Source organism: Ambystoma mexicanum, chromosome 7p (genome assembly GCF_040938575.1).
Source record: "Ambystoma mexicanum isolate Mex_15411 chromosome 7p, UKY_AmexF1_1, whole genome shotgun sequence".
Taxonomy (NCBI): domain Eukaryota; kingdom Metazoa; phylum Chordata; class Amphibia; order Caudata; family Ambystomatidae; genus Ambystoma; species Ambystoma mexicanum.
This window is the reverse complement of record NC_090939.1, coordinates 367,558,381-367,846,738: the sequence shown is the minus strand read 5'-3', so window position 1 is coordinate 367,846,738 and position 288,358 is coordinate 367,558,381. Positions and strand designations below refer to the sequence as shown.

The 288,358-nt window shown below is 46.3% G+C and overlaps 1 protein-coding gene across 2 annotated transcripts; it reads right to left on the bottom strand.

The window, feature by feature from the left end:
- Nucleotides 1-77,045: 77,045 nt before the first annotated feature.
- Nucleotides 77,046-271,815, bottom strand: C7PH21orf91 (chromosome 7p C21orf91 homolog). 2 transcript variants are annotated; one of them, XM_069636402.1, is made up of 5 exons: nucleotides 271,653-271,815; nucleotides 208,940-209,073; nucleotides 147,897-148,430; nucleotides 122,539-122,601; nucleotides 77,046-83,785 (listed from the first exon to the last, which is right to left on the bottom strand). In XM_069636402.1, coding segments are annotated over exons 1-5 (900 nt in total). In that variant the 5' UTR covers nucleotides 271,655-271,815; the 3' UTR covers nucleotides 77,046-83,618. The 2 variants fall into 2 exon arrangements, with proteins under 2 accessions (XP_069492503.1, XP_069492504.1); XM_069636403.1 differs by lacking the exon at nucleotides 271,653-271,815 and adding an exon at nucleotides 182,604-182,780.
- Nucleotides 271,816-288,358: the final 16,543 nt, after the last annotated feature.

Sequence of the window (288,358 nt, the reverse complement as noted above, 5' to 3'; positions counted from 1 at the left end):
GGTGCTCCTCTGGGTTGAGAACCTCTCCCACAGGAGAGTCTTCTGTCTCTTCTCCCACAGGAGTTGAGTTTGGGTTTTCCACTGGACCCAGCCCGTCCGGAGTATGGATCCCAATGGGTGCTGTCGGAACAGCAGGAAGAGAAGGTGTTCCCTCCACAGAGGTGGCCTTCTTGGTCTTCCTTCTTCTTGCCTTAGGCCTCGCCTTTGGCTCGGGTACCTGACTCACAGCCAGACCCGGTGTCACCTGTGACCTAGTGACCGCAGCAGCAGTCAGGGGAAGACCATCCGAGATCAACCCCAACTCCACTAGATCATTACCTAACAGAATGTTAGCAGGGACATTGTCCTGAACCAGGACAGGAAGCTTTGCTGTCTTGTCTCCAATCATGAGTGTGACTAAGGCTACAGGTGATAATTTGGGAGGCCCACCAGCTAATCTGGTGGTTTGCAGAGGAGCACCTTCATAGTCCTCTGGCTTGAGCAGGGTCCTGTCCACCACTGTCATGCTTGCCCCAGTGTCTCTCAAACCAGTAGAAGGCTGGCCATTCAAGAGGACACTTCTCAAAAACCTACGGGTGTTCTGTGGGATAGTCGCCAGTACTTCTGCGTACTGGTCCCAGGCCCCAAGGGACACTAAGGAAATCTCTACCGGAGCACCAAAGGTGATTCCGGTAGAGGAGGGGAGGACAGTGGCCTCCACCTCAGACACGGGGTAAGGGTAGGTCAGGCTGACAGCCTGTACTCCAAGTGCCTTACCTTTACACTTGGGGTCACCCCTTTTGTGATCCAGAGCCCCACAATCCCAACAAGTGCCAGGAGTGCGGGGTACGGTACTGGAACCACTGGGAACCTGCTTTGCAGCAGGTGGACCACTACTCTTATTCCCACCCACAGAGGACTTATCCCCACTAGATTTTTGGGTCTTAGGAGAGGAAGGTTTTGGTTTACCCGACTGTGACTGCTTTTGGGACTCCTCAGCTTTCTGAGAGGCCCCCTTTTCTTTGTCCTTGTCCTTCCCACTGGGGTCCTTAGGGGACACCCGATGGGAGACCCACTTGTCAGCCAACCTAGCCAGCTTAAAGGGGTCCAAAATGTTCTGGTCAGCCACATACTGACGCAGCTCTGGTGAACAGGCTTCAGAAAAATGCTCAAAAAACAAGAGGTGGGACAACTCAACAAAAGTTTTCACCTTGTATCCATCAATCCACCCCATCATGTTCATGTGCGCAGTACTCACCCAGTCAACCCAAGACACATTCTCTCTTTTCTTAAATTCCCTGAACCTTTTAAGGTATTGGGCAGGTGTCTTGCCAAACTTGGCAATCAAAGCAGACTTCATACACTCATACTGACCCCTTTCTTCCACACTCAGCTTCAGAATAGTCATATCCAGTTTGAGGCACTCTGCTTAACAAACACTTAGCCCAATCTCTTTTATCTACATCATGAATTGCACAAGCCATTTCAAACGCTTCAATCCATTGGAGGATATCTGAACCCTCCACAAACACACCAACCAAATCTTTCATAAACTTGGTGGCTGGGGACCTGCCACTCTCAATTGGTCTAGCTGAAGTCTCCACTCGAGCTTTCTCTAACTGGATTCTCTGACATTCAGTGTCCTTTTCTTTGAGCGCAAGATCCCTATTCTTGAGTTCCACTTGCTGTGCCAGCTCCTCTTTCTTAAGCTCAGCTTCTATTTCCAACTTGTGATATTCAAAGGCTAACTTCATCCTTAATAACTCAAGTTCCATGGAATTGCTGGGGTTTGGAACAGAGGCAGCAGGAATGGTGGCATTCCCAGAAACAGATTCAGCGACAACCCCAGGGGCAGAGTCCTCACTGGTTGCATCCCCCCCTTCCTCAAGAGTTTCACCATCAGTCTGGTAATCCACCAGGGCAGCTATCAGCTCAGCCCTAGACTTATCCACAAAGTCTAACTCCCTGGCTTCACAAGCACTCTGGAGAGCCTCTAGGCTCATCCGAGTCAATTTACCATTTGCAATGGACTCCATTGCTTGGAATGCAGTTATTTGGAACACACCCGAACCTTAATCTAACAAAAGTGCGGATATTTTGTAAGTGGCACGGTTATACACTGAGTCTTAAAACCATAAGCATCCCACCGCTGCCACCAGCTGTAAAGACTGGTAGGGGGGTCTGTACTTCCGCTCTCTATATGGTAGAGGGGAGGCACAGAGGACCCCAGCCAAGATTCTCTAATATGGTAACGATGGACGAGCAATCAAGGCCTAGCTTCTCAGGAGGTGATGCAGGCTGGTTCTTAAGTACAGTGTATCCCCAAGCCCCCACAAAGGAATGTCCACACACTGTATTACTGAAAACACAGTCTTTATATAATTAATATTCAAGGGTTATGTACACTTATCACAATAACGCACTTTGTGCTCAGGAAAATCAGCAATGGTAAATATCTACAATTCTAAAGTGGTACCACTAATATTAGACCTCATTAAAGTGCATTCACAATACTGTTAAAATGGCACACAGATCAATAAGAAGGAAACCAGCAATAGAGAGAGGAGAGATAACAGAGGGTTGAAACAATAGGCAGAATACTGGCCCCTACCACTGGACACAGTTCTGTGTGGAGATCCCCCCACCTGGGCAACCTGTAAAATAAAGAGATATAACACCAGCCCAGTCCATATATTGTTCAATAGTCTATTTCTCTCCTATAATGTTTTTACCCCCCCAATGTACCTGGTGGAGTCGAGTTCTTCGAAGAGGCGTCGACAGATCCTTCTTGAATGACCCCCTTTAAAGCAGGAGTCACGGATCGTCGAGAGGCGTCGAGAAGCGTCGAGGAACTCGGTGTTCGGTGTCGGGGAATCGACGGCCCTTCTTGAATGCCTTCCCTTTCAAGCGGGAGACACGGGGCGTCGAACGTCCGACAACAAACAAGGTAGAACGGCGTCGATGAGGCGGCAGGCTTCGATCCGAGCGGTGCTCGTCGGCGTCGAGACGTCGGCGTCCTGCGAGGAAGAGGCGTGCGGGGCACCTCGGCGACACTAGTTCTGGACCGCAAAGATTGTGGGTGACGGTGGCCCAGCAAGGGCGTCGAGTCGCTCGAGTCTTTGGGGTCGTGAGGTGGCGGGAAACCCACCGGCGGATTCTCCTCGGCGGGTTGGTCGTCCTCGACTTTCTCCGGCGGGACAAAGCGGCCGACGATGCGGACGAGGGAGTCCTTCAAGGCAAATGTTCTTAGGCAAGGAGCGGACGGCTCCGGTCGTCGGCGGCACGGCGTCAAGTGGTTCCCACGGCGGGGCAACACAACTTCGCCGGGCCTCCAGCGGTTACACAGACCTGCGAACCCTGGTCGACGGCAATGGACTTCGACAGCGTCGATGTCCGGGTGCTTCACTTCGATCTCCTCGGCGGTCCCGTCTCGGGTCGGCAGCCTTTCGAGGGTCTGACTTCCAGGGCGCTTCGGCGAAGATTCAGCGGTGCTCGATGGTCCCTCGGAGCACGGGAAGAGGGCGCCTAGCCAGGTCCTCTCTCGGGTCAGTCCTCGACGATTTCGACAACCTTCAGTTCCGTCGAAGCAAATGCCACAGCAAGTCTTCTTCTTCCAGCTGGACGTCGAGGATCAGCAAATCCAGTTACTCTTGAGTGGAGACTCAGCTTCTGAATGCTTCTGAACAATTTCCAGTGGTGAGAGGTCCCCAGATATACTATCCTGTCTCTCATCCACACTGCTGGCACACACACAGCAGCCAATCACACAGAAGGGCATTCATGCAGTCAGTCAGCCAATCAGGCACACAGTGCATTCAGGCCACACTCCTCCCTTTCAGACACTCACAACAAGGAATGTGGATTGGGACAAGTACCCAGCCATTCAACACTACACACTGCATTCAGGCCAGTTTCGGGCAGGGCTGTCTCAGTCTTTGTCTCACATGCCAGAAACCAGACAACCACAACAAGAAGTGTATATTGGTCACACACTCCATTCACCCAGGTCCCACCCACAGGAGGTACCCACAACATACAGTCAAAGGGAAGGCTCCAGTCAGTCTAGCTGGGCCTTCACAACAACACCATATATGGAACTTCCACCCAACAGCCAGTCAGGGGGAAGGGACAGAGTCAGGGCTTCCCAGGACTTTGGGAAAAACAAGACAACAGGCAATAGAAAGCAAGAGGCCACAGGGGCCATCTTGTTTTCTATCAGGAATCAACTGATCCCAATGGCAGGGCCTGGGTATCCCAAAATGGAGGACGCCCAGAGCACCTGTCTAATTCAGCATGGAGCTGCCACCAGCCCATACCCTGCTCTGTGGGCCACCCACAGGTGCCCAAAAACATACACTAGGGGCACAGGGTTGTACCCCTACCCATGGGTGCCATAAGGGTATCCCATGGGTCTGTTCACCAAACCAAAAGAGAGAGCTGCACTGCCAGGAGTCCCAAATGGACTCCTGGGTAGAAAACATAACAGAACACACGATAAAAGGCAGAAAAGGACAAGGATTCAGAGGCCCTGTCCCTCTGATGCATTTCCAGCATCACAGGCAGTAATTCCGCCATCCACCATGGCGGAATCCGGCATGGACCATGGTGCTAATAGCACCATGGTGCACTGTCTGACTTGTAATGAGGGCCTTTGTCTTCATCTAAGTACCCTAAACACGTAAAGTGAAATGAGGACTCTGAAAAAGCATTTCAGGGGCTGGAAGATGCCCCCTGTAAGGATCCAGTGCTGAGAGCTTGAGATTATACTCAGGCCTTCTGAGTTCAGACTGATCCTTTCAACACAGGGATAGGAGCAGTCTTGAATCAATTTGATAGAAAAGGCAGGGAGCACCCCATCTGCTTTATTAGTCAAAAACTAAAAGATAGGGAAACCAGATGGGTGTTACGCTCACCTGGTATCCACGGGGACCCCACCCAGCCAGTTGGTCGCTTGTATCCTTCTCAGTGATTCCCTGGTATGGTTCTCAGTGGAAGTTCCGCCTGGAAATACAGGAGGACTGTGTTTAGGACTGGCCGACCAAGGTGAGTTTTCCCCCACCTCCCGTATGACTTCAGCCCCTCTGGGCCCTCTTCTCACCTTGTTGTAGAAGATGGCATGCTCTCCGTCCTGCTTTCTGGGCAGGGGCGCATTGTCTTTCGTGGGCGTGTGCGGTCCAGTTACTTCACTGACTGCGGCCCAAGTAATGTCTTTCAGGTAGGTTTCATTGCTGTTTATTGAGTTGTTATTCTTGCATGCCTTTTTCTGTTTGATAATGTCGCTTTTTATCTCCCTTAGATGTGCGGAGCATCCGCGTGGGGAACTGGCTAAGCTGGGCCTCGCCGGTAAATGATGGCGCACAATAAGTGCTATGATGAGGTAAGTAAGACCTTTGCGCAGCGCTGCGATGTCTTGTCTTCACTGACCTGTGTTTTCTCCGCCTTTTCGTAGGTCGCGGTGTGCTCCCAGTGCGTGTGGATTCCCAGAGCGATGCCGGCCGAAAGGCGATCAGCCAGGTAAGTCTTTTAAGCAATTTGTGGTTGAAATGTCTCTAATACCTCCTTTAATTATGTCTTTCCTTCCATTTTCAGGTCCTTTGGTCTGGGCAGAGCGCAGCTCCAATGGGGCTACCCAGGAGCTGCGAGCAGTGAAGGATGGAGATCGCAGGTAAGATGCTGCTGCTAACGATGTTCTTTTGTCTTTTTGCAGGTTCTGATTTCCCAGGCTTGTGAGTAAGCTGGACACGGTGAGCGTCTGAACGTCACGTTGCTAGCTACAAAGTAACGTGAAGCGTATTGTCTTGTTCGTGTGTGGTTTAAATAGCCTCTGCACAATAGTCCAGGTAAAGTAGTCCCTAGGCCACCACACCCAAAACACTATACCGCATAGCTTGGTTCTTAGGAATCAAGCTATGTGGATGCCTCCATGTTGGATGAAAGCCTAAATAAAGTAGTTCCCTGAGCAGATGCTTTTCACTGTGTATGAGCCTGGCGCCAAAGAGGGCCTGACACGTGGATGCCAGGCCTTATTTGAGATCCGAGTCCTGATTCCACCTGGCCAATGGGCTTGCCAGTGGGGATCAGGGCTGAGGGTCATGACAGCACCCCCCCCTAAGGCCCCTCCCACAGTGTTTCTCCTGTCTGGTCCAGGTTTAGTTGGGAAGTTCCGATGAAACTTCCTGATCAGACGTGGTGCGTGGATGTTCTCACTGGGCTCCCAGGATCTATCTTGGGGTCCAAATCCCTTCCAGTCGACGAGATAATATAACTTGGCTCTAGAGTATTTAGAGTCCAGGATGCCTTTGACTTTGAATTCAGGTTCTCCATCAATCAGTATGGGTTTTGGTGGTGTCTCAATTCGTGTACCGGGTTGCATTGGTTTTAAGAGGGACACATGAAATACTAGATGGATTTGTAGATTAGGTGGGAAGTCCAATTTGACGGCTGCCGGGTTGATAATTGCCTTGATGGTATAGGGTCCTAAGTATCGTGGATGCAAGGTCCGGGTCCCTTTGATGGGTACAAATTTGGCAGCTAACCAAACCTTGTCTCCCACTTGATAGTCTGGGGCCTTTTTCCGACGTTGGTCAGCGAAGTGCTTTTGCTTTTCCTTAGCATGAATGAGATGTTCCTTTGCCTTTCTGAAAGCCTGAGTGATGGTTGTGTGGAGAGTCTTTACTGTAGGCATTTCCAAGCTGGCTGGAAGATCGAGTTCCAAGGTACGTGGATGCCTGCCATACAGGGTGTAACAAGGTGTTTGTCCTGTGCTGGAATGTACAGAATAGTTGTATGCATACTCGGCTATCCAAAGTACGTCTTTCCAATCTCTTAATTCATGGTGCAGCATGCACCGTAAATACTGCTCGAGGGTCTGATTGGTCCTCTCGGTTTGGCCGTCCATTTGGGGATGGTGACTGGTAGATAACCGGACGTCAATCTGCACCATTGCACAACATTTTCTCCAAAAGTTGGATACAAACTGGCTTCCTCGATCAGAGACCAGAACTGATGGGAAGCCATGTAGTTTAACAATGTCCTCCAGAAACACTTTTGCTAAGGTGGATGCGTCTGGGAGGACTTTGAAAGGAATAAAGTGTGCATCTTAGAGAATAAGTCCACGACTACAAGAATGGTGTTAAACCCTTGACTGGGAGGCAGATCAGTGATGAAGTCAAGGGAAAGAGTGTGCCATGGAGCGGGAGGAATGTCCAATGGTTGTAGGAGACCCGATGGTTTTTGTTTTTGGGATTTATTTTGTGCGCAGACACCGCAAGACTGAATATATTGAACAACGTCCTTACACCAGGTAGGCCACCAAAAGTTCTGTTTCACTTTAGCTAAGGTTTTGGCGATTCCATGGTGTTCTTCGATCAGAGAGTCATGATAATCTGAAATAATATGCTGTTGTAATTCCTTCTTGGGTACATATAGCCGGTCTCTAAAGAAGGGCAATTGATCCTTGATGCAATATTGTTCTCCTTCAGTTTGCCATGCGAGGAAGGCATCAGGGTCCATCACCCGTTGAATTTTGTTTCGTAATTCTGCTTGTGTTAAGGCTGTCGTGATACCCAAGAGTTTGCCTTCAGGTATGATGGGTACCGCGTCTGGGGTTGTATATAACCTTTCATTGATGCCCATACGAGATAAGGCATCAGCCTTTCCACTCTTGACCCCGGGTCGAAACGTGATTACATAGTCATATTCGGTGAAGAAAAGGGCCCACCGCAACTGGCGCGAGGACTGGGCCTTGGCTGTTTTGAGATATTGCAGGCTTTGGTGGTCTGTGATGACTGTAATTGCGTATCTAGCCCCCAGACGATAGTGTTGCCACGCTTTGAAAGTGGATTTGATGGCCAGGAGTTCTTTGTCCGTGATGGTGTAATTAATCTCCAGAGGTGAGAACTTTTTTTGAACAGAAGGCCACAGGATGCTGCAGGCCAGTTCTGGGTCCCTCTGTGAAAGGACAGCTCCCATTGCCATACTGGAAGCATCAGTTTCCACGACATAAGGGAGGTCTAGACGAGGATGTCGCAGGATTGGGGTGGAGATAAATCTTCGTTTCAGTTCCTGGAAAGCTGTTTCCGCTTCTTTGGTCCAAGCGAAACTTATATTGTTTTTTCGTAGCAGTACAGTGATCGGGTGCACAACCTGAGAGAAGTCTGGGATAAACCGGCGGTAGAAGTTCGCAAAGCCCAGCATGCTCTGTATCCCTTTCAGAGACTTTGGTGATGGCCATTTTAGAATGGCGTATACTTTGTGTACGTCCATTCTGATGCCTCCTGGTGTAAGGATGAAACCAAGAAACTCTACTTAGGTGACGTGAAAAAATAATTTCTCAAGCTTTGCATAGAAACGATGTTGACGGAGCTTGGTGGGGACTGAACAAACTTGCGTGATATGATCTTGTTTCGAGGCTGAGTACACTAAGATGTCGTCTATGTACACTAAGGCGCAAACGTCAATCAATTCTCTCAAGACGTCATTCATTAAATATTGAAACACTGCAGGAGCAATGCACAACCCGAAAGGCATGACTTGATATTCATACAAGCCATATTTGGTACGGAAAGCGGTTTTCCACTCATCTCCGCTTCTAGCTCAGACCAGGTGGTACGCTCCTCGAAGGTCCAATTTGGTATAAATCTGGGCATCTTTGACTTGGTCCAGCATTTCAGGGATAAGTGGCAAGGGGTAGCGGTTCTTCACAGTGATCTGGTTTATTGCGTGGTAATCAATACAGGTTCTCAAGTCCCCTTCTTTCTTCGGTACGAAGAACAAAGGACTGGCTGCCGGGGACTTTGATGGCTGGATAAATCCGTTTGCAAGGTACTGGTCTAAATAGGATTTTAAATGAAGGTTTACTGGTTTGGTGAGAGCATAGATCCTATCGAAGGGATTTGTGCACCAGGAACAAGGTCAATCTGACAGTCATATGGCCTGTGCGGTGGCAATGTGTAAGCCTGGTCCTTTTGGAATACGTCCTGAAAATCGTGGTATTCATGTGGCAAGGTATTAGTTACTCCTAGGGTAGATTCTGCTGTTCTGGGAGTCTTGGAGATACAGAAATCGGGTTCCGGCTCTTGATAATAGCAGGCGAGAGCAGTCCCCGGGGAAGGTTAATTTCCGTGCCCGCCAGTCTATTAAAGGGTTGTGAGCAACTAACCATGGCATCCCTAGTATTAACCAGAACTGAGGTGCCTTAATAAGATCGAACGAAATACACTCCCGATGTCCATCCTGGCACAGCAAGGTTACTCCAGCTGTGCACTGGGTTACTGGTCCAGAGGCGATTTCTGTCCCATCCACGGTAGTTACCTTGTCCCTGGTTGATTTGGAATATAAAGGAAGACTCATCTCTGCTGCCAGTTCTTTATTAAAATAATTGCCTACTGCTTCTCTGTTGATGTACGCTTCAACGGCATGCATCTTTGACGACCATTGGTGGTTTATTAAGATCACTGGTATTGCAAAGTGCGAGGTCAGTGGCTCTTTCTTCTCACTCGACAAACTGACGTCTACGGTTGCCGAGCTTGGTAGTTTTCCGATTCCATAACTTCATCCTTTTCTATGGCCTGACTGTTCTCCTTGGGGGTTCTACTGGGCAGTCCTTCAGGAAATGTTCTGGTTCTCCACAATACAAACAAAGTTGTTGTTGTCTTCTTTTATCCCACTCTTGTTTTGTTAATGGAGGTCGTATCCCTCCGATCTGCATGGGTTCTACAGCGTTTTCTGGCACCCGTGGTGTGTTGTCCCTTGATCAAACATAAACCACGCAAGAGTCTGTTTTGGACCGGTCTGCTTTTCAGTCCTGCAACCGGTGATCTAGCTGCACAACCAGATTTATGAATTTGGTACAGTCTCTGGGGGGGATCAACTACCTGGGCTAAGACGTCCTTTAATTCGCCTCGCAAGCCTCAATGGAATAACGTGGTTCTTTTGTTTTCTGGCTACCTGGCTTCGGCAACCAGTCTATTAAAAGTAGCAATGTACGTCAACAAGTCCCGATTCCCCTGCCGGAGGGATAAGAGTTTGTTGTCAACTGCTTGTTCCTGGGTATTGCGAGCAAAACGTTTTTCCATTTCTCTCTGGAACCCCCCATAGTCCTGTAACAGGGGATCATCATGGGTCACCAATGGCACCGACCAATCTGCTGCGCTTCCACTCAAGTATGATAAGACAAAAGCTACCCGAGCTTGGTCGTTTGGAAATGCTCCAGGCCGACAAAGGAAATTAAGGCGACACTGATTTATGAATGCTGCATACTTCCGTGGGTCGCCTGAAAACCTTTCTGGTGGTGCCAGGGGAATTGTTCCAGGTAACATGATCTGTACTGGAGTAGGGGTAAAAGATGAGGAAGTGGGATTTTGCATCTATGGATTTCCCCCAGGCAGTGTCTTGCCTGTGATTGCAAGAACTGTCTAGCGATCTCCTCGGTGCAATCTTTGGTCACTATTAGGTCTCTTCGGAGTGCATTAGTCTCTTGTCGGGCAGAATGAACCTCGGCACGAAGGTCCCCCAACAATTGGGCCAATTGGTCAATTTCCGATGTCTCCATGGCGCCCAGGTGGATTAGTTATGGTAGTCTTTGCATTCTGTTACGCTCACCTGGTATCCACGGGGACGCCACCTAGCCAGTTGGTCGCTGGTATCCTTCTCAGTGATTCCCTGGTATGGTTCTCGGTGGAAGTTTCACCTGGAAATACAGGAGGACTGTGTTTAGGACTCGCCGACCAAGGTAGGTTTTCCCCCCACCTCCCGTATGACTTCAGCCCCTCTGGGCCCTCTTTTCACCTTGTTGTAGAAGTTGGCGTGCTCTCTGTCTGCTTTCTGGGTAGGGGCATGTTGTCTTTCGTGGGCGTGTGCGGTCCAGTTACTCCACTGACTGTGGCCCAAGTAATGTCTTTCAGGTAGGTCTTATTGCTGTTTATTGAGTTGTTATTCTTGCATGCCTTTTTCTGTTTGATAATGTCTCTTTTTATCTCCCTTAGATGTGCAGAGCATCCGCGTGGCGAACTGACTAAGATGGGCCTTGCTGGTAAATGATGGCGCACAATAAGCGCTATGATGCGGTAAGTAAGTGCTTTGAGTAGCGCTGCAATGGCTTGTCTTTGCTGACCTGTGTTTTCTCCCTTTTTCGTAGGTCACGGTGTGCTCCCAGCGCGTGTGGATTCCCGGAGCGATGCCGGCCGAAAGGCGATCAGCCAGGTAAGTCTTTTAAGCAATTTGTGGTTGAAATGTCTCTAATACCTCCTTTAATGATGTCTTTTCTTCCTTTTTCAGGTCCTTTGGTCCGGGCGGAGCGCAGATCCAACGGAGCTACCCTGGAGCTGCGAGCAGTGAAGGATGGAGATCGCAGGTAAGATGCTGCTGCTAACGATGTTCTTTTGTCTTTCTGCAGGTTCTGATTACCCAGGCTCGTGAGTAAGCTGGACACGGTGAGCGTCACGTTGCTAGCTGCAAAGTAATGCGAAGCGTGTTGTCTTGTTCGGGAGTGGTTTAAAAAGCCTCTGCAAAGTAGTCCAGGTAAAGTAGTCCCTAGGCCACCACACCCAAAACACTATACCTCATAGCTTGGTTCTTAGGATCTCAAGCTATGTGGATGCCTCCATGTTGGATGAAAGCCTAAATAAAGTAGTTCGCTGAGCAGATGTCTTTCACTGTGTATAAGCCTGGTGCCAAATGTGCCAGGACTGGCCCCAAGAGGGCCTGAGACGTGGATGCCAGGCCTTATTTGAGATCCGAGTCCTGATTCCACCTGGCCAATGGGCTTGCCAGTGGAGATCAGGGCTGAGGGTCGTGACAGTGGGCCACAATTGAACGTGAATGTTTTTCTATTGTATGGGCCTTGAAAAAGTTCATGCCATACTTCTATGGAACTACTTTCAGGATTCAAACTGACCACCAACCCTTAGGGTGGTTGATGCAGATGAAAGGAGAAACCCCATAATTGCTGAGTGTGTACTGAAACTAAATAGAATGTGAGGTTCCTGAGGTGAAAGGCAAGTCGGCCGCTGTAAACTGAAGACGACGACGACCAGAGATGCCTGCAGACCATTTGCATCACTGTGAAGCGACCACTGCTGTCCTGGCCCCGATTTCTACTCGTCAGTGGAGCTCCGAAAAGGACAACTCCTTCCCTTTGGCTGGTGAGACCAACCAGCCCTGAGACAAACTTCAATTTGAGTCATCTTCCAAGGTGCTGTGCCTTTCCAGAGTTGCAGACCACAAACACCAGGAGACCTCTGACCCATTTGCAGTGCAACATTTCTGAGAGGCCAAATCTATTCAGGTCCTTGCTAAGCTCCAGCTGAACCTCTGGGGACACGAACCAACTCATCCGAGTCCCCTCACCAGAGTGAAGACTTCCAGAATTGAAGAAGATTGACCGGGTGAATACCGTACTTTGTTGGTGCAGAGAAAAAGGCAACAAAGCCGCAGACTGACCAGGAAGACTGAAGAAATCCATATCAAGGGTCCTCTCTCGAGACTGCTGCCGAGACATCACTTTCAGGGTGTTTCCTTTCCTCACCAGGCCGAGGAATCATGAGACCGGATGTGTCGCTGCTGCACAGAGGAGAATCCAGCTATGAGCATTTCTTCTAACCTATGGTACTGTGGGATGAAAGGTATTGCTTACCTTGAACCAAGAAGTCGCTCCACAGTGTTGGAGTGGTATCAGGTAGTAATCCCCACCAATAATATTGTCATATATATTGTCTTGGGGGAAGGCCATAGGCGATATTATTAATGGGGATAATTTATGGGGTTATTAGGGCCATGGGTTGTGGGGTTTCACCCGCTCCATTAAAGAATTATGGGGGCTGCCGGGGTGTCCCCCGCAAGTTCCATGGCTTAAAATTGCCGCAAAAATATGGTGATATTTTTGTATGGTGATATTTTTACGGGGATATTAACACATGGAACCGTTGGTGCGTGAAGAGGTGTCCAGGTTGTCCACTCTAACCTCAGACCCATGCTGCCAGCTTGTGACCATTTAGTAAGTCCTTTTGTAGGGTCTGCATCGTTGTGTTAACTCGTCAAGTATATTTTCCTAGAGACTAAAAGTTTCCTACATAACTTTTGCTGTTCTGCTGCTTCCTAAGACTTTGGGCCTCATTACGACCCCGGCGCTAAACCATGGTGCTATTAGCACCATGGTCCATGCCGGGGTCCGCCATGGTGAATGGCGGAATTACCGCCCCATTCCAAGGTTGGCGGGGCGGTGATTCCCCATTCACCATGGGCCCTTCCCCATTCCCATTTTTGCCCCATAGGGCTCAATGGGAATGGGGAAGGCGCTAAGTACGGTGCTGCAAATTGCGGCACCGTACTTAGCACCGAGGTCCCTTTGCGGCACCCTACTTTAACGGCTGGTAAAACCAGCCGTTAAGGTCTGGTCCCGCAAAGGGACCTCGTAATTAGGCGCTAAGTGTTTAACGGCGCTGCAGCCTTTTACAGTGCCGTTAAACACTTAGCGCCTGGGTCGTAATGAGGCCCTTTGAATCCTATCTGAACTGACTTTTGCATATAGGGATTAGACTTTAAAAGCTTTATTCTGCCAAGAAAATGTCTCTAGAACATTAAGCTCTGCTACTGTAGGACTAACCAACATTTTCCCTCCCTAAAGGATTTTATCTTATGTGTGTTTTGCTAACTAAATACAATTACTGCATATCTTTGTCTTAACGCGAGTGCACGGTCGTACCAATAATACGGTAAAATTGTCACTAGCGTCAAACTCTAACAATTGTACCGCGAGCAACTACCACCAAAGCAGTGGCCTTTGAAAAGTATAAGCATTTCTAAGTGCGTTGGTTAATTGAACTACGTATATTTGACCTACCTGTGTAAAATTATAAATGATATATGTTACATTATCTGTATCTTTGGACTATTGTACTAACTGGGTTTAGTGTACTTACCTACAGCTCACATCTTCCTGCTATAAGCCTGACTGCTCTGACACTGCCAAGGTTCTTTGAGTAGTACAGACTTATACTAAGAGTTGGGGACCTGTATGCCAACGGATTGTTTTATGAAGTTTTACCTCAAGTGGACTTTAGGAAAACTCCCCTAACACTGGGTCACACTGGTGACCTACTCTCATTTAGCCTGCGCTTCATGCTTTCTTTTGATAATATATGTGGATAAGGATTGCTCCGAGTCCTACTGGACTAGCATCTACCGTAATGATGGTGTGCTACTCTGGATGAAAGTATGCCAGTTGGCGGTTATTGGTGAGACTCTCCTTTATGGTCATGAATGCGGCTTGGCAGGGTGTGTCCCAAGCAAAAGGTTGGTCCTTTTTCCGGAGGGTACGGAGCAGGTCGGTGATTTTGGTATAGTTTCGGAGGTAGCGTGCACAGTATCCCACCATACCTAAGAAGGAGTGCAGTTCCGCCGCTGTAGTGGGGCTTGGAGGTCGACAATGGCCTTTATCTTGTCAGGTCGGCTGTTATTCCTTTGTTTGAAAATATGTGCCCGAAGAATTTGAGGCTAGTCTTGTTGATGTCACATTTAAGTTCATTTAGTGTCAGTCCCGCTTCTTGGAGGGTCTTGCAAACGGTTATTAGGGCTTTATCGTGCTGTTCTTGGTCCTTTCCGAAGATCAGAATATCATCACTGTAGTTTAGGGCATTCATTTCAGATGATATCAGGTGTCCGATTGTCTCTTGAAAAATCTCTGCGGCAGATGATATACCAAAATGTAGCCGCTTGTATAGAAACAGCCTGTCATGCATTGCAAAGGTGGTGATGGATCTTGAGCCTGGGTCCAGGACGAGCTGGTGGTAGCCCTGATTGAGATCTAGTTTTGAGAAATGCCTCACCTGATTTAACCTGATAAGCATGTCTTCTAGGCTTGGGCCTGGCTGTCTCTCCCTCTGGATGGCAGTGTTTGGGATGTGCATATCGACACATATGCGTAGGCGTCCGTTGTCTTTGGGCACTATCACTATTGGAGATACCCATGGCGTTGGTCCTTCTGCCTTCTCTATGATGTCATTGAGGAGGAGGAGCTGGATCTCCTTTGACACTCATTCCTGAAGGTGGAAACCCACTTTATGGGGTTGCTGTGGCACCGGTGTGATGTCGGGGTTGATGTGTAGTTTGATGGCCGAGTTTTTGAGCATTCCCACTCCTTCGAATAGTTTGGGGAACTGATCCTTGAGGTCTCCTTTTGCGAGGGGTCGGCACGTTATTGCAATGATGGTTTCTCGTGTTGAGGAGTGTCCCTTTATTACTTCCGATTGGTCATATTGTAGGTCAATCAGTGCCCGAGCACTGGCCGTTCGGTAGCTGAGGAGACAGCGACCTATGGATGGACATGGATCGTGGATGTGACTGTGAGGTTGCGATGTGTCAGGTCACATTGAAATTGTCCCCTTGATGTCATGCACAGAGCCGCTCCCCATTGGAAGATGTGTGTTCTGGATTCTCGAAGAGGGTACAGAGGGGCGATGTCACGGTACAGATCTTCATTCATGACGTTTACCGTTGCTCCCGTGTCGACCACAAATTTGTTCCTGGTGTTCCCCATTTGTATCGTCACCCTGGAAGCTGAAGTGTCTTCGATGTCGACGCTGAGGAGTCGGACGTATTCCCTATCATATCCATCTTGCAGGTATTGGGTTTGTTCGCATTCCCCTAGCTGATGTCTTGGTGGGGAGTTGGTGTATCGGTCTGTGCCCTGTTCCTGAGGTGGTAGGGGGTCCCTTATGTATGTCATTCCCTGTTCCGGTGTTTGCATTGGGTCTCGTTGGCGGATGTCGTACAGTTCATGATCTTTCCTGTCCAGTTCAATCTGGAGTCCTTCTAGTGCCCTCACAGTGTTCGGGCGTTGATAGAAGTTCATGGGGTATGTGGCATTTCTTTCGACGGGGCGTTGTTGTTCCGTATGTATCTCTGCTGGGTGGCTGGCAGTTCATGGGCGAGTTGAGCTCCCCTCGGGGAGATGTTCCTTGCACATCACCTGAAAGTGGTTTTCCATTCCACATCTTAGGCAGCGCTGGCCGATGGCAGGGCATGGTCCTCTGTGTGGGTACCCGAACCCGCAGCGGTAGCATTGACGGTCACCCTGAGTCCGTTGAGCAGAGTATCTGGGAGTCGTTCTGTTTTGCGAGGTCAGGTATCGGTGTAGGGGCTTACGGCTGCAATGATGTTGCCTTTTTTTGGATTTTCAATGGCTGTGGCTTGGACAGCCACTCTTTCGCATACTCTGGCTAAGTCCAGTGCCTCTTTTAGGGAGAGGGTTTTTTTTTTAGGAGGTGTTTCCTAAACATGGAAGATATGCACCCTTCTATTATGCGTAGCCTTATCGCTTCGTCATCATTAAAGTTGGCGAAGTCGCACTTAGTTATCTTTCTTTGCAGGCGGATGACAAATTCTCCAATGGATTCATGAGGGAGTTGACCGCATTGATTGAAGGTGTACCGCTCATAGTCACGATTGGGTGATATGACAAGTTTCTCATTGATGGCTTCTAAGAGTTTCGGATACGTGGTGCGATCCTGCGGGGGAATCGTGCGTATGATGTTTTTAATTTCTCTCCCTGCAATGTTGGTAAAAATGCTGAGTATATTGGGTGGTTCCTGTGTGCCAACGGCACCTAAGAAGTCCTTGAATTCTTCTACCCACTCTTCCCATCACTGACCCTGGTCGTGATGTGGGTTCAGTGTGAATGGCGCGGGTCTTCTCATTAGGCTGGCATGAGAGGAGAGTGCTCCTGGTATTGGTGGCTGGGCATTGGCATCTGCCGCATCTGGAGCTGACATGATGGCGCCGCTGCTTGTAATGTGGTGACTTAGGAGTCTCGTGGGTACTAGTCTTAGCTGTTTCCTGAGTCACAGTGGCCAGATGGGGTGAGATGGTGGGTCTCGTTCTCTGTGGCAGGGGGCACCGTTTCTTCCTTGTGCGCATGTCGCCAAAGCGTAGCCACTTATTTTGTGCACCAGTGTGTGTGTCCTTTCCTTACAAGTGATTTCCACTTGCCGGTTGGTTAGAGTGGGGCCAACTGCATGTTGTTTCTGGACCTTTATTCCTTTTGTTTGATTCTTTTGGATATCACTTAGTGGGGGGGTGATGGTGAGCCACGGGTTGCTTTTGGCTTTTGAGCCCTTTGTTTATTATTATTTTTTTTAATGTCACTTTGTAGGAGATGCAGGTTTAATGCTACTGGGCTCCGTACTTGTTGGCGCCACCAGTTCTGGCTTTTATTCACACAGTTTTTTTTTTTTTTAATGTCACTTTGTAGGAGATGCAGGGTTTTCACGATATGTGGCTTATTTCCCTTCCCGGCCTCTGTCGAAACTCCTTACTTGAAGGCGAATGTGTCCGCAGCGGTCTCTCCTTCCCGCGGGTGGGAGGGATGTAGCAGCCGCGGCTGGGCCTGTTGCGCAGCGTCAGAGTGCCGCGGCCGCGGTCTCCTGTGCTCCGGTCTGGCGGCTCTGCAGCTGCTGCTCTTTCTCAGCGGGGAGGTGCACGGGCCTCCCAGGCGGTTTTGGGCACACGGTCCCGCGAGGTCGCTCTCCCCGGGTTCTGGGCGCTCGAGCCCGCTCTGGTCCACGGGCACGCGGGTCCTTAATAACTGTAAGGCACATGGGCCCACCTGGTCAGCTGGGCACACGGGCCCCTTTTCTGTCTGCAGGGCACACAGGCCCACCTTGTCAGCTGAGCACACGGGCCCCTTGAAATACGTTGGGCACGCAGGCCCTCCCCCCCTTGCCGGGTCTGCGAGGTCGCTCGCACTGCTGGGCACATGGGCCCTCCGGAACTGCTGGACACTCGGGTCCACCGCTGCTGGGCTCACGGGCCCTCCACTGCTGTCATCATACACAAGCTCGTGTCGGCCTCGTCGCCAGTTGTTGGGGGCTCGTTAGACTCATCTGCAGTCACACACAATAGACAGACGGAGCCACCATTCCTGTTAACCTCCTTTATTCACATCTCCATCATACCTAACTTTCCCCTCCCTTGTCCCTCCCCTTCCGCCCTCTTCCCGCTCTGCCGTGTGTTTTCCTTAAAGGGGCTGTGTCCCTATTAACCACGTACAACAGCTTCAAGTACCACCAAGTCTGTCACTGCTAAGTCTCTTGCCAGAAGAGTGTCCACTCCCCCTTCTTAGTTGACTGCAATGCCCATAATGAATGCACGATAACTCTACCCTTAAAGGATCTCTCCTGTCCCCCCTTGAAGTGGGTTTCTTGGAGCAGTAAATATCACTGTGGCACTCCTCTTAAATTCTCTTATGTAGGGTGTTAAGTGCTTTCACGTTTCATGTAGCTAACCTCAAACCACGTGGGATGATGTCATGTCCCGCCATCCTTTCGATAAACCCTTTATCGTGTGACGTCTTGTCCTACACTTGCATTGCCCATTGTGACCCTGTTGCCCGGAATGTAGTTAAAATCCACCTTCCTGTTCCTCTTTTCTTTCTGAAAAGTCCACCTTCTACCCTTTGCAGGCAAGGTATTAGACAGGACTACCTCTTTAACCCTCTCTTCTATTTCATTCACATCCCCTTCAAAACTCCTAGTCCAACAGCCATGAAAACTCATTAACCAAAAGAAAATTTGGATTCAGTTTCCCACACAATTCACAGCATTTTCCAACTCTTCGATAGGCCAGATTCATGGATTTTCTTGTTGCTGGAGTCTTCTATATGTCAGCTTGATATATTTGGTCTCCAATTATTCCTGATTTTTGCGACGCTTATTCCACCTCTTTGTCCATCACCCCCTTTTTTCCAGAAGTGGGCAACTTCCACAGGGTCGCTGAGGTGATATCTGTCCTCACCTAGTTCAAATACAAGGGCAAATGGGTATAACCATCTGTACTTACACTTTTCTTGCTGGAGCCACATTAACTGTCTATAATCATTCCATGTTGCCAGGGTAAAAGACAACAGGTCTTGAAGTAGGAGTCTTCTTTCCATTGTGGTTGATAGGCCCTTTTTCCTCAAATTTCTGCAGTATCCTGAAGGAGGACGGTGAACGGAAGGAGTAGAAGTGAATATGTAACTTAAGATTGCTTGACCCACCTGTGGGTCAGATTTTGATTGTGTGCCCACACAATAATGATGCATGAAGGTGTGTACTGAACTCAAAGTAGGTGCCTTCTAGGGGGATGTTTGCAAGAAAGGCAAGGGTTGCTCCCATATTTCTGGTTCAATGGGCCCTCAGTGTAAACGGCAATGTTTTATTAGCTATGGAGTACCACATTTGTATTCATCTAACAATACACCCAGCAATAGTTGCTTTGGTGACTGCATCCCTATTTCTCCCTATTGCCCTGGACACAGTAAATTGCTGTGTTTTTAGTATAGATTTAAGGCCCGATTCATAGAATCTGGAGCAGAAAAGGCACAAGCACGCGCACAGCGAGAAGGAGCGTGCGCCAGCTGCGGTACAGAGAAATTATTGAGTGGCACGCATATTCATGGATTTCCAGAGGCATCAGTAGCTGTGGCGCAAGGAACAGTAAGCTGTGCCAGTAACGCCCCCTCGCGCAGTAAAAAGCAAGTAAAATGCCTAACACGGTGCAAGCTTCTGCGCCATCCCTGGGCCAGCATTCAGCCCGTCTAGCGAAATTGTGTGAAATCACTGCGTGATGCCCGGCCTCACTCCAGCCAAATCGCGTTAAAACTCTGCACGATCCCCGGCCGCATCCCAGCATAATCGCAAGAAAACACCTCACAATCCACTGCCGCACCCCAGCCAAATCGTGTGAGCATTCACGTGAGCACTCTCCGTGATCCCCGGCCACACCCCAGCCAAATCGTGTGAAAAGGAAGCGAGATCCCCGGCCGTACCCCAGAGTAATAGCGCGAAAACACCTCGCAATCGCCGCCCACACCCCAGCCAAATTGTTCGTCTGCACCTCGCAATCCGCAGCATGCAGAACCCTCCTGACGTGACACCCAACCCCCATCACCCATGAGGCCACTGTGCAGGCAGCCCCCTCCACATGGGACACACCACAGAGCAGGCAGCCCCCTGCACATGGGACACCCCAGGCCCCATCACCCGTGACAGCACTCGGCAGGCAGCCCAATCCACATGGGACACCACAGCCCCCATCACCCGTAATGCCACCCTGCAGCAGCCCCCTCCACATGGGACACCCCAGCCCCCCTCAGCCATCAGCCATCACCACACCCTGCAGACAGCCCCCTCCTCAAGGGACAACCCAGCCCCATCACCCCACCCTGCAGGCAGCCCCACCACATAGGACACCCCCAGCCCCCTCCACATGGGACACCACCAACCCCCCATCACCCGTGACCCCACCCTGCACACAGCCGCCTCCACATAGAATACCCTAGCCCCATCACCCCAACCTGCAGGCAGCCCCCTCCACATGGGACACCCCAGCCCCCATCACCCGTCACCCGTCACACGTCCCCCCACCCTGCAGGCACCCCCCTCCACATGGGACACACCCAGCCCCCATCACCCGTGATGCCACCCTACAGGCAGCCCCCTCCACATAGGACACCCTAGCCCCCCCATCACCCCACCCTGCAGGCAGCCCCTCCACATGGGACACCCCAGCCTGCATCACCCGTCACCTGTCACCACACCACGCAGGCAGCCCCCTTCACCATGGGACACCCCAGCCCCCAACACCCATGATGCCACCCTGCAGGCAGCCCCCTCCATATGGGACACCCCAGCCCCCATCACCCGTCACCTGTCACCCCACCATGCAGGCAGCCCCCTCCACATGGGAGACCCCCAGCCCCATCACCCATCACCCATGATGCCACCTTGCGGGCAGCCCCCTCCACATGGGACACACCTCCAGCCCCCATCACCTGTCACCCTATCCTGCAGGCAGCCCCTTCCACATGGAACAACCCCAGGCCCCATCACCCGTGACACCACCCTGCAGGCAACCCCCTCCACATGGGACACCCCAGCCCCCATCACCCATGACGTCACCCTGCAGGCATCCCCCTCCACATGGGACACCCCAGCCCCCCATCACTCCACCCTGCAGGCAGCCCCCTCCACATGGGACACCACAGCCCCCATCACCTGTCACCACACCCTGTGGGCAGCCCCCTCCACATGGGACACCCCCAAACCCCATCACCCTTGACACCACCCTGCAGGCATCCCCCTCCACATTGGACACCCCAGCCCCCATCACCCATGATGCCATCCTGCAGGCAGTCCCCTCCACATGGGACACCCCAGCCCCCATCACCTGTGATGCCACCCTGCAGGCAGTCCCCTCCACATGGGACACCCCAGCCCCCATCACACCTCCCTGCAGGCAGCCCCCTCCACATGGGACACCCCAGACCCTAGTACCCGTGATGCCACCCTGCAGGCAGTCCCCTAAACAAGGGACACCCCCATCACCCGTGACACCACCCTGCAGGCAGCCCCCTCCACATGGGATTGGTTGGCACTAGTCTGGAGGAAGCACCGGGCCTTGTTGTGGGTCCTGGATTTCAGGTACTTCCAATGCTTGCGCACATGGTGGTAGTCACGGGGTGCCACCCCCTCCTCGTCCCAGATCAGCTTCTGTCCCTTCCTTGCCGACTTGTGTTGGGGCATTGAAGAGGGCATCATAATGCACCAGGACATGCTCCACCAGGATGACAACTTCCCTGGCTGTGAACTGGACAGCCCTCTGCCTTGCTGCTGTGGGGTTGCCACTTGCCTCTGGAGATGTTTGCTCAGAAATGGCAACCCTTGAGGCAGGTGTGGGTGGGCAAGGTGGTCCTGGGGCTTGTCTGTGGAGCAGTGGTGATGTTCTGGAACTTTGGGAGTCTTCTGAATCAGCTGAGGTGGTCACAGGGCTGAGGACAGGTGCATTGGCAACAGCTGTACAGCAGGCACTCAAATTGCAGGGCAGGTGGTCAGTAGACACACACAGTGGGCAGGCAGCAGCAGATGTCTCGTAGCATGTAGCTCAGGGCAGTAGGCAGAAGGTAAAATGGCTCATAGGCAGGAGCGCTTGGTCTTCTGTGTTACTCGCGTGGGAAGCCGGAAACAGAGTGACGGTTACTTTGTGTGTGCAAAATTAACACATACACATGAAATTGTGGGATATATTTACCCACTCAGCAGTACTTCCCCACATCACCAAGCTGCACTTCAGCAGAACCAGCAAAATGGCTGTGCTGGCTCCTTTGAGCACCAGGGCCTTGCATCAAAACTGCGTTTTGCAGCTATAAAAGGATGGCTGCACTGTTTTGCCAAACACCATTGGGCAAGTTGGAACAGGGCGCACCCCGAGAAAGGCTGCCAGGGTGTGTTCTTGTGTGTACTAAAGAAGCGAAGTGAAAATCTGTGCTGCTTTGCTGCTAGCCCAAAGTTTCCCATGGAAAAAGGGAAATATTTTACATTTAAAATGATGCTGCTCTGATGCTCTTTTCATCTGTTCTACATTACTCTGCTTTTATCAGTAAGGCCATGCCATGTCCATCCATATTCAGATTATGCCCCAGCAGGAGAGAGCATTATTCCTGAATGGCAGGCTGTGTTAGACCAAGTCTGGGAAATCAACAGAAGCTTTACTTTCAGGTACATGGAAAAAACACTGCTTCTAACCCTAGCTCTAAGGGGCTATGTCAATTTCAGTGGATCTGTGTCACGATCCATGTCCCTGACCCCCTCAGGTATAACAGCCCCCTGGCAGCAATGGGGCTAAAGCCCTTCACACTGGCCCCAAAGGCCTTAAAACTCCATCAGAAACATACATGGAGTCAGTCCTGGCGCCAGGCACATTATGAGGAATAAAGCAATACCAGTTTTGGACCTTAATCCAACATGGAGACCTATTAAACAGCTCCGTTCTTTAAAACCAAGCCATGCGGTCTAGTGTTTTGGATGTGGCTGGGCCTGGAACTGCTTGGCCTGGAACTACTTTACCTGGGCTATTTAAACCACACCCAAACAGCAGAACACGCTTCGAGTTATTCTGCACTCCTGCAGCGTAACGCTCACCGTGTCCAGCTCCTGCTCATCTGCTACTCCGGCGGCCCGATCCTGAAGCCCTAGATCCGGATTCCATTAATAACCTGGAGAACAAGAACAGCATAAGCAAGCAAGAACACTTACCTGTGAAGTAACCGGCCTTGAATCCATCCTGCGCTTCGCTTACCTCGCCCATCTCCGGAGTTCACCGCAACCTGCAAAGGTAAAGAAACAAGGACAGCATTAATAACAATTCTTACCTGGGCAAACAGCGAGTCCTGGCAGCACCCTGCGCTTCTCTTACCTCGCCCATCTCCGGGTTTCACCACAACCTGCAAGGGAGAAGGAACAAGGTCAGCATTAACAAAGCACTTACCTGGGCATCAGTTTTACTATTAATAAAGGGCCGGTCATTCTCCTAGGTGATTTTAATTTATGGGCCAATGATACCTCTGATAAAACCGCTCAGTCACTGCTTGCTGCTCTATCCTTTATTGGTTTTAGTCAGCTGGTCACTGAACCCACACATGTTGGTGGTCATATCCTCGATTGGGTTTTGTTCCATGAAATTCAAGCCTCCAGGCCGACGATTTCACCATGCCCTTAGTCCGATCATTCGCTACTTAAATTTGTGATCACTCTCCCTACCGTATCTTCTAGAGTTGACGCCATACCTAGACTCAGCAATGTCACCAGATCATTCAAAAAGCTAACCCCTGAAAGATTATCCCATGAATTTACCAACAGACTGGGTAATCTGTGCAATTTTAATGACTCAACCAATCTGTCCGAACACCTGAAACATACTCTAGACTCTATTGTGGAGGAACTCGCTCCCCTTAGTACAAGACTTGTCAAACCAGAAACCCTTACCAAACACTGGTTCAATGAAGAAATTCCTGCACTTAGACATCTACGATGTTCAGCTGAACGTGCATGGAGAAAACTTCCCTCTCCTGACTCGCTCGCCATTTATAAAGCTCTGTAAAAACATTCAAATCTGCTCTGATCAAGGCTAAAGCCTATTACAGTAAGCGCATTCAAGAAGCCAAATCCAGATCCAAGGAACTTTTTTCCTCCTTCAAGAATTTAACTCAAACCCTCACACAGCAGGGCAGGCTCCTCAGGATGATGCCTGGTGTCAAACCATCCATGACGCCTTCACGGCTAAAATTGCCTTACATCTCGAAGCTAGTACCTCCACCTCGACCAATGCCTCTGTTATTTCTCCTTCTGCTCCTCTTGATCCTACACTTGTTCACTTACCTAAACAATCTTTCCACTCTAAAACTACCCACGACCACTTACCAGTAGTTCACCTATTGATTCTTCCCCTCATTCGTCCCTAGGGACACATAATAATTCTGCTACTACGATACCCTATTTTTCTTTTACCCCTTGCACCGCATTTGAAGTAACTGCCATCACCCTTAAAATGAAGCCCACCTCATGTAAAGGCGTTGCGTGTCCTTCTAGGCTGCTGGTACAATGCCTTGATATTATTAGTCCTTGGATCACTAAGTTGATTAATCAGTCCTTTATAGAGGGCCAAGTACCAACTAATCTCAAAGAGGCTTGGATCACGCCCCTGCTCAAGAAAGCTAATCTTGATCCCCTCCTTGCTAAACACTATTGTCCCATCACCAATGTGCCCTTCCTTTTGAAGGTCATGGACCGAGTTGCCTATCTTCAGTTACAGAAATGTATTGATGATAATACCATCCTGTAGCCTCGTCAGTCTGGTTGTCGTGCCTGTCACGGCACTGAAACGGCCATGCTGGATTTAAAATCGAATCTTGGATCCATCATCGATCAGGGCCATCCTGCACTTCTGATGTTGTTAGATCTCTCAGCTGCATTTGACTTGGTCGACTACGCGCTCCTGGCAACCAGGTTACAATCCCTTTTTGGCTGCTCAAATCTCACTACACAATGGTTAGTCTCTTTTCTTGGTCCTCTCAATGCTCGCGTCATCATCCAAAATGCCACCTCTATACCCTCTCTACTTACACGTGGTGTCCCCCAGGGTTCCTCCCTATCTCCCACCTTCTTTAACATCTATATTCTCCCCCTGCTTCGCATGCTCGACGACCTGGGTGTTCTTTATACCAACTACGCTGACGACACCCAGGTCGTCCTTGAATTGTCTGGCTCCTACCCTACAGACTCCAAGGCTATCTCTGCCATCTACTCTGTCATCCATTCATGGATGAGTAAGAACTTCATGGCTCTGAACGCAGATAAAACTGAGCTCCGCATTGCAGGGTCAAGCCACATGTTAAAAAATCTTCCAAAGGAATATGACTCATTTACTATTGCTAATGTATCTATTCCAGTGGCACGAAGTGTTAAGACTCTCGGCGTCACCATTGATGCAGAGCTCTCAATGCACCAACATGTCGCTAAAGCCAGGGCATCTTGTAGCTGGATTAACAAGCAACTTTGTGCAATGCGTCCTTTTCTCTCTGTCAGCAATATGTCCCTTCTTGCATCTGCCCTTGTTAATTCCAGGTTAGACTACTGCAATAGTCTCCTAGCATGTACGTCTACTGCTAATATCACTGCTCTCCAGACAAACCAAAACGGCGCAGTCCGAGCAGTGCTTGGTTTAGCCAGGCACTCTTCTATCACTGAAGCCAAGAAAAAACTGCACTGGCTGCCCATCAAGCATAGGGTATCCTTTAAGATACTCACTCTCACCTTCAAAAGTTTGACTGGTTCCGCTTACTCAGCCACGGTTCCACTCAGTCAAGTTTGGCAAAACCATCTTCAGTGTCACAGCCCCTGCTCTTTGGAACACTCTTCCTCTTCACCTCAAGAGCTCCTCCTCACTGATCCAGTTCAAGAAAAACCTCAAGACCCATCTTTTTAATGCTCCTTAGCTCTTGCCATATTGTCCCTCCTGAGATTTCTGCCTCTCAATTTTCTTGTTCAGTTTTTGTCTTGTTTGTTCTATGTGCGCCATGAGGCCCTCGGGCGATTTGGCACGTTATCAAGAATTAAAGTAAGTAAGTAAGTAAATAAATAAATAAATGAATAAAGGCGCTACCCGAAGTCTGGCACATAACCAAGCAGAGAGGGGTCCGGGATAGCGCTTAGACCTCCATCCAGTATCATGTGGCACCCGCGTGGATACCAGGTGAGCGTAACAGAACTTGAAGCCTTAATTAAAACATCCACCTGGGCATCATGGAAACATCAGAGTCTGACCAACTAGTCCAGTTACTGGGAGTATTACGGGCCGAGGTGCACTCCGCCCGGCAAGAAACCAACACCCTTAGGAAGGAGTTGATTGTCACCAAGGACCGCACCGATGAATTAGCCAGACAATTGCTCCAACCACAGGCTGGGCAGGCTCAGTTTCCAGGAAGTATTCCGTCGGTTCCAGCCACATCCGTAAATCCAGTGCAGGTGGTCCTCCCTGGGGCAGTTTCTTTGGCCCCACCTGAACTTTTTACGGGGAACCCAAGAAAATATACTGTATTCATGAACCAGTGGCGCCTCCATTTTCTTTATAGACCCGGAACGGATTGCCTTCATTCTGTCGTATCTGAGTGGCAGTGCCGTGGATTGGTCCATACCGTTAGTAAGCCAGGATGACCCACTCCTGTGGGATTTCAGGGGGTTTCAACAGGAGATGGAGAAACTGTTCTCCCGACATACCCAGGGCCAAGCTCTGGATAACAAATTTCTGTCCCTCCGCCAAGGCAGCCAAGATTTGTTAACATATATCGCCACTTTTAACATACCTGTGGTTGAAACTGGGTGGCCTGAGGAGAAACGAACAACGTTATTCCATCGAGGATTATGGGGGGAATTGAAAGATGTCCTAGCTCAGGTGGTAAACCTGCCAAAAGACTGTGCAGAGTTCATCAACTTAGTGGTGCAGCTAGACCACAGGCTGCAAGATCGAAGGACAGATCGAGCCAGAACGGAGAATCGTACTGTGTATGTATGCTCAAAGGAGAACAGTCCGTGTTCATCAGAAAACACTTTGGAACCCATGTAAATTGGGGGAGGTACGGAGCCCATTAACCAAGGCCGAAAGAGACAAAAGGAGACAACAGCAATTATGCTTGTACTGCGGGAAATCAGGTCACTTCCTCCGAGAATGTCCCGTAAAAACCCCTAGGAGAACAGTTGGAGCTACAGAGAAAGAAGGAGGAGAACAAGAGTCAGAAAACGTCCAGGCCCGGCAAGCGTAGAGGTCCGTTTGTCGAGCGAAGAAAAAGAGCAACAGACCTCATACCTTGCCCTGCCTGTGATTTTGATCAGTCACCAACAACCGTCCCGGATGCATCCTGTGGAGGCAGCGGAGACGTTGGTAACTACATAAGCCTGGCAACAAGTATGGGGCTTCCCCTCTGTCAGAAAACGACAACTGAGAAAGTCACCACTATCGACGGCACAGAGATAGATTCTGGTCCTGTAACTCAATGCACAGCAGAATTGACCCTTCTGTGCCAAGACGGATATTGGGAAGCCATTGCCTTCGACCATATCAAGGTGATTCTAGGGATGCCGTGGTTGGTGGCTGTCATGGTGCAGGCACCCAAAACCCTGAAACTGGTGGGGCCATCCCAGACTTTGGCCCCCTTGCGGGCTTATCAGGCCCTAGCCAAGCTCACCTGGACTCAGTCCTGGCGCCGCTGGCGCCAGGCTCATGGAGGTGTTAGTTACATGGTCCATTAACTTGGCTCTGAGAGGCTGAGCCATTCAGTTCAGGGTGTGGCCTGCAACTACTTTACCTGAGAGAAAGGATATGGAGAAGAGGACTATTTTCTTGGAACCAAGGCTATTTAAACCGCACCCAACAATCTGAGCACGCTTTGCGTTATTCTGCACTCCTGCAGCGTAACGCTCACCGTGTCAGATCAGTTCTTGCTTCCTTCTGCCATGCCCGTCCAGAGTCTTCCATCCATCGTCACCTGCGAACAGAAAATAACATGAGTTATTTAAGCATCGAAGGCCTTACCTGCAGTACATCCAGATCTCATCTCCTGCTTTCCCATGGACCGCCGCATCTGCAGAACAGAACGAAAAGCACCCTCTCGGGTAGCTACTCACCTGATCGGGCCGCTCCAGGAACTTCATCGGACAGTTCTTCACTCAGCAGCGAGCCGCAGCTCGACACCGTCACACATCTTCTATTCTTCTTCCTGGACTCGCGCCGTACCTGTTGAACAGAAAAGGACAAACAGGTTAGTCGCACGTAGCAAAGGAAAGCTACAGAGGTGAACATTCACGCGCCCAGCACAGCGCTAGATTTACCGGCAGGAATCCTGAGCATCATTGTCAGGAGGGTCATCCATCATCCGAAGGTCGCTTAACGCCACACCTGTAAGACAATAACGGACATTAGTTATCTTGAACAGAAAGACTTAAAGGCAGTCATTCCAAGCAGTTATTGGAATAGAGACTTACCTGCTTACTCCCGGGCCTTCTACTTCAGCAACTTCCTTCGGATCAGTGACGTAACTCGATCCAGGAAAGACTGTGAACCGCGCCCCTGCCAGAGTGTGCAGGACAGAGAGCTTGCCCATTAAAAAAACGGAGGTGAGCCAGAAGAAGTGAAGGATAGACCGGAAGGAGGTGAAACCACTGACCGGCTCCCTTCGGTAGCTAATATCTTGTTTGAACTTGCAGGCTAACATCTCCTGAGGCAAGGACTAAGGGGAGACGCAAGCTAGCATCACCAGCCCAGCAGAGCAGCACCTGGACAGACAGCACCATACGCACCCTAGCACGCCCCTGTGGAGATCTGGTGAGCGTGACAGTGGCTCACAATCCTAACATCGACTGGCGAGCCAAAAAATGTGCCTTCTCCAATGGGTGTGCTAATGCATGCTACCAAGTTAAAATGCCATCGTCTGACCCAGAGACACCTGTCCAAGATAAAGAGACGTTGGTACTAGTACACTTCCAAGTGAATACCACGATTTCCAAGACGTTTTCCAAAAAGAACAGGCTAATACCTTACCCCCTCATAGGCCATATGACTGTCAGATCGACCTCGTACCTGGTGCACAAATCCCGTGTAGTCTAATTTATGCACTTACCGAACCTGAATATCTCCACTTGAAATCATATCTGGACCAATATCTGTCAAACGGTTTTATCCACCCCTCCAAATCCCCGGCAGCCTCACCCCTATTCTTCGTACACAAGAAGGAGGGGGACTTGAGAACATGCATCGACTACCGCACATTAAACGGTAAACCACATTAAACCAGGTAACAGTTAAAAACCGTTATCCCCTACCCCTTTTCCCAGAACTGCTGGACCAAGTCAAGGATGCCCAAATTTACACCAAATTGGACCTCTGGGGGGCATACCATTGTGTGCGTGTAAAGAAAGGAGACGAATGGAAGACAGCCTTTCATACTAAGTATGGGCTGTACGAATATCAGGTGATGCCATTTGGGCTTTGCAACGCTCCCCCCGCATTCCAGTATTTCATGAACGACATTCTATGGGAATTGATCGATGTATGTGCCCTGGTTTACATCAACGACATCTTGGTGTACTCCTCTTCTAAACAGGACCATGTCAAGCACGTTCGCTCCGTCCTTGCAAAACTCTGACAGCACCAGCTATACGCCAAATTTGAAAAATGCTCCTTCAATGTCACCAAAGTCGAGTTCCTTGGTTTTGTCCTCACTCCCAGAGGCGTCCGGATGGATATGCACAAAGTAGACGGCCTCCTTAGCTGGACATCACCGTCTTCAGTCACAAGTGTCCAAAGTATGCTCAGCTTTGCAAACTTTTATCGCCGATTCATCCCCGGTTTCTCCCAGATTGTGCACCAGATCACTTCTTTATTACGAAAAAACACAAACTGTTCCAATGGACAGAAGAGGGGGAGAAGGCCTTCCAGGAACTCAAAAAAAGATTTACCTCAGCCCCGGCGCTATGACACCCCCGCCCAGTTCTCCCATATGTAGTGGAAACAAATGCCTCCAGCATGGCAATGGGGGTATTTCTTTCCTAAAGGGATCCCGAAACAGGCCAGTTACATCCCGTGGCCTTTTGGTCGTGAAAATTTACTACACCTGAACTTAACTATGCAATAACAGACAAGGAACTCCTAGCGATCAGCTTGGCGGCATTACCTCCTGGGCACCAGACATACCATCACAGTAATCACAGACCATCGTAACCTACAATACCTCAAGACGGCAAAGGCTCAATCATCCCCTCAACTCCAATGGGCTTTATTCTTCGCAGAATATGATTACATAATCATGTACCGACCTGGAGTCCAGAATGGAAAAGCCGACGCCCTAACCCGCATGGGTATTGATGAGAATGCATATTCAACCCCAGACCCGGTGGCCATTATTCCAGGTGACAAACTACTAGGACTTACAGCACCGTTATCACTGGACGAACTCCAAAAGGAAATTCAGCTCATAATGAACACTGAGGCTCTACAAGACTGGACCACTCAAGGTGAACATTACACAACAAAGAACCAACTCCCCTATTTCAGAGGGCGTTTATATCTACCAAATAAGGCACTACAAGAACAAGTAATGTCTGGTTATCACGACCCCCTGATAGAAGGACATCCAGGAATTGCCAAGACCCTAGCCAAGGTGAAAAGAAATTATTGGTGGCCGACCTGGCGAAAGGACATTACGCAGTTTATTCTGTCATGTGTCATTTGTGCACAGAATAAATCCCAGAAACAAAGACCTGCGGGCCTTCTTCAAACCCTGGAAATTCCACCTGCACCTTGGCACACACTCTCCCTCGATTTCATCACAGATCTGCCTCCCTGTCAAGGGTTCAACACTATCCTAGTGGTTGTTGATCTATTCTCTAAAATGGTCCATTTCATTCCGCTTAAGGGTCTACCAAACGCATCCAGTCTGGCAAAGGTGTTTTAGAGCAAATTGTACGATTACATGGTTTCCCCGCCATCCTGATATCTGACCGAGGGAGTCAGTTTGTGTCTAACTTCTGGAGGAAGAGTTGTGCAATTGCCCAAATCAATATTCGTCTGTCCACTAGTCACCATCCCCAAACTGATGGCCAAACGGAGCGGACCAATCTGACACTAGAGCAATACCTACGGTGCATGTTACATCAAGTGGAAGAAAGCTGGAAGGATGTGCTGTGGATCGCCGAATATGCCTATAACAACTCGCTACAAAACCAGTACCGGACAGAGTCCATTCTATACCATATATGGAAGGCACCCACGTACTTCAGAATTAGATACCCCCATGGCCTTGGAAATGCCCGCGCTGAAGACTTTACATACAACCATCACTCAAGCCTTCAAAAAGGCAGCAGAACACTTGGTCCAAGCCAAAGAAAGACAGAAAAGATTCTCTGATCAACACCGAAGAAAAGCCCCAGACTACCAAGTCGGAGATCAAGTCTGGTTGGCATCTCAGCACGGGCCCATAAGAAGAACTCAAACATTTCGTCCCAGATATCTAGGGCTCTATACTATCAAGGCTATTATAAATCCTGTGGCAGTAAAACTAGCTTTACCACCAAATATGCAGATCCATCCCGTATTCCGAGTGTCACTCTTAAAACCTGTTCAGCCTGGAACTCGGGTCAAAACACCACCAAATCCGGTACTGGTTAACGGAGAACCCGAATTTGAAGTCAAGGACATCCTAGATTCTAAACTCACCAGGTCCAAGTTATATTACTTAGTGGACTGGAAGGGATATGGCCCCCAGGACAGGACATGGGAGCCTAGCGAGCACGTCCATGCACCACGCCTGGTAAGATGATTTCATCGAAACCATCCGACCAAACCAGGGCCAGACGGAGGAAATACCTTGAGAGGGGCCTTAGAGGGGAATGCTGTCACGATCCATGACCCTGACCCCCTCTGGCATACCAGCCCCCTGGCAGAAATGGGGCTAAAGCCCTTCACACTGGCCCCAAGGGCCTTAAAACTCCATCAGAAACATACACGGAGTCAGTCCTGGTGCCTTTGGCGCCAGGCTCATTATCAGGAATAAAGCAATACCAGTTTTGGACCTTAATTCAACATGGAGGCCTATTACACAGCTCAGTTCTTTAGAACCAAGCCATTCGGTCTAGTTATTCTGCACTCCTGCAGTGTAACGCTCACTGTGTCCAGCTCCTGCTCATCTGCTTCTCCGGCTGCCTGATCCTGAAGCCCTAGATCCGGATTCCATTAATAACCTGGAAGAACAAGAACAGCATTAGCAAGCAAGAACACTTACCTGTGAAGTAACCGGCCTTGAATCCATCCTGCGCTTCGCTTACCTCGCCCATCTCCGGAGTTTGCCGCAATCTGCAAAGGTAAAGAAACAAGGACAGCATTAATAACAGTTCTTACCTGGGCAAACAGCGATTCCTGGTAGCACCCTGTGCGTCTCTTACCTCGGCCATCTCCGGGTTTCACCACAACCTGCAAGGGAGAAGGAGCAAGGTCAGCATTAACAAAGCACTTACCTGGGCAAGCAGCGCTTCGATCGCGCATCACTCCGGAACATCATCGCAACCTGTACAAAGAAGAGGACACAGGTTAGCAATTAACACCAATAAACATCACAGCGCTCCGTGCATCAATAACTCACAGTGGTCTTCCTCATCCGCGCAGCAACTCAGAGATCACAACCATCCCTGTGAAGCATGTGGAGCATGACGCCGAGAAGACAGAGAAAACGGAGGGAAAGAAAGAGACAGAATAAAGACGGAAAAGACATTATAACTCACCTGGAAGACAGCAAGCAGAGTCGGAGTCACAGCCGGTCTGGACCCAACATAAGGGCACACGGACCAGTGAAGCAACTAGGTCCACGGAACACCCGCACTAACCACACATGCCTGCACAGAGACGCAGAATGGAGAGTTCAACGCACAAAAACCTAAGGTGAGCAATAACCTCAAAGGAGGGGATTTGGACCAGAGGGAGATGGGAGTCCACCCATCACAGAACCAGTATCTTAACCCTCCATTCTCCTGTTAAAGGCACTACCCAACGTCTGGCACATAACTAAGCAGAGAGGGGTCCAGGATAGCACTTAGACCTCCATCCAGTATCGTGTGGCACCCCCGTCGATACCAGGTGAACGTAACAATCTGTGTCTTAAACAGATCGCTGTATGAGAGAAACTGACTAGGGCTTCAAAACCATGTGGGAAATTCAGATGGAAGAGAAAACCTTTTGAAAGGGACATATCAGCAGACTTCACCACATGTTTAAATGTCATTTTGCAAAATAAGATAAAAAGCTGTTTTAAAAGTGTATGTTGGCTAAGGCCCTGTCCTGGCCTAGCAATGTAAAGGGGCTTTTGCTGGAAAACATATAGGGGATGTTTTATTTCAATAGCCTTGCTTCTGATTCAGAACAAAATAAAATAAAATAAAGAATTAAATGCATTGGTTTGACTGAGGAAGCTCCAGAACAAGTTTTTCTGCTTGCTAAACTGTGGCCTTCCCCCAAAAGGAGCCACAAGGGAGTTCTGGAACACACGCATGTTAATTGCTACCTTTGAAAACTTTGTATGGACCACGACAAAGAAATGTCACACACTCGTCAGACATTTGTCTGGGCTTCAGCTTGAGACAATAGATCTGGGACACTTATGTGTGAAGTGGGGGAAGTGGCAATAAACATTCAATCAAACTGGGAAACCCCCATGGCCACCCTGGGCTGAAACTGACAGTTGGTGCTAGCTGAAGAAAATCCCAGTTGAAGGACAAAGGCTGACCATCGGTAACAAAATACAATTTGATGAATAAACTTTTAAGACTGTTAACTCTGTAACTGGACAGCGCAGAAATGTAAAAGTTGTACAGTTTAAATGTGATTTTTATGGCTTCTAAACAAGATATTGCGTCCGTCCATAGCATGTATGGGACACAAGCGCCAGGAGAATGTAAATCAAAAATGCAAATATTAATAGAAATATGCCCTATGATAATATGCACACTGAACTCAAATTGTGGGATTTTGTGTAAAGCAGTTCTTACTTAAATCACAAAAAACTATTAGAAGGGTGAAACAATGGCATACAGACCTGGGAGACCTGGGAGTGGGAACAACATGCTCTGCATAAAATATGTAATCTGCTTATGTAATTTGTTAAAGTCCCACAACTGTACAAATGTGTAATTTATGGTAAGAATTATTTTTGGCAAAAAGGACTGTGGGAAGGCTTTGCACCTCATAAAAACACAACCCCTAAACTGAGTCCCCTCCTAGAGGAGGCAACCAACATTGGCTGACCTATCCGGTTCTTGGGGGTAGGTCTAGTTTAGTTCTGCCCAACCATAAACCCGATGATGTCACCTGCTTTATATAAGTGGTGGGAGCTCACAGGGACAGGACACTCTATCTTGAATTTCCAGCACCTGCGTATCCTGACATTTCATATCCACCTTTGCAAGATTCCAGACTCTACTGCCAAACCAAAGCATAGCTGATCCTATCCTAGCAAGGCCGCAGCATTGCTAACCTTATCCCAGCAAGGCCATTGATCCAGAAATTCCACTAAAATCCCAATAACAAGGGGAAAAGCTGTGGGACTTTTGGGAAGCATACTGGGACCAGACCAGCTTTTTGCCCACTACCTGCATGCCCATTGTAGCCTTGCCATTATCCAGTGACCAGAATTGTCCAGCTGCTTACTGTTAGGAGTGTTTGCCCGCTATCCTGTGACCAGAGCTTTTGAGTCCAGAACCGGTTGACTGTCCAAATACAAACTCAAGTGTGGATTGTGAGTACTTCCTCATCCCATAGCCACACATAGTCTACCCATCTTGATACTTTGCCTTTGTCCTACTTTTTAAGTAGTCCTATCCATACCCTGATACCTTGTCAAAACTGTTAGAATTCTCTGTGCATCTTGTCCTTGACCTCCAAGCATTAGCGCCACTGTTCTCTTCATTTCTGTCTTGCATAGCTCATACAACCTTAGCAATATTTTGATAAAATTAATTAATTTTCCCTAAAGAAAAGGAGTACACTGCGTGAAGAGTGTCATGACCACTGTGAGGGGGCACAAGTTGTGCAACAAGCAGGCTCCCACCAGAACCCTGGAGGCCTTAAAACCACTCCAAAAGGGCTCCTGGAGCCAGTGCTGGCGCCTTTGGCACCAGGCTCATATGTAGGAGGGCAGGGCTGTTCAAACTAGGTCCCATTTATGTACATGGGCCTTTAAATCCAACATGGAAGCACCCACACAGTCTAGTTCCAAGAACCAAGCCATGCGGTCTAATGTTTTGGGTGTGGCAGGCCTGGAACTACTTTCCCTGGTACTACTTTACCTGGGCTATATAAACCACACCCTGACTGCAGAACACGCTTTGTGTTATTCTGCAACCCGCAGCGTGACGCTCACCGTGTCCAGCTCCTGGTCTTCAGCATCTTCCTGTAATCCTGCAAGAACAAGATTATTCTGTTTTACCTGAGAAAACACCATCCAGCACTCAGAATCTCAACTGGGCTGCAATCTGTGGAAATCGAGAGAAGAAGAAACATTACTCACCTGCGAGTACTAGCTTAAGGACTTCCGGCGAACCACAACCACAGCTGCTGTTCAAACATTGCGACCTGCAAGAACGAGAAAGGGAAAACAATATTAGAATGCGTTCTTCCAAAAAATCAAATTCCATCAGTTTTACCTGAATTCCATCGCGCTATGCCACGCTTCCATCCGGAGCACTACAGCAACATCTGCAAAGGAAAAGAGACATATTCAGGTTTGCTTTCAATATTAAACAACCGCACAGTGCTGTACTTACCTTAACGGATTCCGGGGACCTGTTTTTCATCGCGCTCTCATCCACTCGCAGCACCACAGCGGCCTGTGAGGAGAAGAAGAAGAAAACACAGGTTAGCTTTAAAAGACAATAAAGGCGCTGCACTTTCCCTTACTTAGAAAACGTGCCTCTCCATCCGGCACGCCAGCATCAAGACCTTCGCACCTGAAAAGAAGGAGATAAAGACATTAACAAATTCCCACCATAAACTGAACAAAGACTTACAATTAACAAACCTACCTGCCTACCAGCAGATTCGGGGTCACAGCAGGCCTGGCCCAAGGAAGGCGTACTGCACCAGTGAAGCAACTTGGGCAGCTCGCCAACAAACGTCAAGCGCCCCTGCACGAGAAACACAGGACGTATAGTTCACCCTACAAATAAGGTGAGAAAAGAACCCAGTGGGAAGGGAATCGGTCAGAGGGGGGGGTGGGTGATTCACCCATTAGAGACACTTATCACAAATCCTCCCTTCTGTAATTGCAGATTCATTATTCAGCACTGGACAACTACGCATCCAGGGTTCCAGATCTCAGAGCCTTCCAGACGCCCCCGGGGATATCAGGTGAGCGTAATAAGAGTTACAACTGCAGCGTAACTTTAACTTTTATATTCACGGGTGGCGTTCCTCTTTGCTAGCCAGTAAATCTCATGTAAGTAAAACCTGTCCTTTTTCTTTCCTAAACCGATTTTTCTTTTAACTGCTTCATTTTACCAAGCACCGAATTTCTTTCACCTTGAAAACCTCATCCCCGGGGGCGCTGTTGCGCACAGCTAAAATGGCTGCCTAGGTGAAGAGCTCCGGCTCGACTGAAATCCTTTTAAATATAAATCCTTCCAGAGTTGGGTTGACTGGTGTAAAATTGCAGAATTCTCCGTGGGAAGGTTCGCGGAAGGCATCCTGTGAAGGCGGAGCGCACGGACCCTGGGACGGTGGAGATATCTAAAGCTACAGCTGCAGCGTCTGAAGAGCTGCGGTGCGGCCGCCTGCGGGCGATTTCCACTTGAATCCGTGGCGTGCAGCGGCGGGTCGGCCAGGTGGGGGAGGGGCAGCCCGCTAACACATCAGCAACGCTCCGTTTATTCTTCCCCCCGCCTGTGCGAAGACAGGCGTCCAGACCTTCCCACACCAGGCACCGGGCCGGAAGAAAATCCTTTAAGGACATGCTGCAACGACAACTTGCGCTCCTTTGGATCCTGGTCCCCCCCCGCGGCTGAGTCCAGCTGGTATGTGGCTGGTGAAGTAAGTGAGCCACTCGAGGGGGGGGGGATGCCGGGGGCCGGTGCTGCTATACGTGATGCACCTGTGACGGGCGTGTGGGGGCGAACGCTGCAGAACTGTGAGTGAAGCCCAGATACGGAGGGGCCGGCGAAGGAGTGGGGGGTGCTGCGAGAGGGAGAGCTTCTGGGCGGCGTCCTGGCCCCCCGGTGTCTCTCAGGTACAAATATTGCTTGCCACCGGGGCCTCAGTGGGATACATGATGTGCCGTAAAGCGGAAGAATGAGCCCGCGTAGGTGTGGAGGGCCCCTGTGCTCGTTGTGCTACGCCTCGGACAGCAAGGCCTGGAAAAGCTGCCGAAACACCTTCCCTCATACCCGCTGACCCCTGCTGTGCAGGACGGGCATGTGGGTGTGGGTGACTCTGTGCCAGAATCCGGTTGAGGGATACGGCGGACGGGCTGGTGGCTGTCGAATAGCAGCACTCCTGGACCCCCTGGAAAGAGGGGGAGAAGACGAGGCACCTGACCGGACGCTGCGACCTCTTGGCACCGAGGGGGATTGTAGGTGGTTTACACTGTCAGCATACCCCCAGACTGCGCCCGAGGTCGCGCGAGGACCGCAGTGGTACAACGAAACACCCTTTGGGGTGAGAGTGTGCACCTGGAGTGAACAGTAACTACCCCCGCGCCTACACTGCAGTGCACCCCGGGCCTGGTTGCGGGACGTGGACTGTGCTGCCAACATACAGTGCAACGGCTGCTATCCGACATTGGACACCAATAAGCATACATACGTGGGAGAGCACAGTCCATCCCAAAAACGACGCCGCCGCCGCCGCCGCCGCCGCCTAATGGGCCGCACAGAGAAGAAAGCGGCAGGGGGAAGAAAGACTGGTCCAATGGATTCTTATACCAACTCCCAGCCACAGGTGACATCTGAAGGGGCAACACAAACACTTGAAAACCGAGACACAGATCCCCTGGATCGCCTGGCAACAATCGTGCAAAATGGGTTCCTGGCTGTCAACGTGAAACTAGATGATATTGTGGCAACGATTGGCTCTTTGAAAGCGCGAGTGGAAAAGGAAAGCGCGCGTATCTCGGAAGCAGAAAATAGGATAGGGGTAAATGAAGATGTGCTTGCACAACATGGACGCGATATAGCCCAGCTTCAGACGGAGCTCCGTAAGACTCAGAACAATTGCGAGGATCTCGAATCCAGATCCCGCAGGAATAATATCCGTATTGTTGGGGTGGCAGAGTCGTCTGGCAAAGGCTCCATGGAGAGGAGGGTGGAAGAACTACTGAAATCAGTATTGGGGGAAGACTCCATGTCAAACCACTTCCTCGTTGAAAGAGCCCACCGCACCCTTGCACCAACTCCCAAGCCGGGCGCTCCACCCCGAACCATCATTGCACGACTCCTGAATTATAGGGATAGAGATACGATCCTCCGGCTGGCAAGAGAAAAGGGGACACTGCGCTATGAAGATAGCAGGATACATATATACCCGGATTTTTCTGCGAACATACAAGCACAACGTAGATCCTACGAGATGGTCAAGAAGCAGTTACAACTCCGTAACACACCATATGCACTAATATTCCCTGCGAAAATGAGAATCCAACACAGGGGCAGGGCCCATTTTTTTGAGAACCCAGCAGCGGCAATGGCATACGTCGAGGCCTCTATACCGCTGCCCCCAGAGATCGCATAAGAGACCCAAATGCAAGACCCGGCCCGGGTGAAGGCAGAGGAGATCCGGTAGAAGGCTGAATCGTACCTCCCCTACCGCGGGGACATGCTCTTTTTCTTTACAGTCGGTGCAACTAGCCTGGACCAGGATCCGATGCCAACGGGCCGTAGAGTCTCCCGCATGGGCGGCCAGGCGGCTGGTCATAGGCTTGCGACGAAGCACCCTCAGGAACGTTCCAATTAGTTATTTGGGTCCATCGTCAAGTTGGGGCAGATGATGTGGGAGGGGTGTGGGAAAGGGAGAATGGTGAAGTTTCCTTGTTGGGATCACTACCCGGACGAGTTTAAGTCTGGGAGGAAAGTTTGTACAGTTGAAGGTTGTTGGTTTTTTGGAAAAAGGTCTCACAGATGCTGGTACCGACTCAGTTCTGGCTACACACGCAGCTATGGTTGTCTCAATGCAATGCAATGTATACACGTAGGAAATGGGTGATGGGCTGAAGGTTAAGCTAATGACATGGAATGTTCGAGGCCTAAACAATCCAATGAAGGCCAGGAAGGTTGGTAATTATGTCACCAGACACAGGCCCCACATTTTGATGCTGCAGGAAACGCATGCGCAGGGATTGGTGAATGAGAAGATACTGGGGAGGTGGGGTAGGCAGCATTACTACACGAATTACTCCTCGCAGTCCAGAGGGGTAAGCATCCTTATACACAAATCTTTAGGATTCATTGACAAAGGTCATCTTGTGGACCCAATGGGCAGATATGTGCTGGTTTGGGGGTAAATTGCGGGGAAACACATGACCCTGGTAAACACCTATGGCCCCAACATAGAAGACCCAGACTTCTATCTACATATGCTTGAGATCTTTCTTAAACATGAAGCAGCAACCATACTATGGGGAGGAGACTTCAATGCGGTGCTTGACCAGACTCTGGACAGGTCCGCCACGGCACTCAGGTCGCCGTCCAGGACGGTGCTGGCGTTGAAGCGGATCATCCAGCAGCTGTCCATGTTGGATGCCTGGAGGGTGCTTCACCCAACTACCAGGCGTTACACGTTCTATTCCTCTGTACATGATAGCGAGTCACGAATAGACTACTGGTTCGTCCCCGCTAGTACAACACACGCCCTACAGAGTTGTGAAATACTCCCCCGCACAATGTCTGATCATTCCTCGGTGGTATTGGAAATTACTCTTAGTGACGCCCCAAGGGCGGCTAGGAGATGGGGGATGCCCAGTGGTATACTAAAAGACCCAAACGTGGCGGAAAGCTTGCATACGGAAATTTCCAATTTCTTTGCAGACAACATCGGGTCTGTTGACCGCATGTCGTCAGTATGGGAAACGTTCAAGGTGTGGGCGAGGGGGGCCCTGATATCTAAGACCACGGGGCTTTTAAGGGAAGTACGCCGGGACCTGGAGAGGGTGGAGAGGGAACTGAACGTACTAGAGGAGGTATACGGCCGGACACACGGTGGAGACACCCTGGCTGAAATACATAAATCCCTCAGGGAATTTGACAGATTGGCGGTGCGGGAAGTACATTATATGGCAGCCCCTTCCAGGGTTCGCAGATACGGGGAGGGAAATAAAGCAGGGAAAATGCTTGCCAACCTGGTTAGGCAGGAAAAACATGTGGCCCCGATTGCATCAATCCACACGGCACAAAACGTGACAATAACGAGCGAACAGGGAATAAACGATGAATTCACAGAGTTTTACAAAACACTGCACGTGAATAAAGATAGGAAATCCCCTGACGAGATCAAAACATATCTTGATACACTGGACCTCCCTATACTCACAGAAGAAAATAGGCTAATGTTGGAGCAACCTGTCACGGCAGATGACCTCACTGAGGCGATTAAGGGGCTCGCGTCAGGCAAGGTGCCGGGTTCAGACGGCCTGCGAGTGGAATTTTATAAGGAATTCCGGGAAGAACTGGTTCCCGTATTGTTGGAGGTGTGGGGGGAGGCTTTAGGTGAACAAACACTGCCACAGTCTATGCGCGAGGCCATAATCACGGTGCTGCCTAAACCCCGACGCCCGCCCCAAGATATGTCCTCCTATAGACCCTTGTCCCTGATAAATGTGGATGCAAAGATTTTTGCGAAAGTGTTGGCGAACCGTATGCTACCCGTAACGCCAACATTAGTACATACGGATCGAAGCGGGTTTATTCCCCAAAGGTCTACTGCCTTAAACTTGCACAGGCTATCCGGCATAATGTCACAGATCAACCCGAACAAACAAGCAGTGGCGATATCCCTGGACGCCGAGAAAGCGTTTGACTCGGTCTCCTGGGAGTATCTTGTTCTGGTATTGGAGGCATTCGGGGTGGGCCCATATTTCTTTCAATATGTCAAACTGCTTTATACAGCTCCATGCGCGAAAGTACACACGAATAGAACTATGTCTAAATTGTTTAAACTGGGCAGGGGCACCAGTCAGGGATGCCCCTTCTCCCCTATCCTTTTTGCCCTGACAATTGAACCCATGGCGGCGGCGATACGGCTGAGACACGGCAACAGGGGCATAACCCTGAAAGGAGCCACCCAAATAATATCATTGTACGCGGATGACACGCTACTATATGTCCGCGAACCCGATATAAACATTGTTCCCATTATGACAGATATCAACAAATTTGCAGAATACTCGGGGTATACGGTAAACAGCGCCAAATCAGAAGTGTTCCCGCTCACCCCCTCCACAAAATGCTCAGCTCAAATGTGTGGCCTCAAATGGTCCGCACACCACATCAGATACCTTGGGGTTCTAGTCTCTAGTACCAAACAAACCTTATACACTGAGAATCACAACCAGGCTCTACAAACGCTTAATACTAAACTACAGATTTGGAGGCGACTCCCGATCTCATTGCACGGCAGAATCGCCATACTTAAAATGATAGTACTTCCCAAGCTGCTATACCTATTTGTAAATATCCCCATATGGCCGGGGAGGGAGTTCTTCTCTAGGATACGATCCATGGTGGTGTATTTTCTTTGGAACGGGAAGACGGCAAGAATCAGCTGGGAGAGAATGACAGAACCATAAGAAAAGTGGGGGATAGCTGCACCAGACTTTGAGCTCTATTATACGGTGGCACAGGCACAATTCGCAAAGTACTGGTACGATGAATTTGACAACTCCCCGCATAAGCGAATAGAAGAATACACCACTGTGCCCACCAACATCAGGTCTGTGATTTTCAACACTAAACATAAGGACTCTTGCGAATTCGACCCTGTGAGCTGCACGGTAAAAGCCTGGGGAGCTATATATAGAAAACTGAAAATAGAGATCCCATACAACCCCGATATCCCCCTCTGGAGATACCCCGACCTCCCCCCCTCATTTGATACTGGCATACAAGAAAATTGGGAACCCGACACAGAGATGAAAGTAGGAGACATGTACATAGAGGGGAAGTTTGTGACCCTTGAGGTGTTTACGAGGGGTATGGGAGGTGGGCAGCTCAAGACACTGCAATATTACCGAATGAGGTCCGCATACCAAACACGCTGGCCTTCATTTCCCGAAGAACCCCCTACACACCCATGCGTACAGCTGGTCACAACACAGGGTGGGCTGGGAATCTCCAGACTTTACAAGATAATACAGACACACTCCGATAGGGTAAGCCAGGTGAAGGAGAAATGGGAAGCAGACATGAAAATGTCAATACCAGAAGACAAGTGGGCAAGATACTGTGCGCTCACGAAAAGGGTGTCCCTTAATGCGGGGCTGCATCAAATATAGTTCAAAATCCTGAATAGACTGCACTACACCCCTGCCAGGATAGCTACATTTCTGCCTAATGACCCAGGCAAGTGCCCCAAATGCGGGACCCCGGCAGCAGGGCCCTATCATATGTACTGGGAGTGCCCGGCCGTTACACGGTTCTGGGAGGGGGTTGCAGGTATGCTGACGGAAATCACACAGATCCCCCCACATTTGACCCCACAAAAATATCTGTTTGGTGATATTGGCAAATGCTCTGAAAAACTCAGGTTGTTCAATGTGTCATGTGTTATTGCTAAGAGATGTATATTGAAAGCATGGAAGAGCCCGACTGCCCCCACCATGGACACTTTCCTGCGTGAGTTAACCTACATAAATGAATGTGAGGAGCAGTATGTAATGACCCAACCGAGCAAGAGTAGGCCAAAGGACATTTGGGGCCCATTCAGGGTATACATTTGTGATATGCTTTCAGACACTGATACACCCACTTGAATGACAACTGTTAATTATTTAACGAAGGTATAACTGTATATGCAATTGTAAGCCGTGTTCACTGCGTGCCAATGTAACTGTCAAGACCATCAATAAAAATATGTTTTAAAAAAAAACCTCATCCAATTCTTCAGCTAGAGTCACTCTTTCACTTCTATACTATCCCTGTGATGTGCATCTATCACCCAACCTAAAAACCGCATATCGATTATGTGTATTTCGCCCGTTTTTCTTAAAAAACGTTTTTGACATAAAAAGGTGAAAATGCAACTTTTACACGTTTGATTCTGACTGCACTGGGTTTCTCACTTTCAAATTGCTTTTGAACTGTATGCCTTTTGTGATACCTTGCCTTATAGTTGCCATTGATATGACTATCTTTGATACTGTGATAAAACATATGCACCTCATTATTAAACCACACAATTAATTATTTGTTAAAATCCAGAGGTCAATTTAGGCCATTGCAAATCCCATTTTGTGGGGGGAAGGTTGGATTTTGATTCTATTTGCTGTCTGATATCCCTGTGATAAAACATATGCACCTCATTATTTAACCACACAATTAATTATTTGTTAAAATCCAAAGGTCAATTTAGGCCATTGCAAATCCCATTTTGTGGGGGAAGGTCGGATTTTGATTCTATTTGCTGTCTCATATCCCTGACTACCTGCTGCTACTTTCTATCCATTCGAGTAATTGTGGGTTGAGGGAACATTGCAGGGGGAAACCTTAACTTGGGTGCGATCTATCCTAATTGGAAAAATGCTCCTATTCATTTGTGCTTTGGATATGTTCTTGTAGAAGGTTACCCAAGTGTATTTCACTGGTTTTCATTGTAATTATCACCCCATTGGTAATTGCTGCTCCATAAAAAGATTGTGTGATTTCCTTTGAGATTAAAATAAATAAATATTGTATTTCTACCAACCGGCCTGGTTCATGGTCCATTGTGACCCTGGGTATTTGTAAAAGGGGGTGTGAGACTGGTTGGGTATCGGCTCAATTTGAATTCGTTGAAAATAAAGAAAAAGTATTCTAATTGAGCGCTACATCCTAGGCTAAGGGCAAGAGTCCTGATCCAGTGTGTGACGCCTGGTTAGAATTCTTCACAAAATCAGAGGAAAGAACCTAATTGCGTAAGTTACGTGACATGTGCTGGCCGTTGGCGTTCAGATTCGGGATAAAGGAGTGCGTAGGAGAACATCACACCGCTTGGGCGAGTTGGAGCGGACGGACGTGTGGACTTCAGAGATTTTTGGGGTGCCACGCATTTTGTTCACTACTGTGACAGTGCAAACTTATTTTGGTGGGGGATTTGCCTCCGCACATGTATTTTCTTTTTTTGAGGCCAACGGTGAGTCGCGTACGCATTATTCAAACTCTGGGTGCCCCTGTTTATCGCGTACCCCCATTGTTAACATCACAGTGGCTTTCGTGGGATTCGGTATGCTTTTTTTGTTGTTGCTGGGTGCCACAGCGTACTGCGTAACGCTTTTTCTTTTCACGTGAGCTATTGAGGGATCGCGTACATGCTTTGTTGATATTTGGGGTCCCTGTTTTTTTTTTCACCAGGGGTAATAATGAGCCTTGCTGGACCATACTAGTACGTTTTACATCCCGTACCCTGCCCCCTCACTCCAATTTCCCAGGACAATTGCTTGGTGTACCTCGGATTGTACTAATTCATCTGTACAATGGTTGGTAAGGCGCCAAGAGGGAAAGGTGCCTGAGGTGGCCAAGGTTGCCAGGGTCAGGGATGTGCAGCGAGAGCTGTGCACCACCCCCAACTGGATCAGGGGGCTGCAGGTGATGCTGATTTCCCCACCAACCAGGGTCAGGGGGCTGAAGGTGATGCTGAGGTCCCCAGCAACCAGGGTCAGGGCACTACCACAGTATCTGTTGTGGTCCCCCCCCCCACCCAGGTACACAGAGACGCTGGGGCAGATGCAGTCTCTGCCTCCAAGGTGAAGGGACGTTCAGGCAAAAACCCTGTCTCCAACACCCAGGCTAAGGGATCTGCAGCGACGTCTGAAGTGCTCACCGCCCAGGCAAACAGAGGCACAGGGGCAGCTGGTGGCCGTGTTACCAAGGTGAAGGGACATCCATCCCAAACACCTGGCAGCAGCTCCCTGGGTCAGGGATCTGCAGGGTCATCTTCCCTCCCAAGCACCCAGGTTGAGGCACCTGCAGAGGCAGCTGCTGTCCATAGCTGCCAGGGTCAGGGAGCTACAGCAGTTTCTGTTGCCCTCCCAGGCACACGGACATGCAGGGGCAGATGCTGTCCGTGCATCCAAGGGGAAGAGACGTACAGTCAAAGCACCTGGCTCCTGCTCCCAGGTTGAGGCACCTGCAGGGCCAGATACTGACCCAACATCAGTGGGTGATGGTATGTCCCAGGCCACTACTGGTCCAGCCCCTACTGCCCTGAGTGGTCACAGCCGCACAGGGTCTGCACCACCTTCCAAGAGGCAAAAGCGTGCAGAACAGGGAAAGGCTCAACCCCAAAGCATGACAAAGGAGACCGCCACATCGAGGAAGAGGAGCTTAAAAAAAGAAGAACTCAACATCCTTGTGGACTACGTGCGCACACACTACTGTGACATGGGCACATAGTCAGGGAGCACACATATGCCTGCTCAGTGTATGTTCCACTGGCAGCGAGTCATGGATCACATCAACGCCTTGGGGAATGAGAGGTGCATCGCTGAGGTCATGAAGCGGTGGAATGACCTCCACTGCCGAACCAAAGGGAAGCTGGGTGCCGACCTCGCTTCTGCTCTGGTGACTGGAGGTGGCTCAACACAGGAGTAGGCTCTCACGCCACATGGAGAGGCCATGAGCAAGTTTATTCATTTGGATCAGTTGCAAGGCGTGGGAGGCCTGGAAAGATTACGAGGAAACGCCTGGTGAGTGATGAAGCGTGTGCATCCTGATTATGTGTATGAAGATTAAAGAAATGTGTATGATTGTGTAGCACTTCTGCCTGCATTTGTGTGACTGAGATGGGTGAACCATGTCAGGGTGTACTGACCCGTGCTTAGTGTACTGCAGAGTGCATACAACCCATGTGCTGCACATCGGTTGTACATGGCTTTGGGACAGTAGTCATCCACAACCATCAGATATTGAAAGACATTCCCGGCATACCAACACAACGTGGCATCTGGCTATGTACATCAGTGAGGTCAGTGACTCAGCTTGTTAAAGATACCAATCGGGCGTCACACACCGGACCAGGACACTTGGTCTTATCCTGTGATGTGGTGAATGATTTTTCTTTAATTTCAATGAATTCAAATTGAGCCGATACCCGAACCGTCTCACACCCCCTTTTACAAATATCCCGGGTCACAATGGACCATGAACCAGGCCGGTGGGTAAAAATACAATATTTATTTATTTTTAGAATTCACAAAAATCACCTAAATTGTAATATTGGGCAGCAATTGCCAATTACAATAAAAACTACTGAACTATACTTGGTTAACCTGCTACATGAACATATCCAAAGCACAATTCAATAGGAGCACTTTTTGAATTAGGATAGATAGCACCCAAGTTAATGTTATCCCCTGCAATGTTCCCTCAACCCACAAATAATCGAATTCTGAGTGGATAGAAAGAAGCAGCAGGTAGTCAGGGATAAACCCTTTGCAATGGCATAAAATGACACTCGGAAAATGACAAATAAATAATTAATGTGTGGTTAAATCTATGAGGCAAATATGATTTCTCACACTAGTATGAATGTATAAACACTAACAATCACAAGGCAAAGTATCACAAAAGCACACAATTCACAAAGCAGATTGAAACGGAAAACCCAGTGCAGCCAATTCAGACATGGAAAAGTTGCAGTTTTTCTAGTTTGCAGTTTTAAATGTAAAAAAGGTTTTTGCAAAAATGGTTGAAAAACACTGAATTGGAATGCAGTGTTTGGGGAGGGTAGTAGATGCACAGCCCAGGGACAATATAGAGATCAAAGAAGAGCTATAGGTGGTGAATTGAGAGAGATTTGGAAGGTAGAGTGAGGTTCGTTTTTACAAAAATAGAGAAGTGAAAAAGAGAAAATTGGTTTTAAAAATGAAAGGCAAACTTTACTTAAACTAGATTTAATGGCTAAGAAAAGAGAAACGCCACCTGCGAATATAAAAGTTACGCTGCAGTTGTACCCCTTCACGCAGAGTACCCCTTTTCTTTAGGGAAAATGTATTTATTAAATTAAAATATTGCTAATGACTTATGATCTATGCAAGACAGAAATGAAGAGAAAAGTGGCGCTAACGCTTGGAGATCAAGGACAAGATGCACAGAAAATTCTGACAGTTGGGCACCTTATCAGGATAGGGATAGGGTTGCTTAGAGAGTGGAACCAAGACAAAAATCAAGATGGGGTAGACTGTGTGATGGGATGTGGATACTCACAGTCTGCTCTTAAATTTGGGATTAGGCACAGTCAACTTTGGCTTTTCAGTGGAATCTGTCAAGATGAATGTGGAAAATCAGGAACGCAGGCACAGTAAATTTCGTAAAGAGGGTGTGTAGAGGCCTGTCGGCCACTCCTTATATAAAGCGTGGTGACATCAGATCTATATGGTGGGGCAGGCTTAGCTGAGCAAGCCTCTAAACAACTGGATTGGTCAGGGGTAATGACACCTTGCTCTCAGCTGGTTGGATTTCAAGGGCATGCTGGCAGATTTATGATGTGAGTTTTACAATGTCCAGACCCTCCCAGTTACTTTAGCTAAAATCCAGTTTTGCCATAAATGGAACATTTGTACAGTGGTAGCATTTTATCAAATTACATAAACAGGTTACATATTTTATGCAGAACATGCCAGTCCAACTCTGCAGTCTCTACATTGTTTCGCCCTTCTAATCATTTTTAGTCATTTTTAGAGTGAAATATTCGGCCTAAAATTCTATACCTTTATACATTTGTATATTGTGTACTTTCCTTAGAATACCCAATTCTCTGCCATTTATGTTCCCAAGGTGGCAGTGAAGGCTACAACATTTTAAATTACACCCCACAAAATTACATTAGAACTGATAACTTTTTACATTTTTGCGAATTTCTGCTGCAAAAATAATCGTCTTCAAAGTTCTTAATAAAATAGTCTTTTGAAACAAATGGGCTGGCTTTTGTCCTTCACTGGACCATTTCTTTTTCTCTTCAGCTACCACCAACTCTCACTTCCGCCCTGTGTGGGATGGGGGTTCCCAGTTTGATTAAAGGTTTTATGGCCCCCTCCACTTCACAGGTTAGTGTCCCAGAACTTCTATTGTCCCAGCCAGGAGCACAGACGAATGTCTGACGAGCGTGTGAACTTTCTTTGTCTTGGTCCATTCAAAGTTTTTCAAGCTAGCAATTATCACTTTCGTGTCCTGGAAGTTTATGGTGGTTCCTTTTGGGGGAAGCCTTAGGTTAGCCAGCAGGGAAAAAGCAGCAAAATCCAGCCAATGCAGTTTAATTCCTTTTATTTTTTATTTTTTTGTCCTGGATCAAAACAAACTTGTTGGATAAAACATCCCCTATGTTTCACAGCAACAAACCCCTTTACATAGCTAGGCACAGACAAGTTTTTGTTCAACATGGTACTTTTAAAAAATGCATTTTTTTTCTGGTTTGCAAAAGCCCATTTTTACATGTGTGAAGCCAGCTGGCATTTTCCTTGTAAATTCGGTTTGTCTCTTCCCTCTGCACTTCCACATTGTTTTGTACCCATAGGTAGCTTCTGGAAGGCAATTTGTTTGAACCACAGATGCACTGAAATTGACATGGGCCCAGAGCCAGGGCCTCTTTGACGCATTGATCTTTGATATTTTGTATCCCAAAAGTAAAGCATTTCCCGTGTGGCTGAAATAAAGCTTCTTTTGATTCCTTCTGAACTGAACAACAGCCTGTCATTCAAAGATACTGCTCTTGTCTGCTGGATCACAATGTGAATGTGAATGGCCAATGCAGAGTCTCCTTAATAAAATAGTGTGATGAGGAATCGGAGAAAAAAGCATCAGAGCGGCATCATTTTTAATGGAAATATTTCCCTTTTTCACTGGGAACTGTGGGTTTGCAAGCAGCAGAACAGCGTTGCTTTGATTTGCTTCTCTTGGGTTGACCCCAGAACACACTGGCACCTTTCTCTCTGTGCTCCATGTTCCAACTCGCCCATTTTGTGTTTGGCAAGATGGTGCAGCCATCCTTTTGTCACTGCAAGGCGCAGTTTTGACCCAATGGTGCCCCCAACGACCCAGCGCAGCCATTTTGCTGTTGACTGCCAAAGCGCAGCTTGGTTATGGAGAAGAATTCTGTTGAGTGGGTCAATGTAGCCCACACATTCCCCCTGACTTCTCTGAGACTTTGTCGAAGGAGAGCAGGGTAAAGTGGGGTTCATTGGTAGGGCAAAATGAGGTTCATCAGGTAGGTGTCCTTCTTCCATCAGGGAGCGGTACACCACAATCCTCCCGCTGTCTCTCGTTGGAGCGTGGAACAACACCCACAGCTTTCCCTGAGGTCTTCCTTTATGGTGTTGAGCGACACCCCCAGATTTTCTTCGATTTATTTTTACCAGGTCCCCGGGGAGGTCCTCTGTGGTCTTTGAAGAGGGCAATCAGTAGGAATCTATAAGATAAAGAACTGGTTGCTACATTTTCCCACTGACTGCCTTCCAGAAAGGGTGACAGCAGTGGGACACATATACATTGCAATAATGACAATATTCAGATAACCAGATAAAAGCTCACTCACAAGACACAGATAACTTGTTTTTTTTTTTTAATTTTCTTTTTAGAAGTTTTGGGAATCCCTTTTGTCCTGATAATGAAGAAAAATAACAATTTCAAAAGGACCCTGCCAGCGTGGCAAAAATGTACGCTCTTTGGTCTGGTTCCTTTGGAAATTGCACAAGTAGACCCTGTCTCCTACTTGGTATTCCTTTTTGGTTGTTTTTAAATCATATTGAGTCTTCATACCCTATGCAGATTTTTACAGATTCCGCTGAGCATACTCAAAAGCATTTTGAAGGTGTTTTCTTAGATTCTGAACATACTCATGAGTTGTGGAGGGGTTTATCAGTGTCTGCTCTTGTGTTCTATGGAGCAGACACTGAGGTACATCTTTGTCATCACTTCGCTGGTGAATTGACTACCTTGGTCTGACTCAATCCTTTGGGGTAGGCCAAAACGCAAGAAGATGTGGTTGATCATCAGGGCAGCTGCGGTTTCTGCCTTGCAAATTGGGGCTGGGAGACATTCCACCCATTTGGTAAACAAGCATGTTACTGTTAACATGTACTTGTTCCCCCTAGAGGAGTGTATCACGGGCACGATGAAATCTACTTGTAAATCTGACCAAGGCAGTTTCATCCCCCTCTTCTGGAGGGGAGCTCGGTGTGTGAGTGATGTTGGCTGGAATTGTACACACAAGACACCCCTTCAAGTATTGGTGGAGGTCCTGCCCCAAGTGTGGCCAGTATGCAACCTCCCACAAGATTTTTAACATAGTGTGAAACCAACGATGAGCAGCTGTGGCTGCGTCATGGGCCTGACTTCATATCAGGCTTCAGAATGAGGTAGGTACCACCCACTGGTCACCGCCAGATAAGTATCTCCTTACCAAAAAAAATCTTGGATTCAGAACTTATTGGGACACTTCATCAACACCGTGAGGTACTCTTTCCCAATGTAATCAGTATCCATCAGAGGACAGTTCTCAGGATCCTCAATGTGTTGATAAAATATCCCAATAATTGGATCCCCTTTATGTGCCGTGATTAAATCAGCATCTGGGTTCTCCTTACTCCACTGAGCAGTTGAGAGTTCATTGTGAGCATTTGTCTGGGACCTAGTGATAGCAGTGACCTGGATTTCCCCCAACAGGGACTCGGTCTCAAGGAGATCCCCCTGTATGGCTCCGGTTTTGGCCAGCAGATCAGCTTGGTCGTTTCCAGTTTTGTCTGGCCCCTCTTTTCTGGAATGACTTTTGATCTTCTTCTAATAGATGGTCATCCCACTAGAGGTGAGCAGATCATCAATATTTTGGATTAGCTTGCCATGTTTGAGAGGTTTGTTATTAGCACATAGCATGCCTCTGTTTTCCAATTAACCAGGTGCTCCACGAACCCGTTCCGGACATAATCTGAGTCGGTGATTAAGACCAGTACGTGCAGTTGGTGTTGGATGGCAGAGAGGATGGCCTGATGAACTGCCATCAACCCTGCCACTTGACTACTACGGGGACCAATTTTGTACCCAGCGGAGGGTTCCGGGGCATCATTCACCCAGGCATTCCCAACACCGGCCACCAGTTCCTTTTCCCCATTGTTGTCAACATGGTAGGAGCACCCATCCACATAAACTGTGGGCATTCCCTCGCACTTGTCTTCTTCATAGACTTTGTGTGGGGAACTCAGGTACGCCTCCATGTTGTCCTGTATTTTAAGACCTTCGTCCTCGAGACAGTTTTCTCTGGCACAATCATGCAAGTCAGCCAGACCATGCGCAAAGGGACTCTTCTTGTTTTGGCCATATCGGACTTCCACAGGAAAGCCTTGCATTGACAGACTCCAGGAAGTAATTCTGGAATTACTCAAATTTCCTTGCAGGATTCTGTCACTTTGGAGGTATTGCAAAAGCTGGTGTGGAGTCTCCACTATGATGTGTTCCCCGTGGATGAACGGGCGGTAATTATTCAATGCCCACACTGTTGCCAGGAGTGCCTTCTCCCAGTCATTGAATTTTTCCTCCACAGAGGATAAAGTCTTGCTTGCATAGGAGATGACCTTATTGACCTTGTCATGCTTTTGATAGAATACTGCTGTCAAGCATGTACCCGAGAACCCTGTCTCCAAGAAGAACTCCTTGTTTTTGACAGGGTAAGCTAGACAAAGCGCTTGTGAGAGGCTTCTTTTGAGTTGCTTTACTGCCTTGGCTTGTTCTGGACCCCACTTCCACTTGACCCCCCCGTCAACAGATGGATCAGGGGTCTTGTGATCTCTGCGTAATCCTCAATGAACTTCCTACTGTAATTATTCTGTCCAAGGAGGCTTCTTAGCTCACACAGAGTTGTGGGGTCTTTTAGTTTTAGGAGTGCTTCCACTTTCTTCTCCTGGGGATAGAGACACTCAGGAGTTATCTCATGCCCCAAGAAGTTGACATGGGTCCTGCACCACTGTGCCATTTGGAAGGACAGTTTTGCTCCGGCAACCCTCAACTGGGTCAGAACATAACGGATTTCCGCTATGTCTTCCTCCACAGTTGAGCTTTTTATCAGGACATCATCCACATAGGCCAGGTTACCCCTTTCACCCAAGTCGGGCATGGCCTCATGTAGGAAGATGTTGAATTCATTGCCGGAGTTGATGTATCCAAAGGGAGTCTGGGTCCATGTGTACTGCAGCCTCCTGAAGGTAAAGGCCAGCTTGTATTGGTCCTCCCTACTGATGGGCACGGTCCAGTACCCATTGGTCAGGTCAATGGCAGTGTATACCTTTGACCCCTGGATCTTGGCCAGCCCCTGGTCAATGTAGGAAAGAGGCCATCGGGACATGTGGACCCATTTATTTAGCTCCCTAAGGTCAGCACAGCGTCTCCACTGGCCGTTTGGTTTTAAAATCCCCAGCACCGGATTATTAAAGGTGCTGTGGATTGGACGAATAATTCCACAGGACTCAACATTTTTGATTATTTTCGTCAGGGACTCCATCGATGCAAGAGGCAAGCGATATTGCTTCACAAAAACTGAAGTCATTCCAGGGTCCGTGGGAATTGTTGTTGTATAGATTTTGGTGCGACCAGTCGTATCAGTCCACTGCAAAGAGATCTTGAAAATCTAAGAAAACCTGTTCAACTTTTGCTTTGTAGTCTCACAGGCATCAGCTAGGTTGACCCACTCTTCAACCATTTACCTGAAGCCTGGAAAGACTTCCGGTTTTGCTATCTCAGCAGCCTCCTCCAGCTGTCTGGAGAGGTCTCTGGTTAGAGTATTGACCTGGACAGAGGGTTTCAGGTAGGAGATGCAGTCATTGTGGACCTGAAATATCACCTCATCCTGCCTGATGTCACAGGACACCTCTTCCTCACCGTTAGGGCAGGAAGAGTACACCAGGAAATTCCCACCTTGCCGGGTGAAGAGCCTGTCTGGTGGTAAGTCATTGTCATGCTCATTGTCAAAACAGTCATTGGGGATTGGTCCTATCAGTTCATTTCCTAGATCCATGGAAAAATGTCAGTCATCAACCGCCATTCCAATAATGGTGCCTGCGCCCAGAATGATACTCTTAAGGTCGCTGTTATCCTTCAATATTGGAATGGTGTTGTGTTCTAAATTGACTAATGGTGTTGGGTTCAACCTCAACCCCTGCTGTTGGAGATGGGCATTGAGGTGTATATATGCATCAAAAGTTTGAAGTTTCTGTCCTCTTTTAATTTTTAATTCAAGTGGGAATAGTCAGGTCCATCCTGCGATGGTGACCTCCTCTCCAATTTGAACTTCAACTGCATACGGCAGCAATTGGACTGACCAAAATGATTTTCCTGAATCATCAAAGTCCATGGGATTTCCCCCTAGTCGGAACCAGGCTTTGTAATTTATCAGGTCCAAATTAATGGCAAACTGATGGAGGATGTTGCTGCCTAAATAGAATGCAGCAGGGACATCTCACACGACCCAACAATTATGTTCTATGTTTTTTTTACCTATAGAAATTTTGAGCATACACCTGATAGGCAGGAGATGTTTGGCATTGGGAGTTTCCAGGCCCATTTCCCACTTATTGATGAATTTAAATGTGGGAATTGCTGGATCTTTTGGGAGATGTCTGAACGTGGCTTTGCTGATGAAGCTCTTACCGTTGTTCACGCACACTCGGGCGAGAACAGACTCCTTCCCCTCCTTTAAATGAATAGGGAGGATCAACTGTTCTCTGATTTTCTGAATATCAGCTAAATATTGAGCTGGTTTCTCATCACTTTTGACTATAGGATTGGGATGTTCAGATTGTGAATCAGTATAACATTTCAAAGTATTTACTTCCAGTGTGTAATGCCACTTAAAACTGGATGGAATGGTAATTTTCAGGAATGGAGTGGAGTTCCCATCACCAGTTTGTTGTCCCACAGCAATTACTGTCACGTCAGGTGTTTGATTATTCTGGAGATGAAACTCAATATGATCAGATTTTTGTTCAAGCATGTGGCATGTGCCATTTAAACTAACATGGTTGACACTCTGTTTTAATTTTATTGACTTGTTAGTCTGAGTCCAGAGGACCTTGATCACACAGTCTATTAGGGGGGACAACCTGCGCAGGAAGTCATTACGTAGTAGACAGGGTGTTCCCCCTGGAGTAACAACTATGACTGGGTGTTTCACCTTGTGTCGCCCCATTTTTATTTCCAACTCCACTCTCCCCTCGACAGGAATTTCATTCCCGAAGTTCTGGAGTTGTCCAGGAAGAGGGGTGAGAGGGATCTGGTATCTCTCCCACCTTCCTGAATTTAGCTGCACAAAGGCCCCTTTTGACAGAAGAATGGCTTGGGATCCAGTGTCCACCAGTGCTAAAAATGTATATTGCCCTTGCACTTGGACCGGGCAAAAAATCTACCCTCCTTCTCCTCAAGTGGGCAAAGGTAATGTGCATTTTGGGCAAGCTGGGTGGTCATTGTCTTTATTTTGGACTCTGCCACTGTGGCATTTTGGACAATTTTCTGTGTCAGAGTTTGGGGATCTGTAATAAAAATGTTACATCCTGAAATAGTAGAGATTTTGGAATCTCCTGTTTCCCTTACTTTGCGCTGCCCCCACTTACCGGGTGGCAGTCACTACAACCAATTTGTGTGGAGGATCCCTCCATTACTATTTTCCTCTCAGGATGACAATTCTGGGGTTCAGGGATGGGTGACTCTGAATCAGTCCCCACACCCACCCAGTCTTCCTTTAGATCTCTTGGGACCCATTTTTCTTTGGGAGGAATTCCCCCATCCCTGAAGAAGACTGTTTTCCCAGAATCCTATAAGGATTCTTCCCCTTCAAATTGGAGGACACTACCTTTCTCCCAAAAATGGGCCTTTTTGAGGTCTCTTTCTCCTACCCAAACTCTGTTCCCTGTGTGGAAGATTTTCAGGGGCAGGAGATTTTTGTTCTGGTTCCTGGGTGTCAAGTGGCTTTTCACAGTGAGGAAGGAAGTTTCCTCTAGAGCTTTACACACCACTTCCCCCGTGCCTCCTCCTCTGGAAGCGGTGACTTGTCAGGGTTCTCTCCCCATCATTGTTCTGGGATGCCAGACCCTTGGTTTGTGGGGTTCTGAGCCGCCATGTTCATCTGAGGGTTTTGTTGAGCCCTCAACATGCGACCCAGATCCGGGTAAGGTTCTGGACCTGGCGCTCCAGTTGAGACACCTGTTCCGGCTGGTACGGGGGTCTTTGCTCATACCTCGGTTGTTCACGGGAAGGGTAACTATCCCTTCTCGCTTAGTAACCTGGATATGGTGGATTTTGGTAGCCCTCCCCCTTGGCCTCCCCTCTTCTGGATTGGGTTGTCTGGGCTCCTGAACCCAGGGAAAGAAGGGAGGGTTGCCCTGCAGGTTGGGGTTTTGAGGGTACTGGGGAAAGAAACAACCTGGGATTTGGGGGATTACTGCCCTCCTGAGGCGTTAGGAGGGAAATTTCTTGGGGGAGTACTTACCATTTAGGCCCCCCCCTTGGGCTGGTGGAGTCCATACATACCCCCAGATAGGTTGGTTGCCCTTGTATCTGGGGCTTATATAAGGAGACTTAGGGGTCCCATTGGTGGGATTACCTCCCTGACTGCCACCTGTTCGTGATTGGCCTGAAGACCTTCTTGGCCTCTGGTTTTGCTGGTTTGGGATAGGTGCATTTTTAGGCTTCCCCATTTTTAGGTCTAAAATGGGGGCAACCTTCACCTCCGCCACCTTAGCAGCAGCAGGAGTGTTGGTTGGCTTGGAGTTTCTACCCAGATTTCTATTTTCTGCAGGTTTTTGGACTTCATAAATGCAGGTCGTCTGCTCTATTACCCAGTCCAGAGATCTTTTGTCATGGAAATCCCTCACCAGCTGGGTCAGGATATATTTTGGGAGCACATGAAAGAAGTTAGTTATAAACTCCCTGTTATCCGTGCGCCTCACCTAGTGGTTTGTGCGAAGGTGCATTTTAGGTCCTGCACAAATTCTCGTGGGGCCCGATCTTCCACACACAGCAAATTGTAGGCCACTTTACGAGCCTCTTGGGGGTTTCTGGGGGCGGAAAAGTGTTTCAAGATGGCTGCCCTATAGGTGGACCATCTTGAATGGTTCTGGTCCTCCAGTCCAGCAAAGAAGCTGGAGTACTCTGGAGAGAACTTCCACTTAGCATACTCTATGCAGTTCTGGTTGTTTTAAGGTGAAAAGTGTCCATCATTTGCTCGTAGAGTTCCAAATGTTCCCAGACAGAACATTTTGAGTTTTTGTGGTATGGAGTTATGTAACTCCTAATGGTCATAATCTGCCTAATGGGGTCTTTTTTTTATCATAACTCCCTTTAGTTTATTTGCCTTCTTTGGCTTTGTCACCTGAGTCCACTCGCCCTCAGACTCAGAGGCGCTACTGTTGGAAGACCCTACTGATCTTCTAGGCACTCCCTGATTATCTGAGCTTGGAAGAGGCTCGTAGAATGGTGGGGCCTAGTTTCTACTCCCCTGTGGCACACAGGAGAGTAGTCTTCCGACTCCTCTCTGCTTCCAGAGTTGGCGGAGGATCCCCCCCCACTGCCCCGATTGGGTTGAGGTCTTTAAAATGCTCTTTTTGGGCCTCATTTCATTCGGTTTTTCATCAAATTGAACCAACTGGTCCCTTGGCAGGTAATATTTTTGTAGATCTAATTCCCTGACTTTCCCCTCACCAGAGACTTCCTTGTCAGAGACATCAGCCTTGATGTTTTCGTATCTATACAGGGACGCCCGTCCATCAGTTTCTTGGGGACGCTGACCTGTCAGATCCATCTTACTAAACCTATTTAATTCTGCCGGCCTCATGGTTTCTGGTCCATATGGACCAGTAGACAGGAAGTCAGCCGTATTTAATGTATTAAATGGGTTTGAGTCTCTTAGTACAGAGGTCATCATACCATGATCAGGGGTTGCCCTGTCCCTCTCTACCTGTTCGGGGTCTCTCCAGCTTGTATTAGATCTATGATACTCTTTCTCCAACCTTGCTAGTTTTGTCTTCTCAACCCCTATCTCTTGATAATAGACAAAGATTTTAGCCTTTTGCTCAGCTACCAGGGCTTTACTGGCGTCTATGACCAGCTCTTGAGCTGCCACTTGTTTGTGGAGTCCATCATTCTCCTCACAGAGGGCCTCATTATCTCTTTGTGCTGCCTGTATAGTTTGGGCAACCTGAGTCAATTTTTGTTGTAGGAGGTGTGTCTCCCTTTTCTGCACATTTAGAGCCTCTATGGCCCGCTCTAACTCGAGTTCCATCTGTCTTCTATGTCCTATTATGTGTCATATTCTTCTTTTAGGCCAGTCTGTCCCTGAAGATCTGACTCCCTGCTCTCCAGATTGGTTTTTAAATTAAACATTTCCTGGTGGAGGGCCTCTTTCTCCTGACACAGGGCGGCCCTTTGTTCAGCCAGGTCATCCCTTTGTTGTGTTATGGCGCCTAATGTCTGGCACTCTTCATCAAATTCTGATTGAGAGTGGAGGTCTCGCATAATTGATTATTTTCCTCTTCCAATTTATTTATCTGATTCCACAAAGTGCCCATTTGCTCTATGCTGGCATTATTGTATCTCACTTGTTCTAATTTCAGTTGACCCTCTTCCAAGGAGTCAACCTTTTCTTGGCACTCCATTCTTAAAGCATTTCATTGGGCCTCTTGGTCTACGTTATTCTGCTTTTGGAGAACCAAGTCCTCTTTTAGCTTTTGAATACAATTTCCAGATTCTACCTCCAAATCTTGGCTCTTTTGTAATTTTTGTTCCGCTAATTTTAGTTCAGTCTGGATTTGATCTAAAAGTTCAGATTGATTTTGCGCAAGAGTTGTGTTTTCCTCATGCTTTTCCTGCATCACTCCCATATGAAGATACATATAGGCCGCAATTCTGACAATTTTAGTCTGCTCCTCTTTAATTTTCGGAGTCATGTATAACTTGCTCAAAGTTTGGTGTAATAGGCCACCATCCTGCCATGTATCATGTCTATGGCTGTGACCTGTCGCATTATTTCTTCTAGCCAGACTTTTTCATCTCGTTCTGGCCATTCCCCCCAGACAAATAGTTTGTGCAGAAGGTGCTCCGTAGCTATGTTGATTTCTACTGTGGCCATTTTGGAAAGTGTCACCTCTAAATGATTGCGCAGCCCTAAGCGAATGGTAAATATCCTATTCAAATTGAATGTGTAACTGGACAACAAATACAGTGAAACAAAGAGTCCAAAGCAATAGATTCTTCAGTAAAAAAAAACAAAATCGATACCCCGCACTTAGTCTGTAACTTATCAAGTAAGGTTTTGTCCTGCACTGAACAGTCCCTTCTGAATAAAGGTCTTTCTTTTGTACCGAGTTGTCATTCTGATCTTATTGATTTCCAAATTGATTTATTCAAATGTATCCGTAAGCTTAGACTTAAAAAGTATTTCCATCAACAAGTTGCAATCCACAGGCCACATATTGCCTCTCCATCACTTAGTAGCTTAACCATTTCTGACATAGAAAACACACAACTTCTCATGTCACTTAATGTTGATACTGCAAGCACCTCCAATGTCTTACAACAGGAATTAGGCATTCACTAACATAATTTTGAAATGATGGAGCACAAACCCAGATCCAAATTTGTACCAGCTATTACTGATGCTACTGTTATAGACACCTTTTATCAGGCAGTCACTCAAGATATTCACAAACAAATAGATCGTTCCCAGTTTCAGTCAACCAAGAGCAATCTTACTTTTTCCGAAAAAAACAGCTCTTAAAAATCTTGCTGAGGATACGAGTATTGTCATTAAAGAAGCCGATAAAGGTGGTAATATTGTCATTTTAAATACTGCAGATTATATTACTATGGCCAATGAACATCTGAGCACTCCTGGATGTTATCTATTGTTACCTGGCAACCCTACCAAAGAGACGGTATCTGAATTGAAAGTTTTGTTATATGACTGGCACTCACGTGGGACACTGACAGATGAGGAAAAGGCTTTCCTTTAAAGACCTAATCCGGTCATTCCTACAATGTATTTTCTGCCCAGAATTCACAAGGCATACACAACATTACCCCAGGTACGACCTATTATGAGTGGCTTAGGATGGGCCACTGAGGGACTTTCCCAGTACATTGATTCTGCAATCAAGGATATTGTACCAGCATTACCAGCCTACCTGCGAGACTCCACTCAAACATTGGAGATTTTACATCAGTTGAAATGGTGCCCCAATTATCTTCTAGCCACGTTTGATGTTAAAGCATTGTACACATCGATACAACATCGATTAGCTCTTCAAACCATTGATTACACTTTTCGCAACCACTCAGCATCACACAGTCAACATGTTTACATGATCAAAGATTTCTTGCATTTCACGTTGGATTTTACAACTTAGTTTGAATAACATACGTCTTGCCTTGAAAAGGACCCATTGTTTTGGGTCGAAACACGTGTCGGCAGTCTTGTTTTTGCATCAACTCATAATATCTGTTTCAACAGCGTTTTTTTTTTTTTACTGAAGAATCTATTGCTTTGGACTCTTTGTTTCACTGTATTTGTTGTCCAGTTACACATTCAATTTGAATAGGATATTTACCATTCGCTTAGGGCTGCGCAATCATTTAGAGGTGACATTTTTCAAGTGTTTGTATCTATTAGCAGTTTTTGAGGTGACTGCTGGTCCCTCTTTCGTGCAGCAACCCAATCTTATTTGGTTTGTAAGGGTCACATTGACTTTAGTTTGTCTTTTCAAATTTAGTTCTAACCCAGCGTCTCACCACACTGGCACACCTCAATTTTGTTTTTCATTTTGGAAAGTGTTCTTTCTCTATTAATTTATTTATGGAAGAGTAATCTGTATTCTATTGCTTTTTGTTTATTTTTGGGGATAATTTAGATTTAATTTTATACACAGGCCTGGTACTTAGGATTTTTGTTTTGGGGAGGCGCTTCTACAGTGTAATCCAGTATTCCAACTACACAAAGTATCACTACCTTGCAGGTTAGTCTGCTGTGTTAGGCTGTCACGGGTGACTAAACAAACTCAATCCCTGAATCGAGCCCCCAATTTGTTAAGGATACCAATCGGGCGTCACACACCGGACCGGGACACTTGGTCTTATCCTGTGATTTGGCGCTCAATAGGAATGCTTTTTCTTTAATTTCAATTAATTCAAATTGAGCCGATATCCGACCACTCCCACACCCCCTTTTACAAATACCCCGGGTCACAATGGACCATGAACCAGGCCGGTGGGTGAAAATGCAATATTTATTTATTTTTATAATTCACAAAAATCACCAATTTTTTTATATTGGGCACTAATCACCAATGGGGTGATAATTACAATAAAAACGACTGAACTACACGTGGTTAAACTTCTACATGAACATATCCAAAGCACAATTGAAAAGGAGCACTTTTTGAATTAGGATAGATAGCACCCAAATTAAGGTTTGCCCCTGCAATGTTCCCTCAACCCACAAATAATCGAATTCTGAGTGGATAGAAAGAAGCAGGAGGTAGCCAGGGATAAGAGGCAGAAAACAGAATCAAAATCGGATCTTCCCTCACAAAATTGCAATGGCATAAAATGACTCGGAAATTGACAAATAAATAATTAATGTGTGGTTAAATCTATGAGGCAAATATGATTTCTCACACTAGTATGAATGTATAAACACTAGCAATCACAAGGCAAAGTATCACAAAAGCATACAATTCAAAAAGCAGATTGAAATGGAAAAGTTGCATTTTTTCTAGTTTGCAGTTTTAAATGTAAAAACGGTTATTGCAAAAAACGGGTGAAAAACACTGAATTGGAATGCAGGTTTTGGGCAGGGTAATAGGTGAACAGGACAATATAAAGGTGAAAGGAGAGCTATAGGTAGTGAATTGAGAGAGATTTGGAAGGTAGAGAGGTTCGTTTTTAGGAAAATAGAGCAGTGAAAAGAGAAAATCGGTTTTAAAAATGAAAAGCAAACCTTACTTGAACTAGATTTAATGGCTAAGAAAAGAGGAACGCCACCCGTGAATATAAAAGTTACACTGCATTTGTAACCTTTATGCAGTGACCCCTTTTCTTTAGGGAAAATTAATTTATATAATTAAAATATTGCTAATGACTTATGATCTATGCAAGACAGAAATGAAGAGAAAAGTGGCACCAACGCTTGGAGATCAAGGACAAGATGCAAAGAGAATTCTGGCAGTTGGACAAGTTATCAGGATAGGGATAGGGTTGCTTAGAGAGTGGAACAAAGAAAAATCAAGATGGGGTAGACTATGTGTGATGGGATGAGGATACTCACAGTTCACTCTTAAATTTGGGATTAGGCACAGTCAACCGAGTTCTGAACTCCAGGGCTCGGGTCAATGGATGGCGTACTCTCCTGGCAAAACACAGCTGGGCAAAGGTATGGTCACAGCACAGCAACGCCTCAGCAGGATGGAGAGGGTAAGCAGGACACACAGTTAGTGGGCAAAAAGCTGGTCTGGTTTCAGGAGGCTTCCCAAAAGAACACCACAGCTTTCCCTTTGGTTATTGGGATTTTTCGATCTGGGGTCTCTGGATTGAGGCCTTGCTGGGATGGTCAGCAATGCTTTGGCCTTGCAGTGGAATCTGGAATCAGCTATGCTTTGGCTTTTCAGTGGAATCTGGAAATTCAGGAAAGAGGGTGTGTAGAGTACTGTCAGCCACCCCTTATAGAAAGCATGGTAACATCATAGAACTATAAGGTGGGGCAGGCTTAGCGGAGCACGCCTCTAAACAACTGGATTTTCAGGGGTAATGGTTGACGCCTTGCTCTCAGCTGGTTGGATTTCAAGGGCATGCTGTCAGATTTATGATCTGAGTTTTACAATGTCCAGACCCTCCCACAGTTACTTTAGCTAAAATCCAGTTTTGCCATAAACGGCACATTTGTACAGTGGTAGCATTTTAACAAATTACATAACAGATTACATATTTTATACAGAACATGCCAGTCCAAACTAAAATTCTATAACTTTATACATGTGTGTGGATTATCATTAGGCATGTCAGCATTGAAATCCGCAGGTGTACTTTCCTTAGAATACCCAATTAGAATACCCAATTCCCTGCCATTTATGTTCCCAAGGTGGCAGTGAAGGCTACAACATTTTAAATTACACCCCACAAAATGACATTAAAACTATTAACTTTTTACATTTTTGCGAATTTCTGCTGCAAAAATAACTAACTGTCTTCAAAGTTTCTTGAAACAAATGGGCTGGCTTTTGTCCTTCACTGGACCATTTTTTTTTCTCTTCAGCCACCACCAACTGTCACTTCAGCCCTGTGTGGGGTGGGGTTTCCCACTTTTATTGAAGGTTTTATGGCCCCCTCCACTTCACAGGTTAGTGTCCCAGAACTTCTATTGTCCCAGCCTGGAGCACAGACGAATGTCTGACGGACGTGTGAACTTTCTTTGTCTTGGTCCATTCAAAGTTTTTCAAGATAGAAATAATCACTTTTGTGTCCTTGAAGGTTTATGGCGCTTCCTTTTGGGGGAAGCCTTAGCTTAGCCAGCAGTGAACAAACTGTTCTGGAGCTTGCAAAATCCAGCCAATGCAGTTTATTTCCTTTTTTTCCCTTTTGTCCTGGATCAAAATAAACCTGTTCGATAAAACATCCCCTATGTATCACAGCAACAAACCCCTTTACATCGCTAGGCATAGGCAAGTTTTTGTTCAACATGGTACTTTTAAAACAGGCATTTTTTTCTGGTTTGTAAAAGCCCATTTTTTACATGTGTGAAGGCAGCTGGCATTTTCCTTGCAAATCTGGTTTGTCTCTTCCCTCTGCACTTCCACGTTGTTTTGTAGCCATAGTTAGCTTCTGGTAGGCAGCAATTTGTTTGAAACACAGATGCACTGAAATTGACATGGGCCCGGAGCCAGGGCCTCTTTGACGCATTGATCTTTGATATTTTGTATCCCAAAAGTAAAGAGTTTCCCATGTGGCTGAAGTAAAGCTTCTTTTGATTCCTTCAGAACTGAACAACAGCCTGTCATTCAAAGATACTGCTCTTGTCTGCTGAAGCACAATGTGAATGTGAATGAGCATGGCAGAGACTCCTTAATAAAATAGTGCAATGAGGAATCAGAGGAAAAAGCATCAGAGTGGCATAATTTTTAATGTAAATATTTCCCTTTTTCACTGGGAACTGTGGGTTTGCAAGCAGCAGAGCAGCGCTGCTTTGATTCGCTTCTCTTGGGTGCACCCCAGAACACACTGGCACCTTTCTCTGTGTGCTTCCTGTTCCAACTCGCCCATTTTGTGTTTGGCAAGATGGTGCAGCCATCCTTTTGTCACTGCAAGGCGCAGTTTTGACCCAATGGTGCCCCAACGAGCCAGCGCAGCCATTTTGCTGTTGACTGCCAAAGTGCAGCTTGGTTATGGAGAAGAATTCTGTTGAGTGGGTCAATGTAGCCCACTCATTCCCCCTGACTTTTCTGAGACTTTGTCGAAGGAGAGCAGGGTAAAGTGGGGTTCATTGGTAGGGCAAAATGAGGTTGATCAGGTAGGAGTCCTTCTTCCATTAGGGAGCGGTACGCCACGATCCTCTCGCTGTCTCTCGTTGGAGCGTGGAACGACACCCACAGCTTTCCCTGAGGTCTTCTTTTATGGTGTCGAGCGACACCCCCAGATTTTCTTCGATTTCTTTTTACCAGGTCCCCGGGGAGGTCCTCTGTGGTCTTTGAAGAGTGCAATCAGTAGGAATCTATAAGATAAAGAACTGGTTGCTACATTTTCCCACTGACTGCCTTCCGGAAAGGGTGACAGCAGTGGCACATCCTTTTGTCACTGCAGGTGCAGTTTTGACACAATGGTGCCCCAAGGAACCAGCGCAGCCATTTTGCTGTTGACTGTCAAAGTGCAGCTTGGTTATGGAGAAGAATTCTGTTGAGTGGGTCAATGTAGCCCACAAGCTATGCCAGTCATGTGCTTGTGTCTGAAGCATGTGCTACACATCATGCACTGCATGTACTCCAAATTCCACCCACACATCTCTATAGGTGCCAGGGGAGGGGCTTAGGGAGAGGGCAGTCATTGGCTGGGGGCAGTATGACCCAGAGACCAGTGATTGGTTACTACTGAGAAAGACAGATCAGAAACGAAACTGATACTGATTTTTTCTATACCGAGGATTCCCGGCCTGACGACGGGGAATATTCATGAGCATGTGAATCCATGCCAGACCCCATGCTGGAGAACAGATATTTTCTGTATGCACGGAGCAATGAAATATGAAAGTATGAATCTTTCATATCCAATGTGACCATGTAGTCCCCCTTTTTAGGAGTGGGATTACTTCTTGGAGCATGGTCATGCGAGAAGTTTGGGGGTTTGACATATTTGTTTGCAGGGCACAAAACTAGTACTGGACGCATGGACAGGCCTTTCTTTGGCACACAGTACGTTGAATAAATACCCTGGATTACCTCATTTGCTGGGACTATCTATTTGGTGTCCTTTTCCAGCAGTGCCTTTACTTCTTCCAACAATATGCGTTTTTCCTCTGTTGAAACTTGGCAGGCGGTAGGGTGGTTTTTGTAACAGCTCGATACAACACCTGCCTGCCACGGTGGACAACACATTTGTCCAATGTTATCCCCTCCCATGCGTGGGTGAAGTGTGAAATTCAGCCTCCTACTGGAGTGGCATGGGAGGGGACTTGTAGCGATGCGTCAATGTTTGGGAGGGGTGGAGCCTCTTCCAGGTGAGATTCTGCCTCTTCCTCTGCCCCTTTTATTTCCTCTTTAAAAACTGGTAGAGGAAGTTTGTCTTTGCGATTGGCCCCAAGATGAGGACTGTGCAGCCAGAGTATAGCCTGAGGAATGTTGAGCACCCTGACCCCAAAACCTTCTAGAGTTTGAGGAGCCCCATTGCACATAGGGCTTGTTTGCTTACTGGCCCAGGGATTTGAGAGTGTCGTATTCCTCCTTAGCACTCTTAAGGGCATCTTCGACGTCCTTCCCGAAAAATACATTAGGCTCCACCGGCATGCTTAGGGGGGTGGCCCGAGTTTCAAATTTAAACCCAGATTGTCTGAGCCTGGCGCCTGATGAGCGTGCCCTCTGCAACGATGTGTCCTGCATTATCTGCTGCATCATTATTATTCTTGAGGATGCAGTTTGATACCTGCTTGCCCTCTGCAATAGTAGTCAACAATTGAGACTTTAGGGGTTCCGAGACGGCTTCGACTTGGCGTTCCAGGTCATCCATTTGTTGCAGCTGCAACTAGCTAGAAGCATAGTGTTGTTGGCGATTCTGGTTTGGAATGCCGCCGAGGAGGCAACTTTCTCCCGAAAGTATAGATTTTCTTGCTTTCCTGGTCTGGCAGGGCCTCGGCCGACCCAAGTGCCTGCCTTCTTTGGGTTAGTGGTAACCACTAATGAATCCGGTTTAAGCAGACCCCTAATATACAGAGGGTCAGTGGGCACTGGCCTGAATAGCTTCTCTATCCTGGGGTTAACTGCCCTTGTGAGACTAGGTACCACTAGGGAGGGAGGGATGGACGGATGCATCTTTTTACCGACTGCAGGAGCTAAATAAACCTGGCTGCAGACCTGGTCTCCTAGAATGTCTTCCACAAAGTCTTTGTTGATCTGTGCCTTTTGAGAGTCGATGTTAAAGTGTTGAGCAGCCTTCCAAAGAAGTTCATTGTATTGTAATTGGTCATCAATAGGAGAATCTGCTACTGGCTGGTACTGGTGGTCTGGCGACTGGATTACGTAAATGTTGTGATCATAGAATTGGTCTCGACTTACAGGTCCTCTTGACACCCTTGGTCTTGTGACCCTGAGGGATCGTCAAAATACAAGTCCTGAGAGGGGTATTGGTAGTGTTGGGTATTCTGACCCACGTTTGGACTATGGTGCTGTAGGCTTAGGAAATCCAAGATGGCCAAAAAAGTCCACATGTGCGCCAGAATCTATGAAAACCGCGCAGTTTGTGCGCACACCAAAATGGTCGCCTGACTTGCCACCCCCCGGTGCGGGTGTGCTGGGTCAGAAGAGCCATGAGTGAAATGGGGTGCCAAAGAGAAAAACAGCAGTGCCTGTTCGCTAGAAAGCACTTTAAAAATCACCCTTTGTTTCTCTGAAGGCAAGCTCAGAATGCCCATTTCAAACATTGCAGAATATCCAACAATCTCACTGAACACCAGCAGACATTTGACAGAATAAAGTCTTGTGGGCATACAAAATCTGGAAAGAGGATGAGCCTAAAATAATGTTCATAGCAAAACTGGCTGAGCTGTGGATTTCAGCAGTTTAAGTAAATTTGGACTGAAAGACACTAAAAATCTAAATGTTTAAAAGAAATGAGTGACCTACTTTTGAGTGTCACATAGGTTTCAATTGTTTAAATGTCATAGTTTTAAACTTAGAATCAGCATTCTAGCTGCATGTGTAAAAATTGTTAGTTTATTTGAATGCAGAAAACTGGGTAACTAGAAGTGACATTAGCTGGGGCCTGGCTTAAGGAACTGAATTCTGCCTGACATCTACCCCCACAGGAGTTAAAACCTGCTCAGCCACTCTTCCCCTTGCCAAAAGGAGTTGTCACCTCTCTGATTAGATTAGGGGTGGAGCAGCTACAGGGAGTTGAACAAAGGCCTGTCCTGGGCCCAGGCAGATGGTTTATTAGGGTAGTCGTAAATGGCTTCCTTTTGAACAATGGGCCTTCCAGGGCCCAGGCAGATGGTTTATTAAGGGGACCGTAAAATAGCTTCCTCTTGGCAGAAGCTGGGAGGGGCAGGGTCTCTGAGCTTGGCAGAAACTGGATAAACTGGTTTCTACACCATGTGACCTGGGAAAGCACACCCCTTTGGGGCCAGAACATAAATCTAAAAAGATGGATCATTCATAGAGCGGACTTGTGAAAATTTTGTGATATCATTATTCTTGTGATTTTTCTGTGCACATTTGAAGACGTGTTAGGACCCGGTGGTATGTTCAGGGGGGTTTTTAGCGGAAAAGAGGTTATTACTCTAAATGTATGTATGTTAAAAATCTGACACTCCACCACCTAATGCCCACATGCTTTGCGAACATTTGTGTAAATGCGGGGACAAATCCAATATTGGTAACCCGACCAAAAAGTGAAATATGTTGCCATTTTTGAACCCAAGCCCCCAGGAAGAGCAGAGATTGAACAGGGGATACCTCATGTGATATGTGATGGGTGCATGTAATTTCAAACCACTGTGTATCTATGAAATATGTCTTTAGGTCAAATATAGAGTGTGTAAAGTTGACAGGGGTGGGTTCTCTGTATCATAAACAGACCTCATCATGATGACACTTCATTTCATTCCCCCAATCGAGGGGAAGAGGAGGAAGTGGCCAATGACAAGTGGAGAGGGGTAGGGCCTAGAAAGCTAGCCTCTCCACCCACTTTCAAAACACATAAAAGCAGACAGTCAGGACAGATAGGGACATTCTATTCCATCTGCTGCTGGACGCTCTGCCGGGAAAATCCATACTTTACCTCCATCAACCTCCAGAGAGCCAACACAGAGACTCCAATCTATCCACCTTCAGAGACCAAGACTTTACTTCAGAATTGGTAGCAGAGAGGTCAACAACAAGCTAAATCCCTCTTTAGCAGGCCTCAAATCATTGCCACTATTCACAGCCAGGCGAGCTGTTTGAATTCTTTGCAAGAACTCTTGCCATTTGCCAGAGAGCAGTGTTGTATCCAGAGAGAGACCAGCTGAACCGGAGGCCGCTGTATCCGGACCCACAGACCTGATCAGAACCAGAGACCCAGACCAGACCAGCAGAGTAGAGCTGACCCAGACGCTGTGCGCAGAAACCGTCCGTGGCGAGTGAAGAAAACCCGTTGACCAGATCGTGACGAGGCCCAGTCCTTCTAAAAATTAGGAGTGAGTATCCACCAAAACTGTGCAGAACCCAATCTCTTAGTTAAAATAATCTAATGCAAGCTATTTTAACTTGAGTAGAACTGTCTCCTAGAGATCCTGTCACCTGTCATTCTTAAGCTGCAAGCGGTCATATGTAATTCCAAAGTTGCACGCTGTCACTTGTCATTTTTGAGTTGTTTTAAATCCGAAAATCTACCTTTACTAAATCGTTCATAACTCCGGAACCGTTTGGGTTAGGAACGAAATTTAACTTTCATCTGGAAGCTGAGATCGTAGGCTGTCCTAGGACCCCAAAACGATAGTGCTACTCCTTGTAGTTCCTCTGTAATCGCGCCCAGCGCACTCTGAAAAATCTGCAGCGATTTGACATTTTGCCGCAAATTGAAAGGTTAGCTCACTTGTAAAAATCTGCAGCTGCTTGCCTTCCGTTGCAAAAATTCGTTTGCAACCTGACAACCATTCATAGAGCATTGCTAAAGTGATCCTGAACTCATTCAAAGTATCTATCACTCACCCTGAACCTCTAGAGGGAATTAAAAGCATTTTAGCATATTTTTCACTTCCTTGCAAACCACATTTAAAGCATTTTGGGCCTGTGTTTAAAACTCCGACCTGTTTTCCTCTAAGCTTGCTGGGGGGGAACTGAATTTCATATTGTATTGATTGCATTCCTGAGAACTGTGTGCTCTCCTTTCCATCTCCTTATATTGCATAAGGGGGGAGTGAATTTTCAAAGAAAAGTGATTACATTGTCTTTTAGTGAAGTCCTATCAAGTCGATTTCTGTGCTGCATTCTTTTTCATCTGTGCAATTCATTGAAACCATAAAGCATTCTCTGATACTTTATTCCCCTGTTCCTAGTCATAAGTCACCAGAACTGTGCTATTGTAGGATTGCTTATTGCTGATTACTGCTCATATGCCTAAGTGTGCTATCAATTATTAATGTATTATCAAAGTGTGATATATCTATAAATTGTTAATTTCTCAAATAAATCTTTTAAACTTGCAAAACAGAACTACTTCGTGGCTCAGTGGGGTCAGGGGGATTCCAAGAGAGGGGTGTTATATAGGGGTAGTCATCCAGAACGCATGAACTGGACGTAAAGATATATCAATAAGGGTTTCCATTCAGTATCCCAGACTAGGCAATGACTTAGCTGTAGTGTTGAATTGAATCCTCTTACAGTAGGTCGAGGTGCCTAGAACAGAGGTGCTAGGCTGTGGCTCAAGACAAGGTTTTTGGCAGGGGCCTGGTGTGTTGAGGCTCCGGGCTGTGAGGCATCTCTAAGGGATGTTAGTTGATCTGGATGCCTGTCCACGAAACTTGACATCCTCTTTAAAATCTTATTAAACTGTTCAGGAGTATAATCATATGAAGGTGGGTGGCATGGGAGGGAGTCTGGTTTTTATGGTGCATAGCCCCGAGAGTCTATAGGAAGTGTGGTCGGGGGCGGGGGGGAATTTACAGCCTGTTCCTTTTGAAGACAAAGCCGTCGAAATGTGTGACTTTTTGGTGACCTTGCTTTAAGCAGGGTAGCACTGACCTGTTTCTCGATTAACTCCTGCATTTTTGGCGTTTGCTTGGGGGATGCTGAAACACCTTTCGCAGCCTGTTTTTCGCTGCTCGAAAAGGAGGGCTTTTTTGTGTGCGGTGTCCGAGCAGACCATGGGGTCCGGTTTCAGAAGCCTGTCATGAGGCCAAAGCATACTTGATGGCCCAGAGGACAGGGAAGAGCCTGAGGTTGTTTCTGTGGACACTGCATGGCCCTCGACGCTAGACTGTACTGTCAAAAGTCAACCATGCGGTATGAGTTTAGTGGTCTTGGGCTTATGTGTGCTCCGGCCGCTTGGTGTCTTCATCACAGAGCCGCCCAGCCTGCTTATTGGAGTCGGGGGCCCGCACATGGGGTTCAACGAACCCCACTCCCCTTTATCGTCACTCAGGGCCTCTGATACTGCCCTTGATGGAGTCTACCGTCACGTCTATGGAGGCATTGGCCGGCACTGTGTGAGCAACCCAAGCGTTTGGTACGCCCATACATCAGAGTTTTAGGTCGAAAAAGTTAGCAAGATTTGCAAACTTTTCCGGGGTGATCCCTCGGGAGACAGTAATTGCACAATCGGTGCGTATCCTTCCACAGTAATTTTCAGTGGCAGGTAGGGCAACATTTAAAGGGAGTTTTATCCATTATGTATTACAAGGGCAGATCGGCGAGAAAAAGGCAAAGGGGGTGGCAGAATATGCATTCTCTAAAGAGGTTGGTATGAAGCACCACCCACCGCTCTCCCAGCTGTAAGAGCCGAAGCCCGAAGAGGCCCGTGTAGGCCACGTCTGGTTGATCAGTCAAGTAGTTGAGGATGAGGTCGTTCATCGAAATCCGTCAAGCAGTCTGTTGGCAGTGTGGCAAAAGTGAACAATAAGGAAAGAAAGAAGAGCATACTATTAAACGTTCAACTAATTAAAGGCATCAGCCTTGAAAAGAACTGTTTCTTTACGCCATCGTAGTGGGTCGCAAGTTGCAATCTGAGGGACCTCGATAACTGAAGGACCATGGGGTACAGTACACGTCACACTAGGAAAGTATTACTAAGATGCCCTGTCGACATCCGTTTGAGTTTCAAGAACAAATCTTGTAATACTCTGACTACCACTAGATGTCAGACTATGCAGAGCAAGTGATCTAAGCAGATCCACAAGCTCCAGAAATTATATAGAGGGAGAGGGAAAATACACACATGGAATAGACTGAAAACATGGGTGACTAGATGGATACATGAAAATAAATGTATTGACAGAATATATTGTAGAAAGTGTAAGGATGGAATAGAAGAATCAATAGGCAGCAAGGCTAGGAGAGTAGGATTAATAGAGATATATGAAACCCTTATAATTCTTCATTTCACTTCTATAGTGCTCTCCTTGGACTTTTTATTTATTTCAAACTGCCTTTCTTCCTGTCATCTTATCCCTTTCTTCATTGTCCTCTAGTCTTATCTACTTCCTCACTCAGCTTTCTTTTCTTACCCATGCTGATTACTTCCTTTCCCTCAACACTGTCCTTTACATCCTCTTCTCTAACCATGTCCAATTCCTTCATCATTCCTCTCATTGGATTCATTATTTTCTTTCTGTCCATCTTCTCTAGCAGAGCTTGCTGTACCCTGACAGAAACGTAAATGATGAACCCAACAGTCAAGTGAAATGTCTTGGCTTTTTTTTTTTTTAATGTTTAAATAACGAATGACTTGTTTAATCATTGGAGCTTTCAATCTACTTGCACCCATTTTTGTTTAAGCTATAAAAAACTAAAAAACACTTTGCGCTTAATTTAGGTGCATTTTAACCCATTTTAGTGGTGAACTGGTGCAACCTGAAAAGGACTAGGACACTGCTTGCCCAATGGGCAATTACAGAAAAAACACAATTAGACCATGGGATAGGGTTTATTTTCACTACCCAGAACTGCCGTTTGTGACGTGCTTTGGGCAGAAACTCTGTTGCACTAGTGCATTATACCAACTTGGCCTGTTCGCTCACATCCAGAGGCAGTGCATGGAGAGAGAGAGCATCTATAAAATAAAATAAAAAATAAAAATCGGACACAAATTACAGAATATTTTTGGATGGCTAACCCTTGTTCTTGGTCCGCACACTTTGTTTCTAGTGCATCTATGGCCACACCATATGGAGAAAGTGGCAGAATGAAGAAGAACAAGTTACTTTCTTTACCTGGTAACGTTCTTTCAATGGGATGTTCCTCCAACGTATTCCACATCTTTGACAGCAATTACTACAGCTGTGCTGCTTCGGAAAACGTTTTCGGCGTAGACGTCCTGCTTCAGTAGCCTCCCTCGAGGACCTCCTTTGATGGTCGACGTCACCGGATGTTATATCTAGGACACCCGTAGCCCCAGTTGTAGTTTCTTCCCCAGAACGTGTGGCACCAATCTCCTGCCAGTATGACTACAGTAAGCCTTGCGGAAACGTAAGCTGCAATCGCATAATAAATTCTGTGGAGGGGCAGGTAGTGAGAGTACGATGTGGAATACGTTGGAGGAACATCCCATCGAAAGAACGTTACCAGGTAAGAAAGTAACTTACCCTTTCTTCGAAAAGAACGTTACCAGGTAAGAATGTAACTTGTCCTTCGAGGGGATTGTGTCCTCCGAAGTATTCCACATCTTTGACAGACTCCCAAAGCAGTACCAATGTACGGAAGTGGAAAAAGAATTTAGAATTTTAGAATGCCCAATCAAATTGCAGAATAGAGGACTGTCTTACCAAAGGCCAAATCCTGCCCATGGAGTCCAAGGAATAATGTTTCACAAAAGTATGGACAGAGGCCCATGTGGCTGCTTCGCAAATATTGTGAATCGGAACACCCCTCAGTAGGGCAGTGGAGGCAGCCATACCCCTAGTAGAAGGAGCCTGTAAGACTACTGGAGAGTCCTTTCCCGCCAAACGATAACACTCAGATCGTCAGAATGATCCATCTAGGTAAGGTCTGATTGGAAACAGCCTGACCTAAACACCTTCCAGCGTAACCAATAAAGAGTTGATCGTCCACTCTGATTCGGGACATTCCTTACCAGGATGTGGAGGAGGATAGAACGCCGAAGAGTTACCTTCTGGCTCAGATGGAATTCCGACACAACCTTCAGAAGAAAGGAAGCCCGCACCCTAAGGACAACCCTGTCCTTATGGAACACAATAAAGGGTGGTTTGGCGGAAAGTGCCTGCAACTCACTCACTCTGCGTGCGGAAGTAACCGCAACTAAAAATACAGTTTTAAAGGACAATAGTCGCAATGGACAAGAATGTAAGGGCTCAAATGATGCTCCCATTAGGAACTTTAAAACCAAATTCACATCCCATCCCGGCACCTGGAAACGTGACAGTGGAAACACATTAGCTCTTTTAGAAACTGTGAAATCAAAGGGATCTTAAAATAAGAACATTCCTCAGACGAGCGCTTAAATATGGACAGCGCCGCCAGGTAACCCTTAATGGTACCCACATGCAGGCCCTTGTGGGCTAAAGAAAGCAAAAAAAGACAAAACCAAAGGAATGGAACATTGGAAAGGATCCACATTCTGTACCCTGCACCAGTCATAGAACTTCCTCCAACGGCAATGGTACAGGGATTTCGTTGCGGGCCTTCTGGCCGAAAGCAACACCTCCATCACGTCTTCGGGAAGGTCCCAATCCTTATATCTCAGCCTTTCAGATACCAAGCATGAAGACAGAGACTTGAGCTCTGGATGGAGAACTCAACCCCCCCCCCTCCCGTGAGAGCAGTCTCGGTAGGGAAGACGACGGAGGGCAGATGGACAGGTCTAGAGGGTTTGGGTACCACTCTCTCCTGGCCCATGCCGGAGCAATGATGATCATCCGGGAACCGAACCTCCGCAACACCTGTGGAATGACGGGGACTGGAGGGAACTCGTACAGCAGTGGGACGGACCACTCCACTACGAACGGGTCCCCCAAGGTTCCGCTTGGAGGAAATTCCCACGAGCAGAATCTCTCGCACTTCTGGTTGACAGTGATGGTGAAGAGATCCACTTGTGGGGTTCCCCAAAGGGCGAAGATCTCCAAAAGAACTTCCTGAGCCAGCTCCCACTCGTGAGAGACCGTGCTCTGCCTGCCTGCTCAGAGAGTCCGCCTCCGTGTTTGCTTCGCCAGCCAGATGAACTGCTAAGATCGAAATTTCCTGCTGGATGTCCCAGAACCAGAGCTGCATCGCCTCCCTGCACAGTGGGAGTGACCCTGACCCCCCCCACTCCCTTTTTGTTGAGGTAGTGCATGGCCACTGTATTGTCTGTCATAATCAGGACATTCTTCCCCCGCACAGACGGCAGAAAAGCCTTCAGGGCTAGCCTGACAGCCGCAGCTCTAACAGATTGATGTGGAGTCTGGATTCCAGTGGAGACCAACACGGCTGGCTGTCAGCTCGTTGGCATGAGCGCCCCAACCCGTGAGGAATGCGTCTGTCACGATCGTCACCTCCAGCCACAGTTGCCAAAATGGAGCCCATTTCAACAGATTTCCTTAGATGGCCCACCACAGAAGCTCCTGGGCGACCAAGGGCGGAATCTGAACGGGATCCGACATCCTGCCGGAGAACTGTGACCACTGCATCTTGAGCGCCCACTGCAGAGATATCATCCGCAGCCTGGCCTCCGGCACCAGTAAAATGCAGGATGCCATGAGGCCGAGCAACCTCAAGAACTCAAATGCCGGGAGACTCTGGGCACGTTGAAACTTGTCCACCATCTGCAGAATGTGATGAGCCCTCACCTGGGGAGGTGAACACTGCCCCAGGGATGTGTCGAGCACTGCTCCGATGTACTGGAGCCACTGGGTAGGTGTCACATGAGACTTCTTTAAGTTGAGGGAGAAGCCCAGCTTGTGAAGGGAGTGGCAGGTGACGTACAGATGATCCAGGACTTGCGCGCCCTGATCAACCAATCGTCCGGGTAGATGTGAATCCCCCCCTTTCCTTAGATGCGCTCCCCCTTTCCCGAGATGGGCTGCCACCACCACCATCAGCTTGGTGAAGACCCTCGGGCGGAGGTCAATCCGAACGGCAGGACCGGAAACTGAAAATGCGAGTCGCCAACCGCGAACCTCAGGTACTTCCTGTGCTTGGGATGAATCGGCACATGAAAGTAAGCATCCTTCTCATCCCTTTGATGGTATCCATATTTTTCGCAGCAAGGCTGACAAGAGCCTTAAGAGGTTGCAGACCTCAAAAGCTGCCCCGAAGTCCTTGAGCGCTGCAGTACATCAACTTACTCCTTTTCGTTCTAGGGGACAGCAATGGAGGGGAGGTTTCTTTCGATACTACTCTTCCTTTGGTAGATCGAGGGGAGCAAACCCTGACTTTCGGAATATGCTCAGCCCCCCAAGATACACAATTCCACAGAGTGTGAGTGAATCTTGCCAAGGCACAAACTGAGTTGTCTGCCTTTAAAGCCATACCCCTTCGCCCAACCATCAAAGCGCTTGTTGTCCCTATCAGGAGGGATGGTAGGGTACACAGCCTGCTTCGCTGGGGCCGTAGCCGCCTGCACCACCAAACTCTCAGGAGTGGGGTGCGTAGACAAGTAGCAGGGTTCACCACAGGCTGGGCGGTATTTTTTTTAAGCGACTTATTCACAGCCGGGAGACTCTCCGGAGCAGTGCAAGCCGCCGCCACCCTTCTTTGTAAGGCCATATGACATGGCAACACTGGGTCAAGTTGGTGGACCTTGATCCAATATATATGTCTGGTCATCCTGCAGAAAATCCACAGGTGGCACACACCACCCCAAGTACTCAGTCACACTCGGCATGAGACGACCGTACAAGGACTCGGCATGTGTACCAGGCTCAGGCCTGCCAAACAACCTCCAGAGAGGCATCAAGAACACTGGTGTCATGTAAAGATTGACAAAGGTCTTCCAGTTGGCTATGACCAGACAACAGGTCATCAGGAACCTCAGGAGGCACAACCCCCCCTCCTCATCAGACCCTTCCTCCACCTCTGAAATGTAAGGGTTGGAACAATTCCACCCTGTGAGGAGGAACAGAGTATGGGTCAAACATAGGCCTCACAGACTTGCTGAGAGCCTTTCTTGGAGCTTCCCCAGCTCTCCGGGGCACCTCTGGTAAATTCTCCACAAAAGGCGTTGAGGGCGCGGTGTCCAGTCATTTGGTCGACTGAAAACTGGTCGAATGACATTTGGTCGACGCAATTTGGTCGAAAACCAAATGGTCGATTTTTTTTTTATTTATATATTTATTTTTCGGGTTTTCGTTTTTTAAAAAAAGGGGTTTTTAGAGAAAAAAAGGGGGTTGGGGGGACCCCCCCAAAAAAATAAAAAAAAGGGGTGAAAATAAAAAAAAAAAACAAATTCGACCATTTGGTTTTCGACCAAATTGGTTCGACCATTTGTCTGGTCGACCAATTTTTTTCGACCAAATGTCTGGTAACCGAGGGCGCCTATGGAAGAGGCGTTGACCGAGGTGCCGACGACTACAACTTCGAGGCCGGAGTCCCGAGCGTGTCTTTCGGCGGCCTCGGCGCCAATGGCATTGACGACTTCCTCGGAGTCGGAGCCTCAAGAGAGTCCCTCGACGGACATGGTGCCGAAGGCCTCACAGGCTCCAACGGTCTCAAGGGCGTCGAGGACCGGGACCTGGACTGGGCACGGTGGCGATCATCCTTGCCGTACCTACTGACAACTTCTTCCGCAAGGCCTTCGAAGTTAGGGACTGGCATTCATCGGTTGCGTGGCTTTCACCAAGGCACCACAGACAAGCGTCGTGCGGGTCCTTAATGGACATTTTGGAACCGCAGTCCCGACACTTTTTGAAGCCCGACTTCGGGGTAGAAGACGACAGACATTTTCTCAACTTTAGCAAATGAAGTACAAGAACCGAGGTGCGCCGGGATTCCGAAGCGAGCCACGTATGCGGAAAAAACAGAACTGAGGCTACGGGCGTTGTGCGTCCTAGATATAACAATAACATCCGGTGACGTAGACGGTCGAAGGAGGTCCTCGAGGGAGCGTATCGACGTCATTGACACAGGACGCCTACGCCGAAAAAGTTTTCCGAAGCAGCACAGCTGTGGTAATTACTGTCAAAAATGTGGAATACGTCAGAGGACACAATCCCCTCAAAATGCACTTACTTTTGAGGTGAACGCACAATGTGGAACAAAAGGGACAGGTATTGAAGACTGATTACCATCTAAAAGATGACAAACAGTAATGCAAATAAGATGGAAGCACGCATGGCATTCATTAGTGCATTATAAGAAAACCATGTGCAAACATTTCACAGCTATATTGGGATTAGAAATGACAAATTCAGTCATCCCTTTAACATTCAGGAATTCATATAGAGTAGTGAAATTTTATATGTCGATTAAGTGCTTACCCATAGTAGTATTTGTGCGTAGTTCCTGTTTAACAAAGCTTTCGGAACCGCTATATAAAAGGTTATGACTTTTCAAAACACATTTTATGGTATTATACTTGTTCCACTTGTAAATATGAGCATGGTTCATTTGAAACATTAGACAGAGACAAACATTAATAAAATATGTGCTTTATTGCAAAATGTAAAAAATGTAAAAAAGCATCATACACCGTCACGCAGCTCAGAAGCATACTGGAATAATACAAATTATTGCAACTTGTAAAGACCATGATCATTGTCGAACTTTCGAGAAAATACATTAGGTCGCTCTGTCATGGATAAAAATGTAACCATTTTGTTTTAATAAAACCATGATTTAAAAAACACAGAATTCACAAAAGGTAAATATTGAACATAGGAATATATAGTTTACAACCACCATTTCAATCTATACATCACTCAACTAAAATTCAAAACTTGAAAAAAAATAAGTTCAGGTTTGTCAAACATTGCTTAGTAGTCTTGCACATTATGGAAACAAGCTTGTAAATGACAGTATTTGCCCATTGATATAAACTAGAAGCGGACAGAGCAGCAAGAAATGCAGTGAAGAGCTGTTGGCCCATTTAAGAAATAAAAACAAAACCTCTTTCACTGCTGTAGGATTGTGAATTGAAAAGCTACACATTTAAAAGACAGGCATCAGAGCCCCTGCTTTCAACCCACTGTCTATAAGCAGGGCTGTACAGACCTACTCCAAGAATAAATGTGTCTATGTACTGTTCTTTTTTTTAATGCAGTTCGCAGGATTTCGCTGCATCAAAGCAGCTAAGGGATGGATTTCTTTACTCCTTGAGGAAACTTCGGAATTTAAACTGGCTGAAAGGTCTCTTGTAAGATGGTCAAAAGAAAGTGGATGACAGAAAATCAAAATGTTTAGTTATTCATTCCATGAAAGTCTAGCTCACTGGAAACAACGTGCTCTTTCAAATTGTACTAACCACATTTTTCAATTCATATTATGAAAATGATCTTTCCTAGTTGGACATATTCAACATTAAAATGGATAACATCCAATTAAGTATGTAATTATGCTGCCAAACTGTATGCAACTTTGAGGAATACATAGTAAACAAATGTAAATATAAGTTCAAAATTATACATGTATATACACATATAACAGAATGAAACCAGATAAGAACAATAGTCAGATAATTAGCAGGGAAATAAACATTATGCCCAACAACCACATACTTGAGGGGCAGGGAGAAAGAATAGTGTTTAAAGGGCATCAGCTTCCAACAATGTTTCCAACTACAGACATAAGGAAAGGTCTGAGGGCTTTCAGCTTACACTTGCAATTTAGGCAACATGTTACTATTTTCGTGTCATTAGTAAAACCTGCCCCACCATTGCCTTTGCAATGCTTGTTAGCATTCCTGTCTCGGTCTGGAATTCCCTGATAAGTGTACCAATAGTTTGTTTTTAAAACTCTTAGCATATTGTTTCAGTAACATATGCCATTCACCTGCATAAGAAATGTCAACCAAGTAGCAAGCAAGAACCTTTCTCAGCAAAGTAACCCCGAATGACCTGCATTACATGGCTACAAGTAAATTAGTTACAATTTAAGCTCCAAAAATGATTTCCTTTAAATGTATAACTCAATTCATATGCAACATCTCTCAAAAATGTTTACCAGATTAGCACAGAAAAAGACTTCAAGCAGCAAAAATAAAATGTTTACAAACAAAAAACGAAACGGTTCAGTGCATCTAACCACTGCAACAAGGCAGAAGGACTGCATGTATATAACATAAGCCAATAAGAAGTAGAATGTCCGTCAATGGACCCTTTGTCAATAACTCCAGAAACTTAGTCTTAATTGCGATGCACTCCAAAACATTTCCCTGCACAACTACAAGGGAACAGATACTCTGGTGAACAACAGAAGCCAGATGTTTTAGATGGTAGCCCAATCAGTGGTTGGTTTTATTGGCATGCCTTGAAAAGAATCACGTCACACAGTAACATCGGAAATGGGTATAGGAGTGGATTTGAGCAGAGGATTTTTTCAGGTTGTGTTTTTTAACCACCGAGTTCATTTCTGGTATCCAATACGAGAGGGCATAATTTTCATTTAAAAAGCTTAATAGTAACGTAAGTGGGGAAATGCCCTTTAACGAGTCTTCTTTTTTTATTATGTACTGCTGTGGGAGTCATAGCAAGAGTGTGGTTCTTTTAAAAACAGAAAGGGCCAATTTGCCCGGCAGTCAAACAAAAAAAACATATTCAATCCTAACCTGCTCAAATAGGACCTAATATTGTTACCCCAAAAAAGAATGAATTATGCACCTGCAATACATTGTTCTTATATTATTGGCCTATTAGTTTATCCCAATTTCTTGTATTTCTAGCAATATTACTCAGTGCAAGTAAGGATTGCCAATTAAAATTGATCCACACGAAGTTTGTCGAGCTTAATTGAAGTAACCTTTATGTCATTTGTAATTCCAAACTTCTATCGCTCTCTTCCTTCCATGCGTCCGTGATCAACTTGTCAATTTCACATCTCCCAACGTGAAACAAAGACCTGTTTTGTAGCAATTTATTTCTTCTAAAGTATCCCATACAGACCGAAACTTTTTTGGGCAATGTTTCATAAAACAAAACATATCTAACAACAACTTAAAAAAACGAATGCTCAATATGTACATTACATACGAAAAAAGAACCTCTGCTAAAACAAACGTCAATACATCAAGTTTTACTTCAACCAAGAAATGAAAAGGTTCATAATATAAATGCATTTAAAGCTTTGAAAAACAAATTGTTTCATTGCACTTTGTTTCCTGAAATGATGCACTCAACCTTTTGGTGCCAGCTGCTGTCGTTTCTTTAGAAAGCTAGTTTGACATGATAATGCCACTGCAATACGAGTCGCTGATTTTAGCTATGCCTTTTTAAATCTACTAGTTGTGAAATGCAATGTATGAACAACTTGCTGTAGCCATCATTTTTAGCTACATTTCAACATTGATTCAATTCCTGATACATCATACACCCACACCTGCAGTGGAGAGGACTTTTCTCTGGCCTTTGTTGCAAGCCTCCAGGATTTACATCCTCCTTCCCCAAAGGGCACAACTCCAGGACTTGCATTGCTGACACCCACAAAAGTAAACTAGTTAAGCAATAAACCCATGCTGGGCAGAGGCATTACCGGGTCAGGTAATGGCAAGAGGCCAGAGGTACAGGCCAGAGTGAAGCAAGGAACTTAATGTCAGCCCCAGAGCATTACCAGGCCTGGTAACTCCTTCACCCATCTGGGTTTATTGTGATTACATGTTTTTCTGGGATAATTTAATTTTTGGAAGTTGAGAAACAGCGTCTTGAGAAACAAGATGGCTGCCATGGACACGGGAGAAGGGAACTACATGTAGCAACAATCAAACAATAGAAGCAAGAACTCTTGATAGTCATGAAAGATTGAAGTCACTAGGGTAGAATGTCATTGATGGAAAGCAATTCGAGCAAGAGGGAATGCTACATAGTCTAGTTGTAGATGAGTCATTCAGGCTTGGAGGATGTAGGTATTTTAAATGAGAATATCTAAAGAAAACCTGGTGCATTGGCATAATATGAAGAAAAACATTTCATCTGCGACTGCAGAATCAACAAGCGGTTAACTTGAAAAGCAGACCAAAGACTACCAAAGATATAAAGCTGTTACACAGAACATGTACCATTGCAGCACTCCAGGCGAGGAGGTTGGTAAAATATGCTATATTGTTTGGAGTTCAACAAATGATTACTGTTCAGTACTTAATTTACATTCAGTATATAAAAGCATGCATTTTCAAAAACAAAAATGTTTGCTCTCAATTGCTGATGAATGCTTTTGTCACAAGGCTCATTGTCACAATTTTTTTTTAAAGTGTGATAGATGGGATTTGACATACCAAAAATCAGGCCTGAAATGGACACAAGAGGGGCCTCATCACGAGTTGGGCGGTAGCCTTAAATGCGGCGGTACCACTATTACAGCTGCATTTAAGGGCTGGCCCTATCATGGGTTGGGCAGTAAGTTGGAGTTTAACTAAAGAAAAAAAGATAGCAGTGAAACTGTCCACTCACTGCCCATTTTCGGCTGTTTTTGGTGCTATTACCCTGGAGCAATTACCACTGGCAGCAAAAGCACCCCCCACCCCCCCATGGGGAATGGGCAATAACTGCCCAACCGCTATTCGTGATCCGGCGCAAATAGCACCAGACAGAGTAGCGGTAATGCTATTTGCACTGGCGGTATCCCAGCGGCATTACTGCCGGGATACCGCCAGACTCGCGATGAGGCCCAATGTATTTTTTCTAGACCTTTTTTAAAGTGATTTATTTCACTCAAAGAAACAATGCACGGCAGAAAGTTTGAGCAAATTTGGCTCACACTTGATTGCGTTTATACCCTTGTGTTTAGACAAATGCAGGAATTCTGCTCTTCCTGCCTCACTGTCCCAGGGGTATAAAAAGATACTGTTGTGAATACTAGGCTACATTTGTGCCCATAATATTCCGTCCATACAACGAATAATCCCAGTGTTTGGATAGAACACCAGTGCTGATCAATTTAAATGTTTTAGCATCCTTTTCAGCAGGACGAAAAGCTTTCAGGATGATCAATGTTTACTGTTCTGCTATTTTAGCGGATCAGGTCTGCATAGATGTTGGGCCTGCAAGCGAATATTTGTTGGTATGTATTTTGCTAAAGGGCATGCAATTGTTATGCCTCTGCCGAGGGGTCACAATCCTCGTCCTTCTGGGTTGTGAACTACATGCTCCTATGTTTTGAGCATTGGCTGGAGAATTCTAGGCTTGGTATTAAGAAGCTGTTGGGAGAAGTTGATTATGTTGTAGTTTTTGCCATCTTGTATATAGTCTTGCATCTCACAGCTCAGGATATTTCACATATGCTGTAATGGGCTCGTTTTTTTTAATTACAAAAACGAATACTAGGTCAGTCTTGAAAATAAACAAATGATAAACTACATGGCTAAACATCATGTAAGACTTTGGAAGTTCGTAACACTGGTTATCACTCACAGAACAATGGTCTGTGACTGTTGTGGTGCAGCACGTACTGCAGGAGAAAACACTTTTTGCCGCCCCCTGAATTGCAAACTCCTCAGTAGTTCTATAATTCGGTGGTATTGGATACTTGCATCTTAAAATAGGCATATGTTATGTGCACAACAATATTTGGTTTAAATTTTCTGAGTCTCACATCTTAAATTGCATTCTTTAAACACCCATTTCATAAATAAACTTTGTTTAAGTCATCTCTTTTACATTACTAAACTGCAGAATTGTGTAATGTAAACGCGTCTAACAGGCCACATTTTGACAGATTGCGCTATTCACTCTTCCAAACAGAACGAAAACAATATTACAAACAGGTAATAAATAGGTTTCTGAACTCTTACTTAATGTATTCGACCCATTTTAGAAAAGAAAAAAACAGACCCCCTGGTGTCCATGTTGGAAAAGTTGAAAGATCTAACTGCTGTGCGTGTTTCTGTTAAATGACCTTTACTTGTGTCATAGTCCTGCGAAAACCAAAACATGGATTGAAACGCCGCAGCCACTGCTTTTCAACCAATGGGAATTCCTCATGGTTCCATTCCATCATTTTATGGTATCTTCGTGAAAGTTATCTTCTGAAGCTTTAAACCAGAACAGTCATTTTTCTCAAACCAGCAGTATTAATAAAAAGTCTATGAACATATGCTACAATTTACAAAACATTTTCAAGACAAGCCCAGCCAACGGACCCACCTGGCTGAGGCTGCCAATAGCACATCACTGCTCTCTTGCACTTTTCCAACTTATTCCCAATAACTCCCCCCTTCCCTTTTCAGAGCCACCAGAGCGCCAGGGGACCACTCTGGTGGGGATAGTGCGCGGAACAAATATTTTTTAACATTAACAATAGCGTACCTTGCCTTGAAGGAAACAAGATAAATCGTTCACAACCTCAAAGGCTTAAAAAAAATTAAACATGTTTCACAGACATTCACACACATTAGCTTTATGAGCAGTCCAAAAGTACTAAAATAGTCAGCATATTTTTCCCTCGACTATAAAAAAGATCCATAGAAAATATTGCTTTTAATAAATACGTTTTACGACTTTAAATACTGTTTTCTCTTTGTAAATGTTTCTCAGAATGATTTTCCAAGTTGAAGGATTGACGCCATTTTCTATGTAGCTAAACCAGGACTGAGGTTTATAGCTGCTTTCGTTTAACAGCAACAGCATTTTTCTCCCCAAACATGAATATAATGTACTCTACGCCGTTTTCAGGGGGTTAGGATGACATGACTGTCACAGGGAACATTCCATGTACAATATTTTGTAATTGGAATCCCACAAACATTTGTAGACTTGGAGTGAAGGAGGACAACCATTTGTAGAAGATAATCGTGCCAGGATCAAACGGATGTAAGCCAACCACTCTCCTAGGCTTTGACTGTCCAGTGAAACTGTTGCTTTTACATGTAGAAATGGGACTAGAGAGCCATTAGAGCTCAAGTTATCTAAACAGGACAATAAGGACCTAATTAACACTATCAGCAAAAGGCAAATTCCCGAAAGAATAAAACTCTTTAAAGAACACTGTCTCCATTTGCAGTATAAAAAGGGCACATTATTTTCTACAAAATATAAGGGCAGGTATGTAAAAAAAGGACTGTTCAGTTATTGAAAGGAGTGTTTGCTTTCATTCCAGCCCGTCCCATTTGTAGACATGGAAGCTTGGAACTGTTCTTCAATAGCTGCTCAATTGCAATGTGACGGACATGGAGCTCGGAGGTCAAAGAATCTTTTTCCTGGACTTCATGCGTAAGCTCCTCGAATACATCTAAAAGGTTGAAGAGACGGATACATTGTTCATTAGATCCAGGTTTATCTGTTTTCAAGAACATTTTTTTAATAAAACCATTCTTCATTAGACTGAAGAAAATATGTTTCAACGTTCTCCAACACACAGGTATATTTTGTAACATAAACCCATACAAGACTTTTTCAGATATTTAAAAAAACCTCCAGTTATTAAAATACAGGCATCATAATAAACAAAATACCAACATAAAAATGTCCGACTCCCAGACTAAAATATTTTTAAATTAAACATTTAGAATGTCAAAGGCAGAACAAGAAATTTACAAGAACACTAATCCCGGTTGTGTTCTGTGGCTGGAATAAGCATGTGTTCAGGAAGAGATGTAAGCAAGATTTCCTTCACGAACACCTCATTTTCTTTAACTGTGTACAAGTTACTCTACCTGTAATAGGTTTCCTACAGATAAAGATGGTAACGTTATTTTTGATCTCTAGAAGGGAAAGTCCCCGTGGAGAGGCAGACGCTAGATCAAACATACACACAATTTCCTTGGCTGATCTTGATTGGACAGGGATGCCCATCAAAAAGGCACTCTTGTCTGACAAAGCATTAAAAAGGTATGCAATTATTTCAAGCAATTGACAGGATTTTGTTTCTTAGGAACAAACGTTTCTGCCAATTCTTGCTTGCCAAATCCCTCATTAAATGCTCTTTACGGTAACACATTTTGAGCCTATGTCTATCACACATTTCTTTACTCGGTCTATTTAACAAGGACAGTAATTTGGTTGAGAAGCATGGGAAGAGAAAACACCAAGTCAGAGCTTCTCTGGCCAATGAAGGTGAAAAGAGGGTCCACACGGATTGGGGGGGCAGCTGTGATTTATTTCAACAATTTGTCATGGGAAGGGCATAGGTGGCTATGATTGCATAGAATTTATTTTTCCTCATTAGTGACTTACGGCCGCACTGTAGTCTGAACAACTACTAAACTGGCAGTGTTATCACAAATGCTTCGGTTTTATGCCACCTTGTGGGGATATCACGAAAGTAGCCTTGGACAAGGCATGGGCACATACATTGCTGCGTCAGGTTTGAAAGCTGTGCAGAGCCTGCACTACTAACAGTCTGAGGTCAGGAAGCTGAAGTCAGAGAGGACCCAGGTGTGTAGAGTGGCAGTAAGTCCATTTGCCTGATGATCTTGAGAGCGCTGATGTAAGAATGTTCCAAAGTCTTGCTGGAGACATTGACAGAATGTAGAGATCTAGGCGCACTGGAATTTAAATGCACCACAATGACAAGCATGGCACGATTTAAATACTCCCCTAAATACATTAAACCTGACAATATAACGCTTAACAAACCAAGCTGAAAGTATATTTACTTCATGAAATGTAATGTCCTATAAAGCCTTAGGTCCAGGTACTTCGGTTCACCTCAACATGCTTGAAAGGCCTAGCCTTCCCTCCACCTTTCTATCCGAGGGGGAATCTCGGGCTTCTGTGAGTTTGTTGTAATCAGAGACTGCTTTGTCTGGGACCAACAAAATATTTAGCAATCACCCCTCAAAAGGAATCCATGTTGGGTGGTTGCGAGGGCTGTTTCAGTGGTATTTGTTTATTGTAGCATTAAGTTGTGCTGTTTGCAAGATTTGTAGAGATCAAAACGCTAATAGTAGTAGGCTCTGCTAAACGATAAATAAGCATGCCTTCATCTTAGGAACTGAATATAGTACATACATGTTCACTGTAGAAAGAACACCCGTCAAATTCGACAACAATTGCTCTCTAGTTCTTCAGATTAAATCACTTTCCTCCTCTTGTCACTTATCTTTTTTTTCTCTGCCAAGTCTCCCTTCTTCCGATCATTTCTGCATGCACCTGGGCAACCTCTGACCTCCTACAATCAACATCAAACAGTGCCATTAATTATTTCTAGGACTTCCGGTCTACCTCAGTAAAAAAACTCAAGTTCTTCAAAATCTGGTTGCCCACCTAGTCTGTTCTCTGCTGGACCAGACTCTTTACTTGCCCAAACCTCTGTGGTTCCCTGTCAAACAAATAATTTAGTTTAAGGCTATGGATGGTTTACCTCCACCAACAAACCGAGTCGTCATCTCCAGTCTTCTTCCAGCTGTTCCAGCAGAGGCCTCCAGTCACCCAGCCCCCTTCAGTTATTACTGTCCATTACTTTCTCAAAACTTGTACTGGAGGCCAGTAACGTGCCTTTCACTCTAAAATGAACTAGTGCTCTCCATTTGACAAGCCACCTCCGACATTATCACTTCTCATCCGCTTTTGAGCACTGACCCTCACGTGTTTGCTACTCCGCAGTATGATCAACAGCTTTTTAAATACCAATAGAAACAGTATTTGGAGTGCCATTTTGTTAGGTATGATTTTCATAGCAATGATACATCTTCCTGACCTGTGTCAACCCCAGAACCTTTTGCTTTAACTGGTGGATTATTTTTCCTTATACCTCTCTGAGTGGGAACCCTTTTCCACACTAATTGTTTACGCCGTTTATGAGTGTCATTTTTAAGACGCTCCATAGTGTATTTTAAAAGATATACTCTTTGACAACTTTTTGGCAATAAGTACCTATTGTTGCTGGGTTGCCTTAGGGGCTCCCCTTTTAACTATCTGGCTAACCTTGTGGGAACTACAGTTCTGAAGAGTAGAAAGGATCTTTGGATCCCTTTTGCATTGTATTAGGAGAGACCAGCACCCCCCACCTTATGTGGAGTGCTGTGAAGATACTGCGGATCCCCCCCCTTCTCATTTTAAATGTAACATTTATGTTACAAGGGCAAACTTACCTTTAATGGCTGGTGGCAGTGAACCTTTTTATTAATTTGGTGCACCTTACCGCTTGCTGTTTGAACAGCCCCGCTAAAGACACCCATGGGGGGGCTCATTTTAACAAAATGGCCCCTGTCTTTTTTCACCATTTTAGTGTTCCTTATCCTTCCTTGTTCCTTCCCCTGCCCTCCAGTGGAGGAAATTCCTTGGTCTGATTTTTAACTTCAATGGGAGTCCTGTGGACTCCCCTCCCAGCCTCCAGAGTGTCTGTGAAGGAAGGAAGCAAGTGAGGAATCCAAATCTCTGCAGTCCTTTGGCTTCCAGCCCGAGTGTGGAAATCCATTTCAAACTGGGAGGCTGGCTGTTCTGAAAGGATTGCCAAACCCCCATGTTGAAGGTTGCAAGGCTGTTTAATTGGCTGGGTTAATGCATAAAAGCCAGATCATGGAAGCTGAAGAGGTAGTCGCCCACTGGAACAAAACCGGAAGAGGATGATGAAGGAAACGTGGCTGAGATGATTTCCAGTGACCGGAGAGCCCTTAATTCCAATCGACCTCAGGACTCCGGAAACAATGACCCGAACCTTAGCCCGATGAGTCCAACTAGGCTCATGAAGACCTGCATTTTGAGCCATCCCACGTCGTGCTGCGACCTTGCGGGGCTGCAATACCCTAGGACCACAAGCCATTGTGTGGTGCATGGTCTTCCGAATTCAAAATCTCGCTGAAACTTCGTCGGCATCCTACTGGATCTCCAGCGGCACGATTCCAGTCCGAAAAGTCCCCTCATTAGAGTGCTGGACCTTGCAAACTCGGAGAATCCAACCAGCAATATTCTGTCTTCTTCTGTGCTCCTGAAAAAGGCACCAAATCCACAGAGCCGCAGCCAGCTGCTAGGAAAACCTTGCCTAGAGCCTTCCCTGTGATCATTGCTGCAATGACCACTAGCGTCCCTCTTCTGCATCGGAGAGAACTCATGTACTAGAATTGGGAAGAGCTGGATACTTAAAGGGGTTTGCCTTGAAAAGTAAAATAAGTGTTGAAAAGTTTACTTACTTGTAAATGAGTTTGGTGGTAACTTTAAGCAGTGAATAGTTACAAGTTATTACTTACGTTAGATATGTTCTGATATTCTGAAAAGTGTATATATAGGATTCACTTACCTTGAATGTTAAAGGACATTTGTACGCGCACTATCACCACCGGAGTGGTCCCCTGGCACTCTGGAGGCTCTGAAAGAGGGGGAAAAAGGGAGGGTGAGTTAGTGGGAGGAAGCTGGAAAAGTGCAAGAGAGCAGTGATGTGCTGTTGGCGGCCTCAGCCCGCTGGGTCCGTTGGCTTGGCCTGGGGTGTTTGAGGCCGGTAGTCGTCGTGTACTGTTGTGTGAGTCCATGTGTGTTTTATGTTTTGTTGTTGCAATGTAGTGAAGTTGGTGCGGTTTGTTGTGCTGTAGGTTTGTGGTTGTGTCTGGTTTGGTGTTTGAGAGTTGTATGCAGAGGGGACATTTTTAGTGGATTGGTTAATTGGCATTTCTGTCTCGAAGTGAGGCGTTGGGTTTGCGTAATCTCCCCAGATGGGATGTGGGAGCATTTCTGCACCTCTTTCCCGATCTGGGCTTGTCTGGTACTCACAATCCCCTTCACATCTGGCCTCCACTTCCATCTACTTCCTTCATAACCTTACCCGCCTTCCTTTTCCATTCATACAGCCAGTGTACCTGCTAATGTCCACAACTCAGTTTGAGTGTGGCGATTGCTAACATTTAGATAACTGTACAACAGTGTGGTACCTGGTAGCAATTATGGGGCGAGTGAGGATGTTGGCTGGGATTGGCTGGGGTTGTTGATTCTGTCTTAATGGGTGTTACTTGTGTTGCATTTGACTTGGCGTTACCTGTCTAGTTGTGGTGGGAGTTTTAGTAGGTTCTGGGTGTTGTCAGTGTCCTAGTTTAGTCATCCTTTTTCCTTTCTGTTTCGGTTTTCACTTTGAGTTTGTGGTGTTGAAGAGGCAGGTTTTTTAGTAATTTCCTGAATTTTAGGTGATCTTCAGTGTTTTATTTCTTTTGGGATGTTGTTTCAGGTTTTTGTGGCTAAGTGGTAGAAGGAGGTGCCTCCAAGTTTTTTCTTAAGGTAAGGTTTTTATTCCAGGCGGATTTCGTTGCTTGACCTGCGAAGTCTCGTTGGCTTGTAGATTGTTATTTTCTTTTGTAGGAATTCTGCTCCTTGTCTACTGACTGTCCTGTGCGTTATGCACATTGTTTTGAAGGTGATTCAATGTTTTACTGGGAGCAAGGGCAGTGTTCTTAGGGCAGGAGTGATGTGGTCTCTTCTGGATAGTTTGAGGAGTAGTCTGGCTGCTGCATTTTGGATCTGTTGTAGTTTCTTCAGGAGGAATTCTGGTATTCCGAGGTAGAGGCTGTTTGCATAGTCAATTCTTGACATGAGGGCAATGATTGTGAGTGTTTTATGCGTGAAGGAGAGGAAAGGTAGGCTTCTTCTTCCCGTGTGGAGGAGGAAGAAGCATTACTTGACTGTTGCATTTATTTGTGGTTCTAAGGTTAGGGTGTTGTCCATCAGGACTCCCAGATTTTTTACTACCGGTGATGGTGATGGTGCAGTTCCCATTTTCGTTGGCCACGGGATGGCGGTTTCGTTCTTTTGATATGATCTTGATTTCTGCCTTTCCTGGGTTGATTTTCAGATTGTTGGCATTCATCCAGTTAAAGACTTCTTTTAGACACTCAATTAGAGTTGAGTGATTGTCTTGGGTGTCTTCGATATTGTAGATGATTTGAGTATCATCTGCGTAGTTGTAGCATGTAATGTATTTTTTGAAGATTCTGATAACTGGAGTCTGGTAGATGTTGAAGTACAGTGGTGATAGTGAGGATCCCTGTGGCACTCCACAGTCGTTGACTCGTGGGGTGGATCTGAAGGGTTTAATCCATATGGTTTCTGTTCTGTCTGCTAGGAATAATTTAGTCCAGAGTAGTGCTGTGTCTGTTATGCCTATGTCTTCTAGTCTTTTGGTTAGGGTGCCATGGCTAACTGTGTCGAAGGCTGCGGAGAGGTCGAGCAGAATAAGGGCTGAGGTTGTGTTGGAGTCTGTTTTAGTTTTTAGGTTGTCCCAGATGGATAGTAGTGCTGTTTCTGTTCCTCTTATGGGTCTGAAATCGACTTGAGCTTGGCCTAGCAGGTCGTGTTTTTCTACGTGTTCTTGGGTTAGTTTGTTTATGTAGGTTTCAAGGAGCTTTGCTGGGTAGGGAAAGTTTGAAATCGGCCTGTAGTTGGAGAGGTCTTCTACATCACCACTTGTGTTTTTTAAAAGTGGTTTGATATATGCTGATTTGAAGGTTGTTGCTAGTGATACATTTAGAAGGTTTCTGTAATATTCTGCTGGCGTTCCTTGTGCGAGGATGGATTTGTAGATGTCCGGGGATAGGGATTCATGGGTGATCCTGCTTTCTTGCTGCGTTTTACCAACATGGCGAATGCCTCTGCTGATATTTCAGGAAAGTTGTGGAGTTTGTGCTGTGATTCTGTGTTGGGTCCTTTGGTCTGTTTTGTATCGTTTGTCAGATGTCATTGATTTTTTTCTTCAAGTGGTCTGCCAGGTCGTTGCATAGTTTCTCTGAGGGGTTTGGGGTGTTGTCACAGCCTGGTGGGTTTCTCATCTCTTTAATGATGTTGAACATTTCTTTGTGCGTGTTGGTAGCATTGGTGATTCTGTCATCATAATGGCCTCTCTTCGCCTTTTGAATTTGCTTCTTGTATGCGCAGATTTGTTTCTGTAAGAGTCTTTTTGTCTGGGTTTTATTCTTTCCTCCATTCCAGTTCCATTTTTTTGTTTTCTTTTTTCATGGAGCTTAGTAGTGGGGTGAACCATTTTTCCATTGCTCTTTTTTTTGATGGGGTGAATGGTTTTTCCGGGGCGATCTTGTCAATTGTATCTGCAATCCATTTGTGCAGTAGCTCTGCTTTCCCCGACTAGGTCAGTTCTGTAGTTGAGGATTTGGTCATCTCCAGTTGTTCGAATAGGTTGCTTTCTTTGACGCGTTTCCAGTTTCTTTTTGTGATGGTTGTGAGTTTAGCAGGTTGGATGTAGACTTGAGTTGGCAGGGTGCTCACGAATGGGATGATGAGATGGTCGCTCCACAGTATTTGTATAGGTGGTGCCGTGGTGATGAGTTTTTCCTTGCCGAAAATTGTGTCGAGGGTGTGTCCTGACGAGTGTGTTGCCCCTTTGACTAGCTGTCGTAATTTCATGGTGGCGAGTTGTCCAATCAGTGAGTTTAGGGAGTTGGCGTGACTGTCTTCAAACCAGATGTTGAAGTCCCCCAGGATGGTTAGATGTTCGTGCTTGATGGCTATGTTGGTGATGGCTTCTATGAAGTTGACGACAAAGGTTGCATCGTATGTCGGTGGTCTGTACACCAGGATGAATGTGATGTTGGTTTTTGGGCCCGTTAGGTGTATAACCATGGTTTCACATTTGATGTTGAGCGGTTCGTCCGTTTTTATTTTTAGGTGTTCTTTGAATGCTATTGCGATGGCTCCTCCTTTTTTGTTTTTTCTGTTTATTTGTAGGCATTTGAAGTTAGTTGGAAGGCAGCTTTGGAGTGTGATTTTGTAGTTGTCGTCCAACCATTTTTCTGTGAATAGGATGTCAATGCTGTTGTCATCGAGTAGGTCAAACAGCTCTGTTGAGTGTTTTGACATGGATCTTGCATTTATCAGATTGCAGTGGAGTTTGGAGGTGTAGTTTGGTCTGGACTTTCTTGTTGGGGTCGTCTTCTGGTCGGTTTTGAGGTTTCCTTTCTGCTTGATCTCTTGTTGAGGTCTTGGTGCCGGAGTGTCAGTGTTGTCGAAGAGTTCTTGTAGGTTCTGTCTTGGATTTTTGTTTTCATGGAGTTAGTCTTCCCAGAGTTGTGGGTGTCGATTGGAAGTTCCTCTTGTTTTGGTGATGTAGGGTGTTATTGCACCGATTGTGTTTTTGTTGTTTTGAGTGTAGTGTGTGGTTGTGTTTGGTTGTTTGATGTTACTGCTTCTAGCATTGGTTTGGTTTGTTCTGGCGACCAGTTGTCAGCGAGATATGGAGTTAAGTAGAGGTATTTGTCCGATCTCAGTGTTGGCTCGATCTGTGTTCCCGTCTGTGGGGGTTCATTCTGTAGTTGTGGTTCTTTGTTGCTGTTCCGGAGTGTTTGTGCTTTCTTCTCTTTTTCTTTCCCTCGGTATGGGTCATTTACACAGCATTTTAAGATTGAGAGTTGTTTTAGTGTTTATTTGTTTGCTGATGCCGAGTTGGTTTAGCTTTGGTCTGGTTGTCTTGTGGTTTAGTTCTGGGATGTGGGGGGTTGTCCACTACCAGTTTGGGCTCTATCTGTAGTTGGTCTTTTCGTCCGGTGTTGCAGACTCGTTCAGTCGCTGTCTTGAGAGGGGTAGTGGAGGTGGTTAGGGGTTATATAGTTGGGCGTTACCGGTGACTGTCCTTACTGCTCGTCTTCCTGGACGCGGTTCACTGCGGTGAGCTAGCTATGTGGGTTTAAGGATATCTACTAGCTAAAAGAGTAACTGAGGGGCGCAGCTAGGACTCGCTGTGTTATCTTATGAGGCGTGAGCCCCTAAATCGTAGTGTCACTCCACAGTAATCCTTACAATGCTATTTGAAAACAGAACCCCTGCTAAATTTGAGAGACCTGCCTAGTGGGAGAGAGGCCCATCAATGCAATCTAAATATCATACAATGCAATTTGAGAACAGAACCCCTGCTAAATTTGAGAGCCCTGTATAGTGGGAGAGAGGCCCATCAATGCAATGTGTAAAGCATGGTGTCTGCTACCGGACAGGTAGGGCGTGAACCATTTCAGGACCATTCAGGAGAAGCCCATTCTGTTGGTCAAGATGGAAAGTTAGATGGTAGACTCAACGGCAACAGAGTGGTCTAAGAGGATTAGGAGGCACAAGCTCCCCGTGTCCGATTTGCATCCCATACCACTTGGGTATTTCATGTCAGTGATCCATTTGGGCGCAGAAGCCAGACTGTTTATCACAGAGGAGGTCAAGTTGGTCGATTTTGGCAAGACGTTGGGTTGCAACTACTTAGATAACCAAAGGGAGGCTTGTTTTATTTGTTCATTTATACTGCGCCGGTAGCCGGCAGGCATCGGGGCACACACTACACACAGGGAACGACCATCAAATACAGGACAAGCAAAAAAACAACTCTTCAGAGGATAGGGGGCGGGTAGGAACTAATTGAACAGGAAGGATTTCAGGGATTTCCTGAACAGACCTAGGTTTGCTTCAAGTCGAAGTGCAAGAAACAGGAGTTCCAGGATCTTGCCGCTCTAACCAGGAACGATCTACCTCTGCCCCTTGAACGTTTGAAAGTTGGACAATCAAGCAGAGTGGGATGTGGAACATAAGGTCCTGCTTGGGATGTACAGGCTCTTAAAGATGATGCGCACATTCACTGGAAGCCAGTGAAGAGCCCTTCTATGTTCCATAATGCTGCATCTTCTTGAGATCCTTTTTTGTGATGTGAACAGCATCGTTCTGTAATGTTTTACATTTTCTCAGATTGCTCGAAGAGGCGTCAATCAACAGGGAATTACAATAGTCCAAATTGGACAATACAGTAGCTCGGGCAACTGTGGTGCAATTCTTCTCAGAGATAAAAGAGCGCAGGGTCCTAAGTAGACGCAGGTGATAGTTACAGGTGCGAGCCAACTGGCTGACATGGGCGTCTGCACTAAGGGAGTATTCAATCTGTACACCTAGAGTTTTTATCCGTTTCTGAACCATGAAGTTTTTGCCTAGGTCGAAAGTTTGAATAAGCTGTGTGCCTTCTTAAATAAGTATTCTCAAAGTCTTACTTTCCTTAGAAACTGTCTCGCCATTCTAACAGAAAGCATATACAAGGTTAACTTACTCACCTGTGAATTGGGTTCCACTCATCCCAAAAGTAATGCTGTTGGTTTCACTTTGTTATTCCTGTTAGGATAATTTCATGAGTGTCCCCAATCGGGTCTTGCTTCCCCTGACTTGCTGTTAGCCTGTCCAGAATAAAAAGTCTGCCTACGTCATACTTAGCTTTTAGGTTGCTGGTAGCAAGTTACAAAAGTATATAGGTTTTACCTACCTTGCATAGCTGTGTGCAATCCAAAAATAAGTCAAGTTATGCTTCCCTTAGTCTATGAAATGAAAAGCAACTGTAATAGTATGTTACACCCCAAGGTCCAACTCCCCTAGAATAACTTATCCTGAAACAGAGTTATTGGTTTTTACTGTTCCTAGTATAAGTGTTCCACTATTCTGAAAAGTATATTGTCCAGTTGACTTGCTATGCGATTTCTTGCTGTGCGTCACAGTACAACTGGTGGTGTCTACTACCCTGGTATTACTGAAAGTAATCTAAAAGTAACTATTGGTTTTGACTTCCCCAGAACTACTTTTAGGGGTTCCAAATTAGGTTATATGCTTTGGCCTGCGTACTTATGTGTTTATATGATCTGTGATAGTACTTATTTTCCCCCAAGATTTATCTATGCCTACTTGTATTTAAATACACCATTTAATTTTACAATACATAGTGTATGAGTGTTTCTTTGGACCATTTGTATTACAATTTTTTTGCCCAGATTCTACTGCCCTCTCTCAATCCTCAGATAAGCCTGGCTGATAGGTCTACGCTACCCTGAACTGAGTTGGTACAGTCTTATACCAAGATTGGAGTCTTGTACTCCCTCAATTGAATGGTTTTACTAAGTCCTTAGTTGGACTTCAGAAAAACTGCCCTAACACATTTGTTAAGTCCGGTAGGCATTTTGTGTTGTTGCTAAATAGGATGTTTACTATGCAGGATGGGAGGGGTAGTCATGATAAATTATCCTTGTATCTTGGTTTTGCTTCATCTCCTAGTGGCAAAACGACCAACTATGGGTTACTGCTGAACCTACTACAGAACCAGACAGATATGTGGCCGGGTGATTGTTGTGTTAAAAAAACAGCAGTGGGGGAAATTAATGGGTACAATACCATGTGCATTCAGGGTTCTAGCTTGTCAGCTACAATGTTCAATGTATGCATTAAGTTGCTGGGAGATCCAGTCACAGGGATGAGAACCTGCGTCCTGCAATACACTGATGACACTCGACTATAGTGTCATACTGGATGATATTTCAGCACCGTGGTGACTGTTTTCAGAGGATCAAAATGCCAATGCAGGAAAACAAATTATTTAGTACCTAGACAATATGGATCCATTTTGAACCAATGAAGTAAGCTTTGTGACAAGCCCCCTGCTTCAATCTGGGAACATCTTGTCTGGTGACTAAGGTGGGTGGATGCAACTCTGAGCTATTGGATGACGGCAAGGGGGTTATCCCCATAACGCTCACACTTCATGTAAGGCTACTGTCTCTTTAAGGGTGACGGCTCCCAACTCCAAAGATATGAAAAACCAAGAAAAGGTTTTTGGAGAGAGGACCATTTTATATATTTCTTTAGCAGCAGAGTTCATAAACAGTGTCCATTTAAGAGAACTGAACACTTGCAATAAAAGAAACGGTGCAGCGAAGAGTGTAAATCCCACTGATGCATTTAGCAAACACCCACACAGACATCACAGGCACATTATATGTTTCTCTGGCACCAACACAGTGAGTCTGCTGAAGCATCAGAGGTACACCACATTTTCTAACAATACTGGTGCTGCACAGCACAGGCACATCAGACTGTATCAAGCCACTTGTACAGCAAGTCCTTTCCAACATTAGAGACATCATGCTCTTCAAATTCTTCAAAAATATTTGTGCAGCACGTCCACTGCAGATACACACTGGACCACACTACGATGTCATCAGTAACCCTCTGGTGCTACCGGCGGTTTGCCACCGACCGTGAAACACTGAATACGCCGCCTGACTTCCCAGTGCCACCGGGACATTACAAGTCCCGACAGAGCAGGCAGTCAGTAGGGGGATTCGGTAAAGGAATGGGGACTCGGGAGCACAGGCACTGTTTCTAACGGTGCTGGTGCTTCCGTGAAAAGTCTGACTGCAGGGGCTATAGCGCCTGGCTGGTCTGACCCTGCATGTCGCAACGGCACCTGCAGGCAGTCCTGTAGTGTGGCAGTCCGGAAACAAGGGTGCCAGTGAGCTTACTGGCACCCCGGACTGCCACACTAGTAATGAGGCCCACTCTATTAATTTCTCTGCACAGCGAGCTCAGAGAGCTTCTGCAAGAAAATGGCGTATATTTGAAAATGCGCCTCTGCTCGCCAATTTGTGGATTCTCTCATGGGGCACAAGCACTGCATAGCTGGAAAGTACGCAAAAAAATAGACCCAAGGCCCAAGCACAGGCAGTACAATCCAAGATGGCGGTTCAGCCATTGAAAAGCTTTTGTCAGGTCCCAAAGTTCCAAGGCACATACAGTTTGATCAATTAAGTCCAGCAGCATTTCACTCATTCACTTCCACAAGTGCAGACCCTTGTGTTAAGATGGATTTCCAAAATCAGTCATTGGGGAGGATTTTGGGAGGCCACCCTATTATGGTGAACAGGAAAGATTCAGAGGTTTGACAAACACAATCAAGGTGAGGTAGCACAGCATTGCAAGTAGAGTCAGAATTATGAGATCCCTTAGATGTCTTAAAGCATTCCTATTCCCATTGACTTGCATTGGGCGTAAATCCCTTCCATTCAAAGTGGGTACCTTACCATGACAAAGGTAATGGAGCCTGGCTCAGGAGCCCTCTTTTCGGTCATCTAGGCCCAAGAAATGAGTAGTTCATCCCATAATTGCTGGAGGACTAACTGGGACTTTGCTACACTGACTTTTGACAAGAACTTGTGCGATGATAACACCCGCTTACAACAGAAAACTATAGAAAGGATAGTGGTGTTCTTGTTGTTTGAAGTAATTCTAGCCGGCCTAAGCTTGAAAAACTGTCCTTACCCCCATCCTCATCAATTTATAGTGGACATTACTTTGATCAACTGTGTTAAGTGGCAGGCAGGTAACCCATTTTAATGTTCACAAACTGTGGCTTTTATATGTGATATATCAACTTTTCTTACCATTAATGGGTTCTTTTTATTCATTGCTTGTTTCTAATAGTATATTTTTGTACTTACCCATGTGTACTCCTGTTCCTTTACCGACTAAGCTGCTAAAATGGCTCAGCGGGTTAAACACTTGTTGCTGTGATCCGTGTTGGATGTGCAAGTTAATATCCCGGCAAGGCCAACTCAGCCTTTCATCCTTCCAAAGTTGATAAACGAGTATAATTTTCGATTGGGTAAGAATAGTCATGCGTTTCAATATGTCCCAAATAATGCACTTTTGATTAAAGCACTATTTAAAAAACAAATCATTAATGTTACTCCTGCTAATTAATTGAACCTCACACCAATCCTACCTCTTCCTGAGTCTAAGTCTAAATGCTCAACCACTATACCATTGGTCAATGCCTTTTGTGAGAAACTGGTTGCAAATTTAGGATGGCTTCACAAAAACCCATCATCAGAGCCCTAGGGAAAAGCACCCTTCTGACCTCTGCAAGGAGGTCCCAAGGAAGGAGAAACTTGATATACTGGTGAGATCTCTGCGATTGGCATCTTAATCCATGTGTGTTTCAGAGTCTGTTCTGAGTTTTGGGGGCCTTTGGGATGGTTCTTTTTTGCATCACACTTCACAACTCACTTACCACATTTGCTCAGCTGGAGGTCAGGTCAGTTTGCTTTGGCAAAATACATGCATCTTCCAGAGAAAAAGTATGCATGATCTCGGTTTCCATTAATTGCTTGAGTGTAGGCGAGACTTGGAAGCAAAGAAGCATCCATGGTGATCGAGGAGCATTTCAAGATAGCACAAGCATGGTTTCCCGTGTTATTGGAACATTCTACAGATTTTCAGTCCCTGTTCCATGGAGTTCGGCAGTTCGGACTTATACAAGGGCTTTCACCATAACATTGTTGAGACCATCAATGAGGTTGGTGGCATTGAGGATTTTGGGGCTCAGTGAAGAATCCTGGGTCTTTCAGATTCAGGATTTCATGGGCATCTGCAAAAGGAATTACGAATTTGCCCGGGCCAAATGGTGTTACTGGTGTATGGAGTGGGGTTTGGAACTAGAGTCAACACCAGTGGTGATCTCATTAAATATTTTAGCATCCTTTTTCAGGAGATTGAAAAGCTTTCAGGATGATCAACGTTTACCGTTCTGCTATTTTAGTGGATCTTGGCTGCATAGATGTTGGGCCTCCAATGTTTTGTGCATTGGCTGGAGAATTCTGAGCTTGGCTTTAAGAAGCTGTTGGGGGAATTGATTATATTGTAGTTTTTGCCATCTTGTATAATAGTCTTGTATCTCAGGGCTTGGGATATTTCACATATGCTGTAATGAGCTAGTTAACATTTTTCTAGGTCAGTATGCTATCTGGCTGTTGCTGCTTGCTCGAAATTGTGTGTGGTTTGCTGTTTAAACGTGCACAATGTGGCTACAGAGCTGTCTAGACATGATACTTTGTTGTGTTCATTTAAGGCCATTCTATGTTGGGTCAGATGGATGCGAAAGGTTATGGAAATAGCCGGTATTGGTGTACATTTTGGTACCTGTTCAGCTGCAATGCTATCGTGGAAGCTAGATACTAAGGAGTAGGACAGAGTAGTGAATCTATAAGATACACAACGAGATGGGTTATCCCTTTGAGCAGATGAATGCTGTTGTTCTGCTGTTATTCCGCAGTTGATATAAAAGTTTTATAGAACTTATTGCCCACCGAAATATTGATAATTGATTATGAGTTTAGGTTTAAATTTTAAATTGTTAGCAGTTCTTGAGAAGGCAATAGCCAGATGACTGGAGGGTTGTTCTCCTGGGTTTCTGGATTGTCACAAGCGTTTTGTCATTGGCGGTTGTGTGTGCATTTCACATAAATGTGTTGGATGGTATTTAGTAGTAAAGAAAGAGGAGCTGCAGAAGATGGGAAGAGTGCTCCTGGACCAGATGTATGAGGATTAGACAGTTTTAGACCATGTGCTCACAGAAAAACCAAGCACACTTTCGCCAAGGGTTTGCTAGTAAATGTTGGTTGTAAAGTTAATTCTGCTTTTCAAAGATAACACGTAAAAACCATTTTAATTGCCTGCGTGTCTAGCAGCATCAGTACTCCCTTGCACTACCTAAAATGGGGAATCTGCATTACATGCTGGAGAAAACATCATTTTTTTTATAAGGTAAACAAAAGCAACCATAACATAGGGGCTTAGTTTCAATGTTACGAATTTGTGCACATCCACCATTTAGTGTGGAGTTGTTAAGGTAAACCTCTGGGTATAAATACGCAATTATAATTATCAGGTGGAATTTCAGAATTGGCCCTGTGGACAGATTCTGATAGGCCTCCTTACTCTGGTGAACAGGGAAAGACACCAATGTCTAGCCAAACTATTTGAAGGTAGTATGACTGAGTAGTAAGGTTTAGACTGGAGTGTAAGAGCGGTGAAGGGTTCAGTAAAGCACAGGCAGAATGTATAAAAATAGTTATATTTATTTAGGCCTTGGAAAACTCTTAATTCACAAGAAATTAAAATTGCTTAACATACACTACTTATATATACACACCTTCACTTTGAGGGTCTGGGTGCTCTTGCCACAGAGCACTAGCACTTCACTTGTACACACAGTAAAAAACAGTGTTAGGGTGAATTCTCAGAAATGTGCTAATTCCCTTCTACCTTAGGGACCCCCAGCTCCTTTGCTAGACATTTAATTTTTATCCTGGAGAGAGGGAGACCTTTTTTCCACTCTCTCATGTATTTTTCTTTGATTTGAACACGGTTTATTTGGGTTTTGGAGTCTGACAAACTCCATAGGCATCATCTTTTTACATTCTGACACAGCACCTTCACGGTGCAGTGGCACAGGAAAGTCTAAGATTTTCCAAAGGTTTAAATACCTTTTCTTGGTTAAACTACTGTTTCCAAGAGCAGTAAAGTGAAATTGATTTCACTTACCTTTTGTAACTTTGTAGACACATAACACACCATCTTCCATAGAGAGCTGGAGGAGTTACTTATTATCCCCTCTACTTTGTCATGTAATATTTTTATGTTTGTCCCACATTATGATTCAGATGATTTTGCTCAAGTAATTTGCCAAGAAACCATTATTTGGTAATGTTTTGTTGCCTTTTTGACATACAACTACTGTCTTCCAAGTGAAACAATTTTTTACTTTATTCGGTTTCTATGGAGGGCAGATTTACTTTAAAATCCCACGGGTCCCTGGTTGGTATCGTGACAGTCGTACCTTGCGACCATGGTGCATGTAGGTGGGTATAGGTAAAATTCGATAGCTGGACCAGAGTTCTAATAAAGATTCTCTTCTATCCTCAAGCGTGTGGTGTCATTTTCTTCTCCTGAACTTCAAACGCAAACAATCTTCATGAATCTTGGTCTTTCCTACGTTCTGTGGAGAGATCAAACTGTGATCTGGCATGTATTTTTTTAGTTTTAGTCCAATTTTTGCAAAGATACACTGTAAAGATGAGCCGTCCTGTTTCAGTGATATTGAGACCACTTTCATCAGGGCTGGAACAGCTGATATTAAGTAATATGCTATTAGTATTATTTGATTGCAGCTTGATTGGGCTGTTCGTTTATGAGGACCTGCCTGCAGGAGATACAAAGCGGGTGGGTTACAACCATGGATTGTTACAACTATACCATCTAGAGCGTTTAGAGCGATTTGACCCATACCTCAGTTTAGTGCTCATCTCTGTCCCTATCAAAAGTTGGGGATTTATGCATAACAATATTCTTACCTTTATCGATTTGCATTACTTTGTATATTTTTATTATTTTTATATTATCTAACATCATACATAGACCCCTAACAAAATGTGGGAACGACTACAGTATGGTATATATATTGTCGGAGTATTCCAGATCCTAGAATACATTAGAAACTGTGGTGATGCTCTCTACATGCTCTCTATATGGTCCCTATGATCTTCTGATTTAAATGGAAATCGGACAACTTTAGGTAAGAATGAGGGTTTAACCCTCAATACAACTCTGTCCTTGTGGAACACAATATAGGGTAGCCCAGAAGACAGTGCCTGCAACATCGCTCACTTTTTGTGCCGATGTTAAATCAACCAAGAAAACGGTTTTCAACGTTAGTAGTCTTAAATGGCATGTGTGCAAAGGTTTAAAAGGGGCACACATTAAAAACCTTAGAACCAGATTAAGATCCCAAACTGGGACTTGAAAAGAAGAGGGAGGAAACCCATTAGGAAGTCCCTTTAAGAATTGCACTATTAAAAGAATTTTAAAATAGGAACTTTCTTCCGAAGAGCGCTTGAAGATGGAAAGCGCTGCAAGATAACCTTTAATGGTCCCAACATTGAGCCCTCCATGTGCCAATGATAAGAGGAAAGATAATACTTCTGGAATAGGACACAGAAAAGGATCAACATGCTTTTCCCTGCACCAGTTGCAAAACTTCTTCCAGCGGCAACGGTACAAAGATTTTGTTGCTGGCCTTCTCGCCGAAAGCAACTCCTCCCTGATGTCATCCGGAAGGTCCCAATCCTTGTATCTCAGTCTTTCAGATACCAGGTTGAGAGTCCTGACCTCTGGATGGAGATCCTGGCCCTCATTTTGTGAGAGAAGGTCACCTCTCTGAGGAAGACGTAACAGAGGGCAGATGGACATATCTAGAAAGTCCGGGTACCACGTCCTCCTGGCCCAATCCGGGGCAACTAGGATCATGTGGTTTTTGAACCGTCTTAACCGCCTGATGACTTGAGGAATGACGGGGATCGGAGGGAACGCATATAGCAGTGGGAAGTTCCACTCCACCATGAACGCGTCCCCTAGGGCTACTCTCGGGGGAAATTCCCCGGAGCAAAACCTTTTGCACTTCCCGTTGTTTCCGGTCGCAAACGGGTCTACTTGAGGGGTTCCCCAAAGGGTGAAGATCTCCTGAAGGACTTCCTGAGCCAGTTTCCACTCGTGGGACACAGTACTCTGTCTGCTCAGAGCGTTCCACCGTCATATTCTTCTTCCCGGCTAGATGAACTACCGATAAGGAGATTCCTTCTTGAATTGCCCAATTCCAGAGCAGCATTGCTTCTCTGCATAGAGGGAGTGACCCTCTTTTGTTTAGGTAATGCATGGCCACTGTGTTGTCCGTCATTATCAGGACATTTTTTCCTCCGACGGATGGCAGAAAAGCCTTCAGCCTAGTCTGATTGCTCCCAGCTCTAAAAGGTTGATGTGTAGTTTGGACTCAGATGGAGACCAATGACCATTTATTGTCAGATCGTTGGCATGAGCTCCCCACCCCATGAGTGAGGTGTCCGTCACTACTGTAATCTCTGGCCATGGTTTCCAAAAATGTTCTCCTTTTCGGATGTTCTCTGTGTAAGTCCACCACAGAAGATCCTGTTGAACCTTGTTTGGAATCTGAAGGAGATCCTTCATTCGTCCTGAGAACAGGGACCATTGAGTCTTTAGAGCCCATTGAAGGGATCTCATCCTCAGGCATGCTTCTAGCACTAGGAAAATGCAGGATGCCATGAGGCCAACCTCAAGAAGTCGAAGGCCTGGAGATTGTGGGCATTTTGGAATTTGGAAACCATCTGAAGAATGTCTTGAGCCCTCGACTTGGGAGGCAAGCTCTTTCCCAAGGATGTCTAGTCTAGTACAGCCCCTATGTACTGGAGCTGTTGGGAAGGTGTCATTTGTGACTTCCTGAAATTGTGGAGGAAGTGGCAGGTGACTTTCAGATGATTCAGGGCTTGCTCGGCAGAATGCGCCCTGATCAACCAATCATCTAGGTAGGGGTAGACATGAATCCCCCCCTTCTCCTGAGGTGCACTGCCACCACTGCCATTAATTTGGTGAAGATCCTTGTGGTGGAGGTCAACCTGAATGGTAGGACTCGAAACTGATAATGCGAGTCACCAACCACGAACCTCAGGTATTTTCTGTGCTGGAGATGGATTGGCACATGAAAATAAGCATCCTGAAGGTCCAATGACACCAACCAATCCTGAAGCTGAAGGGCCTGAAGGATCTGAGAAAGAGTAACCATCTTGAACTTGTCCTTCCTGAGGAGCTTGTTCAAGCCTCTTAAGTCCAAGATGGATCTCTGTACCCCCGTCCTTTCTGGGGATAAAAAAAATATGGGGAGTACCATCCCTTGTTCTTTTCCGCTACAGGTACTCGTTCTATAGCACCTTTCTCTAGCAGAGTTAAAACTTCCTGCTGTAGGAGCGGGTCTGGATGTTTCAAGAGAGTCTCCCCGGTGGATTGCTTTGAGGTTGCGTTAGAAAAGGAAGGCAGTAACCACGGGCTATTATTTCTAGAGCCTAAACATCTGAAGTAATCTCTCGCCATTCTTGCAGATGCTTTGACAGCCTGCCTCCTACAGGTGTCTTGTGATGCAAGTCCTCAAAGTGGTTTTGTGGCGGTTGCTGCAGCTGCTGATGGCAAAGAGGCTGCAGCTGGGGCTGGCTTAGCACGTTTACCTCATCCACCACGAGTGGTTTTTCGCTGGCTATTCCGATTGCCTTTCCATATGAGGAGTAATAACGATAGGACTGTCCCCCTCCAAGTTTGTCCTGATGTACGAAAAGGCTGAGGTTGCCTTATAGCAGCTCCTAAAGATTTGGCTGCTGCTTTTGAGTTCTGCAACCTCTCAAGGCTCTAGTCAGTCTTGTTGCCGAAAAGGTGAGACCCGTCAAAAGGCATGATCAAAAGACTGTTTTGCTCGTCTGGTGTGAAACCAGACTTTCGCAACCACGCAAATCTGCGCATCACTGTGCTAGTGGCCATGGACCTGCTCACGCTATCTGCAGTGTCCAATCCAGACTGAAGGGATTCTTGCATACCTTCCTTTCCATCTCCAACGATGGCTAGGAATCCTTCCCTTTCTTCCCCTTCTGGTATGTGCTCTGCCGCCATTGCAATGCACTCCCACAGAGTGTATGAAAATGTTGCCAAGGCACATGTTGAGTTGGCCAATTTTAATGCCATACTCCCGGCTGAAAATACCTTGCATGCCCAACCATCCACACGCTTGTTGTCTCTATCCAGAGGGATGTAAGGGTATGCCACCTTATTAGAAGCTGTGGCTGCCTGGACCACCATACTCTCAGGAGAAGGGTGTTTGGACAGATAGCCGCGGTTGCTACTGGAAGGACAGCATTTTGAAGTGAGGGACTTATTCACAGGAAGAAAAGGAGTCCGGGTCTCCCGATTTTTGGCCACCCTATTTTGTAAGGCTACATGGAAGGGTAAAATCGGATCTTTGGTGGGCCCATGATCCAATATATCATTCAGGTCATCCAGGATGAACTGAGTTGGTGGTCTAGCCCATCCAAAATAATCCACCACCTCTGTCATCAGTTTTCTGTATGAGGGACTGGCATGTTCCCCTGGTTCTGGCCTGCCAAAATCTGTTTCAGGTGATGTGTCAATTTCACTTGCGTTATGCAAGGTTTCCACCAAATCCCTCATCTGCTTTCCTCAGAAATCAGACATTCTGGGACATTAGGGGTGCCATTCTCTAGGCCAAAAGGAACATTCTCCTCCTCCGACCTTTCTTGTTCTTCAAAAATTGAAGTCAAGGATTTAAAACATTCCTTCCTTGGTAGAAGTTTATAAAAAATGTTCTGGAGGAGCTGCTACAATGGAGGTTGAAGTTTTATAGTCTTTACAGCTTTTTCTTTTGCTATTTTGTCAGTTTCTGGCTGAACTGGAGCTTTTGAAAATTTGGCACCAAAGGCTTCGGGGTCGACGTAGGCATCGATGGCGCCAACGAGATAGCAGTCGTCGACGGAGCTGGCTTCGAGGGCATCTAGACGCTCTTCGAAGGCTCGTCGTTCGAGGTGCGTCGGGTTCCGGACGGCGTCGATGACCTTGAGCGGTCGACTTGATTCGAGCAATCTTTATCACTCGGCGTTCTGGAAGGTTCCTGATCCTGCCTCCTTCGATCACAAGGGCGCGCGAGTGTCAGAACGGTAACGCTCTCTGCCGGCTTCCGAGGAAGCCGCGGACCAAGGCTTAGCCTTTTCAAAAACCTCCATTTTGACTCTAAATGCTTCCCATTCTTCGGAGGAAGAATGTTTTGTGGGGCATTTCATTTTCTTGGGGGATTCGTTTGAAGACTAGGTGTAAGGGGACCGGTGGCATCTCTTTTTGGACTTTTTCGTCAAAGACGAAGAAGAGTGGTGTGAACCACTTCGGAACCTAGAACTGCGTTTTCGCCTTTCGCGTCAAGGAGATTTCTCCTCATGGGATCTCGGCTCGAGGCTTTTCGGTCGTGTGTTCGACCTAACCGTAGTTTTCCCTTCCTCTCACGCAAGGCCTTGCCCGTCATTGCCTGACACTTAGTACAGGCCTCCATGTCGTGGTTTTCACCAATTCACCACAGACATTCTCAGTGCGGATCCATGATCGACATTTTGGAACCGCAGGTTTTACATTTTTTGAACCCCAAACGTGGGTTAGTCAGGGTTGATGATTAGGACATCTCGAATATCGTCTTTCACAATAACTGCGTCACAGAACTATCGAGGCGCGTCGAGTCTCCGAAGCAACACATACTGCGGAAAAACTGAACTGAGGCCAATGGGCACCGCGCGTACTAGTTGTATACCCGATGAAGTCACCCTCGACGGAGGCCTTCGAGGGACTTCGACTCGACGACATCATCGCACAGCTAAAGCTGGCCGAATACATCTAAGATGAGGAATACGTTGGAGGACACAATCCAATCAAATAATTGTTCTTAAGACTTAATTTTTAAACTCTTTTGAATTACGAGTGACCAATCTTCCTAACAAAAAATATGCTTCATAGGGGGCTTACCCTCAAACTGTGAGCAGGTCTGTGTCTTAGGCCTTTGTTGCCCAGTTTTTACGTGCATGGACTCCCTTCTGAAAGTAAACTGTTCAATTCAGGGTGATCACTGGAATTCTGAGTTCGGGAAGCACCTCTTCCTAGGTCAGGTTCAGATGATGGGCCAGGTACCTAAACAAAAGTTGCAGGCGGTCTAGGAGGAAGATCTTTTACCATTCTTTGGAATCTTGGACTCATTCGGCTTGGGTTTCCCCTTTGGGTTAGGCTTGGCAAAGGCAGCCTTCTTTGTCTTCGACTTAGTCCTGGGTCTTTCTGCTATATCACCTACAAGACCTAACTCTGTAAGGCAATTTCTAAGCAGAACCCTACCTGGGTCTTGCCTCTGAACACGCACAGAAATTCAAGCCGCTTTTCCATTTACAGTTAAAGTGACATGCAAAAATTGGAAACATTTGAAGGGTACAGTCAAGCAACTTGGTGGGATTCGAGCACTCCTGGAAAGCTCTTCTGGGTTTATCAGTGTGTAATCTCCCACAGTCGCATGGCCCCAGTGTCACCGATCGTGTATTGGTAAATGGACAAGATTCTGCAGCTCTCTTTGAAGTAACTCAATCTTATCAGGAATTGCAGCATATTCTTCAGCAAATTGTTGCTCGCAGGACCCAAGGGACAGAAACTTAACCTCAGTTCTTACACCTCTGGGTAATAAGTCTGAGGAGAATGACCTTTTGAGAATGCTTCCCTTATCATAAGGGAAAGCCAGATTCACAGAGTGGACACCAAGTCATACCCTTACATCTGGTTTCCCCCTTACATAATCACTTGCTCCACAAGTGGCAAGATCCTGTTGATTTGTGAAAGTAGGAAGACTTATGGTGAGTAGTCTCTTGTTTGGAATGAGGAGTCCAACTACTCGTTATAAGATTCCAATGTGGCTTACCCCACTTAAGCTTTTCATGGGCCTTATGGGCTCCAGTTTCATCCGAACCACCCTACTTCTTTCTGTTTTTTCACCTCCTCAGACTTATGAGTAGCTGCTTTGGTCTCATAGGTCTCCCTATGGGAAACACAGGTCAGCAGCGATAACTGGTTTCATGGGATTAAAGTAATTTGAATTAGCTAAATGCAGCCAAGCTCTGGCTAACAAAGCAAAAATATGCAAGCATGACAATATTAATCATTCCAGCAAAAGTGGTTACTTTATGACCTTCAACTGAGCCAGATATACGTTTTTAAGGGCGACAAATGACATTGTTCTTCTCCTTTATCTCTAAACATCTCAAACTTTAACACCATAGACTGTTTATGTTTGGTGCAATTCTTTGTATCCACCACTTTAGGTAACTCCATAATGGCACTGTACCCACTCTAAAGAGGTCTGCTGAGAAGCCAAGCAATCTCACTCTCAACCTCTTGCATCTCACAAGCAAATTCAAATGCAGTAAACCATTCTATGATGATTTCCTACATGTGTTAAGGATCTGCTTGGTGAACATGCTAAAAAAAATTGAGGAGGACCCAGAACCATTCCCAGACCCTCTGGACGAGTTTTGACCCCCAGTTAGTCTTGCATGCTGTAGCAGGAAAGCCCTGTCCTACTCCTTTTCCATTTTGTCTGACATCCTCTTAGCCAACCTGTTCTTTAAATTAATGTCCTACAACCTAAGCTACTCTTTGTCAAGAACAAACATAGCATCAGTTGTAGTGACGGTAGTAAGAGTGACATTAGAAGAGTCATCAGAAGTATCACGAATACCATTACCAGCACGAGAAACATTTGCAAGCCCACTACAACTAGGGAGTGCACCAGCATTAGTTTCACTAAAGATGGGCAAAGCAACTTTCCCAGACACTTGGTAAACCATGATTCTCTACACCACCTATGCTTTTGCACCAAAGTTAAGTAAACTTTTTTCGGAACATAATTTATTTAGATAATCTACTTGGTGCAAGGTGAACAAGTTACTTACCAACTGGTAACGTTCTTTCGAATGGATGTTCCTCCAACGTATTCCACATCTTTGACATGTAATGTCCACAGCTGTGCTGCTTGTGACATTTTTCGGCAGAGGGCGGCCTGCGTCGATGGCGGCAGGTCGATGTCCCTCAAAGGCCTCCGTCGAGGGCCACATCACCGGATGTTATAAATGGGACGCACGGCACCCGTAGCCTCAGTTTATGTTTTTTTCTCCATAACTTGTGACATGCTCGTACACAATGCCTGCTTGACTGCAAATAGCCTTGAGGGAACGCAAGCTGCAATAGCAGAGGAAATTCTCCAGAGGGGCAGGCAGTGAAGGCGATGTGAAATACGTTGGAGGAACATCCAGTCGAAGACAATGCATTACTTACCGTAAAAGCATTTCTGATGGTTGTATCTGCTTAGATTCACATGCTGTGCATAGGTCCGACATCCAGTGGTCACTGCGGAGTATTGCATTTTGTTTTTCGTAGTCGAAAAGGGACGTCGACAAGGCGTGTCTGAAATACTATCCCTATAGTGACGTGCGTTGTACCCACAATCCCTCACGCGTCGAGGTCCCTCTGTTTGTATTTTTCTGCCCTGAGGGAGCCTTCTAGACGTGAGTGAGTACAGAAAAGAGATATAAAAGGAAGTCTATGTTCCTTCCATCCGAGCGGGGAGGAAGGGTGGGCGCATGTGAATCTAAGCAGATACAACCATCAGAAATGCTTTTACGGTAAGTAATGCATTGTCTTCTGATGTTTGTTAATCTGCTTAGAATCACATGCTGTGCATAGACTAGCGAGCAGTACCCGGAGTTGGCGGTGGGTTATGAGAATGAACAGTAGAGAAAAGATGTCTTAATACTGCCTGTCCCACCTGGGAGTCAGATCTCGAGTGTGCATCTAGACAGTAGTGTTTTGTAAAGGTGTGCACAGAACTCCAGGTAGCCGCTTTGCAGATGGACTCAAGGGGAACATTTGCAATGAATGCTATGGACGCCCCCGTGCCTCGAGTAGAGTGTGCTCTTGGCCTAAAGGGCAGTTCTCTCTTAGCAAGAGTATAGCAGAGAGTGATGCATTGAACAATCCATCTAGAAATAGTGGACTTTGAAACTGCATCCCCTTCTCTTCCTGCTGCCACCGAGACGAAGAACTGATTAGTCTTCCTCAGTGGTCTGGTTCTTTCCATGTAGAACATGACCGCTCTGCGCACATCTAGTGTGTGCAGAGTTTTTTCTCCCAAGTTGGAAGGATTTTGAAAGAACGTTGGCAGTTCTATAGACTGGTTTACGTGGAATTTCGAGATGAATTTCGGAGCAAACCTTGGGTGCGTGCGTAGAACCACCTTATCTCTGTGAACTGTAACGAAGGGGTCTAGAACAGAAAGAGCCTGTAGTTCACTTACTCTCCTGATGGAGGTGATAGCTATTAAAAAAACAACAGTCTTAAGAGTGAGGTCTTTAAGAGATGCTTTGTGCATGGGTTCGAATGGTGAGCCCATGAGTCTGGTAAGTACCACGTTAAGGTCCCATCCGGGAGCTGGGTCAGCTATTGGGGGGTGTATTCTCTTTACTCCCTCCATGAAGGCTTTTATAACAGGGATCTTTCACCACAACACCTTGAGTTGGGAAGTGGTGTATGCAGAAAGTGCCGCTAGGTGGACTTTAATGGAATTGAACACTAGACCTGAATCCAATAAGTGGGTCAGGTATAGAACAATATGTGTGGGAGAGCAGTCAATTGGGTTGATGCTTTTCCCTCTGCACCAGATGACAAATCTCTTCCACTTGCTAGAATAGCAGTGGCGAGCGTTAGGTTTTCTGGCTTCCCTGAGGATGTCGATGCATCTCTGCGGGAGCTGTAGATGTCCGAATTCTATGATCTCAGGAGCCAAGCTGCTAAGTTCATGTTCTGGGGGCATGGATGCAGAGTCCTGCCCTTGTCTTGTGACAGCATGTTGTACGGGCAGGGGAGTTTCACTGGGGGAGATAGAGACATCTCCATTAAGTGAGCGAACCATGGCTGTCGGGCCCACATTGGGGCCACCAGTATCATGGTCACTTGTTCCTGGTGCATCTTGTGCACCACCTTGTTGAGAAGGGGAGTCGGGGGGGGAAAAGCGTAAACAAATTTCCCTGACCATTGCATCAACAGACCGTTCCCCTTGTATTGGTTCTGGGGGTACCTCGAGGCGTAACTTAGGCATTGTGAGTTCTCCAGGGTTGCGAATAGGTCTATTTCTGGGAATCCCCATTGTGTGAAGACGATGTCTTCGTGCAGTCGCCATTCGTACTCTTCGGGCAGGGGGAAATCTCTGCTGAGTTTGTCTGCCAGCAGATTGAGTTCCCCTGGTACATGTTGTGACAGTAGGAACATGTTTTGTTTGAGAGCCCACTTCCATATATTTTGGGCCAGTTTGGACAGTCCTGGAGAGTGGGTGCCTCCCTGCTTGTTGATGTAGTACATGGCTGTGGTGCTGTCTGTAAGGACCAACACAGTCTTGCCTTGTAGGTGTTCCTGGAAGGCTTTTAGCGCCTTGAACACAGCTAGTAGCTCCAGTAGATTTATGTGTTTGGATGCTACGTTCGGAGTCCACACTCCGTGAGCAGTCTGATGGGATAGGTGAGCCCCCCATCCTGTGAGGGATGCGTCTGTGGTTAGAGTGGCTTCCGCCGCGGGTGTGGCAAAGGGTTTCCCCTCTTTCCAGGTTTTCCTTTGTCCACCACCGTAGCGAGAGAACCAAGGCCTGCGAGACCACCACTAGATAGTCCCATAGTCCGCTGGCCTGACACCACTGGCTGTTGAGCCACTCTTGCATAGGGCGCATGCGCAGGCGCGCGTGAGGTACCAAATAAATACATGACGCCATCATGCCTAGCAAGCGCATTGCTTTGCGTACCGTCACCTCTCGACCGGTCACATATTGAGGGATCTGAAACAGCATGTTTTGGACCCTCTCGTTGGAGGGGAAGACAAGGCCGTCCTTTGTTTGAATTAGAGCCCCTAGGAATTGTTTGATTTGGCTGGGGTCTAGGCTGGACTTCTTTTCGTTGATGGAGAAGCCCAACTGGAACAAAAGGTCTACAGTCTTTTGGGTATTGGAGAAGCATGTTTCGTAAGAATCCCCTGTTATGAGCCAGTCGTCGAGGTAAGGGTAAACTGGGATGGACAACCTGCGCAGGTGGGCCGCTGCCACTGCCAGTACCTTCGTGAATACCCTTGGTGCTGATGCTATGCCGAAGGGTAGCACTCTGAACTGGTAGTGTTTGCCCTCTATCATGAACCTGAGGTATCTTCGGTGCGCTGGCAACATTAAAATATGAAAGTATGCATCTTTCATGTCCAATGTTGTCATGTAATCTCCCTGTGATAGCAGTGGGATCACTTCCTGTAAGGTCACCATACGAAACTTCTGGGGTTTGATAAACTTGTTCGCTGGGCGCAGATCTAATACAGGGCGCATGGTTAGATCCTTTTTGGGTACAAGGAAGTACACTGAATAAATACCTTCCGTTACCTGAGATAGAGGCACGACCTCTATGGCTCCTTTTTCCAGCAGTTGTTGTACTTCTTGGAGAAGGATGGCAAGGTGTTCCGGTGTCATGCGTTGTCCCCTCGGGGTCTGTATGTTGGGGAACTGTTGAATTCGATGCAGTATCCGTGGGCTACGGTGGAAAGTACCCAGCGGTCTGACGTTATTCCCTCCCATGCTGGAAGAAAGGATGTTATCCGGCCCCCGACCGGTGTTGCATGGGAGGGGACGCGAATCTTCGCGTCACTTGGTGTTGTTGGGGGCTTGGGAGCCTCTGGGGGTGGACCCCCGACCTCTCCCTTTGCCCCGGCGCTGGCCTCTTTGGCTGTACTGCCCACTATTGGTCTGGTAATTGGTGGCAGGGTACTGTTGCTGATTCTGCTGTTGGCTTTGGCCACGAAAAAAGAGTTTGTTGCCATAGCCGCGTCTGGTGGTGGGCTTAGAGATCTGGTCAAGAGTTTTGATAGTATCAAACTCTTTTTTAGCCATCTCCAGAGCCTCATCCACCGCTTTCCCGAAGAGGTTTGAGTCTTCAACAGGTTTATTTATTAAAGACGCATGTGTCTCCGGTTTGAATCCCGAGTTGCGCAGCCATACATGGCGTTTTAGGAGTATTCCCTGAACCAGGGAACGTCCCGCTGTCTCTACAGCATCCAGAGAGTTCTTTACAATACTCTGGTTGACCTGGGTTCCTTCGCCAATAGTTGATAGCAGGCGTGTACGTAGTGGTTCCGGCGCTTCTTCGGCGTCTTTGCGCAGTTTGGCCCACTGCGCGTCCGCGTAGCTAGCTAGCAAAGAATTGTTCTTCGCAATTCTTGCCGAAAAGGCAGCCGAGGATGTGACTCTCTTTGCAAGGGCATATAACCTCTTGCCCTCCTTGTCAGGTGGTGCCTCGCTGGTGGACAGCGGCACCCCTGCCCTCTTCCTTGTATTAGTTACTACAAGGGAATCCGGAATGGAATGTCCCCTGATGTACAGCGGGTCTGAGGGTGAAGGAGTGAAAAGTTTTTCAATTCTTGGATTAACTCCTGATTAGTGCGGGTGTGGACAGCGAAGGGATGATTCTTCTCTTCACTGAAGCGAGGAGGGGAATGGTCTGGCTTACTGGGGGTTTCTCCTTAATTACTCTTTCCACAAAGTCTATTTCAGGAGAGATCTCCCCAGTGTCCAGTTCGAAATGTGCTGCTGCTCTGCGCAACAGGGCATTGAATGTGGGCTGATCGTCAATGGGAGACGTGTTTCTAACAGGTGAATTGTCAGGAGGATTTAGGTTCAGGACATCAGTGTCCGAATATACTGATGGGGATTGCCAGGGATGAGAAGGTCCTTCTTCTGGATTTTCTCCGAAGCCTTCTCCTACCATGTCTGGGCTGCCTTCCAGACCTTCCTCCTGGTTCTGTCCCTCTTCATCGTCCACAAAATCATCCTCCTCCTCCAAGTATTGTTCCTCACCAGTGAGGTCATACACATTATGGAAGTCTGAGGCTGTGTCCTGCTGGGGATTGACTAGTCTCGGATATTTGGCCCTGGGGTGCTCCTGAGGCCCTTCTCTTGTTCTCTTGGGAGTGGGAGGGTTCTGGGTCTTCATAAACCTCTCCATTCTCTCCATGCAGAGATGGAGCCTTTCCATGGTTTCATGGGGTACCCCTGAGCGGTCTAGCGGGGGAAAATTAGTGTCATCTAGCTGAAAAACGGCTCGACCTCTCCCATAACGTCGAGGAAAGTGTCCCGTCGCCTTCCGAAAAGCCTTCCGGTGTGCTGGGGGTCCCTCCGACTGAAGGGGGTAGTCCCTGTCTTTCTTCGGGCTTTTTCGGCGTGTCTTTCGACCTCTGCGTAGCGCTCGACGTGTCTTTCGGCGTACGCTTCTGGGCGTCGGCTACAACGATCCTCGACAAGCTCTCTGCGACTCGTTTGTCAGCGGAGGGCTGTGGTTTCGACGTTACGGGTGTCGATCGTTCTACGGCGGCGTGCGCTCTCTGCGGGTGCGCGCCGGCCGATGGTTTGGGCGCGGCGCCCTTATTTGCCGAAAGCCCAGTCGCTGGTCGCGGCTGCGAGAGGGGCTTCGAACCTGAACGGTCCGAGGAGGCCGCCGGTGGAACCTGCGTCTCCTTGGGCGCTGATGCTTTCTTCGTCTTCGATGAAGAAGAGCCATGGGTTGTGTGCTTATGTGTGGTATCGTGTGCGTCAGTGTCGCCGGGGTGTTCATCCCCATAAGCAGGGCGTGAGCCGAGCCCGTCGGGGCCGGGGACAGACGACGAAGAGCGCGAGCACTCTTTAGAGGGGTCTACGACTTCCGTAGCGGAGGTCGTGTTATCACGTTCCTCGTCACTGTCGGTGGTAGCAGCGGCGGGTGAAGAATCGGCCTTCGACATAGCGTAGGCAGCCCACCTCTTGACCCTATGGTCTTTTAGAGTCTTTGGCTTAAGAAGCCGACAAGCCGTGCAACCCTCCTCTTTGTGATCGAGGGGCAAGCAGCGGTTACACCGTGAATGCTTATTCTTCCAAGTAAACTTGCCCTTGCAAAGAGGGCAAAACCTAAAGGGTGTCCTCTTCACAACTGCGTCGAGGGAGGGATCGATATGTTATATATTAAATATGAAAAACGACCAAAGGTCGAGGAGATGGAAACTGCAATGTCTCTCGAGGAGCTCCGCGTAAAGGCGACCAGTAGCTGGGCGGAAAAAAACAATCTGAGGGACCTCGACGCGTGAGGGATTGTGGGTACAACGCACGTCACTATAGGGATAGTATTTCAGACACGCCTTGTCGACGTCCCTTTTCGACTACGAAAAACAAAATGCAATACTCCGCAGTGACCACTGGATGTCGGACCTATGCACAGCATGTGATTCTAAGCAGATTAACAAACATCAGAAAGAACGTTACCAGTTGGTAAGTAACTTGTTCTTCGAATGGATTGTGTCCTCCAACGTATTCCACATCTTTGACAGACTCCCAAAGTAGTACCAGAGAATGGAGGAGGGAGAAGAATGTATAATCCCCAATCAGATGGCAGAATAAAGTACCGCTTTACCAAAGGCCATATCCTTACCATGGAGCGTATCCAGGGAGTAACGTTTGACAAAGGTGTGGTTAGACGCCCACGTTGCTGCATCACAAATATTCCTAATAGCAATCTCCTGCTGCAGGGCCGTGGAAGTAGCCACGCCTCTAGTGGAGTGAGCGTGCAACCCCTCAGGAGGGTCCTTGCCTGCCAATCTGTAACATTCAGTAATGGTGAGGATAATCCAGCTGGACAAGGTCTGTTTGGTAACAGCGTGGCCCAATCGGTGTCCAGCGTACCCCACAAAGAGTTGGTCGTCCACTCTGACCCTGGACATCCTAGAGATATAAAAGCTCAAAGCTCTCCTAGGGTCCAACCTATGAAGTCTCTCCTCTTCCTTACCAGGATGGGGGGCCGGGAGGGAGGATAGAAAACAGGAAGCACCACTTTCTGGCTCAGATGAAACTCAGACACTACCTTAGGTAGAAAGGATGACCGTACCCTCAGTACAACCCCATCCTTGTGGAACACAATAAAGGGTGGCTTAGATGTAAGTGCCTGTAATTCACTCACTCTGCGAGCAAATTTAACTGCAACCAAGAAAACCGTCTGAAAAAGAACAGTCTCAAAGGACAAGAGTGCAGAGGTTCAAACTGAGCAACCATCAGGAATTTCAAGACCAAATTCAGATCCCAAACCGGCACCTGAAACAGGGACGGCGGGAAAACATTTGTGAGCCCTTTTAGAAATTGGAAAGTCAAAAGGAATCTTGAATAAGAACACTCTTCAGACGAGCGCTTGAAAATAGACAGCACCGCCAGGTAACCTTAAATGGTACCCACTTGTAGACCCCTGTGGGCCAAAGAAAGCAAGAAAAACAGAACCATTGGAATGGAACACTGAAAAGGATCGACATTGTGTCCTCTGCACCAGTTGCAAAACTACGCCAACAGCAGTGGTACAGGGATTTGGTTGCTGGCCGCCTAGCCGAAAGCAGCACCTCCATCACGTCATCCTGGAGGTCCCAATCCTTATAGAAACCAAGCGTGAAGGTTGAGAGTCTGGACCTCTGGATGGAGAACCCGACCCCCCCCCCCTTGACAAGAGAGGAAGGAGAAAGAGAGGAAGGAGAAAGAGGGGGGAAGGAGAAAGAGGGGGGAAGGAGAAAGAGGGGGGAAGGAGAAAGAGGGGGGAAGGAGAAAGAGGGGGAAGGAGAAAGAGGGGGAAGGAGAAAGAGGGGGAAGGAGAAAGAGGGGGAAGGAGAAAGAGGGGGAAGGAGAAAGAGGGGGAAGGAGAAAGAGGGGGAAGGAGAAAGAGGGGGAAGGAGAAAGAGGGGGAAGGAGAAAGAGGGGGAAGGAGAAAGAGGGGGAAGGAGAAAGAGGGGGAAAGAGAAAGAGGGGGAAAGAGAAAGAGGGGGGAAGAGAAAGAGGGGGCAGAGAAAGAGGGGGCAGAGAAAGAGGGGGCAGAGAAAGAGGGGGCAGAGAAAGAGGGGGCAGAGAAAGAGGGGGCAGAGAAAGAGGGGGCAGAGAAAGAGGGAGAGAAAGAGAATCCTCTCGGTGGGTTAGATTGCATGGAGGGCATATGGACAATTCTAGAAGGTGGGGTTACCACGCTCTCCTGTCCCAATCCGGAGCAATGAGGATCATGTGGGATCCGAACCTCTGCAACCTCCTTAGAACCCGAGGAATGATGGGGACCGGAAGAAACGCATACAGAAGTGGGAATGACCAATCCACAACAAATGTGTCTCCTAAGGATCCTCTGGGAGGAAATTCTGTTGGCAGAATCTCTCGCACTTCCGGTTGGCACTGGTTGCGAACAGATCCACTTGCGGGGTTCCCCAAAAGGCGAAGATCTCCAGAAGGACTTCCTGAGCCAACTCCCACTCATGAGAGACCATGCTCGGCCTGCTCAGAGCGTCTGCCGCCGCCGCATTCTCCTCTCCGGCCAGATGTACTGCCAAGAGTGATATTCCTTGCTGGATTGCCCAGAACCAGAGCTGCATTGCCTCTCTGCACAACGGGAGTGACCCGCGCCCTTCTTTGTTGAGGTAATGCATAGCACAGATGGCAGAAAAGCCTTCAGGGCAAGCCTGATGGCCCTCAGCTCTAACAGGTTGATGTGGAGTTTGGACTCCGACAGAGACCAATGACCGCTGGCGGTCAGATCGTCGGCATGGACTCCCCGTTCTGCGAGGGAAGCGTCCGTCACTATTGTCACCTCTGGCCACAGTTGTCAAAACGCCTCTCCCTTCATCAGATTCCCCTTGTTGGCCCACCACAGAAGATCCTGCGAGACAGAGTGGAATCTGAACGGGATCCGACATCTTGACTGAGAATTGTGACCACTGCATTTTTCGAACCCATTGCAGGGATCTCATCCTCAGTCTGACCTCTGGCACAAGGAAAATGCAGGATGCCATGAAGCTGAGCAACCTTAAGAATTTAAAGCCTGAAGCCGCTGGGCATGTTAAAATTTGTCCACCATATGTACAATATGAGCCCTCACCTTGGGAGGCAAGCACTTTCCCAATGACGTGCCCAACACAGCCCCGATGTACTGGAGCTGTTGGGAAAGCGTCAGATGAGACTTCTTGAAATTGAGGGAGAAGCCCAGCTTGTGGAGGGAGCGGCAAGTGAGGCTGAGATGATCCAACGCTTGCTCGGGAGACCTCACACAGATCAGCCAGTTGTCCAGGTACGGGTAGACGTGAATCCCCCCTCCCCCTCGCCTGAGATATGCTGCCACCACCACCATTAGCTTGGTGAAGATCCTCGGGCGGAGGTCAATCCGAATGGCAGGACCCGAAACTGAAAGTGTGAGCTGCCAGCCGCAAACGTCAGGTACTTTCTGTACTTTAGATGAATCGGCACATGAAAGTAAGCATCTTGTAGGTCCAAAGACACCAACCGCTTCTGAAGTCGAGGGCCTGGAGGACTCGAGAAAGAGTGATCATCTTGAACTTGTCCTTCCTGAGGAGTTTGTTCAGCCAACGCAAATCCAAGATGTGTCTCAATACCCAGTCTTTCTTTGGAATCAAAGCAATATGGGGAATACCATCCCTTGTTCCTCTCCGCTACAGGCACCAGTTTTATAGCACCTTTCTCCAGCAGGGTCAAGTTTTCCTGCACCAGGAGCAGATTCAGAAGCTTCAAAGACAGACCTCGGTGGATTGTCGTGAGGCCGCTTTAGGAAGGGAAGGCAGCAGCCGTGGGCTATTGTATCCAGAACCCGCGCAACCGAAGTAATAGCTCGCCATTCTTCGAGATGCTGAGACAGTCTGCCCCCAACCGGCAAACAATGGAACATGGCCTCAACCATTTTGGAGCGGCTGCGACAGCGCCTGAAGGCAAACAGGCAGCTGCCTGAGTGGCTTTGGCACCCCTATTTCCCTGACCACCACGGGTACTTTTACGTTGACCCCTTTGATTGACGGCTCCTCTCGTCCTACCAAAAAAGGAGTAGGAACAAAAGGAACCTCCCCTCCACTGCTGTCCCCCTAGGACGAAAAGACAGAGGTTGACGCACAGCTGCGCTCAAAGATTTAGCAGCAGCTTTTGAGGTCTGCAACCTCTCAAGGCTCTCGTCAACCTTGCTGCCAAACAAATGAGAGCCATCAAAGGGCATGTTCAGAAGACTGGCCTGTACATCCGGAGCAATCTGCGTATAACGGTACTCACAGCCATGGACCGGCTAACACTGTCAGCCATGTCCAACCCAGACTGAAGGGAGTCACATGGCATCCTTGCCATCTTGCAAGAGAGCAAGGAACCCATCCCTTTCTTCCCCCTCGGGAATATGCTCAGCCGCTAGAGAGACAATTCCACAGAGTGTGTGAAAATCTTGCCAAGGCACAAGTGGAGTTGGCCGACTTCAGTGCCATACTCCCCGCAGAAAACACCTTGCGTGCCCAACCATCGAAGCGTTTGTCGTCCCTATCGGGAGGGATGGTAGGGTACGCCGCCTACCTCGAGGTGGCCGTAGCCGCCTGAACCACCAAACTCTCAGGAGTGGGGTGTGAGGATAGGTAGCTGGGGTGGCTACTGGAAGGGTTTTATTTTTTTAGTTAACTTGTTAACCGCCGGAAGAGACTCTGGGGTTTGCCAAGTAGCAGCCACCCTTTTTTGAAAAGTCAAATGAAACGGCAACACTGGGTTCAGTGGACAGACCTTGATCCAAAATATCATTAAGGTCACCCTGACCAAATGCCACTGGATGAATGGATCAACCAAGAAAACTCAGTAACTCTAGCCATCAATCTCCTTTAGGAGGATTCCGCATGAGCCCCAGGATCAGGCCTGCCAAACTCCACCTCAGGAGATGTGTCTAGGCCACTGGCATCATGCAATGACTCACGTAACTCCTCCATTTGACTGTCAGGAGCTTCATCGGGCTCAACAGGTTCAAACTCCAAATCCGACCTCTCCTCATCCTCATAGATCTAATCCAGAGACTGAAGGAACTCCTGCCTAGGAACAGGAGTGGGCCTGGAGTAGACAAGAGGCTGCCCCGTCTTGGATTTAGCCTTTCTTGGAGGATCCACAGTACCAGGGATCTCTACCGGCAAATTCCGGCTAAATGGCCCCAAAGGTGTCGACAATGGTGCTGACGGCTCCAAGGGCTGGAGTGAAGGCAAAGCACTGACAGTCGTAATCGACGGACACGGCGCAGACAGAGTCAACGCCGACCTCGAGCCTTACCAGACTTCTGCTGTTTCGCCGGGGACGAAGACCGAGACCTGGAGCTAGCACGTCTCTGGCGATCAACCAGAGCCTTGTCCGAACGGGACCTAGATGGTTCCCGATGTTAATTGCGCTGAGGACCCGGGCCCGATGGCGCGCGAGCATTGGACCAATACCGTTACCTGCCGGCATCTTCTGAAGGCGCGGACGGAACTGTGCCCTGGGATTGGCAAATCGCCAGCATGTGCTCCCCGAGGGCCTCCCATTCCTCAGGAGTCAAGGATTTAGTGGGACAAGCCACTTTCCTTGCGCTGCCATCATCCGACGAGGACGGGGAAGGCGACCGGTGACTCCGCTTCCAGGAGTGCCAAGACGAGGACTAGTGGCGGGACCCACTCCAGGACCGAGATCCCGGGGACTCCTGACGAGGAGAGTCATCCCTCGAATCGTCGGTGGAAACACCTGCACCTTTTCGGGACTTACTAGGTTTTTTTAGAAACCCAACATACCTGTAACTTCCCCTTACGCTCCCGCAAGGCCTTAGCAGTCAACGACTGGCACTTCGAGCAGTCGTCGGTATCATGACTCTCACTCAGACAGCACAAACAAATGCAGTGCGGATCCTTAATCGACATCCTGGACTTACAGTCCCTGCAAGTCTTAAAGCCAGACCGCGGAATTGGAGGGGTAGATGAAGACATTTTCACGAAGAACACCACACAAGGGGCGCAGAGTTCTCGAAGCAAAGACGTTTGTGGAAAAAATGGAACTGAGGCTACGGGCGCCGTGCGTACTATCTATAACATCCGGTGACGTCGCCCTCGACGGAGGCCTTCGAGGGACATCGACCCAACACCATCGACGCAGGACGCTCTGTGCCGAAAAATGTCCAAAGCAGCACAGCTGTGGACATTACATGTCAGAGATGTGGAATACATTGGAGGACACAATCCATCCGAAAAGGTTTGACTAGAGTAGGTTTCCACATTAGTAGTAGCACTTTACAGGCCAAAGATGTTTAGAGCCAACGGTACTGCATAACAAGCCCTATTAAATCACTCCAGTGAGCCTTCACAGAGAACCAATCTTATCCCATTGTTGAACACCGACTGTTGAGATGGATTTTCAAAATCAGCCCTGTGGGCAGATCCTGAGAGGCCATCCTATTCTGGTGAACAGGGAAAAAATACTAAGGGCTAGGCAACTATCAAGGTGGTGTGATTGAGCAGTAAGACTTAGGCGAGTGTCAGAGTGGTTAAGAGTTCAGTTAAATCCACACAGAGCACTCAACACAAGTTTTGCAGAATGTATACAAATCCAGTTATATTTATTTGCGCTTTGGAAAACTTGTACACAAAAAAAAAAAAGAAATTCATCACAGGAATGTAAATCACTAAACATACAGCACTAATATATACACATACATTTTGGGGTGCTTTGGCTACAGATCATGAACACTACATTTAAACATAGTATGATCAGCAATAGAACACTGTCATGTAGCATAGTAAGTGAAGAAAAAGACATGTTAAGTATTAAACTAATTTGGGAACGTCTAGATCAAAATAAACAAGTTAAACACAATACATTTCCATGTAAATACAAGGCCCTACACTTTAAAAGTCGTGCCAATGCTAGAAGAGATGGAGCGCCTTTAAAAATCACACAAGACCCAATTAAGACCTAGACCAGAAGGCTACGAGTGATTAAGGTAGGCTGAACAAGTGAGGCAAAGGCAGCAAGCAGTTTGTGTTTTAGAAGTTAGGAACAGTACAAAAAAAGTTCTTAGGAGTTCCTCTCCCGCTCAATTCCAAAACCTTACGGGAAGCATGGGGGAGGGTGTGTTTAGGGGCAGTGATCCGTGACCAGAACTTCAATCCCCTGCCTGAACACGGCCGGTAAGGAACTTATGCACATTAAACCCTATGCAGGTGAGCGGGTACAACAGGTGCATTAACTCACCCCCTGTACTCTTGATTTTTTTTCCAGGGACCATTTGGGGCGCCTACATTTGCTGGGCCCACTTGCATTGTGCTTTGGTTCCACTGGCGAGGCCCAAGGGTTTCTGGTGCAGAGGTCACTCAGCTTCGGGAATTAGGGCCTACTAGTTGGTGGTTCTGAACTATGGCGAGACAGTGCATGCACTGAAGTGTTGGATGTCTCTTGGCACGATGAAGAAAGAACCATCACATTGTTCACAACCTCCGAGGACCCCCAGGACACGATGCAGGTGGAGAAAAGCAATGGCCACTGCAATCAAACCGTGGAAGTTGATCCTCGTGGTGGAAACACATAATCTGGTCGTGTAAGGCCCCTCTTTGTGCTGGAGAGTTGCAACAGCAGGAGTCCTCTGGTTTCACAAGTTGAGGGTATGTGGAGTCGCAAGTCCGAATTTGGAACATCGAACAATGCAGCGAAGTAGCTTATTAGGAAGCTGGTCAACCCACAGGATAGTTCCAGAATGGTTCTGAAGGCTTCCAAGGGTAGGATCCTCAAGCAGGGGACGAGACTTGGTTTTCGCCATCGGTCCACGGATCCAAGCACCGGTGAAAGCCTTCCAGAGATCGGCAAAGGAGCAGGGCTTTGCTGGCAAGGTTGAAAATGACAATGCTGGTTGGCTGCAATTACGAGTTCTGCATCTTTAACAGGATGCTCCTCTTGGAAGCAATCTTGGTTCCAATGATGACCTAAATAATGGCTATAGGAGTCCTCCTTTTATCTTAAATTCGAGCCGGAGTCACCCCTAAGCCTACCAATAGTAAGAATCTGCAACATTCAAACTCACAGAAGAGGCTCTCAAATTCTGGACAGTCTCTGACCACCATATCTCAAGCAGTAGACAGGATGTGGACTGGAAAAAGGCAGCCTCAGCCTCCACATCCGGCCACAGACACACACTGCGGTTTTGCATGGGAAAGCAGAGGCTTTGTCATGAAGAAGTCTACAAGAGAGGCCAGGAGGAAGGCCAAAAAAAACAAGATGGCCAAAACATGTGGCATAATCTCGTGGTCGGTCTATTTTCATGTATACTCTATGCAGTAAAATGCAAAAGTGCATGCAAGAATTTAGAAAACATGGTAGAAAAAATATCTGCTGCCTCCAACCTGTCCTGGACAAATCTTGTAAGTGTCCATAAAGTTACTAAAAACAAAGAAAGTGATAGGTCGCCCCACTGCACTTCACTGTAATTTAATGTATTCAGTGTAAAATAAACAGGGAATGTTGTAATGGAGGACAGTGTTCCCCCCCTGCACTTAGAGCAGTAAGGACTGATCAGGGCCCCCGAAACAGATGAAACTAGCAAGGTAAGTAAAAGTCAGGTTAGGTGCAAAACAGCAAAGAGTTTGAGGTCCCTAGGCAGGGAAAGCAGCAAAGACAATATTTCCTAGAAAAAGTTGTACTATGTTACGTGTGGGTTTTTCAATTATATGGATGCTCTGCGTTCTGTTACGTGCGATAGAACAATGCATTACGAACAGAAAACATGCACTTGGAAAATGAAAGACCCATTCATGACTGCTCTTGAAAGTGTAATTCCATATACCTACAAACATTTAAAATGTAAGACAATTTATCTAAGGCAGGGTACAGAAAAATTGAGAAAATTGATAAACTCTTATGCCAGTCCTTATTCTAAGAACATTTTGGTTTCACTATCGCATTCACTTGCCCAGTTCCACAAATTAACAGGGGTTAGGGGGAGTTAATATTCCTTCCCAATAGGTACAACACTGTATTTCACAGGCTATTTAATCTTACTTTACATCTATTTTATATTCATTCTCTGAAATGCAGCCAATCTAAAATGTCCAAATCTAAACGGTAATGTAGCTTCCCCATGGCGATCTTTCAAACGAAATTAGAATTCCTGCTTTAGAAAACGCACAACAAAATAGGATGCTTACCCTGTATTTGCCCGAGGAGTTTTGCATTCAGCTGCTCCAATTCTTTACTACTCATCGAACCCACTGAAACCGAAATAAACACACATTACTATTCGCACAAACGGCAAGGGGAAAAATGAGCAACATCAACTTAGAAATTAACGGTTTTAAAAATGTAGATGTACTGAAAAGGCACTAATTGTTTAAACTTCACTGCACCTCGTCCTGCTTCAAATGTACATTACATTTGCACGGATGTACATGGCTTTATCAAGATAGAACTTTGAGAATATGATTATGAACTCAACTTTCCATGTGAACAATACTCTTGTGGAGAGGAACGTGGTTTACAACTGAGCCGGTTCAAATACATTGTAATGTTTTGAACAAAACCAGATCCCCCTTTGTTTGGGGGGGGGGGGCGACGACATGCAGAACACCTCCTTTTCTGGTGTGAAGTAACATGCATAACACCTCCTTTTCTGGTGTGAACTAATCAGTGCTTTAAGTGGGCCGGGGCCTGCCGGGGCCGGGCCCCGGCAGTCTCCAAAAAGTGGGGCTGAGCCGGGGCCCCCAGTCCCACCGCACGCAACATTGGCGGGATGCATTATCCCGTCGCGGCCGCAGCCGCGACGGGAGATGCGCCTGCCATGAAGTCAGGCTAGCTGACAGAAGTGGCAGCCAACCACAGCGATGCTGTGCCTGGCTGCCACTTCTGTGAGTCATAGTAACTTCCTCTGGTGACCCCTCGCGCGAGGGGTCATCAGAGGCAGTTACTGTTCCTTTGTTTCCCCAGGTCGCCGAGGCGTCTTTAACCCTCGGCGAACCTGGGGATTCCTCGACATATTTCGAGGTTTATGTTCAAGCCATCTTTTATAAAGCTTTGCCGACGGGCAATTTTGTCCGTAGTCAAAGCTTTATAAAAGATGGCTTGAATTGTGTACTTTCAAGCCATCTTTTATAAACCCGAAAACATGGCCTGAAAACTAGGCAAACCGAAAGGTACGCACACAAATATATATACATGTTATATATCTGTGTGCGTACCTTACTATGGTTTGTGTACTTTGCAGGCCATCTTTTCTAAACATAGAAATATGTAACATATGTAACATATTTCTATGTTTAGAAAAGATGGCCTACAAAGTACACAAGCCATAGTAAGGTACGCACACAGATATATAACATGTATATATATCTGTGTGCAGACCTTACGATTTGCGTGCTTTTTAGGCCACGCCCCTCCCAGAAGCCACGCCCCCAAATGAGGGCCCCCTCTCGATTTCTTACCCCACTTAAAGCCCTGGAACTAATGTACATTTAAGTGTGACAGCGCTATCGCACTTGAATTTCCATTGGTTCACACAAGAAAACGTGCTGATTTTGCTGCTGATTGCTCATAGAAACTTGCGCTAGGTCAAGACTAGGTCTTGAGAAAGTGCTTGTTTGCCATGAAACAAGAGTTGGCCATACTTCGATCATACACATGAAATAACCAAACAGTGCAACTAAAACACCCAAATTAAAAAATAAGCGATATCAGAATTCATTATATCAGGCTTATTACATATTACATATATCGTACAGTTAACTTAGCAGCTATATTGGATGGCGATCTGGGAATTTCTCTTCCAGATGCTGGCTTTTCATGATCAGTTAATTGAAGCAGGATGGAGGTGCCCTTCTATAAGAAGCTCCCCCTAACGACAAATACAAAAATGTATTTGTGTGAGCGTGCTACCACCACCCAACCCCCTTTCCATTTGAAATTGTATTGTATTGTCATTTAAAATGGTTTAACCTGAACTACGTAGGGAAAAATAGAGGACTCCTTTGACTTATAAAAGAGAATTAGAGTATAGGGAATCCCAGAGAGATTGGCTACTTAGAAAGGATGAGGTAGCAGATGCAGTCACATGTCGCCGTACACCAGACTTTGAGACTCTGCCTCACCCCTACTGGCCTTTCAGACACCAATCCGCCAGGGAATCTGCTCAGAATTTTTTTAATAGGCCTGCCTGCCCCTTATTCCAAGTCAAGAACATAGGTTGTCAAGTGCATATTTAGGAGGGCTGTTAACATGGGAGAAGAGGGCCTGGACAGAATAGGCTGAGGAAAATGTGTGTGAATCAGGAGCTGTGAAGACTGGAGCCCAATTACTAGTTCACTAGTCAGTAACTAATATGGCAGTGTGTTGATATGGATAGCATGATACATCATATCAGATAACCATCTGCCAAGGGTCACTGGACCCCAAATACAAGGGAAGAAGGGGTTGGCTGCAGGAATTGTGTACAGGTAAAATCTAGTGACCATGAGTGGCCTCTTCCCTGAATTCCACAGATTGCTCGGTTTGAGGATTTGTTGCCAGTCTGCTACATCTCAAGTCTTGAACACCACCTTTAATGATTAACCTTTGACCTTTCCATTTGTCTCCACAGTCTTCCATTCATCATTTTCACCAACTCTAAAAACCAAACTCTGCATCTTCCTCATGTGCTTCATGGGCTCGTTGTACTGGAGAGGAAGTCACATGGCATACAACTTGAGAATTTCTCTTCGAGGATGGAGTACAAACCGAAATTAGGTGATTCATTAAATGTGTGCTTCGAGTGCATACAGACGGCCTTCTCAGTCTCAAATGTGGGAACCACAAAGTGTAGATTGGGCACATAAGAGAGGTTTGCTGTTTTGAGATCACAAGGTAATTTACAGTGAATATATATATATATATATCAAAAAAGGAGGAAAAAGCGAATCGCACTCCCGCAGGCACAACAAAACAAATGCCAGGTTCAGTAGAGGGTCGGAAAAAACACCGCAGACACAGTGAAACAATTACTGATGTCTTTTAATGTTAATACAGAGTAAAAAAACAAATGCATTGTGCAAAAAACAAATGCACGACACAAAGCAGCACATAGAAGACAGAACAGCAGGACGCCATATATATTTATATATATATATAAATAATCACTGAAAAAACTTTCAGAGTACGTAACATTCGTGACTATGTGGTTCCCTTATGGTTCGCACTCAAACTCCTAGGCCCACCACTCTTATGGATTGTTGGACTCTTTCCAAATCTACCTGTTCTGGGTAATTTGCCATGCGGTGTGTGCCGCTTGTGATACATGCATGGCTAGTTCAGCGTTTGTCCACAATGAAGTTAACTGGACTTTTGATCATGCACTAAATGCAGTACCTTCAATGCCATCTACATTATTAAGTGTCACTGCAATAAAGTGTATGTAGGCCTGACTACAAGAAAGGTCTTGACTAGAATTGGGGAACATCTGTCACGCATCCGTACTGGGGCTTCAGACACTTTGGTACAACACTACCTTGAGTTGGGTCACACCGATTGTGATGTGCAGTGGGTGATCATTGACCATCATTCCTGATCTCAGACAATTCAGTAGTATCACTAAATTGTATCGATTCGAACAGTATTTCTTTTGTTTGAAAACACATCAAGACAGCCTCAATGATGAAATTCAGTGGTCCGCCCTTACATAACAAAGACTTCCTTGCTCCTGGTCCATAATGAATTTTTGTTATTTAGATGGACGGTATATGTGTAGTTTATTAATATATCTTGAGCACACTCTCTCTGCGCCTGTGTATTACCTCATAACAATACGCCATCTTTCATTATGTATACATCATACAATTCTCTGCATTTTCATGTTTGCAGTCAGTTTATATCTGAGATTTTTGATTCATGCCGACTCCTTTCCAATATGGCCGACTCTGCCTTCTTCTCACTGAGCCTTTGGCCATAAACCTGTACACGTCATTTATATACAGTCACGTGACATACCCGTTTGCGTTTAGTTCACAGGCCTGAGTCAGTGTTCAACATGCATGTAATTTTGTGGATGTGTGGAGCCGAAATGCACACATTTTAAGGCATGGGTAGGTGGCTTCCAACTGCCATCCGGACTGTACACTGTTACACATTGGTGGCTCTTCTGCCCCCCTTGGAATTACTTTTTGTCCGTCTTATGTTTTAGCTGCAGACGAGTACTGACGCCTGTTCGGGGGATGGAGCCTTTCCTTGCGGTACACCACTGGTCCAAGGTCAAGGTATTTTCCCCTTCAACATATGTACCCTACAATTTTACTTCTAAACTACTAACGTACTTCATGACCTTGATATTGCCCGATAACTGCAGGGCATTAGTCCTTGGAGTTTATGATGTTAATGCTGCTGTTTTGATCGCAGTCAACTCACTTCAGTAATTACAACTTACAGCTGTATTGGTACTCTCTAATTTTGTTCACAATAAAGTGTTGGCCTGATTTTTGTCTGCCAATTGTTTGCAGACTCGTCAGTTTGTGGTATGGGGCACCGGTTCCCGGGAGGACTCTTCTGGTTGGAATGGTCTGCTTATGTATGCTTGAATGCACAGTCTAAACTGGTATAAATCCTTCAATTCAAGCTTTAAAATGTTAATGCATGTTTTACCTGTGTTGGCTATGCAAAAGTCTTATCTGATTCATCTGGGTTTATTTAACAGATGCTTTTAGATGCCTGTCTGCCTTCTGACTTTACCTATGCTTTCGCTGACAAAGGATTAACCCTCAAAATAACCCAGACCTGCCGAAACTCGAGTTGGCATTTTTGTTGATGTACAACCTACTCCGGCAACCTTTGGGTTACGACGGGGTAGAAAGTCTGCATGGCTTATTTTTACCCCATGTATCAGTTATTCTTGATTGAGGCGAAGCACAGTTATGGCTGACCCAACACACATGTGTGGCTTAAGGTGTTAAAGCCCTGCATATAGGTTTCATTATATATTTTGGCTTTTACAATCTTTGTTGCACACTGTCTTTGTGTGGTTGTGGTCGCCCATCTGTAGCTTTTGTTGGACCATGGGTTGGGTATGGTTTCTTTTGCAGGGTCCTTTCTCTGAACTTCTCTTCCAGTACAATTTGGTTTCCATGACAGACACCAGATTCAGCTTGGTTGCGTTTTTTTTTTTTTTTATGTATTGCTGTCATTTATTGTGCAATATATGTATATTGTGCACATTTGTTTCTAAATTTATATATTTCAAAATATTTCTTTTCTAAAATTCTTGTTTTATTCTAGTGCATTGAGTTTAAGTATTTCCTTAGACCTGCATCTTTTGTTTTTGCTTATATATTGATCTCACTTACTCCGCTCTAATTTTTGAACTGTTTCCATGAGTTGCTGTTCTTATGTCGATCTTGAGTGGCATTATAGGGCAAATCTCAGGACTAATGTCTGGCAGGCAGACTCCCAGGACCCCCTTGTTTTTTGCATATTTAAGTAACTTTGGGTCTCACCATAAGTTACTAGGGGAATCCAGATATGGACCCCTTGCTCACTATTCTTAGAGAGGCACAGCTCCACCCTACTGATGAGGTCCAACCAGACCGAAACATGTGACTGGGGTTGCTGTTGGTACTCTTGTTCAGAGGAGAATTGCCTAGCATTTCGGTGCTGGACTGCCCCGGGGCAGGAAAAAAAGACTTCTATGATTGGGATAGGTCTCCTCTGAATCTGGTTAAGGCTCTCGCAACCAGGGATGTCTGGCAGAGAGACTCCCAGGACGCCCCCAACCCCGTTGTTTTTTGCAAATCTCAGGGAGCCAACTAATGTTGAAATACAATTCTGTGGAAATAATTTGAATCTTTATCAACTGTAACATGTAATGATTGAAACAGGAGATACACTTGAGAGGTTTTCCAAAAATCATGGAATGAAGGGGTGTCATGAGAGATAATTTCGCAGTGTTAGCAGGACCTCCTCCATCTACTGATATTTAAGATTAAGCCAGATAGAGCAGCATCCAGGCTGAGATGTCATTCAGGCTTTGTGAATGACCGGTGAAGTAAGTTAGCTGTAACTACTAAAGGTTGGAATAATAAAAGGTGTTCTCTTACTTAAAAAAAATAAAGAACAATTCTGGAATGGTGAAAAGGGTGTTAAAAGTATTGTTACTATTAGCAGTAAAACAAATAAAAGGAGTGCTTGCTACTCTGCGCCTGATCGCTTCCGCTCACTTTGACCTCTGGGGGGGTAAGTCAGATTGTTCTAGGTCTTGAAACTCAAAGGGTACGTACAGTATTTGGAATGTGTTTAATTGGAAGTAAAATCAAGGGCAACAAACGTGGCTCAGATACATTTGCACTACACCTTCAACTGTAGGCATTATTTTAAATCTAGGATTTAGGGAATAGTTCCTGCCAAAGTACTTAAGAGGGCTCAATAGGCAGAGAATATCTATTTAGTGATTGCTCACTGGCTCTGGCTAACTCTAGTCTTGTGTGAGGATTTCGCTGTACTCAGTTTGCCTAACCAAAATTAATGTTTGCACTATCGCCTTATGATATTTTTTGAAGTGTTGTTAGAGATAAATTGTATCTTCTTCTAAGAGATTTCTTTTCAATGTTGCTCTAATTAGATCTTTTGAAGATTTTTAATTTTAGCCAACAACCAGCAAATGTAGGATATTAATTTAGACATGGCAACTGGTTAAGTCATCCTGGTAAATTTTGAGCTATACACAGACTATGTCCAAAGCTTTCTGACAGGTTGTGGTTGAAAGCTCAAAAAGGTTTCACTCTTTGTAACTGACTCAAAGATTCTAGCGGAAAAAAAGTGTGCAGTTTTAGAATGAATATTTTCTTAATTTAGTTCAGAAGTGCAGGGAGGTTACCATGGAAGAGGATTAAGTGATGTAGTGACCACATCTGAGGCAAGAGGTCTATTAACCCGTGGTCATTGTCCCCAACAGAATATCAAAGCCAGAGTATGAGTTAGAGGGGGTAATCACAAAACATGATGTGAAAGACAACTTTCTAAGCTGTCATTTTTCCAGTCTGCCTAAAAATTGATTTTTACAACTTCAATGCAGTAAAAGTCCATATACAATATGGACAATGTTAGTCAGAATTAATTCAAAACTTTAATCCTTCATGGTATATGATAGCAGATAGTAAAAGTAATATTTTGCGCCTCTCGCTGAAAGCCAACCCCTGCCACTAAGATCTCCATTATAGTGTGGCACATTAGCGTATGTGTTGTGATTACAAAGAACAAGCTACTTACCAACTGGTAACGTTCTTTCGACTGGATGTTCCTCAAATGTATTCCTCATCTTTGATAATCACATCCAGCTTCAGCAAAAATGTTCTCGGCAGAGGGTGTCGTGCGTCGAGCCGATTTTCCTTCGAATGCCTCCGTTGAGGGTGAAGTTATCGGGTGTATAAGTAGCACACGCCAGCGCCCGTTGGCCTCCGTTCTGTTTTTCCCTCCTGTTCGTGTGGTGCAGTCAGCCTAGGCAAGCAGTAGTTAGCCCTGTGAGAACGGAAGCTGCAATAGCATAGGACATTCTACAGCGGAGTAGGCTGGGAGGGCGATGAGGAATACGTTGGAGGAACATCAAGTCGAAAGAACTTTACCAGTTGGTAAGTAACTTGTTCTTCGAATGGATTGTGTCCTCCAACGTATTCATCATCTTTGATAGACTCCCAAAGCAGTATGCAGAATAGGAGGAGGAAGGAGAATTGAAAATTTTCGGCATTTTATAAGGCCGAATATAATACTCAGTAATGCTTTGTGAATGTATGCAGTGATGACCATGTTGCAGCATCACAGATGGATTTAATAGGTACGCCGCTTTGAAGGGCTGCAGAAGAGGCTATAACTCTGGTGGAATGAGCTCTCAAACCCTCTGGCGGGTCTTTGCCTGCCAATTTGTAACATTCTGAGATGCCAAGTATAATCCACCTTGATAAAGTGTTTTGGATTTGTATTTTATTGTATTGAATTTATATAGCTTTTTAATCCAAAACAGCTTGAGCCAATTTTCTTCCGGTGTAACCAATAAAAAGTTGGTCATCCACTCCAAGTTTGGAGAACCTAGAAATATAGAAGCTTAAAGCTTTTCTAGGGTCCAACCTATGGAGCCTTTCTTCCTCTTTAGTGGGATGCGGCGGGGGTAGAACGCTGGCAGAACAATGTTTTGATTTAGATGAAAATCAGATACCAACTTAGGAAGGAAGGAGGGTTTTACCCACAACACAACTCTGTCCTTGTGGAATACAGTATAGGGTGGCCTGGAAGAAAGTGCCTGCAACTCGCTCAATCTACGTGCAGATGTCAATGCAGCCAACAATATCGTTTTGAAGGTCAATAACCTCAAAGGACACGTGTGCAAGGGTTAAAAAGGGGCACACATCAAAAACTTTAGAAACATTTGTGAGCCCTTTCAGAAACTGAATCACCAATGGAATTTTAAAGTAGGAGCATTCTTCCGAAGAGCGCTTGGAAATAGAAAGCGCCGCCAGGTAACCTTTAATGGTCCCAACATTAAGACCCTTGTGTGCCAATGTTGGGAGAAAAGATAACCCCTCTGGAGTTGAACATAGAAAAGGATCAACATTCTTTTCCCTGCACCAGTCGCAGAACCTGTTCCTACGGCAACGGTACAGAGATTTTGTTGCTGGCCTTCTTGCTGAAAGCAACACCTCCGTGACGGCATCCTGGAGGTCCCAATCCTTGAATCTCAGCCTTTCAGACACCATGCGTGAAGGTTGAGAGTGTTGACCTCTGGATGGTGAACCTTACCCTCCCTTTGCGAGAGAAGATTCTCTCTTTGTGGAAGAAGTATCAGAGGACAGATGGACATTTCTAGAAGGTCCGGATACCACGTTCTCCTGGCCCAATCCGGGGCAATTAGGATCATACAGTTTCCAAACCGTCTCAATCTCCTGATTACCTGAGGAATGACGGGGATCAGTGGAAACGCATATAGCAGTGGGAACTCCCAATCCACCATGAACGCGTCTCCTAGAGCTCCTCTCGGAGGAAATTCCCTTGAGCAATACCTCTTGCACTTACGGTTTACTTCGGCTGCAAACCGGTTTACTTGAGGGGTTCCCCAAAGGGCGAAGATCTCTTCCTTAAGTAGTTACCATTCGTGGGACACTGCGCTCTGCCTGCTTAGAGCATCCGCCATTGCATTCACCTCTCCGGCTAGGTGAACTGCCGATAGGGAGATTCCTTCTCGAATTGCCCAGTACCAGAGCTGCATTGCCTCTGCACAGTGGTAGGGACCCTACGCCCCCCTCTTTTGTTGAGGTAATGCATGGCCACTGTGTTGTACGTCATTATCAGGACATTCTTTCCCCGTACAGGGGGTAGGAAGGCCTTCAGCGCTAGCCTGATTGCCCTCAGCTCCAAAAGATTGATGTGTAGTTTGGACTCCAATGGAGACCAACGACCGCTGACTGTTCGATTGCTGGAATGGGCTCCCCACCCCGTGAGTGAGGCGTCCATCACTACTGTAATCTCTGGCCATGGTTGCCAAAAAAAGTTCTCCCTTCAGAATGTTGTCCTCGCAGGCCCACCACAGAATATCCTGCGCTACCCTGCTTGGAGCCTGAAGTAAGTCTGTCATCTTTCCTGAGAACTGGGACCATTGTGTTCTCCAACACCTTTGAAGAGATCTCATTCTCAGGAGGGCGTCTGACACCAAACAAATGCAGGATGCCATGAGGACAAGTAACTTCAAGAAATCGAGGCCGGAAGATTCTGGGTAGTTTGAAATTTGGTATGAAGAATGTCTTAAGCCCTCGTCCTGGGTGGCAAGCTCTTTCCCACGGTTGTGTCTAGTACAGCTACAATATATTGGAGTTGCTGGGAAGGTGTCATCTGTGACTTCTTGAAATTGAGGGAGAAGCCCAGTCTGTGAAGGGAGTGGCAGGTGACTGAGATGATCCAGGGCTTGTTCGGGAGAATGTGCTCTGATCAGCCAATCATCCAGGTAGGGGTAAACATGAATTCCCCCCTCTCCTGAGATGCGCTACCACCACCACCATCAGTTTGGTGAAGACCCTCGGGCGGAGGTCAACCCGAACGGCAGGACTCAAAACTGATAGTGCGCGCCGCCAACGACGACCCTCTGGTATTTTCTGTGTTTGAGATGGATTGGCACATGAAAATAAGCATCCTGAAGGTCCAATGACCCCAACCAATCCTGTAACTGGAGGGCCTGAAGGATCTGAGAAGTGTGACCATCTTGAACTTGTCCTTCCTGAGGAACTTGTTCAAGTATCCCAAGTCCAAGATGGGTCGCAGTCCCCTGTCCTTTTTGGGAATCAAAACATATGGGAAATACCAACCCTTGTTCCTCTCCGCCACAGGCACTGGTTCTATAGCACCTTTCTCTAGCAGGGTTAATATCTCCTGCACAAGGAGCGGATCTGGAATCCTCAAAGAGCGTTTCCCCGGCGGATCAGTGCGAGGCTGCGTTCTAAATGGAAGGCAGTAACCGTGGGCTATTGTCTCCAGAGCCCAAGTAATGGCTCGCAATTCTTCGAGATGCTGAGACCATCTGCCCCCGACCAGTGATTTGTGAAGCAAGTTCTCAGTGGTTTTGGAGCGGTTGCTGCAGCTTCCGATGGCAAGGAAGCTGGAGCTGGCTTTGCACTTTCCTCGTCCACCACAAGGGTTTCTTCTTTGGCCTCTTGGACTGGCCATTCCTCTCGCCTTTCCAAATGAGGACTAGTAACGATAGGATTGCCGCCTCCATGGCTGCCCTGAAGATCAAAAAGGCTGAGGTTGCCCAACACCGGCCCCTAAAGATTTGGCAGCCGCCGTTGAGGTCTGCAACCTCTCAAGGCTCTCGTCAGCCATGTTGCCAAAAAGGTGAGACCCGTCAAAGGGCATGTTTAGAATGACGGGCCTGCACATCTGGTCCTAAATCAGACTTCTGCAACCACGCAAATCTGTGCATAACCGTGCTTGTAGCCATGGACCCTGCTGATGCTGTCTGCAGTGTCCAATCCAGATTGAAGGGATTCACACATGGATTCTTTGCCATCCTTAACGATAGCTAGGAAACCCTCCCTTTCCTCCCCTTCTGGAATGTGCTCTGCTGCCATGGATATGCACTCCCACTGAGTGTACGAAAACATGGCTAAGGCACATGTGGAGTTGGCCGCATTCAAGGCCATACCCCCAGCTGAAAATACCTTGCGCACCCATCCATCCACACGCTTGTCGTCCCCATCTGTGGTACACTGCCTTATTTGATGTAGCTGTGGCTGCCTGCACCACCAGATTCTTGGTGTGGGGTGCTTGGACAGATAGCCAGGGTCGGTACTGAAAGGGAGGTATTTATCCACCGCAGGGATAGAATCCAGGGACTCCCAATTTTTGGCCACCCTATTTTGTAAGGCCACTTGAAAGGGTAAGATGGGGTCTGTAGGTGGACCTTGGTCCAGAAGATCTGTAAGGTCATCTTGGATAAATTGTACCGGTGGTCTAGCCCAGCCTAGATACTCTACCACCTTTGACATCAGATGCTGATACGAAGAGTCAGCGTGCTCTACTGACTCTGGCCTGCCGAGCTCAGTTTCAGGTGATGTATCAACAACACTGGCTTTGTGCAGTGTGTCAATAAGGTCCCTCGCCTTACTTTCCTCTGAGATTAAACATTCTGGCACATTTGGAGTTCCAAACTCAAGACCAAAGGGGACCAACTCTTCCTCAGACCTTTCTTTCTCTTCAAAAATCAAAAGAAAGGGATTTAAAGTACTCCTTTCTAGGTAAAGGGGTATACGTTTTCTCAGGAACCACCAAAGGTGTCGCAGGTCTTAGAGAAGGCTTTAGTTTAGTACTTTTGTCAGTCTTAACCTGCTCAGAAGGCTGTGCTGAAACCACAGGAATCTTCGGCGCCGATGGTTTGTGTCGACAAAGGCATCAATGGCAATGGCGTCGAGGATTCGACGGCCTTCTTCAAAGATTTCTTCTTCGAGGTGTGTGGAGTCTTCGACGGCGCCGAGGACCTCAAGCGCTCATCACGACGCGGGTGACTTTTCTTTATCAGGGGCATCGAACGTTCTCGATGGGTTTTTCTTCGACCACCCGGGCTCGAGGGTGCTCGAGTGTCAACAGGACCGTTCTCGGATGGCTTCCGAAGAAGTCACAGACTGAGGCTTAGCATTTTCAACTATTTCCAGCATTTTGACATGAAATGCCTCCGACTCTGCAGATGAAGAATGTTTAGTGGGGCACTTACATTTTCAGCGGTATTCGTCGACGAGGATGAAGAGGATGGCGGCCGATGGTGCAGTTTCTTCGATCAATTCGTCGAGGACAACGAGTGGTGGCAACCACTACGGGATCTTGAAATCTTTGTCGCTCTCGCTTCGAAGCGGAACGATCACCCGAATCGAAGGTCGAGGAATGATCAATTTTAAATTTCCGACCTACCTGCAACTTTCCTTTCTCGCAGGGGTTTTTCCTGTCATTAGCTGACATTTTGCGCAGGAATCTGTGTCATTGCCTTCCCACAGACACCACCGGCAGAAGCGATGCGCATACGCGATAGACATTTTCGAAATTGCATTCTTTACATTTCTTGAAACCCGAGCGAGGTGTAGTCGGGGTGGATGATGAGGACATGAAGTATATTTTTTGAAGAACTGTGTAGTAAATAAATACTAGTGAGGCGCGCTTAGTCTCCGAAGCAAACACGTTTGCAGAAAAACGGAACTGAGGTCAACGGGCGCCGCGCGTGCTACTTGAGGACTTCACCCTTGACGGAGGCCTTCGAGGGACATCAACTCAACACCATCGACCCACAACGCCCTCTGCCGACAATTATTTTTCCGAAGCAGCCGAAGCTGGACGTGAACATCCCCGAAGCTGGACGTGATTATCAAAGATGAGGAATACGTTGAAGGACACAATCAATTCGAAGGAGGTGTTATGGAGTTTTACTAAAGTCTGTCTGTGGTAGACACTCTATTCGTACAGGGCTCCAACGCTTAAGTTTGGCCTGAATTACCCAAAAGGTTTGGTAGCTATGGTCGAGCCGCCAGGCTTAGTCTAGGCGGTAGAAGGGCTGTAGGCGAGTACAAAGACCTTTGAGCACACTTATAGTTAAGGAAACACTTGCACACTGTAGTCCTATAAAAATATGGGTATTATATACACTAAGGCAATGTTAAAATCAATATGTAATTCAGGCAAGTAAAAACAGTTCACACAAATAGAAATTTGCTGCAGCAATACTCAAATCATTAGTGGAGTTTTTAGAAGAATAACAGGTAAGTACTAAGAGTAGCTTCCACTTGTCAAATCATATCATGACCAACTCTTACTGGAAAGAGCAAGACTGGTAAGTAAGTAATGTTGCCTAGGCCTTAACTTTAGAAGGCTATCCCTATCTGGCAAAGTTATAAGATCTCAGAAGGAGAAATTACTTACCGTAATGTTCTCTCTATGGATTCTTCTCCCGCAGATTTGTCATCAGATAGATATCCCTTCCAGCATCAGCAGCTTGGAAAAACTTAGACAGGGGGTGTAGTGCACCTAGACTCAGCCGTTGATCCGTCTTGCCTCGTTAGTCGGCCTGGATGTTACATCAGTGTCATACATATACTGCGTCACTACGCCCCTGTATCTCAGCCCCCCCCCCCCAAAACCCCAAACCCTCCCCACCCGAGCTCAGCCACTGCAGAGGAAAACTAATGGTACGGCCAAACAGCCAAAAAGTGAATGGAAAATGAAAAACTCCCAACATGGGATTTTTTTGTGGGAAACAAAGACTGCAGAAGGAGTGCGGCAATGAACCAAAAGAGGACAACAGCCCCTGAAACCAAAGCTCACCTCTTACCTTCCTAGAGAAAGACGGCCACTAACCATAGTCATAGCGGGATGGATGGGAGGGGTGATGAAGAAACTCCCGCAAATTCTTCATCAGATAGACTTCCAAAGCAGCACTCATGTTGGAGGCATGATGAAGGAATTTACAGCAAAAATCGCCCTTCCAAATCGAGCGTTGGCACCACAGGCAACGTCCAGGCTGTAGTGCTTAGGGAAGGTATGTAGTGAGGACCAGGTTGCCTCCCGGCAAATGTCCCTCACTGGTACTCCTCTTTGCAGCACTGTTGAGGTAGACACCCCTCTGGCGGAATGGGCACTGATGCCAGGAGGCATCTTTCCCTGCGTTTGTTGTGATAACACTCAGATGCACATCGTGAGATGCTCCGTTTTGAAACAGCAAGGCCTACCCTAGCGCCAGAGAAGACCACAAACTAGTCTACCTTCCTGAATTTCACCGTTCTGACCACATAAAAACTGAATGCCCTCTCCGGGTATAAACTGTGAAACCGTTCCTCCTCTTTAGAGGGGTGCGGAGGTGGGTAAAAAACAGGAAGGTCAATGGCCTGGGTCAAGTGAAATTCCAACACAAGCAGAAATCCAGACTGCACCTTCAGAGAAACCTTCTCTTGAAAGAAACGAAGAAAAGGAGGCTTGCAACTCGCTGACTTGCCTGGCCGATGTGATGGCCACTAGGAGAAACTGTAAAGAACAAGAATGTAAAGGCTCAAAAAGACCTGCCATTAGAAAGGGGGTGGGGGGCAAATTAAGGTTCTAGTCTAGAACGACAAAAAGTAATCGGTGGAAACATTCACAAAGCCCTTCAGGAATTGGGCCATAACCAGGATCGTGAAGGACCCTTGATCCAGAGACCTTTTAGACATAAAGCTGCCAAGTATTGTTTGACTGTGGTGATCTGAAGGCCTGAAGAGGCCAGCGACAGAAGGAACTTCATCACTGTAGTGGTGGGGCAAGAGATCGCGTCAATCTCACGTTCCCTACACCACGCCTCAAATCTTCTCCACCTGCACGTATACAGTGATCTTGTTGACAGCCTGCATGCAGCCAGCAGTACCTCAAATACCTCCTTGGAGAGGTCCCAGCCATCAAATCTCATCCTCTCAAGAGCCACGCATGTAGGTTGAGGGATACTGGTTTTGGGAGGGGAGCACCCGATCTTTCAAATAGGATAGGAGATCCGGCCGACGAGGCAGCCAAAGAGGTGGGCAGATAGTACTCGGGCCTTCTGGACTTGACCAGGTCCTCATCGCCCATTCCGGGGCGATCAAGATCAGGGTTGCTCGAAACCTCCTCACCCTCCTGAGAATCCACAGAATGACGGGAATTAGATGGAAAGCATAGTGGAAGGTGAAGGTCCAGTCCACTACAAAAACATCCACTAGAGCACCATTCCCTGGGAATTCCCTCGAGCAAAACTGTCTGCACTTCCTGGTGGACTATGTGGCAAACAGATCCACTGGAGTACCCCAGAGAGAGAAGACCTCGACCAGAGATGCATTGACTCTCTGCAAAGGGGATGGAAGCACATGCCACCCTGTTTGTTCAGGTAGTGCATGGCCACCGGATTGTCCTCCAAAACCAGGACATGCTTTCCCTTCAGAAAGGGTGCAAACGTCTTCAGGGCCAAATTAATGACCCGCAACTCCAGTCTGCCAGGCTTCCATTGCCGACCAAAGGCTGCTCACCTGCAAGGTCTAGCAATGAGCGCCCAACCTTTCAAGGACACATCCATGACCACCTGGTTTAAGGTCTCTGCCACAAGGTGGCAATAGGATTGGTGATGGCTGCATTGAAGGGCATGGCTCCCTCAGTAGCAATTTCCTCATCAAGTATGTTAGTTAAATCATAGCCAGAAAGTGGCTTGGCTGGAGCATTCCACCCCAGGGTATCCACCACCCTCTCCATCAGAGCCCTACATTTGGCATTAATGTGGCCATACGAGTGGGCCTGCTGCGTTTCCAGGTCTGGGGACATGTCGAGCCCACTGGCGTTGTAAAGACCTTCAGCCAGTTCCATCAGGTGCCAGTGGTCAATAAAGAAGTCGGACCTTACAGCCGCTGAGAACATAGGGTTGAGCCAAACCTGATCGCCATCATCATTGACACCGAAAATATCATCCATGAAGCCAAAAATGTGGTCCTAGACTTAGGCGTGAAAGACCGCTGGATAGCAGCCAGAGACGTATACGGCTTTGCAATCGGCGGCAACAAGACTTTCGGTGCCGAGGGTGCGTCGGAAGGAACCGGTGCCCGAGGTGCACCAGCCAGTATTGGCGCCGAGCCAGGCGATCCACCGTGATTGTGTTCACTCTAGGGCCAGGGTCACCAGGGCCTGCTGCATTGAGGGCTCGCCCATACCCGCAGCGGCCTTGTATCTTAGTTTTAAATTCCTTCCACTCAGCCCTTCCGATGACATACCGCGGTCACTTGAAGAATCAGACTGTGGCTGGTGGCATTGTTTCTACTTGTGGGCGGAGGAAGCAGATGAGTGGCTATGAGAATGAGACCTTTTTGGGTTTTCCTTTTCTGAAGTAGGCCCTTCTGTTTCGGCTTTAGACAACCACATGATCGAGCGCGGCAAGGATTTTGAGGGAGGTTGGCCTGCCGCAAGCTTCGCTGCCCGTTCCGTGAGGGATTTCAAATTCATCTTGCCGCACAAACTACAGCACTCTGTGTTATGACCGGTACCAAGGCACCACACACAGGTGTCGTGAGGGTCCGTAACAGACATTTTGGAGCTGCAGGCCCTACAGCCCCGGCAGCGTTTGAATATGGAGACTCTGGGCAAGGACATGGCTACACTTGCATCAAACAAGAATGACAAAACTTTGAATGAAAAATCGAAGTGAAATCAAAGTATGAATAAGTTACTTACCTGTAACTGTTGTTCTCCAGCATGGGTCTGGCATGGATTCACATCCTCATGAATATTCCCCGTCGTCAGGCCGGGAATCCTCGGTAAAGAAAAAAAAAATCAGTATCAGTTTCGTTTCTGATCAGTCTTTCTTAGTAGTAACCAATCACTGATCTCTGGGTCATACTGCCCCCAGCCAATGACTGCCCTCTACCTAAGCCCCTCCCCTGGCAGCCATCCTCAGATTTGGTAGCACGTAAAGTGGCAGTATGACCAAGTGAAGAGCCACAGAGGGGAAGGAGGGAGGGTTCGCATGTGAATCCATGCCAGACCCATGCTGGAGAACAGTTACAGGTAAGTAACTTGTTCCTTCTCCAGCATGGGGTCTGGCATGGATTCACATGCTCATGAATATAAGAATACATAGCAGTATACACATGCACAACCACGGGAGGTGGCAACAGGCTCAACATTAAGCAATACAACAACTCAACATTAAGCATCTCTTACCTCCTCACTAGGCTCACCTTAAGCGAACAGGTTGCGCAGCACTGCTTGGCCGACCCTGGACTCTTCCCTGGAGTCCCGATCGACGCAGTAGAATCTCATGAGGGTGTTCGTCGACCTCCACGTAGCAGCCCTGCAGATGTCCACCAGGGGCACACCAGACAGGAACGCCGTGGTAGCAGCGATCGCTCTGGTCGACTGGGCTCTCAGACGGCCGGGCAGCGGTCGGTTTGCCAACCGGTGACAGTGCATGATGCAGCCGGAGGTCCATCTGGAAATGGAAGTCTTCGAGAGAGCCTTCACTTGATTCACAGGTCCAAAGTTCACAAACAGCTGTGATGTCTTCCGAAAACTCTTCGTGCGGTCCAAGTAGAACTTCAGCGCTCTAGCCACATCCAGCGAGTGCAAAGTCCTCTCGGCCAGAGACGAAGGCGACGGGAAGAAAACTGGCAACACCAAGGGCTCGTTGAGGTGGAAGTCCGACGGCACCTTGGGCCTAAAGGAGGGGTGCATCCTCAGCACCACCCTCGTGTCGTGAAAAGTCAACTATGGAGGCTTGCAAGATAGGGCCTGGATCTCTCCCACTCGTCTTGCGGAGGTGATGGCCACAAGAAATGTTGTCTTCCACGACAGGAACTCGAATGCATAGGCTCGAATGGGGCCCCCCCATGAGCCTGGTCAGCACCACGTTGAGCTCCCACGCCGGGGCAGGAGCCTTCACCGGCGGGAACGATCGGAATAGTCCCTTCATAAATTCCTTCAACAGGTGATGAGACCACAAGGACGCCCGTCCTGTAGTTCTGGTGTATCGGGAAATGGCAGCCAGATGTATCTTGGAGGCGTGAGCTAGTCCAGCTTTGGAAACCGGTCGACCTTGATACAGCATGAGCTGGTCTCATGTGTTTTTTTAGATCTGTGTATAGAATTGCCTACATAGACGGTGTTACACATTTTGACATTATATTGTGTCTTATGTCTATACAAGTTTTTAGATGTTAAAAAAGGACCCTTCCATTAAGGTGTCTGTACAATCCAAGCATCGTGTGTTATCGGTACAAGTGGTTGGATTTTTCTAGTTGCTGGCACCCTAGTGGCCATTAAATATTCATACACTGGTTTGCAGATATAGCACTAGAAAACTCCAAGTACATTGGCATTATCTAATGTAAAATGCCTTATGTGTTTTTTCAGCTCTTACTCACACACCTGGTACTGATTTTTAAATTGTTGGAAGTGAATAAGTGGAACTTTTCTCTGATTTTGGAAAGAACCATGGACATACTGAACAACTTTTTTACTGCTATAATAGCCTGATGAAATGTTTATACATATTAAAATGTGTTTTGAAAAATCACTTCCTCTATAGACCGTGATTGAGTGAGACGGGGCTAGTCCAGCTTTGGCCAGCGACAGTAAGTACGGCAATACTTGAGGGGCCGTAATCCGCAGAGGGTTAATCTTCTGTGCACGGCACCAGACAGAGAACCTTTCCACTTATGTCCATAGCATTTGAGAGTTGAGGACGCCCTGGCTTTTGCAAGAACCTCTCTGCAGTCAGCCGGGATATCGTACCCTCCAAACTCTAGTGCTGCAGGAGCCAAGCCTGCAAGTTCAGCGACTCCGGCTCGTGATGGAGAATGGCTCCTCCTTCTCTGGAGAGAAGATCCGCGTCCGTCGCCAGCTTGATAGGTGGGGACGTGGACAGGTCCAGAAGGTCCGGGAACCAGATCTGTCTCGGCCACGCCGGTGCGACAAGGATCATCCTGCACCTGGACCTCTTGAGCTGGTTGATGAGACGGAGCAGCAACGGCAACGGAGGGAACGCGTACAGGAACAGGCCGTCCCAAGGGAACGAGAAAGCATCGCCCATGCTCCTCAGCTGGGCGAACCTGCTGGCGAACCTCTGGCACTTGGAGTTCGTCGCCGTCGCGAACAGGTCTATCTGAGGTTTGCCCCACCGTTGAAAGAGCCGATCCACCTGGTCCTGGCGTAGTTCCCACTCGTGGCACGAGCGCAGCTTCCTGCTGAGTGAGTCGGCGATGGTGTTTTTTATTCCTGCCAAGTGGAAGGGAACCAGAAACATCCCCTGGGCGACGGCCAAGTGCCACAGATCCTGGGCCTCCTTGGATAGGGCTGGGGATCTGGTGCCTCCCTGCTTCCGGATGTAGAACATCGTGGTGGTGTTGTCGGTGAAGATCCTCACCACTTTGTCCTTGAGGGACGGAAGGAACGATTTGGGCGCCCAGAACACGGCTCGTAGCTCCTTGATGTTGATGTGAAGAGACCTCTCCTCCGGGAGCCAGAGGCCTCTTGCGTGGAGATCTCTGGTGTGGGCCCCAAATCCCTCCAGGGAGGAGTCCGTCATTACCGTCTCCTGATAAGCTGGGCCTGAGCCGTGAGGTGCGCCCGGGCACCCCACCATAGAATCACCCGACGGAACTCCTCGTCGAGCGGGATCCTGTCTTCGAAGCTGCCCGCCGCTTCAATCCATTGGACGTCGAGGAACTTTTGTAGCGGACGCATCCGAAGTCTGCAAAGGGGCACAAGGTAGGTGCATGAGGACATCATCCAGAGGAGGGACTTGATGACCTCACTCTGGCCGCATCCGTGGCCAACAGGTGCTGCACCTTGCCCAAAATGGCCTTCGTCCTTTCTTCCGACGGAGATGCCAATCGCTTCACTGTATCGAGCTTCGCTCCCAGAAACAGTGCCACCTGCGACGGGACCAGTTGGGATTTGGGGTAGTTGATGGCGAATCCCAGCTCCGTGAGCAGGCGGACGGTCCTCGCTGTGTGTTAGACGGCGAGTTCTCTTGACCTTGCACGGATTAGCCAGTCGTCCAGGTAGGGGTAGACGTGGATCCCTTGCAGGCGGAGCCTCGCCGCCACAGGTGCGAGGCACTTGGTGAACACCCTGGGTGCCGACTTTAATCCGAACGGCAGGGCTCCGAATTGGTAGCGGCGCCCCTGGACTACGAATCTGAGGAACTTTGTGTCCTTTTAGAATGGGGATGTGGAAGTAAGCATCCTCCAGGTCCAGTGACGATAGGAAGTCGCCCTCCTCCAGCTGTCCCAGCACGTGCTGGAGGGTGACCATCCTGAATTTCTGTGCCCCGATGAACTTGTTCAACCGACGCAGGTCCAGGATGGGGCGCCAACCGCCTGTCTTCTTTCTGACGAGGAAGTATCTTGAGTATACTCCGGAGTCCCAGAGCCTCTTGGGGACGAGCTCGATGGCACCCTTCTTGAGCATCGCCCTTACCTCCAACAGCAGTTGAGGGACGCAATTCTCCTTCCTGGCCACGGGAGGAATACGAGGACACTTCTTTTGAAATTCCAGCAAGTGTCCGCGGGCCAGGGTGTCCAGCACCCAACGGTCGGTGGAGAGGGGGCTCCCACACGCTGACGAACTTCATCAGCCGGCCTCCCAGTGGGGTGCTTCGGTGGGGTCCCCCCGACGCTACGGCCGGTTCAGTCCTGCTTGGAAGAGGCCTTGCCGCCTTGGCCTCCTTGCCGACGGTGGCGAGACCCTCCTTGCTTGCCGCGGCCTCTATAGGCCTCCTGGGACGAGGAGCAGGCTACCTGGCGGTAAGAAGAGCCGCCGTCGCTGGATCCCTTGGAGGCTCCCTGTCTGCCTCCAGAGCTCTGAAAGGGCCGCCCTTGCTGAAAGACTCCTAGGGCTTGGGCTGTTTCCGTGTCTGTCTTGATGGCCTGGAGGGACTCATCCACCGTCTTTCCAAACAGGTTGTTGCCGAACGCATTGTCCAACACTCTGATCTGGACGTCCTGGCGAAAGTCCGTCGCCTTGAGCCATCCTCGTCGTCGGAGGCAAACCCTGTTGCCCAGTTGGCGAAATCCGGTATCGGCAATGTCCGTTGCCACCGTTATGGCGTGATCCGACGCCACCTCTCCTTCCTGAAGAATCTGTAGGGCCTCCGCCCTCTTGTCGTCCGGTAGGAAGTCTAGCAGAGGAGCTATCTTGAACCAAAAGCTCCCTGTCGTAACGGGCTACAATCGCTAAGGCATTGGCCGCCTTAATCGTCGTCGCCGCCGCCGAGATGACTCGTCGTCCCATGGAGTCCAACTTCTTGCCCTCGCCGTCCGGCGGGGAAGTGGAAGTTGAAGCTGCCGCTCCCGCTGCTTTCTTCTTGGCCGCTGCGGAGACGACAGTCGGGCGTGGGCTGGGCCCTGAGGCACAAGGGGGCGGCATCGGGGACCCGGTACTTCTTCTCGTATCTGTCCCTCTTGGCGGATGTCGTGGAAGGGTTCTTGAGGATAGCCAGCCCCTCGTCCCAGATGTCGTCGAGCAACGGCACCGCGAGGACCGTCTTTCTCTTGGCCTCTCGTCGTTGGTTAAGAAACCCTTCCTTTTTCTGTTCCTCAGGGCAGAGCTGGAAGAGCTCGGATGCCCTGGCTATCATGGTGTGAAAAGAGGCAATTTCGTCGGGCGGAGAGGCCCGAGGGGACGGGGCGGGAGGGGATGACGGGATGTCCGTTGGGTCATCGCCGTCGTCGTCCGTCCCCGTCGCTGTATCCGTCGCCGTATCCTCCCGAGGGTCCGGCGAGGGGTCCACAGGCCTCGCGGGTGCGAAGGGCGGAGACGGGTGGACTCTCTTCCGCTTGTTCGGAGGGTTTCCCGACGGGCCTGGTTCTAGATCCTCCGTCGGGGTCCATGGTAACCTCGTCCTTATCTCAGTACATAAGGATTGGATCGCCAACAAAATGGCCGCTGAGCTATCCTGGGGCTCGGGTAATGGCTGCGACAGACGGGATGGCTGCTCCACTGGGCCCTCGTCGTCTCCATCTTCGATCACATCAGTGGGAACCTTCCCCTGGGATCGAACCTTCTCGAACCTCTCGTTGAGGCCTATGAACCTCTCGTTGAGGCCCTTCACGGTTTCCACCGGATCCTCCTCGGAGGCTGAATCCGAGTCCGTAATGGCCACCGCCCCCCCCCCTCTTTTTCCGCCGGGTCTTCACGGGGGTCTGAACGATGGTCTGGAAAGAGGATTCCTTCCGCGGTGGCAGGGAAACTCTGGGCCCCGAGGCCGCCTCGACCGGCGTAGCCTCTGCCAGCTTCGCCAGGGCCGCTGCGACAACCTCGATAGAGGCCTTTACCGGGTGGATCAAGGCCCTCACCACCTTAGGTGCGTCCTGGGCCTTCGCTTTGGGGGGAGGGTCATCGGCTCGCTCCCCCTCGGCTCCCTTCGAGATCAACCGGGGCCTCTCCAGAAGCTTAACCGGGTTCTCGGACTTCCTCTTCCCCGAACCAGAGCGCTGGCTCGTGGTTGATCGTGCCCGGGAAGTCACGCCCTGCCTGGCCGCCGAGGAGCCCGACCTTTCGGTGCTCCTGGTGCCCGCGGACTCGCGGTGCTTGGCCTTCTGTTTCGCCAGGGCGCCCTCACAGGACTTAGAAGACCGCTCGGACTTTTTCTTCGCCTTCTCACCTGCTGTGCCCTTCTCCAGCCAGGCAGCGAGGCGGGAACGACGATCTTGCTTGGTCCGTTCCGTCAGGTTCTTGCAGAACGCACAGTCGTTCTCCACGTGCGTCTTGTCCTCATGAAGGCAGTAGAGACATCTCGAATGCTCGTCCTCCTTGAAAACATTTTGTAATCCGCATCCTGGGCAGCTCCTGAACAGCTTGGATCCAGGCGTAGAGTTTCCCTTGTCCTGGGCCATGTCCGTTGAGGTAGGCCACAGATCTTCTGGAATCCTCCAAGAAGCGTAACTCGATGAAAACTTCACCCTTGAGGGGCGTAGAAGAATTCCGTAACGGGTCCCCGTTATCGGAAGTAGAAACTGTGGCGCTTGAGGCTCGATTAACTGAAAAAATGAGAAAAATCTCCTGAAAAATGCAGTAAAAGCTCGAGAGCTAAAACACGAGGACTCCCAACACTTGAACGTGCGGTAAAAATCTGAAGATGGCTGCCAGGGGAGGGGTTAGGTAGAGGGCAGTCATTGGCTGGGGGCAGTATGACCCAGAGATCAGTGATTGGTTACTACTAAGAAAGACAGATCAGAAACGAAACGGATACTGATTTTTTTCTTTACCGAGGATTCCCAGCCTGACGGGGAATATTCATGAGCATGTGAATCCATGCCAGACCCCATGCTGGAGAATAGCAGTATTCCTCAAGCAGAATGCTGAAAAAAGGAACAGAAGTACAGGGGCGTAGTGACGCAGTTTATGTACGTTGACCAACGTCACGTCCAGAGACGACGACCAAGGAAAGACGGATTGACGGCTGAGTTAAGGTGCACTACGCCCAATGTCGAATAATTTTCTAAAGCAGCAGATCCTGGAAGGGTTATCTGATGAGGAATCTGCGGGAGAACAGCAATCCATTGTAGATGTCTTTCTTAGCAAGTAAGTAATCGAAGACTACTTCTAAGGGTTCAGGGGGGGCTAGGTAGGCCACCTGACAGATTTCCACCCCTAGGACAGATGTCATAAGACCTGGGAGACCACAGTTGGGTCGTTCTCCCCAACGTGACTACAAGTGGAGTGAACAGCAACACAACTGCCGAGGTAAGTACCCAGGAGTATGACAGTACCTTATTCAGTGAAGAACAACAATGTCACTGGCGAGTGCCCAAAGAAGGACAGCAGCTCTGGTTCGGATCTCTGGCCTTGGTGGCCACAGGAAGACCTCTTGGCGGGAGCAGACGTTCAGACTCAGACACAGGGATGCCCAAGCAGACGATCTTTGTAACAATTGGTTGTGGAGGCTCGACACAGGCTTTGCAGCAGCAACGGTTGTCATCCCGCCAGACTTCCTTCTTTTTCTTGGTCCACGACTCAGCTGAGGGGATTTCTACCATCAGGATGAAGTCTCTGTATGCCCAGACAGATACCCCATGAGTTAGCAGCCGGAACTGCACTTGGCGAGGTGATGCACTGCAGCAGTGCTAGAGGTCCCAGGGTATTCAGAGATTGCAGGCCCGGACGGTCGCAGCCCACCATGCGATGGCTCTAACTGTAGCTGGTCTCGGGACTGGTTAGGCCCACTTGTTCAAGGGAGGAAGTCGTCCATCTGGATCTTCCCAGTCGCACTGAGCGAAGGGCTGGAGCTGCAGTGGTCACTCAGTGAGCTCTGGCAGTCGCTGCAGGCACCCTTTTTTCCTTCTTCGTAATGGATCTTCGAGTGGCTTCTGGATCAAGACCCTCGCCTTGTATACAGGAACCCAGCCAATCAGAATGCATGCTACATTCAAACTTGTGATGGTGGCCAGGCATCCAGTCAGAACTGGTTCCAATCAGACATACTGGAGGACAAAGACCCAAGGCGTTTGTGTCCTCCCAGCTTCATATCCTCCAAGATACACTGGTGCCTCTGGGCGGGCTTTCCCATGGAAACCCAGTGAAGACAAAAGACATATCAGGAGCTCCCACACCCAAGTCGGCAGAAGAAGGTTCAAGAAAGGACAAGTCATTATGAGTTGTCAAAAAAAGAAGACGGGCACCATTTTAGGTCAATGGTGAATACAGCCTGCAATGTAGTTTCACAAAAACCGGTAGAGAACATCCACTGCCGCAAGCCATTCAGATTTGTCACTATAACTAGAAAGTTACAGCATAATTGAACAAAGGGAAACTGTGTGTCCCTTCAGCACTTCACATAAGGTCGTGTGTGCTGATCTCACAAAGTGTTGGTAGGAATTCCCCCCTATCCTGGTAACAATGTTAGCACAGGGGGGAAAAAAAGAAGACCAAAAGAGGGAAGCTCAAGGAGCTTCTACCAGCACTACACAGACGGTGCTGTGTGCTACAATAGTAAAATACAGATGCCACTAGAAAGATGGAGGAAAACATGCTCCATCAAAAGCAACCAAAACAGGTTCACAGAGTTACATTCAAAAGGAGTGGGTGAAGAAAAAGGTTCCCACTCACTCAGGAAAAGTCCAATGGTGCAGCAAAAAGTGCTGAGGGACACAACAAATGGGGAAAATGACACACAAGATGGAAATTCTACCCAACAGGATGCAACACAATTGTGGCTCTTCTCCCACCCCTTCCCTATGAGCGGGTCATTTTGCTATTGTCCAATGAAGTGTCTAAATTTAATGCAAATATTGGAGGTATATCAACACAGTGAATGTTATAAAAGGGATTGGAGAGTAGCCTGTTTGACTGCATCGGTTCTATTCATAAGATACGACTTACAAATCTCCATATCTAAACTGAAACACTCCTGGTCCACAATGAAATTGAGACACCTCTTAGCGTGCAATTGTAGCAGAAATGTTGGTATGGGTTGCGGTTTTACTATGTATAGCAGGTGTAAACAATTATCAAATTTACCAATACAATCAGAAATAGATGCACCTCTAGCCACAAGACTTACGTTCCTCTTGGCTGAAATGGGGATGGGTTCTATGAATGCTGGTCTTTGATTCCTGTGTAGATTTTTCATTCTCCTCTGCCTGGGTCGGACTAGACCATACAACACTACTGTGGCAGAAAGTGGCACCTGCATTTTGTAGCATATCAAGTCCAAATCCAGTGGAGTTTCTCTGTTCCAAAATACCTTGCGAACACTGTGAGAATGTTCCAGCACTTCCATCAATCCACTTTGAAGAATACCTTGGTACTTCTGAATCAAACTGTGGCAGTAAAGTCCTATCGCCTTGATGTCTATAACTGTAAAGCTGATTTTGTGATGTTTTCGGACATTCTGCATCTGCATATAAATCCTTATTCTGTGCATATTGAACAATCCAATTAATCTTTTTGCTTAAAATAGTTTTCACCCCTTCGTAGGTGCTTTTGGAGAGCTTAGATCTTGGACAATCCTGATTAGCTATTAGATGATATTTCTCAAAACAATCTTTGTGCCCTCGTAACGATCTGGTATGTAAGAGGCTGGATCGTGATACTCCTGGAAACACAAAATTACAAAACATTAAAAATGCACTTCTCCAAATTAGTTTCATTTTACTGAGAAAAACAAATCAAGACGCACTGCATTAACAAAACAATACATGTTAAAAAAACTGGACACACAGGTTAAGCCAAATTTGTTACTCTCCTTTACCAAACTGTTTAAAAACACCCTTGCCCATCGAAGATTTTAAAATGTGTCCATCAAATAAGCTCACTGCAATAGTATTTCTTAAAAACAATGCAAGCAGATTGGAATATTAAGTGGATTTTATCCTGCTTCATCGTATGCATCTCATGAAGCATTGACCTGGTCAGAAGGCATATTGGAAACTATACAGCATACACACAAAAATGGAGAGAGTAAAAAAGGACACTAAATACAGTACAAATACAGGGAACATCATTTAATAAAAGTAGTGCCACAAAAGAAAAGTCACCCGCATCTCCATCATGACAGTCAATAGCCAATTCTTTGAACGGTGCACTCTTAGAAATCATCCAAAAACAACACACTGGTTTGGTAGTTTATTTTAGATAGACAGGTTTCAAATCCTTTACAAAAAGCCATCAAAGAAGATGCCAGTCATAAAAGGAATAGAAGAGAATTCCACAACCTGTCATTGCCCAAAATGTTCGCCTAAATCTCAGAATATCAAGCCTTGCCAGAAGCTTGTTCCCTGTATCTTGGGTACCACCAGCATTCTGTAATTAGGCTATATGAAAGCACAGCTACTAAAGAGAAATATCTTTCTAAACCCTCCTGAAGAAAAGAAGAACTCTGTGTCTGAAGAATTACACTGTAAACTAGCAATTGCCATATAAGCATCTATCAGCCCAAGTCACCGCTCCGCACTCAGGAAATGCTCAGACAATGACACACCAAGATACATTTTTGTGATCTGGCATACTGATAGATTGAGATGACACACCCAGCCACCAATTCTCCAAAAGTTCCAAGTAAAAACAAAATCACTGACAGAAATGACCTCTAAAGCAACCTGGAAGAACCCACTCACAACAATCTGGACAGACTTGGGGAGTAGTAAAATCTAACCAATCCATTTGATGGGATAACACTCATTGTATAGGAAAGTAGACATAGCATTCCAAGATAAAATATCTATTCCACAGATCTGTAAAGATACCGTAACTGGCAAATATAAAATATCTGAAACCTATACATCGTATTTGCATTTTCCATAAAATTTGAAACCGAGCAGTTCAAGCCATAAGCGCAGACAGACAATAATATGTTTATAAAGAGTTTTAATCACAAAGCAGTTTGTCATACAGTTACTTCCAATACGTACACCCATCCCCATCATGAAGAATGCATGGGCAAAACCGTCTATTTTTGGTTACATACTGAAAATGAGGACCATCACACGTTGCATTGGGAAACTTCGATCTGTTCTGGAATCCATGACCAAACGTGGATAGATTCCAGAACAGAACCGGTTGAGAATGTTGTTCAATTTGAGGGGACAGTTATTGAAAGTAAACTTAGAGAGACAAACCTCTAATGTGTGGGGTCCTCCAATAAACATACCTGTTAAACCACAGAGTGGCTTCATTGTGTGGCTTGTGGCGGAATTATAACATCTTTGTGGTGACGAGAGGCGAGTGAGCCCAAGGAGGACCACACCAAGATGAGCGTTGGTTAAACAGACAGAATATCGTACTCTCCTTAATCATATCAGAGAGGGGAGGAAGTGGGACTTCATCTCTGGAGCGCCTGCCTGAGAGAAAAGTATGGTATTTGGTGCCAATGCCATATCGGAGAGGGCAGCATGAGGTCCCAAAGGACGCATTAAGCGAGAGAGAATCATAAGGCTGTTAGTGGAGCATGAGAGCAAAGGTAAGCGTGCACTGCATGAACTGGAGCCTTACCTAAGATAAAAGAATCTTAGCCCCAGAGATATGCAATGCGAAAGCACCTTAAAAGAGTGAGGAACACGTTTCTCAATTAAAGACGCATGCTACTTTACAAAGCCGGGATTGTTAATGTCACGATTTGTGTTTGAACGCCCCAAAAGACCACGCAAACTCAGTGTTCAGGTGGTGTGAAAGTTTACTTTGGACATCAATAAAGACACATTGACTTAAATAAAGCTCTACAATTAAAAGACAGAATATAGAAAAACAGGACAAAAACAGGACAAAGTTTAATCAAGCACAAAAAGTATAAATATGCAGAAAATACCAGCCCCATTTCCATCAACGCCAGGGGAACCTCCCATACCATGGGAATAGTGGACGGCACATTAGAAGTTTACTTAAGGGCGATTGCTGGTGCAAAGTTTAACGATGATTTCAAGGAGGCAACTCTATTAAATAGTTTAGGAGTAGAAGGACCAGGATTCATTTTGCACATTAGCAGAGATAAACTCAGGAAGGATCAGAAGATACAACTTCTGGAGGTTCAACCAGGAAATACGATATAGTGATGGTAAAACTAGACAAACACTTTGAGAATATAACACATACTGTATCAGAAAGATACAATTTTTTCACAAGAAAACAAAACAAATGAGAATCAGTGGACAACCATATAGCAGCTCTTGGGGGCTGGTTGTAACCTGTAATTGCACTATATTACCAGATTAACATATCAGAGACCAGTTAATGTTACACACTGCTGACCCGCACATACAACAAAAAATATGGCATGTCAAAGATGCTACCTTAAAACAAGCTGTTGACATAGCAAGAACTATGGAATTAGGACCTAAATGCATAAAGGCTGTACAGCACCAAGATGCAGGTGCCAAGGAAATACAAATAATACAAGAGGACGATGTAAAAACCAACTCAGAAGTAGCTCAGATGAGAAAAGGTTATAATCAAGGACAAAAATACAAGAGCATATAGAATGAAAGACAAAGGGAAGTCAGGTCAGAAAATTGACTAACTCAAGTCTGAGACAAAAATCCAAATGTTATTGATGTAGAAGATTCAAACACTATAATGGCGATTAAGAATGCCCGGTTATTACTGTGGGTTTTAAGTACCTAGGCATACGAGTAGGGCCGGACCTTAAAGATTTTATACCTGCAAACCTCCACCCCACTAGCGATAGGTGTATACAAGATGTAATACATTGGAAAACCTTCCCGCTAATGATAATAGGGAAATCAGCCCCATTTAAGATGTTAACTTTGCCCAGATACCTATATATACTCCAAAACACCCCACTCCACATCCCTAAAGCGGAATTTGATACAGTTGATGCCACCCTTCGAGACCTCCTGTGGGGCAGCAGGCAGCCCTGCATTGCCTTGGTCACACTACAACGTTCTGAATGGGATGGGGGTCTTCGGTTACCCAATTTAAGGAGGTATTACTGGCCTGCCCAGTTGGTGGCAGTTAATAACTGGATACATGAAGATCCTTCACTCCCTGATATTAAGGTAGAAAGGGATTAGAGAAACATTGTTTTAAAGGGAGGAGCTGAATCGGCAGTGCATAAGGTGCTAAGAATACCTATAGGAACAAGAGAATTGAATAAAGATCTGGATAAGCTACGCAAAGAAAACATAGAACCAATAGAGTCATCTGAGCGGCTAGCACCTACAGTAATAGTGCAGAAACCCAATAATTCCATTAGAATGTGTGTGGAAGATATGGATTTAAATACAAACATAGGTGGATAGAGACCATTTACCCAACGCAAGTCAAATTTAGAAAATAATAAACCCAGCTAAATACTTCGCGACATTCGATCTGTCATCAGCATATCATTAGAACTGGATGACTATTCAAAATCACAAACCTCTTTTGTGGCATTGTTTGGGTTGTTTAGGCTCAGGCGCAAGCCGTTCGGCTCAGCATCAGCTGTGGCAGTGTTTCAGAGACTCAATCGGCAACAGTTTTGAAGGGGTTTACCTTTTTGAAGAAGTCACAGAAATGAACTTAAAAGATCATGTTGCTAGGCTGCTGGGTGTTCTGCATATAATGAAAGAGGGGTTTCAAGTTTAAGCTGGAGAAATGCAAAGTCAGAGTCACAGGAGTGGAATCTTTGGGTCATACTATTAGCAGCAAAGAAACCGAACCAAAAAAGAACTTAATTGAAACAAGAACGAAAAAAGCAACTACAAACAACAAAGATCAACTGCAATCTTTCCCGGTTATGGCATAATACTATTCTACGATCATATTGAATTTTGCAGACAAAACTAAAATATTAAGCGATCTGATGAACAACATTAGATTTGAATGGTCATGTCTACCAGAGAGATTTAGACAGGATAAATTCAGACATCAACCAAACCCCAATACTCAAATTGTGTAAATCAACTGCAAAAAATGTTATCACAGTAGATGCCAGCAATGTGGGAATTGAAGTGCTAAACCAAATCCAAGAAGCAAAAGGAAGTGGTAGCATTCGCATCAAGGATGTTGTGAGGTTCAGAAAAAATATTCTCTACAATAGAGAAGAAAGCGTTAGGAGGAATATACTGTACATTAAAGCATTTTAAAATGCTAGTATGGGGTCTACTGACAGAAATTAGAACTGATCACAAACCTTTAATCCACGTAATGAGTACCAAAGGACTGATGTCAGCAACCCCAACAATTTGGCGTTGGATGGTGGATATCATGCAGTACAATGCTAAAATAATTTACACGCCTGAAAGAGGAATTCAGTAGCCAATTGCTAATCCCGATTACAGGAGAAAGAGGATGACACGAGTTCCCAAACAGAAGGAAATGAAGAATCCACAATTGCTAGTATTCAACCAGGAATTTCAAAGGAAGAATGGACACAAGCCACCAAGGAGGATGAAGAAACAAATATGACAAAAAGCTCTACAGGATGGAAAATGATAGTACAGAGTACTCAAGTGTTTCGAGAGGTCAGACTATTCTGGATGCATTCTTTGAGGAGATTGCTTGATTCCCCATATTAATTGAGAAACAATATCCTTCAATTAGCGCATGAAGGACACCAGGGGAGGCGCTCGACAATAGTGATATCAGGGAAAGATATTGGTAGCGGAGATGTTAAGTGATGTAGAAGAACAGGTGAGAGACAGGTCGACTATTAGGGAGAATTCACAGAAATGTGGCGATTCCCTTCTACCTTAGAGACCCCCAGCTGTTTTTGCTGGACTTTAGGACTTTTAATTTCTAACCTGGAGAGAGTGAGACCTTTATCCCACTCTCTCATGTAATTTTCTGTGATTTGGACGGTTTCTTTTTTTAAAATTTGTATTTGGTAAGAAAACACCTTTAAAAAAATAAATTGTTCTTTTAACACATCATCTTAAGATCATTCATTTACAAATACTTATTTACATAAACAATAAGAATTAAAACATTCCATAATCCAAAATAAGTGACTAAAGCATCTACTTAGGGCTAAAATATACATACTACAATGTCACATAATGCTGTGTGACCCCCCAACTCAGATTTTAAATCAATGAGTTATTATGCCCCTCACATTGGCAAATCAATAGAGAAGCAAAGTATACAGAACAGGTACTGGGTTCCATGGTCAAAACAAAATTACTAAAGAAAATACAACCATGAGATTTAGTCATTAGCTGCCCAACCATTTTTCAAGAGAATTAATCTGACCTACTACAAATATTAGTTTCTAAGATCTTTAAGAAACCTACTAGAGCTACGATTAAGGCAGTGCTCTTACCCCACATACAGGTAACCCAAAATAATTCACACGACTGAGGTGAATTCTCTACATCTCTCGAAGAAACTACAATACAAAACTAAATGCTTTAAAGTTTCAGGTTCAAAATCGGTACCACAAAATCGCCAAAGAACATCCCTACTCGTATTCAAGTTGTTTTTCGAATGTTGCGTACGTTCTTTAGTAAGTAACAGGTTAAATCTGAACCGCATATACATCCTCCTCGCTTGATTGCAACGGAATATCTTCAGATATAATAAGCGCACCTTTTGGGGATGCCTAAATTTTGCATACTCCATGCATGATTTGTAGCTGCCAATCCTGTCCGATGTATTTGCCCATGTATTTGCCCAATCAGCTTTCACCAACCTGCGCTTTACGGAGCATGGACGCAATGTGAGATCCTGTGAGGTCATAGCAATATTGTCCAAGACAGCCATCATTTGAGTTTTAAAGATGCTGGTGTCTCACTTGTTTACATCCATGCAAGATCTTCATAAAGGGAATTTGAAGTGGGAGCAAGCATTTTTGAGAAGTTAGAAATCCTTCTCCAAAGTAACTTCTAGGCAAGCAAAGGCAATCCCAGTTCATGGATGATTACAACATTGGGAATACTTTGAGGCAACCCAACACAGTTTTCCAAATGTTGCTTTGGATTTTATTAAGAACATCCCCAATAGACAGGAGACATAAATTGAGGCCATATAATATTATGGCTTGTACTGGAGTGAATAAAATTCAATCAAAGGAAGAAGGGAGAATTTGCCAAATTTGGATAGGATAATCCTCATCTGTGCGATTAAAGGAATAGCTTTAATCAATAATGAGTGAGTCCATTTTGATATCGAATTTGAATTGGTCAAATTGCAGCCCAACTAGTGTGTTCCCAATGCACGATAAATCGTGTTCCCTTTAAGGGTCCATTGATAACGGGTCCCTTTTTTGTTATTAGAGAATATCAAAAAGTTTGACTTGGAAGAATTAATGGCCAGATTATGTTGAATGCAAAATAATGAAAAATAATGCAGTTTTTTGTGTAGACCAAATGGTGTGCAATCAAATAATATCACATCATCTGCAAATGCTAGCCAGTTAATTCTCAAAGCTCCAAGCTTAACTGGAAAGGTGTCCAAATTAGTCCACAAGACATCAATATCGGCTAGGTAAAGATTAAAAAGCATGGCTGCGACGATCAGCCACCAGGGGGCGCACGGATGGGAATACTTTCCGTGTAGGCTCCGCGCAAGGGTCCTGAAAAGTGGATTGAGCCCCCACCACGAGACCCCCCCGGCCACAACTTCGACAGAAATAGGTGTTGGAAGTGTTCAGGACATACTGGGAGAAAACCCAGACTAAAACTGAGTTTTTTTCGTGGAGAAACCCCCTTTGCAAGATTGGGCGCGCGAAGGAAGGGCAGGCCTGCAAGATACCGCTGCGCCCTCCAGCATCCGCAGAGCCGTGATACGCGCGTAACCAGGGAGAATTCAGCGACGCACACCGCTCCCTGGGCCCACCGACAAGTACAGACGCACGGGTAAGCCCCCCTCACCCCTGTGTGCCGGGTGCGCCCGTGGGAGGACTGCTGAGGAGCAGGCCCAGTTTGCACGGTCACCGCTGTCGCTTCATGTAAGAGCGTGCGCCCAGGTCACACTAGAAGGAGACGACCGGCTCCATCCGCTCGAAGCTGTCCCGGCCCTTCATGAGTGGACTCTCCTCCTGCACTACGAGCAGGGAAGGTGGCGGGCCTTCCCCCGAGTAGCAACTTGGCTCGGGGGCTGCGCAGGGCACCTGGACCACGGAGAAAATAAGCAAGCCGATGTGCCTCGGGTCCTATCAAGGGCGCTAGAAGATTTTGAACAGGTCACGAGAGAGGGTTGGGCCCCTGACAGTCAGGGCGTGTGACCTCCTCGGAACCCATGCATACTCCTGAACCTGCAAGATCCGGGGACGGTAGACGGCACCCCGCTGGGGGCGCGCTGCGCAGGCCTCAAACTGAAATCTCTTTCTTGGGTACTGCCCCGGAGCCTCGTTCTGTCCTACACCACGGAGAGCTCCCCAGAAGATCTGAAGGGCAATTAGTTACATAAGAGGGGCTAGCTGTTCTTCGGAGCTTTTGATATCATCCCCCCCCCCATCACGCTTAGCCAGTGGAGGACGAAGCCCGCATACACAAGCGTATACCTCTCAATAGACCATTCTGGAGGGGCTCTCTGTGTATGGCTGTGACCCACGCACCTCGCCATTGGGGTCCCCCCACCCATGGACCATAAGGGCAAATTGGCGAAATATAGGTTTACACCAACCCATGACTCCCTGAGGCCACCCACCGAGTCCAAGATGTCGACTGTAGGATCTGACGCCGCTGCCACTAAGGCAGATGTTGCTGACCTGCTTTCCGAGATGAGAAGCATGAGAGCAGATATAGGCAGCAAAATCGATAAAATCACACAAAGAATGGACAAAATGGACGACAGGCTGGAACAAGTCGAGCACAACCAAACCTCTCTGAACACGTTGGAGGCTCAAATGGATCACCGCATCGCAGATATAGAACACAGGGAAGAACAAATACGCCTAAAGATTGATGATCTCGAAAATAGGGAGCGCCGTAACAACATTCGTGTGTTCGGCGTGTCCGAAAAGGAAGGCGAAACCGATCTTGACCTAAAACAGACCCTATACAACATTCTTAAGCTCCTATTTAGGGATGAATTAGTGGATGAACCGAAAATTGACCGCATCCATAGGGCTGGAGGCAGACCAGGAGGCCCGAGATCAATACTGGCTCGTTTTCACAATTACGCGGACAGGGCTAGGATTCTAGAAAAGGCCAGACGCGCACCACAGCTTCACTGGGCGAAGCGAAAATCTCAATCTACCAAGATCCATCATCGCTCACCTTGGCAATGAGGAAGAAATGCTCCCCAATTACACGGATGCTGAAGGACAAAGGTATCAGGTACAGGTGGGGTTATCCGTGCTCACTCACCTTTGATTGGGAGGCCTCGACAATGAAACTAGTTTCAGAAAAGGACATTGCGGACTGTATAGCGGACCTGTTGGATCCCCAGGGAGAAGGGCCCTCCCCTGCTGAATCGAAAGGAGGTGAGGGTGAGTGGCGTATTAAGGGCCTGCGTTGCAAGAGGATTCAGGGATCCAGAAAATCCCGGAGAATTAACAATTCACAAGACATGGAACACTGACCCGGATTCCAGGCTGTCACGTTAAGCAGCGCATGGCAAAGGTACAATGGGGCGATTGGTATGGTTGAAGCTGAGCGTTTGGGCGCTGCCCGCGAGAAAGCGGAGGGTTTTTGGTAAGTTGGTGCGGGAAGCTCACGCGCAGCATGCGCTAGCGGTGCACCCGACCCCAGGGTCAGACTTTAGATCTAACTGTTTAATTTCTGTTACGCGTTTGACAAACCGGGGCCTGCATGTTTAGGGTGCCTGGGTGGAAATGTGGGGTAAAATGGACACTGGAACGATGCCCAAGAAGGGGGTCAGAATTGACACTTGTATGTTGCTTTTGCGGTGTTTAGATTGCACGGTTGGGGGCTCACTGTTAAATATGTTTACGTTAGGATAGGAACGCTTGTTTTGCGGTTTCCATTGGTGGTCCGAGGCCGACCGGGTGATGTCAACCTGGACGGGTCGGACACTGAATGTTGGGGGGAGGGGAGGGAGGAAAGGGTGGGCTGGGAAGAAGACACATGATCCATGAGAAGACGGACCTGGGGGGCGGAAGTACACAAAGTGGGACCATGAAGGGTCAGGGCGCGAATTGGAGGGGTCTCTCCTTGGCCTCTTCAGGACTCGCGGAAACCAGACGCACGAGTAATGAGCCATGCAATGCATTACCGAGCACAACACGGACCATGATGCAGACGACATGGTTGCTTAAGCACTCGCATGACGCTCAAGATGGCGCCTACACTCTCTAACAACACACTACGAATATGCACACTTAATGTGAAGGGATTAAATTCCCCCCACGAAATGATCCATGGTGGCCAGGGAATACAGGAGGTCAAACGTAGATGTCCTTTTTCTGCAGGACACACGATACCAAAGGGGGGAGGAGAAGGGGATTCCATCGCATGAAGTGGGTCCTTCCTACTGGAGCTCTGGTATTTCAAAAAAAGCGGGAGTGGGGATTTTAATTCGCAGGGGCCTTAGGATGTCGACCCTTGAGACTTGGTCAGACAAGGAAGGGCGCTCGTGGTTGTGGGAAACATTCGAGGCACAATTGTCACGCTGGCCACGCTCTACGCACCTAACCAAGGGCAGAACAGGTTCCTCCACAAAATCACTGAAAAGGTTTTTAGCATGGCCAGGGGACACATAGTGCTAGGTGGAGACTTTAATACATGGATGGACAGCTCTGTGGATAGACAGACCAGGTCCGACGCACACGATCCACCCACCTCCCGATATGAGGCTGAAATCAAATTAACCCTGGACCTATATGGCCTCACTGACAGCTGGCGCCATTTGCATCCAGCGGATAGGGGCTTCACCTTTCACTCCCTCCCTCATGACACACTCACACACATTGATTACATTTTCCTCTCCGATGGCCTCCTGCTAATACTTTGCGCCGCGAATATACCCCCCACGGCATGGTCGGACCACGACATGGTTATGGTCGACGTATGCAGGAACGATCTGGCCCCTCGGAATACTAAATGGAGATGTAATGACTCCTTATGGGCAGACTCGGTTTTCAAAGAAACTCTTGAAACTGAGATCGATCAATTCTTTGCCACAAATGACACGGGAGAGGTTGGGAAGACGTCCGTATGGGAAGCAGCCAAGGCCACTTGGAGGGGGGTGCTCATTAGGGAGGGGGCCCGAAAAAAAAAAAGAGAACGTGCACCGATAGAAAAGAATATTAGGGAGAAGCTCTCCACAGCCCAAAAGTTAGCACAGTCCTCCCCATGTGAGAGACCCAAGCATCTTGCCGAAGCTAAGAAGCTCAGGGAGGAGCTGAAAATACTTATCGTGGGAAAGACAGCTCAAACCCTACAATACCTCAAACAAAAATATTTTGAAAAAGGCGACAAGGCAGACGCCCTCCTGGCGGCTCGTCTCCGTACACAGAAGGCAGAGAGGTGAGTCGATCTCATCGAGAGGACTGACGGCACCCTCACAGACACGACAGCAACATCCCCCGAAGGCATACAAGAAGCATTTGCCTTCTTTTATGAAGACTTATATACATGTGAACCTTCCCCTCCTCCCGAGAGTATCGACACATACCTCGAAGAAGTGCAGATCCCCACGCTCACATCCGTGGAGGCCGAATCCTTAGACACACCAGTCACAGAAGAGGAAGCCTCGGATGCCATAAAACGCCTGAAGACGGGAAAGGCCCCTGGGGATGATGGTTTCACGCCTGGGTTTTATAAGACATTTTCCGCACTCATTGCCCCCTTTCTTGCATCCTTGTTCAATCACATCTTCGATACAGGCCAAGCCCCCCCCCGTCCTTCTCTCAGGCCCTGCTTGCTGTCATTCCAAAGGAGGGTAGGGACCCCAAATATTGTAGCTCCTATCGCCCCGTCTCTCTTCTCAATATTGATGCTAAGGTAAATGCTAGAGTCATTGCGGCCCGGCTTGAATCACACTTACCTCGGCTAATACACTCAGATCAAGTTGGCTTCGTTATTGGGAGACAGGGAGTGGATACCATGAGGAAAACACTTCACCTAATTCATGAAGCACAGGGAATGGGTGGGGATCCGTCTCTTCTGTCACTGGACGCAGAGAAGGCCTTTGATAGGGTGTCATGGGACTTCTTAGAAAGGGTTTTGGTCTGGAACGGGCTCGGGCCGAATCTTCGCCGCGCCATCAAAGCACTGTACACATCCCCCACAACGTCAGTAACAGTGAACGGGGGCTATTCATGCTGGTTTCCCTTGGAAAGGGGAACAAGGCAAGGCTGCCCACTGTCGGCAATACTATTTGTATTGTCCCTTGAGTCGCTGGCACAGAGGTTAAGGAACGATAGTAAGGTTAAGGGAATCATAGTGGGTGATCGCGAGTATAAACTAGGCCTCTACTCTGACGACATATTACTACACCTAACTGACCCCCTGAATTCTGTCCCAGCTGCGTTCGATATAATCGAAGAATATGGCGAACTGGCCGGCCTGAAAATGAATACTGGAAAGTCAATCCTCCTCCCAATTGATAAAAGTAGAGACTGAGTCGGAGCGCTTTGCCCCTCTAGGTGTAAAAGTCAGCTTCTCCACACTCCGTTATCTAGGTATCAATGTTACACGCGACTTGGATTCCCTATATGAGGCTAACTTCCCCCCTCTGTCACTTGCCCTTCAAAACGACATCCAAAGGTGGTCCAGACTTACCATCTCCTGGCTGGGCCGTCTAAACGCAATTAAAATGGCGATTCTTCCCAAAATACTTTATCTGTTCCAAATGCTCCCCATCAGAATACCCCAAGAATACTTTACGGATACTAGAAAGTCCCTCTTAACCTTCCTGTGGCAAAATCAAAAGCCAAGAGTCCCCAGATCTTTGCTCCAGCTTCGAAAAGACAATGCAGGGGTGGGCCTCCCGGACATAGAAACATATTACAGGGCAGCCCAACTGAGTGTGCTTGTCCCGCATGTCGGGCAACAATCAGAGCCGCAATGGATAGCCTTGGACAATTACCATCTCCGCCCTTTCATTGTGGGTGAATGGCTGTGGGTTCCGGGTTCCCAGCTACGCAATAGTGTCAAAAATCACCCCATTATTGGAACGATATGGGCAATATGGAAGCCAGGCAAGAAAATGGTGGGAGTTACAATATGGCCCTCTCCGTTGGGACACCTCTGGTCGCCAGGGATCCGGGATGCAATCCCGGACCCAGGGAGCTATGACACCTGGTATGATGCGGGACTGGAAAGGGCTGGTCAACTCTGGAGGAATGGCACCTTCATTACTATTCAGGAGCTTCAGGAGGCACTTGGCATAGGCTTGCTTTCAGTTTTCCTCTACCTTAGACTCAAGGGGGTGATGGCAAGGGCGATATGGAAAGATCAGCTACAAAGGGACCTCACCCCGTTTGAGAGAATTCTTGACACCTTTACGACCTCTAGAGGTTTAATTAGTGCAATGTACTCGGCGCTGATTGAGGTCGATATTACACCATCCCTCACACTCAAGAACAGATGGGAATCAGATATGGGCAGGCAGATTTCACAAAACGTATGGTTACAAATTTGTAGACGAATGGCAAAATCACCTATATCCTGCCAATACAAATTGCATGTCGTCAAGTTGATGTATAGATGGCAGTATGATCCGACACGGCTGGCCAAAATGTACCAAGGGGTAAGCCCACAATGCTGGAGGGGCTGTGGGAAGCGAGCAGACTATTGGCATGTGTGTTGGGGATGTGAGGTGGTCCAAGCTTATTGGTCAGAAGTTCTCAGCTGGATCAAGGAATTAGATGAAGATGTATGGGAGAAACAACCATTCCTGATTCTGTTCGGCCTGGTTGAAACGGACGATACGACCTTGAAAGCACCCAAAACGATACAAGTCCTTCTAATGGCCGCAAGAGCCTGTCTCACCATGGCTTGGAAGAGACCCAAGCTCCCTAGCAAAACAGAGTGGTTGGGGGTCGCACTGAACATATACAGAATGGACAATCTGACTGCGGCCCTGCAGGGGGAAATCGCACCACAGTTTAGAATGCATGGTCTGAATTTCGTGCTAAGTATGTCACATAAATAGAATGTGTGCAGAGCGTTACTATACCCAGAGATACTCTATGCAATGGTTCATGTTGTCTGCTATGTAGATTTCACAGGACATTTTGTGCTCATGTGTCCCATGCGGTGTATATGAAAATGGTTCTAATGTAACATCTGGTGTCTTCTAGCCCGTCAGTCGACGACATGAGAATTGGGGGGAGGGGGGTGCGGTGTAAGCAATTGGTTTCTATATTGTTATTGGAAATGTATGTGTTCCGCAAAGACTTTACACCTTCTATACATGGTTGCTGTTTTTTGCAATAATCCTTCGCTGTCTTGTTGGTGGAAAGTGCTTGTATATGATTATCAAACTGCTACCTTTTGAAAACTAATAAAACTGAAATTTAAAAAAAAAAAAAAGCATGGCTGCAAGATTGCAGCCCTAGTTAACTCCAATTTGGGTTGGAATAATCTCCGATAGTAGCCCAGACTTGTCAATCCTAAATCAATAATTAGTCCGATTACAGAGGAGAGCAATCATTGCAATAATATGAGCAGGGATGTTAAACCGTAGCATTCTTCCCCACAGAATATCCCTGTTCACGCTATCAAATGCGGATGATAGATCTAAGAAGGCTATAAATATAGGGCCATTCTTGGATTGATGCAAAAATGTGTGCCAGTATTGTCGCATTTAGCTGAGTCCCCATTGATTTCCTAAATCCGGTTTGAAAACTTGGGTTGAGATAAAAGAGATTAACTCCTTTAACACCAAAGAGGCAAACATTTTGGCTGATGTATTTATCAATGCAATCGGATGGAAATTTTCAGGATTATCTAAAGCACCTTTTTTGTGCAGGGCAATAATAATCGAAGCCAACCATGATTGGGGGAACTCTTTTTCAAAGCGACGTTTCAAGATGGTGGCCCAAAAATGTGGGTTGTCTTTCACTACACACGGCGGCAGGCCATCTGGGCCAGCCGCCTTAGAGTAGTTGAGCTTCTTAATGGCCCAAATGACATTGTCAATTTCCTACATACATTTAGAGGACAACTGTTTCGCCAAGTCTAGGGAATTCAGATTATAAAATCTGAGGTAATGGATATTTATTTTGAAAGAAATTCAACCATATATTGCCTGATATTGAAGCATGAATCGTATTTGGCCTACCTGAGGGATTCCTTAAAGCTGCCCAAATCTCTCACTTCTTTTTTACATAAATGCTTAATCATGTTCTGGTTATTTTCCAAATATTCTAAGTTTTTGATTTCTTTCACCTCTGTCTTATACTTCGAGATGACTGCCCTCTTGAAGCTAAAGTATTCATAATAAGTCCCTTCTGTTCTCTTAAGCCGTCTGAGAGCAGCGTTTTCATTGCACTTAGGCTAATTGCAGAAATAAATGAATTTACATGCTGGGAAAAGCTCCCAATATTTCTAGAGGAAGCTAAAGTGCTAAAATGATTATGAATCATCTGTTCATTCCAAGCATCAGCTAACAGCTGCTCTCCTGTTTGTGCCTGAATCCTCAACACTCCAGACGTCTCGATTTACAAGGTATGACAACTGTCTGCATAGGGAGGGCTTCCATCGGAAAGACCGCATATGTCTTGTCTATCTCTGGTAAGCACAAAACAGGCATAGCCACATAGGAAGGAACAGAAATATCAATAAAACATTTTAGCATAAGATGATCACTTGTCTTCGAATCATACAATACACAAGAGGACGCCCTCCCGACTAAATCACGTGACATGGTGATGTAATTGATGCAAGAACTCGCATTGCCACGATGCCAGGTAACATGGGGCACATCAGATTTCATAGACACAATATGTAGGTTCCGCTCTGCAAGAAACTGTTCCCATAACATCCCTCTTTCAATGGAGGCATTTGTATGGCACTTAGAAGAACTATCCAACATTGTATTGACTTCTGGGCTTAATGTGGAATTACAATCCCCACCAATTATGATCACCGAAGTTGGATTCCTGATAAAGGCTTCTGTCAATACTATATTTAAAGTATCAAGCATCAGTTCCAGAGAGATTGTGTATGGATGCCAGTATAAGGATATAAGTAGAAGAGAACTAATCGCATAGGCGTCAATAGAAAGCTGAATGACCAGTAACTCGGGAGAAGACTGAATTTGCTGCACAGAGAATTTACGATTGTTTTGCGAGGCCTCCTGCAGGTCACCCAGCCAGTCCTCTTTTAGCTTGTTGCGAAGACGGTGTATAACCATCCAATTGAATGTCAGCTATTGACATTGTTTCTTGCAGGAGTAAAAAAGAAGGATTTCCTCCATCTGCTAAAGATTTAAAGCATGTGAACAGATTTTTATATCAACAACAATTCCAAGAGATTATTGAGAGAGTAGAATTTTATGAATGTTCAACTTGAGCAATAGGTTTTACAAGAGATTTAATAAGTGGTTCCAACCAGGCCAGACCGTTCAATATTTGGGAGAAGGAGTCCAATTGCTCCTTCCTTTTAATGCTCATAGCATCTATTTGTTGTCCGTTTTGGACGACCACATTAGACGTGTTGGCCGTGGGGGGGAGGGGTGGATTTGATAAACTTGGTAGCATCATCCATAGACTTAAAGACATGAAGATGAAGGCCTATAGAATTCAAATCTAATTGGTAATCCCATAAGAGTGTTGAAATTATAGGAGATTGTACTTGGCAGAGCATGCAGTTATTTGGGGTAGTTGGCTGTTTTATCCAATCTACATCATCTGAAATCAAATTCCGCAGTGCAGGGATTTGGTGTAGATATTTTTTTTTACCAATGCCAAGCGATTTAAACTTGCATACCCTTTACTGGATGAAAATTGCTCCCCATCCCAGCAATAGTTGCATTTCTGCTGGCACTTCCTTAAGACAAGTTGGGTAGGTGTCCAATTTGCTATAGGCATTGATTGATCCAATGACCAACTTCCAAAGTTGCCTTTTGCAATTGAGAATGCAATTGAGAATGTAGTTGGTCCTGCCCAACCGGATGGATCCCCTCAGGTTCTATTTTGGGGCTTGATCCGATCAGTGAATTCACCAATCTCAGACCTGTCGGAATGACGTTCAACAATAAAGGATTAATTGGCACCTCTTTGTTAATTTTAATGGAATCAACTGATAAGCTACGAATGTCATGGGCATCTTTATTTGTTAGAGATGGTACAGAAGACTTTATATTTGCTGCAGAACTGAAAAGAATTTGACATATGGGTCTGGGTCAAGGGAGGATAACACTTTGTGCTTTGATGTACCGGAGCCTGTGCCCCGTTAATATCCAAATTGTTGCAACTAGCTAGCTCTTGAGCGTGGGCAATACCGCCGTGCATGGTGGATGCACCTTCGCTAAGAGATGTTTTTAATTCAATATTCCTCAGGTTCACGGCCACCTGGCTTTCCTCGTTAAGTTGGTTGAGGTCAATTAAGGCATCATTGTGCGACATAGGCCAATTTTTTTAATGGCAGAATTATGTCCTTTGATTTTCGTGACAGGCATGTTCTTAGACTTAAGACTGAGAAACCATTTGACCTGTTTTCGTACTCTGATTTGGCCAAAATTCACCTTTTGTGGGCTCGGATATGAAGTTTTCTTTGGCTTTTCTCAACATAAATTGTGTTGCCAAGTGACCTTCATCATGAGGAACAATTTCCTCACTAGCCTTTCCCACCAAAACAACCTCTTCAGCTTCTGCATCTAATATGTCAGTAAGAACTGTCAGACTATCTGGCGTGTTTATTACTGAATCACCAGGCATCTTAGTTACTTTTGCCTCCGTTAACACCAATACAGAGGTCCAAGGGTACCATATTTGCACTTAGAAGAAAGTTTTCTATAGTCAAAATTCTTTCATGCTGTAATTTAGCAATGGCCATATAATCAGGTTGAAAAGCAGCACCTGTTCAAGATTTCGCAGGTATTTCCTGCTGCACTGTATGGGCAAAAGATTTCACAGGCACTTCCATCGAATCTCTGCATAGGTCGGTTTGGGTGAATTGAGATGGAGTTATTTTGGTTAGAGGTTGAGCATCATTCTCAGGTCCTTTATAAAGTTGCCTTGCCCAAAGTGAGTGACAATACTCTTGGGTTAGCATAAAACCTTCTATTTTGCTTATTTTCATGAGCATATCTGAGGTGGATATTGTAAGGGCATTAATAGTAGTACGAGTGTGTATATGACCTCTAAGAGGTTGAGAACCCGAATAAGTACAGGAAAACTTTGGAGTTCCTATTCATTAAGATCCATCAAGAATTCCTCCAACGGATATAGTGGAAAAGATTAATAAGATGGGCGTGTGCCTTCTAAGTGTAAGGATTTAAATGTTTCTCGCAATTAGATAACACTGGAGGATGCAAATACGCAATTTGAGCAGTAGCAGGGACTAAGTCAGGAGTGGGAGAACTTGCATTAAGGTGTGACGGCCCTATATTGGGAATCAAACCTTAATCACTTGATGTTTTTGGAAGAGAACAGGGAGGTGGTGGTGTCATGTGAAAGTGTACCTGTTCACGAAATTTATGTGAGGTTATACCGGGAGAAAAGGGACCATTTGATAGGCGCACCCTCTTATGCAATTCTGCCATCACACCCGGAGCAACTAAGGATGTGTCCATTACTGATCCATGATCTTCACTTGAGGCTCCCAGTAAGGAGTTGCCACTTATAGGAACATTAGGAAGTATCTTTCTCGGGAGTGAGGGTGATCCTATGTGTTCCACAGAATTATGGGAGATTTTTATTCCATTTTTTTTCTTTATCATTTTCTTCTCCCGTGGAAAAGTCTTTTCCTGCCTGCAAACAGGGTATACCCGGGGCAGCCTCGCCACAGTTTTCCCTGTTTAGGGGGTGAATAGTGCCAGAATTTGAGGCTTCCTCAACATTAGCTTCCAACGGAATTTTTTTCCCCTTCTTTAGACAGAAAGGGCGGGAAAACAGGCACAGAAAGTTGTTTTTGTGCCAAGGCTTGAGTGCGTGTCCCGCTCTGTAAACTCCTATCCATTTTATAATGGATTGAAGGAGTAGGTTACGGGACAATGTTAAACAGTTACGCAAATTCAATGTTACATACACTTTGATGCAGGCAGATCACAAAGCCGCGTTCAGTATCGCAATATACACCTTCAATTCAAAGTTCAAAATTGTAGTTCGCCCAAAGTAAGCAATCAATGTGCAGCTAGACTCCCACGCCTCACATCGCCCACCCGAACAGCCAGTCACTTACGTATAGTTGGGGTGTGCACAGACGTTGGCTATTATGGGCTGCAGCAGGCTGGGGTGGGGTGGAGCCAACAAAGAGGCAGAGACGCTGCAAGCAGAGAAGAAACTAAGAGGTAACTGACAAAGTCCTGTCCTCAGAACAGTAACTGAAGAAAGCAGTATATATTTACTAGAATTCCAAAGTCCACATCAGACGCCATCTTTCCAACAGTACACACTTCCTCTTGCAGATAGCAAGCCTCAGAAGCACGGAGCACACAATGCGAATGCAGCCGAACAGCCACTTAAGTCCACTCTGTTTCTTTTGACTTTGGAGTCTGACAAACTCCATGGGCATCATCGTTACATTGTGACACAAAGCACCTTCAATGTAGTGACACAGGGGAGTCTCTTTGATATCCCAAATGTTTAAATACCTTCTCTTGGTGGAACTGTTTTCCAAGAGCAGTGAAGTGAAATTTACTTTACTTACATTTTGTAACTTTCTAGACCCAGCACACACTGTCTTACAATCGGGTACTGGAGGGGTTACTTAGTATCCTTTTTGTCTAGTTTCTCATGTAGCATTTTTATGTTACCCTTTCTACAATTAATGGCTGGTGGCAGTGGTTTACTTTTTACTACCATTGTGTGTTTTTACCGCGGGCTGCACTCGCAGCTGCAGTAAGGCACCCATGGGTGCCCATTTTGTCAAAATGGCCCTAGTCTTGTTTTTTCCACCATTTCTTGCTGTAAAGGTCCTTCTTGAGATTTATTCGGCACGCCAAACTAGGTTTGGTCACTTTGTTTTGTCTTGTCTTGTCTTGGCCGGGATTCACAAGCTCAGCCTGTCTGGCAGGGGCAGGAGGTAATGGAGGTGCCCGAAACTCCCTGTGCTTAGTCTCCTTGGTTACAGGAATGCACCCAAGGGTGATTGGCTGGAAGGCTGTCCTTTCAGGACAGCCACCCTGCTTTGTGATTGACAGCTAGGCTGGAATGAATTTGAGAAACCTCCATAAAAAGGCAAGGCTTTTTGGCTTGGAAGGCAGAGTCGACCACTGGCTGAAGGAATTTGTAGAATAACTTGGAAGAGACGCCTGCTCCAACTACTGGACCGTTGGTTTGCCAGGTGAAGCCCTGCTGCTGTGCAGACGCTACGAATTCGCCTCGACTAGAGAAACCCTGCAAGAACGACTTCTCCCCTTGGGTTCGTGGGACCAATCAACCCCAAAGTGAACTTGTCTGGACATCCTCTCGGAGCTGGCTGTACTTCCACTGCTGCTGGAACCAAAGTGCCAGGGAGAGGAACACCAGATCGAGTGCATCACTTTTAAGTCGGACTCAATCGCTAGGAAGATCCTTCAGACTCCCAGGAAGCAGGACTGACCAAGCCTGAGCCACCTCAACAGAGTTCAGGACCCCAGATGCGAGGACAGTCTAGAGTGGTATCCGAGAGACTGCACTGGTGCTATTTGCTGAGACGCGAGGAACTGTAACCGCGAAGTGCTGCTGAATTTAAGTTTGACCGTTGCTGCCGCCGACCTTCCCATTGTGTTGCAGGAGTCCCCAGAAGTCCTTCCTCTTGACCCCACGACTGAGGCCCAGGAACAACAGGCTCTCCAGAGCCACATAGGAACAGAAGCCAGCTGGGACCCTTTATTCTAACCTAGGGTACTGTAAACCTAAGAGGACTTACCTCTTTTTGTGTAGCCTTACTTATTCTCAGTTGAGACTTGTCTTGGTTGCCATTGCAGTGTTGCTTGCAGCTTTGCCCCTTAAAAGCCTCCCAAGCTTGTGGTCCTTCAAGTGAATCTTATTTCTACAAACCTTACTAAAAACATTGTGCAAGACTTTTGCTTATCTGCAAGAAGTCCTTCAGCTACCCTAGACTTTGTTCAACTAACATTGACTGTCCTGGCTCCCTGAGAGACTCTTCTACTTCTGACTTTGTGCTTTTGCCTTTCCTCTAGGAAAGGGTTAATGTACTTTACATTGGAGGGTTTAAAAAGTACTTAACAGTTTATGAATTGTTGACCTTTGTTTTATTCCTACATCTAATCCTTTACCACCCAAACTCAGTACTGCTCTAAATGCAGCAGTGATCAATGTCCACAGTGTCCTAGCTATTGTCAGTCTGCCATCCCCAATGGGTATCATCTGATTTAGAGAAACGGGGTGTGTTTTGAAGTGTACTATAAGTGTTACATGTGCTGCTTCCTTCTGAAGAAGTCTTATATAACTGACTGTTAAATACATTAATAATCGTTTAATCAAGAAACCTTGAGTATAAGTGTTTATTTGAATAACTGTCACTGTGAAACTCTGAGTTACAACCTTACAGCTCACATTGACTCCTCTTGAGATAAGACTGGCTGCTCAGCCACACTACCAATCTGTGTAGTACTAACCTTTGACTTATGCCAAAGGCCGGGTTCCCTATTGCCAGGAGGACAAGGTTGCTGTTGTCTCCTAAAGGGTACTGCACACAATCTTGCCTAACACTGACCATGTTCACATAGCGACAAAACAAAAATACACAACTCCTCTTCAGCCGATACAAATATAGGAATCTGTGTGGAGGAAATTTTTCATGGATATAGTGGGCCAGCTTGAGACATTAGAACCACATAAGACAAATTATTGTTTTGATGGATTACCCCTTTAAATGGGGAGTGGTGCACGATACCATAACAAGAAAGAAGGTTATCAAATTTCTTGAAACCGTCAACACAGAAGGCAATCGTTAAGAAATACCGATAATGGTGTGCAAATTCATTTTTTAGAAATGCAGGCATTTTCGAAGGACCAAGGCATCACACACACGCGTACTTCATTGTATCACCCCAACATCTAATGGATTAGTGGAATTGTTTTATTAAAAAGGCACAACACAACTGGCAATAGATAATTAGTTACGATGGAGAGAGACACATGAATGCTATGACAATGATAACATTAACAGGAGGAGATTGAGTCAGAGTGAAGAATCCCCTCAGAGTATCAAAGGGATTATCAAATAAGGTGGATCCTCAGTCAGAAGAGTAGGAAAAAAAAGTGACACTGGAGAATGGAGAAAGGTGGTCCTTGGATAACGTAGGTAAAGTCGGGGAAATTCAAAGAGTCTCAGAATGGTTCACAGCATGATGCAGAGTCAGGATCGAATCAAACGTACACCACAAGTACATATGAGAGGAGAGATGAATTGCAGAGTGATGATAGAGTGCTTCCTGCGAGGTGGCAGTCGAAAAGAAATTGAATACTACATTTTATAAATTCATTTGTATACTATTACATTTATTTTTCCCAGCCCCTACTAAACTTTACCCACTTTCCACCTCTTTACTTGCCACATGCCTATATGGGGAGATGTATTGTGAAACTTAGGTCGGTTTTGGAATCCATGACCAATCATGGATGGATCCCAGAACAGAACCAGTTGAAAATGTTTTTCTACTTTCGGGGGCGTTTAAGGGAGTAAGGAGGGGGAGGGGCAGGAACGACAGTTATTCAGAGGAAACTTAAGAGACCAACCTGCATGGGGTCCGCCAATAAACATACCTCTTAAACCACAGAGCAGCTCCTTGGTGTGGTTTGTGGCGGAAATTACACACCTCCCGAGTTGTAATTCTTTTATCTACCACCATACACAACTTGTATCTCGCATGTGGCTGTATTGTTTCTCATATACAAGATGGGAGCAAAGGCATTTTGCAATCTCAAAGAAAGAACTAAACACTTTAAATGTACGGTGGCAAAACGGGGGGCATTACAACCTTCTGGCTGTACTTACAATGGGTTACCAGCCTGCGCAGACAGGGGATAAATAGTCCTTCCTTTAACTTTCAATGACTTGGCGGATAATAGGTGTGCAGGGAGGTTACAGTGATGAATCCAGAGCTGTGAAGACTAATCAATGGAAGTGATTTCATTATAACCACTTGGTTACAACTTCTTTGCAACAATGCACACTTACTGATGATGCCGGTCCCATGTTTATCAGGATCTTAACGTGCATGCCCCACAGTAAGGAGAGGCTCCCAGCTTGACTTATAACATCCAGCAGTGCATCTTTATACTTTAGCGGGGAGCAGTTTGACCATAGCCGAGCCCAATAGTAGACAAGCCGCACTCGGGAAATGTGTTCGATGCTCTGCATCCCAGTTTCCAAGAACACTGGTAGATTGGGTGCAGAGGGTGGTAGCACAAACATATTATTAAGATATGTATTTCCGGCAAAGCTAGGGAGCCAATGCCATACACATCATATGCTCAATAACAAATTTACAAAGAGTACTTTGTCTAAGGAAATTGAAGAACCTGCCTGGGCAGTTTCCCAATTGCACACAAACACAAATTAGCCTGAGTTAACGCCCTAGGAGTAATCTGTCGTTAAATATAAAATCAGCATGCCTAAATTTCATACACAATTCCAAAAAGTGACTGATTTGTAGATAGAAGGGCACACTGCTGTCATTGCCAAGAGTTTTACCAAATGTAACAGCACAGCGGTGGTATATCTCCTCACGTGCCAATGTTGTCATGCATCATGCCCCCACTCCCGCTAAATTCCCTGCAGCACACCCATTCCCGACATCCGGTACACATGAAGGACGGGGTCCGCGGGAGCAGCTTGGGGGTCCGTAATCCTCGATTATGGTATGGTACCTTACATCACAGTGGGTGTCACATTCGGTCCCGTTTGTATCCGTTCCTGCATTGGCAACTGCCGTGGCTCATTGGGTCAGGCAGAGTCAGGCGAACACTCCCTTTTCTGGATCACGTGACAAGGAGATCCAGATCACGCGATCCTGTCTTGTGTCACGTGACAAGGAAACAAACAAGCTAAAAGCAGAGTTCCCGCGATCACACATTGCTTCACAGCTGTTCTTCACGACTCTGTTGGGTGTTTGCAATTCAACCTCGATTTCTGGATAACTCAAACTTGGACCTCGAACTACAGACTTCTTTTGACTTTGCCTTTGGATTTGGCTGTTTTGGACCTCAGGACTTCCTACCAGACTTATTTTGGCTCTTCCTTGGATTGATCTGCAATTCTCACGAATTTACCTAAATCCACGTCTTTGGTTGTTATTTTTCATCAAGAATCACGTCAACTGCTGGTGTGCCCATTAACTGGTGACCATTCAGATTACCATTCCTAAATCACCATTACCACCAACTGAGGGTGCTGCCCACGCGCCCCCACGTAGCTACATCTCAGGCCCCTGTGTGGTTAGCAGCGATTTACGACTACACTTAGGTAAGCTTTTTCCCGTTCTGTATACTTTACCTGTGATCGTTTGTACTAATAATTACCTTACAGCGGCCTTGGGGTTTCCATTGTTACGTGGTTCCGGCGTTCCAGCATCTCCCACCTGTGGCCTCAAGGATCGCAAAGAGTCATTTTAGCTCTCCCTGTGTGGTACTTGGGGGGGGGGGGTGGAGGCCCCTCTAATCTTCACGACAATCAAGTCTTGACACATGTGCACTACGCTATGTAGGCATAACTCTGCGTCCCATGAAGAAAAAAAAAAAGGAGGCTTGTCATGCATAAGATGCATAAGAACAAATAGGTTGGCAGCACCAATGGTATCTCCTTTTGACGAGATGGGCCACCCTGCACAAGATTTTAAATGGACTATCCTCGAAAAAAATACACCCACCACGCTGTGGGGGCAATTTCGAAGACATGCTGCTTAAAAAAAAAAGAACAATGGATATTCCGCCTGGACACCTGCAGGAACGGCCTAAATGAAGAACTTCAATGGCACGATTTGGCAATTATGCACTAAGGCATGGACAGGCAACCAGACTGGTAGCCAGATCCAGGACTCCATCACACATCACTCTGGCATTTCCACTGGGTATAGCGGAGAGGAAGGTAAATTCATATTCTACTTAGGCACGACGGATACACCAAAACTAAATGACAATATTGTATTATAACTCAACCTATGACCTTTTGATATAACTGACTGCCCATTCATCATTCGGAGTTGCCTTTAATACGTTTTAAGTTACTTACCTGTAACTATTGTTCTCCAGCATGGGACTGGCATGGATTCACATGCTCAGGAATAGTCCCCGTCATCAGGCTGGGAATCCTTGGTAAAAGAAAAAAACAGTTCAACTTCTGCTTTAAAACTATATTTCTCCTCTAAACCAATCAGTGTCCTCTGGGTCTTACTGCCCCCATCCAATGACAGTCCTCTCCCTAAGCTCCACCCCTGGTGGCCATCTTCAGATTCGGAAAGCACGTAAAGTGGAAGTATGAACCAGGAAGAGCCACGGGGGGGGGGGCGGGGGTGAGGGGAGTGGGGATGAGGAGAGGGGTTTCACATGTTAATCCATGCCAGACCCATGCTGGAGAACAATAGTTACAGGTAAGTAACTTGAACCTTCGCCAGCATGGGGTCTGGCATCGATTCACATGCTCATGAATAACGATTACACAGCAGTACATATACACAACCACAGGACGTGGCATGGCTCAACAGAAGCAATAAACACTTAACCCTGGAGCAGATTCACTTCAAGTGGACAGGTGGCGTAGCACCGCTTACCCGACTCGGGACTCCTCCCTGGAATCCCAGTCGATGCAATAGAACATTGTGAAGGTGTGCGTAGACCTCCATGTAGCAGCCCTGGAGAAGTCGAGCAGGGGCACACCAGAGAGAAATGCTGTCATTGCTGCGATGGCTCTGGTGGAGTGGGCTTTCAGACAGCCTGGCAGCGGTCTGCTAGCCAGTCGATGATAGTGCATGATGCAGCCGGATAGCCACCTGGAGATAGAAGCTTTTGACAAGGCTTTTCCATGATTCACAGGTTCAAAATTGACAAACAGCTGAGAAGTCTACCGAAAGCTCTTCATGAGTGCCACATAAAACTTCAAGGTGATCGCTAAGAGAAAAGCCATCTTCCACGATAGAAACTTGAGCGGGCCCTGATGCATCGGCTCAAAGGGAGCCCCCATAAGCTTAGTCAAAACCACATTGAGCTCCCAAGCCGGGCAGGAGCCTACACCAGCAAAAAGGTCCTGGAGAGTCCTTGGAGTAACTCCTTGACAAGCCTGATCGACCATAGACGAGGCCTACCCGGCACCCTGGTGTAACAGGATATGGTGGCCAGGTGCACCTTGATAGAGGCATGAGCCAGTCCAGCCTTTGCTAAGGAAAGCATGGATGGGAATAGTTGCAGGGCTGTGACACGCAGAGGGGTAATCTGCTGAGCCTGGCACCATGCAGAGAAACACTTCGACGTTGACGTGCTACAGTCATAAGTGGAAGAGGCCCTGGCCTTGGCCAGGATTTCCTTAAACTCTGCAGGTAAAGCATAATGTACAAACTCTAGGGCTGCGGGAGCCAGGCCCCGAGGTTCAGCGACGCTGGATTGTGGTGCAGAATTGCTCCTCCCTCTCTGGACAGAAGGTCCGCAAGTAGTGGCAGCTTGATGGACGGAACAGAGGACAGACGTAGCAGGTCTGGATAACAGAGTTGTCACGGCCACGCCGGAGTGACTGGCATCATCCTGCAGTGACACGGAGGGTGCTGATCACTCATAACAGGAGGGGGAAAGGAGGTAAAATACCTCCCACAGCACCAAAAATGCATCCGCCCATGCTCCTTAGTTGTGGGAACCTGCTGGCGAATCTCTGACACTTGGAATTCCTCGCCGTCGCGAAAAGGTCGATCTGGGGAGTATCCAATTCGTGGAATAGATCCACCTGGTCCTGGCAAAGCTTCCACTCATGGCAAGAACATAGTTTCCGGCTGAGCGAGTCTGCAATCGTGTTCTTAGTGCCTGGTAGGTAAAAGGGGACAAGAAACATGTCCTGACGAATGCCAGTGCCACAGAACCTTGGCCTCCCTGGAGAGAGTGCATCCCGCTCCGCTTCCAGATGTAGAACATAGTGGTTGGGTTGTCCGTGAAGATCCTCACCATTGTACCCCTCATCAATGGCAGGAAAGAGTTTAGGGCACAGAAAGTGGCCCGAAGCTCCAGGACGTTGATATGAAAGGTCTTTTCTCATAGCAGCCACAGGCCTCTGGAATGCAACTTCCCGGTATGAGCTCCCCCAACCTTCCAGAAAAGCATCCGTGGTGACAGTTTCCTGGTAAGGGGAGACTTGGAATGCGGCCCCTTGCGTGAGATGAGAGCACACACCCCACCACTGTATTGCTCGTCGGACCTCCTTGTTGAGGGTGATCTCATCCATGCAGGATCTTGAGACTTTCAGCCATCTCGCATCCAGAACCTCTTGGAGAGGCCTCATCCGAGGACGAGGTTGATGCAGGAGGACATCATGTCCAACAGCGCTTTGACGGCTCGCGCAGTAGCCAACTGTACACATGACCGGCGCTACACCTTCCCCTAGATGGCCACCAACCCCAACTTCTGAGGAAGCCGCCAGGCAAGCCAGTGTGCTGAGTCGTGCCCCCAGAAACAGAGCGTTCTGCATTGACTTCAAGTAGGATAATTTATGGAGCATCCCAGATCTGTCAGTAGACACACAATCCTTGCTATGGGGAGGTGCAGGAGGGGGGGTGGTGGGGGGTGGGGGTTGACACGAGGATACCTACGTTGGCACTCCAAGGTGTGCCCCGTCCATCCAGCAGCCATTGTTGGGGTGATGGTCGTTCACACGCTGACTAACGTAGCCAGCCAGCCTCCCACCGGGGTGCACAATTGGGGACCCGAATCCACAGCCGGTTCAGGCCCGTTTGGTGCTGGGGCTCTGTCTTGCCCTGCGGCCGGCGCGGTCCTCTGCTGCCGTATGTCTACAAGCAGCCTTGATGTAGGTCCCCTACATCGTGGAGCAGCAAGGCTGCTGATAAGGTGTAGTGTAGCCCTTGGAGGACCCACCAGGTTTTCCCCTTGAGGAACAAAAGGAATATGACTGACTTTGCTGCATGGTTCCCAGCGAACATGCCGTCTCTGTGCCAGTCTTGGTGATTTGAAGAGACTCGTCGACCGCCTTGCCCAACAGGTTCTCTCTCGAATGGAATTTCCAACACCTTAGACTGAATTTCCGGCCTGAAGTTGGTGGCTTTCAGCCATCCCCGCCGACGAAGAGACTCTCTGTTTTCAATCTAACAGAAAATGTGTCTGCGATGTTCACCGCCAATGTAATGGCATGGTCCAAGGCAACCCCCCCACACCCACTGGAATAGTTCAAGAGCTTCTGCCTTCTTGTCGTCAAGTAGGAAGTCAAGAGCAGGGCCCAGCTTATACCAGAGCTCCCGGTCATAGCGCGACAAAATGGCCAGTGCATTAGCGGCCTTAATAGTGCTGGCAGCCGTATAGATAATCCTCTTCCCCATAGCGTCCAGCTTCTTCCCCTCCTGGTCCGGGGATACCATGGATGAGGATGACGGATTTGCAGTGTGTTTCTTGGCCACGGCTGAGACCACAGTCAGGTGAAGGCTGGGACCTCAGGCACTTGTGCACAGAGTCCGAGACTCTGCATTTCTTTTTGAGCATGGATTCTTCAATAGTGCTAGGTCTTCATTCCAGATATTGTCCATTAAAGGAACAGACCGGATGGTCCTCTGCCTGCGCTCACAATGTTGATAAAGGAACCCTTCCTTTTTCGTCTCCTTAGGCACCAGTTGAAAAGGTTCAGAGGCCCTGGACATTATTGAATGGAAGGAGCCGACCTCATCCGGTGGAGAGGCCCTGTGCGGGTCATCCGTGCCTGCTGGATCTCTGTCTGCTGGCAAAAAGTCATCGGCTTCATCGGTGCCTGTAGCCGCAGAATCCGTGCCCATGTGCATGGCAGGATCCCCTGTTGGGGTCAAATCCCGAAGTGGAGGAGGCGGCGAGTGCCATGGACCTCCACCTAGAAGGACTTCCAGAAAGCGTTCTTGGAGGAATTTCAGGCGAAGCAGGGCCCGGTGTGGGCAGCAGTCTTTGCTGAATTTCTGATACCAGCATGTTCAGCTTGGTCAGAATGTCCAAAGAAACGTCCCTGGGTTTAGGTGTAGAAGGAATGAGAGGGGGAGGCACTGGACTGGTGCGCCTCTTCTGGAGAGGTAGATGGTAGGTTTCACCCCACGGCGACCCACCTTCCACCTAGGGTCCCTGACCCCCTTTGTGGTCTGAATAGTAGCCCTCGGGCAGGTCGTCACCCTCATCAGAGCTAGTATAAATGTGCCTTGGCACACTTGGTTCAGCTTCTTGTTCTGTACCCTTCCTAGGGGTCAGAGGCCTACACCCTCCCCTCTCCTGAGAGGAAAAGGCTGCTGTCCCCTTTCCAGGGGTCTGAACCGAAGCCACGGCAGTTACCTCATGCTGTGCCAGTAAGGACACTCGCGGAGTAGCCGTTGTTGTGACTGTGGGCACCACCTTCGTCATCTGCCCTCCTTTTTAAAGTAGATGTAGTCGATGGGGTAGTCGACAGGGTGGCAACAGCAGTCGTCCATGTGGCTGCTGATGATACAGTTGATGGTGTTGTCTTGGCTGGTTGAGACGTCAATGGAGGAAGAGCAGGGCCCACCTTGGATTCCTCCTTTGTCGCCTTGTCTGCTGATGGCAAGCAGAGTTTCGAAGGGGTCAAGGAATTTCACTTTCAGTGTGCGACCCTCGCCGGCAGGCTCACTGTGGATGTAGTTGGTGATGGTGACAAATCGACCTGTTCTTGTTCCCATCCTGTTGGACCCATTTTTCATCACTTAATTAGAAAATCCTTTGGCTGCAGGCAAGTGCAAAAAACAGACGCTTGTGCAGGCCTTGCCAAGTTGCATCCAGGAAGGCTCCAGTTACGCATGATCAAGGAGCATCAGAGGGTGTCTAACAGGCGCTCGAAAAATGCCTGCTGGGCACTCACTCAGGAGCAGATGGCTCTGCTAAAAGTAGGCACACAAGGGGACACATCTTTGCAGCTATTTGCTGATAAAGAGTGGGGATCGCATTGAGCATGTGTTTCACACCAGGGCCAGACCTCAAAGAGCAGGTACATGGGCGCACACCGACCCAGGCCCCCAACCCCCTTCTCCACATGAGGAAAGTATTGTGGGTCTGAGACTGCACAGACGCTCCAGCCAATCAATGGCTGCTTGTGACTTCGTAAATCTTCGGACTCTGTTTCATCTCAGACCACTGCTTGCACTCCTACACCAACAATTGTCTCAGACATCAGTCCCCATCTCAGACTCAGAGTTCCAGTGGTGGCAATCATCATCATAAAAGTCAATATAACATTTAATCAATTAGAATAAATATAAGCTACATAATACAAACATCGAAGTATTAAATGGCACAATTATAAAAATATGTAAAATCTACTGATTTTGTCCCCTCCGATTCTCATTGCTGATAGAAGAACATTTTCCAAAGACAAACAACCCCTTCTATCATCTGCTTGCATTATATGACAGCAGGCAACACAACAGTGTCTAAAACCCAGTAGCCTAAGTAACAGAGTAATATATTTCCAAGCAATGAAATAGAACATTCCACTGCCAGTTATGGTGTCACACTTAAAAGAATGCCTCATTTTCAAGAGTGCAATCAGCACAATTCAAGGCTAATTGAAGCTGGTAAAGTGCAGTTGAGTTATTAATTAGCTAGCATAGCAGGCCGAAACAACACAAATAATTATCACTACAGGCGAGGCGCATAAAAGGTAGAAAAGGCCATTACAGTAGATTTTCTTCATGTATTATGAAAAAGCGTGTTCACCTCTTTGTAAAATAATTTAGTACTCTTTTGAATGTTTATTCAACAGATGGGGATTCTGATGTAGGTTTTCCAAGCCAAATTATATATTTATAAACCAGTCTTAACATTATCTACCCTCTGACCCAGATAAAGGTTGTCCAGAGCAGGGGTCTGCAAACTTTGGCTCTCAGATGTAATGCAAGTGATTTTGTATACAGCCAGTTGGCAACTATTGGTGGCCTCGCTGCGCTTGGCTCTGTAAGAAAAAAGGGTTGTGTTTTTCCTTAGTGGGAAAGGCAGATGCGAAACCTGTGTTGTTGATAGGTGTTGAGTGCCAACCTGTTTTCTATGGGCTTTGCAGAGAAACTGTTATCCATAGGGTAGAGTTCAGTGCTGTAGCACGTATTGTACTACTACTCCCAAGACCACGTGCCATGGATTATCTTGTGTAGAATGGATGGGAGTTACAGTCCAAAACATCAGGGAGCCGAAGGTTGCAGACAACTGGTCTAGAGAAAGAACCTCTTCAAGAATCAGTCTGGTAAGAGCAGTTTTTGCAACCTGAGGGATGGGGTAGTTTTAGCTATGGGGAATAATAGTTAAATTGGGGTTTCATAAAAAAACAATTTGTTGTTAAGCCGTAAACAACCATAACTGATTTTAAGAATTTCAGTTGCACATTGTCAATATTAACCAGGGATATCTGAGCTCACACAACTGCTGTATACTGGGATAGGCCAATGGACTTTGCTGCAAAAACCTTAACAGCTGGTAGAATTATTGCTAAAAGGTGGCATAAAACCTCAGTATCCCACCATTTGCGTGGGTCATCAATCCAGCCAGATGTAGGATTTAGGTTTTTACATTTTCCAACAGTTATCTGACGCAAACCTATCCCACCAATACAAAAAATATCCACCCTTGTAAGAGACGCTGTGCTAATATAGAATGGTGGAGCTCTTTTTACCACTTACAGACGCCAGTGGTGGTTATCATCAGGCCATGGCCCAAGGGAATTCTCCCTCAAGCCGCCTCCCACCAGGTTTCTGACAACCAACACCAGTGTCTGGGCCATAGCGAAATGCCTAGAGAAGTCAACCATTAAAGGGCTGTGGTCCCCCCCCCCCCCCCCCATGTGAATGTGATCCAATCCAAATGGAGGGAACTGGAAGCCGCCCGAAGAGCCCCACTTTGCTCCTCAGAGTTTGTGCTAAATAGGACGGAACACACTACTGCTCTATTGTACGTCATCCAACATGGCAGGACCAGGTCTAGAATGCTAGAGGGGATCATCTTCATGCTTAATCTTTGGACAGGGGAGAAGGTGCTGGCACAAGATATTTTTTTTACTAGAAGGGAAGACTTTTACCATCTCGTGACAGACAAAATATGGCTCGAAATTAGCCTCTTACCCAGATTTTCCCAATAATTCTTTTGTATGTAGGTAATTGTCTGAGGGGATATAAATAAGCTGCAATCCCTCTGGAGCATCAGAAAAGTGAACTGCAATAAGGTGTCCCTTCTGGGCCTTCAACCACACTCTTGCCCATGGGTTGCAGTGGGAGGTGAGAAGCAAGGTGGAACGAGGTCCCGTTTTTGGGACACCATCAGCCCGGTGAGCCATGGCATCCAAAGTCTTTTCCGTGGGCACTAGACTGAAAGACATCATGAAGGCAACAGACTTGTCCAGAGAATACACTGAGCCAGGGCAGTGGTTGCCTCGTTTGTGGTAGGCTGTAAATGAGCATAATGTTCCTCTCAGATCTCTGGTCTTGACCTGGAATGAACACCTATTCATGAAAGATGTCACATTTTCATGTTTCCTTTGTCACGTTTCACTACAATGTGACTGATCAAAAACTGAGAATATGGTACAAGGAAGGTCTGTTTCACAATCACTAAAGTTGCATCAGTTTAATTCCACACCACTGTCTTGTACATGGTTCATTTGGCAAGAACCGTGAACAAGACTTCAAACCTTGCAGGGGGCCAACATGCGTGCTATCCCCAAATGCAGGTTAGATTTTCACTAAAAGGTAAGCAGATAAGGAAGCTGAATTGCATCATCACCTAAAAAAGTAAAGTACATTAGCCACACTTCTGTACACAATCAGTGGGGCACAAAACAAATTAATCAAACAAGCAAGTCAGAAAAGGCAAGTTAAATTCCTAGTCACGCAGCTTCCTTCAAAAGCATGCAAGGGCCCGTTGTGATTGTTGCCCAGGTTCTGTTGTGATGTGGGCCACCAAAATGACCATTGCATGGTTGTGAAAAGGGTGGGTAGATGTCCAAAGCACAGGTATATATCGATCCATAAATGAAATTGCCTTATCTACATATTTATACAAGTAGATTTTGGTTACACTAGCAGTCACTGAAGCAAGATCTACATAGAAAAACCTAAAAGGGATATGGAGAAAACTAGAAGAGGGGGCATGAGGAGGAACAAACATGATAAGTACAAAGAGCGAAATTCTTAAAGGAAGTGACAGGAGTGGAAAACAGAGTCTGGAACTTCTGTCAGTACACCAGACTAGATGAGAGATTACGGGACTCATTCAAGTGACACCAGTTGTGTGCAGGTTGTTTAGCTTTTGTATTCCCGGCTGCAAAGGACAAATCCTTTGTCAAGTTGCCTGTTAGGGCCAAGTGGCCAGTCCTGTGCTACCTGCAAACCAGGCAAACTATCTCCATAAACAGCTCCATTCGTTCTATATAGTGGTGAAACAATCTTCACCTAAACAATTTTAGTAGGAAGAGAAAATGTCAGACACTAATATTAGTAATGTCATCTTTCTTGTCCTGGGTGTTAGTGTTAGCAGTGCACAGTGGTGCGGGCAGTTATGGTTGCTTAGCTTACCATAATGGGGGAATGTGCAGTGTTTTTTGGTTTCACTGTGAAGTATAACATCCCTTTAACAAAGATTTTTTACTATATTTTATATAATATATATACACACACACACACACACACACATACACATACACATGGCAGGCAACGAAAACAAATAGGCTCAACATGTGATGTCGTCAGTGATGTCATCAGTGACATTTCAGAGGACAGCTTTCATTTTCTGGGTGTTAGTGTTAGCAGTGCACAGTGGCGATGGCAAGTAAGGGGGCTAAGTCTCCCATAACTGGCGAATTTCATGGGTTTTTCGTTTTTAATTTTAACCACAATGCCACAATGGGGAGGGCAAAAAATGTTCTTTACTGAAGTGCACAGGTTTTTCATAGGGCAACTTAACCATAACGTCCTCTCAACAAAGTTTTTTTTGTAGTGATTTTTACAGGTTTTTGGGAGGGCAACGTAACCTGTAAAAAACTTTTTTTTTTAACTCAAAGCCATAGGTTTTTAGTAGTATAAATGCATCATAACATTACTGTAAGAAAGTTTTTCGACTACATTTATCAGGGTTCCAATAGTAACACGTAAGCATACGACTGTAAAGGAACATTTGAAATAACTGCCCACCTTTCGAAGAATTCCACATTGTCATATGCGGACGTATAGCATGAGGGCGTGTTCGAACAGTCATACACACTTCACAATGACATGTGTAACTGGTTGATAGTGTGAAAATACATTGGGTATTGTTGTAAGAACTTCTAACTGCAAAAAGTCCACCACAGAACTCCACAATGCAAGTGTGCAACACAATATAAGCAAGAGTGCATACCGACGTTTCTGGATCATTCACCCACATTCCTCCCCAAAGAGTGGGGGATGAATGCCTTTGGCAATCGAGATTTTACAACAGTACTTCGTTATACCAAGAAAGAGGATTTTTTGTCTTCAACCGGAACGCCTCCGGCGTTCCCGGCTGAAGAAAACAAATCATTTTTCAAGATGGCCACCACGCAAAGGGAAGACGGGCATTGGATAGAAAGCCTTCTTCGCTTTCCATTGCAGGCTGCAGAAAGCAAAAAAGAAACCGTCTTACCGTTATGGCAGCACCACATTTGTGTTCCTTGATAAATATGTGGTTATGAGCAAGACTTTTACCAGAAAGGCAGTGCCTGGTGGACATGGTGACCTCAATGCAATGTTCTCTTCCTTGCGGTAAAGGCCAGTAGTCACATCCCCGACGTTGTGGGCACTACCCATACATAGAGGCTACCTATCAGAGACGGAAGTTGTACCGTTAAATATGAAAGGACTATCACATGCACAACACAAAGCTTTTCAGTCGTCATTGACCTTTACATACATGCGTTGTACATGTACTAATTTTTTTCTGTAAAAATGTGCATAAAAACAGCAAAGGAGTACTGTACTTACGTTGACATAAAATACCAAACCAAATCTGTGATGCGAAGGGCAATGACATCAGAAATACTGGATGCAACACCATTACCACTCACCTTTCGACACAAAATTTAGTAAGCGACACAGGTGGAAAGGTGTGAAGATGTGTATTGGGAGGGTGTAACCATATATTATTGTACAAACATTTCTGTGCCTAGGGCATCTGGGTGACAAATTGGGCTGACAGTGACAGAAATTGGCCTGACGGCACCAATGCATATGAGATGGGCCAGACCCTCCCGTGGCCAATCCAAGTGGTATGGAGTACCTTTCTCCATAACGTTCCTTGGCAACTTAAACAAATGCGTCCATATGATGTAGCACCTACAAAAGAACACATTACGACCTGCAACGTAGCATGCCACATTGTGCAAACAGAGTAAATTTGTAAAGAAAAGACTAACATTTAAAAATGTGCCCAGTAGTTTTATTTCACAATAAAGTGAGCAAAATCATCGCCTTATGCAAGTAGTAAAGTAGTTTTGTTTCACAATCAACGGTGCGAAAAGATAGCACTATTCGCTTTTCCATAGAAGTATTAAGTTTGTCTCTTTGGTCGACAGTGACAATGTTAAAGGTCACGTTGTTTTTTCCACACAAGGAAAGTAAGCGTTGCCGCCACAATAGTTGTTTTCGTCCCACATTGATGTGCAAGACGACGTCAACCGCTGTGATCTACAGCACCAGAAAGGATGGAATGTTACTTCTTATATCGACAGCAGCGTAAGGACACAAAGGGCCCACACGATCATCCCAGTGAATTATAATGCTGAGACAGCCGGTTATAAACAGTTGCATTTGACGGTTAAAAAACCCGTTACTTGGCAACCGTAATCCGTGACAATCACAATAGGGAAGAAAGTATCTGAGGAGGAAATGGGAATTAAAAGATGTATGAACACACAACCTTTGGATAAACCACAGTTGTACTACATAACGTTTTCAGTAAAAAATGTATTCAATAGGAGGAAATGTAGTGGGACCCTAGGGACGGCAACAATGTGCAATGTCCATAATTGGACAAATAAATCGAACAGCACAGAAAGCTGGAACGTCGTTATTAATATAGAATTTTTCTTTGGGAGTAGCTGCGCGGTGGAAGGGGAAATAAAACGTGCATCACTGCATAACCTCTGCACAAATAAATTGTAACATACCTTTCTGATTAAATATGATATTAATTTGGGGAAATGTAGTGGCACCCTACAAACGGCGACAATGTGCAATGTCCATAATAGGGAAAAAATTGCAACGGCACATATCACTTGTAAAACATTAGGGAAAATATATATATATTTTTTTTTTACAAACTAAAACAGAACGTCAATTCGGAATTTAGGCAGCAAAAATACACTTACATGATGTGGAGCACCTCCATTGCGTTAGCTGTAGTCAGACACTAGTGTATCTGGAAGACTGCCTGTTCGGGAACTAATTTCTCATGGTGGGTGCAAATGTTTTTGAAGCATAACCTTATGAAACGATATGTTTTTCAAACTGTTACTCCCTACATTCTTTCCACTCTTTCCCTGTATTTCAAGGTTAAAAAACAAGGGACCCTTATGGGTGTCGACAAATATGCGGCCGTACTGAGCTTGTGTTGAAAAGAGAAAATGCAGTGGCCTTCACTCCGAATGCAAATGCATTCTCATTTTGCAACAACATATCAGCGTCTATTTATGAGAACCGCTACTGGCGTACATGTGCAGAAGGGCTGTGTGTACAAAATAGAGCAGGTGGCTGCCTCAGATTCCTGCCACTCTGACCGCAGTAATATTTATGGATTGTAAAATGGAAGTAGTAAGTTCATGTCATACAATGAGTAACAAGTCCCACTGCACTGTATGCCAGTGCTAACAAGAATACTTCAATGTTTGACTTTCTACTACCACGTCTCATTAACGGTCACCTTTCGAAACAGTGTTCCATAAGTGTTATAAATGCATTGGTGCCTTCTTCGTTTACGTATGTTAGCACCGATGTTCGCGTTCAACAGAAAACGAAGTAAACATGGTGGACGTATCGAAAGATTACGATGCACTTAACGCTGTGCCACAACCAATCGGTGAAAGCGCAACATGGTCGCGGGCAGCACGCCACGGAATAGCCAATTACAATGTTCTCCACAGAGCGAATAGGGAAGTGTGACCGCGGAGCGGACATAGCTATCACTAATTTTTAGAGACATACTTTTTGATCGTTTTTAAGGGAATTACTGGATGGATTGGCACAAAATTTGCAAAAGCACGCTTTCACGCCCAAGCCCCTGCCACTGCCTCAAATTTGGTGCAAATCCGTCCAGCGGTTTCGCCTGTAGCCGTGCGCAAAGTTTTCCCCCATTCAGTCTATGGGGAAAAAAACGTTTTGGGACCCCCCCCCTACAACTTTGCCCCCCCCTGGACCAAACTTTGCGAAAAAAATTCAGAATGGGCCATATACTTTTTATGCAAAGTTTGGTGAGGATTCATCCAGGGGGAACGAAGTTATAAGCCGCCCAAAATGTACTCTTCCTATGGAAACAGAAACTTAACCATAACTAGACGGCCACTAGCGTGGCCATGTAATACATATACAACAATACATATACAATATATACATACATACACATATATACACACACCTGACTGGGAGTGATTTGAGTGATTGAGGTCGTTCAGTCATCCTCACCCCTTCTGAGAGCTAGTCTTCACTGCCACCAAATGCTACCTTGATTGGTCTGGCTTGTCCAGAAGGTTACCCTGTTCCAAGAAACTAGGCTGGCCTTCTGAACCTCTGCCCACTAGGACAGAGTTCAGAAATCCATCTTAACAGTCAAACACTGCAAAAGTATCACTAAAATTATTTTTTACAAAATAAATAAAAAAGGTGCGGCCACTCTCACATCATTTTATTATCGAAGTGAGTTGATCAGCTAAATGAAAAGAGCAGTCATAATTAACATGAAGCCGAGGCTTGATGTTAACAGTGAATCAACCAATTCCACTTGGAATTCAATTTCTCCATCACAGGATTATAACACAAAAAGTATGTTTTTTATATTAATGCATAGTTCATTTGAATTCCAAAACTAGATGAGACCAAATATGTTTGACCACTAAAACGCTGGTCTGAATTTGAAAGCGAACTTCAGGAATTTTCAGGCGCTGCAGGTGGGTGCTCTGTGCCACCTTAGACTCTAGTGCCCCCCCGGCCTTGTCTGATTTATTTGGGGACCTTATTTGAATGAGCACTCAGTGACTCGGCTCCACTCTCCTTCACAGAGCTTTTCCGCCTCCCCTCCCTCTCACCTCCCCTGATTAGACAACAGAAATCCACTTAGAGCAACCATCCATGGCAGCCCCTTGCCCGTGCAGCACCTGCGACGAAGGACCCCAAGGCACAGGACAGCTCCAGCAGAAACCACACCAGACCGGTATGGCCCATGTTAGCCTGTGGTGCAGGCAGCAGTCAACCAGCAGCGACTGACAAGGTAGGTTGGGTCTGGACAGGGTGGACCAGCAATCACTCCTCTCCATTAGACTGTCCAACCCATCTAATTATCCTATTGTTACATTGTTGGGAAGGACTTTCTCTAGATAGACTGTCCATAGCCATATCTTGCATCTATGTAGATTGTGTTAAGCTAGACATAACTCGCATTCGGACTGAGTAGGTCAGGTAAAAACGTCTTGCATTTAGGATCAAACCGGAAACCACTCCCCCTGCTCTGGTATGCAGCTACTGCCAGTACGGCTATACCCCATCTAGACGTTTCATTGTCTTTCTAGGTGCCCCAAATCAAGGGGATACTATTTAACGGTCTACTGTTGAAATCCCCATGTAGGCATTTCTCCCAATATCCAGGTGCACAAATCAGGGTGCTACTGTATTTAACTGTCTATTGTTGAAACCCCCATTTAGACGTTTCACAGCCTTTCAAGGTGTCCCAAACCTAGGTGCCACTTTATTTTACTGGCGTTCACCACTGTACTCCCACTTTAGGTGTTCGCTCCAACTATCCTGGTGTCCCAAATCCAGGTGTTCCTGTATTCAACGATTAAAAAATAGTCCAAAGGCGCCCCTATGCGAGAACCTCTGCAAGAACGAACACGGCCCATTGACCTGTTCACTCGAGAGTCAGCAGCCACACTTAAGCTCACTGTACCCTTAACAGATGGGAAATATCCATTTGCAAATCAGTCTTTGTCTGGCCCATATGGGCCATCCAGCACCGAAATGCTATGGCAATTCCCTTCGGAACAAGAGTACCAACAGCAACCCCATACATGTGTTTCAGCCTTGTTGGGACTCTGCAGACTCTCGAGTGGGTACCTTCCCAAAGAACAGGGCTGTGTTCGTTCTCGCAGAGGGGCACCAATGGACTATTTTTTTATTTTTTAGGGGACTTGGGTTTAGTCACCCAAAGATTCCTAGAGCCATCCAGACGTCGGTATCTCATAATTTCTTTGATATGTTACTATGACTATTGACAATTTTTTAAGCATACTCAATCTCTAGTCAATTATGTTTTTATTGGTATTTATTATTTTCTATGTAACATCTCTATTACTTATTTACAATATAATACTAACTACAATTACTCGTAGACACGTTTTTTCATCGGGTGTAAGCAGAATGATGCAAAAGGAGAAACATTTATGACATGGTTGAATACACGAGAGCCATCGATGAAATTCACAATGACAGCCAATAAAGATAAAAATCGCGTTCCTGGATTTAGCAATTTTCAGGTCTGCAGAAAATACACTTGGCACCAAAGCCAACGGACAAAAATACACTTTTGTCATTTAATAGCTTCCACCCTCAAAGTGTGCGGGAAAATCTTCCCTATGGACAGTTTCTTCAGATTCGTCGAAACTGTAGTAATAAGAAAGACTTTGAAACTAACAGCAAAGAACTTAAGGTGAAATGAAAAGACTGAGGTTATCCTTCCTATGTTATTAGAAGGTCCTACAAACAGGCCCGTAATACTGACAGACAAATGTGTCTGACGAAACAGAACAAGACAACGAACAAAAAAAAAAAACAAAAAAAAAAAACGCGTTAGCTCCTTCTCCCCGATCAGTAATGATTTACGGAGAAGTATTCTAAAAACACTGGAGGATGATACAATCTGACGATTTCCGGATTAACCAACCTCGTTTAGCCTTCAAAAGAGCTTCCAATTTAAGGGACAAATTAGTGCACACCTATGCACTTCACAAAGAAAAAATCTCCCGTACAAACCACTCCCTGGCAGTTGCCACCGGTAAAAGGCCATTTTAAATGTGGCAACTGCTCGGTCTGCCATTTGACAAAAAACATCAAAGAAATCGACCTAAATGGTCGGACTTGGCACCACATGGGCCATAGATGGGATTAAATGCCCATGTGGTTTGGTATATATTGGAAAGACTAAAAGGCTGATACGTCAAAGAGTGAACACTGATTGTGTGTCAAAAATTGGGTCCCAGAGAAGCCTTTATTAGAACATTTAAAAAAGGCAAAACACAGTTACGAGGACATCTACTGGTTAATTGTACAAACAATAGAACCGCACCTACGTGGTGGACTCAGATTTGGCATTGCGAAAACTTGAACAAAAATTGATATTCACCCTTGATTCAGTGAGAAATGGCCTGAATATATCCACAGACTGGAATTTGTTCATACATTATATCAAAATCTTTAGTATCTCTGTACCACAGATCTGTAATGCGTTGCCCTTAAAACAACACTTTTCTGTTAATGTTAAAGGACATTTGTACCGCGCACTATCACTACCAAAGTGGTCCCCTGGCGCTCTGGCGGCTCTGAAAGAGGGAGGGAGGCCGAGTTAGTGGGAGGAAGCTGGAAAAGTGCAAGAGTGCAGTGATGTGCTGTTGGCAGCCTCAGCCCGGTGGGTCCGTCGGCTGGGCCTGGGGCGTTTGCGGCCGGTAATCGTGTACTGTTGTGCGAGTATGTGTTTTTTTTTTTGTTTTGTTGTTGCAGTGTAGTGAAGTTTGTGCGGTTTGTTGTGCTGGAGGTTTGTGGTTGTGTTTGGTTTGGAGTTTGAGAGGTGTATGCAGAGGAGGAAATTGTTAGTGGTATCGGTTAGTTGGCATCTCTATCCTGAATTGAGGAGTTGGGCTTGCGTAATCTCATCCGATGGGGTGCTTGGGCACCCAGTGCCTCTGGAAGGTCCGTGCCCGTTCCTCATTCGAGGCCCCTTTAACATCTCGCTGCCTCCTCTGCCCGCTGCACCAACAACCCTGCATGTTCCTCACTCACACTTATATGGCTAGTGCACCTGCCAGTGTCCACACCTCAGTTAGTGTGGTGATTGGTAGTATCTCGACAGTTCCACAACCCAGTGGTACCTAGTAGCAGCTAAACGGGCGGTTGGGGATGTTGGTTAGGATTGGCTGGGGTTGTTGTCTCCGTCTCCATGGGTCTCTCATGTGAACCATTCTGTCCGGCGTCACCCGTCCAGTTGCCGTGGGTGCTTCTCAATCGGTTCTGGGAGCTTGTCAATGCCCTTTCCTGTTTAGTTATTTTATCTTACTGTTTCGGTTTTAGTCTCTGGTATTGAAGAGCCAGGTTTTTAGTAATTTTCTGAATTTTAGGTGATCTTTGGTGTTTTATTTCTTTTGGGATGTTGTTCCAGATTTTTGCGGCTAGGTGGTAGAAGGCGGTTCCTCCGGTTTTTTCTTTATGTATGGTTTTAGTTCCAGGCGGATTTCGTTGGTTGACCCGAGGGTCTCGTTGGCTTGTAGATTGTTATTTTCTTTTGTAGGAATTCTGCTCCTTGTCCGCAGATTGCCCTGTGCATTATGCACATTGTTTTGAAGGTGATAATGTTTTACTGGGAGCCAGTGTAGTGTTTTAGGGCAGTGGTGATGTAGTCTCTTCTGGATAGTTTGAGGAGTAGTCTGGCTGCTGTGTTTTGGATCCGTTGTAGCTTCTTCAGTAGGTATTCTGGTATTCCGAGGTAGAGGCTGTTTGCATAGTCGATTCTTGACATGATGAGGGCGACGATAGTGAGTGTTTTGTGTGTGAAGGAAAGGTAGTATTTTTCTTGCTGTGTGGAGGACGACGAAGCATTTGACTGTTGCGTTTATTTGCGGTTCTAAGGTTAGGGTGTTGTCCATCAGGACTCCCAGATTTTTTACTACCGTAGACGGTGATGGTGCGGTTCCCATTTCCGTTGGCCACGGGATGGCGGTTTCCTTCTCTTGGTCTTTGATTATGATCAGGATTTCTGTTTTTCCTGGGTTGATTTTCAGGTTGTTGGCATTCATCCAGTTGAAGACTTCTTTTAGACAGTCGGTTACGTTTGAATGATCAGCTTGGGTGTCTTTGATTTTGTATATGATTTGAGTATCGTCTGCGTAGTTGTAGCATGTGATGTTGTGTTTCTGATAACTGGGGTTTGGTAGATGTTGAAGTACAGTGGTGATAGTGAAGATCCTTGTTGCACTCCACAGTCGTTAACTCGTGGGGTGCATTTGAAGGGTTTAATCCAAACGGTTTCTGTTCTGTCTGCTAGAAATAATTTAGTCCAGCGTAGTGCTGTCTGTTATGCCTATGTCTTCTAGTCTTTTGGTTAGAGTGTCATGACTAACTGTGTCAAAGGCTGAGGAGAGGTCGAGCAGAATAAGGGCTGATGTTGTGTTGGAGTCTGCGTTTGTTTTTAGGTCGTCCCAGATGGATAGTAGTGCTGTTTCTGTACCTCTTGTGGGTACGAAGCCGATTTAGCTTGGTCTGGCAGGTGGTGTTTGTCAACGTGTTCTTGGGTTAGTTTGTATACATAGGTTTCGAGGAGTTTTGCCGGGTAGAGGATGTTAGAGATTGGTCTGTAGTTGGAGAGGTCATCTACGTCACTGCTTGTGTTTTTCAGAAGTGGTTTGATGTAAGCTGATTTTCAAGATCCTTGGTACGGTTCCTGTTGCTAGTGATAGATTTAGAAGGTTTCTGTAGTATTCTGCTGGCGTTCCTTGTGCAAGGATCGATTTGTAGATGTCCGGGGTACAGGGATCCATCGGTGAACCCGCTTTCTTGCTGTGTTTTACCAGAATTGCGAATGCCTCTGCTGATATTTCAGGAAAGTTATTGAGTTTGTGCTGCGGTTCTGAGATAGGTTTGTTTGGTTGGATGTTGCTGTTGGTTGGCCTCTGTTGGATGGTTTGAAAGAATATCTCAAAAAAATGCCATGATGTGATATGTTGACATGATACGATATGTACAAATACATGGCACAAGCACATTCCTAAAGCATCATAACGACTTAAAAACAAAACCGCCACAAAAAAAAGATCAGAGATATATGTTTAATCCTACTGACCAATTCTATGAGAAATGAAGAATTGGCATTCTTAAACAAATACACGTGAAGAATACATAAAAAGATCTATACTTCTCATGAGAGACCATGACAGGCTAGGTATAGCCGATGGCGCTGAAGTTGTCATACTAACATCATCCCCCATAAATTATAGTAGCTAAATTGCTCTGAAATACTCCCATGCAATCCTTGCTATGCAAAAAAATACAATAAGTCAGGAATAGCCTGTGGTGCAATGATGGCTTTCACAAAATACTATGCTCAAAATGGCACCGAAATGCTCTGTTCTACACAGAGCGTAGACAAGGTCTAGACTGCCCTACCCAAGATCACGGGACGTCTATTTGAAAATGTGTACGAAGGCTAGGTAACGCTGCAAGAAGGATATTCAATCGAGGCCTGTCATTTATTGAAGAACATGTAAGTCCTGTGCGTGTATATAACGAACGAAAGGCTAAAATGAAACGCGGCAACAGATAGATTTAGCACTGATACGACAAAACATATGCACATTATTTTATGCCGTAGGTTGAATACGTATAGTGTTCACGGTTTTGGAAAACAAACACGCAGTGCCACTAAATCGAAAGACTGCAGCGCTGCTGAAAAGACCACACAGACGGTACACGATTCGGCTGTCTATTCCTCCGATTCAGAAGGTAAATATATATATTTGTATGCTTTACAATAACGTAACTGTGGCGAATAAACACATTGAAGCTTAATTAACAAGAGCAATGACAGATGAAGCGAAAGGATTTAAGTAGATACAGAGGGCAATTTAATAAAATCTCGTATGAATTGCGTTGTTATAGTGAACGGATGAAAAGATACATCAAAACCAGACCATTCACATGCTATGAAAGACTCCTTTTGCATTCTGCTTACACCCGAGGAAAAAACGTGAACGTGTGTACAGGTAATTGTAGTTGGTATTATATTGTAAATAAGTAAGAGAGATGTTACATAGATATGAGGAAATACCAATAAAAACCATCATTGACTAGAGATTGAGCATGCTTACAAATAGTCAATATAGTAACAAATCGAAGAAATGATGTGTGCCCTTCAAAAAAGAGTGGAAAACCACATAAGAAGGAATAGATTTGCTTGGGTAAATTAATAAACCACTAAATAGCTGTGAATTGAGAGAACAAACTTTCAATCATTATTTGTGTGTTCCCCCTTTACAGTTGAACATTATGTGAATAATTTGGAAGTCACGATCACTGGGATATCCAAGAATACATTACACAATTTCAAGAAATTTAAGGTCAGTTGAAAGGGAGAAACGCCCACGTCAACAAAAGAAACGTATTATTTATCAATATGTTAGTCAGTTCTTAATATAGGACTTTTTTTTTTTTTTTTAAAGAAGATCCAATACACATGATCACATATGAATGAGAAAAAAAACGTGCTACGGCTGCATGTTCTATCCATCCCAAGTGCCCTGAAGACAGCTTCGAAGAAGCCCAGGAAAAAGATTGGGTTGTGTTGGTGCTCTTTTCGAAACCAGAAACACTAATAGGTGTAGACACAAAGCAGTGAAGGCGAATGCCCATATATTAATGTGGTACTTGCCACTCGCCTTTGTTACTAACCCCACATAAAAATGTCTTAAAGAGAAACAGAATCGGGAGGATAGCTCAGGGGCAACATGCTCGCCTTGGAAGCAAGACACCACGGAGCAACACAGGTTCGATCCCCGGGTCCGCGCTTAGAAACCTCTGGGTATTAAGCGCGCTATAAAGATCATATCAAACAGTTATTATATGACAATAAGGGTTCATGTTTTAAATATGAATGGAACATGATTTGATTGGATATAATGATTCTCATGTGTATTTTTTTACCTTTTGTATTAGTGTATTTGTTTCCCTTTTTTATTTATGTTTTATAATGGTACAATAATAAACTTGATAGATGTGTATAATGTAAGTAGTACAGATGCACATAGTGCAAACAAGGGCATCTCCCACAACCTATCTGTGCAAAAGGTGGGTAGATATATATGGGATACATTACTCACCGTAATCGTATTTCTGATGCTTGTATCTGCTTAGATTCACATGCTGTGCATAGGCCGACATCTAGTGGAAGCTGCGGAGTATTACAGTTTGTTTTTCGAAACTCGAAAATGGGCGTCGACACAGGGCGTGCCAGTAATACTATCCCTAGTGTGACGTCCACTGTACCCAAGATCCCTCACGCGTCTAGGATCCTCAGATTGTATTTTTTCTGACATGAGGCAGCATGAGGAGGAGCGCGAGTACAGATAATCCAAGCAGATAGACAGAAAGGTAAGACTACAAGCAATCATGCGCCTTCTCTCGGAGGGGAGGAAGGGTGGGTCGCATGTGAATCTAAGCAGATACAAGCATCAGAAATACGATTACGGTGAGTAATGTATCCCTTCTGAGGCTTGTGGAAACTGCTTAGATCACATGCTGTGCATAGATTAGCGAGCAGTACCAGAAGAAGGAGGTGGGATGTGAGAAGGGTCATGAGCAAATAGGTGTCTTAGAACCGCTTGTCCCACTTGTGTATCTGCCTTGGAATGGGTGTCAATGCAGTAATGCTGAGTAAAAGTGTGAATAGAGCTCCAAGTAGCTGCTTTGCAAATGGTGTCAAGGGGTACATTTGCAATGAAAACCAGAGTGGCCCCAATGCCTCTAGTAGAGTGGGCCCTTGGCGTAAAAGGCAGAGTCTTTTCAAAGAGTGAGTAACACAGCTGGATACAGTTAATAATCCACTTCGAGATGGCGCCTTTAGAGACGCGATCCCCCTCTCTGCCTGTAGCTACGGAGACAAACAGTTGATCTGTTTTCCTTAGCGGTCTGGTTTTATTTACATAGTAGAGGACCGCCCTACGCACATCTAGGGTCAGCCGAGCTTTGCGGGTTCTGGAAGAAAGCCGGAAGCTCGATGGACTGGTTTACATGGAATTTTGATATAAATTTAGGCGAAAACCTAGGGTGTGTGCGTAAAACCAGTTTGTCTTTATGGACAGTAAAGAAGGGATCCTGCACTGACAGAGCCTGAATTTCACTGACCCTTCTTATAGAAGTAATAGCTACTAAGAAGGCCGTTTTATAAGTCAGGTGTTTGAGACTGCTTTTATGCATGGGTTCGAAAGGGGGGCCCATGAGCTTGGCTAGCACCACATTAAGGTCCCACCCTGGTGGTGGGTTAGAAATAGGAGGGTGAAGTCTCTTTACTCCTTCCATGAAGGCTTTAGCTACTGGTACTTTCCACCACGAAACCTTGCTATGGGAAGTGGTGTAAGCCGAGAGGGCTGACAGGTGTACTTTCAGTGAGTTAAAAACCAATCCTGCATCTAGCAGGTGGAGCATGTATGTAACAATAGTGGAAGGAGTGCAATCAACTGAGTTGATTTGCTTACTCTGGCACCAGATAATGAACCTCTTCCACTTGTCAAAGTAACAGTGCCTTGTGTTTGGTTTCCTAGATTCCTTTAGGATGTCCATACACCTCTGTGGTAAATCGAGGTGTCCAAACTCTGACCTCAGGAGCCATGCTGCCAGGTTCATTGTGTTGTTTTGCTGGTGCACTGTTTGACCTTGGTGCTGGGACAGTAGGTTGTACCAGGCTGGAAGTTTGATGGGCTCGCACATCGCCATCCTGCGTAGGTGTGGGAACCACGGTTGTCTTGCCCACATGGGAGCATCTAGGACGAGCGTCATCGACTCCCTGTTCATCTTGTTCACCACCACTTTCCTGATGAGGAGTTGGTGGAAAAGCGTACGCAAACATCCCTGACCAGTTCATCCACAGGGCGTTCCCCTGGGAGTCTGGTTGGGGGAACCTGGATGCAAATCCTGGGCATTGTCTGTTTTCGCTTGTGGCGAATAAGTCTATGGTGGGGAAACCCCACTGAGAGAAGAGATCTTCTACGACCTCTCTGTGAAGAACCCATTTGTGTTCCTCTGCGAGGGAGTCTCTGCTTAGAGCATCCGCTAGGGAATTGAGCTCCCCTGGAACATGTTGTGATGACAGGAAGATGTTCCGTCTGAGTGCCCATATCCAGATTTTCTGGGCAAGCTTGGACAGATTTGGCGAGCGAGTCCCTCCTTGCTTGTTCAAGTAGAACATGGCTGTAGTGCTGTCCGTCCGGATTTGCACTGACAGGTTCAGTAGGTGGGGCTCGAACACCTGAAGCGCTCTGAATACTGCCAGAAGCTCTAGCAGGTTGATGTGGTTCTTGGCCACTGAGTGAGACCAGAGACCCTGAGCTGTGTGGTGGAGATGGTGAGCTCCCCACCCCGTCAGACATGCATCTGTAGTGACTACTGCCTGTACTTCGGGATCGTAAAAGGGTTTCCCCTGTGCGAGATTTTCTCTTGTCCACCAGTGAAGGCTTTGTACCAGTGTTGGCGAAACGACCACTAGATCGTCCCACTGACCACTTGCCCGAGACCACTGTTTCGCCAACCATTCCTGCACGGGGCGCAGGCGCGCGTGGGGGACCAGGTAAATGCATGACGCCATCATGCCCAGTAAACGCATTGCTTTGCGTACCGTTATTTGTTGACCGGACTGATAATGCGGAATTTGCAGTAGTATATTCCGAATTCTTTCTTCTGAAGGAAAGGTCAACCCCTCCTGGGTATCCAGGATTGCTCCTAGGAATTGTTTTGGAGGTGCTTGGCACCAGGCTTGACTTCTTCTCGTTGATTGAGAAGCCTAGCTCGTGGAGGAGGTCGATAGTCCTTTGAATGTTTGTCCTGCAAATTCCTGGGGTTTCCCCCGTTATGAGCCAGTCGTCCAGATAAGGGTACACTGGGATTGCCTCCCTGCGTAGGTGTGCAGCCGCCACCGCCAGTACCTTGGTGAATACCCTTGGTGCTGAAGCTATCCCGAAGGGCAGTACCTTGAATTGGTAGTGACGACTCTCCACCTTGAAGCGCAAGTACTTTCTGTGCGCTGGGACCATGGAAATATGAAAATAAGCATCTTTCATATCCAAGGTTGCCATGTAATCCCCCTTTTTTAGGAGGGGGATTACCTCTTGCAGCGTGGTCATACGAAATTTTTGGGGCTTGACATACTTGTTGGCAGGCCGTAAGTCCAATACTGGGCGCATTGTCAAGTCTTTCTTTGGCACAAGGAAGTAAGTTGAATAAATACCCTTGTTTACCTGGTGTCCCGGGACGAGTTCTATCGCATCCTTTTGTAGAAGAATGGCGATCTCCTCGAGGAGAATCTTCTGATGTTCTAAGGAGTGTACTCTTTGTCGAGGAGGATGATTCCGGGGACGCTGCAGTAGCTCTATACAATATCCTGTGGATACTGTTGACAGCACCCATCTGTCTGATGTGATCCCTTCCCAAGCCTGGGTGAAGTTTGAAATGCGTCCCCCTACTGGGGTTGCATGAGAAGGGACCCTGAACTGAGCGTCACTGCTTTGGTGGAGGCGTGCCACCTCCCTTGCTGGGGCTGCCTCTGCCTTTACCACAACCTCTCCTATTACCTCTGCCGTAACCCTGGGTAGACTGTTGGTTGTTGTTCCACTGTGTACCCTGCCCCTGGGAATAGTTAGATCCTCTCTGGGAATTTTGGCCGCGTGGGCGACGAAAATTACTATTCCCTCTCTGGTTAGGGGGTTTATTGGTTAGCTGGCCAAGGGATTTGAGTGTCTCGTATTCGTCCTTGGCATTTTTCAGTGCGTCTTCGACCGCCTTACCAAACAACAGAACGGCTTCCACCGGTTTGTCCAACAATGATGCCTGTGTTTCTGCCTTAAAACCAGACTGCCGTAACCACGCATGTCTCTTGATAACTGTACCTTCTGCTATCAATCTGCCTGCGTTGTCCGCGGCGTCGAAGGTTGCTTTCAAAATGCAACCAGACACGGCTCTACCCTCTGCGGAAATCCGAGCTAATTGGCCCTTTAACGGTTCAGGAGCAGAGGCTATCAGAGCCGCGACTTCTTCCCACTGATGGCAGTTGTAGCTGGGCAACAGGGTGGTGGAGTTAGCAATCCTTGCCTGATAGGCGGACGTTGAGGCTACCTTCCTGCCGAACCCGTATAGTTTTTTGCTCTCCTTGTCGGGAGGAGCTTCTGACGAAGACAAGGGTGTCCCAGCCCTCTTACGAGTGTTGGTGACAACTAGGGAGTCTGGCTTCAGATGTCCTCTTATATAGAGAGGGTCAGACTGTGCCGCCCTGAAAAGTTTTTCAACCCTGGGATTGACTGCTCTGGTGAGGTTTGGGTTCACCAGGGACGGATCTATTCTCCGCTGAATGGATTTAAGGATAGGGATGGTCTGGGCAACAGGCCTCCTTTCTCCCACTAACTCTTCTGCGACGTCCCTCTCCTCCTGTACACCGTGGGTGTCAATGTGGAAATGTTCTGCTGCGCGAGCGAGAACCTCATTTAGGAGGGGTTGGTTATCGACCGGGGAGTCGGTAACCGGGGCTTCGTTCTCTACCGGGGAATCTACTCTCTATGTTTCCGGGTCATCCTCTTCTTCCTGGTCCTCATCATCCCCATAGTACCCCGTCCCGGTTTGCTCTTCTATCATACCAAATTCTTGGTCTTCACAAAAGGAAGCCTCCCCTTGATACCGTGAGTATGGTCCTGCGTAAGGTTGTACCTCGAAGGGTTCAGACCTCATCAGAGTTTCAAACCGGGCCTTCTTACTCGGGGGGGATAGGATCAGTAGAGCCTGAGGGTGTGGCCCCTTGTGGATCATATGAGAGGAGGTGTTCTGGATTTTTATCATAAAAATCAGCCAAAGAAGACATTCTTGACATGACCCTATCTATGTCCTCACTGGACCATTTTTTGGAACTGGGAATGAGTCTCTCAGCAAGTCTATGGGATTTATCTTGAGTAGCTTTGCTGGTTGTGGACCTATCAGCAGACCTGGGCTTGTCTGTCTGTTTAGGGGGGTTGGAGTGTTTCACAGGTGTGGAAGAATGTACAGGTAGTTTCTTCTGCTGTTTTTCCCCCTCCTCGTGCGTAGAAAAATGTTTTCCCTGTCCCTTAGTGGCTCTGGAGTTTTTCGACGCCTGGCGTCGAGGATCGGGAGAGGTGTCCCTGTCCTTCGAGCGTGGGGCCTCGCTGGTTGTAATTGCGGGCTCCGACTCCTGGAGCGCGGCCTGGGGGTGGAAGTCGTCTTCGTCTTCCGACGACCGAACTTCTGTTAGCCTAGGGAGCGAGGCACTCTTGGCAAGAGTGGATGATTGCCTGGAGTCATGCGGCGATCTAGATGGAGAGCGCCCAGAGGACACTGAATCGGACCGTTCTGTCTGTGCCTCTTTCCGAGAACTCGACGTCGTCGAGTCTCGGTTGGACTTAGTGTGTTTAGTGTGTGTAGTATGTGAAGCGCTTGTGTCGCCGGGGGTCTTCCCCATAGCCGCCATGCCGGACGACCTTCCGAGGTCGGGGACCTGCGTTCGGCTGTCTTTCGACGCCGTAATGCCCTCGCCGTCCGAAAGTACGGCGTCGCTGCCATCGCTGAAGGCGCCCTCCGCTGCCATGGCTGCCTGTCTGGCGTGGTGGGCCCAACGCTTCGTCGAACGGTCCTTAAGTGTCTTAGGTTTAAACCTACTACACGCTCTGCAGTTTGCTTCGGGGAGGTCCCGCGGCAAGCAGAGATTGCACGTGGCGTGCCTGTCGACCCAAGGGTATTTGCGATTGCACTTGGGGCAGAATTGAAAAGGGGTACCCTCCATACGCACCTTGAGCCAGCGTGCTGTTATGTGTAGGAAATGTATAAGGTGTACCTATATACCAAGAGTGTAGAGTATGTACCACCCCCCACTCTCCCTACTTGCAGGGCCAAGGCCAGCGGCCTACCTGGCCCGGGCCGAGGCCAGCGGCCTTCCGAGGCCCAAATCCGTCGTGCAGCAGCCGACGGTCGATTTCTTCTCCAGCCGGCGTTGAGTGTCGAAGTTCGACGTTGGGGTGGGGAAGGATGTCAATAGATTATTATTTTAAATTTTAGCAAAAGTATGGCTAAGGCCAGGGGACTCCGCAAAATGCTTCCGACCAGTATGGCGGAAAAAAACAATCTGAGGATCCTAGACACGTGAGGGATCTTGGGTACAGTGGACGTCACACTAGGGATAGTATTACTGGCAAGCCCTGTGTCGACGCCCATTTTCGAGTTTCGAAAAACAAACTAATACTCTGCAGCTTCCACTAGATGTCGGCCTATGCACAGCATGTGATCTAAGCAGATTCCACAAGCCTCAGATTATATATATATATATTGGTCTCACTGCCTTTGTCCTCATCCAAATAGCCCCCTGTACAAAAAAAGGAAAAAAGGACTTATTTTGCTCACTGTGTCTAACTACACTATAGGAGCCAAATCACCTCACCAACCCGGTCCTACCCTATTCCCTTCATCTCCCATCCTAATGTTCCACGTCCACCTCGCCGCGACACCCCCCTCACCCTGCACCACCCACCTTTTTGCCCCTACCCACCGTAACTAATCCCCCCTCCCCCCCCCCAAAACCCTCCCCTTGCCACACCTTTCCCCAATCTCTGGCCACCTCGCCCCCACCCTTAACTCCAGCTTCTCCTACCATTCGCAACTGTTAGGCAAGATTGTATGCAGTACCCATTTGGGTGCACTAAAACAACACTGACCTCCTGGCAATAGACACCCAACCTTTGGTAGAAGTCTGAACTACACAGGCTGGTAGCGTGTGGAGCAGCCAGGCTTATCTCAAGAGGGTTCGATGTGAGCTGTAGGGGAGTTACACACAGATTCACAGTGACACGTATTAATATAAACTCTTTACACACAAGGCTTCTTGAGAAAACAATTATTAATTTATTAATCAGTCAGTTATAATAAGCCTTCTTCAGAAGGGAGCAATATAAAACACCACACAAATATACTTCACAAATACACACTCTTAGTTATCTAAATCAGAAAATACCCATTTGGGATGTCCCACGGGCACTACCTACACCCTCAGGTAAATTCAATAGCTAGGGTGCTGTTGGCATTAATATATCACTGTTGCATTTAGAATATTCTTATTAGTAGTGGTAAAGAGAAGAGTTCAGAATAAAACAAGTATTGATACAGTTATTCTTAAGTAGGTAAGTACTTACACTACAACCCCCAAATGCAAACGCGGTTAACCCTTTCCTGGAAGGAAGGAAAAACACATAAGCAGAAGAGAGAAGAGTCATTCGGGGAGCCTAGGCCAGCCAATGTTAAGATAGAAAAAGTCAAGGTGAACTGAAGCACTTCTTGCTAGTATGTAGAAAGTGTTTTCCAATGTTTAAAAGGTTTTGGTAGAATAGAAGCAATCAAAGTAGGGCCACAAGCTGATTAGGCTTGTGAAGTAGAGAAGCTGCTAGTAACTCTCTACACATGCAACCAAGCAAGTCTCCAACGAGGGCAAGTGGCTACACAACAAGAGGTAAGTTCTCTTACACTTACAGTACTTTTAGGTTGAAGAGAAAGTGCAGCAGATGACGTCTGTTACTGTGCAGCTCTGCAGATCTTGCTGTTCCTGGGCTTCAGTCATGGGGACAAGAGGGAGGACGTTTGGGGACTCCTGCACCTCAATGGGACGGTCACCGCACACAACGGGCAAACTTCAAACAAGTGCTGTTCTGTGTTTCAGTTCCTCGCGTCTACCACAAATAGCAACACTGCGGGTCCTGGCTGTCGAGATGGGCTTTCTTTGCTTCTGAGGTCCTGCACTCTGTTGAGGGGGCTCAGGCTCGGTCAGTCCCGCTTCCTGGAATTCTGAAGATCATCCTGGAGCTCTTGGCCAGCTCAAAAGCAACGCACATGAACTGGTGTTCTTCTCCCTGGCTATCTGGTTCCAGCATGCAGTGGATACTCAACCAGCTTTGAGAGGATGTCCAGGTGGCTTACTTTGGAGTGGATTGGTCCCACCAACTCAAAGGGAGATGTTGTCATTGTAGGAGCTTCTCTGTCAATACGAAATTGGAGTTTCAGCACAGCAGCAGGACTTCACCGGGCGAACCAATGGTCCAGGAATTGCAGCAGGCGTCTTCTTCAAGTTCTCTTCGGATTCCTTCGTCCAGTGGTCGACTCTGCCTTCCAAGCCAAAAAGATTCGCCTTTTATGCAGCTAGCTCCCATTAATTCCAGCCTAGCTGTCAGTAACCCATCAGGGTGGAGGTCCTTGCCGGACAGCCAGCCGGCCAATCACCTAAGAGTGCATTCTGTCTCCTAGGAGACTAAGCACAGGGAGTTTCGAGCACCTCCCTTGCTTCCTGCCTCCGCCAGACACCCTGGAGCCAGAGGCGGGTTTCACCCATGAAGCCCACCAAAGAAAACTAACGAAGGGACCAAACCTGGTTTGGCACACAGAGTAAATCTCAAGAAGGACCTTTCCACAAAGAAATGGCGAAAAAAGAAGACCGGGCCATTTTGATAAAAATGGCACCCATGGGTGCTTTAGCGTGGCTACGAACGCAGCCTGCGGTAGAATCCCATAATTCTAGTAAAAAGTAAATCACTGCCACAAGCCATTCAGTGAGGAAAGGTTAACATAAAAATGTTACAAGAGAAGCTAGACAAAGGGGATACTAAGTAACTCCTCCAGCACCCTATTGTAAGATAGCGTGTGCTGGCTCTAGAAAGTTACAAATGTAAGTAAAGTCAACTTCATGTTACTGCTCTGGGAAACAGTAGTTTATCCCAGAGAAGGTATTTAAACCTTTGGGAAAATCGGAAAGACTCCCCTGTGTCACTGCACTGAAGGTGCAGTGTGACACAATGTACAAGATGATGCCTCTGGAGTTTGGCAGACTCCACAACCAAAAAGAAACGCAGAATACAAAATCACATTAAAATACGAGAGAAAAGGGTGTCTCTGCCTCTCCCCCCCCCTCTCCCTCCTCCCACCGCCCCCCCCCTCTCTGCTCCCCGCCCTCCCTCCCCTTTCCAGGTTAAAAATCGTTGCTGGGTCTCTAAGCTAGAGGGAATTGGCACATTTCTGAGACTTCTCCCTAACAGCAACCCTACCCATCCACCAACTTGCAAACTCATGAACGCCAGGTCAGTCTCCAAAAATACATTCCACATCTTTGACCTCAGCACAGAAGAACATCCAGATGTCCTTTTCATCACAGAGACCTGGTTTGCTGACTATTACAAGCCCATTGCGCACAAGGTCTTCCCACCCAGTTACAACCTTACTGCCCGGAACAGATCGCAAAGGGGTGCGCAAAGGGGTGGAGGACTTGCAATACTACTCAAACACCAATTCCCACTAATAAATAAGGACACCTCAACCAACACCACAGATTACGAATCCCTCATGGTAAAACTGCAACTCTCACCCTCCACCTCTCACAGCTTCCTACTCATCTGCAGACCCCCTGGCTACAACAAAAACTCTGGCCAACAACCTCAATGTCCATCCAACACTTACCATCCTAGGGTATTTCAACAACTGGTTTCACTCATCCTTAAACCTTAGGACCCAATCTCTCACAGACAATCTAGAATCACTCAACCTGACAACACATCTCCACACCCACCCACACGGGAGGTCACACCCTCGATACAATCTTCAGCACTACAAGCATATGCACACTGCCCCCTCAGCCCCTATCATGGACTGATCACTCCGCAATCATCTTCTCTGTAACACTGACCACAGCGGCCCATGCCCAAGGAAACACACGACCACAACAACGCCCGGTCCCCTCCCTCTGCTATGGAAAAAAAGTCGTTATCACCCCAGATCTAGCAAACTCCATCCTCACCTCTGTCCCTACACTTTCTCAACAGGAAGGAACCCCCCCCCAATCAAAATCTTCGACCTCTGACTTTTAAACACCCTTATACCCCTCACTCCAACAAAACGAGACTATCAGGATCCACACCCAGGTGGTTCACCGCCAACCTCAAATCACTAAAATCCCTTAAGCACCGACTGGAAAAGACCTGGAGAACCATCCCTATGGCCTGGAACAAAACCACCCTTGCAACAATAACCAGAGCATACAGACTTGAAATAGGAAAAACCAAGAAAGCATGGTATGGGGAACAGAATCTTACACGCTCGCAACCCAAGAAGGTAACTGCATGGAATCATTTCTGAATTCAACTCCCCGGCCTGCTCCAGCCCTGCTCCCAAACACTATGTTACACCTTATTAAAATTCCACAATGTCGCTATGGACAAACATTCTGCCATCATCTCTCTGCTTTCTCTCCCATCTCACACCAGGAGTTCCTCTGGCTCCTAGCACAAGGCTGCACATCAGGCTGCCCTGAGGACCACTGCCCACCCACCCTCCTCAAAAACATCCTAGCCTCAACCTGTGCAGGCAGTATCACACACTCAATCCGTAACCACTTGCTTACATCGGGATCCTTCCTGGATGCCTTCTTAAATCATGAGACAAAAAGGAGGCAGTGGTTGGACGAGTGAAGCTCTCTAGCAGGTTTATATGGAATTATTTTCTTGTGAAGGTTGCAGGTGCCGTGCCAATGTAGAGCCCTTTGTACCAGAGGGCCTTAAACTTAACCCATACAGTCAACTAGAAGCCAGTGAAGTTGGTGCAGTCCCAGAGATATGCGTGTAGTTCAGGAAGCCTGCAACTAACCGAGCCGCTGAATTTTGCAATGTTTGTAGGCTCCTTAGATGGAATTTAGGTCGAGCCAGCAGGGTCGCGATGCAATAGTCAAGAATCCCCATAACCGAGGAAGCAAACAAAGGCCCTGCCATAACAGGATGTACGAAAGAAATCACTTTTTTTAAAAAGATTTTTACTTTCAAAAAGCTACATCACGCACCAATTTGAATGTCTGGAGAGAGAGAGAAGCTGATATTTTGATTCCCAGATTCTTCACAGAATCAACCAGAGTAGAAAGCGAGCCCAAAGAAGGGGTGGCCATAAGTCTGTAGACCAGCGAGAGCGAGATGATGAGCCAACCACTAAAACTTCAGTTTTATCCCCATTAATTGCAGGCAGTTATCAGTCCCCCACTCTCCAGTAGCGGCTAAACAGCCCTGCAGCTGCAAAGCTGCTTCCTTCATGTTCTGGCTGTAGTGTTGCCTCGTGTAATGATAGTTGTTTGACATAAGACTATGATATGCTAAGTTATTTGTACCTTCCAATCTGCCTCTTATACCCAAGGCCACTTTTATATTCTGTTAGGTTGGTAATCTACTGCATCTGTGTGTGCCTTTTTTTTTTAAATATTGCTACCGATCTGCGTCCTGCCTCTATACTGCAGCCATGTACCTTCCTCATGGTTGAGATAGTTAAAAAGTGTCCTGTACCTAAGCTAGAATACAAGCACTCTCAATGTGGACTGCTACTCTTGCGCTACAAATACAACTGGTTATTTTTCTGATTCCAGAAAGGATGGGGTCAAGGGAGTCTCCATGCTCATTTTATCAATGATGGAGGCAGCATAATAAACTATGGGTTGTGATTGCAAATGTTTGTTTTGGGGTGGTGGGGGCAAAGGGGTCCTTCTGGCAGCCCCCAAATCCGTTAAGAGGTCCTGAGAATGTCAATTTTAGTTTTACAGGATGGCACCTGCACGAATGCCTCATTGGAGTGTGAGGTGGAGTACTCGTTTGGGATTCATCCCTGGCTCTCAAGAATGTGCGTATGGGCAGTTACCTTCGGCATGTAAAGCATTCCAAGAATGGGTTCCAAAGGACTGTGAACAAGACAACATCTGAATTATAATGGTTAAACAGAATGCTCCACAAGTTTAAGTAAAACCTAGGAGCACAATTGCACTGCTGAGCTTTACAATGGATGACGATGGAAAAAGAAAGATCCACAAAGTGTCAGTGCAGTTCAACAAACGTTTTGAAGGTAAGCTGTATTATATATAGTATGATCTTATCGAAAGATTAGTGCCAACTGTAGCGGCAGGCATCTGTATTCCAATTAATGGATACGAGGTTACCTGGGGTTTGATGCTTCACTTTTATCAAGGTGCATATGGAACGGTCTCCGAAATGGCAGCGCATGAGATAGTAAAATGGAATATTGACATAAAATGCTGTTACAAAGAATATACCTTGAGTTTCTTACGCCAACGAATAGGCCGCCAGAAGGCCTCTCCCCGTTGGATTTAGATGCCAATTGCTGTATAATGGAAAAAACATCTAAATAGATGTCCTGGGTAGGGCAGGTTTCCTAGAAGAATATAACATCTTGGATTCCGAATATATGGTTTCATCCTCGTATTTCATAAAGCTGTTGAAAACTTAGGTGTTCCAATTGAACAATTTAATTCTCTATATATCACAGCATTTTTAGATTCCCTCAATCCAGCTATTTCTCTCTAGAAGGTTAACCAGTTGAAACAACAACCCATGTTCCGCTCGATTGACCATAGGCAATGGGCAGGATATATCACTGGATGTTGTGGGATGTACTTCATATCTCCGTTTATTTTCAAGCTTATTACCAGACTTAGTCGCGGGGCCATTTTTCACCCTTTAGGAGTAGTGTTTTGATCTCACTCCTCTCTGTATACACTAATGTCAGTTATACAGCTTGTATGTGGATCCCCAGAATGAAGGTCAAGACAAGGATGCCATATGAAAGAAGATTCAACACCTAAAGAAAATCGAGCCCATTTAATGTTTTATTAATTCTCGGTTTCTTGATGTCCTGCTTGTTTCACACTCTTAAGTGATGCATGTCTCCCCAGGTCGGCAGCCTGGTGTCAGCATCAGCCTATTATATTAGGCTGCTTGCTCACATCCGTCCATTTCTAGCCCAGAAAGGCTGTGAAACGATTGCTCGAGCCATCATTGCCGCAAAAATTGATTATTGTAGTTCCATCATAGGAATAGGTAAAACTGAACTCGCCAGACTCCCGGTGGTGCAGAAAAGCACCATTAGAACGATCATGGGTCTACGTAAGTTCGCTCATGTGTCAGAGGTGAGAAGAAAACTGCATTTGATACCTATTGCAGAGAGGATAGAGTTTAGACTGCTCACCATAACCTATAAGTCTATTAACAGATCTTTTCCCACTTATATTGCCAAGAGACTAAAAAATAAAACCGGTGGTGCGCTCTCTGCGCTCAAATGGTTAACAAAACCTGTACATTACGAGACCATCACTGGAACTGGCTAGATGGCACACCTTTTGGGCGATTCCGCCGGCAAAATAGAATGCCTTGCCTTCATATCTGAGAAGCTGCCCAACTTGAGGTATTTAAGAAACTTAAAAGTGCATTAATTCAAATAATATAGACCTCTTAAATCTAATTCTCAGCTACTGACCGTCTTCGGCGCCCGTATGCCTATGGGCCCTTGGAGGCGCCTAAAAAATAATGTAATGCACTAATAAAGTTAGATATATATCAATAAGGGTACAATGAGACCTGGGAGGACGTATCTAGTTTAAGAAATAAAATACGGTAATGGCCAAAAACGTCACCGTCACAATTACGACGGTCGAAAATGCAGTTTTTTTAGACCCCCTTACACCACATATATATGTGGGGTATAGGATATAATATTATGGGGGGGCAGGGGTCTCCCCCTGCATATATATATGTGGTGTAAAGGTGATTTAACATTTTTTTACATTTTTTTTTTTAAGTCGGTATTTTCAGACGTCGCAATTGTGAGGGTCGCAGTGATCACATAGTTCCATAAAATACTAGTGGGGTTGTGCTAAATAGCACAGAAGAATTGAACTGTCAAAGCAAGCAGAATTTTATTTCGGTGTAGGGTCCTGGACGTACATGATCCATGGACCGAGTTGATCCACAGCCATATTTAGAAATGACACGGCTAATTGCAGCCATGATTAAGGAGATGGGTAAAAAAGAAAGCCAATTGGTTGGCGCACATGCAAATGCCCGTAAGGAAGTGGTTAATCAGGCTCTGTCTCGGTTCCAGGTAAATGCAGAAACTGGCTGAATCTCATCACCGAAGGCAGGATATACCGTTCTAGAGAAACACATATGCAGAGTCAGGTACCGTTATCTGTTGTGACAAGATCTGCTAGAGGCGGTGGTCTGTGCGGGTAGGCAGAGAGAATTGTACAGGCCCCGAAAGCCGTTGTAAAACCATGCCCCCACTAGGTGGGAGGATGTACCATTAAGGAGGTCCACTGGTAATTCAACTGTATTGTGTTAACTTTCAGTATAAGGCTTGTCGTGTATAACCCTATTAAAAAAAAAAAAGTAACAAGGTTGCTATGATCTGCAATACTATGCGATTCCCTGACCCATCCCTGCACAGCTGTTTGGAAATAAACCATGCCTCTACCATTGCTGCCTTATTCCCCAATTCAATTATTTAGTGAAAGGCTGTGGGATTCAACACAAACATGCAACCGATACCAAGATAGGCATTGGCACCTTACACCCACTTGAACAGAGGCCCTCCACACAAGTGGGTGCAGGGTGTGTATTGCACATGATTGGCAATGAAGGGACGCAATGCATTCTTTTTCTTCACATTTCTACTCCCATTCAGAAAGCCTATGGAGCGTGCTCACTTCTATTTAGGGCTCCGCAATAGAGGAAAGGGCTGCACATTACCGAGGGTGTGGCCTAATAGGGCCTGCAGCAGGTAAGGCAGATGTAGCAGACTAGTGCAGCAAATGGAGTGCATCCAAGTGAGAAACTGCAAGCACAAAGGCATTTAAACCTACAGTAATGTTTCAAAAGTTGGACCAGGACAGTGTGTATTTTTCATATTTGCCAGAACTCTTTAAACAGGCAAGAAGGAAATACTAATTGGAATCATGGCACATGTAATGTCCCACTCAGAAAAGGATAAATATTAGACACATTTGTATGCTATGGGTTATTCCAAATATGCGGGTACATAGGAAAGTTGAAAGGCCGATTAAAAGTGAGCTGCAGGAAGAAACTATTGCAGATATTGAATGATTATAAACATGTCGCGTATGTCAGCAGGCAGTACTGTAGGGCCATTTTTACACTGAAAAATTAACTGGAGTAACAAAATCAAAATATAAACAAATACACTATTTCCCCTGGCATTGTATATGTATACACTGACCACTCAACGTTTTTATTTTCATTAATAAGATTTTAAAAATAATTAGCGATTGCAATTTACTTTGGCATTTAAAATGCCTTCACATACTAGAACATACAGCAATATACTGGTACATACATAAAACATGTTCTCACTGCAGAACGTTTTAAATCAGTTTCTAAAGTGTTCACTTGCTGTCTGTAGAGGATAAAAAAAAGTCAATCTGTAGGAATATATGTAGGTAGGTGTATGTAAGGTGATGTGTATCTAAGAATATCTAGGATTATTATATAAAGCGCACAGGCTATCCCCCCACCACTTAACTTTAAACTGGCACTTTTGTACACAAAGGTATTTCACACTACACTATAGCAAGGTACCACACAACCGAGAACGAACAGCCAACAGGAAAGGACTCCACTGTAAACTGAATTCTCATTGCAACAATTCCATGATCAACGCAATAAATGAATGTGTCGCAATAATGCCATGCAACGATTTATGAAATGTCCTACAATGATACAAACTATAAATCACGTGAACAAAACAGAAGTGACCAACAGAATAACGAATGGGTAAACATAGAAAGCAAAACCAAATCAATGGAAGATTATAAAAGGAAAACTAAAACGGTTCTTGGTATGCTTCATGAAAAAAGATAGCAAAACAGGCGGCTAGCCTTACCTTCAAGATTCAGCTCAAAGCAGATGTGGCAGAAGGACAGCGTTTCTACGTCGGTTCCCAGTTTACAAATGCTGCAGACATTCTCATCGTTCAAATCAATGTTAACAAACTGCTCTTCTTCGATCATTGTGCCCCTAGGGAAACATGTCACATATTAGACAGAGGGCTCCAGAATTTCATCATGGATGGCACGTTCATAGAAATGGAAACATGAAGATTGAACTCTAGGAACATGCAGCCAGCATCTTTTACATGAGCAATGGTGGACATCTGCAACTATCACCCACAGCGCAAACTTTTTTTTAAAAAAATTAAAAATTGTTTGTTTTATGTACTAAGTTGTTCCACTGTACAGCACCTTGGTGTAACGCGCTTTATAAATCAATAAATACAAATACAAACTTCATTTCAATAGAGATAGGGGACAAATGAAGGAGGGGACACGAAGGAGGATGCCAATCCAGCAAACCTAGTGGGCTTCTGGACAGACGGTTTGTGGTTAGTTCCCTTGGTTAAAAAGATCAAATCATAGGTCTAGCACATTGGTCTTCGAGCTGTTAGGAGCCCCCCCTAATGGAGCCAAAAATATGATGGGGGGCTATTATAAAAGCACAAAACAGAAGTAATGACTAAGACTAATGCATCAAAATCGGTTTAGGATGGCAGTAACATACAGCTTCTTGGAAAACGTAGTAATTTTACTCAGGACTAAAACCAAAAGAACATCAAACAAAAAAAGTAATTCATGTTGATCTGTCTAGAGGCTAATACAGAAGATTCAGTTTGTTGTCAGTTTTGGGGTGGTCGAGTAAGGTCCCCAAGAGGGGTTCTTGTTGCACGTGCCATATCGGTGACGGGGGGGAGGGGGGGTGGGGGAGGAGCAGGGGGGCAGGGGAAGGACGGCGAAGTTGATGCGATGTTGCAATTTCAGATGTACCTGGTGTATAGTCAATGCGATGATTGTATACTTTTAGTGTTACTTTATGTTTAAGTTGCCACATTTTAGATTTGCACGCATGCAGCAAGATACAGGTCTAAACCACTGATGAAATATACATGCAATGTAGGTGTGGTGTATCAGGCAGCGCCTAGAAGTTGGCCGACGAGGAGCTTCATATGCACATGCAAGAAAGAAGATAAAGAAGATTTGCAATGAGGGAATCACTGTGAGCGGAGGCGGTAATCTTGAACAAACATGCACAGACATTCATACATAGGTGTCTTTAGGGAAATGTGTTCTGGTACAGTTGGCGAACAGATTTGTATGCTGCCAAGTCCTCTCATAAGTTAGGAATTATGCATGTCCTGGAGCCTCTGTTGGCAGGATGACCGTTGGGTGACTAGGAAAGTTGGTTTAGCAAGGTTGAAGAAGGGCAGTAAGTAGCTGGGACAATAGCAGGTTGTCCCTTATAGCCAGGCTCTAGTTTTCACGACTTAGTACTATTGAGGGAAGGAGATGCAATATTTTTAAGTACATGGGAGCCGGTTATTCATTGTCCAGGGAAGTCCGGACATTTCTTTGTGTCCAAGTAATAAACTGGGTGTAAGGTCCGCTCAAGAGCAGATTGACAAATGCTTTATGGGTTTCAGTCAGTTTCTCAGGATGTGCCAGAGGCCCTGCGTGTTGATTTGGTAGTTTAGATTAGAGCGAAAACAAGGGCGCCAGCAAGTCGGGCGTGTAAGATATGTATCGCTAGTTGAAAGGGAACTCCTCCTCATGTCATTTGAAGTGTCTTTGCAAACCATGTGACAAAATCATTACCTACCATGGAAGGGTCCCAGAAAAGGGATGTGCTAGGATTATGAGCTGATGATGATAGTTAAATAAAAGTGATTAATGAGAGAGTGGGAAATTATAGCAGATTGCATTTCTTTGTTATAGGTTTGTCCAATCATACTAATTTGTAATAATGTGTGTGGGAGTGTTAACTGTTACAAAATCTATACAATGTGCCAACTTGTGTGGTTAGAGGAGACTTGGGCTAGTTTGACTCTACAGTGTCATCTAGCGCCTCCCTGCTGTTTGTACAATAAACTTGTTTAATGGACAAATGTGCACTCACTTCTTAAGTGGTGGCCCACTTTTGGGTAAGGTGATCAGAGGACCATCCGCACATTAGTTATATTGTATGTATTATGTACACATTTAGCACTTGTACTTGATTTGTAGTTTTTTTTTTGTTTTTTTTGCACGTAACCCTGCTGGGTCATATGAAAAATGTCAAAAATAATATTTCATTTGAAAAGAAATAAAATGATATATTTAATTTTATTTTTGATATTAAGATTTTGCAGACTCTCTAATGGTGATGGATATTTCATTTAATGTGTTCGCTTACGTTTTCTACTGTTCGATTTAGATGCAGAGTTAAGATTAAATACAAATATTTTAAGTGTAAAACCGGTTTGGCTTGATTACTCTGCATCTTTTTGGTCGTTGGAGATTTGGTCACAATATTGCTTTTTTTTATTGGGAATTCACATATTAAAAACAAACATTAAAATAATGTTTCCTTCCCAGAATACTCCTACTCCCATTCGTTGCCTGGAGTTGATGTATCCGAAGGGAGTCCGAGTCCACGTGTACTGCTGCCCCCGCGAAGGTAACGGCCAGCTTGTATTTGTCCTCCCTACTGACAGGCACGGTCCAGTACCCATTGGTCAGGTCAATGGCAGTGTATACCTTTGACCCCTGGATCTGGGCCAGCCCCTGGTCAATGTAGGGGAGAGGCCATCGGGACATGTGGACCCGTTTATTTAGCTCACTAAGGTCAGCACATCGCCTCTACTGGCCGTTTGGTTTTAAAAATCCACAGCACCGGATTATTAAAGGTGCTGAGGACTAGACCAATTATTCCACAGGACTCAAGGTTTTTGATAATTTCCGTCAGGGACTCTATGGATGCGAGAGGCAAGTGGAATTGCTTCAAAAACACTGGAGTCATTCCAGGGTCCGTGGGAATTGTTGTATGGATTTCGGTGCGACCACAGTCATAAGAGTCCAGCGCAAACAGATCTTGAAAATCTAACACCACCTGCTTCAATTTTTGCTGCGGAGTCTCACAGGCATCAGCTAGGTTGACCTGCTCTTCAACCATCTGCCTGAAGCCTGGAAAGACATCTGGTTTTGCCATCTCTGCGGCCTCCTCCAGCTGGGTGGAGAGGTCCCTGGTTAGAGTATTGACCTGGACAGAGGGTTTCAGGTAGGAGAGGCTGTCATTGTGGACCTGGAAGATCACCTCATTCTGCCTGATGTCACATGTCACCTCTTCCTCACCGTAAGGGCGGGAAGAGTACACCAGGAAATTCCCCTTTTGCCGGGTGAAGATCCTGTCTGCTGGCAAGTCATTGTCACTGTCAAAACAGTCATTGGGGATCTATCAGTTCATTACCTAGATCCATGGAAAAATGGCGGTCATCAACCGCCATTGCAATAATGGTGCCTGCGCCCCGAGTGATACTCCTCAGGTCGCTGTTATCCATCAATATTGGAATGGTGTTGTGTTCTACATCGACTAATGGTGTTGGGTTTAACCCAAACCCCTGCTGTTGGAGATGGGAATTGAGGTGTACATATGGGTCAGGATTTTGCATTTTCTGTCCTCTTAATTTTTAATTCAAGTGGGAATAGTCGTTTCCGTCCTGGGATGGTGGCCTCCTCTCCAATTTGAACTTCAACTACATGCGGCAGCAATTGGGCTGACAAATGCTTTTTCTGAATCAAAGTTCATGGGATTACCCCCTAGTCGGGACCAGGTCTTGTAATTTATCAGATCCAAATTAATGGTAAAACGATTGAGAATGTCACTGCCGAAATAGAATGCAGCAGAGACATCTTGCACGACCCAACAGTTATGTACTATGCTTTTGTTTCCTATAGAAATTTTGAGCATACACCTGCTAGGCAGGGGATGTTTGGAATTGGGAGTTTTCAGACCCATTTCCCACTTATCGATCAATTTAAATGTGGGAATGGCTGGATCTTTTGGGAGCTTTCGGAACATCGCTTTGCCGATCAAGCTCTTACCGCTGTTCACGCACACTCGGGCGGAAACAGATTCCTTCCACTCATTTAACTGAATAGGGATGAATAACTGTTCCAATTTTCTGAATATCAGCTAAACTTTGAGCTGGTTGCTCCTTATTTTTGGCTATAGAATTGGAATTTTCAGATTGTGAATTGGTATAACATTTAAAAGTATTTCCTTCTGGTGTGGAATGCCACCGGCTGGAAGGAAGGTTGATTTTCAGGAATGGAGAGGAGTTCCCATCACCAGTTTGTTGTCCTACAGCAATTACTGTTACGTCAGGTATTTGATTGTTCTGGAAATGAAATTCAATATGATCAGGTTTTTGTTCAACCATGTGGCATGTGCCATTTAAACTAACATGGTTGACACTCTGTTTCAATTTTACTGGCCTGCTAGTCTGAGTCCAGAGGACCTTGTTTGCACAGTCTATTGGAGGGAGGGGAGGTGGGGGGGGGGGAAACCTGTGCAGGATGTCATTCCCTAGTAGACAGGGTGTGCCCTCTGGAGTCATGACTATGACCGGGTGTTTCACTTTGTGCCGCTCAATTTTTATTTCCAAACTCTGCAGTCTGCAATTTTGCATTCGAATATCTGGGGAGTTTCGGGCTCCCCTTTTTCTGATTCTGGGCTCCCCGAACCCCCCGCCCCTTTTTGGAGGCAGTCAACCGAATTGGTTTATGAGGTTTGGGATCCCTCTGTAACTATTGGGTTTCCTGGATGCTCATTCTGGGGTTCAAGGATGGGCGATTCTGACTCAGTCCCCACATCCACCCACTTCATTTAAATCTCTCGGGACCCATTTTTCTTTGCAAGGAGTTCCCCCCCGTCCCTGAAGGAGAAGATCTTTTTCCCAGAATGCTCCAAGGATTCTTCCCCTTCAAATTGGAGGACACTAACTTCCTCCCAAAAATGGGCCTTTTTGAGTTCTTTATTTCTCCTACCCACCCTCTGTTCCTTGGGTTGCAGATTTTCAGGGGCAGGAGTTTTTTTGTTCCGGTTCCTGGGTGTCCAGGGGCTTTTCACGAGTAAGGAAGGAAGCTTCCTCCAAGGCTTTACACCTCCCTTCGCCCCGTGCCTCCTCCTCTGGAATGGGTGAGTTGTCAGGGTTCTCGCCCCGTCATTGTTTATCTGAGGGTTCTGTTGAGCCCTCAACATGCGACCCAGATCCTGGGTAAGGTTTTGGACCTGGTGCTCCAGTTGGGACACCCATTCCGGCTGGTACGGGGGCCTCTGGTCAACTCTAGGTGGGTCACGGGAAGGGTAACTATCCCTTCCCCCGTAGTACCCTGGATATTGTGAATTTTGGTAACCCTCCACCCTTGGCCTCCCCTCTCCCAGATTGGGTTGTCTGGGTTCCTGAAATCAGGGAATGAAAGGAGGATTATCCTGCAGGTGCTGGTTTTGCGAGTATCGGGGAAAGAAACCTAGCATTTGGGGGATTACTGCCCTCCTGGGGGAAGTTAGGAGGGAAGTTTCCTGGGGCGGTACTTACCGGATTGGATCCTCTCCCCAGAGCTGGGAGAGTCCATAAATACCCCAAGATTAGTTGGATGCCCTTATATCGGGGACTCAGGGGAGTTAGGGGTCCCATTAGGGGGATTACCTCCCTGACTGCCACCTGTTTGTGACTGGCCTTAAGGCCTTCTGGGTCTCTGATTTTGCTGATTTTGTGAAGGTACATTTTTAGGCTCCCCCATCTCTAGGCCTAAAATGGGGGCAACCTTCCCCTCCACCACCTATGCAGCAGCAGGGGTGTTGGCTGGTTTGGGGTTCTTGGCCAAATTTTTATTTTCTGCAGGTTTTTGGACCTCATAAATGCGCGTTGCCTACTCCATGACCCAGCCCAGTTGATTTTTTGTCATTGAAATCCCTCACACCAGCTGGGTCATGATATACTTGGGGAGTGCATGAAAGTAGGTGGTTAGAAACTCCCTGCTATCTGTGCGTACCCGCCTAGTGGTTTATGCAAATGCGCATTTTGAGCTCCTGCACAAATTCTCGTGGGGCCTGATCTTCCCTCCACCGCAGATTGTAGGCTGCTTAGCGAGCCTCTTGGGGGTTTCGGTGGGCGGAAAAGTGTTTCAAGATGGCCACCCTGTAGGCGGACCATCTTGAATGGTTCTGGTCCTACGGTCCAGCAAAGAAGCTGGAGTACTTGGGGAGAATGTCCATTTTACATACTCTATGCAGTTTGGGTGTCCATCATCTGCTCAGAGTTCCAAGTGTTCCCAAAGAGGAATATTTGGGGTTTTTATGGTATGAGGTTATGAAACTCCTAATGGCTTCATTCTGCCTAATGGGGTCTTTTGTCATAACTCTCTTGAGTTTATTTGCCTTCTCTGGCTTAGTCACCCGAGTCCACTCGCCCTCAGACTCAAAGGTGCTACTACTTGAGGTCCCCTCATGATCATCTAGGCACTCCCGGATTCTGCGAGCTTGAGAGGGGCTCGCAGAACGGTGGGGCCTAGTCTCTCCCCTCCCGTGGTGCTCAGGAGAGCAGTCTTGTGACTCTTCCCTGCTCTCAGGGTTGGCAGACTATCCCTCCCACTGCACTGATTGGGTAGAGGTCTTCAGGATGCTCTTTTTGGGCCCCATTTCATCCGGTATTTTATCAAATTGAACCAACTGGTCCCTTGGAAGGGTATCAGGTAATAAAATTGCGGCAAAGATGTTATACCAGTTAAGGGGAGAAGGGGTGTCCCTCGCTCCCCTTAAATGGTATAATGGGTCTGGTGGTTGCGGGGGTGTCCCGCGCATCCTTTACATGATTGTGGTGTAAAAGACCACGGCATTTTGTATTAACAGCCATTTTTGCCGCGATTTTAAGACAGGGAACACTTGGAAGGTAGTATTTCTGTGGGTCCAATTCCCTGGCTCTCCCCTCATAGGAGTCTTCCTTGTCAGAGACATCAGCCTTCATGTTTGAATATCTATACAGGGACGCCCGTCCGTCAATTTCTGGGGGGCGCTGATCTGTCAGTTCCATCATTCTAAACCCATTGAATTCTGCCGGCCTCATGGTTTCCGGCTCATGTGAACCAGTAGACAGGAGGTTGGCAGTGTTCACAACATTAAATGGGTTTGAGCCCTAGTACAGAGGTCCTTATACTATGATCAGGGGTTACCCTGTCCCTCTCTACCTGTTCGGGGTCCCTCCAGTTAGGATTAAATCTAGCACCCTCTTTCTCTAACCTCGCTAGTTTCTCCTTCTCAGCCCCAGCTTCTTGATAATCAGCAAAGATCTGAGCCTTATGTTCAGCTATCAAGGCTTTACTGGCCTCTATGAACCGCTCTTGCGCTTCCACTTGTTTGTGGAGCCCACCATTCTTTTCACAGAGGGCCCCATTGTCTCTCTGCGCTTCCTGTATGGTTTGGGAATAATGAGAATTTCTGTTGCAGGACGCTCACCTTCTGAGGGTTTGCATCTTTGGTCTGGGTGTTCTCTTCCAAAGCACCTTCTACCTGGCTGGCTGGCATGCTCCAGTAGATTCCAATAGTCTGATTTCAGTTCATTGAGTTTCTGGAGGGCTAACTCACTTCGCTGTAACTATTTTTAATTTGCTACCTTCCTGGCCAAGGGCGTCTCTCTCCAGACTTAGGGTGCCTCTCTGTTCAGCCAGGTCATCCCTTTGTTTCCTGATGGTATTGAATTTCTGGTGCTCTTCAACAAATTCTGTTTCAGAGTGGCGGTCTATCAGAATTAACTTATTATTTTCCTCTTTCAATTTCTCCATCTGGTCTTGTAGGGTAACTATCTGCTCTGCACAGACCATGTTATAGGTTAATTGTTGAGTCAGCTTCTGTTGATTCTCAACCTTTTCCTGACACTCTATAATTTGGCGTCTTGGTCTACATTATTCTGTTTATGTAATTGCCAGATTCTACCTCCAACTCTTGTATAATTTTTGTTCCGCTAATTTTAGTTCAGCCTGGATTTGATTTAATAGTTCAGATTGATTCTGCGCTAGAGTTTCATTTTCCTCTTGCTTTTCCCGCAACACTCCCATGTGGAGATACATGTAAGCCACGATCCTGACAATTTTGATTTGCTCCCCTTTAATTTTTGGGGTCATACATAAATCGCACAACGCTTGGTGTAATAGGCCCCCGTCCTGCCATGTATCCAGATTCATGGCGGTGACCTGTTGTGTTATTTCTTGTAGCCAGACTTTTTCCATCCTGTTCTGGCCACTCACTGACAAATGGCTTATGCAGAAGGTGCTCGCTAGCCATATTGATTTCTATTACGGTCATTTTGGACATGTTCTTTATTAATTTATTTATATATGGGTAACCTGTATTGCATTGCTTTTCTGTCTATTTTGGGGTTGATTTTAGTTTTACTTTTAGACACAGGCCTGGTACTTCGAGTATTTGTTTTGGGGAGGCGCTTGTACAGTGTAACCCAGTATTCCCACCACACAAAGTATCACTACCTTGCAGGTTAGTTTGCTGTGTTAGACTGTCATGGGTGGCAACCAAAACCCAAATCCCGGCTAACGAGCCCCCAAGTTTGTTAAGGATTTCAAATCAAGCGACACACATACCTTGGTCTCGGCCTAGAATGTAGCGCACAATTGAGATGTTTCTCTCCTTATTTTATGCAGATTCAATTTTGGGATGGTACACCACTCATCACACCCCCTTTTTCAAATATCCCGGGTCACAATGGACCATGGACCAGGCTGGTTGGTAAAATGCAATATTTATTTTAAAATTCAAAAGAAATCATACACTTTTTAAGCAAGCAATCACCAATGGGGTGATAATTACAAAAGATAGCACCCAAGTTAGGATTTCCCCCTGCAATGTTATGAAATGACACTCGGAAATGGACAAATAAATAATGAATGTGTGTTAAAAACCTTGAAACAAATACAATTCCTCACTAAAGCAACAATACAAAGACACTAGTAATCACAAAATGTATTACCAAAAGCATACAGTTCGAAAAAATGAGTGGAAAGTTTAAAACAGATTGCAGCAAAATGACATGTAAATGTTGCATTTTCCTGCCTTAAATTACCCAAACAGTTTTTAATAAAAACAGGTGAAACCCTCCGATTTGCGGTTTTTGAGCTGGGGGATAGGTGTATATCACAGGGATACTCTGGAAGTGAAAGTAAGTCTCCAGCCGGTAAATTGGAGGAGTTATACAAGATATAAAAAAGGTATAAAAAGGTGCGCTTTGTGCAAAATGAAGCCGTGAAATCAGAAAGGAAAACAGTTGTGACAAGAGCGGTTTTATTTTACACTGGAGTATTCAGGCTAGGCCACCAAAGATGGACACAGTAAGATCCAGGGTTGATTTGCGACTTCAACCCTGTCACCCCAGCGCTCAACCCTGGTGGAAACCAGTCCGATCACTCAAAATATGACTAATGGTTTAGGATTACACAAGACAAAATTGAAAATAGAGGGTGCTAGCACTAGAGATCAAGGGCATGGTTGCATGGATAATTCTGACAGTTTTACGAGTTATTAGGATAAGGATAGGATGGCTTAGAGAGTGGGATAAGGACAAAGGCAAGCCAAGACATACTAAGGATTTCTATGGGGTGGCGATTTATACTCCCAGTCCACTTTTAGTTTGGGGATTTTTGGACCGTCAATAGGGTCTGGTCACTACACAGCAGCACACCTGGCAAACAGCTTGGCAGTTCTGGTCACCGCATGGCACTTCTGGACTGGCAATTCTGATCACTGGATATTAAAGGTCAGCTGGATGGCAGGATTGCAGCAGGCATGCAGTTAGTGGGCAGCAAGCCATGCTGGTTCAGGATGCAAAAGGTACCACAGCTCTCCCCTTTTTCAGAATTGAGGTCTTGCTTGGAATAGGATCAGCACTGCTTGGGTTTTGCAGTGGGCCCCGGAGTAGGGTCAGCAATGCTTTGGCTTTGTAGGGTGTGCGGGGGGGGGGGGTCTGGTATCGGGATGATGAATGGAACAGGAACGCAGCGCAGGACCTTCAGGAGGAGCGTGTGTCTAGAGTCTTGTCAGGGACTCTTATTTATAATGCATAGTAACATCAAAGTATATGGCTGGGCAGGGTCTGCTAAACACGCCTGTACCAACTGGATTGGGCAATCAATGTTGGCTGCCTCCCCTAGGATGTGACTCAGTTTAGGAGTTGTACTTTTATGGAGGTGAAAAGACTTCCCACAGACCTTTTTGTGAAATGGACATCAGGGTTTGCGATATTCGCGGCAGTAATGCTGGAAAAGTACCCAAATCTAACCCAGAAAAGATTCTCCTACTTGCACTTAATAATGTCCATGTATCAGGAATGCACCTTCGGCGCATGGCTCAATTTTGACGAAAGATTCAGGGCATCCAAAGCAGGGAGCGTGCAACCGGACTGGGGAACCAGAGCGATAGATTCATGGGCCAGCTGCATCATGGCCGGACAGCAAGGAGGGAAGGTCCAGGGGGGCTGGACACAAGGGCATCGGGACCCAGGCAAGGGCAGTCCTTTCGGATTCATCCCCCACAAGGGGATGATAGAAAAGGGACATGCTGGGCTTTCAACACAATGGCAGCGTGCAAGTTTAAACATGCATGCTCAAGCTGCGGATTACCTGGGCACCCGGAGCAGAGATGAGAAAAAAAATGAAAAAAAAGTACATATGAATATGGGCAAACAGCTATCCCAGGAATGAAGAGGCACAGTTATTATACTTTTCAGAGGGTTTTCGTATTCCAGTGGGATGGTACCGCCAGAGATACCTAGGTACCAGTCATCAGCAGCTAGCAACAATGCAGTGTTACGGGGGAAAAATGGCAAAGGGGTTGGGGAGAAAAAGTGGGCCATTTAAGCCCCCTCATTTCATATGCTCCCCAGTAGGAATTGTGCCCAAAAAAAAAAAAAAATTAGTCACAATTCGCCCTTGCCAAAGGGGGCCTCAGTGAATGATGCGATTGAGGAAAGCATTTGTTCTGTAAGATACTCATCCTTTGATGATGCGCTGGGTCAGAAGAGGGACCTAGTAACAGGGGCAGGCTTTACTAGCCAAGGCAAATAACGAGTCAGCATTTAGACTGTTGCCGGTACACCCAGACCTGTTGCTGGGTTTTCAGAAATAGCCAAATTGATAGTGTAAAAAAAAAAAAAACAAAAAAAAAAACACATTTTTATAAAATGATTGAATGGTACATTTGACCCATTTCAGTCAGTACCATTTTCAAAATACCAAACACGGAGGGCAGTATTTGGGGATTTTAGGAGTTTGGGGGTGTCCCCCACTTTTCTCAATATTGGACCCACGTGAAAGGACCAAAACAGACGCTGCAGGGTACAGGAGATACGGCGGACTGTGAAACAGTAGGGGGTTGGTGGATGTACTGGTGATTTGGAGGGACATGGGTTTGGTTTGTTTAACCGTGGTAAAAATGTATTCGCAGTGAAAACTACTACGGTCAATTCCGCCGCAAACAATTCTACTATGGTCAAACAACCCAAATCCGGGTTTTCAGGTGGGGGAAGTTTTACTTCGACAAATGCATGACAATGGGTTGCTCCATTTCATGCAGTTACTTTGAGACATTCTGCACGTTGTTGGAATGGGTCGCAAAACGACAGTTGACGGGGCAAGAGTGTTGCACTACCTGGGTGACTTCCTGTTCCAATGGCCCCCCACAATCTAGTTTATGTGGGGACGCATTGGGAACTTTTCGAAAGTTAACAAAAAGGAGCTTGGGGTGCTATTAGCAACAGACAAGACAGAAGGCCCAGTAACCGTCATCACATTTCTAGGGATTGAAATGGTTCGACAAAAAGGGACATGCCGTCTTCTGCCTGGAATGGTGACAGAATTCAGGCAATCAGTCTACATGAGCCTACAAAAAAGGCCACGTTGGCTCAGTTGCAGCACCTAGTGGGACAGCTCAACTTTGCGGTGAGAATCTTTCCAATGGGGCACCAATTCGTGTGTGAGAAACATCACCATACTAGACGGTCTGCTTCAGTAAAAGGGGTAGCTCAGGATATGTGACAATTTCCTAGCAAGTTTCAACAGGCACCAAGTATGGCTAGAGCGCAACCCAACCAAGAGATCAGGTTATACACAGATGCAGCAGGAAGCATGGGGCCGGGCCATTTGGGGAAACAAGTTGTGCGGAGAGGGAGATGGACAGAGGAAGGGGCCAGCAGGAGGTTGATCAGGAACATTACATTTTATTTTTTCTTTTCGATCATAGTAGCTCTGACAATTTGGGGCAAGGGCCTACGGGGAAAACGCATGCTATTTTGGTCCAACAGCATGTCAGTGGTGATGGCAATCAATAATCAGAGGGCATCTTGCCCCATGATACTGAAACTGTTAAAGCATATGGCATTGATGTGTTTAGAGAAAGAGGTACATTTTCAATCTAAACATGTCCCAGCAGAACTAAATAAAGCTGCTGATGCATTGTCTCGTTTTAAGCCATAGGCAGAGGTAACAATTACTCCCTTCACCAACATACTCTGGTGTATTGGTGCCCTCATCTAACACCCCTGATCGCTGAATCCGTGACACAGAAAACCAAGCCAGCATATGAGAAAGTATTTCAGGAATATTGGCCATTTGGTGAGGGGGTGATTTTTCACAGGGACACAGTGATATCTGGAAAGAGTTGTACAACACAGGGGTGTCCGCCGACACGGCTGGCATGGTAAAAGGGAAGATGGCAGCCATCAGGTTTGTGGCAGGTTTACACAGGGTGGCAAGCCCCACCTATGACTTCACAATTGAAAGGCATTAGTGGGGTGGCGCATGATGGAGGTAAGGCAGGTGGAAACACCAGGCGTTCACTGGAGCGGCAGAAGCTCGAGCAAATGGTGTCAGCACTGGGAGGGATATGCGTGCACGGGTATGAAGAGGCGCTATTTAGAGCGGTGTTCCGTCACAGCATTCTTTGGGGCATTCAGACTGGGGAAACTGGTGGGGGCTTCTAAGACAGACACCTCGGGAAGACTAGCCATTTCTGATATTCAGTTCAAGGGGGCGGGCAGAGTACTGGTACTTGTGAGGAAATCAAAAACAGACCAGGAGTCAAAGGGTGAGGAAATAAAAACCGACCAGGAGTCAAAGGGTCCGTAGTGGGCCTAGCCAGCAACAGGAACATCACAATTTTTCTGGTGGTGGCACTAGGGAATTTTAAGCAAACTCAGGAGCTTTCGGGGGTGAAGGGGGTTTCAATAAGGCCTTTATTCAGGTACCAGGATGATACCAACACCTCAAAATTCCAATTCAGAATTTCTTTCAGTAGAGTATCATGGCAGCCGTTATGCGGAGGGGGACGGGGGGAGGGGTTGTCTTTTGTACCGCATTCCTTCCGAATAGGAGCCGCAACTACAGCAGCTGGGCTCGGGATGCAGGAGGGAGATATGAAACTAGGTAGATGGAAGTCGGCGGTATACAAGGGTTACATAAGGCATCACCTGGCCCGTTAGGTGCAGAAAGGGGAAATTGGAATAGGGGGGGGTAGGGTGCTGGCAAGGTAAACAATACTGTAGGATGTCAATTGCTGCATGCATAACATGCCCATCTCTTCAGTTATCCATAGAGGATGCCGCGTGCACAGGTGGTATGGGTAACCGGCCACTATAAATAGACGGATGGGGAGGAGAGTAAGGAATCTGAGTGGGGGACTCGGACACGCAGAGGTGGCGATACACTGGATCGGAAAGGTGGACATGCGCATGTCAGGTGCGGAGCATCATGGCAGAACACAAGGCGAAGCATCAACTACCCGAGCCGGATTTGGTTGTACTGCACACTGGGAAATTACCTAGTGCTGATAGGGAGGAAAGAACTACGACTGGCATTGGTCTCCCTGTTCGGTTGGTTGGGCAACTTTTGCTCAGGGGAAGTCTGGTCCCAAATCATCCCCAGGGTAAAATGGGGGGTGCCAGGGTCAGCCAGGCCACTTAACATTTCTACAAGGAAACTAAACAATGAACTAGTTTGTCTGGCAGGGGGATGGTTATGGATAGTGGCCAACGGTTTAGCGAGAGGAGTTGAAAACTTCCATCACAACAGGGTCCATTTGTTGGACCAAGGAACTAACTTGCTTTTCAAGAATTATTTGGCTGTGATACACACAGCGCAAAGGGGAGGACAGGGGGTAGTGCCCCAGACCGGTTGGTCGAATGTCCTGCGGCAGGCGGGGCTGGAACAGGTGTTCAGTGCTTCGCCCCTACCAGGGGTCGTGGGGGCCCTGAGGCCTGTTAGGTACAGTGGCAAGGGCACAGTCTGCTTCCCACTACAATGGCTTCGGCACGGTAAAGGGGGCCCGATGGGATGGGTGACGGATAAGGGTGGGTGGGTACAGAAAAGTTAAGGATGCCTCCTGGGATCACCCCCCAACATAGGGCATGGTGGGGAAGGTGCGCGACAATGCAGGGGGGACCTTACGGCTATACAATGGCAAAAGGAGGCAGAGTTGTCAGTTCCACCTGGGACTGTGTCACAAGGAGGAACCACTATAAATGTGTTATTAATTATTGAAATTACCCTATTATGGTTATCTTATAGTAGGTGTATTAATGGGGTAGTGTTTATACTGTACTGATTATGCATAGTAATGTTAAATGGATTAAACGTGTCCGTTTTACTTTCCAAAATGAAAAGTGTTGTGTGGTTTCTCCAGTCAAACAAGGCACTGCCTCCCTGCTAAGTCCACTCCCTGGAAGCAGGAGTTCAAAGTTAGAACAACTGAAGGCAACAGAGATGCAACCGGCTAGGTACTGCTGAGGAAGCCAACCTGAGAAGCACACAGGCGAGTGGGGAGACGGCGAGGGAAGAAGGACTGCAGGGGCTGGTTCACCATGCTGGGATCACAGCAGAAAGAGAAAAGGATCCTTCCTAGTGACCGTGGGAACCGAGGAGCAGTACCTATGCTGCACGAATACAGAAGGGCTCTGGAGTGATGCAGGAGGGTATCCAGTGAGGTTACCGAAATGAAAAGAACGAATGAAATGTTACAGAAAAAATAATGAAAAATAGATAGGGGTTGGGGGTAAATGGTTAAAAAGGTGTGTGGGTGGTTCAGGGTGGGGTCACAAGCATGGGGAAATGGTTTTGGGACCCTGCCTTCAATTTATTAAAAAGAAATATATTTTTTTCAGTAACATTTTATTCGTCAAAATTCTTTTCGGTAAAACACATGGAAGCATCCAGGAGCCGGCAAGGACATGGAAGCCGCCAGATGAAGCTGCTAAGCCTGTTAAGTGGAGGCGGGACGCGGGAACACTTCTGTGTGTTTGCCGCAATAGGTCCAAAGAATGCCAGAGAAAGCCATTGAGCCCTGAGAAGGGGAGCTGGGTCACTGGAGTGCTTTGGCAGCTCTGCCAAGTACCGACAAGTGCCAGTTACACTAGTCTGGTGACTAGTGTTGAAGGTTGGATCACTGGCACATCATTTAACAAAGGAAGTAAATAAAAGTAGGTTTGAGAACCAGTGTTTTGGTGAAAACAATACAGAATATTGGAACTGTGTAAACACAAGAATTACAAGAATAGAGAAATAACCTGGGAGGAGAGTATACCAGGTGCTTGGCGAGTCTGGGATTCACACCCAAATTGCATAAAAGAGCTACATGAGAGCCTGGCAGGAGAGTATACCAGGTGTGATGCGTGTCTGGGACCAGCACCTAAATTGTGTTACTTTCTGGGGCCTGGGTCCAAAATACCTTCAGCTATCTCTTCGCAAATACCTCCCCTCTCGAGCTCTTCGCTCCTCTACCTCCAACTCCCTCAGGGTCAGTCGTTTTTCAAAGAAACAAACTGGGGTAGATCTCCATCTTCGGCTGGTGCCTCCCTCTGGAACAGCCTCCCTGCCACTCTAATACTTGGAGAACCATCTCCGGTTCCGGAAGCACCCCGAGTCCTTCCTCTTTTCTTCTGCCTTCGCTCCCCCTCTCCCCTGCTGATCTGTTCTCTCTTAGCACCGTGCACCTGGCCACCCTCTGTCCTCCGGGTCCAGGTACCTGCTCACCCTGCCACCCTCCCGCACTGCCCCCGGGCCACCCCTTGCACTGGGGTCTGTATCTGTACCCATACCACCCCCCCCTTTTCTTCCTGCACTTATCAGACAACCCGGTCTGCTGCCTTAAACCTAGCACTTGCAAATTGCTGGCTGCACTAAAACTGTTTGTTGCCTTTAATTATTCATTGTTATTTATCTGTTTCTCCTCTGCTTCGGACTTTCCACTTCTCCCCCTTCCATGCACTTTTCCCCTCCCCCTCTCCCATGCACTTGCGCGTTCTCAATGTCACTGGGCCTAGTAAGATCGCCGTTTTGTTCTCCCCTGTTCCCCTCTCTTGTCTGGTCGCGCTCTGAAACACTTGTGTACGAGCGCAATAGAAATAAAATATCAATATCAATACTTTGAAAAGAGAATCCCAAAGAAGAGTCATGCCCTTGTGGTTATGAATTACAGTATTTGTTGAAGACTTGGGAATGGAGTTATTGACCCTGGAGTGGATTGTAACATCAAGAGTAGAGAGATATCCTATTGGGCCTTTTGCTGGAGAGAAACACGGGGAAGGGAGCCTTTCCCAGGAAGTGTGAATAGTATCCATTTGTAACTTGTTTTGGATTATATCTTTTTGTTGAACTTGAACATTTGTGAACTCTTGAAACCAGAGACAACACCCTTCACACCTTGCAGTTTGTTTCACACCATGAGGACTATGATTGGATTTCAGACATAGGACATGTATGATTTCAGCATCTTGACACAGGACAGACCCTTAATTTTGGTTGAGGTATGGGAAATACCTCCTAGATTAGGGACAGTGAGGCGTTTTTCAACGCCTTCATCGTTTAATAAAAGTCTTTAACCAATCCCATGAGTCCTCTGACTCTACGTTCCTGGCTCCTCACACTACCCACTAAGCCACAGGTCGGGTGTACAGGGGGCCCTTCGTCTTCCAGCCAAAGATAGTGCCCTGCATGTCAGTGGATGGAGGGGTCCGTTTTTGTATAGACATTAGTCCAATAAGGCTGATTTCTAAAGGCTCTTCCAATTTTGGCAGGTAAGGGCTCTGAGAGATAGTGATTTACCCTTTCTCACACTATTTGGTCAAGTGAGGAAATTGGGAGGCAGTGATACGTGCCAAATTGTGCGTTTAGCTAAGAGGCTAAACTCTGGCGACCTGTGATTTAAAATTAAATGGAGATCCCTGTTGCAGGCGAATTAAGCTACCTTGCTAGTATTGGAAGATGTGAACAACAGCTTCACGTAGAATGCCACAGAAAATGCTTTGAAGTGACTGTAGTTGTTTTTATACAGGTTGGGACTTGTGCTACATACAGCAAAAAGGACGGGAAGCTTAATCATAGCCACTTTGGATTCCTCTTGCAGTTCATAATCTTTAGGCCTGTCTGGACAATTACAGAATGTGACCAACCACACATCAGGGTTTGCCCTGTCCTTAAAAAGAACACATGATTATTTAGGGTGGGTTCGGCAATCAAACATGCCCAGATATTTTTCGTCTGGATATGACCAAGTGTGGGTCACTTGTTTGACGTGCTTAGGAGTAATAATAAACCATGTTTTATCGAACATGAAATGAGTGATTCTTCATGCTTCTATCAAGGGTACAAATGTCCAGTTGGAAGGTACTAGCCAGACCTAAAAAAAATAATAAAAAAAAAAAAATTCATTCGCCACCTCAATTGCACTCACAGACTTAATTCCTTACTTGCAAAGAGTCCGATTTCACTAGTCAATGGATGTTGCAAGCTTTGCACCGCGCTTCCAAGCTCTACAATAACAAAATGTTAATATCCAAGTTGGTGGTACTAATTTTAATCAACCTCGGAAGGATGAAAGGATGAATTGATGAACTTGAATCAAACTAGTGCGCTGCAGGCTGGGCAGAGGTGTCTCAGTGAGCTCTGAACTTGCTATCTTACTGTCTATTGAATTAAGCTGCAACTCATCGATGCAGCTTTCAGGGATGGCTGTGTGTGGTCCCATACAGCGGGGGACAAGGCCAGGTATGTAGAGTGACAGAGTACGAACAGTGGATGGAGAGCTGTACACAAGGGATACGACTTCCATACCGGCCTTCGAGATCACTGCTCTCCCCGCCTCTCCAAGCACTGCACAACCTGCTCGGCATGTGGGGCTAGGAGTCACTCCTTTCGTTAAAACCCTACAATCCAGCGCACTTTTAGCAGTCCATCTTGCCAATCTCCACCTCCTAATACCAGGCTAACAACTCCTCTCACATTTATGGTCCATGACTTGGGCCCTCTAGCACTTCATCTCTCTATAATCCAACCGCCATTGTAACGTTAAATAAACAAATATTATACGACAGGTATGTGCAAATCTGCACCATTATGTAGACATACACAGACGGACCAGGAGAGACGTTCAATTCTCTGCGGCTTCCCCAACATTCCAGATGGCTCCCGAGAATGGCTTGATGGTGCTCTCTAGTGACAGAGCAGGCAACTACAGTTTAACAAAAACATACACGCATTAAATAAACAACCACTTGTGTCTGCACGTTTCTTCAGAGAGTCTAGCCTAGGGGAGCATGTAACCCCCATCGGACTGAACCCAAATTGGGTGAAGGGTTGCACATAGGCAACTCTAGTGTTAGGGAGAATTCTCTGTTTAGGCTGAATTTCCTAACCTAGTGAGTCCCCCAGCAGCTTTGCTGGATTTCTGGAGTTTGTTTTTTCCATCCTGCCAAGAGCGAGACTCTTTTCTCCCACTCTTGGACATGTATGTGTGCAATTCCTTCAAATGTCAATGTGTTCTATGGGCTATGGGGTCTTTTACTCCATAAGGTCTCATATGTTTTTCTATGTGTGTTACACCGCACCCTACGTGCCGTAAACACAGGGGCGTCCTAGCGGATCCCCCACCATAGACTCCATACCCGGGGACTGACTACCGTCTCCCCGAGCATGTAAAGTCACCATTGGCTTTACTAGACCTAAATTTACTAACAGAACTAGTACAAACCATCTTATTGTGGATGTACTAGAAGGGGTAATTCGATTACTCCTAGATCTGTTACTCGAGGGGGCACTGTCCCGTCCCCCCTCGTCGTGTTTTGGCTGGTGGCAGTGGAAACTACTTATGTTCGACCCCGGACATAACCCTATGGGATTCGTCCCATAGTTGGAGATTGATACTTTTCCTCGTTAATCTCCAACGTACCACCGGTCTACTTATCTTAAATAAGTTTACCGGATGGTATTTTCTGCCAGAACTCGGTTTTTAAAATGGCTTCTGTGTTCGTCTCTGTGACTCCTAAACCAAAGGTTGAGCCCTTTGTTCCACTTTTGGCGGGCCTCTGGACAGAGACCCTCCAAAGTGGTGCCATTCTGTCTGGGTTACCACAGGGGTGTGGGAGGGGGTTTAGGCACCCTGGACCGAGTTGCCTTGCCACCTCCGGTCGCACTCTGGAGTGATTGGCCCAAGTGGTGAGCCTTCCCGCTCACCACTTAGCATGTGTTGATTGACAGCTAGGCTGAATGAATGGGGGTTTTCTGCATAAAAGCAGGGCTTTTGGGACTGGATCTTCAGAAGTCGCCACAGGACCTAAGAATCCGACGAGGGTAACGCTGAGCCGACCTGCACGACGACACCTCCGGTGGAGCCCTGCGGATCCGACTCACCACTTCCCGACGACAGAGGAGATCTCCCTGCCGGAGAGTCTCTTCCCCTGACTGGTGGGAACAACCAGTCCCCTTTGCTTTTTATTCGCCTCAGGACGCAGTGGTCGAATTGCCCGTGCAGAGCACCTCGGCAACCGGATAGCCACTACCCCTGAACCGCGACCAAAAGGTGGTGCCTTGTGACGGAGCACTCCGCGGCTGGTCTCTTCCCTGGTGGTGCACCGGACTTCACTTTCTTCGACGACGAGAACCTCTCTACTCTTGGCAAAGACCTGACGTGCATCCACCACCAGGAACAACTGCCCCCACCGGAGCTGCCCTCCACAACAAGGTACCGTGTCCGCCTGGCTTCCCTTTCGATCGGTTCGAGTGAGGTGTCTTAATCCTCTCCGTTCCGTTGGGTCGCCTCCAAGCTTTTCTCATTTGTTGTTCTGAACTGGTTCAATCTGCCGATAACAATTTGCTACAAAGACTTGAATGCATCTCCACTAGAGACTTTTTGGGACATCGCGCCTTGCCTCTCTCCGAGTGGGCCTGGCCTCTGAACTTTATGTTCTATTGTGATTCTTGCCTTCCTGCCTTGCATTTTATCCGCGTAGGATTGAACTGTGTTGATTTCATAACCTGCCTATCTTTTTCTCTCCCGTCTTAACAAATATTAGAGTGTCATCTAGGTTGAGGTATACACCTCGGTCTGAAAATAAGTGGTACCGGTAGAACCTAGACTTGTCGAAATATTGCTAGGGGGATTGATCGTTTCTTCTTCGTAGAGTAATTGTGTTTGATTTGTTTGCCGTGATTTGCCATAGTGTTTTTCATAGATGTTTTGCTATAAATAAATACCTTAATATCTTTACACTAAGCCTCGTTGCGTGTTTGCTTGTCTTGCTGTGAAGAATTGCCCTATCTTGTATACTCCACATACTGCTCAACTCTTCTTGAGGGAAGTCTGACTGCTCAGCCACAGCTACCAAGTGAATCTGTGTGGTACAGACTGCTACCAAGTGGGTTCACCGCCCAACACCTGTAGTCCTAAATCTTTTGCAGTGATCCCAGAGGGAACTGCACAGGTTTCCGCCTAACATCTAGCCATTCCGAGGAAGCATAAACGCCTATTAGCATACCATAAGATGGACGCTATCTGCTGAAATAAATGGTCTGCATGTTGTTCAGGTTGTCTTTATGCAACTTCAGTTCATGGACAACTCTCCGATGATGGGCTGCTAGGCTGCTCTAGACTTGCAGGTGATGCTGCCAGTGAAGAGTGGATCCAAAGACAGAGAAAACACCCTCCTGCTCAGACTATTGACAATTACTCCAGCACCTGTGAAAAGCATCCTCTATCTGCTGCCCGTCTCAAAGGGCTCTCAAAATGTGATCACAAAGGCACAGCTCAACCAACATGAAGGACTACCCCATAGAAACATAGAAGCCAGTTTCCTCAAATACAAAGCTGTCACCATGCACGCTCCCTCCTACTAAACTCCAACATCTCTAGCGGTCAGTGCACCACAAGACGTCAGGACCAGAACAGGCTAGAGCAGCAGAAATGCAAAAAAGAAAACCAGGAAAAAGAATTCTTAACCTATGCCCCAAAACCATAGAAGATCATACAAATCAACATTCTCAGCTTCATGCAATTCATAAAAGAAATCAAGACCCTCTTCAATGAGCAGCTTCTTCACACACTAAGATACAACCCCGAAGCCCCCACAGGCCAACATTCACCTTGATGATCAGCCTTACAACCCCCTCCTCATCACAGGATCCATACCTACACCCTTATTTGTTCTTTTTTTGCATTGTTTGAAAAGACAATTATTCAACCATTATTCAACCTTTTGCAAAACATTCAAACACACATTAATGTCTCTAAAATCTAAGAAACACATTAAGCATATCAGAATATTTAAGTAAATGTTCCTAAAATCATGATCAATATCACAATACAGTACACATTTAATTTTTCTTTTTAAATAATCCAACAACAGTGACTACCTATATAAAACTTTAAAATCACATTCCAATTTCATAGATTTTTAAAATCCTACTACAGCAAAAACTACAGATGCAGGAGTTCCGGTCATAAGTCGCTGCCAGCGAACCAGTCTCTTACTGGGTGTAGGTTACGGGACACATACGGATAGACTGCCTTCTCAGGGAACTCATATGGGGTGGAGGGCCCCCACGTATCGCCCTTCTCACACTCCAACGATCGGACTGGGAGGGAGGCATAGGCCTACCACACCTACAAACATTACTGGGCAAGCCGAATGGCTCACATCAACAACATACTACATAGTAACCCAGAACTACCACATATTAGAGCCGATGCATGGGGCGACCGAATACCTCGCCTACAGCACTGTTCCATCAACCCCTCACTAAACCACCCCAGCAAACGACAGCTGCACACATTACTATGGTTTGGGTGAGAGCACAAACACATCGGCTGGGGTCACAAGGTGACCCAGGTGCAGCCCCCATGGAATAACAGTAATCTAACCGAGTTGAACAAACTGCTGATATGGCCACAATGGGCTGAGGCTCAGATATTGGTAGTCGGCGATGTTCTTGCAGAGGACGATCGTATCTCAATTGCGTCACTCCGGCAAAGACACGGCCTCCCAGAGACAGAACATGCGCAAGAATATACCCTCATTTGCGAATATACCACAATGCACTCCCATAGAAGGTAATCTCTTGTTGGAAAGTGTACCCGCCAAGATCACGTCCACACTGTACAATGCCATATCGGCTTTTGCCACTCCTGAACTGGTCACCTTAAAACAGAAATGGGAAGTTGATGTGGGCACCACTGAACCGGAGGATTGTATTTTGGCACTGATGCATCCCAGGGAAATTGCGATCAATTCTAGAACCCACCTAATACAGCTTAAAATATTGCATAGAGTATATTATCCTAGGGTGGCGCTGTACAGCTGGGAGCGGGCCTCCTGCCCGAACTGCCTGAGGTGCCGGGAGGGGGAGGGAACCTTTATACATATTCTATGGGGATGTCCTCAAATCCAAGTAATGGGGAGAGAGGTGCCACTAAACCCAAAGCTACTGTTGTTGGATATACCCGATAAACACACTAATAATAAATGTGAAAAACAGTTTATTTCCACGGCAACTGGACTGATCAAGCGAAGCATCGGCCAGCTGTGGGGTTCACCCAAAAATCTGGTGCTGGCCCAATGGATTGCAGATATGGACATAGGTGCCACAGTGGAACATCGCATATAGACGGCACGTGGATGCCCAGCAAAAGCTACAAGAATATGGGGCAAATGGGAGGAAAAGGACTAACTGGGTCGATACATTGGGGCTAATGCCCTACTGCCTGGACCAAGTCAACAGCATTTAGCTATTTTTCTGTATTAGTGGCCCGGACTTCTGGGCAAATTATCAACAAACAGGAAGTGCATGTATGTGAGAATGGTTTATGTATGTTTCTTTAAAATAATAAAAAGATGTATTAAAATAAAATAAAAAATAAAAATAAGTCGCTGCCAAAGTATCTCAGGATCCACATGATCCAACCGGTGAGATATATGCAATGGGAGGTGCTATGAAGGCATTGCAATGTACAAACAAATGCTTCAAGGTCACCTTTTCATTGTTATTCCCACACAATCTGTAATTAATGCTTTATATGGGTATTTGCCCTCTATGCACAGAAATCTGTCTAGTAGGATGCAAATGCATTCTAAATCTCAAGAAACTGGGATATAGGTTTAGGTAAGGGGAAACAGTACCCAGCTTTTTTTCATATTTTAAATGTTCTAGAAAGGAGTATTTATGGTTGATACCCAGTCATTTTGGTCCAACCTTTGTGGTTACAAGGATTAACCAAAAGATTGCCCTCCCTGGCATCAAGTCTTGATAAAACCCCAGAGCAATATTCTGTCAGGTTATTGACACACCTTTCTCTCTTGCTTTTCTTGAGTTGATGAAAATCACAGTACATTGATTCTTTAGGGGGAAATCAAGTATTTTCAGATAAAGGGATATAATATTTCCGGCATGCACCTGGAGTGATTTTAACCCAAACTCTAATCTTATAGCAACCCCAGGAATGCAATTTGGTAGCCGTAGCACCAGTCTACACCAGTCAAGTTGTGAGAGGGTGTCAACAATCCATACATGCATCACTTCCAAGCCATGCAACAATTTAGGGACGACCTTCCCCTCATAAAAATTAAGACGAGGTTTCAATGAGTACTTTACAAATTCGTAATACATTTTTATCATTTGAACTGAGTCTAGCGGCCTTAGTCGTTAACTCAAACTTTTTTGTCAAGTTTATTCAGGACCAGAAATCCCAGGTAAATCATATTACTGCATGTTTCTTGCTTTGATTTATCTAAAAACTAGGTGAATTTAGATGCATTGCAGAAGGAGCTGCATCACCATAGTTTTAGCTGAATTAATCACTAAATGATCTTCAAGTGCATATTTAGCTAATTAGTCGATTAGCCTTTGTGAGATCATGTACAATAAAATCAGCAGCATAGGCAATGCACGTATATTTCAGATCACCTAATGTAGGTGATATAAATGCCTCCTTACTTAGAAGGAACAAGTTAATTACCTGTAACTGTTCTCCAGCATGGGTCTGGCATGGATTCACATGCTCATGAATATTCCCCGTCGTCAGGCCGGGAATCCTCGGTAAAGAAAAAAAAAAAATCAGTTTCGTTTCTGATCTGTCTTTCTCAGTAGTAACCAATCACTGGTCTCTGGGTCATACTGCCCCCAGCCAATGACTGCCCTCTCCCTACAGCCATCCTCAGATTTGGTAGTACGCAAAGTGGCAGTATGACCAAGTGAAGAGCCGCAGAGGGGTAGGAGGGAGGGGTTGCATGTGAATCCATGCCAGACCCCTGCTGGAGAACAGTTACAGGTAAGTAACTTGTTCCTTCTCCAGCATGGGGTCTGGCATGGATTCACATGCTCATGAATATAAGAATACATAGCAGTACACACATGCACAACCACGCGAGGTGCCAAAGGCTCAACATTAAGCATTACATCAAAACTCAACATTAAGCAATTCTTACCTCCTCACCAGGCTCACCTTAGGCGAACAGGTGGCGCAGCACTGCTTGGCCGACCCTGGACTCCTCCCTGGAATCCCGGTCGACACAGTAGAATCTTGTGAAGGTGTGCGTCAACCTCCATGTAGCAGCCCTGCAGATGTCCAGCAGAGGCACACCAGACAAGAACGCCGTGGTAGCAGCGATCGCTCTGGTCGAATAGGCTCTCAGACGGCCGGGCAACGGTCGGTTTGCCAACCGATGACAGTGCATGATACAGCCGGAGAGCCATCTGGAAATGGAAGCCTTCGAGAGAGCCTTCCCTTGGTTCACAGGTCCAAAGTTCACAAATAGCTGTGATGTCGTCCGAAAACTCGTCGTGCGGTCCACGTAGAACTTCAGCGCTCTAGCCACATCCAGCAAGTGCAAAGTCCTCTCGGCCGGTGACGAAGGCGACGGAAAGAAAACAGGTAGCAGCAAGGCCTCGTTGAGATGAAGTCCGACGGCACCTTGGGCATAAAGGAGGGGTGCGTCCTCAGCACCACCCTCGTGTCGTGAAAAGTCAAGTATGGAGGCTTGCAGGATAGGGCCTGGATCTCTCCCACTCGTCGTGCCAAGGTGATGGCCACAAGAAACGCAGTCTTCCACGACAGGAACTTCAACGGAGCTGAATACAAAGGCTCGAATGGCGCCCCCCAATGAGCCTGGTCAGCACCACGTTGAGCTCCCATGCCGGGGCAGGTGCCTTCACCGGCGAGAATGATCGGAACAGTCCCTTCATAAATTCCTTCACCAGGCGATGGGACCACAAGGACACCCGTCCTGTGGTTCTGGTGTATCGGGAGATCGCAGCCAGATGTATATTGATGGAGGCGAGAGCCAGTCCAGCCTTGGCCAGCGACAGTAGGTATGGCAGCACTTGAGGGGCCGTAATCCGTAGAGGGTTAATCTTCTGTGCACAGCACCAGACAGAGAACCTCTTCCACTTATGTCCGTAGCACTTGAGAGTTGAGGACGCCCTGGCCTTTGCAAGAACCTCTCTGCAGTCAGACGGGATATCGTACCCTCCAAACTCTAGTGCTGCAGGAGCCAGGCCTGCAAGTTCAGCGACTCCGGGTCGTGATGAAGTATGGCGCCTCCTTCTCTGGAGAGAAGATCCGCGTCCGTCGGCAGATTGACTGGTGGGGACGCTGACAAGTCCAGAACATCCGGGAACCAGATCTGCCTCGGCCACGCCGGTGCGACGAGGATCATCCTGCACCAGGACCTCTTGAGCTGGCTGACGAGTCGGAGCAGCAACGGCAATTGAGGGAACGCATATAGGAACAGGCCGTCCCAGGGGAACGAGAAAGCATCGCCCATGCTCCTCGGCTGGGGAAACCTGCTGGCAAACCTCTGGCACTTGAGTTTGTCGCCGTCGCGAACAGGTCGATCTGCAGTTTTCCCAATCGTCGGAAGAGTCGATCCACTTGATCCTGACGTAGTTCCCACTCATGGCACGAACGCAGCTCCCTGCTGAGCGAGTCGGCGATGGTGTTTTTTATCCCGGCCAGATGAAAGGGCACCAGAAACATCCCTTGGGCGACGGCCCAATGCCACAGATCCTGGCCTTCCTTGGAGAGGGCTGGGGATCTGGTTCCTCCCTGCCTCCGGATGGAGAACATCGTGGTGGTGTTGTCGGTGAAGATTCTCACCACCTTGCCCTTGAGGGACGGGAGAAAGGAACTGAGGGCCCAGAACACTGCACAGAGCTCCAGGATGTTGATGTGGAGCAGCTTCTCCTCCGGGAGCCAAAGGCCTCTCGCGTGAAGTTCTCCGGTGTGCGCTCCCCACCCTTCCAGGGAGGCATGCGTCGTCACCTTTATCTGGTGAGATGGGGTCTGAAAGTCTGTGCCCGCCGTCAGATGAGCGCAGGTTGCCATCCACCAGATCGCTCGTCGGAAGGTCTAGTTGAAAGGGATCCTGTCCTCGAAGCTGCCCGTCGCTTGGATCCAGCGGGCGTCGAGGAACACTTGCAGAGGGCGCATCCGAAGCCTACACAGGCGCACTAGATATATGCAGGAGGACATCATCCCGAGGAAGGACTTGATGGACCTCACCCTGGCCACGTCCGTGGCCAGCAGACGCTGAACCTTGCCCAGAATGGCCTTTGTCCTTTCCTCCGACGGCGATGCCAGACGCGCCACTGTGTCGAGCTTGGCTCCCAGAAACAGTGCGACATGCTACGGGACCAGATGGGATTTGGGAAAGTTGATGGAGAATCCCAGGTCCGTGAGCAGCTGGACGGTCTTCGCTGTGTGTTCTACGGCGAAATCCCTTGTCCTTGCTCGGATGAGCCAGTCGTCCAGGTAGGGGTAGACGTGGATCCCCTGCAGGCGCAGCCGCGTCGCCACCGGTGCGAGGCACTTGGTGAACACCGTGGGTGCCGACTTCAATCCGAACGGGAGGGCCTTGAACTGGTAGTGCCGTCCTTGGACCACGAACTTGAGGAACTTTCGGTGTCCTTTTAGAATGGGGATGTGGAAGTATGCATCCTCCAAATCCAACGACAACAGGAAATCACCCTCTTCCAGCTGTCCCAGCACGTGCTGGAGGGTGACCACCCGGAACTTCTGTGCCTTGATGTATTTGTTCAGTCGTCGCAGGTCCAGGATGGGGCGCCATCCTCCTGTCTTCTTTTTCACGAGGAAGTATCTCGAGTATACTCAGAGCCCCATATCCTCTTCGGGACAAGCTCAATGGCACCTTTTTCGAGCATCGCCCTTACCTCCAATAGCAGTTGAGGAACGCGATTTTCCTTCCTGGCCACGGGTGGAATGCGGGGGCACTTTTTTAGAAATTCGAGGGCGTGCTCCTGGGCCAGGGCATCCAGCACCCACCGGTCGGTGGAGATGGACTCCCACGCGCTGACTTACTTCGCCAGCTGGCCTCCCACCGGGGTGCTTCGGTGGGGGCCCGACACCACGGTCGGTTCAATCTTGCTTGGAGGACACCTTGCCGCCTTGGCCTCCCTGGCGACGACGGCGGAGTCCACCCGACTTGCCTCGTCCTCTATAGGCTTACTGCGACGAGGAGCGGGCCGCTTGGCGGTACGTAGAGGAGCCACCACCGAATCCCTTGGAGGCACCCTGCTTGCCTCCGGTGCTCCGAAAGGACGGCTTTCGTTGCCGGAGAACGCCTAGGGCCTTAGCGGTCTCCATGTCCGCCTTGATGGCTTGGAGGGACTCATCCACTGTTTTCCCCAAACAGATTGTTCCTGTCGAACGGCATGTCCAAAACCTTGGCTTGTACGTCCTGGCGGAAATCCGTCGCCTTGAGCCACCTTCGTCGTCTAAGGCAAACGCCTTTGTCTAGCTGGCGGAAACCGGTGTCGGCAATGTCCGTTGCCACCGTAATGGCGTGGTCCAACGCCACTTCGCCTTCTTGCAAGACCTCCAGAGCCTCGGCCCTCTTGTCGTCTGACAGGAAGTCCAACAGGGAGGGGGGGGGGGTGATCTTGTACCATAACTCCCTGTCGTAGCGGGCCACGATCACGAGGGCGTTGGCCGCCTTAATCGTTGTTGCTGCCGACGAGATAACTCGTCGTCCCATTGGGTCCGGCTTCTTTCCTTCGCCGTCCGGCGGAGAAGTTGATGTTGAGGCCGATGCCCCCACCCCCCGCTTTCTTCTTGGCCGCCACCGAGACGACCGAGTAAGGGGTCGGTTGTGCCCTAAAGGCACAAAGGGGCCGCATCGGGGACCCGGTACTTCTTCTCGTACCGATCCCTCTTGGCAGGTGTCGTAGACTGGTTCTTAAGAAGGGTGAGGCCCTCGTCCGAGATGTTATCCAGCAGAGGCACGGCGAGGACTGTTTTCCTCTTGGCCTCGCGCCGTTGGTAGAGGAAACCTTCCTTCTTCTCTTCGGGGCAGAGCTGAAAAAGCTCGGATGCCCTGGCGATCATTGCATGGAAAGATCCGATCTCGTCGGGCGGAGAGGCCCGGGCTGGGGGCAATGGGAGCTCCGTCGCGTCGTCACCGCCGTCGTAGGTACCCGTCGTGGCCGTGTCCGTTCCCATGTCATCCCCAGGGACGGGGGACGTGGGCAAAGGTTGAGTAGGCCGTGAGGGCTGAAAAGGGGGGGCCGGATGGATCAGTCTTCTCTTGTTCGGGTAAATCAAGGCCTTTGCCACCTTATGCGGGCCTGTGGCCTTCACCTTGGGGGGTGGGGGGAGTCACCGCCTCGCTCCCCCTCGGCCGGATCCTTCGAGCTCAACCGGGGCCTCTCCAGAAGCTTCGCCGGGTTCTCGGCCTTCCTCTACCCTGAGCCAGAGCGTTGGCTCGTGGTTGATGGCGCTGGGGAGGAGGTGCCCTGCCTGGCAGCCGAGGAGCCTGACCGTTCGGCGCTCCCGGTGCCCGCAGACTCGCGGTGCTTTGCCTTCTGTTGGGCCCCCGTCACCGGGGCGCCCTCACAAGACTTAGAAGACTGCTCGGTCTTCTTCTCACCTGATGGACTCTTTCCTTGCAGCCAGTTGGAGAGACGAAGGTCCCTGTTGGCCCGTTCCGACATGTTCCCGCAAAACGCACAGTCCTTCTCCACGTGCGTTTTGTCCTCATGAAGGCAGTAGAGACATTTCGGGTGCTCGTCCTCAAACACATTCTGCAGCTGGCATCCAGGGCAAACCCTGAACAGCTTTCCGGGCGTCGAGCTTCCTTCCTCCTGGGCCATGTTCGGGTAGGCCGCAGAAACTCCTGGACTCCTCCAAGAAGCGTAACTCAACGAAATCTTCACCCTTGAGGGGCGTAGAAAAATCCGACAGGGATACCCGTTAATCGGATGTAGAGACAGTGGAGGTTCAGGCTCCATTTGACCGAAAAATGAGAAATTCTCCTTGGGAAAAAGCGCGAAAACGCAGCAAAAGCTTGAGAGCTAAACACGAGGACTCCCAACACTTGAGCGTGGGGTAAAAATCTGAGGATGGCTGCCAGAGGCAGGTCTTAGGGAGAGGGCAGTAATTGGCTGGGGGCAGTATGACCCGGAGACCAGTGATTGGTTACTACTGAGAAAGACAGATCAGAAACGAAACTGATACTGATTTTTTCTTTACCGAGGACTCCCGGCCCGACGACGGGGAATATTCATGAGCATGTGAATCCATGCCAGACCCCATGCTGGAGAAGCTACTGTACTTCAGAGACGTATAAATTAAATAAGCAGGGAGCAAGAATGCATCCCGGCCGAAGCCGTGGTGTTGTTCCAATTTTTCTGGACAAACTCCCATCCATATTTAGCCGTACTTGTATTAGAGTTTGAATGCAAACCAATCTCTATCACAAAAGTGAATCAGGGATTCCCCAAGACTAGCTTCGCCCATAATGGACTACAACTCAAATCAAATGATGAACTTAAATCAAAGTCACATAAACTGACATATATTTACCTGACCAGGTCAGGTTGTGCATGTATTTGACCACAAGACCATTCCGTGAAGTACCCAGTTGCTTGAGGAAGCCGGTTTGAAACTTTAACCTGCCTGCTCTACCCAAGAATTCAAGCGTAAGAGGATGATGGATCCAAATATTTTGCTATCTGCATCCATCACCATTACGGGGCTGCAATTTTTCGGATCCGTTCGTATTCCCCTCTTGTAAACACTGACCACAAAAGAGATCCCGCGCAAACAGGGGTATAAACCAGTCTCCACCATGTTGTTAAAAAGAAAAAGGAGAGTAGAATCCCAGCTCTCAGGATCAGACTTTAGGACGAAATGTGTACAGCGTTTTGGCCCTGCAGCCCTAGATCTACCAGCCTTGGCGATGCTGTTCACAATTCAACTTTCTATAACAAAAGCTGGAGTGGAAACAATAACTTGACCAATATCAGTAGTATTCATTAGAGACATCATCCCTGTCGCTCTGGCATAAATGGATCGAAAATGTTGCTCATTCCGACTCATATATGGGATTCTTCTGAGATACAACCTGGGGGGGGTTACCTACGGAGTTAATGAGAGACTAGAAAATATATGAATCTTTACTTTTCAAAATCTCCAAAATCAGCTCCCCTCCCTCTGCAGACTTTGGGCCCGATGATATCTGACCCAATTCCTGGAAACCTGCTTAGCCTATTTAGCTTCTCGAATTTACTACTTTGGAGATGTAATTAATTGTTTAAGGACCTTTTTCCTTTCAGCAAGAGCAGAATCAAAAATATGAGGGTGGGGTTTTCCCCCCTTTTTTTATTGACACTTCCCTGGAATGATGTAAACCATCTACTCGTTTATTAAAAAAGAAGTGGAAGTCGCCTGCAGTAAATGAGCGACTCTTCCATTCTTCAGTTGTATTTTCAGAATACTCTTCAAATGCCCCATTTTCCTATGATTCCACTTGATCTGTTAGCCCTAGAATTCAAGACCAGGACAGTGGGGCCCGATTCGTTCTCCTTTGTACTTCCTATATAAAAACTAGCAGACAAGATATTATGATCGTTCACCACTGCGTTAACAACTAAGTTTACACACAAAGAAAAAAAAACAACATCTGCAAGCAAATAATCAAGTACAGCTATTTTACCACCACGAGTCCAAGTGGGAAGCATTTTTCCATCCCATAATATGTTCCCATTGAGCCTACAAAGGCTAAGAGATCTTAGGGTTGATAACATGTTTCCCCATCACTCACCTTTCGAAAGGCTCCAAGCGAGGGAAATTGACTAGTGTCGTCCTCATTATCATCCTCGTAACAAGAGGAATTAAAATCACCCCCGTTAGGTAAGAATTGGTGTAGTAACACTGTGTGAGACTACACAACACTTACTGCTTGGTATTCGGTAACCCACCTTTTGGTACAGGTCTGTACTACACAAGTTGGTAGTGTGACTGAGCAGCCAGGACTAGCTCAAGAGGGGTAAATGTGAGCTGTAGAGCTGTAGCAATAACATTTGCGAATACAAGTAACCAATTAACACTTACACTTGAGGTTTCAGTTATAAATAATTATTTAAAACATCAATTTTTAAATATGCGTTCTTTAAAAAGGGCAAGATATGTAACAATCAGATGTACTTTAAAATACTTCTCCAGAATCAGCACAAGTTAGTGGATACTTTTTGGATATGCTTTTTTACACACTCCTACACCCGGAGGTGACTTCAGTCACAGGGACAGTAATGGCATTTTATATCACTAGTTAGTTGCAGAAAGGAAAGGTTAAAGGAAGGAAACAAAGGGTAAATTGATTCTCAATATATGCAAGGACAACTAAATCTCCCATTGAAATCTAGACAAGCCTTTCCCAGCAACAACAGTCTAAAACAAGTTACCACCTATGAGGGGCAGAAATATTAATGTCAACGGACTAGAACAGTCTGCCCGGAGCCAGGACAGCCAAAGTAAATTGGAGCACAGTCTATGGAGCTGAGGCACTGCTTAGATAAAAAAGCCTTGCACAAAGTTGGAGAGTTGGAAGAAATGTGTAGGGTCACAAGCTGTTAAGCCTGTGAAAAGCAGAGTTGAAATCAACTCTAAAGTTAAGCCACTGCAAGTCTGAACTGAGAATAGCACAGCTCAAAAAGACACAGAGGTATGTACCCCAAGTCTAAACAGTACTTCTGGTTTGAAGAAGAGTCCTGTTGCAGCGGCGCAGACCTTGGGTACCTGAGCCTCAGTTGTGGCGACAAGAGGGAGGACGGATGTCTGGAGGGCTCCTGCGGCAGCAATTTGGAGGTCGTCGGCAGCTACATGCCCTTTTTGGATCAGTGGCACATTGCGGTTTCAGCGCTCCGTAAACAGCACAACTGCAGATCTCGGATATCAGTTGGGCTTCCTGCACTCACTCAGGTGAGGGGACTCTAGCTCTGGTCGTCCTCCTTCTACAGGGTCCTTAGGAGACCCCTGGAGCTTCTGGCCGGATTGCAGACGCTGCACTCACTACAGATTTCTCAACCCCAGCACTCTGTTCTTGCAGCAGCAAGGAAGCACAGCCAATCAGGGAAGATGGTCCAGTGGAGTTCGTCTCTGGGTTAGTTAATTCCCACTAACACAAGGGATGAAGTTGTCCCTTTCGTAGCTTCTCTTGTCGATCAGAAAAAGTAGTTTCAGCACAGCAGCAGGGCTTCACCTGGCAATTCAAAGGTCCAGGAGGATGCAGCAAGCTGCGTTCATAGTTTCTTCGTTGCCTCTAGTCCCAACCCCCCCCCCCGCTTTTTAAGCAGATTTCTCCCATTCATGCACAGCCTAGGCTGTCAATCACACAGCAGGGTGGCTGTCCTAAAAGGACAGCCAGCTAATCAGGACTGGTTGCATTCAAGCACTTCTAGAGACAAAGGACAGGGGAGTTTCAGGAACCTCCCTCACATCCTGCCTTTCCAGACACACTGGAGCCAGAGGCGGGCTTCAGGGCTGAAGCCCGCCAAAGGCAAAACGAAGAAAGGGCTCAACTTGGCCTTGACACACAGGATAAAACCCAAGAAAGACCTCACCAACGGAAAATGGCGAAAAAAGAAGACTGGGGCCATTTAGACAAAATGGTCACCCATGGGTGCTATATGCAGCTGATGATTCAGCCTGCAGAAGAAAAGAACAATGGTAGGAAAATTAAACCACTGCCACCAGCCATTTAAAGTAGTGAGGGTAACATAAGAAATGTTACATGAGAATGTAGGATAAGGGGCTACTAGTTAACCCCGCAGCAGTCCACATAAGATGGGGTGTGCTGGACCTACAAAGAGAAAAAGGGAAGTAAAGTCAATTTCACTTTACTATTCTTGGTAACAGTAGTTCACACAAGAGAAGGTATTTAAACGTTATGAGAAATCTAAAAGAATTTCTCTGTGACACTGCACGGAAGGTGCTGTGTGTCACCATACACAAAGTAGAGGCCTATGGAGTTTGTCAGACTCCAAAAACAGAGGAAACAGATAATCCAAATCAGGTCAAAACACGAGAGTGAGAAAAAGGTCTCACTCACTCCAGGGTTAAACTGTGAAAGTCCAGCAAAAGAGCTGGTTGGTCTCCAAGGTTGAAGGGAATTAGCACAGAAATGAGAATTCTCCCCAAAAACTCCCTACAAGCACATATCACTTACAATTTGTTCCCCAACAATCTAGTATAAAATTGGTAAAAACCTCTACAAAATAACTCAATTAAGCCACCTCTGTGCCAGTAAATATTTACTACTAAAAGATGAGTGCATTGAGCATTAACCAGGAGATTTAACGATGTTGCAATTGCCCCAGTCTGAACACTATAAGCTTTGTTACACACATTGGGGGTCATTCCGAGGTTGGAGGTAAGGAATTACCGGCACCGGTAAGGGTGCCGATGCCGGTAATACCTTACCTCCGTATTCCGAGGTCCCTTTGCGGGTCCTTCCTTACCTCCTGCTTTTAGCAGGAGTAAAGTACGGGACCCGCAAAGGTACTTCGGAGGTAATTACGGTACCGTAATTTACGGTGCCGTAATTACCTCCTTCCCCATTCCCATTGAGCCCTATAGGGCAGATATGGGAATGGGGAAGGGCAGAAGGTGAATGGGGAATTACCGGTCCCTCCAACCCTGGAATGGACCGGTAATTACTCCATTCACCATGCCGGATTTGGGACGGTTTCAGAGGCAAACATGGAGCTAATTACTCCATGGTTAGCTCCAAACCCGGAATGAGGCTCAATAGCTGCTAGATTTTGTAGCCATAAACAATCCACCAAAAGGTCTACCAATAGGGTTTTTCAACGCACTCGGAGAATCAACCTTATGACCATCCAGTATAGGTTGTTACATTAACCATGTTTCGTGCAATAAGAGTATATCAAAACCGTATACATTTTTAAACAAGTCTGGGTTAGTGAATACAGCATTATGCCCTCTTGCATTTAAAGATGTCACCCCCAAAGTTTGTTCTGGGCTAAAGTTTCTTTTGCAGGTGCCTAGAGAAATTGGAGGTAGACTAATCGCCTCTGCAACCCAAAACCAATCATTACATATCGAGGAGACTTCGCACTGAGAACAAGTCAATGGAGATGTAACCTAAGTTCTGTTAAGAAATTAACTGATGTTCTAGAATAAAGAGGGTTGTATCCCCGTTTCTCAAGTCGCAGTGGGTAGATTTCTGAGTCTCCCTCACGGTTGACGGCTGCAAGTCAAACCCTAGTTGTTTCAACGTAGTGGCCTCAATTAAGATGACCCTATACAATTTGAGACAATGTCCAAGGTGGACTCATCTATCCGTGCATCATCAATAAAGTCCACACACCCAATATCTTTAGAGACAATAGCTCTCAAATTGGGGGGTCTCAGAATAAAGGGCTAATATGTTGGGCCTATTCATAACCAGATGCCGCCCATCTCGGAAGATGCATTCAAGCAAGAGTCTGTGTGGTCTATACCCCCTGGTGCGGGTGCTCCCTCCTATATTGTCTACCATTCGTTGGTCGTTCCCACCTGTCAAAGGGGGTGAGAGGCAGGGTTTGTTGGGCCAACCACGAGACTTGATGTTGGAACAAGTTAAAGATATTTCAAATCCGAGGCTGCTCCCGCGGCACTCAGGCATGAGAAGCCAGTACCACCAAGTACAGTATGTACACATTCTTCTTGGATTTCGGCCCCTTATGCAACTGTAATTGATCTTCCCAATTATTGCTTAACAAATGTAAATTAGTCAAAACAGAGGTAAAGTCTTTACATCCTCAAATCCCGTGAACAATTTTTAAACATTCTCAGTCTCATTCTGAAGTATCTGTGCCTTTCTCAATTACTCTACTCCAGAAAACCCTGCCACTCTACGAATGTTAGTAAGTGCCACACTTAGATGGGACTGTAAACATCAGCCTAAGTCTCGAGCATCAGCCTACGTGTCATCTGGATAGGACTGTGGCGGTTGGCAGGTGCCACACATAGAACTGTGAATGTTAGCATGTGCTACACTTAGATGGGACTCTGGACGTCGGCCTGCATTGCATCTGGATAGGACTGTGAAGGTTAGCAAGTGCCACATTTAGATTGTGGACATCAGCCATGTTGCACCCAGATAGAATTGTGAGTGTTGGCAAGTGCCACACGTGGATAGAGTTGTGGACATTGGCCTGCGTCGCATCTGGATAGGATTCTGAACGTTAGCAAGTGCCACATTTGGTTGGAGTTGTGAACATTAGCCTGCATCGCATCCAGATAGGATTGCGAATGTTAGCAACTACAACACTTGGATAGAATTGTGGGTGATGGCAGGTGCCACACTCGGATAGAGCTGTGGACACTACCCGCTCCAGACCCAGACTCAGTTGTGGGTGATAGCAAGTGCCACATTTGGTTAGAGTTGTGAACATTGGTATGAGTCACGTCTGGATGGGATTCTGGGTGTTGGCCAGTGCCACATCTGGATAGAATTTGTGTTTGTTAGCCATTGCCACATCTAGACTGCATTGGGAATGTTACCAATGCCACTTTTGGATAGAATTGTGAATGCTAGCTTGCTTCGCGCATCTAAACAGGTTTTGAAAGTGGGCCAGTGCCACATTAGGATATAATTGTGCATATTAGCGTACGTCATATATAGACAGGATTGTGAATATTAGCTAGTGCCGGATCTAGATAGAAATGGAAATATTCATGCACCACCACATCTAGAAAGAACGTGGAAATTTAGCACGCATGACTTCTAGATAGCGAGGCAATTAACCAACCCAGTAACAATTTCATCCCTCTGCATACACCTCTCAAACTCTAACCAAACACAAGCCTAAAGCACAAGCCGCACAAACTTCACTACACCGCAACAACAAAGCAAACCACACATAGCTTTGCATAAAAGCACACGACGGCTACTGACCGGAAAGCACCCCCCAAGCTCAGCGAAAGGTGTTAACCGAACTGAAGCTGCCAACAGCACATCACTGCTCTCTTGTACTTTTTCCCGCTCGTCCCACTAACTCACCCGCCATCCCCTTTCCTTTTCAGATCCGCTAGGGGACCACTCTGGCGGTGATAGTGTGTGGTACAAATATCCTTTAACATTAACATGAGCGCAAGCCCGATTGCATATGGTCTTTGCCCTTTTGTAATGGCTTGGCAGGCAAAGAATGATGGTCTCGAGGGTTGCCCAGAGCAATGCCAATGGTTAAGATTAATTCTAAACCTTCCAGCATCACCCCTTTTGTTTTGCTATGATGCCATTATAGCCAATTGATTCATATCACCCATATTAGACTTGATGGAGCAGGGCGGATGAAGCCATATCTAGGGGATGGACCAGGGGGATGTGCGAAGGAACTGTCACTGTAGGTGTTGTCTGATGTATAAATCGGTAAATATGGGAGGAGTATTCAAAAGGAGTTATTAATCAAAAGGACCTTATCCCCTGGGGATGCCTCCAAAATCAGAGTCGAAGATGAGATCAACCTGCTGATTAGAGTACGATTCCCCTAACCAAGTAATGGTGTCTGGAATGGAGGGAGCATTTGGCTTAGGAACCGTCGAGAAAAACATAATAATTTTAACTGTTTATTTCTGCCGTGTTAGACTGAGCCACAGGAATAGAACTATACGAAGTAGAGGGTAGGGGCAGAGAATTGGGCAGTGTCAAGGCCCGGGCAGTTTCCAGAAGAGCTGCATCATGAGTGACTGGTCGGCTCATGTTTATACTACGCAAGTTATACATGTAATATCTGGCAACGAAGCAACTCCACTCACCCGTCTCAGCTTGTCCGCAACAGCCAACAGCACGCTGCTTGCACTACCTGCCACCACAGTCTTTGACGGCAGTTGTGTTGCAGTAACAAGGTGCTCCGAGAAACACCAAGCCACAATCCTCAACAACAGCACTCTGCTTGCACTTCGCTTACACCCTTATATGGCCCCCACTAACTGTAAACGTTGTCTATTCCCTACTACTCCAAGTGTTATGCCAATAATAAAAGCTATGTTCCAAGGAACGTCCCCCAATGTGACCACTGAAAAGATGCCTTTAACCTCTCATAAATGTTCAGCTCTCTGTTGCTTTCTGAAGCTATGTTCGTGCTAAATAACCCAAAGTCTGACTTTTGAAAACATCAGCAGTGACACAAAAGACAGATGTGCTGCAATTATTTGCTCAGCCAAGCCAAGGAGGCTTATGAACGCTCTAAACGTAACTGCCAAGGATCAGCCACGCATCTATTCTTAAAACTGGCAAAAGATGATTTTCTACCTGCAAAGAGCTAACAGTCAGACCTAAAATCAGGCCTTGTGTGAGGGAATTCGTCCAGTTAGGGTACAATGGCCAAACTTTATGACGTTGATGGAGGGAATGTCCTACTGACTGACCACCCAGATGCTACTCTTTCACATTTGAAGGAGTTTTTCCCCACGTCGCGCATAGCTGATGACCTGTAGGCAAGAATTAGATCACATTCCCCCAAGACTCACAATCTGCTTTGCCAAATCCTACAAGCTTGCATTAAAATCAAAACCCTAGGGCGCCATAGAAGGCCTTAACCTTCAAAAACCAGAATACCTCACAGAGAAACATCGGCCATTGGACATATGTACATCACTGAAAGCTACATGTGTGCCAGACGGCTGTAGACAATAGCCCACAAAGAAAAAAAAAAGGCATAAAACAGGTATACTCCCATCTACGGGCAACGATTACGTAACGAACATCCCTCTATAATACGGGTGCACAACATGCAGCCCGCGGGCCAAGTGCGGCCCGGCATGTTGATTTTCCCGGCCCGCCAGTATGTAAGACTTTCCCAATGGAGGGCGCCCGCAAGCAGCTACGGCCGTCCTCTGTTAGGAAAGCTTTTTTTTTATACTTGGTGGAACGGGAAATGCTGACCCGGGAAATGCTGACCCTCTATTGGTGGACTGCATTTACTATGTGGCTCTTAGGAGTCAGTGCATGTGCAACACCAACAGAGGGTCAGCACTGTGGCTGGCGTGACGTGGACTGTTACTGGAAGGCATTTCAGCCTTGCCACGCTAGCTGCAGCGCAACGACATCCACAGTGATAAATCGGGCGCTCTCATGTTCTTTTTTGGTTTGTGTGTGTGCTAGGAGTTTGGGGGGTGGGCGATGGAGTATCCAGCATTGCAACAGTGGGTCGGGCGAGGCGCAAAAAAAGTCCTACCCCCTCCCACCCAAATGCAGTGTGCACAATTCTATACATACGGCCTCATTTAAGCAGCTTCCCCTCCCATCAACTTGTTTATGGCAACATTACTGGCAAGATGGCATTTTACCACCTACACTTGCATACAGATTGTACCAACAGAAGTGACCTCACAGAAAAGGACGTTGCAAGGAGCATCATCAGTCTTTGATACTTGGAGGCACCATGGAAGTGACTTTAGAATAGGTCGCCATAAGTAAGCCAAGTGCCAAATAACTTTATGGTGCAAAATACTTAAATTGCATTCTTATTATATATGGGGCAACTCTATAGTCATTAGAATTTGTTTTTTATAACAGCATGATATGTTAACATAAGCTATGAAGTGAATCACTGCAGATAAGGCACAGTGCGATTACATGATTTGCCCAGGATTACACACTTTGGTTAGTAGTGAAACCGAGATGCAGACAGTTTCATATGTTGATGCTAATGCTATTTAGCTCACTGTCTTTGTAAGGGGGTGCAGGCCATGGGGCACCGTTTTTAGTTGTGGGTTTGTGGCCATTGGGCATAGTGTTTGGTTGGAGGGTGGGAGCCAGGGGCATAGTGTCTGGTTGGAGGGTGGGGCCATTGGGAATACTGTTTGGTTCTGGGGGTGGGAGGCATGGGGCATAGTGTTTGGTAGGTAGGTGGGAGGCATGAAGCATAGTGTCTGGTTGGAGGGTGGGGGCCATTGGGCATAGTGTTTGGTAGGCATGCAGGAGGCATGGGACATAGTGTTTGGTTGGGGGTGTGGGAGTAATGGGGCATAGAGTTTGGTTGGGGGGTCGTGGGGCAAAGGGAGGTTGGTGGCCATTGGGCATAGTGTCTGGTAGGAGGGTGGGGGCCTTTGGGCATAGTGTTTGGTTGGAGGTCATGGGGCATAGTGTTTGGTAGGTAGGTGGGAGGCATGAAGCATAGTGTCTGGTTGGAGGGCGGGAGACATGGGGCACAGTGTCACACTCAAGAGTGTACCCAATCATAAAGCTAAATCAGGCACAGTTAAGAGATGTACCGCCTTTTGTGGAAACCTGACTTAACGAAGGCCATACTCCCAAGAGTATGGCCAACTCAAACAGCAAAGTATAGCAGTCCAAACTAACAAGCGTGTGCCTTGCAAATCTAAAGCGGCATAATACGTGAAATGTTTGAGCCCAGTGTTTTTTCTCCTGAATGATCTGTCTACTTTGTCCGCTGTTGCCAATATATCCTTATGAAATAAATTAATTATAAAAATGGAAAATCTGTAGTATAAAATGTACGTTTGAAATACACAAAGACCGGCACACCTAAAAATGTATTCTTTTTCCATGTGTTTAATAAAAATTGAGGGTTGAAAAATACTCCTGCCACTCCCCCTCCTACCGCTCCCACATTTACTTTTCATCCCACTATAGGCAGCATGTAGGGTACATTCGGCCCTCTGGCAAAATCAGTTGTGCACCCCTGCTCTATACGAACCTTCAACAGAGAGCCACTCCTCAACCCTTTCTCTCCCTTACACATAACAACGCGGTCCCTAGATACATTTTTCGATTCGTATAAAACATGCACTTGCCATTAGCCTTTGGCTTGTGATCATTGACTCTTGGGGAGTAAGACATGGTGTGCATGTGTGGAACTGACGGGAGAGTGACGTCTTATGCCTGGCCAGTAACTTGCAACTTACATTTTACCCAGTATGTTACCCGCTTTATAGCTTGCATCTACGCAATGCGGTCCATTGCCCCATGCAGGACAGTGTATGATACAGAAATGGTTAAAATAAACACAATTTAAAAAAACAGATCCTGAAACGGCTTAGTTCAGGGGTGGGTTGTCCTACGGCAGAGCTCTGGAGAATTCCAGGTAGTCCTCTGCATCATGGGCTTCCTGTGGTTACCCATTTTTTTTGCAAATGTTCTTATGGGAAACCGGGTTGGGCTTACTCACACTGTGTAATATAGGGCCACTTTGAAAAACATTTCCAGGGCTTCTTTTTGTTCCCAATCAACCCCTGGTTACGTGACTGCCGGCTGACTCGTGTTTATCTGGGGAGCTCCAGGATGCATTAATGTCGGATTTCGAGATTTCAGATAAGAGTGTAGCCCGCCAGGTATGTCAAAGCGATTGCAAGGAAATTTAATACAAAAAATGCGAGCCACGTGTGAAATTTAGGGCTATTTATGGCCAACTGCCACTTCAGCCGAAACAATAAATGCAAAGCGTGCAACATCTCACAGGGCTATGTGAATAGCCTAGGTCAAAATATAACACCCGTCTGTGAAAAAAGTCCTAGCTACTGAAGATTTTTCTCAAATGAGGAACTAGAAAGGGGCAAAGGGAGTAGGCCATGCGTGACTGGAAACAGGAAGGAAATATAAACAAAGGCACGCTAAGATCAACGAGCAGAGGGGCTGGAAATGCGTCTGGGGCGTAATTAAGTAAATGTTTAGGGCCATTACATGTGGAGCTCCCTGACCCGAGACACAGCACCCCTCCCCCCTAACCCCCACGGCACTCTCGCTAGCAGTGGCTGGCCTTCTCACGTTACACTAAGCACAAGTCCGACTGCTTCTTGGAAGCAGTGATAACCTCTACGCCCTGACTCCCGACGGACACCCCAAGGCCATGTTTTTCACACCGACGGAGGCCGGCACTTCCAATTACTTCATGCTGCGGGTGGGGGGGGGTAGTTCCCTTTGATCCGCGATGGTGTTTGGAGGGTGCGTGTAATACAGAAACTCGAGGTTAGCATTAGCAACAATAGGTGCCAATACACAGATTTTCGGGATGTACAGCCTGGATAAACACTTCACAAAGTCTAGCTAATGGCAGTCGCTTTTTTTTCTCGGTGTTGTGCATTTAAGAAGCTGCATTGGTAATGACTTTCCATCGCCGTGTGGCAACTTTAAGTACGTAAAAGCAGAGCTGTGGTATTCGTTCTGAAACTATCCAGTGTGCTTAAGCACCACGGTCTTAATACACATATACGACAGCACGGCCCCTGCAGGGACGCATAGACATTTTAGGCAGGTATAAACAAGCCCATGGAATCATAAAATATGATACACTAGCATTAGTTAAGGTGACCGAAGGAACCCAACCCACACGCCTGAAGGGATATCCTTTGTACAGCAACAGGTTCACTTACCCCATCGCACACCATAAAGAAAAGCCTTCAATGTGAGGCCCCTTGCACAGACGCGAGGGGTATGCCAAGTGGGCGAGTTTCTGAATTAAAAAGGACATTAGTTCAGAAAGTTTAAAGCTTTTCTTGAGCATGTGTGTTTAGCTGGTAGCTTACAGGTGCAAAGCCTAGCACACCGACCCTTCCCATCATTCATCTGCTGTAAATTGAGTAATGCAGCGCTTAGAAACGGCAGACATTCAGCAAGAAACACTAGAGGAAAAACGTGATCGTTTTAGCTAGGCTTTGAAAAGAGTGAAGCCTTAGCTTTCAACGCCTAGCTAAGACTATCACGTTTTATATCTAGTGTTTCTTTATGAACGTGTGCCGTTTCTAAGCGCTGCATTAATAGAATTCTTTCGTATCCAATATTATTTAGCATTTATCAGTTGGATTGTCAAAACACGTTTTGCCATTTAGATTGTAAAAATTACAAAAAGGTGAAGGAAAAAAAAAGTCATCACTCACTCGAAATCTTGAGCTTGCATGTTGCTCCAGGAATGCTTTAAATCCCACATGTTTATTGGGATAAATGCCCTTCTTCGAAGTTTCACTTGACCAGATACAAATAGTTTCGACTGAACACAGTGTTGGCTTTTGGAATTTTGCACAAGAGACCATGTGTACAGACAGCGCAAAGAAAAACAGTAATTTTATTTGTTAAATAAATTAAGCTATCAATAAAATACATAAAATTACCAGCCGAGTACATTCCACAGCTGGGTCCCGAGTCACATCCGAACTCGTGCTTCGCGCTCATGGTCTGCAAAGTCACCAGAAGTCTGAGGAATGGTACACCCCAAAGTTTAAAGATACCCGGTTATTTGTTAACTGGTATGTTATGTTATTTTGCATTTATGTAGCGCCTTATGTACCATTGGTATAATCTCAAGGCGCTGGTAGGTTGAACGCCTGCGCGCTCCATCCGTGTCATGCACTTGCTTCATCTATTCCAATCGTTTAGTTCATTCCATGCACTCTTGTCATTCAATCTATCCGTTCCCTTCCCTTCACTCTACCTGTTCCGTGCACTCATCCGTATCACGTGCTCAATCCTTTCCATCTTCTCGATCAGCTTATTCCTCTTGTCCACTTCGTTCGTCTCGTCCAATTCATTGCTTTCATCTATTAAGTTAATTTCATCCCCTTCATTGCTTTCAGTTTATTCCTTTCATCCAATTCACTCTATTTAGTTTATCTTTTTTAGTTTACATTTAGCGGTTATTGGTTTTAGATTTCTCACTCGGATCATGATGCTGGATTGTCGTTTATGAGAAGGCGGCTTTGGGCTAAGGTCATCGATTGCTGTTATCCAGTATGATTTACGCGCCGATTTCAGGGGAAGAGTCATGTTTTCAGTAGTTTGCGGAAAGGCACAAGGTCTTCGGTGAGTCGGATGTGGGGTGGAAGTGCGTTCCACAGAGTCGGGGCCAGGGCGCAGAATGATGATCCACCTAACCTGACGGATGGCTTTTGGTAGGACTAGGAGGCCGGCCGAGCTTGATCTTAGAGTGTGTGGAGGTTGGTAGGGTTTTAGCTTGTCTTGGAAATATTGTGGTCCGGTTTTATGCATTGCTCGGTGAGAGATGCATAAGGTTTTGAAGGTCACCCTTTGGGCAATCGGAAGCCAGTGCAGAGTTTTGAGGGCTGCGGATATGTGATCTCTTGGGCCAAGTGCTAGTAGCAGTTTGGCAGCAGCGTTTTGTGCCCTTTTTAGTTAGTTGGTACGCATGGACTCAGAGGTAGAGGGGGTTGGCATAGTCTTGACATGACAATAGACTGGACCGCGGAGAGTCTGTTGGGAAAAGAGAGGTATGGAAAAATGTGCCTAAGAGTTTTAAGATGATAGTGGCAGGACTTGGAGATGCCGTTGACTTGGAGTGAGAGGGTTAGGTCCGAGTCTAGGGTGCATCCAAGGTTTTTTATTGAATTTGAGGGTGTGGGGGAATTGCCCATGGCAGATGGCCAGGGTAGCGGGTGCGGAAGAAGTTCGGTATTGCCACATACCATGCTTTCAGTTTTGGAGGGGGTTTAGCAAGAGGTGGTTTTTGGTCACCCAGTGACCTACGTTGAGGAGGCAGGAAGCGAGGTCAGGTTGGCAGCTGGGTTTTGAATTCAGGAGTTTTAGAATCAGTTGTGTGTCATCTGCGTAGTTGTAGCACAGGATATCGTGGGAGCGGATTATTTGTGGGAGGGTGGACATATAGAGGTTAAAACAGGAGGGCTGATAGGCATGCTCCTTGTGGAACTCCAGTGTAGACCTGTCGGGCGAGGGAAGCATAGGTCAAGAGTAGGGTTATTTGGTTCCTATTGTCGAGGAAGGATGCTATCCATTTGAGAGCGTTTCCACAGATTCCTAGGGAATGGAGGCGATCAAGGAGGATTGAGTGGTTAATTGTATCGAAGGCGGCGGATAGGTCAAGAAGGTTTAGTGCGGCGCATGCCGCAGAATCACCAGTGTTTTTAAGGTCATCCCAGATTGAGGTTAGGGTGGTTTTGGTTCAGTGTCGGGCTCTGAAACCTGATTGGGCGGGGTCAAGGAGATTGTTGGCTTTAACAAAGGCATTTAGTTGGAAGTAGGCAGTTCGCAATGAGCTTGGCGCGGAACCTGGTGTTTGAGATGGGGCGGTAGTTCTTGGGCTCGAGGGAAGTTTTTTTTTTTTTTGGAGAGGTGTGACATGCGCTGTTTTGAATGCGTCGGAAAAGATTCCCGAGAAGAGGGAATCGTTTATGATGGTTCTTGCGTGTTCTCCTGCGCAGGTAGAAGCAACCATTTCTTCAAGGGTTGTGGCTGGGCATGGGCCGAGCGAGGAGCCGGATGGTTTGCGGGCAGAGAGAGGTTTGAGAAATTGGTCAGTTGATATTGGAGTGAAGGAGTTGAAAGTTGATAGGCTAGCGGTCGCATGTGGTGGGATGGCAGGAAGGGTGGGTGTGACGTGGTGAATGGATTTGGGTCAGAGGATTTGAAAGTGGGTTGAGGTGGGGTAGGAGTTTCAGTTGTGGTCGGTGAGAATTCAAGGCAGAGGGGTTTAAGGTAGGGCGAGGCGGGGGGGTGAAGGTTGAGATTTGGAGGTGGGTCGAGACAGGAATGGCGATGAGTACTGAGAGATTGTGGGAGACCAGGTATGCTTCCTCTTCAGTATTTTTGTTGCAGGCGGTGTGTGAGAGAGGCTAGGGGGGGGGCGGAGGGGGAAAGGGATGTGGCTACTGTTCTTGCCAGGGCGAGGCGTGCAATTTTTAGGGAGGGGAAGGAATGGGGTCGGAGGGGGACGATGGTGGGAGTTAAGGGCATTGGGAGTTGGGTGGTAGCGGAGATGTGTGTGCTTCGGGGGCTAGGCGGGCCGTTAGTCGGGGGGCGGGTATGAAGACAGTAGGCAGGAGGGTCGAGGGGATTGGATGAGCAGGGTTTTTGGGATGGTTGGCTCGCCATCGTGTCCCTCTGGCTTGGTGTTTGGATAGGGGTTGTGGTTGAGGGCAGGATGATATAGGGGAAGGGCGGTAGGGTGGGCGTGAAGGGAGGCGGGCGCGAGGGGGTCATTTTCTGCAAATCTTGGTCGGTGGGGTGGACTCATGGTTGTGCAAACTTTCTAAATGCAATTATACCACAATGAAGCTATTAGGCACACTTTCTAAGTGCAATAATCCACAGATATGCTTTGGAGGACACTTTCTAAATGTAGGTGTACCACAGATAAGCTATTAGGTGGACTTTCTAAAACCAATTGCACCACAGATATGCAGTTAGGTAGACTTTCTAAGTGCAATATACCACGGATATGCTTTTAAGGACACTTTCTAAATGCAGGTATACCATAGATATGCTGTTTGGGCACACTTTTCTAAATGGTATTATACGACAGAAATGCTATTAGGTGGACTTTCATATGCTGTTAGGCACACTTTCTAAATACAACAATACCACAGCTATGCTGTTAGGCGGACTTTCTAAATGCAACTATACCACAGATATGCTATTAGGCACGCTTTCTAAATGTTACTATACCACAGATATGCTTTTAAGGACACTTTCTAAATGCAGGTATACCACAGATATGCTGTTTAGGCACACTATTCTAAATGTAATATACGACAGATATGCTATTAGGCAGAGATTCTAAAAGCAATTATGCCACAGATATGCTGTTAGGCGGAGATTCTAAAAGCAATTATACCACAGACATGCTGTTAGGCATAGCTATGCTATTGGGCACGCTTTCTAAATGTAACTTACTACAGGTAAGCTGTTTAGGCAGACATTCTAAATACAACTATACCGCTGATATGCTGTTGGGAGGACTTTCTAAGAGCAATTATACCACAGATAAGCTGTTAGGTGGACTTTCTAAATGCAATTATACCACAGTATGAGGATTTTTACAATAGTTTAGCTTCTAGGGTTGAGTGGTATGGTAGTATGGCGTGAAGTAATTGCTTCTGTCCCCGCCCTTGCCACACTTACTTATTGTTGGCTTCTTGCTTCTCCTGCGGATACCTGCAGATATGACCCGGAGCCGTCTTTGTAGGAGCTGTCCTTTGCCTCAGGTCCTTAGCCGCAGGGGCTGCACAGGCAGAGGGCTGCCCTGGGAGAGGCGGTAATGGCCCGTGTAACACAGAACAATTCACCAAATAAGGGCAGGGTGGGCGGGTCGGGAGGTGGGACGTGACCAGACAAAGGGGGCTAGGGGCTCAAATTATTCAACACATTGGGATTGTGGCCAGGCCCATAAGGGTCTATGAGGTGGATGCACTCACCTCCACAGCTTCACGGAAAGAAGCGAAACGAGAGGCAGTGCAGGCCGCTAGGCACACAGCACACGGAATTCATCAATATCATTAAATAATAAAACAGCCTGTATTTGTCTGTCATCCTTTATTCCTCATCTCCAACTGCCCACCGTTCTATCTTCCCCGCTCTTTCCCTCCTGCCCCATTCCATTCTTCCCTCGAGTTCTCCCTCACCCTCAGCCACATTCCACATTCTACTCAGCCACAACACCACCCCCTATGCTTATCATACGAATTCACCCTATTCACCTGTTCAGCAAGTTCACATTTTACATCTGCTAAATAAGACGTGGGGGTTTGCGAATAATTCTTGGAGGACGACCAGATGCCCCACAAACTTCTTCACCATGCTTTATTCGATCAGACCATGAATGGACAGCATGAGACGCATATCCTACTGCCCAACCATCCCACTATGGCAGTAAGATCTGACAACACCCCATCTCTAGGCACATCCACCTCCATCATGCCTCTTGCTCCAGATTTACTCCCAAGCCGTATATACTAGGTGTAACCGGTCTACATAGATTGCGCTCCAGGATGCTCACTAGCTCCTACTACTCTCTCCTAGGAGGAACTAGACAAGCTAGGCTTCCGTACACACACAACCCCCACCCCTAATCCCACAGTCTGCTGCCGTCCACACCAGCCCTACAACAGCAAGCACACAGATTTTCTCAAATGTGCCCTCATCAATGACAGACCCATAGGTGCTCACGCCATTGAAATCCATGACCTAATCCTAGAGTCTCACCTAGACATTCTACCCAGCCCTGAATCATGGCTACACGAGGACTCTGTCACTCTACTCTCACTGGCCATCCCACCCGACTATACCATCCTCAGATTCAATCGCTTAAACACAATAGGAGTTTGAGTAGCTCCTAGCTAAAGGCTCCCTTCTGATTAGACAGTGCACCCTACCCTCTACCCGAGGCTATGAAATATTGCTCTTGAAACTCACCACAGACTCAAAAATCCTTCAAACTGTTCCTCATCTACAAACTACCTTAATGGAACCAGCCGTCCTGACCTTCACATACCCCTGGTCATCACCCCATTCATGAAACCCTCCATCACGTGCATCATCCTGGGAGATCTCAACCTGGGCTATGATGCCGCCACTGGCACCATTACTTCAGCACTTTCCACTGCCCACTGTGATATGAACTTCACCCAACACGTACACCCCCACACACTCTAAAGGTTGCATCCTTGACTGGATCCTCATGACCAATGTCACCATTAACATCTCAGACATCAACCCAGTTCCCTGGTCTGACCAGTCGTTTGTTCGTTCATTCATTCATTCATTCATTCATTCATTCATTCATTCATTCAATCCTCCCCTTGACTAAATCACGCAAACTCCCAGAGGTGTTGCTTAGCCCCATACAAGTCCATAACACTTGCAACTTGAAACAGGAGGACTTCATGCCCTCGCTCTTGGCCTTGCTAAACCCCTCTCACCCTGCTCATAAAACAAGGCATACAATAAGCAAGTGTTGCAGCCGTAATCATCTCCTCCACTCTTAAATGTCAAAGGCCTGTGTTGGAGTGCTAGGCAAGACTTTTCTTCAAATAATTGCGAACCAGAAGTAATCAGGATGATACTTTTATTAAGCTACCTATACCCTGTGTGGCAAAGACAAGTATGTCTTGATTTATTTTTTAAAAGACAGTTATGCAATTCCATTCCTAAAAATGATTTACATAATGCATAATTACAGGATTAGTACTGTAAAACACTGCATTGTCTCCATGCTTTACAGTAAAGTTTAGGTTTATCGAAATCTCAGTGATATTTAGATTTTATTGTGGAAGATGCATCATATTGAGGAGGGAACACTTTTGAAAATCTAAATGATCACACAGCCAAATGCTTTTGATGGCAAACCTAGTTCTGAAACCTTCTGGTTGCATTCAACTGTGCAACTGGTGCTCAACCCACAAGCTGTTCCCATACTTCTTGACATTCTACCTTACCGCTCTGTTTCTTTGTACAAGCTACCCTGAAAGTGAGATGGCCACAAACTAAACTATTACTTCTAGTTTGCCCAATTGTCTGCCTGCTACACCACGAACTCTGCTTAGTCTTATTTTCTTCCTCTTACATAATGAATACACAAAGCTTACTAGATGTTTAAACAAAGTAGTGATCAATAGTTCAGTCCAGTATGTACATTAGCCTGCATAGCACATTTTGCTCTATGATTACAATTGCATCAGATCAGCACCTGTGAGAGAGAGCTGGCCAAACTGTTTTCAGTACCTTTTCATCATATGTATTTATTTGTGTCCATTCATGCAGCTAACCTTTTACATTTTACAGACATTCATACACGGATTGCAAAGTCTACTCGCTCACTTGCATAGTCTAGTAGATTTTATGAAGGGGAAGTACCCACTTACATAGTCTACTAGATCTTATGAAGGGAGAGTACCATTTACAGGGGATGTCAAACTTATTTACCATTTACTTCGTTTGCAGTAAACATCAAGTAAACGTTTAACTGTGCATGGCTAACAGCAGCGTGCCGAACAAAGTGGGTTTGTGGTGACATGCACCATTTTACAGAAAGCGCATTTATACCTTGACATCCGTTGCCATGGGTTGAGTGTATGTCTCTTAGGTCAAGTAGGTAAACTAAGTGGCTAAACCTGAAGGTTTGGCGTATTTTTTTTAAGAATTGGCAAGGCCCGACTCATCTCACCATTTTACTTCAGCGATACACAAAAACGCTGTATTGTTGCTCATTTTATATCATGGGTACAAATAACTTTTGGTGACAAACAAAAAAATATCCTTATAATATTGCTAATCAAATGGTTGGTTTACTAATCAAGAACGATTTAATTAGCAAACTCTACTACTCAATTGTTGAAAACAAATGTAGGGCTTGTTGTCTGGAGGGCTTGCCTTACAATAGTAAGAAGAGGACAGTTTAATGCACAGGATATTATGAACAGTACAGAATGCTCTTCATTGGTGTGTTTGATGGGACATTAGTAAGATGAATTATACACCAACAGAAACGTGTCTGGATTAAGTTTATTTACTATACTAGGGATTGCGTTTACACACATTGTGTATGAGATGTTTGTTATCCTTCTAATGTAAACATATAACTATTGTTTGTAATTTTAATGTATATTTTGTAGATGCCACATCTTTGTACAACCTGTTACGAATCCTGGGTTCTCGTCACTGATTCAGGTGGGGGAGTCACTTCCCATGAGGGCAGGGAGGTAAGGCCACTTCCCAAGATTTCCCCTGGGGGTGGCGCTCAGCGGGAGGATCTCATGGGGAGGAGGGAACCCATTGAGAAGAGTGTTGAACCTGGGAGAATGCAGTATCCCCTTGACCCACCCATCTTCCTTCAAAGCCAGTTCCATTCCCCAATACCCAAGTCCCCATTTGCTTTGGCAAGCCCCTGGGAGATCCTTTCTTGGGAACATACCTGGGTGCTCCCACTCCTTAAGAAGCAGACATTAGACCCTCTTATCCCGACCAACTACCGCCCTATTACCACGGTACCTTTCCTACTTAAAATACTTAACTTAAAGTTGCTTACATCCAGATCCAAAAATATCTTGAACTGCACAAGCTCTTAGGAGCTAGACAATCTGGCTTCCGTCCACTACACGGAACAGAAACTGCTTTAATTGATTTAAAAACCCAAATTGATGAGTTGAGAGATAAAGGGAGGACAGCACTTCTACTCCTACTTGATCTCTCAGCTGCATTTGATCTTGTGGATCACAAGGTCCTCTGCAAACACCTGGACTCTGCAGCTCACTTCTCTCCTGAGGCTATCAGATGGTTAGAATAATTCTTGAGTGAGAGAACCATGAGATTATTCTCCCCATCGGCAGCTGCGGACCCCACCCCCATCTTGTGTGGTGTTCCTCGGGGCTCTTGTGTCTCGCCAACTCTATACAACATTTTCACCAAACCATTGTTTGACGATCTGGACCTTCTGGGTATCACCTACACCAACTATGCAGATGATACACAGATTCTCCTACCACTTTCTGGGGATCATAGTAAGGACATTGAGTTGGTGAATAGGGTTCAATCTTATCATCCAGGCACGGATAGCCACCCATGACCTATATTTGAATGATGATAAAACAGAGTTGATAATCTTGGGCACACATGCAACCATTAATAAACTAGACCAGGAATTCTCCTCATTCAATATCGATGGAAATATCATCAAGGTTTCCAAGGAAGTAAAAACCCTTGGCTTCTACCTTGACTCCACCTTGTCCTTTGACAAACAACTAAAATCTCTGGCCTCTACCACAGCCTACACTTGCAAGTTGGTAAGAGCTGGCAAGCCATTCCTTTCTAATGACACTTGGCCAGAGCGTTAATACTCTCTAGAATTGACTACTGCAAAGCCCTCTATAGCGGCGCTAACAAAATTACTATCCAGAGACTACAAACACTACAAAATAACGCTTTGAGAGCAGCGCTTGGCATGAACAAAAGAGTACATATCTCCTCCATCAGACGCCATCATAAATGGCTCTCCAGTGATAACAAAATACAGCTAAGAATGATTTCACTGACCCACAAAGCCTTAAACAACACTGCCCCTAGCTACCTCATGGATAAACTACATAAAAGAACTTCTACTAGACCAACTAGAGTTGGTAACGCCAACTGCTTGGTAGTAGCAAGATATAAGCTTACTACGACTGGTGGCAACAGTTTTCCAGTGAAGGCTGCTAAACTTTGGAATTCACTACCTCAAAATCTGAGAGCTGCCCAACCCTACCTACACTTTAGAAGGAATGCCATCAAACACATCATTTCCAATGACCCCTAGACACCCATTCATCTACGCAGCATCTGCCCTTTTGGCCCATTCCACCTCCCGGCCACGGCACACTCCCACCACCCTTAACTCCCAGCTGAATAATGTCACACTATCGGTATTGTTACGTGTTATTTATTCTGTTATTTTGTGATTACGTGCACCATGATGTAACCTGTACAAATAAGTATCTTTGTAAGCTTTGCATTATCTAATTGCTGCGCCCCGTTACCTATGGGTTTGGTGCACATTAGAAGTTAATAAACAAACCATTGGAGACAGACAGCCAAGGCCCAAAAGATAGCAGGGTGGTGTAGTGGTGGACTTAGTTTGCCCTGTGGGGCAGCCACCGCTACGCGGATCAGCCCGTGCCACGGAGGTTCTATGATACCGGCTGTGCAGCATGGAGGGACGGTTGGAAAGAGGACGAGGAGTTGGAGTCCGGTGGGGCTCGTAATCCCCGTTACTTAGATAGATGTATAGTTTGATGTTGCTTAACAATAAACCCCTCTTTTGGTTTACCTATCCGACGTGTCCAGATCCACTTCATTACATGTGGCGATGAGGATTACCCGATACGAGCCCCACCTGCTGCTGTTGCTACGCGAGCCATCCATGAGTTCCCCAGCAACGCTTGAACGAAGGTGAAAAAGTTAAAGTGACATTCTCTGCGGCACCGTCAAAATCCCCGACACGGCGCTGCGTCGAGACCTGTGCACCCAAATTGCTGCACCTTCGCTACGCCATTAAGGGGCCACCGTCAAAACCCGCATTTCATTCAGTTACACGTCACGAGACTCGCTCCTCCATAAACGGGTCAGGCAAGTCCTGGAACACATGTCAGCACATAGCAACTATTACCGGGCCAGGTAATTTTACTGTACGTACGCTGCTTAATTACAACAAGGAACTCTGGGAATTGAAGTAGAATGATAATATAGAGAAACAGCAGCAAGAATTTAGATACTGATAGAATCCTATACTATTCACCGTAAACATGCCATAACGGAGAGGTCACACCACTTCAAAAAATATATAAATTTGCAAATTACAATTGAGTATTAATGTTGGCAAATTTTTTCACACAAAGAAGGCAGATTTTTGCATCTCTAATCCGATGTCAGTTGAACCATCATCACTCAAAATACCTATCCAACCTTCCACAAAGACACTTAAGAAGTCAATTGTTCAATTTATAATTATAATTCACGCCAGTCGGGTCTAGGAGTCCTGGATTTCACCAATGTCAGTGACAAATGCGACATGGCATTCAGCAGTGTATCTCCACCTGCATTTTTCCTGCCTGATGTGGGCGAGCCCACCACGCTGTGGGAGAGGTGGATAAACTCCTTTGAGCGCTACGCCAACGTGGTTTGTGGCCAAAATTGTAGCATTGAGAGGAGGAAGTCCTTTTTACTGCATTGCCTAGGTCCTGCAGGACAGGAGAAATTTGAGGACCTACCAGATATCACTGAAACTGAAGAGGTTGATCTCAATGAATATGAAATCAAGAAGACTGGCAAGCATTATGAAAAAAAAACTCAGTAACATTTTAGAACGCTACAGGGTTAGTAAGAGCGCAAAAGAGGGAGAACTCGTAGAACAATACATCACATGTTTGAGAAAGTTAGCAAGGACCTAAAATTTCAATGAACAGCTTGACAAACGTTTGAGGGATCAGTTTATGTAGGAATGCAACAGTGCTAAAGTTAGAGAGAGGTTATGGTCGGAGGACGACCCATCATTAGACACCAGTCTGTGTGTTGCGAAGGAGGTGGAGCACACAGAGAAGTGTGTCAAAATGTTAGAAAGCAGGGTTAAGACATTGGATATAAGAACAGAGGAGGTTAAGGCAAATATTTAATCATCAAGTACTCCCAACATAAATGACAAAGTTGCTATAATCAGTAGTGCATCTGTTAAAAGAAGAACTTCAGAGAGAGCACGCAGATCGTCCTGGAGAGATGACAGGAGGGGTAGACCGTCAAATCGTGGATGAAGAATGAATAGCCCCAGTAGAAATAGCCCAGGCAGATGTTTTAGATGTGATAGTGTCAATCATTGGGCAAATGATCCAAATTGCCCTGCTTTAAAAATTATTTGCTGCAAGTCTAAAGGAAAAGGGCATTTCTCGAAGTGTTGCAAGACCAAGGGTGCATCCACTAATTGAATTGGAAGAGATCCCAGTGACAAAGAGAACCTAAAGGTTATCTTTAATGGCATCCCCTGCTGTCTGTCATTAGATATGGATGCATTAAAATCGCATAAAACATAGTCCCTATGATTACTTTCTCTGGATCTAGGCACTCTTCCAATGCTCTCTTTCTGTGCCAAATCTAAAACCTTGATTAAAAGGACCATCAACATTTCACATTATCTTTTCAGAAAAAAGGTTCAGTCAAACCCTTGGTAACATCAAAAAGAAAGGTGCAATTTTGGAATCAATAGTTGGGGTCATTGTTGTTTTGTCAGGTAGGGACGCTCATGGCACTACATCCTTTTGTTTGTTGCAGTAGAGTTCAATTTGCTCCAAAAGAAGGTCTCAGTATACAGATAGGAACTGCGCTCCAGGCCCCAGAGGAAGGGGCGAAACAGAAAGAGGATGGGTTGAACATGATGACCCTTAACCCATTAAAGTCCTTTCCCATGGTTCCCCATTAAATCCTGAGCTTTATCTAGAAAAGGAGCTTCATCCATATCAATATGACATCCCTTGGTAACAAAGCAGAAGGGCCAAATAAAGGATGCTCGGGTAACAGGAAGAGCTAAATCTATTTTCATTATCTTGACTCGCCCCCTCTAGTCAAAGCCTGAATAGTGTTTGAATACCACGCCAGACAGTGCCAGAACCATTTGTGCCACAGAGTTCCATAACTGGCCACGAAACACACTACACCCATCAATGTTGTTTGAGGGGTTTCCTTTCAGATGTTCGCATGGACAGGTCCCGTCACCCAAAGGTGCCTGCTCTCTCACCCTGGCACTTGGTTGGAAGAAGTTAAAGAATGCACTACAGACCTTACAATTTCTGTAGATTATTCCTGCCTTAGCAGTTGACACAACTCTGCCCACAGAGGCATCAACTAACTCAATAAATTCACCTTAACGTGCAAAACCCACGATACTCAGATGCAAGTCTTGTGAGGGGATAGAAGAGAGCTACCCATTCCGTGGCAATAACTGCATAGCAAAAACAATGCCCCACTACATAAAGAACATATCATGTGTGACTTTACTCCAATACTAAATCAGTGCAAGCACTGTGTTCACCGAATGAAAGGAAAAACAAGAATGTTGAGAAATCGTGAATGCAAGTGTGATTCACACACAGCTGTCAAACACTGCACATGAAAACTAAAAGGAAGAGCGAGCCGCAGAGGCTAGTAGTAGCACCACATTTCCTTGCTGACACGCAATGAAGAGCAGGCAACATACACCATACAATCCTAATCTGCAGACTTCCTAAAAGTAATGCTCGATTACTTACCAGACACATTGCTCATAGACCTACTGTTTCTCCCCAAAGAATGTACACGAGGGTGAACTGTCTTCCACCAGATCCTCTAAATTAACATCCCTTTAAATACCTCCACGACTCCAATGCCCCTTGCATAAAAGGGATGCCGATTTAGTTTACTGTTACACTTTTGTAGCCAGAGTGTCTATCAGGACAGAGAACCAAACACCAAATAAAAACAGTAGATTAAAGCAACACCTCCATAAAATGACGAAAATTATAAAAATCAAAAACCAGCATAACAACTGGCTATTTACAAATATACAACCAGAAAAACAACACACATCACATTGTAATAACCCAGGGGAGAGGTGGACAAAGTATACAACTTCCATGCAACCCCTCTCGGAATCAAACGAGTGACCAGAAGGATCCTAATTAAGCATTCAAAATCAAAAAAGAGTTACTGATTTCACACAGGAGATAAAACACTGTTGCATTGATATGGTCTTAAAGACCTTCCCTGCAGGGCGTGGGAATAATTCTTAGAAGTTAGTATCCTGGGCAGATGAATAATAAAAATGGAGTCTTATCCTCTGCTTGACAGAAGTGAACGTGTCGTACAATTCCACCTTTTCATATTGCTTGCCAGTGTAACGTTATCTGCCCTGGCTAGGGCAGAAAGGTTGTTTCTGCTGAGGATTAGGCAGATCCTTTAATTGTTGCCTAGAACTGCCCTCCAAAACGCCAGCTCAGCCTAAAAGTGCTAGATGTGTGAGGTCTCCCTCATGTTACAATTCGGACTGCTCAAATCAAATCGTTTTAAGTTTGGCTAATTATGATCTGTAAGAGTCCACAAATCAAAGACTATATCTGCTATGCCCACCATGCCCAGAGAAGATGAACAGTTTCCTATAGAACGAAATAACGTATTGAGATAAATACTCCTGCCAAGCAATGGCCACCAAATCATCGTTTAGCGATGTTGCTCTTTGAACTGCATATCTGGTTGAGTAGTTGATCACTCTAGACCAGAGGTCGCCAAACAGTCGATCGCGGGCGACTAGTAGCTCGTCTGAGCCTCTTCAGTCGCCCGTGCTGGAAATACTGAAAAATAAAGACTAAGTTAATTTATTCAATGCTTTGTTTTGCGGCTACTTTCCTTGGTCGGGATCCGAACCCTGGTCGTCCCAATTGCAGGCAGGGAGCTTGGCTGCTGTGCCGCATGGAACTGCTTGTAAATTCCATGGCAGATGTCAATATCACTTTCTGCTCCTGCAAGCCGCCTGTAGTACCAGAGGTGGCCTTGTGCGCACCCTCTTCTCCCCCCCCCCCCCCACACTGTCTTGCTTAAGCAAGCTGCTCTTGTTTGCCAGAGATGTCAGAGGGGCTGGGTCAGGATCATTGTGACCATGCAATGAAAATATCACAGTAGCACTGCCGCTCGCCTGGAAATGTGCAATTTCTTTCATGTGGCTTCTTTCCAAAACCCACTTTTAGTAAATTAGTGATCCATAAACACGCTGTTCAGTAGAAGCCTACCAGGGTAGCTCAGCAGGTTGACAGACCAATGCGGAGATGTTATATATTCAAAACTAAATGCTGTATCATATCATAAGTGTTTCAAGGCGCAATGAGGCAGGGGAAGGGGAACAGAGAGAAGACAGACAATGATCCTACTAGGCCAGGTGTCATTCAGATCACGCAAGTGCATGGGAAGGGGGAAGGAGGAAAGTGCGGGGGCGAGGGGAAGGGGACAGTGCAGTACATGGGATAATAAATAAATAATAAGTAGCGTCCGGCCAGCTGGTTGCAAGGGTAGTGCAGACATCAGGTGTCAAGTGCTAGTGGTGGAACTGTAGGGGTAAAGAACAGTCCCTAAGGGCGGGGGTTGCCAGGAAGGCAGTGCATGTGTGCGACTTGGGTGGGGGGCCTGGGCTTGAGAACAGGCGGGGTTTTCAGGTGACCAGTGCAGTTTCAGTATCGGCCAGGAAGTCAGCAGGGGAGAGGAGGAGAAAAGGCAGAAGCAAAGAGAAAGGTTTTGAGGTGCTTCCGGAACTGGAGATGATTCGCCTCAAGTTTCAGGGAGGCTGTTCTTGAGGGAGGCCCCAGCCGAGGAAAGAGATTTACCACCAACTCATTGCTTGGAGAAACGACTTGACTCCAAGAGTTGGAGGCGGATGAGCGAAGAGCTCTAGAAGGAAGATATTTTGGAAGAGAGAGCTGAAGGTATTGAAGCCCCAGGCCCCAAAAGGCCTTGTGGACAATACAGAGCGTTTTGAACTTAATCCTCACAGCCGATGGGAGCCAGTGCAGAGATTTCAGTCCTGGAGATATACGATCCAAGGGCTTGAGGCCAAGGACAAGTCTTGCAGTCCTGTTCTGGATAAGTTGCAGAGGGCGGAGAGTACAGGCAGGCAGATTTAGAAAAAGGCTGTTGCAATAGTCCAGCCTTGAGAGAACCAGAGCTCTGGAGACAGTGAGCTTCTGGGGGAAGGAGAGGAAAGGAACAATACCTCTGAGGAGGTGCAGCTGGTAGTGTGACTTCTTAGAGATGTGAGGAGAGAAGGAGAGTGTGGAGTCGAAGATGACCGTGAGGTTTTTAGCCTCACAGTTGGGAGCAGGAGGAGGGCCAAGGGAGGCCGGCCAGAGAGTGACAGGAAAGGAGGGAGCAGGTGTTCCAATGAGGAAAACCTCGGTCTTACTGGCATTAAGGCAGATATCATGGGCGGCACACCACTCCTGGGTGGCGGACAGGCAGTCAGAGATGAGGGAGGGAGAAGAGGTGGCTGAGGGTAGCCTGAAAATGAGCTGAGTGTCATCCGCATAGCACTGAAAGCATAGAAAAGTGCTATAAAATGTGTTTGGCCAGGGTATGGGTTGGGCTGGTTGCTTGCTTATATTCAGGATGGAGGAGGGGATATTTATGCCCCTGTAGTGAAAATCAAAAGTTGGCACCCATGAACCCACAGTTTAATTTCCTAAAAAAACTGGTGTCAGCACAACAGAAGCATTTGTGATTAACCAGTTTGACAAGCATATCTTTATGAATATAACCTGTGCTAAAACACAGAGGGGCACACAAATAACAGTATGTGTGGCGTCTGACAAAAAAAACATTTCAATGAAAACTAGTGAGCGCAAGAAGCATTTTTCAATTTGGAAATAAACTTTTTATTTTTTATTTATGGAAGTGTGAAATGCACAATTGGAAAACAAAAGTGCGCCTAGCATGTAGAAAGCCTGCATAAAGCACAAAGGAATGGCACAAAAATTATAGGATATTTGTGTGGTAGTCCAACAAATATCTGTCTTTTTGAGACAGCTACTAATAAATAATAATGCAACAAAAAGTTTTTTGAAGTTCGTAATATAATCGTGAAGGCATGTTATTCCATCTGTTTATAGAGAGGAAATAATTGGGCCAAAAAAATATTGGTAAAAATTCAGATGTTTATAAATATCCCCACCCCGATATCGCCCGCTCTCCACTGTTGACCTCCACTACAAGTAGCTCTAGCTAACGTAAAAGGTAGGAGACCCCTGGTATAGACTGATGAAAAGAGTGACAACCATCAGCTTACAGAGCGGCATTCGGGAACTCTGAGTGGCGAAGGAGCCGTTTCCAGAACACTCATTCACCGATTCCAACGCTAGAAGTGTTTTTATGAATCCTCCATACCTCAGCTCAGCAGGATAGCTAGCTACCAAATTCTGCCCAAAAAGAAACGTTTCTACTTCAGTGCCCAAGTTATTTTCAGAGTACTCTTACAGGTGGTCCTCAAATGCCTGAAACTAAATGCCCTTTCTATCCAACCGTGACAGAAAAGAATAGTCCACTTTCGCCTGGACTGTTCAAAATACCTACAGTGATGGAAAAGGTGGATATTTCTGGTTTTTAAATATCAAGCCCGATCCTCTAGTGATGCATTAGTTATTTGTAAAGCAACGTGTTATGAAGAAGTTGTTTTTTCAGTGTCGAGTTTCTTTGTGTCTGACCTGGCGATTGAGGTCTAAAATACCAAATGAATGACCCAGCATAAACCAGCCAACAGGCATTCTTATTTGTAATTGTTTAGTTATCAATCCTAATTGGTATCTTATCTGATGTAATGAAATATATTATTGGTCGTGTGCTTTGTATGAATTTTAGCTCGTTTTTTTACAAGGTCGAATGTATATTATTACGGTTATGTGATATTTGCACTTGCATTTGTTTGGGCTAGTTCACGAAATAAAGCATTGATTATGCTTTCTCTCAAGCTAGGATTGCTCTCGACGCTTCACCCACTTTTCAGAGCTAAATCAATGAGGTTTCCAAGATGGATTCAGTGACAAGCACACAATCTACTTACTCAAAATCGGTTCACCTTCAAGTTTGAAGCTTGACTTTAGCATCTTACTATGGTTTATTGCTCCGATTCCTGTCAAATCTGATTTGTTATCTACTGTACGTTTGTTTGTGATCAAAAGAGCAGGGTGTGTGAATATGTATATATATATATATATAAAAATAAATGTTCTCAAATCTCTATGAGTTGACAGATATCCCAGCCCAGAACTCTCATAGATCACACCTATCTTGCCTCAACTTGCTCATTAGCTTACTCGACAAAGGTAGGTCTTAAGACTCTGCTTTAGATGATTGAACTGTCTGATCATTCATGCCAGAAGAAGTACAAGTGCCCCGCTCCTGCATATGGCCAAACATGTCACCCACCATTGAGGATATAAGGCCCAGGCTTCTCTTCGCAGTGGTCCTATCGCAGGGCAAACCGCTTTAATCACCATGTACACCAGAATCTAGCCAAAGAGCAGGATTATCAATGAAGTCTGTTATACAGCGATGTCTTAGTGAAGGGCTACAACCTTGTCGGATAGGGGGCTACTGGAATGAAAAGGGTGTTGCGTTGTTTTACTTAATATGTCATCAGTGGGTCTAAGAATATGGTCCTTAGCGCATAAGGAGACTTGTCACTGCATGCTCACCCACTACAGGTAACATTCCACTGGTTATTTCAGAGGTCATCGCTAAAAGGTGGAAGGCAGGCTCACAATAGAGTCCATAATTGTGTGTGCGCAGTGGGTATCTAAGTATATAAGTGAAAAATAATGAAAAAAATAATACTTGCATTCTTAGTAGATGAATGCAGCAACGGCATCATCAACTTGCACCATGCACACAGGAGGACAAAGTCTCCTCACAACCTGCACGATCAATTAACAGAAATGATTCTCTCGTCAACACCAGCATAAGTGGTGATCATCCCACAGCACACAATAGGGATGCTCTATATTTTGCGGCATGCTGTGGATGCCAACCTGAAACTCTGCTGCAGGACACTACAGGTCCCTCCTGCCGCCACTGAGAGCGATCACTTTGCCAGCAAGCCACACTGCAATGAGTGCACATTGGACATTACCTGCATGATCACCCTTGTGAGTGCCTCCGCTATGGACAAGACACCATAAAAGGGAAGTACTTATGGACCATCCTCTTGGTAAATACCCAACATAACGAATTCTCTTCCTGGGTAGGTGAGGCAGGTGCAAGTAATGGAGACTCGGCGGAAGAGTGGAACTAGGAGTAATGAAGATTACTGGTATGTTATGGTGAGATCTCCATGCTCCTCTTCCTCATTCCATACACATGAAATGTACCAAAGAGCATCAGGATTCGTCCCACACACAAAATAATAAATAGTGCTGTATGCCCAGTGATTCATTTTAATCCAAAATGCACATGCAATCAGTGAATGGCAGGTTGTAGTAAAGTGTGTCCAAACCTATGATCAGCTTAACCTGCAAGATGCAACAGATAATGATTCACGAAAGTCAAAAGGTAGTCCAGGTGGCTGCCCGGCAAATTCCGAATCGTAGTCTCCCTATCTTTTACCCAGTTAACACCCAGGAACCCGGCCCTTTTTTGCTCTCTTGGCAGCAGGCCTCCAACTCAGAGCTTCCACTTTTCAGTCCTCTTGTGAATGGTTGCAAAGAGGCTGACTTAAATGCATAGGGTATCCTTCTTTGACAGGCACCAAGCCAGGAGCTCACCCTTGTCCTTCGATGCACAGAATGCTCAGGCTGTACCCACGGCAACAGAGACCTAAAGCCCTGCACAAGATCACGTTTACGTGTAAGGGACGGGACGAGCAACACGGGTGTGGAGGTAATGCCTTCACTGTATCACAAAATATCAAGAACGTATATCACAATCCGGGAACAGCAAGAGAAGAGGACGAGTTTTGGAATCAAGAGACTTCTAAAACAGTAGGACATGAGAATTTTATGAAACAACATCGGATTAGTATGATGTATATGGGTCGGGAAGATAGCTCAGCGGCAACGCGTTTGTTTTAGAAACTGGTCCCTGATATTAAGCGCGTAATAAAATAAATTGTATGGGACGTTAGGTAGGTATATACATCATGCTCTTCATAGCACTTTTAGATATTACTGAAATAAAAAACAAAATATTTGGGAATGCTAAATGTGTGTGAAAATTATATTTAATGCATATTTGAAAAAGAACGCGTTTGACTGTAATTTGGTTTTGATTGAGTAAGGAGTTGTATCAGTAACAAAAATAGAGATACTGAAGATGCCTTTTATCACGTGAATTCAGTTGAATTTTGCCTCAAAGCTCACGTGGGCCTGTTGCCCGTGAAGAAGGTCCATGAAACTTGGGAATATTGTCTGTAAACAAGTGGGACAGTACATGTCATATGAGATCTTTGGACATGTTCGTGTGGAATATTTTTGTTACAGACAATACCTTAAAACTCGAAAATACATTCCAAGAGTGGCATGTGGGCTTTCAAAAGATATGATCAAATTGTTTCTGTAGGAGCAAATCCTGTGTAAATGTCCGCGTTAAATACCTCAGAACGGTTAAGATTTCCATAAAAAAAGCAATCAGTATAAAAACAAATTAAGAGATATTTGTAATCATGGCCATTATTTCAATGAATTCATAATAGTTCCTAGAGTGGAAACTATTTCTGCAAATTAACACGTTCTTCTCCCCATTCACAGAAATCAACATATGCATCACAATAAAGAGCGGACAATGGTTTTAGTCAGTCTAAATTAAGGAATTCAAACAATCATGGACGTTGTATCTACAATTTTGATATTCAGAACTGTAAATGCATATTTTCCCATGTACAATTATGCCGTTCTTTAAGTTACATTGATTTTGGTCTGAGATAAAGAGGGGCTACAAAACGAGCCCTCGTCCCCATGAGGAAATGGCAACAGATTCAGAGACTGCAAGAGTTAGAAAAGCGACAACGGCGATCTTTCGACCAGAGAGCGTAAATACAACAAATACGCAGACCTCATTTTAAAGGGAAAACAAAAGACTATAAAAGGAGCGCAGCCTGTGCAGTGCATTGAAGGCAACGGAGATCTCAGCTGCGGGCAGATACAGAGCTCTCAGTCGAGGGAAAACAACAACAGATCAGAGAGGGAAGCAGAGACCGATGCGGAGACCTCAACCCAACAGATCAACTACATCAGAAAGATCGAGCTGCGCGAAATAGGGATATCAGGGGCAGCATTCATTGAGGGGTCGTCCAATGGATCAGGGAGATTTGGCAAACACACAGTGGAAAGACACATAGAATAAATCGCAGAAAGCTGGTGTGCAAAGAGAAACCAAGACCTACATGTGTCGGTGTGCAGCTGCTGCCGTCTCTGGTCCTGTGTTGCTCTTTTGTTACATCCCCTGCCTTGAGGTACAACGTCCAGCAACCGCTGCTGCCGCTTCCTCAGAACCCTCACTATTGTTCCTACTCGCCAGGCTCTCACTCACTGCCAGCATGGACATCCCCTGCCATGAACACTGCCGAAGGACTGCTGCCGAAGAAAACCATAGAGCCAAGTCCTTCTTCTATGGCGAGAATCGAACGAAGAATTTTCATAAACAAACGAGAGCAGTGAAAGCCGTCGTATTTTTCTATTAATCTTCAGATTGGTGTCTTTGTGCTACTATAGTAGACACTCCGCTATGTTAATTAAACATACTCCATATTGCTTGAATATTATGCAATTTGTTCCTGAATCAGTTGTCTGAATTAAACTTTACTACTGATAAATATTTTGAACTCATAGGAGATGCAACCATTCTAGCATGTCTGCCAGTCAGATACTTGGAGTACACCCCGCAGAGAAACGGATTACTGTATCGCGTGTCGTTCATCCATTATCACAGCATTAACTAAGCATCAACCATTTGGAAACGAAGTGGCCATCTTTAAGTGTGCACGTGTAGAGCTTAAATAACAAAAATAGTACATTCCATGGCTGCACCACTACCCCCTCAGCTGGACTTGCTGCGTGCAGCAGTGGTGGAAAATGGAAAACATTTAAAGGGGGATCCCACAAGAGCCGGGGTTGGGGCTGAGTTTGGAGGAGGGGCAGAGTTACGAGGGGATGGAACTGGCAGTTGAACTCTGCTCAAAGGAAATGTTCAAAATAATATTTTAAACATAGCGTAATTTCTTTCGTGCTGTTTCTTTCCAAATTCTACACTGTATGTCAATTCCACTTTAAATAACTTCCATGGAAGTGGTGCACCCATAATACAGTTGGTAGTGCAGTGATTTTTAGTACATTAAGGGATCCATAGTAAAGTCTACCAGGTTAGCTGAGCAGATTGAGAGACCGTTGATGAGATGGTAGTATTAAAAACGGTTTAATTGTATTTCCTTTTACAATTCCCTATGAAAAACCAGTGCTATAAAATGTTTTTGGCCAGGGCATAGGTTGGGCTGGTCGCTTATATTCAGGGCGCAGGTAGGGGTATTTCTGCCCCTGTAGTGAAAATCAAAAGTTGCCACCCATTAACCCACAGTTTAATTGCCTAATAACTGCGGTCAGCACAACAGAAGCGTTTACTTGTGATTAAGCAGTTTCACAAACATATAACAACTTTATAAATATAACCTGTGATAAAACACATAGGAAAGGGCACACAACGGACAGGGTATTTATGTGGTAGTCCGACAAAAAAAGAAACACATTTCAAATAAAACTAGTGAATGCAAGTTTAAGCAGCATTTTTGAGTTTGGAAATTACTTTTGTTCTATGAAAGTGTAAGATGCACATTTGGGAAACAATAGTGTGCCCAGCATGTAGAAAGCCTGTATTTTGTATTTTATTATTTATTTGTTATTTACATATCGCCTTACGACAAGGCACTGTACAGAACCAATTTACAGTACAATTGAAGTGAAAAGGGTAGTACAATAAAAAATATAACTTACAATAAGACTTAAAATACATTAAGATTGAAGCAAGAACATTTTTAGGGCAGCACGGAAGATACAATAGGAGTGAATAGACCGCAGAGAGAGAAGGGAAGCATTCTCGTAGAGAGGAGTCAATAAAGATAAAGAACAGAAGCGAGAAGAAACACATCGAGGGTGAGGTACAGTTAAAAGAAATTGGTTTTGAGAGCGAAGAGTACAAGAAGGAACATAAAAGGAAACAAGAGAGGCAAGATAAATAGGAGCAAGTCCATGAAGGGATCTGAATACTATGCAGAGAAAGTTGAATTTAATTTGAGAGTAGAGGGGTAGCCATCGAAAAGAGGCCAAAGAGGCAGAGATGGAGTCGCAAATAGGTAAGGAATACAGAAGACGGATAGAGGAATTAAAAACAGATTTGAGAGGAGCTAGAGTAGAGACAGGAAGACCAAAGAGGAGTACAGAACAATAGAATAATTCGAGAACATATTAAACAAGAGATTAGAAGCTTAGTGGCACTGAACGTGATCAGAGGTCTAACTTTCTGAATATTGAAAAGATGAAAACGACAGGAATGGGATGTGATCGAAATGTGATGAGCGAAAGAAAGATTAGTATCAAGATGAAGGCCAGGGTTGTGGGCGGTAAGAGAAAAAGGCAGACGAGAAGGGGAAAACAGGAGAAAGGGAGGAGAAACTGGCAGAGGAATAGTGTTAGCAGGAAACAAGAGGACTTCAGTCTTAGATGGATTAAGGACAAGAAAGTGGTCTGACATCCAGATTTTGATAACAGAGAGACAGGCAGAGATGTTAATTTGCATAGTCGGTGTAAAAGAAGAAAATTATAGAAATATTTGGGTGTCATCAGCATAAAAATGATGAGACAACCCAAAAGAAGAGATAATATTAGCCAAAGAGAGAGGTATAAAGAGAGAAAAGAAATGGGTCAAGAACAGACCTTTGTGGAACACTGTGCGAAAGTGGAAGGGGATCAGAGCAAACATCAGCCCAGCATACAGAGTAAGTGTGATTAGATAGATAAGATTGAAACCATATGATTACAGAACCAGAAAACTTGAAGGAGGAAAAAGTAGTGTGTGATCCACTGTATCAAAAGCAGCAGATAAGTCTAAGAGTATAAGAATAGAAGAGTGTTTAGCATAACGGGCAGAAAGAAGAGAGTCACAGACGGAAAGTAGAGCAGTTTCAGTGGAATGAAGATGTCAAAAACAGGACTGGAAGCTAGGTAAAATAGAGGTAAGAGTGACAACAGAAGAAACCTGGGAGTAAACAAGAAGTTCCAAGAATTTAGAAAGGTAAGAGAAATAGGACGAAAGTTAGAAGGAATGGCAGGATCTAAGGTGGTGTTTTTCAGGACAGGAAGAATAATACCATGTTTGAATAGAAATGGGACGACTGGTAATGTAAGAATTGAGAGACGGATAGATTTTAGAAATTGAGTAGAAGGAACAGGGTCTTTGGGAGGAGCAGTAGGATGAGCCCAGGAAATGAGTAAAGAAGTATCAGAATTAGAGATCGTCAGGAAAGAAGAAAGAACTTCAGTAGAAAGGGAAGGGGAAACAGGGCGTGAAGAAGGCAGAGAAATAAAAGAAATGGCAGCACGAAGAGAATTCACTTTAGAAGTGAAAAAATCAGCAAAGTCAGATGCAGTAAGTGTGGAGAGAAGGAAGTGATGGGAAACAATAGACGAGAAAGGGATTGGAAAAGACGTCGGGATAACATGAATGAGAGTACAAGAGACCAGAGCAATAGAGACGCTTAGAAAAAGGAAGTGCATCATCATGTAGAGTGTGACTCAAAAACAATAGACTTCTCGTCTTCACTCTCACCTGAGGATGATATGGAGTCTTTGAATTCCGATGGTTCAGCCGTAGAGTCCGTTGTCTTTCTCCTGGTAGCGCTCTTCTTCTCAAAGAGATAGGGTCTGTTCCGGGAGGTTGCCACTGTGTCCCGAGAATGTGAAACCAAAGGACAGAATGGCATGCTTTCTGGTACCAGCCCAAAAAGGGGGGAAAAAGCCTACAGGCAAAAAAAAATAGGTCTTGTAGATAGCTGGGTCTTTGAAATAGATCTTGTAGTAAGTAATTTTCGCAAGGGAATATTTGTAGCAGGAATAACCCTCAAGAATAATCCAAGAAAGTCCATGTAAAAAGCAACATGAGGAAAAAATGCAACAAAGCAGAGAAAGGCAGCAGAAGGAGGAATGGTGGCAATGGCTATCTGCAAGTAGCGCCAAGCGGATGTAAGAAGGTAAAGCAGGCAGGAACACTGCAAAATCGGGAAGGCAATGTGGCAGGAGGGAAGAAGGCAAGGAGGACAAAGGAATAACAGAGCAGCAGCTATGTCGAGTGAAAGAAATACTAGGGTTGCAACACGCCGAGTGGCAGAGTCAGCACAGTGAAGTAGAACGGGAAAGCAGTCTGCGGAAAAAACACTAGACCATGGTGCACCTTACAGCCGAATACGTGTGGAACACTTCAACGGCGGCACTTCCAGTGGTACCAGAGCTTCCAAGGATGGAAGATAGTGACAGTATGATAAGAAGAGAAGGACACACCATCAGTCATAGATCCAGATCTCTGTCAACAGTGCTACAGACGACAGAGAGCCCTTCGCATGGAGTGAAGATAAGGAGTAAGCCAAGCAGGGGAAGGCTTATGAGAAGGAAGAAATTTAGCGAGAGGATATAGAGTATCAAGAGAGGTAGAAAGGGTGAGGCAGCATCACCCATTGAGAGAGCTGAAAAAGTGGAATGGGACTGAAGAGTGGCAATACAGGAAGATACAAAGAGAGGGGTATTGAAAGTTCGAAGATACCGACAGAAAAAAGAAGGGGTAGGAACAGAAGGGGGTAAGAAAGTGTCAAAAACTGGAGGATAAATAGAAAAGAAAAGCAAATGATGATCAGAGGAGTAAATAGGATATTGAAACATCAGAGGTAGACCTAGAAGAAGTAAAAATCAGATCTAAAGAGGATCCAGAGATGTGAGAAGGAGGAGTAGGAAGGGGAGAGAAACAATAAGAGTCAATAATAGCAAGAAATTGAGTGGAGGTATGAATAGAAGAGAGATGTATATTAAAGTTGTCCAATAGTAAGAAAGAATTGGAGCAAGGCAGGACGTCACTAAGTAAAGCATCAATGTCATTGCAGAAAGAAGAAAGAGGACCAGGAGGATGATAAAGCAAAAGAAGGGTCACAGCACAAGACTTAGAGAAAGTGGAAAGAGAGTATTAAAAGGAAGTAAAGGTAGGTAACGAGTGGGAAGTAGAATGAATCATGGAGGAAGGCCTGTAAAGAATACAAGTACCTCCTCCACGACCCAGAGGCCGAGGAGTATGTGTAAAAACAGTATCAGATGTGAATAAGGAAGCAGAAATAGCTGAGTTAAAAGATTAAAACCAAGTCTCAGTATTGCATAGAAAATGCAGATTGAGTCGTAGAAACATGCCAAGGATATTATGAATTATCCTAGAGATATACCGAGCATTCCAGAGTGCGACATTAATGCAAGAATCTCCGTAGTCAGAGGGTGGATAGACAAGATTAGACATATTGAGTGAAGCAAGAAAATGAGGAAATCTGTGAGAGGACCAGTGAGTAGGAATAAGACTTGGCATAGAGAGAAAAATAGACTTGCTATGACTGTCATGAATTCGATGCAATGATGGGAGCAGCACTAAGATGGAATAAAGAAGAAGAGTACCAACTAAGAGCCAAGTTGGGCATGCTGCATTCAGGAAAATCAACTGTACTGGAGTGTGGGAACAGAGACCAGTAAACCACATTATACAAAATAGAGGACAGTAAAGTAATGAACATTCAAGAGCGGACCACTGCACCTAAACTGGGTGCTGATGTAACAAGTGTCTGTAGCTGATGGATGGTGGCAGGTGGATGGGCCACAGAGAGAATGGAAAAGGTCAAATCACACGTCGGAGAGTAGAGAGGCACACTGCCCAGAGCACACAGAGGGGCAGGGAGTCAGCAGGCATTCTCACAGAGAGACTGCAGTTCTTCAAGCTTGCTCGCATTGCAACCAAGGGCAGAATGATGATATGGCCAGTAGGCTGGAGCAGATGGAATAGGCATTTATGCCCCCCCCATCCCAGTGATAGTCATGGCCCATTGATTCCTGTGGTGTCCCTTTGAGGCCAGAAAAAAGAAAACAGGCTAAGTAAATAACACTTGCAAACCCACAAATGACAGCTGGGGAAAGGAGCACAGACAAGATTAGATCGCCAAGTCCTCAGCTTCCCCCGGCGAAGTTGGGGGCTCGGTAAGGTCTTGTCAGGGCTGAGGCAGGTGGAGTCTGAGATCCGGGTAGAGATATGATGCCGGATCTCAGAGCCGGCCCATTCACCAGCACTGGTGTTCCGTGAAAAAGAAAACCGCCATATTACATCAGTACATCCTCCTTACTAGACTTTCACTAGTAAGGGGACAAACATTACAGTCCAAAAGATTGCATATATCTAAGATTAGGCACCAAAACAACAGGGTTTCTACCTAAATAAAATTTAAAAGTTGCATTCCTTGTTCATAAAGCTTTGAATAATGCCACACCCAGCTATCTCACAGACAGATTCCTAAAGAGAAGCTCCACCTGACCGGCAAGAACCACCAATGTCAATAGCCTTATCATACCAAGATTCAGGCTCGCTAAGGCTCGGTGAGGCACCTTCCAGGTCTGAGCGGCCCAATTATGGAATTCATTGCCACATCCTTTACGTGAGGAGCAGCCATATATATATATATATATATATATATATATACATACTCACCATTGTGCTGCCAATTTGTACATCTTCCCTTTAGGCTAGTGTTGTGACAACCTTCCCGTGCCTGTATATATTCTATCTTGCTTGTAATCAATAACTGACCTTCTACGGCCTGTATATATTTTGTTTTTGCTTGTAATCTGTAACTGGCCTTCTATGGCCTGTGTATATTTTGCTTTTGCATGTAATCTATAACCATGTAACTCCAAGCCTCGCACATTCTCTACTGCTGCGCCCGGTTACCTTCGGGTTTGGTGTGCATTATAAGTGAATAAAACAAACAAACAAACATGCATCTGTTGTTTCTCTGCCTTCGTGTTGAGAATCATGTGGTGGGGCATGAGGATCATATTTGCCCCCCCATCTACAAACAGTACCCTGTCTCCCCCTTTTATATGCCCATCCCATATACAATTTGATGCTGAATATATCCCCAGTGCAAACATAGATAAATCAAATAGTCCTGCTATACAATGCATGAAGCAAATATCGGTATAAGAAAACGTGGTAACCACAGAATGCTTGGAAGGACACAAATAGTGCTGTCTCCCAAATATATTTGTTCATGGCTGCATGTTTATCATAAAACCAAAAGAACAGAGAGCTAGAGAGAGAGAAAGAAAAAGAAAGAGTGCAAGAGCGAGATTGCTGTAAACGTCAAAGTGAAAGTGCAAATCGTGTGTTTCAGCGTTAAAGGTCAACAGAGAAAATCAGGTTGCTAAAAAACACAAAAATAATACTATAAAACAATGCTCAAAGGCAATCTTTGGTTGTAACTGAGAACTATGTACATCTGCTTAGGAACAGCAAATCATTCAGTAAATTAGTTTGTAATATCCACATTGAATTTTCCCCAGATATTCGACCTGTGCGGGGTGTGTGGTATGGGGGGCCTTTCGTACATCTGAGAGATGTACCCAATACCGCATCCTCTTAACTTTTACCACCAGGGGGGTGGCATAGACAAAGGTAAAAGAACTGTTGTACCTAGAGTCACTCCATCGGCGGACAACATTTTTGACCTATACAAAATCCTGTGGTAAGAGCTGGAACGGTGGTGACGCCACTGAGGTAGATGCAGCACTGGTTGGATCTTCAGACCATTGAGCTGTCTGTTGAGGGATACATTTTAATGCTTTTGTTAAGGCAGACCAATAATGCCTGAACTCATCCCCCAGAACGGACGCATCCCTTTGAGCATCTGAAGTTCTCCTGACAGGGGATAGGGGAGTGTGCATTTGCCACCTGGTTACCACCTTGTGTGGTAATAAATGATGATCCTTACATGGCTGCAGGCACAAGCTAAATAATAACAGGGGCAAGCAGTCCACCCAGTTTATCTTCAGTGTGGTGCACAGCTTTGACAGTTTGCTTTTCAATAGCTTGTTGACCCTCCCCACAATCCCATTGTCCTGGGGTTGATAAATTGTGCACATCCAATGCCCGATGGCCAATAATGCTGTTATTTCCATCAATAGCTCATTGAAAAAGCATATTCCGTTGGCAGACCTTATTACATTGCACACTCCCCAGCGAGGAAAAACCTCTCTGACCAAATGTTTAGCAGTACATTTGGCATCGACCAAATGTTTAGCAGTACATTTGGCATCTGGATGTGCACAAGGACCTGCTTCCACCCATCGGGAGAAGGGGCACACAATGACTATCGTGTAATGACACCCATTACACCTCTCCCCCATGTCGGCGTAGTCAATGTGTAACTCATGGAATGGACTAGTTGGGCGAGGTAGGGTACCTTGGATCATTCTCAAAGTGTGGCAAGTACTGTAGAATTGACACGTAGTACACTTTTCTTGCATATTGGGGATGAACAAGTCAGCATGTAAATTTGCAGCAATGTGTTGTTTCAATATGGCCCACACCTGGGTATGCCTGAACGAATTCTTAAAAAACTACAACGCATACAAATGGCAGCAACTGGACTCCTTCTCAAACTACCCCAAATAGTACACATCACACCCCGCTAAAAATACTACACTGGCTACCAATAAAACAACTAATAAAATTCAAATCAATGTGAATCACGCACAGAGCAATACACAACCAAGGCGCAGAATTCTTGAGAGTTAAATTACGCCTACACCAGCCAACAAGAATGCTCAGATCAAGCAACGACATCTGCCTGGAACCGAAACCCTACAACAAAAGAAAACTCAGAGGACCCTCTTTCTCTTACCAGGCACAGAAAATCTGGAATGACCTACCAAAGAATATACAGAACACAAGTAGTATTCAGGAAACTGCTCAAATCCTGGCTCTTCACTGCGTAACTAGTAGACTACCCACAAGAACGCCCACACTGCTAAACAATGATGAATAAAGATACCGATCCCGGTTCCCACCAAAAAACAGAATACAAACAGAATCCTAGGAACGCACTCCACGACATACCATAAAGACATAATGAGAGATAACAACAAGAGGAGGACACTAAAGACTGAACACATAGACAGACCAAGATGGAAGCACTTAGATGACTCATCCACAGCCTCCCATCCTGTGCCACACCCGAAGCTCTGGCAGACATATTCACATAGATAGTAAGGAAAGAGGAGACCACTACTCCTGCTGCGACACCCTAGGAGGAGAATAGATACTCCAACCTCACTACACATAGTTCATTAGAATACAACACTATACATAGTTCATTAGAATACAACAGGAAGTGAGCCATGCTAAAACTGAAAGTGTATGCTAGGCGTAGGCCTTTCTCCCACTATACAGGACTCTCAAATATAGTTGTGTTTTAGGATTGTACTGAATTATTCAATTGCTTATCGAATCCAGCTGTGTATGGTACAAGACTCAATTGTGCTGTTGGGCATGGGCCGCTCTCCCACCATGCAGGACTCTCGAGTCTAGCTGTTTTCGCACCATGCAGGACTCCCGAAATGTGGGCATACAGCCATATTGTGAAGATTAGCTGCAAAACATATAATCCACTAACCAAAAAGCTCAAACTTTCTGCATACTTAACTCACTCAAAAAACTCACACAACCACCTCTCGCACCACAAGCCGCATGCACTTCACCACACTACAACAACACATAAACCGCACCAACAGCACACAAGGACTGACATTGCTCTGATAGCACCAAAGCTCAGCGCACAGTGTATACCGAGATGAAGCTGCCAACGGAACACCATTCCTCTCACTATCCTACTCCCTCTGAACCCTACTAACCCATCCGCCTTCTCATTTGCAGATCCGCCAGAGTGCCTGGGGACCAACTCTGTTGGTAATGGTGCGCAGTACAAATAGTTTTAACATTTAACATTTAACATGTGGGATGGACGGTGCAGCTGGTCGGAAATTACCAGCAGACGTTAATTTGGCATAACTGCCTTGCCCTGGTTTCCTGCTGCCAAAATAAGTCTGTGAGGGACTGCTTGCACCCCTTTTTTGTCACAGGTCCTTCACTCCCTGTGGAGCACGGCCCTGAGTTCAATAATCTGTGCAATTGGCAATGAGTTGCAGGATTCAGGCAACTGTGCTTGTCCCTGCACAATCACTAGATATCCAGAAACACTAAGCACTGAGAAATATCCTGCTTGTTTGGCCGCCACTTCCACGGCGGCATTACGGAGTGAAACCTTGTCTCTGTCATTGGTATGGGCAGTGCATTTCACCACCGCCATCACAGAGGGCTGAGACAGCACGTCAATTAGTTTGTCCAATAACGCAGCGTGTTGTACGGGTACCCATCAGCCCTTCTGAACCTTCTCCCTTTCCAGCATGCAAGACCTGAATGCACCGTTGTGGTAACATAGGCCGAGTCAAAGTAGATAGTCACTTTGCACCCCTGGGATGCTAGAAGCACTTCAATAAGTGCTAGGAGTTCTGCTGCTTGGGCTGAATAGTGCAGGGTTAGTCTTTTTTGCACCAGAACCTCATACTCTCCATCCACTAGGCGGACAACTGCAGCACCAGTATGCCTCAAGCCTGTCCCTTGGTCAATAGTTTCTGACCCATCAATGAAATGGCTCCCCCTCGAGTAGGCTGTCTCTTGATTTTGGGATGTACTCTTCCTCTCCCTCAAATGTCACACAGGCATGTCTTGCAATGTCCTCCTCAGTACACAGCTCAGTTAAGAATGAGGCAGGGTTCACTGTCTTATAGTGAACTATGTGAATGTTGTGCTGGACAGAATGACCTCATATGCAAATTCCCACTTGTGTGGTCAAAGTTGATTTAGATCATTCAAGGATGGCAAATACTGCATGCTCCACATACAATGTTACAGAACACCCCATGACAATTGCGGAACTTTTCTCATTTGCAAATACAGCAGCAGCAAGTGCCTGCTCACAAGGAAACTGGCCCTGCATTACTGAATCTAGCACTCCACTGTAACAAGCCAATCGCTTGTGGCCCAAAATGCTTATCTGCGTGAGCACCACAGTCATCAATTGGCTGTTAGAATGGGGAATGAGGTAGAACCCTTGGGTGTAGTCAGGGGTGGCTAGTACTGGTGCAGTAGAAATGACCTATTTGAGTTCATTGAAGTTGCTGAGCATGTCCTCTGTCATAATTCTGTTGCCATTCTTTTGTGCCTCTTTGGGGCCTTACAAGAGAGGTCTGGTATAGGAAGCAGAGTCTAGAATCCGCATTCTGTATTAATTGCACAACCCTAGGAACTAATGCAATTCCTTGACAGTTTTGGGCTGGGGCACTGCACACAGATGCAGCATATTCTGGTATGATTTTCTTCCTGTTAACAGATATCCATTGTACTAAGTAAAAGAGATCTTGCCAGCAGTACTGCAACTTTGCTTTGTCCACTTTGCATCCTTTATATGCTAACAGCTGTCGAAGAGTAACAGAGTCCTTACAGCACTGTTGCTCATTATCACTGCATACTAGCAGGTCGTCCACATATTGTATATGGTACTGGGCACTTGGATAGTTCCTAAATCAGCGTGTAATATTCTGTTAAAGATACTGGGGGATTCACAGTACCCTTGGGGCAGTCTCATGTGTTTGAAACCGCATCCTGCCATGCATCAACGCAGTAAGGTGTTGTGAGTCTGGGGAACTGTGTTGCTTGTTTGGGGATGCTGCACAAAATGGTCGCAAGGTTCGGAACTAGAGGAAATTCAGCCTGTACAATGTCATTTAGTGGGCGGAGATCCTGAATCATTCTCCTACTCCTCACTTTTGCCTTTTTTTATTAGGTATATTGCTGTGTTGCATGGGGATTTGGAGGGTACAATAATTCCCTGGTTTAAAAGTGCAGAAATGTTGTCTCGTATGCCCTCCTCTGCTCCTTTGGACAACGGGTGTGTTTTTGCTCGGGGAAGTACTGTGCCTGGTTTGAGTGTTATTATCATGGGTGCCACACCCTGCAAGAGCCCCCACATCATAGGCACTGGCTGTCCCCATTCTCTCGGGGACCTGTTCTAGATCTTTCTCAGTGAAGGAGGGTGGGGTGACAAGGGCCATCAAGGAGCATTGCACTTTGTGATACTGCACCATGATCTCACATGGGATGCAAAAAGCCAACACTATTTCTCCATAGTCAACCCGATCTTCAAACAGTTCTGCATCTGTGATTTCTTTTAGGGATACAGTTGGCTCAATACACAATACAGTGAGCCACTCACACCCATCTGAATCGGTTCCCACAACACCAATTCTCTTTGCGGACACCACCATCCTTTGTAAATCCAATGATAGTATCATCCCTGCCACAATTTCTGAGGTCACAACAGGCCTGTAACGCTCACCTGATTCTCGCAGAGGCGCCGGTCTTGACTGGGCGACTACCGTATCTTCAAAGGTGATGTGTAGCACCCGGTTGGCTCTTTGGGCTGGACCTCTGTGCACTGTATGCCTGACGTGTAGAGTAAGATGTGTGCAGATAGAAAATATGGGGTTAATGAACTGGGGTTATTGGGGTGTCCCTATCTCTTTCCTCTTCTCCTCTCCTGTAGACCCCCAAAGGTTAACGCTCTCACCTTAGGTAAGTGAATGCCGAGCTCTCCATCTGCCTCGGGGCAGGGTGCTGTAACCAGTTTCTTCACTGGATAGGTAGCGCAGGCCTCTTGACTTCAGAGGACTGCTGTCCGTCGTTTACTGCACGAACGGTAAGTTTCGAGTCATTCAAATGTCTTTAAAGTCTTTAGTAATGATGTCTCTTGTTTTGCAGGGTTCCGGCGATGGCGGATGACGGGCTGAAGTGAGTTGAAGATGGAGCCCGTGTGATGAATAGAAGCGCCTGGAAGCACGTAAGTAAGCGCTTGTTGCCTGCTTCACTATGCGCTCTAACTGTCTTTTTATTTTGCAGGTACGAGTTCGGAGCGGCTGCAGGGTGCCGGAATACCCACTGGATTAGATGTGGAAAGGAGTAATGGCACGTGAGTATTAAAGTTCCCCAATGTCTTTAAACGCACCTTGTTTTGTCTTTCAGATGCGGGATGCAGCGCCGAAGGCCTCCGGAGCGTGCGAAGAGTTGGTAAACTTTTGTCTTTCAGATGCCGGAATGCTAACCTGTTCTTTCTTGTCTTTATAGGTGTTGCTGAAGACTGGATTCAGGATGGTAAGCCTTTGCCTTTCAGATGCCGGAATGCTAACCTGTTCTTTCTTGTCTTTATAGGTGTTGCTGAAGACTGGATTCAGGATGGTAAGCCTTTTTCCTTAGGCCCAGGACCGGATGCAGAAGACACGATGAGCGTTCTGCTGCAGAGGTTGCAGAATAACGCAAAGCAAGATTCATCCACCGGGTGTGGTTTAAATAGCCTCCTGTAGTGCTTAGGTGTCTCCTTCCACAGCCACGCCTAAGTAAGAAAAGAGTTCCTGGTAAGAAAAGAGTTCCTGCCTTCCAGAAGAGTTCCAGTGTTCTGAATCTAGGGAGTGGCTCCAGCCCCATCCAACAGGAAAAGTAGTTCCAAACAGAAGAGGATCAGAGGCTCAACTGGCAGGCAAGTAAGCAGCATGGTCTGCTGAAGGTAAGTCCACCCAAGCATTATGAGCCCGGCGCTTCCAGCGCTGGGACTGGGCATATTTATGAGCCTGGTGCCACTGGCGCCAGGACTGGGTCCAAAAGGTCCCAATTGGGACTGGTTGGCACTCGGAACCTGGGTTATGGATCTGCTTCCAAGGGAGTTGGGAAAACCCTGACCTTTTGGAAGCAGAGATCATGACAGTACCCCCCCTCAAGGCCCCTCATAAACCGGGCTTCTCTGGGGGTTTTGGCTTGTCAGGAAATGTTCGGTAAAATCTTTTGATTAGGCGAGGAGCGTGGACATATTCAGCAGGTTCCCAGGATCTCTCTTGGGGGCCGTAGCCTTTCCAGTCAATTAGGTAGAATAGTTTAGATTTGGAGATCTTGGAGTCCAGAATGCTTTTGACTTCAAACTCGAGTTCTCCATCCACTAGGATAGGTTTTGGAGATTTGGTTAGTCGGGTTTGAGGTTGCACGGGTTTTAATAGAGAGACGTGGAAGACCGGATGTATCTTCATGTGCGGGGGCAAGTCCAACTTGACCGCTACTGGGTTTACTATGGTAGTGATGGAATAGGGACCAAGGTATCTTGGGTTGAATGTGCGTGGCCCCTTTAGAGATAGATATTTGGTGGATAACCAGACTTGATCCCCTACTTGATAGTGAGGGGCTTCCTTCCGATGTTGATCTGCTCCTTTCTTGTATTGTTTTTTAGCCCTTTGAAGGTGAGAAACAGCTTCCTTAAAGGCTTGGGTGATTGTAGAATGCAGGTAGTCTACTGCTGGTGTTTCAAGTTCTTGGAGGGGATCCAACTCCGAGGTTCGAGGGTGACTGCCGTACAAAAGAAAAAACGGGGTTTTCCTAGTTCCCGAATGGACAGAGTTATTGTAGGCATACTCGGCTATCCAAAGGATATCTTTCCAAGTTTTTTCAGTTTGTTGCAGCATGCAGCGTAAATACTGTTCCAGAGTTTGATTGGTCCTCTCGGTTTGTCCGTCGGTCTGAGGGTGGTGACTGGTCGATAGTCTCACATCAATTTGAGCCGACCGACAGCAACTTCGCCAAAAATGAGAAATAAATTGACTACCTCGATCCGAAATTAGAACCGAAGGAAAACCGTGCAGTCGGACGATGTTTTCGAGAAATTCTCGGGCCAGAGTTGCTGCTGTTGGCAAGCCTTTGAGCGGAATGAAATGCGCCATCTTGGAGAATAAGTCCACGATTACTAGAATCGTATTGTATCCGGAGCATGGAGGTAGATCGGTGATGAAGTCCATAGAAAGCGTATGCCAAGGGCGAGGTGGGATGTCAATAGGGCGTAAGAGGCCTGCTGGTCTTTCCTTTTGACTCTTGTTTTGGGCGCATACTCCACAGGACATTATAAAGTCTCTGATATCTTTTTTCCAAGACGGCCACCAGAAGTAGCGCTTGATCTTTTCTGAGGTCTTGGCTATACCGGGATGACCTTCCATTAAAGAGTCGTGATAACAAGAGATTACTTTTTTCTGTAAATCTGTGCTGGGTAGGTATAATCGTTCTTGGAAATACAATAAGTTGTCCTTTACTGCAAAGTCCTTTCCCTGCAGATGCCAATTCTGTATGTCTGCTGGAGTTACAAGTTGCCTGGCTTTATCCTTAACTTCCTCTATGGATTCTGTGGCGATTACACCCAGAATTCTTTGTTCGGGAATGATTGGTACAGGTTTAGGGTTGACCAAGTGTTCTTCCACTCCCATCCGAGAAAGGGCATCGGCTTTACCGTTCTTTGTACCAGGTCGATAGGTAATTATGAAGTCAAACTCGGCAAAGAATAATGCCCAACGGAGTTGTCTAGAGGATTGGGCTTTTGCGGTCTTCAAATATTGCAGGTTTCGGTGATCCGTAATCACAGTAACGGTGTGTCGGGCCCCCAGCAGATAATGCCGCCAAGCCTTAAAGGCAGACTTGATAGCCAGAAGTTCCTTGTCAGTAATCGTGTAATTGATTTCAGGAGGCGAGAATTTGCGGGACCAAAATGCCACGGGATGCAACTGATTGGTTACCGGGTCCTTTTGTGATAGAACTGCCCCCATGGCAAGGCTTGAAGCATCAGTTTCCACGATGTAGGGGAGTTCGGGGCGAGGGTGTTTTAAGATTGGTGCAGAGATAAATTTAGTCTTCAAATCCTGGAAAGCTTGTTCCGCCTCGGTAGACCATTCAAAACGTTTGTTTTTCTTTAACAAGGCAGTGATGGGCTGGACTATTCGAGAGAATTCGGGGATAAACCTGCGGTAAAAGTTAGCGAAGCCTAACATGCTTTGCACACCTTTTACGGAGGATGGTGATGGCCATTTGAGAACTGCATCGACCTTCTTTGAATCCATACGCACTCCGCCAGGTGATAATATGAATCCCAAGAATTCAACTTCAGTCACGTTGAAAACACATTTTTCCAACTTAGCGAAAAGTTTGTGTTGACGCAATCTTTCGAGGACCATTTTCACGTGTTTCCGATGTTCAGATTCCGATGAAGAATAAACGAGGATGTCGTCAATGTAAACAACAACACATACATCTATGAGCTCTCTGAGGACATCGTTCATAAAATATTGAAAGGCGGCCGGGGCATTGCAAAGTCCGAAGGGCATGACCTGATATTCAAATAGCCCATACTTGGTGCGGAAGGCCGTCTTCCATTCATCGCCCTCTTTTACTCGTACCAAGTGGTAAGCTCCTCTAAGATCCAGCTTTGTATATATGCATGCTTTTCTGACTTGGTCCAGGAGTTCAGGGATCAAAGGTAACGGATATCTATTCTTAACGGTGATCTGGTTCAGGGAGCGATAATCGATACAAGTTCTAAGGTCTCCTTCCTTTTTTGGAACGAAGAACAAAGCTGAAGAAGCAGGGGACTTGGAAGGACGAATAAACCCATTTGCCAGGTATTGATCCAGGTATTGTCGAAGGTGAAGGTTCTCAGGCTCGGTGAGGGCATAAATTCTACTACAAGGAGGAGTAGATCCAGGTATCAGGTCTATCTGGCAGTCATAAGACCTATGAGGAGGTAGAGAGTTAGCCTGATCCTTCCGGAAAACATCTTGGTATTCTAGGTATTCGGGAGGTAACTGGGGAGTCTCTGAAGAAATTGCGGCCAGTGCAACACCAGGTGGAGGGTGACAAGTAGAGACACATTCTGGAAACTGGACCGTTCTTGCTCGCCAATCGATCAGAGGATTGTGTTTCTCTAACGAAGGTATTCCTAGAATAATCTGAAACTGAGGGGCCTTGATCACATCGAACACGATCTCATGGTGTCCATCTTGACTTACTAGCGTCACCTCTTGAGTGGTATGCGTTACTGGCCCGGAGGCTATCTCCGTA

Excerpts from the sequence above, each read along its gene's own strand:
- C7PH21orf91 (XM_069636402.1), bottom strand. Across the intron at positions 122,602-147,896 it reads CCATTTCAGCCAAGAGGAAC|TGGGTTCGATGAGTAGTAAA; the intron begins GTAAGTCTTGTG and ends TTTCGGTTTCAG. Across the intron at positions 83,786-122,538 it reads ACTCCTCGGGCAAATACAGG|ATGTATTCGAGGAGCTTACG; the intron begins GTAAGCATCCTA and ends TCAACCTTTTAG.